Raw genomic sequence first — 239,784 nt, forward strand, 5'->3', positions numbered from 1 at the left:
CAGTGAAAGACAGGTACTCCCATATTTGTTAATAATATATATCGTGTTATTTAATATTTTGTAGGTTAATTAATAGATCCAAACTTTTCTTTGAAATATATATATATATATTATTTTAAATGTAAGTGAAACTAAATAATGTATTAGTATTAGTATTAGTTATAAACTTATGATAAGGATCGGGGATTATACTTTGGTACCGATGACCGTGCGAGGGTTTAAACGGGACCTCGTTCTGTCGTTCATATATACTCAGCATGATCATTAATTAGAGGAATAATAATCACGTTCATATATCCTTATCAGATTCGGGATCAGTAACTTCACGGACAATTAATTATATTTATTTTTATCAGGTTTTCTACTGAATTTTATATAGGTTACCAAAAATATTACTCGCTATAATTATTATTCTTAATATTATTGAACTATTTGTATAATGAAAAATTACTTTTGTATGTTGAAATACGAGTTTTGGTTATTTCAATATAATAATAAATGAAGTAATCAAATAGAAACGAGCTAGATAAGAGAGAGATTTCAATCAACATCAATACACTTATTTATAAAAATGAATCTAATTTCTCTCATATTTAATTCTATAACTTGATTTATTATATATAATAATTCTCACAAGTCATTATGTAATCATATATTAGTTTTATGATTTCTCTCTTTTAACATAGGCAGAGGCAGCAAATGAAAAAAAAAAAAATTGAATAAAGATGATCATTTTGCCAACAAATTAAAAAAAAGGACATTTTATTATTGTTATGTCCATAAAGCTACTAACTCACTCACTAGACAATACAGTATTTAGCACCTCATGTATATTTCACAAAAAGAAAGGAAAAGAAAAAATGGAGGATAAAATCTTGGTCCCGAAACCTCTGTGAGATAAAGAGGCTTTGGGTCGTCAATAACTTTGACTCTTATTACTTAAGCGGACTAGTCCGGATAAAATTTCTCTGCCCTAATTTAGCCGAAAGAGAGTGAGAGAGAGAGGTAAGAGCTTCATCTTTTATCCTCCTTCTCCCCAAGTTATCTTTTTTTTTTGGGAAAACGTCCTATTTCCCCCTCGGAACTATCATATCGTATTAAATCCACACCGAACTTTGACCTTGTTCTATAGCTCCTTCGAGCTTAAGTCGTCCACCTATTTCTACCCGAATTCGTAATTCTATTGCTATTTCTCCAATTTTTTTGGTTTAAACGGTTTACTAACAAACCGACACAAATCTGGTATGTAACCAATTTTTCAAACCAGACAACATTAAAAATTTGACCCGACCCGTAAACAATATGTCTAACATATTTTTCTTCACCCGGTTTTTGAAACTAAAAAAAAATTACTATTTTGTGAATTTTGATTTCAAAATTACAAAAGTACATTGGAAAATCATTGCAATTAACCAAAAATCATTTCAATTGAGATTTGATAATCTGTCGATAAGGATGAACCAATCTAGTGTCGTCGATGTTACCCACGTCTTTCGTTTTCAGATTTTTTTTTTCTGGGCAAATTTTAAGATTTTTGTTCATCGGTCAATTTTCATAGCAATTTGAATCATCTCTTTGATTCCTTGATTCCATTCTACGCCGTGAATCACTTCCATGACCATTCCTTATCCATCCATTACACACCTAAAGAAATCAAGACTCATGATTTTGACCTAATTCCATAAAACAATCGAAACTACATTAAAAAAAAACCCAGACCTGGTCATCATTATTATCATCGTCATTGTCGTGAAGACAAGAAGAGTGAAGACCACACAAAGACTCTTTGATCTTCTCCGCTTCACCACCACTAGAAGACGACAGAGGAGATTAAGCCACATCGATATCATCATCTCCTCTCACCACAGACGAGCCACAACATGATTTGCTCCGCCCAGATCCCATCTTCTTCTCAAAACAGCAAACTTTATGCTAAAATCACATCATTGCCAATTTGCCACAAGACCCAAAAGTTTTTCCCCAGTCTTCTTCTATCTAATAACCCACATAATCGAAATCCTCAATTCAAAATCCAAAGGATTAGTCTACCTTGGCTGACGAGAGATTAATGAGTTTTATGCAAAGGTTTCTCAATTGTTTTTAAGCTTTATTTTTTTGTGGTTAAATTTTCAGCTTTCTTCATCCGGTTTGATGGGTTTAATTTTAAAATCGGGTTGAAATAAGATTTAATCCGGTTAATAGGATTTATTAGTTAGTTAAGCAAATATTAAACCAATTATAAACCGTATAAACCAAATTTATGGAGAATTAGATGAGAAGTTTTAATCCGAAGAGAAAATAGCAATAGAACTATGGATTCGGGTAGAAATAGGTGGACGACTTAAGTTCGAAGGAGCTATAGAACGAGGTCAAAGTTCGGTGTGGATCTAATACGATATGATAGTTCCGAGGGAGAAATAGGACGTTTTCCCTTTTTTTTTTAGCTTTGTTAAGAGAAAAAGGTGAAGTCTTTGTTAAAAACTTTCAACGAAACTTAGATCTTTCTCATTTTAAATGCTTTTAGATGTTAAAGATTATATTAAGAAAGTTGGAGTTTTTTTGGTATGTTTCTTTTACATGTAGTATAGTTTCGTCTTCGTTCTCCCTCACATTTTTCTACTTATAAGGTTCTTCAAGAAAAAGGTGAAGTCTTTTCAACGAAAACTTCATTCTTTCTCATTTTACATGCTTTTAGATCTTAAATATTAGATCTGTATGAAAAAAGTTTGAGTTTTTTTGGTATGTTTCTTTTAGTATAGTTTCGTCTTCATTCTCCCTGAGTTTTTTCTTCTTGGGTTCCTCTAGAGAAAAGGTGAAGTATTTCCTCAACAAAAGCTTCAATCTTTTTTCATCTTGAGGGTTTAGATGTCAAAGACTAGATTTTTATAAGAAATTTCTAGTTTTTTTGGTATGTTTCTTTTACCTGTATAGTATAGTTTCGTCTTTGTTCCCTGAGCTTTTTCTTCTTGGGTTCCTCTAGAGAAAAGGTGAAGCCTTTCCAACGAAAACTACAATCTTCATTCATTTTAAAGGTTTTTGGATGTCCAAGATTAGATTTTTATATAAGGAAAGTTAAAAGTTTTGTTTGGTATGTTGTTTCTTCTTCTAGTGGAGTATATCTTCGTTCTTCATCAGTATTATTTAGGGTTCTTCTATATTAAAGTTGTAAACTTTTCTATGATCTTAAGACGTCGTCTCTAGTTTATTTGATTTCGCAAGTCTTTCTCTGATTCTTAGCTTTCTGTTGATTTTGTTTGTGCATTAATTTCTTGCTTCAACAATTTTCATCTTATAAAGGGTGGGTATTACTATTTGGGATGTCAAAGCTAGATTAGAAGCAAGATTTTGATTTCCCATCAGTTGTCTTTGGGTTTTCTTATGTAAAAATGTAAACTTTCTTTTTGTCTATCTTAACCGTATATATATAATCGTATTTGTTGTCTGATTTATTTTGCAGGTCACTTCACTATCTGACTGATCTGACTCCGTTTGATATACAAGAGGAGCGAGAGGATGGATCCGGTACGATACTTACTAGCTTCTTTACTTCAGATTATTATAGTTAAATATATAACTTGCTCTTTATGTGATTGGGTTATAGCTTGATGTGATTTGATCCTTCTTAAATGTATATTGCTATCTTGGTTAATCTCTCAATAATGAGAAGGATCGGATATAGTTATCTAAAATATATATTGGTATCTTCGTTAATTTCTCAATTAGAAGGATCGGATATAGTTAGTTAGTTTTCAATAGTATATGACTTGTACAAAAAAAATACTATATCATTGTGGTTGTTGTTTGAAACTAATAAAATATTTGTCTTTTTATATAGAACAAGCATCCACTAAAGGCTCCTATTGGAGGGAAACCCAATAGAAAAAACCAAAATATCTAAGCAAAAGCCGCAGCAGCTGAATTGAGGAAAAGAGCTGAAGCGGCGGCGTCATCCTCTCAAGCGACCAATGAAAAGACTTTCCGTGAGGTTATACAATTAATTAATGGTTATATTTTTTAAATATATAGAGTCAAAGTTTCTACTATATTAGTACTACTTACCTTCTAATTTGATATGATTTTTTTTCAGCTCTTAGGCATAGTTGATTGCATCATAAAAGATTGGGGTGCTGAGGCCGGTCAAATCATTGGTCGTGTAATGGACCAAGGAGATAGAGATAATTATATAATTAAAACACTAAATATTTTATTTTTCAAGTTTAGTATTTCGAAAAGAAAATTAACTGCTTACTTATTTTAATGCATCCAGACATTTGCTGGGCAATTTGCTTTGCACGGCTTACGCAAGCTCTTCGTAACATAAACCGTCCAGTCAACCAGCACGTCGAGGTTTCCATTGAAGAACTAATCAGTCACATCAAGCCTTGTGGAACAGAAAAATTCGAACTATAGCCATCAAACACATAGCTAAGAAAGGAATCTTGAAGCAGCCAACAACCGAAAAAAAATCTCAAGAGGTAAAAGACGTGAATATCTTTGTGAATGAATTGACTTTCTAAAAGGTGATATAATTAATTAATGATTATTTTTTTAATATATAGTCAAAATTTTTAATATATATATATATATATATCTCCTATTTTGGTTTGATTTTGTTGATGATGTTAGGCATAGTTAACACCATAAAAAAATATTAGAGTGCACGCTTTGTGCAAGCTCTTCGAAACATTGGACGTCCAATCAACCAACATGTGTTGATTTCTGTTGACGAACTGACCAATCACATCAAGCTTGATGAATCAGATCAATTCAGACTTGCTAACATTAAGATTGCTATCAATCACATTGCTAAGAAAGAAATTTTAGAAGCAGCCAACAACTGGAGCAAAATCTCAAGGGGTAAAAGGATTATGTGTTTATGATGTGACTGGTCTCTTATTTCAATTTCTTTTCCAATAATACCTCTACTAATTAAATATTTCAAAAATATTATTTAAAAAGTTTGTATAAATAGAAAAATCTATTTTTAAATGTATAGAATTTACTTTTGTAGTTCTCTCAATTCTCCTCCGTCGGATATAATCATATTAATGTGAGATTTTGTAGTATTTTTTAACATATGTTAATTTTTTGTTTTAATTCAAAAAAAAAAAATCCAAACAAAAATAAAAATGTTAAAAGATCTACACGTATGTATCCAAATTATGTAATACAAGAACACAATTTAGATGTACTATCTTGTTTAAAGATCTAGATTAAAATTTATATATCTACAATTTTTAAAACCAAAGAACTAGATGTTAAATTTTTCACTGAACTAATATACAACTTTGGATTATCTAAATAACATATACAACTAGGTGATATTCTCAATAAAATAATAAGAAGTCTTGCAGTTTGACTCTTCTACTATCCTTTACAACGAAACAGGTTCTCTTTTAAAATCCTTAAATATATTAGAGTGGCTGAAATAATAATGAACGAGATGAGACTAGACATAAAAACATGTTAAGCCACATACTCAATCAACACTTTATTGGAGATAAAATGACTAAATACTTACTTAATTGGAGATCATTATATAGTCTTTAACATCTTCACCAGATTCGTTAGAATAGGATAAACAAGTATCCTTATTAAACTCTTCCACTTATTTAATGGCTAATGGTTTAAAAAAAAATTTGCATGGTAATGGCTAAATTTTTGCATGCTAATTGCTAAATTTTTGCGTGCAAATGGCTAAATTTTTGCATGCTAATATAACAATGACAAGATATGAAAATTATTATAAATAATCAAATAATCGATTTCCAAGCATAGATAGAGTCTTCACTGGTCATTAATTTACCTTATTTATTTCAAAATTAATTTATTTCCAAATTAAAAGCTAGCAAGCACTGGTCATGCAAGTGGCGGAGCCAGTAAGATGGGAGATGGATAAGCTGACTCTATTAAAAAAGATTTATGGTATATATTTAGTTATAAATAACAAAATAATTCTTTCGAATTTTTGTATTTTGACTCAATTAAATTTAAAACTTTCATCTTGACCCCAACAAATTTTACATTTTAACCCCATTAAAACAAAATTTGTACTTTGATCTTTTAAAAAATTTGTATTTTTACTCCACAAAAAAAAAAAAATTATATTAACCTCATAAATTTTACATTTTTATTTTATTAGAAAAGAAAAAAAGTTTTCTTCTAACCCCTCCCAACTTTTGGTTTCGCTGGGCCGCTAGTTGGGAGCTTAAAGTCTCGTGGACCGTGGCATGCGTCTGATTGACTGCTTTTTAGGCAAGTAAGTAAATATGCGGTTGCAAAAACCAACGTAAGAGAAATTTATAAATTCAGAAAAAATAACTAAAAGCCACGTTAAAAAAAAAAAAAAAAAATCAATCCAATCCGGAAAACTCAAACTCTGTTCCTTCGGACTTGATGAGGATCATTACAACCCATGCACACCTGTAGAAACCCGAGTGGGATGGTTATGAATCTTATGACTTTTGATGTATTGGGTTGAAACCTCCTAACATTTTTAGAAGGTTTATCAAGATTCCACCAATGTACAAAATGAAAAAGAACACTGAAATTTCGTTTCTGTTTTGTTGTTTAATTAGTCGAAAAGATTTTGATATTTTTAACCATTGTTGTGTTATCTAATCTAAGGATTGCTTGTTTCAAATGTTAAATGGCTAGCAGAGAAAGACAAATACTCCTAGCAACATTTTATGAAGTCTTGAAGGTTTTGCATAACTAATTAAAATCAATATTAGTATTTACAATTTATAAACGCAGATGAGAATGGCATGCACATATGTAATTTTTTTTTTCGTTTTTGTTTCACGTTCGAATATATATAATGTATAAAAAAAAAAAAAATAAACCTAAAGTCAAATTTTCTTAAATTCCTTCAATGTGAAGGAAAAAAAACACAGATATGAATCACAAAATGAAGATCAAATAATAATAATCCCACAGGCAAAAGGAAAAACAAGCTACTCAAGTAACTCAACTTATATCAGAAGTTAAGGTGCACTGTGTTGTAGCGTATAAAACCCACACCCACGGTTTTTGCCAAGGTTTAGTTTCTTTATTTTCTCTTCTCTCAGATTGATCGCAGAGACCTTTCTAACTCCGATAGCCATTGTTTCGTCTTCCACTGTAAAAACTCTGTATAACTTAACAAGGTTTGTAGAAAAGATGTGCGGTACATCTGGGTTCTTCCTTTCTTCTTCATTTTCGTAGATTCTTATCTGTTTCGATACCAAAATCTAGCTACGTTTTCTTTCTTCATACTTACCAAAACAGTTTGTGGCGGTTCCAACAAACAAAAAAGTTGTGAACTTTCTTTCTTTCTCTTTTATGCATTCACCTTCTTCATTTGACAAACTTTTCTGGGTTCCGTGTGTTACAAGATTCCGACTTTAATGGAGAAATTGCAAGATTTGTTTCTGTTTTCTCAAACAAAAGCTTTGTATTTATGTTTCTCAAAAGTTGTTTCTTATCAAAATCCGTCTTTCACGCCCTTTTTGGTTCGATTCTTCCTTGCAGGTCACTTACGAGGTTGATCTGAGTTGATAAATATACTGTTAAAAGTGGAATCTGATTTGGTAATGATCTCTTCTTTGCGACATTTTCTATATTAAATTCTGCTTTTGTAGGGCTAAACACTAGTATAGATCCACCCAAACGCCTTGAAACATCAAAGAAGAGGACCAAAACCCTAAACCCCAAAATCAAGATGATCCCTAGTGGCTCCCTAAGACAGTACCAACACCCCCAAATCGACATCCAAACGCATATCGAACCCATATTGAAGTCATTTAGCGCCGCAGTCGTCTCTCAAACTAATTAGGTTACCAATGATTAGCGAAGATCTGCATGCATGCATGTTCCTGTTATCTCTATCCAAGTAAATTTTTGGGATTCTGAATCGGGGAGTGCGTATTATTATATGATTGTTGTGGAAATGTTGCTTTATTGAGTATCTAACATATATTTTCTGTCTAATTGAACAAGATGGATCAAGGACGAGGAGGCATTGGAGCTAAACCAAAAAGGCAAAATGCATTCGCACAAGCCAAGAAACAAGGTCAAGCAAAACAGAAAAAAGAACCTCTTCGAACGATCGAACCTAGCAACGAGAGTATTTTTCGAGAGGTACCGCGTATATTGATACTTAACTAGTTATGCATGATAACAGTTTGGCTTTTATGTGTGATGGTAAGTCACTGCTTATGAGCTGAGTTACGGTGAAGTTGCAATAATAGGTTACTAGATAGATAATGATTAATTATTTTACCTAGTTAAAAGTAATTTTGGCTGGAATAATATATAGAACTGATACACGAAACTTGTTGTTGTAGATATTTGGTCCTCATACAATATTAAAAGATTGGAGTGTGGTATTAGGGATTATTGGTGATGTTCTTGAGCAAGTGAAAGGTTATTAATATTTCTTTATACGATATTTCAAATTGGAATAATGAATTATAATAATAAAATAAAATAATAAACTAACTAGTTTGATCATGTGCAGACTATTGTTGGGCAATTGTTTTTGCCCGACTTATGCAAGCTATATATAATCAAGGACTCCCTACCACTCTACAGCATGAGTTTTCATTTCTGGAACTTGTCGATCATATTAAGCCTAAAGAATTTGAAAACTTTGCTCTAGCCAATTTGAAAATTGCATTTGATCACATTGCCAGCCATGGGATAATGAAGAAGCCAGTTAAAAGAGGTAACGAAAGGGTAAGCGCAAAATTATGTATTCGTGTATATTTACGTGAAAGCATCTTTCGTTTTTAAATATAATAATTTGATACATGTATGTGTATGTTTATCATTAATTAGGCAAGCTCAAAAGGATTAAGGATAAAAAAAACCTTTCATCTTTATGAAGATGTTGATTCAACATTTATCCGAGAGGAGTTAGATAAATATCCTGTTGGATTAACTCTGACGCCGACTGTAGAATTTGCATATATTGGGAAGGTTAGTAAAAAATTATTAAATCTTTTCAGCTTTACATATATAAGTTTTGATAAATTTCATTTGCTAATCAGTAAATTCAATTTCTAATCAATTTTTTTTTTCAGAAAATCTACAATTTACCAAAGAAAGTGGTAACACCCAGCAGTACTCTCCACTGTATACTGCTAATAGGATATGGAGTGACCGAACAAGGGAAGCTATTCTTCATCGGTCAAAACTCGTGGGGAACAGATTGGGGATGTAGAGGCTACGTAAGAATCATCATCGATGAGTTATGTGACATCATTTCCCTCAAATAGTAGATGTAGTTTTTAATTTCTAACGTTTCATTTTCTTTCTTGTTTATCAAAACTATGGTTCACAATTTCATTTTTTTTTCTAAAAAAAAAAAAGAAGAAAAATTTAACAAGAAATATTGTTCAAAGTTTTATATTAGGAGTGTGTTTTTTTCCTCTTCTTTCATGTATGATTAAATACAATATCATCATACATAGTTTAGTGTTTTTCCTAACACTTACGGAACCACTTTATCTTTTACCTAAAGCAATCACACCGTTTCAAAACAAGATCGAGAGTACATAACTTAAATATTGTTTATCTTTTCTAATCCTTCCATTTTCTTATTCCCGAGTGGTAAACAGAGATATAGCTAACGCAAAGACAAACAGCTGGGCAACACAGAACAAGATAGAAAAATTTAGGAAATAACAAACCATTTCACATTCAAACACTGCACTTATTAAGAGTGAGTGTGGGTTCTTAATAAGTTGATAGGTAAGCAGTACACAAAAGTCTTCAACATAGAAGACAGTGCAAATTTCCTAAGAACTCAAGTCTACTAGATTTTCATAAAATGAAGCTCTTGATCTCTTCCATCACCTTGGCTACCTCTTTCACATGTTCTCTTCCATCGCCTACAATCAGCTCATCGACACAAAAAGTAAACAAAAGATTAGTTGCGGTTTAAGAAGAAGGAAAGTCCCAAAAATTAAAAATCCAGATATCTAACAAAGTGAAAACCAAAAACGTAGAAATATTTTGTTGCTGCAGTGATGTGAGCAAGATGGAACATTCAGAAATCAGAGAAATAAATAAAACCTAGGAAGGAAACCAACCACACACATATTCAAACACAAACCGGAGATGGGATAAACATACATACCCTTTTAGGTGCGGGACTTGGTCTGCAGAGGATGGGATAAATTACGTGTAATACAGACCATACCGCTTTCGCTTGATACTCTACTAAAGGTGCATCTGGAGACTCGGTCTCTCTTGCAGCAAATGTAATGTAAAACTTAGTCATTGACCCCGGATTGTAATTTGCCCTCAAGATATGGTCCAGTTTCACATTCTTTTCCTACAAACAAGAGAGAGAAGAACAATAAAACTATACTTATTAGATATCTATAGAACTATAAAGAGCAGAGGCAATAAATAGAAAAAGTGAACTAATTAAGACTTGCCTCATCTTCGTTGTAGCGTTGGAGACAAATAGTTGCCAACTTTTCGCAGGCCTCACGGATGGTAAGGCCTAACATAGCCGGCTCGTCCAGATCTCCGAGCGAAGCAATTCCAGGGGTATAAACATAAGGTGGGAACTTGTCTGATGCCTCAAAGAAACCCTAAACCCAACAAAACCAAACGTGGTTAACAAGATACCCTAAGTAAGACTAGAACTAGAATATTGGCAAATTTTAAGAGATTAAAGAGGAAAATTTATGACACGAGGACAAAGGATGATACCTTGGTTTCGATGAGCTGGCGTTTATAGTGACGGCACTGCTCCACAAACTCCTTATCCGAATAGTCACCCAGATTAGGGGAATCATACTCCCGGCCTTCAAAGCTATCATAACCCCACTCGGGCTCTCTATTCTCCTCATTCCTCCTGTAACTCTCTCCCTCGTCACCTTCTTCCTCATCTAATTCGTCACTATCCTCGTCTAATTCGTTTTCTTCGACACCATCCTCGTCGTCTTCCTCATCTAATTCGTCACTATCCTCGTCTAATTCGTTTTCTTCTCCCTCACTATCCTCGTCTAGTCTGTCCTCGTCAGCTGTTTGCTCGCTTTCACCGGAATCGTCAGTTTCGGCCCTGCACTTCCCCATTAACGATAAGGCAACGCCAAGTGAAGTTTCCATGTCTAGGTCACTCGAAGATCCAGTTCCATCAGTCACATCGCCGTCGCTTGATTTTGGAGCCATGTCGATTATCGAACAAACCCTAAATTTCCCTTCAACCCAATTTTCTGTGAAGAAGACGTTTTCACAGAAAACACACAAACTTTTTTTTTTTTTTTTTTTCTATTGTGTCCACGCAATAAAATTAGTGTGGTTGGTTATATCTTATATATATGGTCAAATCTCTTGGGTTTTGATTTGATTGGGGCTTGATTTAGTCCTTTTCAAATAACAGTTTGGTTTGTATTTGGTTCACTCAAATGTGTGTTTGGACTTTTGGGCTCCTTAAAAGAAAAAAAACCTAATATCAAAACTGTTTTTTTCTTTTTCGCCGAAATAACTTTGTATATAAAATTGTTATACGATAAGGTTAACCAAGATGGAGAGGATCTCTACACTACTAGAAGAATACAAATTTCTCCTTGCAAAGTTTACAACTTATATGGAAGAGCAATAACGTTGAACTGAGAGAAACGTGTCAATATGTGCACGTGGCTTGCTTTCATTGGCCAATTATTTGTCTAGGCCTTTAGAAAACTCATTTAATGTATAAAAGTTTTGTCTATAATTTAATTTATAGGGTTATATATAATAAAAAAAATCTTACGTACCAATGCGAGTTTTTGTATTATTTTAATGTTTTCACTGAGTTCGAAAATTTTGAAGATGGAATTACTCAATTAATCTAGTTTGGTTTGACTCCACTAACCACTTTTTAGATACAAATAAAAAATGTGGATGTTCCAAGAAAAATACAAGACCACACAATATAATTAGAAGTAAAATATTGTTTAACATATATAAAAATCCAAAGATAATGTTAAGAGATACGTTGCCAAAAAAAGAAGAACCAAACAGATACGTATATATTAAGCTATTTAGTTTATTATATATTAAGCTACCAGTGAACTGGCTTTCCAAGAGGTGGTACCATTAATTAATGGTTATTTTACTTTTAATTTATAGTCAAAAAAATTAATATATAGTTACCTCATATCTTGGTTTGATTTGCATATGTTAGGCATAGTTGATGACATCATAATAAAAGGCGAGTGCACGCGTTGTGCAAGCTCTTCCAAACATTGGACATCCAATCAACTAACATGTGTCGATTTTTGCTGATGATGAATTTATCAATCACATCAAGCCTGATGAATCAGACTACTTCGGATTTGCCAATCTTAAAAATTACTATTAATCACGAGCTAAATTTGAAGGATAGAATTTAGTGTTGAGAATTTTTTAATATGTTCTAACTATTCTAATAATTTCTGGTCAAACCCCACACCGTTATGTACATTGTTCTCTATAAAAAGAGATGAAGATTAAGTTAGTTTATCCTTAACACTACACTAAGCAAAATATATTATGATAACATCTTTAATATTATGAGTTTATTGTGAAATAAAACAAAGATTATAACACATGAACAATGGAATATTTGGAATAGATTATCGCAGTAAAATTGATCTTAAAAAATGATTTTGTTTTTAAGAGTGGATTTATCACTTGCCAAAGAAAGCGGTCATAACAAAACACACCCGTGTACACAGCATGCTACTCATTGGTTATGGAGTAACTACGGAAGAGAAAACTTGTTTCAATGGGCAAAATTCCTTCGGTGAAAAGTGGGGGTGCAAGGGTTATGCGATACTCATCGAGAACAAATGTGACATCTTATGCCGAAAAGACTAGGTTATCTTCTTTGCTTTTTTTTTAAATGATGTATAGATGGTTATATATCCATACAATACATAGATGATATGTATTTTTAATTATTTACATATTTATATTATTTTATGACTATGATAAAGTCATCTATATATATAAATTAATTGATTGGTTGATACATTGAGTATAGTTTACATTACATTTTATATAAATATAAATTATAAGTGTAATTGTCTATATATGGCAGCAAATTAGTTATTTTTGGTTCTATAAAATGTTGAATAGATATCAACAAAATAAGCAAAATATATGTAAAATATGAACAAAACATAAGTAAAATGTTTTTATGACTCTCAGATATCATACCATCTATTTTTTATTGTCACATTAACATTTTGTCAGTTTATTAAATATATCATTTCATATAAAATTTTAATACAACTTTCAAGTGGTTTTTCAATTTACTTTCAAACATCTAATACATTACATAATACTCTATTAATATAAATAAAAATTAAGAAATATGAAATAAGAAGAACTAATTAAAAACAAAATATCATGGATTTTTAAAATAAAAAACATAAACACATTTTCAAAGTAAATACATAACCTAACTAAAACATATATATGTGGCCTTACAATTTTTAACTATTTTGTGGCCTTGGACAAATGACATTTTCAATACACATGAGGCAAACACTGCTACTAGTTTGGATATTTCAATTGCTAATAATCAGAAATAGTCTTAAACAGTATTAGATGATGGAGTACTAGCATCAATTATAATCATAAATATATACTCTTGAAATATTATTATAACCTGCATAGCAGAAATTAAGAAATGGAGTACGTACGAATCTCAATAAACAAAATAAACTTAAGCGACATTCAGAAAAATCCGGGTAATATACATAATCCTACTTAGAGTCATAAAATAAAGCGGTCTTGTGAAATTCTTCAACTGCTTTATTCCATCACCTCGGCTACCTCTTTCACTTGTCGCTTTCAACTAGCAAAAAAACAGCAAAATCAGATGTTAATTGTAAGTTGTTATAGGCTAAACGAACCAGCCATAATTCACCAATTTTATTTTGTGGTCAGGCCACCAAGTTGAATAGAACCAGCAGACTTCAATATATATATGCACCTTTGCCACTATATACGAAATACCAATCAGAGTGGTTCGCTACTCTTCTAACCAAGTCTATAACGAAATCATTTTTAATACTCTTCTAACCAAGTCTATAACGAAATCATTTTTAATACTCTTCTAACCAAGTAGCACATTAACCAGGGGGGGGGGGGGGAGAGAAAAAAGATCAGATGAGATTCTTGCTGAGACAAACACAAGGTGAACAGAAGCATATCAAACTTCACCACCTATTACCATTTGCCAAATTTTATAATCAGACTAGTCTAATACTATTATAATTAAGTCTAGATTGCTAAGCATGGCGGAATGAATCCAGGTTGATAAGACAAGATCAAAAGCTACATATATATATATGTCACCCTTAGGCATCGGAACGATAGATTGATATGGCATATATAATCAAGGATTTCTCTTTTTCTAAACATATTTGTTTTCTACAAGAAGGAGGATGAGGAGAAAAGAATTACCTAGTAGTTTTGGGTGGAGGAGAAGTGGGTCTGCAAAGGATGGGAAAAGTCTTGCCAGCAGACCAAACAACTTTAGCTTGATACTCAACAAGAGGTGCATCATGAGACTCTCTAGCAGCAAAAGTGATATAGTACTTTGTCCTGCCACCTGGATTGAAATTAGCCCTCAAGATATGGTCGAATCTCACATTCTTTTTCTTTCTTTTGTTATATTTTGCAAGACACTCAGATGCCATGTTTCCGAGGAACTCACGACCAGTAACGCCTTTAAAAACGTCTTTTTCCAGATCCCGGACTGTACATATTCCAGTCCAAAGGTAAGCTGGGAAATCTTCCGATGTCTCAAAGAAACCCTTTTATCATTAAAAAAAAAAAAAACAACTTAAAATTGTTTCTAGTTAGTTAGTTAGTTAGGTTACCTTGGTTTCGATGACCTTGCGATAGTAAAAACGGGATCTCCTCTGTAAATCCTCGTCCGAATAGTCACTATAATCAGAGGAATATATGATACTCCCGGCCATCAAAACTGTCCTTATCCCATTCCGACTCACTATCCTCCTCCTCCTCCTCCTCGTTATCGACACTTTCTTCTACGTCGCCTTCGTTGTCACCGGGATCCTCCTCAAGGTTCGTGGTTTCGACCTTGCGCTTCCCCAGCAAAGAAGAACCTACGCCGGTGAAAATTTCCATGGCCTCCGTCGGTTGAGTCTCGCTAGATCCATCCTTCGTCTCGCCGTCGCTTGATTTGGTGGTGGGAGTCATGCTCCGATTTATTCCCCTTTTCCAGTTCAATTTTGGGGGGCTTTTTTCTAAGAGCAAAGCCAAAGACACACAATTTAAAAAGTTTGTATCAGTAATTTATCCCTCTCCGTGACACTTATTTAAAGGGTTAAATTTGTGCCATCAAAAAGAATTCAGTTTTTTTTTTTCCTTTTTTTTTTAATATATGATTTTATTATCTATATATACTAATATGAAATGCAATCTATGAATACTTTTACTAATTTAACTTGTCAATAATCCTATTAAAAATTTTTGTTTTTCAAAAATAACAGACATATGAAAATTGACTTTTAAGGGTATAAAATTTAGTTTTTAATGGTAGATTTTAGTGTTTAGGAATTAGGATTTAGTATTGCAAGTTAAAAGTTTATTTTTAGTTTTGCGATACTTTTAAAAAAAAATAACTTTTAAATTTATTTAATAATAGTATTTTTGGAATAAAAAACTCATTTAATGGTATTTAGGAGATTTTTTCAAGAAAATTCAGAATATGTTAAAATGAGATTAATCTTACCTCTTGTCAAATTATGGCTCTTGAGTAAACACATATTTAGCATTGAAGAAAATATGTTATAAGCAAGAATGATACAAGACTTGGTTCACTGAAGAGGGGTATTGAAACATATGATTTTTATTGGATTTGAAATAATTTAGAAATCTATACAAATCTAGTGTTATTCAATTGTGTATTTCATAGATTCCTTTTAAAATTAATTTCTTATTCAATTTATTGGTTTATGAATTTTATTAAATTCTAGTGTTATTAGGTATTAAAATTGTTTTAATTAATGGAAATTAGTACTAGAAAGTAAAGATTCAAACAAGAAACAAATCACATTTTTTATGGAATAATTTGGATAGATTTTTTTTTGTTTTTAGATCCCCACCCCACACCTCTGTATTATAAACAAACAAAAGCTTGTAGATATATCTTCTAACTTTTAAAGTTTTTAAGTGCAAGTAAAATAAAAAGAGAACATTAAAAAAAAAAAAATCCTTAACTAATCACATTAACCAAAAAGTTCGATATATGACTTACTTACCCAACAGGCCAACACTAATCATATTTCTTTCTTCCTCTGCTTATCCATTATTTGGCTGTTTGGTTTATTGGGCTTGTTATACGAAGTGGAACTGAGATAAAGCTACACGTGGCTTGCTCTCATTCGTTAATTTTTACTAGGCTCTTCAGAAAACACATTTAATACAAAAAGATTTTGTGTATTAAATTTTTGATCTAATCTTATTAATGTGAGTAGGGATATAAAATAAAATAAAAAATCATGTCAATGTGAGTTTATGTATTATTTTAATGTTATCACTGAGTTTCAAAATTTTGAAGATGTAATTACTCAATTAATTTGGTATGTCCACTAACCACTTTTTAGACACAAAGAAAAATGTGGATGTTCCAAGAAAAATACAAGACCACAAATTAGTTAGAAGTAACAGATTGTTTGACATATGTAAAAAAGCCAAAAAGAATATAAGAGATACGTTGTCTAAAAAAAGAAGGACCAAAACAGATGTTATATATATTTGATATAATGTCGTCAAAATCTACTTCAAGGTCAACTCAAAACTAAAATACACATGTATTATTATATAACCTTCATAGCAAAAGATAAGAAATGGAGTATGAATCTCAATCAACGAAATAAACTTAAGCGACATTCAGAAAGATCGGGGTAATATACACAATCTTACTTAGTAGAGTCGTTAAAGAAAGCAGCCTTGTGAAATTCTTCAACTGCTTTCTTCCATCACCTCGTCGGCTACCTCTTTCATTTGATCTCTTTCAACTAGCACATTGACAACAAAATCAAATGTTAACTGTAAGTTGGTAGGCTAAAAGAAACAGACAGAACCAGCCATATCTCTATGCACCATTGACCATCAATTTTACGAGATAACAATCAGAGTGCTCATCGTCTAACCTAGTCTAGAAGCGACATTGTTTCATACACTCCACAATCAAACTAAAGCAGAAGAGTCTCACAAATAATATTTGCCATGTCGAGAAGACAAAACCAGAAGATCAGATGTGTCAACCAAACCCTAGAAGTAGATAAAATTTAGTGAAGTGTGGTTTCTTCACTGAGTGGTGTATCTATTCTAGTCATTTAATTTAAATATACAAAACTAATTGGAGAGATGTGAATAGGAGAGGATACCGAATTTAAGTGGAGAAGTGGGTCTGCAGAGGATGGGATAAGTAATGTCAGCAGACCAAGCCACTTTAGCTTGATACTCAAGTAGAGGTGCATCATGAGGAGAGTCAGACTCTCTAGCAGCAAAAGTGATGTAGTACTTTATGAAGCTCCCTGCCTTGAAATTAGCCCTCAAAACATGCTCGCAAGTCACATTAAATCCCTGGGAAACAAATAGAGACAATTTAAGAATGGCTTATCATATATATAGCCTAACAACACTTGGGACACTCTGAAAGGCCCAAACTAGAGACTAGAGATTAGAGAGAGAGTTGGTTTGCTTACCTTTTCTTTGTTATATTTGTCAAGACAAAGAGAGACCATGTTTGCTAGGAACTGACGAACTGTGATACCTCGACGCATTTTGCTATCAAGACGCGGGACTGTAGCAATCCCAGTCCAGCAGTAAGGTGGGAATTCGTCAGTTGCCTCGAAAAAGCCCTAAAAAGTAAAAACTAGGATGTTACTTGGTATTTACGTAGTGACTAGTGGAGATGAAAAAAGGATGAAGATGATGATAAGACCTTGGTTTCGATGACCGTGCGACTTTTAAAACGGGCTTTCTTCTCGAATTCCTTGTCCGAATACTCCTCACTAGCTATTCTGAGAGGAACGATACTCCCGTCCATCGAAGCTATCCTTATCCCATTCAAAATCAAAATCCTTCTTCTCCTCCTCCTCCTCCTCTTCCTCGTCCTCTACACCTTCTTCTATGTCGCCTTCGTTTTCACCAGGATCCTCCTCCAGGTTGGCGATTTCGACCTTGGAAATTTCCATGGCCTCCGTCGGTTGAGTCTCGCAAGATCCATCCTTTCTCTCGGTGTCGCTTGATTTGGTGGGAGCCATGCCCGATTCTTTGAGTAAACCCTAAGTCCCCTTTTCAATTATTCAATTTGGGGTTTTTTCTAAGATCAAACGCACAGATAACAGAAACACACACAATTTAAAAGTTATCTCAGTAATTTATGAATTTATCCTTCTCCGTGACACACACATTTGTGCCATTAAAAAGAATTCAGTTTTTTTTCTTCTTTTTTTTTTTTTTTTTAATAGTATATGATTTTTGTTATCTATATACAATAATATAAAATGCAGTCTATGAATGCTAATTATTCTATAAAATAATTTCAAAATACCACAGTTTCATTTTTCTTTTGAGAATTCAGCCAAAAAAACCCAAACTTTACAGAATTTGCCAAAAAAAACATAAATTTTTTATCTAGCCAAATAAACACTCAACTTTTGTTGACTTTCAAATAAAATAACAAACTTTTCATTGACTTCCCAAATCAACACACCATTTATTAAGTTAACAGAAAACTTAAACGTCATTAGCAACGCTGTTTACTGCTGGGGTTAAATCATAAGACGTTTTGAAATTCTTAGTTTAAAAAAAAAAATTTGCATCACCAAGGCTCGAACTCGGGTTCTCAGACTGCAAAGGGAGTATTATACCACTGAACTAGTGGCAACTTTCAAACATTAATGTTATGTACTTGATGTTATTATAGTGTGTATACGGAATTAAAAACAGAAAAAAATCAGACAACCTTACCAAAATCAGACTTTGTCGATGTAGAGAGAAGAAGACCTCGGTTTAGAGCAAGCAGGTCGATTTTTTCTTTTACTTTTCAACCTTCAATTCATTTTGTTAGTTAATTTTCAGATTTTAGAACTAAGTTGCAGGCTTGGTTTGAACAATTCTAAGTTTTGGTTTTGTAAGTGAATATAAATTGCAGATTTTTTTATTTTAGTTGGTTTGTTTGCAGATTTTTGTTAGTTAATTCCAGTTTTGGTCTGTGCAATCTGTGAATTGAAAGTTGAAAAAAAAAAAAAAAATCAACCTGCGTGCTTTACGCCGAGGTCATCTTTTCTCTCGACGTCGACAAAGTCTGATTTTTTCCCTTTTTTTAATTCCGTGTACTCATATAATAAAATCAAGTACAGTGCACTATTGTTCGAAAGTTTCCACTAGTTCAGTGGTATAATATCCCCTTATGCACTCCCAGAACCTGAGTTCGAGCCTTGATGATGCAGATTTTTTTTTTTAAAACTAAGAATTTAAAAACATCTTATGATTTAACCCCAGCAGTAAACGGCGTTGCTAATGACGTTTAAGTTTTCTGTTAACTTAATAAATGGTGTGTTGATTTGGGAAGTCAATGAAAAGTTTGTTATTATATTTGAAAGTCAACAAAAGTTGAGTGTTTATTTGGCAATATAAGAATTCATGTTTTTTTTGGCAAATTCTGTAAAGTTTGGGTTTTTTTTGGCTGAATTCTCTTTTTCTTTTCTCAAAATACTTCTACTAATTTAATTTTTCAACAATACTAGTATTAAAAATGTTTGTTTTTCAAAAAATAACAGACATATGAAAATTGACTTTGACCATAATTAATGCCATAATACCAAAGCTAGTAGTACTCGCAAGTATGATGAGGTAAACAACAAGTAGAGAATTACAAATATCTGATTGGGCCGATAGGCTTTCTATCTATGTTAACATATGTAACGCAAAGCTGATTATTAAAGATCAGTACTGTATATATTATTTTTGATTTTTTTTCTAAACACTTATGTGTCACTCGGTCAACCTTCAAAATAACATTGGTTCGAGGGATGAAAACCACCTTAGCTTGATACTCAACTAACTAGAGGTGCATCATGAGGAGTGAGTCAGACTCTCTAGCAGCAAAAGTGACTTTGTCCTGCCCCCAAAGCTATATACGTCCAACTTCAATTCAATCCCTAGAAAGAAACAACGTACAAGCAAACCCTTTTATATAGGTGCGGGACTTGGTCTGCAAAGGATTGGATACTTTTTGTGTTGTACAGACCATACAGCCTTAGCTTGATACTCCACTAATGGTGCATCTGGAGACTCGGACTCTCTTGCAGCAAAGGTAATGTAAAACTTAGTCATCGACCCTGGGTTGTAATTTGCCCTCAAGATATATATGATCCAGTTTCACATTCTTTTTCTACAAACAAGAAAACTTTATTAGATATAGAACTGGGAATCCCAGTCAGAAAACTAGAGCAGAGGCAATAAATAGAAAAAGTGATCTACTACTTGCCTCATCTTCGTTGTAGCGTTGGAGACAAAGAGATGTCAACTTTTCGCAGACCTCACGGATGGTATAGCCGGCTCGTCCAGATCTCCGAGCGAAGCAATTCCAGGGGTATAAACGTAAGGTGGGAACTTGTCAGAATTCTCAAAGAAACCCTAAACCCAACAAAACCAGACGTGGTTAACAAGATACCCTAAGACTAGAACTAGAATATTGCCGAACTTTAAGAGACAAAAGAGGAAAATTTATGACACGACGACAAAGGGTGATAACCTTGGTTTCGATGAGCTGGCGTTTAAAGTGACGGCACTGCTCCTCAAACTCCTTATCCGAATAGTCACCCAGATTAGGGGAATCATACTCCCGGCCATCGAAGCTATCATAACCCCACTCGGGCTCTCTATTCTCCTCATTCCTCCTGTAACTCTCCACGTCGTCACCTTCTTCCTCATCTAATTCGTCACTATCCTCGTCTAATTCGTTTTTCTTCGACACCATCCTCGTCAGCTGTTTGCTCGCTTTCACCGGAATCCTCAGGGTTGGGAGTTTCGGCCCTGCGCTTCCCCAATAACGGTAAGGCAACAACGCCGTTGGAAGTTTCAATGGGCTTCTTCAGCTCTAGGTCGCTCGAAGATCCATCTTTCACCTCAACGTCGCTTGATTTTGGAGCCATGTCAAGTATCGAACAAACCCTAACTATATCCTTGAAGTCAATTTGGTATTTTCCAAGTAAATCACACAAGTCTTAAAGTATCGTTAATTTGGTATGGTAATTTTAATATATAGACTGGTTGAAATTGCAATCGGTCAAACCAAAGTCCCTAATTTTGTGGTCAAGCCTCTTGGGTTTGATTTGATTGGGCTTGGTTATACGAAAATAACGTTGAATTGTGAAGTGTCTATATGTGCACGTGGCTTGCTTTCATTGGTCAATTATTTTTCTAAGCTTTCAGAAAACTCATTTAATACAAAAGATTTGTGTATTAAATTTTACATATATATAATCTTATTAATGTGAGTAGGGTTATATAAAAATAAAATAAAAACTTATTAATGTGAGACTTTTGTATTATTTTAATGTTTTCACTAGAATTTGAAAATTTTGAAGATGTAATTACTCAATTAATCTATACTGATTTATTAGTTTGGTTTGTCTCCACTAACCACTTTCTAGATACAAATAAAAATGTGGATGTTCCAAGAAAAATACAAGACCACAATTTAATTAGAAGTAACAGATTGTTTAACATATATAAAAGCCAAAGAGAATATTAAGATATACGTTACCAAAAAAAGAAGGACCAAACAGATATATATTATAATTATAGGCTATTTCCTATTTTGTTTTGATATATTTAAAATAGTACTATCTATTGAGGATTTCTTACTATGTATTAACTATTTAAAGATTTTCTAGTCAAACCCCACACCATTACATACATTGTTCTCTATAAAAAGCGATGGAGTTTATCCTCATCACTAAGCAAAATATACTGTAACATTTTTCTTTGGAGAATGAAAAGCCTTTCCTTTCAACTTCTGTTATTGGTTTCTCTTCTTCTTGTTTTTCGTAAGTGAATTAACTTCCCAACTTTTAAAAGTTTCAAATTCGTTAATTATTTTCTTAACCTTCCCTGAAATTAACCTTAATTATTGTTTGTATAATGACGTACTAACTGATCCTTATCACATCCTGAAGGATATCCTCTGGTGCAAGGTAGGTTAAGGGATTTTTACGACAAACCTTGCAATCCAATGGATCCACATTGCGGAAAACCTTGTAATCCAGAGAATCCAAATTGCATAATGGATACAAAAAGATTCGATGTGAATTATTACGACAAACCTTGCAATCCATATGATCCAAAGTGCGATAAACCTTGTAATCCAGAGAATCCAAATTGCTGAAAAAAACAAGGCGTTGATGGGAAAAAGAAGCAGTAATAATGGTAGCGATGGAAATTTCTGTTATAAGATATGTGAATGTCTAGTAAAACTTATTTATTGAATAAACCGTGTTTTATCCAAATGTTTTTATCAATAAGATCTGGTTATATATATGCATGCAATGCCCCAACCAGACTTGTACAAGAACCATGATTATGGAATTGGGGATAGTTAGAAAGAAACAAATTAACCCTTTTATAGTAGTGTAGGAATTAGTCCTTGGCTACCTCTTTCCATTGATCTCCCACCATCTCCATGTACCATTGCCACTATTTACGAGATAGATAGCAATCAGATGGGTTAAGTACTCATCTAACGAAGTCTAGCGATCACTTTTTTTCATACCCCACTATAAAGCTAAGCATGATGAGATTCGAGAAGACAAAACAAAAAGATGCATGTGTTAACAGTGCAGCCAAACTATAAAAGTATATAATATTATTATTATGGGATATGCCTGCATATGATCAAGTAAAGTGTGTTTTCTTCACAGAAGGGTGTCTCTCTTCTAGCCATTTAATTTAATTTACAAAAGTGAAGTATGAAGAAAAAGCTTGAAAAAATGAATCAAAACAAGTTGAAATCTAAATAGGAGAGGTGAAAAAGATAGAGATTTCTAACAAATCTACCACATTACAAAACAATTCTTATGGGTTCTACCACATTACATAACTCCTTTCCTAGAATACCACATACATCATATGAATTGACTAAACTATCCCTCTTTAGTTATCTCATTTACTTTTACAAAATTAAAGAAAATATATATATATATATTATATATGTGTGTCTTGTACCATTCTCTCTCATGCTCCATGTCGAGAAATCCTATCTAATTATGTTCTCCGGCGCCGTTGAAGATTTGAGATCTCCATGTTAAACTTTTTTGCAATATATTTTCTGTTTTAACTCTTTTGTAGCTGTCTCAATCTTTTCAAAACTTTCAAACCTCTCAACCTCTTTTTAGGCCGACAAACTTTCAAACATTTCCAAGTTCTGTCCACATCTCATATGTTGAACTTTTACCCCTAGATCTACCTCAAGTCTTCAGATCTGATCAATTCAAATCTCGGCGGAAGCTCCCTTGAAGTCTCTTTGCAGCATGTCTACGCTGTCCCCTTCCTCTTTGGTGATGAGTGCCTCAACTCTGATCATCCGCTCATTGTTGCATAGCCACCACACCATGCCATGGGATTGTTGTAAAAGGAGATTAAGTTTTCTGAAAATGGGCCATATTTTTTGTCCATCATATTAATTGTTTCACATTATTTTTATTTTGTCTACGACATTTGTTGTCCATATTATTTTATTTTGTCTACAATATTTGTTGTCCACTGTAATATTTTTTGTCTACTATCCATAATCTTGTCTACAGAAAATATTTGTCTACATTAATATTTTTAGTGGACAAGTTATAAGTAATATCTATCGTTTATTACTCTACGACACATTAATTTAGTGGTGGAAGACAAAATTATGTCAAATATAATTATTGTTTACAGGATAAATGTTGTCCATAACATATATTTTGTCTATTATATATATTATTAGTTATTTGGTTAACCAATTAAAAAATCTAAATACATAAAATATATAGATACATAGTTACATACTTTTGTCATGTTATACTTTATTAAAAGCAAAGTCAGCCATATGTACGATTGCTGCGTGTTCCCTTTTTTTATTATTATTATTTTGTCATGTACAACCACTCAAATAAACAAACAACACAGCTGTCTCCAAATAATTCACGTGTTATTTCCAGTCAATTACATACAGGGGCATTTTAGTTATTTTATGTACCCCATATGGTAGATCGAAAAAAGTATTTCTGTTTGTGGTAGAATTAGAAAGATTTTAACCAAATGTGGTAGAATTGATAAAATTCCAAAAAAATACCCATTTTTGGTGGCGGACTTGGTCTCAAAGGATGATAATTACATATAAGTATAAAAAAAATTCTAAACTAACTAATCAGAAATATTGTATAAGTGAATTCGAAAATAATTCTTCTCATAACGGATGATACGACTACGATTAAACTTCAGAAATCCTGAGTTTGAAAATTTTCAACTTTGGAGAAGACGACAAACCAAAATATTACAATGTACCTAACAACATTGCAAAAACAAGATCAAACTCACAAAAGACAAAAGTTGTTGTTTTTCTCCTTCCTCGGCACAAGATAAAGACAATATGACATAAGAAGCTATAAAGCAATTGTAAGCTCACATGCTCTTGAACCCCTGGTTGCAAATTCCAATTCATCAAATATTTGTTGTTTGCCAAGGCTTGCCTTTGAGAAAGGGCTGATAGTTGCGGTCACTAATCGTCTTGCATTCTTCAAGATATAAATAGCCACTTCTTTTTGAAATTTTGTTCCGTCATAGTCTGTCCACTCAAAGGTTTTGAGATTGTACAATAAACATTCAGGAGCACAACTCGGCTCAATCCAGCAAACCTTTTAAGTCAAAATCCAACAAATGATACACTGCTTTAGACTAGACCTCGATCTAAACCGGAAACCAAACATATAAAATAGAGAAATTTTCACTCTCAGGGGCATGCAATAATGAAAGTACACCGGTACGTACCTTTTCCCCAGCGTCCTGTATCCTATCAACCTTGAGAATCTGTAGTATAGGGGAATGTTGGAGCACATGTACAAGCTCCTTCGACCAGTCCTCACAAATTCCACAGAACTCCAAACATACAAGCTGAAAGAAAATGCAACGAATAGGATACTCATCCTACAAATGAAACACATGTAATTATTATGACAAAAGTGAAAATCAGAGACAGTACTTTGCAAGTGTGTTAGAACCAGGTATATATGAACAAAACAAGACGAGAAGAGCGAATTACCATATAATCTAAGGTTAGAGACAGACGTTTTACAAAGGTAAGAGATTCCCAACCATTCCATTTGGTTCCTATAAGATGCAGAGTTGCCTCCACCAGCTCAGGCAGTTCACCGATCAGATTAACTTCACCATACTCATCGAGAATAGTCAAGTGGTTCAAAGAATGAGAATGTATCACAAACCGATTATAGTGATCATGGCCGTGAACTAAGTTGTAAACCCATAAACGCAAAAGGGAAGGCACATTAATGGTGAAAGTATCCACATTGTCGTCCCTACAACTTTGTACAATCAAATTTTCAAGAACAGGGGAGCTGGATATAAGCCTAACGAAAGATTCCTCATTTGCGTACCCCACACGATCAAGGCACAGGGTTTTAAGGGATTGAAAGCTAACCGTACTAGGAACTTCCAAAAGAATCACCTGGTGGAGATCCAAGGTCTTGAGGGTCTCACATCTAAACAAACTAGTCGGCAAACATACCGGGCAAAGTTCATCGTCAGCCATAAAATGTATCACAAGATCACGCACAAAACGAGAAACTGCATATCCAACCCAGAGTTCAATCTCTGAATCGGTCCATGTAAAAAATCTGGTGAGATGAAAACTTTCTAGAACTGGTGACTCATGTAGTAGCAAAGTCATAGAGATGAATTCTGGCGAGAGCTCGAGTAGAGACGGTTCGAATCTACGGGGCATGTATTCAACATCCCTCCAGTGATCTTTAAAACTAAGTTTTGGCAACAATTTCCAAAGAGACAGCCATCGTTTTGACAGTAAGCTGGTGGTAGCCACGGCATCCTCGATTGGAACAAAGGTCAATATTTTGATGAGCAAATCATCGGTCAACAGACTGAAGTAGTCCATGACAAGAATTCCAAAGCTTGCTTTGTGTCAGGACAAAAGGAACCTCAAAGATTAGAACCTGGAAACAAAACAAAAGAAATAGCTAAGTTTGTGACATTATTAAAAGGGTATCAAGCTTTTCTGAAGCAACATGGGGAGATATATCTGAGATTTCGAAGGAGACTAATGCACACTCACTTGTTCGTCATCGATTCGAACCCTAATTAATCCTCTTAACTGATTTTTCATTATATAATTATTATGATGCCCTTTATATCAAAACCCATTCTTATATATTTTTATTTTATTTTTTCAGTGATTTTAGGGATTCTTCTATTATCGATGTGAAAATTCAATTTAATTGATATTTAAAAATAATTGTATTTGTTAACATCAATATTCAATACCTTGAAACTAGAAGTTATCAGCATAGTCTCTCATGCTTTAAACATATGATACATATTATTATACAAATCCATATATATCTTCCGATCTTCACATAACCTTCTATAGACTCAAAGTCTGATTCTTTATCCACAGAAAACCCCATAACCTTTCTCTGTTTATCAATAAACAACTCAACAAAATTCATATATATATAAAAAATCCTACAGAAACCAAACAATCAAACACAGTCAACATTCCTCATCGAAACGGAGCCAAAGGGCTAGGGCTATTGGGAACCCTAAAACACCTCAATTCTCTACAAACATGATCCAACATCCCCAAGAAATCCCTTACAATCACAAATATCCTCAATGGGTTCTTGTCATCTCCTCTCACATCTCCATGAAAATACTCTGCAATCTCTCCGACCCTCTCCATTATCCTCTTCTCGTCTTCCCTCAACTCCTCCAAGCTCTTCTCTCCGTATCTCAAGAACGAGCTCATAGAACTTACGAACGCTCTGTTTTCTTCGTCCCCTTTCAGCTTCTCACTCGCTAGACACCTCAACTGCCCCAACCCGTCTCTCAGGTTCGTTACCGAGATAAAAAGACCTTCCAGATCAATCGTTGCAGTCTTTTTCACGTTACGTAGCTCTGTATTTAGACCTGAGACGAGATCGAGTCCCATCCTTCTGTAGTCCTCCTCTTTCTCCTCAGGTGTTTGGTTCTTGTTTGATCTCTGGTTCATGATCCGTCCCATGATGCTGTCTGAAACCCTGATTCCTTCAGACCGAGAGATCTCTTGTACAACGAAATGAAGCAGAGTTGTCTTTCCATCTGTGCCTTTTACATCAGAGAGCTTCAGCAAAGCATCGAGCTTGAAGGCTTTTGCACCACCGCGTATGGTTCCTACATTCATCCTGTTTCCAGTCTTTAGGACAGCTTCTAGAAGCTTTAAGAATAACCTGCTTGATTTAAGCTCCTTGCAAGCTTCCTAGTTAAGTTACTTTGTGTTAATTACCGTAACTTGAAGTGCAAGAAATCAGTAAATGAATATAAAGCAAACACTGTACGTAATACCTCAAGCATGGAGAAGGAGTTTCTGAGATGAACCACTTCATCTTCAAACGTTTCTCTATAAAGCATTGCTTCAGCTCTCTGAAACGCAAATGGTACTCCGACAAGAGCTCTGAGAAATTTCTCAGCCGATCCAAGCTCATCCACCGCTCCCTTGTAGCTAGACAGCTTCAATTCTTCTTCTTTAGTCGGCACCATCTTCACCAACGCTTCTAGTTGCTGTAAACACAAGCCTTCCCCTGCAAAAAGAGTACCTAAAATTAAGATCAAGTGCACGATGTGTCGATTTGAGTTGATTCAGTCTACCTTTTCCCAAGGCAGAGCAGATTTGGTCCGCGGTTGCGTTTAAAGCTTTCAAGAGAATGGTAAAGTTTTGAAGTCTCTTAGGTTCAAGAAGATGTTTCCCTGGTGATGGAGTTTTGCTCTTCCCTTCCTCATTCTTCGTTGAGCTTTGCATTGTATATCCGAACAGTGACTCAATCATCTCTTCGTCTAATCTGTGTATCCATCCACAAGACAACACATCAATCACACATTCTTGAAAACCTTTTGATGATTGTGTCTCAAGGCTAAAAGAAAGTTGTAAAACTTACTCGAAAGAGCTTGTTCTGATCTTATCCCATACCATAGTCCGGTCTGGTGTAGCCCTGACTTTATCCCAATGAAGCGGTTTCAGTTTAGGCAATGGAGCTCCGTCTTTGCCTAATGGTCTACGCTCAGTAAAATCAAGAGACAATGGCGGTGGAGGCGTTTTGTTCATTCCAGCTACTTGAAGCTGTTGTGTGGGTAACGGTGGCGGCGGCGGTGGACGCGGTAGAGATTTAGAACCATCTTCTTGTGTATTTGGTACATTGATCGGAAGACTTGGCTTCGAGGAAATTTTTTCACAAATTTTTTCACATAACTGTGATGAAAGCGTCTGCAGATTAGCTGTGGTTTCTGGCGTAGACTGAGTGTGAAGACGTTTGTTTGTGAACTGCGGAAGCGGTGGAGGCGGTGGTGGTGGCGGTGGTGGAGTAGTGATTCCGAAATCGTTCCCGGAACTTTCAGGAATATCCAATTTGTGTTCTGAGAAGCGTTGAGAAGATCCAACGTTAACACTACCGGAAGCAGAAGAAGCATTTGACAATCTTGGATTTGAATGCTGAGAGGAGCCAACACCAACGGAATGAAAAGACTCATCATCGTCTGAAGTATCATCGTGTCCATTGATAACAACGACAGGAAGAGCAGAAACAGAGTTTACTGTTTGTTCATCATCGTTTTCGTGCACCGACACAATCTCTTTACTAGCATTGTCCCAATCATGTGAAGTCTCTGTTTCAATACTTCTCTTTACCTCTTCTTCAAGCAATCCACCATTGTGATCGTTCAAATCAGTTTCTTGTATCTCTTTGACAGAGTTTTGTCTCTCCAAGTCAACTCCTAGTGAGTTTAAGTACAAGAAATCGAGAGTAGGGTTTACACTAACCTTCCTCGTCGAGCTCTGAGATTTACCCTTTTTACGCTTAAACGACGGCGTTTCACCGTTCTTCTTCCTTTTCTTGATTCTGACGCAGAGACAGAACACTCCAACAACACAAACCACGAAACCGATTCCAGAAGCTGTAGAGACAACGACAGGTACAAGAATCTTCTTAAAGGTTCCTCCTTTCTCATGTTTTCGCTTTTGAATCTCGTGTTGCTTCAATGGATGGGTCCGTTGAGGTAACGGACGACGGAGATGTGGAGGAATCGGTCGTGGAGGAGCAGGAGGATACGCCGGAGACTCGATGGGACCACCACCGCTTGGAAACGGAGACGGTGCCGGCGCCGGCCAAGGAGATAAAGAAGCAGACTCGGCGAGAGTTCTTCTCCGGGAAGTAGAGGGTTTAATCAAATCGAGTAAAGCACGAAACTTTTCCAAAACCCCAAGCTTGTTCTTCTTCTCTCCTCCGTCTTCTCCGGCGTATTTACCGATTTGGGTCCGGTATCTCTCACCGTGTTCCACCACTAAAACCTTCCAATCATCAAGCTCTTTAGCATCAGCAACAATGCAAAAGAATCCAACTTTGCAGCAGTGTAGTAACGATACCACAACTACAATGATCATGAGAAACATCTGACGAAAAGAAACCATCTTTTTTTGTTCTGTTTTGTTTTTTTTTTTCAGATCTTTTCTCTGTTAAAAGAAAAAACAAATCATCAAACTCTATAAATCATAAAAAGAAACCATTTATTAGAAAAGACTCCATTTTTTATTTTATAAAATTGTTTCCTTTCAGACTTAAATGCTACTCCAAGGAACCCCTGAACTCTGCAACTATAGTTGTACTGGTAATGGTAATGGTAACACACCCTCTTTCTCCATTAACTCCTCCTTACAGAAACAACAGTGCTAATTTTGCTATTTATACACACCGTTTTAGGTAGTCTCTAACTACATAAATAAATTAGTAAAAAGAGATTGAAGAAAGGAACAAATGTCTTATTTAAAACTTTGCAGAGTATTATTAATGCAGTGACAATCTAAAGCTTTTTTAGTTTAAAGTTTGAAGAAAAAAACAGCTTTTTAGTTTAGTTTAAGGAAGAGACAAGAGAGATTAAAAAGGGAGAAAATCTAATAAGCAAGAGAGAAGATAGAAAAGAAGCGTGAAGGTGTTGGTGTGGAGTGGGTCCTCTTATTGTTGGCACATTTGGCTTGTTCAAACCATTTGGTAATTTTACTGTGCAAGCTTTCTTTGTTCCTCTCAACCCACCATTGTTTAATGAGGCAAAATAGTAGTAGTATACAATAAAAATTATTATTCGTATTTATTGTATCGAATTTATTCTTGTGTTTGATATGAATGAATGTGTGTAATACTACCTAACAACATACGTATGATTCTCATTCTATCATTCATATGTTTTTTTTTCATGGGTTATTTACGGAACGGATATGAATGTTTGGAGAAGTTTCCAGAATTATGATGTATATTAATTCAATTAAAAAAAAAACTATGGACTTAAATCAGATTCTGGTAAATCAGACCAATAGGTGGGTGGTGACGAAATATTGAAATGTATATCATAGGCAAAGTTCCTTTTCTATATGCACATTCTAAAGCTTCCCAAAGTGAGATGGTTTAGTTGTTAATCATAGTTTCACAATATAGGTCTCAAAAGATTGTTTGGTAGGATTAGGATATGATGTTAATTTCGTTGAGTGACACGTTTTATTATTTTGATATGATGAAGGACTTTTAGAAAGATAGCAAATGGCTTATGATTGCGCTTTTCAAGTGATCTACCAAATTATATGACAATTAATTAGTGTATCCAACCAATTGTATGATGTGTTTTCACTTTACAATGAAAGTAATATCGAAATGAGGAGAGCTATATATGATTGGAAACATTTTTTTTACCTTCATTATTTTTATACGGTGTCAATGCAGAGGTTGAGAATTGTGTTTCCAATCCAATCTATCACCCCAATAATATAATATATCAAAGTAGTAGATCTAAAGATTTACCATTGAGATGTCGACTTGTTGGAATTTATATCAGAATGAATATCACTAGACCTCTACGCTACAATAACATTTGTAATATATTGTTGTTTTCACTTTAACCATTCGGTTCATTTAACAACTTTGTGTCAGCAACTTTGACATACGTGGGGCCAAAGTTGTATGGACTTGTCTTAAACAATATTCAACGTATTTTATATTATAATTTATGAGTTCTTATATTGGAATATTATACATACTTTTTACACTCTATACTTTCTCAACTAATTAGTATATATACACTGTACCGGAGATCACGTAAATGTGGTCTTTACTTGTCAATCAAATAAATTAAAAAGGAGTTTAGGAGCCAAGGATTATAAGTCAACGTATCGAGAAGACCAATGGAAAAAGAGTAGGAAAAACCATAATATAGGGATGATATTTTGCTAAAGTATCTAACTTTTGTCATATATAAAAAGTTGATTGCAGAAAGTTACAACTTTTGTCTGCGTTTCTCAGAGTTATATTCAAAAGAGTGTTTTATCAGTTGATGTTCTGTCTACATTTAGCATTTTAAAAAAGAAGGGCATCCGTATTTACAGAGAGTTGTTTGTACCTACTTTGTCTTGAGAATAAAGTAAATAAATAGTTTGGAGAAACAAACAAAAATTAAAATACAAATATACTATGCCCATAAAAATTGTCAGATTATATCACATGGGTGGTAGTAGTAGCTCTTGAGGTTGATTGAAAAAATTGTAGATTCCATTTGCGAGAGAGAAAAATAAAATAAAAAAGACAAATATTCATTTATTTATTTTTTTTTTTACCGAAAAATGAATTGAATTAATTTGATTTTGTGGTGTGGGTAAATGAAAACAGTACAATTGCGAGATTTGTCTCTGTCACGCGACAAACATATTTCACAACTTATAAATTCTGTCCCGTATACCTAATCAATGCCAATTAAAGGATGCCCACCGAACTAGTCAATGACGTCACCATACGAGACTTTGGCCCAATTGAAGCTTGCCATTAAAAAGCCCATTATAGGCCCATTTAAATAAAACTTCAGTCTCTTCTTTTTCCTTTCTAATTACTTTTTCGCGCTTTACTCTGATTTCAGGATTTCATGGCAATCCCGCCAATCGTCACAATTTCCTTTTTTTAGGGTTATGTTTATTTTTCTTCAGGGAAGGAGTGTGTGAGAGAGAGAGATGGAGTTCAGTATCAGTGGCAATGCGCTGAAGACCTTCGCTAGATCTATAACATGCCTCGCACGCGTCGGCAACGAGCTCGTTGTTCAAGCTTCGCCGACACAGGTTCTCTCCTTTTTCGTTTTGTTGGCTCTCATCGATTCCTGCGTAACCCTAATTTTGAGTATTGGAAAGTAATTGGCGAGAAAATTGCAATTTGATTGATTATAAGTTAGATTTCGTCAATTTGGAGTTACGATTAGGGTTTTTTTTTTTGTTCGCGTTTGGGATTATATGTCTCCTGTGTCTTAAGAACCCCAAGAGTTTGTTCTGGGTAATTGCTTTAAGAATCTTGGGAACGCTTTGTTCATTATATTTGTAGGCTACCTGAATAATTCATACATGCTTCTGAGTAATTGGGATATGAAGGGAGTAAAGAGATATAAATCAGATTTGTAATTATGTACTGGTGCTACGAGACAAACTTGATGCTAGTATCTCTTCAGATTTGTGAAGTGCTTTATTAGCCTTTTGATAGAGATCTAATTTATTTTTTCTGGTTCGTCAAAACTTTGCAGCTGGCATTGCACACTTTAAATGCTTCACGGTCTGCCTACCAGTGTATTACATTTCAGTCAAGTTTCTTCGATGTATGTACTGTTTCTGGTCCTCAAGCTCATTTCAGTGTACTTTTGAAGGTATCAACTTTTGTCCTGAAATTTTGGGGGAAGCCTATTGAGTTCATTGATTTAAGGAGTTGTCGCTGATATTAATTGTTTTTTTTCCCAGGCTGTTTGTTCTGTTCTTAGGACTCCTCTCGCGAGCATTGATCACATGAGTGTGCAGTTGCCAGATCATGATGCATCTAAGGTCAAATGGACTTTGGAATGTTTCAGTGGTAAAGCCATATTCCCTTGTTCTTACATATTGTATCTGCAACCATCACATTCTCTCGTAACTTTGTGTGAAATCTGGATGTTGCATGTTTCAGACCTGTTAATAATAGCATAATCTAAGTTGGAGCTGCTTATTGAGACCTCTACCTCTTAGATAACTTTTAGAAGTTTACTGATTACGTTGAGGACTACGATCATGATGTTAATTGGTTTGGAGCCTGATTTGGAGTTATTTAATCATTTGAGCAGGTATGAAGAAAACATATTGGATTACTTGCAATGTGGAACCCGATATACAGCATCTGTCGCTTGATAGGAGTAGATTTCCAAGTACCTTAGTTGTTCATCCTCGAAATCTGAGCAAGTTGCTTGGAAACTTTCAGTCATCCCTCCAAGAGATTACAATAATTGCTACAGACCAAGCTTCTTTTCCCTCTGATGCTGCGAGTGAAATAGGTGGAAAAGCTGTTGAGTTCCGGAGCTATGTGGATCCGAACAAAGGTTAGGACTAGAAAATAATGCTAAGACTGCTAACAATAATGCTAATATCAGGTTTCTGTGTAAGGCTGCTAACAATACTTTTTCCAACTGCAGATGGCGACTCTTTGTTACACACTCAGCTATGGATAGATCCATCAGAAGAATTTATACAGTATACTCATGCAGGTGATCCTGTTGACATCACATTTTCCCTGAAGGAACTAAAGGTATAACATTCCTCCACCTGAAGCCTGATTTGATTTCTACCCATTCCACCTCTGTTGTGTTGATCAAATATCTTCAATAAATTTCAGGCATTTCTTTCATTCTGTGAGGGATGTGAAGCCGACATTCATCTTTTCTTCGAAAAATCTGGCGAGTAAGAACCATTCTTTTGGTATCCTGTGAATTCTGCTTAATATATGCATCTTCCTGTGTTCCCTTGGTATCTTTTAAATTCAATTGGAAGTTCATTCTGGCCCATACTTATAATAACTATTTATTTTTGTTTATTGTACATGCTTATCAAGTGTGCTTGCTAAAATGACCCATTCAAACACCATCTTCTCTTTTACATAACTATCTTATCTGTTACTGATTATCATAATATGTACGTTGTTGCTAGACCAATATTGATGGCTCCAAAATTCGGGTTGGGTGATGGGTCAAGCTCAAGTTTTGATGCAACACTCGTTCTTGCGACAATGCTTATGTCTCAACTTCAGGAAGGGATTCCGCAAGAACCTCCTGAAGCAGCAAATTCCACAGGTAGTCATGCTGCCGAGCAAGTAGGATCACAGCCTCATGAACGGTCTAGGCAGAATGCCTCTGGGCACCCATCTGATCACACACGAGTTTGGTCTGAACTTTCAGGTAGTAACTAATCTAATGGTTGTGTATTCATCATCATTTCTGATTACTAAAACCTTATAAACCTCAATCCTGGGTAGCAGGAATTGCCACTAAGAGTTCTGAGGATAGGCCACAAGCTCAGGGACAACCAGACTTGGATATCCAAAGAATTAGGGATATGGGAATATCAAAAGGCGGGCCAGCTGGGGATACTGCTCCTGCAGCTCCTAACTCGTATCCTTCACTCTCATAATCACTATCACCATACACTTCTTGGCCTGTTCAGCTGTGAAGCATTAATTCATAGTCCACACTAAATTAGAAATTTCTAATTGTGTAGTTGCAATTTGCTTCTAAGATGCATTTCCTAGCCTGTTTAACTACTAATCATTTCAGCATGCTCCATATATCGAAATCACATAGCTCCAGGGACTATACTTCTTTCCATGTATGATTTGTTATCTTTGACTCTGTCTAAGCCAACGTCCCACACAGATAGGTCACACTGAAGTATCCCAAGGTACCTGAATTTTTATAGCCTTGTCTATCTCATGTCTTGTTACTTATTTTAAAAGGGAGTCACGTCTCTGTCACTTGTTCCTCAGGACGGGTACAGAACAACCAAACTTTCTCCCAGCGCCATCCTAGTAATTGGGTAGATGTAAATGAGGATGAAGACGATGAAGAAGGTGTTGAGGCGACGCCACCTCACAATGAAGATTATTAACTCATTCCGTTGAAGTTTTCTTCAACTCATTCAACTGTAAGTTATCTACCCTTCTCTCTCATTCGTTCAAAAAGTAATACAAAGATCTATACAACCTTTTCTTGGTTAGCTTGTAAGAAAGAAATGTTTCTAGTTTATGATATCACTACTGGCACCACCAAACTATTCAAATGTGATTAAGCTTTTGTTTTCTCTCGTTATCCTTTTTTTGGTTAGCTTTTGTTCTCACTGGAAGTAGACTTTTACTAAACCACGATTTAGTGCGTCAAGAACAAGAAACAAGGGTCACTCTTAAGTTCGTAACTAGATCTGATATCTCTTTAACCTCATTGTACATCTTTTTTCCAGGAAAAGGGATCCGAAGAAGATCATGGAAACAGAACAGAACATTTACGGTAAGATGTCTCTCTCTATCTCTGATAAATATCTCTAATAGAAATAGAGAATAGAAGAAAAAGGTGACACTATATGCATATATGTGTAGTGTTAGGTGCTTCATCCACTACAATCAAACTTGATCCTTTCTTGGCTTAACTTCTGAATGGCGTGCTGTGTTGTTCCAGTCATGTTTGTTTGTTATGCATTTGCTTTCTCTATCTAACTTGACATAAAACTAGAATGCCAACAAACCATGAATCTCTGCATCTACACATAAATTCTTACTCCACCCATCCTTTTGCTTTTCATCCAACACACAACTTACAAAAGTGCCCATACATGTATGTCAAACTTCAAATACATTATCATCTCTTTTTTACTTAGACCATGATTGTTTTAAATACAAACGCAAACCTTTATTTTGTCAGTTTGTTTAAAGGAAAACACAATTATGAGAGAAGGTTTTTTCATGAATTGAATCCCCTATAAAAAAGCAAATGAGACAGAATAAAATGAGTCATAATTTCTAAATGTTCTTCAAAGGTACCAACCACTCTATCTCTCTTTATAAGATTAAATAAGTAAAAGATGGCGAACAAGTCCAATAAAGGGACAATTATAAAATTATTTTTCTTTCTTTCTTCTTTTTATAATAATCTTATAGAAATATCAAACTTTGGGAATTGGCTATAATAATATAGTCTTCGTTTTTAATTTAAAGAGACCTCTCTCTTTTAAAAAAGAAAGGTTGGGTCTAGTTGAGAAAGAGGTTCTCCATAACTTGGAATCTTTGTTTTTCTTCTCTTTTTGATTTCCTCATCATTGGTATCTTATTCGTGATAGCCTCATACAAAAAGTAATGAGATTTAGCTTTGCATTACACTTTCGTGTTTATGTATATTCTTATTCATAAATTATTTTCGGTTGCATCAATTATTTCCGTGTGATAAGTTTCAATCTCGTGCTGTGTTTCTTGAAAACAAAATATAAACATTTGTCGTCGTCTTTTGTTGTAATCATTATTGCTTTTTATAAACACTAACTATCATCATATGATTGTAGTAATCTATCAAATGTTTGAAAAAATACAATCGAATAAAGCTAACGTTGATTATCATACTAAACCTATATAATAAGGATGATACAAATATTTTATAAAAAGAAACAATTAGAATCGGTTAAAGGAGCCAGCTGGTTTTTTTTGGGGATAAACTTGGTAACGCGCAAACGCCGTCACCTTGGTGATCTGTGGCTTGGGTCCCACTTTTGTTCTTAACGGTTTCTTCTCTCGTTACGCGCCGCCTCTCTCTTTCTCTCACGCCGTCGACGTTATCCCCCGGAGAAAGAATAAATAAACCGAAAGAATTTTTTTAAAAAGTAACAAAAAGATAAACTAGCCGTTGCTCTCATTTAAAAACTTTGGAGTATGAGTAAAAAGAAGACTCTGTCACTCATTCTTGTCAGGTTCATAATCAAAATATAAAAATTCATGTGATATAAGGATGGATCATCTAACGGTCTCCTAAGTTAAAATCAATAAACTCCTACACACAAAGCGTTATGAAACACGCATAAATGATCGTATATTTATATGTGGATACTCATTAGTCAAAAGTAATATGATTTCATTAATACATGTTTCTAGTTTCTATTTAAAAGAATTGTCAACGGAGAAATAGTGCTTAGTGCTACCCATGAATGGAGTGTGTAAATTAGTAGTAACAATGTTTTGGAGAGTGGTTTACATGTCTTTTACATTGGCTTTTCACATACAAGACCAAGTTTGCATCTTTACCATATCTATGCACAATAGAGGTTAACTAATTAAAAAACACAATCTGTCATTGAATAATTTGTTAATTACTAATAAACTATCATGTTTCTAGTAATGTATAAGGGCGACGGGAAAAAAAAAAAAAATAGTAACGGAAAGAGGAGAAAACGTGCGTTGACGTTAACGGAATGTTGGATGGATTTGGGAGGTAGAGAGAGATGCCGTCTGTCTAACCAAAGTTCAGACCATTCGGCCGATAGAGAGAGAAAGAGAGAATGAATCAGACAAACCGGTCGACCAGCTGTTGTCTATCAATGCCCTTGATTTCACCCTTTAATTACGTAAACACCATTATGGAGCCTAAACTCGTGGAACATTTACATGTTAAGGAATAGTATCATTATTTCTCCAATAACATAATTTAACTAACTCCCCCACCACAATAATCAAATCATTTGTATAACGAAGATTTTGTCCATTGTTAAAAATATACTAAGCTCTTATAATGTTGCAATAGGGATTAATATTTTTATTTGATTTGAAGCCGTCTACAAAGTCGAAGTCGTGGATGCACGAAATAAAGCATATCCAAAACTTCAAAAGTAAACCCAAAACGAATATTTCAAAGCTTTAGACATTGTAATTTTATAAGTAACAAATAAAACAATAAGTCAATTTCATAATCAAATCAAATAAACAAAATAAATAAACGCGTACCATTTCCTTTAGTTTAATGAAAGAATAATGGCAGTTTCGTTAATACAATACATAAACAAGCCCGTTTAAACAAATAGGTCAGGTTATAAGAAGCTACACACCACCTTGTTGTCTTCAGCTGTGTACAGAGTCAAGAGAGAGAAAAACACAAATTTCAACAAAAAGAAAGAAATCGAAGAAGACTCTGATTCACGGAGAAGGTTTTGGTTTAAAGAAGGAGAAAGATGAACACTCGCGCGATCTACGCCGTCATAGCGATCCTCGCAATCGTAATCTCATCCGTCGAATCTAGCGGCGACTTCGTAGATTCGCTAGATTTCGTAAGAACCGCCGGAGGTTCGTCGTCGTCGCTATTCTCCGGAGGATGCAAAGGATCGATCGCGGAGTGCATAGCCGAGGAAGAAGAGATGGAGTTCGATTCGGATATCAGCAGGCGTATATTAGCGCAGAAGAAGTACGTTAGCTACGGTGCGATGAGGAAGAACAGTGTGCCTTGCTCTCGACGTGGTGCTTCGTACTACAACTGTCAGCGTGGAGCTCAGGCGAATCCTTACCGCCGTGGATGCAGCGCCATCACTAGGTGCAGGCGTTGAAAGATGAGTTTTGAGTTTTTCTCACACTCTTAAAAATTCCTATTTTGCCCTCCTTCTTTTGTGTTTATTTTTTTAATTATTATTTTTTTCTTCCGGGATATATGGGTTTGATTGATTTACACATTTGGAAACTATCATAGTAACAAAACAAAAAAAAATTGCTTCTTGTTTTTTACTTTTTATTTTGGTTTGTTCCATAAATATACATAATATTTAAATAAATAATTCAAAGTTGCGTAGATTAAAATTAAGTTATTATTAGTTCGAAAAGTGGGGTGATTTTGAGATCTGTGCCTAGTTTTGTGTGTGTGTGTTGATTACCGTTAATTTAATTTTATTTGAATCTGAGGTTTGACAATTTATATATAGAGTAATACTATGTGGACCGTGTTGTTGTTATTAGTAGCACTTAATTAAGTAGTGAAATGTTGTTAATTGTAGACAAGAAGATCAATAAAAAGCAGAATTGATTGAATTTACAACCTTTATTAGCTGTTGTGGTGGCATGTTGTTGGCTTATATAAGGTAATGATGGGACCATATCACAGCCTAACCACGCTCATTCTTCTTTCTTATAGTATTAATTTTATCTTTTCCTCGAACCTTCGTTTCGGTTTGTGTATTTGTTTTTAATATTTTCATGCAATTATTATGTGTCGTTTGGATATTTATATAGACATTAATGAGACGAATTAGTAACCACATTAATAACGAATGATGGATCATAATGAAAATGTGACAGACAAGAAGGATAAGTTGGGAGTAATATTCTGTAAAAACAAAAGTTGCATGACTTCTTCATGTAAAAGTTTATTTTAAGGAATTGTACTTTGCACAGTATGGTTGTCTTTTAGCATGTGTGAATAAATTAGGAGGACTCTTATAAAAAAATTGCACAAACGCCTACAAGTAATGTGAGGACTATCTTCTTTCCATTCATGAAAAGGATAGATGCGGCGGGCAAACAGTACAATTTAGAATTGCGAAATATAAACGGAAGAACTCAAGAATCATTCATAGTCGCTGATAATTTTATTTTTTAAGAACACCATTTGGAGTTTTACCTACTATTACTATACTTGAATCTGCAAATTCCCATTTTCCCTACACCAAGTTTGGCATACAAGTATTAGTGCTGAAATTGAAATCTATAGCATATTCATTCATAAGAAGTTTAAGTAATTTCATCGATAGTGTTGTTGGGGAATATAGCTTTGCTTGAAATTGAGACGATTCGTGTTTTTAGTCTCTTTCTACATGTAATTATAACAACAACAACCACGCAACATGCGTACCGTTTGGTTGGACCTTTTTATTGGGCCTTTTCTCGCAATATGGGCTTAGTGGGCCTTTTTATTGAGTTTGTACATGGACTCTTATCATATAAGCTCACGCGACGACCAAAAACCCCTTTTAACTTTCTTTCTAGTTTCATCACATTTACAAACCAAAAGTTACGGAGACTGGAGGAGAACAGCAAATTCCATGTAAACTAAACATGACACTGACGAAATGGCTTGGACTGGTTAGTAATACTAATTCTAGAGAGTGGAGATAGACAAGTCGAGATAATAAACAAGCAAATCGATTTCTATTTTCTGTCCTACAAAGTTCACTAAAAGATATTAGTTCAGAATTATCTTCTATAGTATATATAGGCAGCTCGCGTGACGTTAGGGCCAGTCTAATTGAGAGATACAAGAAAGTGCTATTTTGCAGAGAGAACCACAGGATGTCAGAAGAAACTCAACAGCAATTTTTATAAAGTGTAGTTGGCCAAATCACGGGATGTCATGAATGATCACGTGACTTAAGTATTTTTTGTTGTTTGGTGGTGGTGTTAACGTAATGTAATGTAATGGGCTTTTTAACCTTTTTTTGTAGGGTCGATAATAGGAAAAAAGGGTTTTACATACCCCAACTAATATCATATGTTAAATTCATACATGATCTATCGCACTGTGCCAAATCATACAAAAAATAAAATTCACTACATTAACTTATGATTTTGTGCTAAACCATACCTGAGACATAACAATGTTAAATCACCGTTAAAGCGTGATGACATGGCTGCCACGTTTCAGAACAAAATTCAGAATCAAAATCTCCATCCAAAGCGATGTCTTTACTAGAGTTGAGATGTCGCTATTTTATAATAAATCAAATCCAACATCATTCCATTTTTCTTCTTCTTCAACCTCTCGACGAAGAAACACAACTATTCAGGAGTTAGTGAAATCCAGGACTCCTGTAAGCAATGATTTCAGATTTGTTATCTCAATGTTTTCATAAGCTATTTAAGATAAGTAATTTTGTATGTTCTTTAATTATGCCACTAATCAATTCCTTGTCGGTTCTCTAAGCAATTTTACAACAAATCGATCAAAACTCAAAATCTCTAAAGTTGATATGGCTTTGTTAGCTATCATCATATTTCCGGCGTTTAACCGCCATGAAACGCTCCGACGTTGGACTGGACGTAGTGTCTAGTTAAGACATCGAGATTAGTTAGATTGATAGTGTTTGTGTTTTTCTTAATCTCAAGAATTTTCTTATTCAATCACTTTTCAGATTCTTCTCTCATTCATCTCTTTTGGTTTTGCTACTCACATAAGCTATTCAAACGGGAAGTTACGGTGGTGCTACCATCTCCTCCACCGTCTCCGCATCTTAAGATTTCTCCTTCTAACTTCTAAGCTTCCACTGAGAGTGAACCGGAATCGAATCATTGACGGAATGGTGCTATGCCGATATTGGATTTGTTTGAAATCGGTGAATTTGATCCAAAATTCGATTTGGATTCCGCATACGAGCTTAGGTCATCAAAAGTTCGTTGGGTGAAGAGAATAATCATCGAAAGATAATTCATAAGCAGATTTCTTCTCTTTTCTACTATCAGACACACATCAGAATCGATACTCATTACTAATTGAATCAATTGAACTATGGATGTAGAGAAGAGAAGAAATCCCTAAATCGAGAATTGAACAAAGAACTCGGGAAAAAAGGAGGAAGAACTCGAAAAAGAAATAGGAAAAGTAACAACAAACGATGCCGTTTTAACAAAAAATGTTTTTTCTTTTGTTTCTCAAAACAACGTCGTTTCATCCACATAAGCAGTCGTTAACTATTTTTTTTACCAAATTTTATGAGTTAAAGGCTGTTAATTTAAAATTTATTTAACTTAATGTATAAATTTGCACAGTATTAAACATGGGGTAGGAATTGAACATACCCCCTAAGCTGGGGTATGAAATTACCGATTTTCCGTCGATAATACATGAAATATCTCCTTTTCACTATGGTTACTTTAGGTACTTGTCTAATAATAATGATGTATAACATTCGTGGTTATATAATAAGACCAACCAAGAGGTCCTACAAGGTTATGTAAATTCGAAATCTAAAATAAAATTCCATTCATCAAGAGTCAAAGAGTTCCCATCGTTAGAAGAACTAGAATCAGTCTTCCAGATACTTCTAGAATATTCTTGTACTTTTTTATTTTTTTGGAAACGTTTTGATAATTTTCTATAATTGTAATAAAAAATAACTTAAAATTATATTGTTTCCTTTTTCTTAGCAACATGCGTTTACTTAACCCACAAGTCGCCAACGGCCCACTGAATATGAATGGTTAACGAATAAAATAACACGCTCGTAAACCGACCCAATTAGATCACACGCTTACACGCGTAGTCTTACACGTGCGAATCTCCTTTACTATATATAAAAACAAATCTAGGTTACGATAATTTCTCATCACCATTGCTTTGTTTTGTTCGTCAATACAAAAACTCAATTTTTTAAAAACTTCTTCAACAAATCTCCAATCGAATCGCCTTTTCCCTTTAACCTCTTTGCATCCATGGCTGCTCAAACGGATCTCAATCAACCTAAACTCGATATGGTAATTTCTTTAATCTCAAACCCTTTTTCAAATAAAATCAATTCGATTTTTGCGATATATCTCTCTAGTTTATATTCGATTTACATCTCAAATCTTGGATTTTTTTCGTTTCTGTGATTGGAATTTTGGATTCAATTTGTAATTTTTGCTTAACATGTATTTGGGTATTGTCCAGATCGTAGTTTTGTGGGCTAATTGCATGTTGTTAATTTCTTGAATGTTTTGTTCAGACAAAGGAAGAGAAAGAGAGGTTGAAGTACTTGCAGTTTGTGCAAGCTGCTGCTGTTGAAGCTCTGCTTGGTTTTGCTCTTATTTACGCAAAGGCAAAGGACAAGTCTGGTCCTTTGAAACCTGGTGTTGAATCTGTTGAAGGTGCTGTCAAGACTGTTGTCGGTCCTGTCTACGAGAAGTACCAAGACGTTCCTGTCGAGGTCCTTAAATACATGGACCAGAAGGTATAATCTTTAACATAGAGATACAGTAAAAGCTTGTGTGGTTTTTTCTCTTTGTCTTGTATTGAACCGTCTTCGGTCATTTGCAGGTTGACATGTCTGTGACTGAGCTTGATCGCCGTGTCCCACCAGTTGTCAAACAGGTGTCTGCTCAAGCTATCTCAGCTGCTCAGATAGCACCCATTGTGGCCCGTGCCTTGGCCACTGAGCTTCGACGTGCTGGTGTTGTTGAAACCGCTTCTGGGATGGCTAAATCCGTCTACACCAAGTACGAGCCTGCCGCTAAGGAGTTGTATGCAAACTACGAGCCTAAAGCTGAGCAATGTGCCGTTTCAGCTTGGAAGAGGCTGAACCAGCTTCCTCTGTTCCCAAGGCTTGCTCAAGTTGCTGTACCAACTGCTGCTTTCTGCTCTGAGAAGTACAATGATACTGTCGTTAAGGCTGCAGAGAAAGGGTACAGGGTCACATCGTACATGCCATTGGTTCCAACTGAGAGGATCTCTAAAATCTTCTCCGAGGAGAAAGCTGTGGCCGAGCCTTTGGAGTTCCACCCACTTGATTGATTTGGGTGTTTGCTAGTGTGCTCTTTTTTGTTTTGTTGGGATTACAGTGAATCGGATCCTTTGTTAGCGACTGGTCCCTGGTTCTGTTTCTTTTGTTTCTTCGTTCTTAAACTTTCGTTGTTTCGTTTAATAATTTAAAAGTTGTATAATCTAAGTTGGGATTATTGATTGTATAAAAGCTTTCTTGTTTTGAGGTTTAATAACTTCCGACCAAAACCAAAAAAAAACAACTTTGAATGGACGAGTTCAGTGAACAAAGCTGACATTTTAGTTTTGTTTCATTGTGCTTTGTAACACGAGTCCAATAGACGCAAAGGAGCTACTCAACCCACTAATGTTATGAAGTCCTTTAAGTTTGAATGGTGATGTGCTCTGAGTTGAAGAGAGAAACGAGAGCTTTGCAATCAGGAAGACATTCAGATGACTGTTGTATTGGGTTGCAGTATCTTGGATCAATGTAACCTTGTTAGTATATGTATATCCTGTATAGACCATCTCGTTCCGCAGTTCTCGGTCTCTCTAAACTCTCTAAGCTGCTTTTTGGAGAAAGAAATGATCTTCAGAATCATACTCTTTGTTTCTCTGTTTCCAAAAGTTTCAGAACAGCCAGAGATGAATATTCCACCGCATTTAGCGTGAATAGAACTGGAGGTAGATCCCATCCGAGACTTTTTCTAAAACATGACAGGGGACACAGCTTATAAGTAGAACATATGTGAACCTTCGCCAAGCCAAGCCTTGGCTCATGCATTACAACACCTTAATGAAGCTTAAAACAAAGATCATTAGTCTCCATCCACACAGACCCACACAGACTACTCACAGCTTGGACTGGGCATCTCAGAAACATGCCAACACCAGACCCGACTCGTGAGAGGGCACATAGCTTATAAGTAGATTATATGTGAACCTTACTAACCTAAATGAAGCTTAAAACAAAGATCATTAGTAGGGTCTTTGGCAAATTTAGAACGGAAGGGAAAAAATGGTGGTTCAGCTGTGAGATCGAACCAGCGAGCCATAGTGGATCTGGGTAGCGCCGAACTGTAATCCGTCCACTGCTGTAAGCGGGAAGTATTCGCTGCTCTGTGAAACCAGCCTCACGCATTACCCTCCGACTTTAGAGACCAAGTGAGCCAAGCTTTCGCTCGACCCACACAGCCTACTCACAGCTTGGACTGGGCAGCTCAGAAACATGCCAACACCAGACCCGACTCGTGAACCGAACCAGTGTTCCACCATCTTACTCGTCCCCACTCGGGTTACAAGCTCTCGTTACTTAGCTCGACGTTGTATTGATGGTTTCGTTTGATATATAAACAAACACAAAATGAGTCAGAGTGACCGATGTGGGATAAAAAGACTCTTAAATTAGTTTTGACTTATGAATTATCTTTTTCTGTTTGGGCCAAAGCCTTATTGTGAGGCCTATAATAGACTATTGAAGCCCGATAGTGTTGATCCGCGGAAAGAGATTTGAGATCAGAACAAGACAAAAAAAGGTTGTTTAGTAAAAGAAATAAAGAAATTCGAATTACCAAAAAAAGGAAATTAGTAAAAAAAAAATGGAAATTGATGACAATAATCAATAGATAAGAATATACTGTATTACTATTTACCGTTATAACAGCGGTCAGACATGGGAATTGGTGTTTTTGTATTTATTTACCGGATATAGGCCCATGTCGGCGCTGATCCACATCTGTTTCTAAAACTTGATCCAATTGCTACTGTGCGCACAATTCACCGCCGTTCACGTTAGCACTCCAAACCCTTCGCACGTAAACCTCTCTCTATCTATCTGCCTGTCTCTGTCTGTCACCTATCAGCTACTCCTCACCTCCGACACTCTCTCTCTCTCTCACTCGCCGGAAAATTTTTTAATTCAATAGTTTCATTCGTCCGGTTATCTAATTGAATCTTCCGTTTGCTCTCAAGTAAACCTATATATAAAAGATCACGATTTCAGAATGGGAATTCAATTCGTTGACAAGGCAGATCTATGGAAGAGTGCTCTGTTGTTGAATCTTAAGCTCCGTGATCGATTTCGCATCGCAGTAGATGATCACCGTGGTCGAGCGGCGGTTTTGTCCCCGGATGGTTACTTCTCTACCAGTATCCACCGCTGGGTGACTCGATTCCGGAATTTTCGCCGTGAATCTCTCCCTTCTCCTCCCGCTTTTTATCGCCGACGAGGTTTTTTAATCATCTCTCCCCTCTTTAGTGGATCTCTATGTCTATTTGGTTTTTAATAAACAGACTCGTTTTGTTATTGTAGTTTCGAAAGATTTAACGGCAGAAGAAGAGTCAGCTCTATTCAGGATGCTTCAAGCTGTGGCTATTCCCCTTATTGGAAATGCTTGTCATGTTTTCATGAATGGTTTCAACCGTGTTCAGGTTTTGACATCTTATGATTTAGTGATTCCTTAAAGTTTCTTTCTTATCTTGTGTCGTGTTCTTAGATTAGTGTTTTTTTGTTTGTTTAGGTGTATGGTTTAGAGAAATTGCATGATGCTTTACTCAACAGACCAAAGAACAAGCCTCTTGTAACGGTATGAGTTTAACTACTTAATGTTGTTGGGGTTTTTAGATGAACCTGATTGTATTCTGACACGCAAATCATCTTCAGGTTAGCAATCATGTTGCATCTGTGGATGATCCTTTTGTCATTGCTTCGCTACTTCCACCTAAACTTCTACTTGATGCTCGTAATTTGAGGTGGACGCTTTGTGCTACTGATAGATGTTTTAAAAACCCTGTGACTTCAGCTTTCTTTCGATCTGTCAAAGTTTTACCAGTTTCTCGTGGTGAAGGAATTTATCAGCAGGTTGCTTCTTCTTTTTTGTTGCCTAGATTTTCTTGATTTTTACTTGCTGTTTTATCTAAATTCAAATTTTACTGATGGAAACAAGTGTCATATATTCTGCAGGGAATGGACATTGCGATTTCGAAATTAAACAATGGAGGGTGGGTTCACATTTTTCCAGAAGGCAGTCGCTCCCGGGATGGTGGAAAGACTATGGGATCAGCGAAGAGGGGTATTGGAAGGTGAGTCTTGTGTGCTTTGAGTTATCTTCCCTTATATGAAGCACACCAGTTTAGTTTAATGTGTGTCTTATCATTTTATTCTATAACAACGAGCTAAAACATTGAATATACTTCCTTTTTAGGTTGATTTTGGATGCAGATACTCTCCCCATGGTTGTTCCATTTGTGCATACTGGTATGCAGGATATAATGCCAGTTGGAGCCAGTGTTCCTCGCCTTGGCAAGACAGTGAGTATCTCTAAATCTCCACAAAAAATTGTCTCCTTGTTTGTGGGCTTCGATCTCTTATTACTTTGATGCATCACTATCTCTGCTCGCCCGAAATTAGCAAACCAATAACAAACCATAACTTTATTGTCCATGAAAGGGAGCAGAGTTAAAATGCCAGATAGTATGTAGTGCTACCAATCTGTCATTAGGTATTTAGGTTATATTAACATTGCTTAATGTATTTGCAATCTTTAATTATAAACATTTTGCAGGTGACAGTGATCATTGGAGACCCTATTCACTTTAATGATATTCTCGGCACTGAAGGAGCCAAACACGTCTCGAGGAAACACTTGTATGATGCAGTCTCTTCCAGGATAGGACAAAGACTGTACGATTTAAAAACACAAGTCGATAAAGTATCTCTAGAACAAGAAGAATCTATGATGTCACACGACGCCAAAACATCCTCGGAACGTGCTGCTGAGATCTTACATAGAGTTGATTGGGACTCGTTTGGGATGGGAGCACAGTTTTCAGAAGAATCATCAGCCAATAGTAATAAACAGACTGCCCAAACCGATGATGGCAATGTCAGATATCCGAAAAGGGGAGTCTCATCTGAAGGAGCGATCAGCTTGAAGATTAAGAAGTTCATGGACTCAACTGAGATGATGGGTTTCGCGGCTAGAGGTTTGTTTATGAACGAGTACAAGAGTTGGGGTGAATCTGCCAAAATCAGGCCTTTAAAGACATGGAAAGAGTATTTGAACCGTGGTGGATTACGACAAGACACACACACTTGCTAGTTTAACTCTCGTTAGGAATTTTAGTTTAGTAAACGAGGCTTCTGTGCCACAACACAACAAATGTCTATGTGTTTTACTTGTCTAATTTAGAATTTTGATTTCATTTCACAGAAACTCTTACCTCGCTGCTGTTGTAAATTAGCTTTACTAAAATCCCAGTTTTTGAACATCGATCACGAAAAAAATACTGCACAGTAAAGAAGTGAATATGGGATATTTGCTGCAAAACGACGTCGTCGGGAGGAAGAATGACAGACAACGTGGCACAGTCCATTTAAAAGCAAACGACACCGTTGGGGTTCATCATTATAAAACGAACGGTCGTGATTTAATCTTGGTCTCACGGATAAAAGTGTAATGACCAATGTAACCTCCAGATAATTGACGGCGACAATTTCTCTTTTCTCGCTCCGGCTTACTCCTAGAGAAAAAGATAGATAAAGCTATGGCGGATGAAGAAGACGGATTACCGGAGGAGACGGAACTAAGTTACGACCAGAAGAAAGAAATCGCAAAGTGGTTTCTCCTCAACGCTCCCGCTGGAGAAATCAATTACGTTGCCAAAGGTACTCATAGATACATATACTTACGTTTGGTGTTTATCTTATTGTGTTCTGATGTGGCTCTGTTTTGTGGAATGCGGAATCGTATCTTCTCCCTCTTTATCTTTTAATTTGAGGATCAATGTGGCGTGATTTGACATTCTCGTTTTAATTTCTGGGAATTTTTTTTTTTTTTTTTTTGATTTCCGACAGATTTAAAGGCGGTGTTGAGCGATGAGGAAGTCTATAACGAAGCAGCCATGGAGGCATTCCCAGTGTACAACAAGTCTCATATGATTTGTCTTGAAATGCCCAGTAGGGCTGGTGATGTGAGTTAACTAACGAAATCAATCTTTTAAGAGTCTCTTAGTATTCTTAGCTAATTGAATTCTCGAACGTTATTGACTTGTGATCTCAGTTTTCTATGTGGAAATATGACTGATGAACAAATACTTTTTAGATCACTAACAAGGAGATGATTCAACTAGAGTTTGTGATATTTGCCTCTCTTTTATGTCTCTATTGCTGCAAGATTTAGGTTAAACTGTTTTGTTGCGTCTCAGGTGATAGTTTCATCTTATAGTGAAATTGCTGAAAATGAGTACATTGATCCAAGAACTGCCCAGGTTGCCATAGTTGATCATGTTAAACAGGTACATTCTTTTTTATTATTATTGTAGTTGCTCTTCATTATGGTGTGTCATGATCTGTGAATCTAATTTAATCTTACATCTCCTTTCTTTGACCAGATTTGTACAAAGGTACGGCCTGCAAATGATGAAGAACTTCCGTCTTTGTATATTGAGGAGTACAGGTATGATTTTTACACCCATGATTAGGTTCATGCATCACCATTCACTTCAGAATGCTCATATAGTCATAGCCTCAATTCTAATGGCAAACATTAGAAAAAGCACTTTCAGAAGTTTAGTAATAAAGGGCAATGAACCTGGAGTGATCTGCATTATATTTGTTTTACCGCTGAAAAGGTTGTTTTGCTTGTTACAGAAATGCTCTTGATGCTGAAATCCAGAGATATGTTAGTGAATCTTATCCGAAAGGTATCTCTGCAGTTAATTGTGTGAAGGGGAAAGATACAGAAGGTCCAGGGTCCGACTTTGAGTTTGTTGTAATAATTACTGCCATGAGACTAAGTCCCCAGAACTTCTGGTGAGTACAAAATGACCTTCTTCTACTTATTCTCCATATCTAAGAAAACATATTGTGCGACTAAATCCAGGGTGTTTGCAGTAATGGAAGTTGGAGATCTGTATGGAACATTGATTTCCAGGATGAGTCCCAGGTGCTTGACATAAAAGGGAAACTGCAGGTAACATTTGTGACTTCGTTTTCTATGTAAGTTGGCTTTGACGTTATGCAAAGCCAATGGAAGTTCAGTGAGCTTATTCTAAGTATTTCTCCTTTCCTTCAGGTAGGAGCTCATTATTTTGAAGAGGGAAATGTGGAGTTAGATGCAAAAAAAGATTTCCAAGATTCAACAATATTTCAGGTACCTCACATCACATCCAATATCCACATACTTGACCAAATGCATTTTACCAGAAGCCAGGCCAGGCTAGCATTAAATATACACCAAGAGAAAAATTATGTGTAGGCTCTGATATAATCTTATAGTTGGTTTCTTCGTCCATTTACAGTCTGCAGACGACTGCGCGATTGCCATAGCCAATATTATCAGGCACCATGAAACAGAGTACCTTGCAGCTCTAGAGGTTACCAAATAGCAACTCATTATTTATCTCGTTCTTTACCATTTCCTGTCTTGTTAATCTTTTTGTATCTGACCCAATGATTAGGTAGCTTATTCTAAATTACCGGATAACACTTTCAAGGTAATCGTCTTTTCCAAAAAAAACAATTTCAGTGGCTGCAAGGATGGTAGCCTCTACATGTATTGACAAATTATCTGAGATGATTTTGGAACTTTGCAGGATTTGAGGAGGAAACTTCCGGTGACGCGAACTCTGTTCCCATGGCAGAACACTTTACAGTTCAGCCTAACAAGAGAGGTCGAGAAAGAACTTGGACTTGGCAAGTGACTTATTTATAAACTCGCAACCTCCAGTTCTTTATTTGGTTGTCAAGGTTCTGTGTGATTTCCATTATGTATGTGAAGGGAAAAGTATCGGAGATATTATTTCTGTTACTGTCTTTATCCTCTTGTTTTTTTTTTTTTTGGAGTAATATACAAACCGCATGCAAGTGTTGGAAGAATGTATAGCATCATCGATATTGCATCAGGGTTTGAGAAAAAAAAAATGGAAAAAAGCTCCGATGCCGGGAATCGAACCCGGGTCTCCTGGGTGAAAGCCAGATATCCTAACCGCTGGACGACATCTGATTTGATGGCAGTAGAGTTAAAATGGAAAACTTGTTCGAAATTCTGATAGATAGTGTTAACTTTAGGATTTTGGTTCTTCATATTTTTTTGGGTTAGAACTTTTTATGAAATTCCTTTTATATTAAATTACCATCAAAATCATCCCAATGTTAAATAACACTAATATGAAGCAAACTAAAAAAAAAAAGGAAAATTGAGTAACACTAAGAAAACAAAAATTGGGGACATTTAGAAATACTCTAACTCAGTCAGAGGCTTTATGCATTTCTTTGAAGACAAGTTTTCCCATTATTTTCTATTTATTTATTGTTTTTATAATTTTTTTTGGTTATTTATTTTCTTTTTGCTTCTCCCTTTTTTTTTTTTTTTTATCATAGTCGCTCGCTCCTCTGAAACCCCTAACTCTTCATCCTCGCGATCTCTCTGTCGTTCCGATTTGGGTATTATAATGGCTACTCCTATGGTTGAAGACACGACCAGCTTCGAAGAGGATCAGCTCGCCTCCATGTCCACCGAAGATATCGCCAGAGCGACTCGTCTCCTTGACAACGAGATTCGAATTCTCAAGGTTCGTTCCCCCCAATCTCTCTCGATCTCCCTTTGCTTCGTATCTATAGGACGTAGTTTATATTCAATGATTTCTTCAGATTCGTGTAAGGTCAGGCTCCAATCTGGTTTTGATTTCTCGCTCTTTACGGGTTTAGGGTTTGAGCTTAGTGTAATCCTTAGAAGCATGAGATGTACTAGGCCTCTAATTCGATGTCCTTTCTTTTGATTTCTTTGTGTGTATTACCTCAACCGATTTGATTATTTCTTGTTGCAAATTGGGTTTCTGATTCAGTTTCGGTGTTTATATTTTATTCGTGTTCTGGGTTTAAGGAGATGTCATGGCTTAATGTTGATGAATGTTGAAATTGCTGATCTTGTGTTTTTTTGTCTCTTTAATTGGGATTCAGGAAGATGCACAAAGAACAAATCTAGAATGCGATTCTTATAAGGAGAAGATAAAGGAGAATCAAGAGAAAATTAAACTCAACAAGCAGCTTCCTTACTTGGTTGGCAACATTGTGGAGGTATTCAACAAGTTTTTGTTTTTGTTTTTAGTCTTGTCTGTTTAAGTTTTGGTTTGTTTGGCAGCTCTCTTACGTTCGTTATGTTATGGCTTGGTAATGTTTTGTTATTTATACACTTACCTGCTTGGATTTGAAGTCTTAACTGTCGTGATTCCGTCTCTTGCTATTAGATTTTGGAGATGAATCCGGAAGATGATGCTGAGGAAGACGGTGCAAATATTGATCTTGACTCCCAACGGAAAGGAAAATGTGTTGTTTTGAAAACGTCTACACGGCAGGTGAGACTACCTTATCCGTTCTCTATATATGACTTCTACATTTTCTGGTTCTTTTTCCCGTTTCATGTTTTAAGCTAATCCTTGTGTGTCTTGATGTGGAATGCAGACCATCTTTCTACCAGTGGTTGGACTTGTGGACCCTGATAGTTTGAAACCTGGTGACTTGGTTGGAGTTAATAAAGATAGCTACTTGATTCTGGATACCTTGCCATCCGAGTATGATTCTAGGGTTAAAGCCATGGAGGTAGATGAAAAGCCAACCGAAGATTACAATGACATTGGAGGACTGGAGAAGCAGGCAAGTTTATTTATGTGTTTGTCAGGCATATTTTATTTTCTTCAGCGTGTTGCATATTGATTCTAATTGAGTTAATTTCTGGAACAGATCCAAGAGCTTGTAGAGGCAATTGTGCTTCCCATGACACACAAGGAACGTTTTGAGAAGCTGGGTGTTCGTCCACCAAAGGGAGTGCTCTTGTATGGTCCTCCAGGGACTGGTAAAACTTTAATGGCTCGTGCCTGCGCGGCACAGACCAATGCCACCTTCCTTAAATTGGCTGGCCCTCAATTGGTCCAGGTACTTATGACTGTCACATTCAATTCTCATCTCGTTAGAATTCTTTACCCTGTCTGGACATAAGATCGTAGTGCGAGTGACAACAGTAAATACATATGACGAACTACAATGTTGCTTGATTGTAATGACTTGATGACATATATCCATGTATATACAGATGTTCATTGGAGACGGAGCAAAGCTTGTCCGTGATGCCTTTCAACTTGCCAAAGAGAAAGCTCCGTGCATTATCTTCATAGATGAAATCGATGCCATTGGTACAAAGCGTTTCGACAGGTATAAATCCTTTGCTGATTCTAGTTAATCTTTCCTGCACTTCCCCTGCTGTTTTTACTAAAACACATTCTTTGGCTGAGAGTACAGTGAAGTCAGTGGAGACAGGGAAGTGCAAAGAACTATGTTGGAGTTGCTCAATCAACTTGATGGATTTAGCAGTGATGAACGAATTAAGGTGAGAGTCTTCATCCATTCTACGCTCAATTCACACAAATAATACTCTCTTTGAGTCCTCTCCCAGATTAACAATCATACCTATCAATTTTTCAGGTGATTGCAGCCACTAACCGTGCAGATATTCTGGACCCAGCCCTCATGCGTTCTGGTCGACTAGACAGAAAGATAGAGTTCCCACACCCAACAGAAGAAGCAAGAGCCAGGATCTTGCAGGTTTGTCTCTCCCATTTTTTAAGCATGACCCTTGGTAAGTAAACGGCTCACATAAATTAACTAACCCTACTGAATGAATGCAGATTCACTCGAGGAAGATGAATGTCCACCCAGACGTCAACTTTGAGGAGCTTGCAAGATCAACCGATGATTTCAATGGAGCTCAGCTGAAAGCAGTGTGTGTAGAGGCTGGCATGTTAGCTCTTCGCCGTGATGCCACAGAGGTAAAGAATATACAGAAGTCTTAATGGATTTTAAGCTTTTACGTTTGGACTTTGGTCTTGTTTTTAAAGGTTGTTTCCTGTAATTGTTGTGTGTGTTCAGGTGAACCATGAGGACTTCAATGAAGGTATCATCCAAGTCCAGGCCAAGAAGAAAGCAAGCTTGAACTACTATGCCTGATCCCTCTCTCATCCTTTATATTTTCTCAATGCCGTTTATCTTTCAACTAGTTTTACTTGTACCCTCATTCCGATTTGGATCTTTTTAAAACTTTCGAATCAGGATATCTCTATTATCAAAAAATATTTAATTGTGTTCATCTACTTCTTTTGAAATATTTAATGTTTTTAAAAGAAAACAGGAGTATGTGTACTGTAAATCAATTTCTATTTAATTCCACTAATCAGGCAAAAGTTAGAAATTTCACTCCAATATAGTAATATGGTAAATAACCGCACCTTTGATAAATAATTTTACTTGTACCCTTATTACGTGATTTGGGTATTTTTAAAATTTTGAATTAGGATATCTATTATCAAATTACATTTAATTGTGCTCAACTTCTTTTGAAAAAATAAATGAATCTTCCAATGGTTCATGGTTTTATAAATTATACCTTTTCTATTATGAAAATATTTTTTTTAAGAAAATTTAAGGTTGTTTATTGTAAATCAATTTCTATCCAATTCCACTGATCAGGCAAAAGTTAGAAACATCAACTCTAATGGTAAAATATCTCAAAGATTAATCAAAAAGACACGATAGAAATCGACAACTAACCAAAACGTAAAACCTCCAAAAAAAAAAAAAAAATTGTAGCTTTGAATGTGTTTCTTTGAAAAAGAAAATAAAGAGAGGAAACACATTCAGCACTTGATCTCCTTCAAGCCGTAGGCTAAGTAGAGGAAAGTAGGATTAGTGGCTCCTTCTCTGTAGTAAGCAAACACCAAGCTCCCTTCTTCTCCGTTCATGCTCTCTCCCACAAAGCTGTCACGTTTGTTAAAAAAGTAATCACCAATTAGACAAAATTTAACAAAAAAAAGGAAATTGAAGAAAAGAAATAAAGTAAAAAAAGAGAGAGGAGCTTACAATTGGAAGTCTTTGAGCTTTGACATCAAAAATTTGGTGGCACTCTCAATGTGTTTCTTGAACAGCTCTAGCTTTTCCGAGTCCAGCTTAGGGGTTAGTTGCTTAATGTATCTTTTCATGAACATCACAAATTGTTTCTTATCAAACGATGGTTGCTCCTGCCAGAATAATCACGGAAGTGTTAAATCTCTTAAGATATTCTTGCATGAAAAGAAAGAATTGAAGATTAAAAAGGTCCTTTAAATATTACCTGAAGCCTAAAAGTATCGATGATATCAACAACCTTGACAGCTTGATCATCGACTCCTTCGTCTTCACCGCCTTCTTCAGCCGATGGATTCGCACCAATGTCAAAATCCATAGCTCCTCTCACAACCCACTGATGAACAACAAAAACACATCAATTTTAACTTCAACCAGCGTAGATCGTTAAGACAAAAACAAAGCTTTATCTAAGAATAATATTTTACCTTTCCTTCGACTTCCCATAACATGCCGTTTACGAGTTCCTTGTAAGGAAAGGAATCAGAGAGAAGCTCATCGCCTGTTTGATCAAAAGAGAGAGACAAACTTTAGCTTCTGACACAAGCAATACATACAAATAACAATATGGGGATTAATAAATACAATCGAGGTTGGATGATCACAATTCACAAGACACGGGTAAAAAAAACCCTAGAAAACAAAACGCTAAAGCAAATCGAAAATAGTACCAATATCGTAATTTCACTACATGAACCAGAACCAGTATATTATACCTGTAAGAATATCTTGGTAAACCAACATGTTTGAAGAGAGCTAAAGAGAGAGGTTTATGTGTTGTAAGTTTTTTTTTTCTTTCGCTGATTTGATCGGTAAACTTAGAGAGCAGTAGAGATAATTTGGTGAATAGAAGAGAAAAGAGAACAAGTCTATTTATGATAGAGTCCTCGTCATGTTTTCCTTTTCCTTTTCGGCTTATTTCTTTTTTCCTATAAGAAAAAGGAATTTAACCAAAAAAAAGAAATAGGAAAACCTCCTTTGTTAAATCAGAAGTGCTTATTTACGCTAATTAAATCTTAACCATTGTTAGCAAAAAGAAATTAAAAAATCATTAAACAAAAACAGAACCATTAATCATTTAATCTTAGCAGTTCATTTGAGACTTTGAGTTGTCAAACCCATTGATTACTTTATTTTTATTTTTCAAACTGGTGGTTATCGACAAGAACCAACTTTATGAAAACTATGTTCGATTCACCTAAATATAGTAACTGTTTGGATAAATCCCTACTTTTAAAAGTATTTATCACTGTAAAAAGTAAAAGTAAAAGAGGGGAAATTGATAACTAGGAGGAGGATCGTAGGGAGCCAGAGCTGCAAAAGTCGGCGGGAATAAACACTACTTACTTTAGGGGCATGTGATGGTGGACTCAATAATTCGCTCGGGAACATCGTCACATTGTAGACTAGCTTAAACTATTTTGACTACTTGTACTATTTACCTTCAAAAGTTATTTTCTCATATTTGCAAAATCTTCGGATAGGAAATTGTGAGGGAATGATTAAAATGACGACACAAAATAATACTACTACTCGTTTTTTTTTAAAAAGAGACTTTTGTTTATGATTTATTACACTGAAATAGTTGTAAGATAATTAAAAGGGCAGCAAAATGCGTCTTTTTAATTAAATAATACTATTTCAAAACTCTCACAAGTATTTTTAGAACCCAAAATAATACTACTAATATATCAATATGTCAAAATAATGTGGCCACAAAATACTAGCTACTAGTAGTAATAAAATAATAATACTATATACTTAAAGAGCAAAATTCAATCGAATCAAATTTAAAATCTAGCATGACATAATCACATAAATTCTGGAGATTTTGTTTTATTGGCATTTATATCATACATTGTCAAAATCCAATATGTTCAATGCATATATAGTCGATAATAACATTTTAATCGGAATCAAAAGTACTTCTTTTACCAGATAAATAATAATCAGACTGAAAACCAAAGTCATTAAGATAACCAAAAATAGAAAGCTAAATTACCATATTGGTAATTTAAATTTACATAAAGTTAATTACCATTATTTTATATCCAAATGTTTTTGTTTTCTTTTTTAAAAAGGAAAAGAAAAGAAAAAGGGAAATTAGCTTGGGGGAAGCAGAGCAGGCAGGTGATGTAAATAAAATATACTTATTAGTTAGTAAAAAACAAATCCGTAAGAATAAATCAGAACCGTCCATTGTAGTCTTACTTTGGACAGCGGTCATTGCTTCTTACCACCCCCGTAACCCAATCTTTCTCTCTCACACAAAACATAACGCAATCGAAAGAGAAGAAGAAGAACCAAAAAAAAAACTCAAAAACAAAAAAAAAAAAATATCAAAGAGCCAACTTTTTTCTTTCTTCTGGGTTCTCTTCTCTCTGGTTGTGACGATCGAAGAGACTTCTTCACAGATTCATCATATAGTAAATAATCGAATCGAATCGAGACGAAACGTTAAGAAATTGGGAAGAGTGATTTTTTTTTTTTTGTTGGGTGTGGTTGATTCAAAAGAAAGAAACACAAAAAAAGGGTTTTGAGATTTGGGGTAGTTTTTGATTTTGGATTTTGGATTTTGGTGAGATGGGTTTAGGCAATAAAGGTAACAAATTCAATTTCGGCGATAATGATCTCGCCGACGAAGGTAGTGGTGCCGATGGCGACGAAGGTGATGGTTTTGGTTCGGTTTCGTGTTCGATTTGTCTCGAGGCTGTTGTTAAAAACGGCGATCGAGCCTGGGCTAATCTTCAATGTGACCATCAGTTCCATCTAGGTATTTACTCTCTCTTTTTTTTTCCTTTGATTTGATTTTTAAAAAAGTTAATAATTTGCTTCAGATTTTGATTTGAGTCATCCAGATCTACCTTTTCTGTTGATTTGATTCGTTTAATTATTGAATCTACCATTGTTTGTGTGTTGTGGCTTTTTTTGTTTTTGTTTTTGTTATGAAGATGATGTTTGTGTATATTGAGCTCTGGAGCTAATCGATTCTTGCTTTTGGTTATAGTTTTGATCTGGTCGAATTATTATTATTATTATGTGAGGTTACTTATATAACATCAATTATGGTTCGATCACTATTTCATTGCAACTGCTTCTTTATTGATGCATGTAGTAGCTCAGTATCTCAAAACGTTCGTGTTTCATTCTACATGCATTATTTATTTGCTCTTGATTAACATTGTCTAGGAAGGAATGATTAGCTCGCAAGTACATATGAGCCTTTTTCTTTGCTCTTTGTATGCCAATCTTGTGTGTCTAGATAGCTGTATCTGTGTGTTTGTTATTCATGAGAGCTTTCTAGATAAAGTTTGAGCAGCTATCGTCCAGTATATTGCTTTGCGTTTGGTTTCTTATGGTTTTGGCATAGCCATCTAACTCCCTCATATGTTTTCTTTGTTTTCAAGACTGTATTGGTTCAGCATTCAATGCAAAGGGCGTGATGCAATGCCCCAACTGTCGGAAAGTTGAAAAGGGCCAGTGGCTTTATGCAAACGGTTGTCGTTCATATCCTGAGTTCAATGTCGAGGATTGGGTTCATGAGGAAGATATTTATGATATTGGAGCATACTCTGAATTGGTAAGTAACTCGTAACCCGATCCATCTCAAATATTCCATTGGGCTTCTTCATTACTTTTCACTTCTTTGCCTCATGTGCGGGAATTATGTTCCATCTTTAAATAACCTTGTGTTTATGTTTCTTTGCAGTCTTTTGGAGTTCACTGGTGCCCATTTGGAAGCTCAGCACGTCTTCCTTCTTTCGAGTAAGCAACTACAATACCCGTTTTAGCTCTCTTTTCTGCTACTTTTGTCAATAAAAAACATGGCATTCTTTTCCCTTCTTTGCTGATAAATTTCTTTTAAACTTTGTAGGGATGGAGAATTTACGCCAAGTTCATGTAAGACTATTGTCAGATTTGTTATTTTCATTTTTTTGCTCGCCATTATCTTCTTCTCACTTTTCTGGAATTTGTGTTTATCAACTATTAATTTTAATTGCATGGCACAGATCACGATCTTTTGGGACAGCAAGGTTACTATTCTGAACCAGCAGCGCCAACCGCAGGTCATCCATGTCCATATGTAACCTACTTTGGCCCGGTTCATTCGTCTTCCTCAAGCAGCGGTGGTACTGCAGGCGTTTCAGACAGCTCAAGTTTCAGTAGTCACTGGAACACAGGCTCTTCGGTCTCTGGTGAAGTTCCAACTCCTTATGGTTTCCCTGTGGATCCACACTATCACGGCTGGGAATATCATCCGCCTCCACCCCCACCTCCACAGCATTTCTCTGCTTCTGGCATTCCAACTCCGCCCACGCCTCCACCAGCCTCTGCGAGGACTTCCCGAGCTAACGGCTCAGATCTGATCAGAGCCAGACCGCCACATTTCATGCGTCCATATCATGGTCACAGGTAAACAACATTTTCTGTCTTGGCTTAGGTATATCACTAATGATCATATAAGATGACCACAATTACAAACGTTTTGAGAATTTCTTCAGAACATTCTATAACATAAAGAAACTATAGTGCTCATCGAATTCTAATTTGGTTTTGTACAAATATATCTAAAAATTGAATTACTGAGGTGTTATTGTATATATGCTTTCTTGTATCTAATGGCTGGCTGGTTTGTGCAGTTCAAGTGGTAGAGCGGGTAGTTCAGTGGCATCAGTTCCGAGGACACCAGCATTTCCAGGAAGCAACGCTCGTACCCGAGACAGAATGCAAGCTCTTCAAGCGTATTACCAACAGTCTTCTGCACAGTCACACCAGCAGGATTCGCCTGTAGTGTCTCGAGGGCCTGTATTCCCGTCTGGCCGGAGGCCCACTAGAGGAATAGCTTCCGGGATGGGATCAACTTCATCTTCTTCGGATCAGGCAGGCGGGAGCGGTTTTATCCGGTTTAACATATGGGAGAGAGATCCTTATATGCAATCGCAACAATCCTACCCGGTTAATCAGATGGAGAGAGAACAAAACATTTGAACATCTTCATTCAACGAAGGGTCTGGAAGCTTCCATCAGAGGCACGGTGGTGGAGGAGGATCATCGTAAGAATCGAGTCAGTACCCGTCACCGGCGGGCAATTCTCATGAACGTTGGACAAAACCAAAAAGAGAAAAAGAAAAAAAAAAACATTGATATTTGAGAAAACCTGAAAACTGCATGCTCAAGTTATGTGATGAATTGATAATCTAAAAACACAAAAAGTGGTATGTAATGAATGGTTTTGGAGAGAGACAGCCTCCCCCCGTATGGTGGGTGACCGTGCGGGTTGTTCGAGCCGGTTTTGGTCTGGTTTGGATCGGGCGAGCATGAGAGGTCGTTGTTGGGTATTTGTTTTTTAAATGTGGCTACTATGGGTATCAAAGTGAAATACCCTAATGAAACTTTTTTCCTCTGGGATAATGTTAATTTTTAAGTGGTTGAGTTTCTTCTTTGTTCTCTTGTGCCTGTCACAAATTTAATTGGTTTGTTTTTTTTTGGCTATCTATACAAAATGAAAAACTAAGGTGAAAATTACCAAAGACTATAGTCTATGTGTTTGTGGCTCCATATGCGCTTGGCAGTTAATTTCATTAGAAACATTTTTGTTGAAAACTAATAATTATATAATATAGTAATGTTTTTTTTGCTAACTTAAATAAAAATATTTAATGAAATAAAAATATTTAATGAAATAAAATAGAAAGGAATAGCAAAAAAAATAAAAAAAAGTTGAGAGCTTTCTTGGGACCTCTCAGCCTCCGTTCTTATATTTCACCGGCATAGGCGGACCTCTAATACTATTTTCTTTCAAAGTTTTGATTTTTGCTTTCAGGGCCTCCAAATATTACCAAGCAATGGCGGAATCAAAGACCAAAGTCGAAGAAATCAAAAAATGGGTCTCCGATCACAAGCTTCGTACCGTCGGTAATCAATCATCCTCGTTTCTTGTGTCGTTTCATCATCATCATCTGATCTGAACAATTCTTTTCTAATGATGATTCGTTTTATCCACTTTGGTTTTTTGTGATTATGGATCTAGATTTCACTGTGATCCTTTGTTTTTATATTGTCATATAGTAGAATTGATTAGCGTTTTGCTGTTTCTGTTATGTGGCTAGTTCTCTTCATTCTAAGGTTTTTTGTTAAATGAGACATAGTTAGCCTCTTTTTGATTTGATCATACGACATTTTTGGTCCTCAATTCTTATTGTTCTGTGACATGCAAAGATTAAGAGCCATCTACTTTTGTTGTTTTATAATTGGTATTATTGTTCTTTATCCTGACTCTGAAATTTGTATTGTTTTTAATTTGGCTCCTTGCATCATAGGTTGTTTATGGCTCAGTGGTATTAGCGGTTCTATCGCCTATAACTGGTCTCAACCTGCCATGAAAACCAGTGTCAAGATCATCCACGCCAGGTTTGTTTTTTTTTTGGTTATATAGTTTTGATTCCCCCAAGTATATGATTTTGTTGTGGACTTTTTGAGTTTCATTTGCGTTTCGGAACACTTGTTCCTTAGCCATGAACATTGTTAGATTTAAGCAATATATGGCACCATGGCTCTTTCCCCCTTTCTTGGCTTTATATTGCTCGCTGCATTCTGCTTCACTTGAATCTTTGATCTACTAGGAAAGCATCGAAATTTATGTGTGTATGTGTGGGTTTTCTTTTCTTTGTTTCTTCATTTCGTTCACCAGGTAAACGTAGAATGCTCAGTTTAGAATCTTCATAGGTCTTACCTTAGTCATAGCTTTCATGTTCCCACAACAATTCATTCTTCTGCTTCATACAAATGTATATGCACTCTGCTCTGTGAAAGAAAGAATGCTACAGATGATGGATGTAATAGGAGATGATAGATTGTATCACAGCTTTCTTCTTACATGGATACATTTTCACAGCATTTTCATTCTTCTCAGGTTGCACGCACAGGCACTGACCTTAGCTGCTTTGGCTGGAGCAGCTGTGGTGGAGTACTATGACCACAAAACTGAAGCTACCAACCGATATCCGAAATTTCTGCCCCCGGAAAACATATCTCACAAAGACTAAACTCTGAACCTCTCTAACATGCAATGGTGGTGGTCACTGCTTATTCTGTTTGCTACTACAGGGGAAACGTAGCTAGAGATGATTTTTGTAGACCTTTAAGCAAAAATTTCATGTATTTTTTGATAAAAGCAATTTCCTTATTATTATATGATTCTTTTGATACTTTCAGAAGGATTGTTCTGTGTTGCATATTGCACACAAGATACAGATTTGTAAGAGAGAACAAACTAAAAGTAATAAATCCACGATTACATTTTTACCAGCTAGCATGTGTTGATGATTCACAAGAAAAACTATGACTCGTTGGCTTATTGCTTACTAATTTGGAGTAGTTCTTAAGATATTATAAGTTTTGGGGTTATTTTGAAATTTAGAAATTTTAAGAGAGGTTCAGGATATATATAATGTGAAGTATTGGGGTTTTTTTGAGATATAATAAAAATTGAAGGGAGGTAAGGGTTATTTAAAAAAATATAAATTAGGGTTACAAGACCGACCACTTTAAATTCGCCAAAACCCTAGCCCTTTGCTTCATTCTCCCCAGAGCTAAAAGACGCCGCTCGTCTCTTCAGAGAGTTTCACCTTCTAGGAATTGTTTCAAGGTACACTGTTACTATCTCTCTCCAATGGAAACGCTAGCTCCTCAACTTCTGATTATAGATTCGACATAGGCTTGTCTCGCTAGATATGAAGATTGAATAGAAGAATCGAATTTTTAGTTTCATTTCCTCTTAGCCCAGCTTCTTCTTATTTTTCTTCTGTTGAGAGTGTAATTGACTATGGCTAGATAGATATTATGAATCTTAAGAAGTTTCATTTCTTATCTGCTATACAGATCTCACTGTCCACATTATCCAGGTTTTTGAGTTAGTCTAAGTAGCTTGAAAATGGCGTTTAATGTAATGTATGTGTGATTGAGTTTTTATGGATTGATGTTTGGAATTTGCAGAGAAGGGGTTGTAAAAATGAGTCGTGGAAGTGCAGCTGTTGCCAAGGGAAAGAAGAAGGGAGTTTCCTTCACCATTGATTGCTCAAAGCCTGTGGATGACAAGATCATGGAGATTGCTTCCCTTGAGAAGTTCCTTCAGGAGAGGATCAAGGTTGGTGGCAAAGCTGGTGCTCTTGGTGATTCAGTCACTATCACCCGTGATAAGAGCAAGATCACTGTCACTTCAGATGGCCAATTCTCCAAGAGGTAATAACTGTTGAAACTTATTCATCTTTTTGCTCGTTTTGTTTCATTGCTTGTGATCCTGTGTCAGTCTAAAGATGTTATAGAAAGTGATATGATAGAAGCAAAACTTATCTAACAGTGATGGTGATTGGTTGGTTTCTTAGTTTAAGCAATCTCAAATGCAGTTGTTTGTTTGCTAACTGTCTTTTTATGTGTGTGTTTTCAGGTATTTGAAGTACTTGACAAAGAAGTACCTCAAGAAGCACAATGTTAGGGATTGGCTCAGAGTGATTGCAGCGAACAAGGACCGTAATCTCTATGAGTTAAGGTACTTCAACATTGCTGAGAACGAGGGAGAGGAGGAAGACTAAGAACCCAGTTTGGTTTAGAACTATACTCTATTCCATGTTTCTGCTTTTTGGTTTCTACTCGGTACTGAATACAATTTGTCTTTGCCCTTCTGTCTTTTTTTGTCAGATGTTATTTAGTTTTGTTCAAGTTAACTCTCGTTTGGATAATCGTTTTAAAAAATTGGTAAACATGGAATGATTCAGTTATGTTATTATTCGACTAGAAATTGTTTTCCTTCACAAATTGGGAAAATTATTAACAGCGATCTCCCACTCTGATTAGGATTGTGAAGTTCGTATATGTCTATATACATAAATTCTCAAAAGTGTCATTCCTCTATTATTCTTTGTCTTCAACAATGCTTCTCTTTCCGAGCCACGGTGAAGGTTTGGCGTCTACGGTGCCTTGTGGTATAAGAAGCGAAGGATTGGTGATGAACACACAAGATGATACTCCTCTATCGTCTCCAACAACGACACGTCTTCTCGATCTCTTTCCTTGCGAAAGTGTAGTTGTTCTTGATCTCTTTCCTTGCAAAGGTGGAGAGTTTGCATGTAGGGTTCCTCCATCTGTCACAAGAAACGAAACAGGAGTTAGCCTCGCATACTTCAGAAACATGCCAGGGGTAGAGAGAGATATAATGGATGCAACAGAGTTAACTCTCTCGATAGAAGCAGATATATGGAAAATCAAGAAAACACTCACCAATAGCGACGTCGGTAGTCAGACACGGCTTCTTCTACCAAAGGAACCCGCGAATGAGCATATTCTGAAATACTTGACAGAAGAAGAGATCAAGTTAGTGGAAGACGAAGGCCATCAGGGGCTAAAAATCACCGTGTTCGATAGTACAGAAAAAACTACGCATCAGTTGCGTTTCAAGAGATGGACTTCAGCTGGAAGCTATGTATTGAATAACAATTGGAACAAGGATTTTGTTCAAAGAAAGGATCTGAAAGCAGGCAAGACGATTGGACTCTTTTGGAATCCTTATGCTTCAAGGCTCCACCTTCGCGTTCTTGATATGTTAGAACCAGTTGATTAGATAATATGGTTTTGGGTTTTTCTTTTTGTCATAGTTAATTCTCTTGGCATTTATTTACATTTGATTCTACTGACATACTAAATTTTCAGAAAGTGTTTAGTAACATCTCAACCTTATTCTGATTAGTAACATCTCAACCTTTATATCTGTTCTTTTGTCAATACAAATCTGCAAAACAAAGATGAAATCAGAGTTAGATACTCTTAAGTAGTCTCTAAACAACTTTGATCCACTGTTTGATGCAACTGAAACAAAACTTGTCTGCAACACAACAGAAAAGCAAAACAAATATTTATGTGTTCGTTCTAATCAGCTTATGTTCAACTTTTAAGTCGTTACCTAAACCATAAACCTACTACTATGGCCTATCTAAGACACACACACACACGAGCTTGTCAATTCGATCCTCTTCGGAATCTTTGTTCTTGAAAATCAAATCTCTGGAAGATGTCGCAGAAAAGGAACGTGCTTTATCATCAAAAAACACCTTTCAACATGGGAAGAACTGCAAGATGAGATCTCAAAACTAAAAAACTAGCTGAGCCTAACCATATGAAACGTTTTGAGCTGAAGCAGGTAAGTTTCTTCTACTCTAATCTGAATGCAACATTACATCAAAAGTAGCATAACTTGGTCGCTTTTGGATACAGAAAAGCAAATAGGAAATTGCAAAATTAATAGATTCATAACACTCTTTGGCACTCAACCAAAAACAATGTTTTGACGTTTGATTTGTTATCGTATATAACAAACTAAATTGTACTCTTCAATTTTATTTACTGTAATAAAATTAAATGGGTATTATCCCATAAACAATAATAAACGAAACAAACCAAACCAACAACATGTTATAGATTGATTCTATCAGTTTCTCTAATCCGAGACTGTTGTCTTAAGAGGCAAAAAACTCTCGACTCCTTTAGCCTCAGCTTCATGCTTCTCTGCAACAGCTCTTGATAATCCAAACATCTGGAAAGAAAAAATCAATCACAAGCTATACTATTAGGCCAAATCACAAGTAGTGGCTCTCTCATTGATCAAGAAGATGTATTATGTGTTTAGTAAAAGAATGAAGGAAGAGAAGAACCTTCTTGATGGTCTTGTTGAAACAGTTCTTGTGATCATCCATAGAAGCATTGATGAATTCATCGATGTGATCCTTAACGTCTTCTAGGAAACTGGCATCATCCTTTGCCATCTTTCTACATGAAGAAGACATGGCCGGTTTTGGCGGCGGGTTTTCAGCTTGAGTTTTCTGCTGCGTCTCCATTGAATGTTATGTTCCTAAAAAGAAAACATGTAGTCAGGCTCTCTTCAGAATCAAGATAGGAATCAAAACGTTGACTTCAAACCCAACACAAAGGAGATAACTTAATAAAGCTCAGAGCTGAAGAACCAATGTACTAGATAGGCTTTTTGATACTCTAATGAAACATAAGCTCTCACACTATTCTTCAGCTCATAAAACAAAAACAAAAAAAAAAAAAAAACCCAAAAGGCTAAAACACAAACCCCATCAGATGAATCCAAAGTCTCTAATTTTAAGAGATTCTCAAAAGTGAATTATCCGAGCCAAGAATCAACAACTTTCTCAGACCATTGAGCACACAACAATGGAATCAAACGAAGGTATCCTAAGAAATCACGGAATTAAAAAAAATCAATCAAAGGAACTAGAGATATAAAGCATGCGATCATATACAGTAATGGTAACACACGGATCAAGACAAGACAAAAAACATCCAAAAAAAACGCATAAATCAAGAAATCTAAAGAGCTGAGACATAAAACACAGGTAAATAACGAAAGATCAGAGATTTAGAAACGGGAGAATCAGGAACTCACCGACGAGATTAGCGGCGGCGACGGAAGAGAGTATTGTGTCTTCTTCTTGGCTTTGGGGGATCGATCCTCTCTGCTCGCTAAAACGTTTGCAATTGTTGGATTACTAAAATACCCTTAATGTTCGTCAACACAGACAACTGGACAAAAAGGTTATTTACGGAGAAATGAACCGAATCAATCGTTACCCCTTTCTAAATTGATGTTGATGAACCGGAGGAGGATACGCAGCTTTTAGTTTTGGTTTGTGAATTTCACAGACCGAAAAATCTACAAAATCAAATAACTAAACCGAAATCGAATAGTAAACCGGCGTGGGAACCGTAAAAACAAACGTCCCTTTGTGTGCTACTACTTTTACTTGCTACAAAAACTGGAGAAGAGAGAGGGAGAATCAGTTTTAAAGAAAAAACGAAGAACTTGAGAGCATTGATCAGCTGAGAAAGATGGGAAGAAATATAACGAAATTGGTGTTTCTGGTGTTATTGTTTCGTCTCTTCATCTCCTCTTCCTCTGGTGAGTATCAAATAGATACTTCCCTCTCCATTTTGATCTTTCTTGTTCACTTTCGCTAATGGGTTTGGAAAATTTTCACTGCAAGTTTTCATCTTTCGGTTCTTTGGGATCATATTCGACTCGTCCTTATGCATAGAACCCTTTCCTTATTGATTCTTGTGATCTGTTCTACTTGAAAGTTTCGATATTTGTTGTCGATTGTACAATTTTGATTCGTTCTGATGCATAGAGAAACCCGTTTCAAATTGGTTCTTGCGATCATCTACTTGAAAGTTTCGATTTTTGTTGTTCCCGATTGTACAATCTTGTTTCGTTTCTGATACATATAGAATCCTTTATGAGATTGGAGAGTTTTGCGATCATCTTCTCTGCTAAAAAAAGTTTTCCATGTTCTTTCAGATTGGGTTTTGTATTGTACAATGTGTTGTTGAAATTGAGTGTTTGTTCTTTAGGTTCAGCAGTTAAAACAAATGAGAATGGAGGACGATCGGTATCACCGCCATACCAGTCAGATGGAGCTCAGTCTGCTTATCTTCCGTTGAAGTATCTAGTAGACCTGTGGAAAGTGTTCAGTTGGAAGACTGGTTGCTCTGCTTCAATGCAGTCAGCTTCATTAGCTTCCAAAAGCCTGGCTACTTATGGAGAAGCTACTCAAGATTGCTTGGATTTGTTTGAGCTGTTGGAACTTTCAGTCTGTCACCCAAAGTTTGGGATTCAGTCAGGGCCTCCACGCATCTGTGCCTCTTTTTGTAACAGTGTCTTTGAAGCTTGCTCAGATGCTTACTTTACTAGTAATGGCAGTAATCAGGTAAAACCGGTGTTTTTGAAATCTTGAGATAGAAAACTATTGAGAATTCAGAATTTTGAAGAGTTTGAGAGAGAGCTTGTCCCTGTTATGTTTTCAGGTCATGGTCCCCTGTGGAGCAAAAGAAGATGTCACCTGCGGAAAAGCTTCCGAATTGGAGTCTAATGGCACAGTGTTCTGCTATGCAATGGGCTTCGCTGTTCAAACAGCTGCTCATTCCGCAGAAGAACCTTGTTACGGAAGCAGTGCAATATTAGAGCAGATTATCAAGTCTTCTGGTGAGATGATGATCTTTTTGCGCCTAACATATCTTGGACTAGTGCTCTTACTAAGGTTTTGCCTCTTTCTCTCTCTCTCTCTCAAATCGTTCAGTTCCCCTTTTAAATGTTTTTAAACCGATTGATGTTTGTTTGAATCTTGCTTTGGAATGTTATAACTCAGGTGGGATTTCCGGCGGGACAGGCTAGCTAGATTCCAGAGGGATGCGCAAGAAGATTTTTGACAAGGAACAAGAATAGGGAGAAGAGTTTTTCAAAGATGAAATATGTTTTGAGTTCCTTAGCAATTTAACCAGTAAGACAATCTCTATAAAAAGCACTGCTATAGTTGGGTGAAAAAAAAAGAAACCCCATTAAGAAATACTCGGTAAATCAAAAGGTTACTGTACAGAAGAATCAGAAAAGTAAAGAGCCAAACCTTGAAAGTCAAATTCAATATGGAAAAAAGATTAAGAAATGTGGGAATTTGATGATACAAGAAAATTAAAAGCAAAAAGAGGAGAGGCCACTCTAAGTTAAAACTAAGGCGTAAAAAAAAAAGAAAAGTAACCGAAACAAGAAAGACAAATAGAACAGACCAAAAGGAGATGATGACAATCTCCAGAAGCAGAAAAGAGATGTTTCTGCAACTATACACAGAATATTTGGATTAACAACCTTTGTTTTTTTTTCTCTCTCTCTCTCTTGTTTTTTTCTACAGATGCTTCTTCTTCTTTGATGACTAAGTAAAGTAGCCTTTTGAGGTTCTCCTCTTCATTGCAGTTTACCTACATCTGAAGAAATGCACCGAGCCTAGCCTGATAAGCTTTATTGAGTTTCAAGACTTCCCCATTTTTGGTACCTGGTAAAAAAAGGAGAAAATATAGATTGTGGAAATATGTGTTAACTTTGACTCGAAGTTACCAAAAGAACAAAACTTGTCACGAGACTCAACAATGGTCCTGTTGGATTCAGTTTTTTTGGTTTATCCTAGCTAGGCAATTGAATTGTCAAAAGAAGGGACTTGTTGGTCTTTTAAACGAACCTTCTTGAGAGGATTACTGGTAGAAGCTGGAGCCGGTTTCAGAATCTCAAAGGAGCAAACGAGAGATTGATCCACGCTCAATAATGCACCGGCATTGTCAAACTCTCCACCATAGTTTGGAGCTGAGAATATTGTGACTAATCTCCGTTTTGCGAAAAACTCATACCCATCTTCCACTACCTGCAAACTCATCCCTTGCAAGTCAATATCTTGAGAGGTTCTAAGATCAAGCATTTCTAAAGAACTGGTTCTAAAATTTGATATCTAGGGAAGTCTGTTTTACCTGATGGCCTCTGCAAATGAGATCAAGATCATTCTTATCCAAAAAGTCAGCGACAACATCGGCTCCAAACGTGCATGAGATACCTCGGTCGCTATCAGTCCATCCTTCATTCTTCTGATCAGGATCAGACCAAAGTAAATCACAAAGAAGACCATTGTCAGGAATCTCAGTAGGCCTTTGAATCTCCCGGATCTGCCCCAGATTTTCCAACTCGGGTGACAAGCCACCATGCATACACAGAATCTTCTCGTCAATGAGAGCAGCTACGGGCAAACAATTGAAGCAGTCGGTGAAAATCTTCCAAAGACGTACATTAAATCTCCGTTTGCATTCGTCATAGAAGCCGTAAATCCTGTTGATCTTAGCGTCTTCATGGTTGCCTCTCAAGAGAAAAATCTTGGATGGATAACGGATTTTGTAAGCCAAGAGTAAACAAATGGTTTCAAGACTTTGCTTGCCTCTGTCAACATAATCTCCAAGGAAGAGATAGTTTGCAGAAGGAGGATAGCCTCCATATTCGAATAGCCTCAGAAGGTCTTGGTACTGTCCATGGATATCCCCTGATTAGAAAGTTATCAAAATGAAAACCATAAGTACCTCAAAGATGAAAGCATCAGCAGATTTTTAGGAAACATAATGCAAAAAAACCCTCAAAATCAAAACTTTCAATAGTTTCATATGCATATGGAGCCAAATTATGTATAGGCAAAAAAAAGCCCTCAATCTTCAAACACAAGACATTAAGAAAGGAACCCTAATCAATCAATCTCTCAACTTAGGTGAGAAATTAATCATCTTTTTTAACACCAATCGTGCAAAACGAATCAAACCCAAATCATCAAAACCAAAAAAACCAAAACTTTTTTTTTCATCATCATCGTAGAAAGAGAGAGAGAGAGAGAGAGGGAGAGACCGCAGATGCGAATGGGGGCATGAAGCTCGAGAAGATTAGGCTGAGAAAGGAAGATTTGACGGGCGTTAACGCAGAGTTGACGGATCTCGATCTCGGAAAGCTGAACCTGTTTGCCTCCTTTACCTTCCAACAATCTCCTAATGATATCATCCAACACACCCATCTCCATCATCCCTTCCATACTCGTCATCATATTCTTCTTCCTCTGATCCACCAGAATCCAAATTAACACAAAAAAAGGGTTTGCGCCAAATCAGGCCACAACCAATGGGTAAAAGGATTAATTAAAGAGACGATCAGAAAGCCACAAGCTTTTTGTTTTTGTTTTTGTTTGTGTCTGTATTGGATTTTTCCCGAGAAAATGCGTAAAGAAACGAGAGAGGTCAAACAAAGGAGGAAGGAAGGAAACCAGAAGAAAAAGAATAAATCCTGATTAGTCTTCAAACTTAAGAGGATGAAAAAAACTGGATGGATCCTAAATGTGCAAGCAAGTTTAGAATATTACAAAAAAAAAAAAAAGTTTATTTATTTTAGAGAAAACAGATGGTTCAGATACTACCTCCTCCTCTTCTCTCTTCTCTCTCCTTTGCTGCCAAGAAATTTTTGGAAATTATTTATATTTCAACTCTGAGGTTTTTTAATGGCTAGATTAGAGAATGAGGTCGGTCCAAAAAATTATGTAATTAGTCATGGAATTAACAAGTTGAGCTTTTTAACTACAGCAAAAACATAAGTCGACTACCTTTATTATATTTTTATATATTAATTAAAGAAATGTAACTTCAAGCAGATATTATAATAATGGGCATTATATAGGTAGTCTAGTAGTTTAGCAGTTTCTAATTTTGTTTAGAATGTAAAATGGATCCAATGAACTACAAAAAAAAAAATGATTGGATAAAGAAAGAAAAAAAAGAAGCATTACTGCAAAATGATTTGGTTTTGTCCAAACAACTTTTTTAAAAAATATGATTTTAAAGAAAAGTTGTCAAATCTCAAAATAGAAAAAGGAAGAACAAGTGTAATTAGTGAAACCTTCTAAGGCAAGAATATGGGATGATGGATTTGGGGGTAGTGGGACGGACGGTGATGGGAAGAAGAGGATGATCCACTCCAGCCTAAAATGCCTAATTAAAGAATGAGAGACGTGTATGATTCTCATTGGAACTAGTCAAAGTTAAAGTAGTCTCCTCCTCTACATTTATTTACACACCACACACACAGAGAAATACTTATTCAGGTTAATTTGTTGTCGGGGGGAGAAATAGAAACCGCGTCTTTTGAAAAGTTCGGTTCTATGGTTAGATAAAAGCATATCTTGTACGTCTGTATGTGTGTATCCATACATGTGGGAGTAATACTTAATTGTGTTCCACCACCATGCTAATTAAATAAAACAAACAGTGTTTAATAACAATGCAAAAAATTGATACTCTCTTTTTTCTTCTTTTTTGGCCACTCATAGTTAAACTTGTGATTGCTTATGAATCATAAGTTTTGATTAGTAATATTTTGTAACTACCTATGTGTATTCGTTGGATATATAAATTAACAAGTTACAAGTATACTACACCTCATATGTGGTTTATTTCTAATCCTAAGCTGCTAAGCAAAAGAAAAGACTTTTGTTGTTGTCAAGACGACATAAATAAATTTATTGTACAAAAATCTATATTAGTCTTGCAAAAGTTACGAATACTAATAATGTTCATAAAAATACATCAGATTAACAATAGAGAGGCTTTCATGTTGGTCCGGAAACAAATAAAATAAATGGGCCTTTACTATTGGGCTTATCATATTATGTGAAAAAACAAAGTGAATTATAAAAGCCCATATAGCCGAGGAAGGAAAAGAACCCTAAAAATCGAGTTGGTGATATAAAAACCCTAGTATCAGTATTTGTGTATCCTTTTTACTTGTACAAGGTCGGCGGTTCCTGCACCACAACCCTGGACGACAATGGTACACTCTTGCTTCCCTCTGTCTTTCAATCTCCGTTTCGCTTTTGTCTTGTGTTTCATAAGTAATGTTTTCGAGAGATTCTGGGTTTGATTCATGTCATTTTTAAGTATTTCGATATTAGATTTGGGATGTGGATTGGGTTAGAGTAGTGTGAATGGATCATTTCTCTTAGTTTTTTATTAGATTGAATGTTGATTCTGATATTGATTGGGTTTGTGTATTTGTAGGGTATCGATTTGATCGCTGGAGGTAAGTCTAAGAAGACCAGAAGGACAGCTCCTAAGTCTGATGATGTCTACCTCAAGCTTACTGTCAAGGTCAGTTATTTGAACACCACTCTTATGTTTTTTTTTTTTTGTGTGGGTGAGTCGTGATGAATATCAAATTGACGAGATTTGGACTTTTTGTTTCTGAAATTTTGCAGCTTTACAGGTTTCTGGTAAGGAGAACAGAGAGCAAGTTCAATGCTGTGATTTTGAAGAGGCTTTTCATGAGCAAAGTCAACAAGGCTCCTCTTTCTCTATCTAGGCTTGTGGAGTTCATGTCTGGCAAGGTTACATTTCTCGTTGAAAGCCCCTCTTCTCTATGTTTGTGTTGGAATTAGTCTTAGGTCATGATTGATCTGTTCCATTTCTTAAGAATCAGTTTCTCATTTGTGATACCAAAGTGCTTACTGTTAATCCGTACTTAGTCTGGAACATGGATGTGTTGAGTGTTATGTTTAAATTCTCTTGTCTAGACCATATTTGTTTATTCTATGAGTTTTTGAATGTGCTTGGTGTTCTAATATTATAGGAAGATAAGATTGCCGTCTTGGTTGGAACTGTAACTGATGATTTGAGGGTACACGAGATTCCAGCAATGAAAATTACTGCCTTGAGGTTCACAGAGAGAGCAAGGGCTCGCATTGAGAAAGCTGGTGGTGAATGTTTAACCTTTGACCAGCTCGCTCTTAGAGCTCCACTGGGCCAGAACACGGTAATTCTCTTTACCTACCTTCTCTTCTCCATTTTCATCTTAAGACTTACAAGATTAAGTAAACTGATGTTTGGGTTTTCTTATGTTAAAGATTCTTCTTAGGGGACCTAAGAACTCACGTGAAGCAGTCAAGCATTTCGGTCTTGCTCCTGGTGTGCCACACAGTGACACCAAGCCATATGTTAGGCACAAGGGAAGGAAATTCGAGAAGGCCAGAGGAAAGAGGAAGAGTCGTGGATTCAAGGTTTAAGACAGTTGCTTGCAACATCGAACTTGATTTTGGAGTATTGTTGGTTCTTGATCGTTTTTGTTATTGGATTTTGTTAGAGGATTCTGCTTTTTTTGCCTATTTCAGACATGTTTCTAATCTTGTTTCTACTGGATTCATCGTGTGCTTATTACTCATTGAGCTTTACTATGTTAAACTTAATCTATGATCTTTCGTCTATAGTCTCAACATAACTATAAGTCTAGAACCAAATTAAATGGTTCGACATTGCTACCTCACTAGGAATGTTCGTGCTGTTTAGGATTATTTACGTCATAATATTTTTGTTTTATTGGTTTCCTTGCGAGGCATTGTGAAATCTACAATTCTCTGCTCTTACTACATTCGATAGACTTGAGATTAAATTGATTCTCCATCAGTCGCTACATGACTCCGTGTGTAACATTGTCATTGATCTTCGTAATTCCAAATATTATTCATAATCTTCTTGTAACAACACACGCAAAAACCAAATTGATTGGAGACACAACATAACATGAGCAAACAAGAACCCTAAAAGCTATTGTTGCTGTTCTGAAGTTTGGTGAAGAAGTCATTGATGTGAGCAGTGACCTCTTGAGGTTTCTCTTGGTTGACGAAGTGACCAGCATCTTCAATTACCACTATCTCCTGAAGATTTGGAACATCTGCAGCAAATCGACCACCATGAATGTACTCTTTAATCCCTGGTGTGGTGTAAACCATGTCGACGTCACCAGTCATGAACTTCACCGGAACTTGAATCTTAGCTCCGGTCCATGGAGCAGTGAGCTCCCAATTCCTGATATTAACACCAATAACAAATTAACAAAAACCTTATAAGTACGCATTCATATATTAAGAACTTACAGATCCATGGCTCTGTAGTAGTTCAATGCACCGGTAAAGCCTGTCTTGTCGAATTTGGAGGCGTAGAAATCAAGATCCTCCTTAGAAAACCAGTTAGGCAATTCAATGTTTTCGTAATTAGGTTTAGGGTTTTCTCCAAAGGGATCATTCTTAGGTAAAATAGACGGACCGGGTGTCCTCCCTGTGAAGATGTTCCTCAGAAATCTTCTTGGATCTGCCCTCGCAATCTCTTCTTCAGTCTTCCCCGGTTCCTGAAAAGTGTTTAAACAAATTAATGAAACTAAAACTGGCCACACACTAACAATGTATCTGAATGATTTACTTGATCAGTGCAGTCAGTTGGTTAAAGAAAAACATAAAAGAAAGATCAGAATGCAAAACCTGAAATCTACAAATGTAGTAGTTTTCTCCAAACACAGCCTTAAACCCTTGAATAGGCTTGACATTAGGGTTTCTTGGTTTATACGGCACACTCAGACAAACGAAGCCCTTAATCTTCTCCGGTCGAAATAAACAGAGGAACCATCCGATAATGGCTCCCCAATCATGAGCGACTAGAAACACCTTCTCTTGATCTCCAGCAACACTTTCCAGAAGAGCCACGAGGTCACCAACGACGTTAAGACAACTGTACTCGGAGAAAGACTTCGGCGAATCAGAGTCTCCGTAGCCTCGGAGGTCTGGAGCTACAGCCCGGTAACCTAGAGATGATAACCCATTAATCTGGTGACGCCATGTGTACCAGAGATCAGGGAATCCATGAAGGAGAAGCACCACGGGACCATCTATGGGACCTTTCTCGGCAATATGCATGGTTATGCCATTGACACTCACCATCCTATGATCGATTCCTTCCATTTCTCCTTCTCTTTGTTTTGTTGTAATGTGTTTTTACTTTCTCAGCTGTGTTTGATATGGTTGTGATGATATAAATAGAGAATACAAAGGGAAAGAACTTTTAGTATTTACTTCTGTTTGCCTTTACAGAAGAACTTCTTACCTATCTTTCTAGATAGCATGAATACTAGTTTTAATTGGTATCACAAGTTGGTGCAAAATAATTAACACTTGTATCAAACACATATTTGAAAGACAAATAACACAATAGTCAACAGCTAGCATTTATTTTTATTTGTCCGAAAAAACTACACAAAAACATGGATGCAGACTAGTAATGATGTTGAGCTTCTCAAAAAAAGTGTTTTTTCCTAATTGGTGAAGACGAATAACTATTGAGAGGTGAAGGGAGTAAATGCAGAGTAGTAAAATCATAGCAGAGTTGGTTGCGATTGTTTGCATGCATATATGCCTTGGGGTTGGAGATGAACTGAATGCACAAGTAAATGAAATAGTTAGTTGTAACTACTTCTGTTCCTCGAAATAAAAACATCTTTTTCACTGTTATGGCTCTTTTTGTTTTGCTTTTTCTCCGGGTAAGCATGGATTTGTTTTCTATTCATGTGTTGTTGTCCCCATCATAAATATTTGGAGGTGTGCTTAATATCATATTGTGAAATAATTAATTTATTGAAGACATCTTTATTAGTATGAAAATACAAGTGAATGCGATATTAATTAACGTTTTCGTAAGATTATATTACTCAGTTTTAGGATATGTAAATTGAAAACTTTTTAAATTTTTAAAAAAACTTCTGGAAAAAAGTATTCATGAAACAGAGAATTACCTAGTAACGGTGAAATAGTTCTTTTTGTTCGAGAACAGAGTATTAACTTCGGTCTCAAGACATAAAAATTCTTTGGAACAGTTCGCGCGTACTAATTTCTACATAATAATGAGTTTACAAGATGCACTAGTTTAATTATAATATAGATTTATAAACAACATTTTTAATATACTGTGATATTAAACATGAGTTTACAAAGCTAAACATTAATCTCAACAATTTGGAAGACTTGTAACCCTGAAGGTTGTGCAAACTTTTTTATCTTTGAAATAGATTAAGGCAAAACACATTATATGACATCTGAATCACTTTTTTAGGAAGACTGTGATACCATCGAAATAGAACTTTCCGCTGAAGACATCATAACTGAACTTTCGGGAGAAGCTGCTGGAGAAATGTTGCCAGCGCCAGAGCGCTCTGTTGAATCCACCATAACTGAACTTTCAGGGGAAGTTGCTGGAGAACCTGCTGGAGAAATTGAGCCAGCGCCAGCGCTATCTTTTGAAACTATCTCAACTGAACTTTCAGGGGAAGCTGCTGGAGAAATCGAGCCAGCGCCAGAGCTCTCTTTTGAAACTATCTCAACTGAACTTTCAGGGGAAGCTGCTGGAGAAATCGAGCCAGTCCCACTTGTATCTCCGAAGGAGGAGAAACCTGGAGCATCTGAGCCGCTAGGGGCTGTGGTTGCGGCTGCCGGGTTTGCACCCAAAAGGCCTGGAGTGTACGGAACACCTTTGCCTGGAACCCAAATATCACCTTGGATGTACTGAGCCGGTGTGAACATGAGGACTTCTTCGTCGCTCAATGTCTTGATTCCAGCCCAAGTAACCCGATTTGCAAGACCGGCTCCTGGTCCTGTGTTTTTGACCTCGGAGTAAAACAATGTCTTGAGGCCGAAGTCACCGAGCCATGGTAGCCATCCTTGTGGCTGGATGAAATCTGGAATGAAAGTGTTCATGATGATGGTCTTTGAATACTCCTTCCATGGCCTTCCGAGATAGGCTTTGCTGGTTTCCTTGACAGCCAAGTAATCTGGTTCACCGGCAATGGTGCACCCTTGGAACACAAATCCGGTTGATTCCCTTGGGTCCATACGACCGTGTGCTGTGATCGGGCATGCTTGGTTTGGGAGTGGCTTCCTCACCAACAAAGTACAGTTTTGGAATACAGCAGCTGAATCTCCAAAGAGGAAATCAATGGTCCCTGAGATGGTACAATCACGGAAGAACTGACGGTGGGAGTGAGTGTAGAGCGTGTCTTGGTAGCCATCGAATCTACAATTGAAAAATATCGCCTCATCTGATTGAACCCTAAGCGCAACAGCTTGATGTTTTATTGCCCCAGCGGTGTTTTCAAACCCAATGTTCTTGGCAATGAAGTAGTCTCCAACAATAGCTGCAATAAATATTAGATTAATTTGACATCTATGACTTCTAAAACTACATAACCTAACGAGTGAAAAAATCATTCATACCAACTGTGCAGGTACGGTAGGTGGTGATTCCATCCTTGTAACTCTTGTTACCGGAAATGATGGTTTTGTCGGGACCATCACCGATGAACACGAGATGCGTCATGCTCTTGTTGACTTGAACATACTCATTGTAGATTCCAGCCTTAATGTGAACCACGAATGTCGTGTTCTTCTTCTTTGGGACAAACTTCATTGCCTCGTTGATCGTTGTGTATTGGCCACTCCCGTCCTGAGCCACCACGATATCAGGCTTCGCATCGGAATAGGCGGCAGCATCTTGCAAAAGCTTACGACCCCGCTGGTCTACCCACGAAGGGATTCCTTCGGACAAAAGCCTGCGGCTGTTAAGACTTGGAATCTGCATTTGGCCCACGAAGTTGGACAATTCGCTGATGATGGCTAGCCCGTTGTGTGTCAACTCGATTGCGGTCTTCAACGCTTTCTTCATCGTCTCTCCTGCGTTGCCCTTAGTGTCTTGAAACCCTTCAAGACAAGTCTCCTCGTGGCTGATGGCAGCGCTTAGCCAAATCCTCATATTGATCAAAGCTTCGTCGAGCTTGTGGAACTCAAATTTCCCAAGCTCCTCAAAAGAGTTACTAAGCTCGCCCAACGCGTAATCCATCAGCTCCTTGCACTGATCAAGGGCCATCCTTGTCCTTGGATCCTTCTGAAGCTCCATCATCGTCTGAGACTTCTTAGCTGCGTCGGTGATCTGCTTCATCGTAGCACGAAACGCAGTCTTAACCAACTCAACAGGGTCGCTGGTGTTGTTCCCGTTCTTGATCAGAGTGTCTTCACAAGTCTTCTTGTAATCAGTCGGTGCACAAACATCCTTGACGGCCTTGACGGAAGACGTTATCTCTCCATTACCATCAGAGTCATCGCCGCTCTTGTTGAGGCTGACACCAACGGTAACGGCGACCACCATCGAGATCAGAAGAACAGAGGAGATGGTAATGACAATAAACCTTTTCTTCCTCTTGGAATCATCGTCGTATCCGTACGACATATTTATTTGAATGTGTTTTTTACGTTACTATTTCTGTTATTGTTGTTGTTGTCTTCTTTATTGATCAAAATGTTTTCGAACTTGAACAGCTCTAAATATATTATTTGTAGAAAAAAAAATATTAGAGCTGTTCTTTGTTCTTTTGAGAAAACAAGAGATTTGTGAGTTTTATGGACTCCTCCGTCGAAGGTTTACGTAAGCCTCCTTGGGAGTGTGCACCTTTTCATAATTGTCGAGATGGATTATTTATAACGGTAATGACAAATTAAGAATTTTGTTATTTTGGTTGCTCTGTTTTCTAAGGCTTGGCGGGAAATCCGGTTAGTGAGAATCTGTTGAAAAGACAAAAAATAGGTTTGTGGTTTTATTGTCTTCTCTGTTTCCTCCTTGTGAGTTTCTAATTAGAGAAATCTTATTTTAGGGATTCAAAAACTCATTGTTTGTTTGTTTGTTCTTTTCTCCACCAGATTGATCAGTGTTTTAATCGTGTTTTCTTTTTCTACTACTAATTTAACATACCATTCGGTATAGTTCCCAAAATTTCTAGAAGAAATCAATGTGCAAGTTTTTTTTTTTTCTTTCTAATTGGTAATATATGATTGAAACAAACTATGGTCTTAGAAGAAAAGAAAATACAAACATAAATTAAAAATTTTGATTCTTGACGAAGACGACTCTTGACAAGTAGTATGACTTAACGTAGTCAATCTGAAAGAATTGTACACCCTTTATTTTATGCAATAAGTACCATTTAAATATTAGATTTATCTTTCTAATTTTGATCATGAATACATTCATATAGATAATTCATAAACATACACAAAGTTTCATATAAGTTATTTATTATATGTTTATGGAGATCACATCAAGCCACCGGCATATGGAACTCCCATGTTCGGCAGCCAGCTATCTCCGACTATAAATTTCGACACGGTGAACCAAACAGCTTCGGTTTCAGTGATCACATGATAACCGGGCCAGTTAACCCGGTTAGCTGTTTCTGAACCTGGTCCGGTATTTTTGAACTCCGCATAATACAATGTACTCAAAGCGAAATCACCCATCCATTCATTCCATCCTTTACCATCGATAAACCCATCCATGAAATTTTGCAAATAAACTGTCCTTGAGTACTCTTTCCATGGCCGGCCTAAGTACGTCTTAACCGAGAAGTTACTTGTAACCAATTCAGCACTAGGTGTAATTCTACAATTTTGTATCGAAATCCCGGTGTTCTGGTTTGGATCGCTCCTGCCTTGAGCCGTTATGGCATTGAACTGTCCTTGAACTGGTAACCTTGGAATGATGTTGCAGTTCTGGAGAACCGTAGCTGCGTTTCCAAATATGAAATCTACCGTTCCATATATGTCGCATTCTCTGTAAAACTGTCTAAGTGAATGAACGTAAAGCGTGTCTTGATAACCTTCGAAGCTACATTTGTAAAATGCTGACATGTCTGCACTGTTGCGGACAGCAACAGCTTGGTGTTTGTTAGGGCCAGCCGTGTTTCTCACGGTTATGTTTGCCGCGATGAAGCCTTCTCCGATAACAGCTAAAATACAATGAAATCAGAATTAGTCCATTTAATTATATGCTTAAGGAGTAGTATTTTTGAAAAACAAAAGAAATAGTTTGTCCAATAAAAGATCAGAACATCTCTTAATTGTGATGGAGTTGTCCTGTTTGCATTTGCTAGTCAACACATTAAATGTTTTTAGACCGAATATTTTAATTTTACCATCGAACGTATTGTTACATGCAAATATGTAATTTTTTTAATTTTATTTTTCGTCAAAAATGTAAGTTCTTTTTAAGGTGAAATAAAAGTAAACAATCAAGTCCAAAAGGCTTACCTAGTGTAGCAGAAGCAAAAGTGGTGGAACCGTCGACGACGTTTCTATTTCCGGTGATGATTGTTTTGTCAATGCCGTCACCAACGATCATCACGTATGATTTGTTGCTAGGGACTGTGACGTACTCTTCGTAAACCCCGGCGACAACGTAAATCACGAAGTATCCGTTGCCGGATTCTGCTTTCGTTGGCGCAGCAGCGACGGCGTCATTTATGGTTTTAAAGGTATCACCGTTGACGCCGTTTGGGTTAACGACGACCGTCTTTGCTACCTTCAGGCCACCATTGCCTCCGGGAGAAGACTGTAAAGTTTTAGAGGTTAAAAAGGTAAGTTTCTGACGATAATTATAAGATGTAAGTTGGCCAAAAATAAAAAAGGCCTAAGACAGTATTTTTCAGATTTAAAAAAAAAAAAAAATTGGACAAAATTATTGATTAGTTATTTTTAATGTTGCCCGTTTTAACGTTGCCCGTTTCAATCAACGATAAATACCAGAAAATATTTTGGCAAGAAATAATTTTTTTTTTTTTGAAACTGAAAAATAATAAAATTTTGTTGTAAATTATAGTAACTATTCTTTTATATGTTTTTGGAATCTAAGAAAATTGTAACTTGTAACATTCATAAGTTTAGATAGTTATAAAGAGAAAAGAAACCTGAAGAAGCTTTCGTCCAACAAACATCACTCTCTCGTAGATCATTCTCTCACGTTCCGTCGCTTTCATATACGAAACTTCCGGTGGCGACGAATTTTTCCCCTCCGTCAGAATCCTAGGCAGTGGCTTTGTCGTCGGAGCATCAGATGATATCGGCCAAGCCTCCTTGGACAATGCAAGAGAGACGCTAATAAGCTGTATACCCTCAGAAACCGCCAGGATGATGTCGTCGTGGCCGTTAACTACACTCTCTGATGATTCTCTGGCGACCTCATGAACCGAGTCTAGGCATGTGTCGTAGTTTGTAAGAGCAGCGCTAAGAAGCGTGAGCAAATCGTTGATCTCGGAGTTTCGGAGAACGACCTTCTTGATGGCATTCACACGTGTGAGCTGGTCAACGGTCAGGCCAGCGAGTAGTTGGCAATCTTGAAGGGGTCTTAAGGTGGGATGATGTTGGTCAAAGGAGGCAAGAAGGTCTTTAGAAGTTTCTAGAGACTTTAGAATGGCAATGCTGGCAAACTCGGTAAGCGAATGGGGTGATCCGACGGGTAAAACGGATTTACAGACGGATGGGTGAGGTGTGGTGTCACAAACAGCGTCTGAGTGAATTAGAGTTTGACAATGAGAAAGAGTAGAGAAAAGAAATAAAGAGATGGCCGTGGAGAGGATACACTTTTGAGCCATTTCTTTGTAACGAGCTCTAATTACTAATCAGGGTTGATGTTTACAAGTTTACTTACAGTTTTTGTATGTGTATTTATACAAGTTTCATTAAAAATATTAATTTTCTGTAATATGATAGTTTCCGATTTTTTCTATGAATAAATGAGTATATAATGTACGTAAAAAACTTAAAATTCTACAAAATGTTCAATTTTTAAATAAAACCTAATCCTAGACTGCTCCACAAGGCCACAAGTGATGTATTTTAAAACGTGCCAACAACAAATTACAATTCATGATATCAAAAGATATGGACAACATAGATTATACATAAAACACTGAATTTTCTAATTTCTTTTTCCAACTGTGAGACGTAAGAAACTGGCAATTATATTTGTGTACGTGGATCTTTTTTAAAGTTAGTGGTAGACCATGTATCACAATTCTTCATCCGTCCTATTCAAACCAGCTCAAAATGTTCAAACAAGATCTAGAAATATTTTTCGACCACTGCGAAATTAATTATTAAATACAGTAAAAATAAATGCTTTACATAAATCTATATTCAGACACAGCCTACAAGTTTAAAATCTTACACACACACACACACACACACTATATCCTTATGAATGTTTTTTTTATTATTTTTTCTGTGCAAACCAGAGGATTATGTGGATTGACAAACCATAAATGAAAATTAATAACAATAAAAAATTCAAAAATAAGATAAAAAAAAATTAATTGAGTTAGTTAGCTAGACCAGCGGTGAATGCGACACCTGTTGCCGGAAGCCATCTCCGACCGTCAATGAACGATCCAGCGGTGAATGACAACGCAGTTCGTTTGTCCATGATATGATAACCAGGCCATTTAACCCGACCGGATGATCGCCAACCTGGTCCAATATTATTGTATTCTCCATACCACAAAGTGTCCAAAGCAAAGTTACCAAACCACTCAAGCCATCCTCTTGGCTGGACAAGCTGGCTCATGTAAGTGTTCATGTACACTGTTCTTGAATAAAGTTTCCACGGCCGGCCAAGATAAGTAGGTTGTGTGGCCAACACGTAGCTATTCTGAATTACGAACCCTGTATTCTGATTAGGGCTTTTTCTCCCTTGCGCGGTTATCGTTACCTTTTGGAGCGGTAAAGGAACCCGTGTGTAGATTTTACAGTTTTGCAAAACCGCTGCGCCATTCCCGAATATGAAATCAATCGTACCGTAAATTTCACAATCTCTATAGAACTGACGGAGGGAATGGGCGTAAAGAGTGTCTTGGTAGCCTTCCACGCTACACCGATAAAAGGCGGACTGATCAGAATCAACCCTCAATGCGACAGCTTGACGGTTTTGCGCCCCAGCTGTGTTTCTGAATGTTATGTCTTTTGCTATGAATCCTCTTCCAGAAACAGCTGATCAAACCAAAATTAAGGGTTAATCTAGTTAATTAGATATGGCTAATTATGAGTAAGTAACAAATTATATTGAATATATAAGAAGTTATTTGTAACACAAGAAAAGGATAATTTATAAGAAAAGACTGTAAAAAGCTTGAAAGTCTGTAGATTCCAGAAAGCAAAAACATATGTTTTATAAAGAAAAACAAAATAAACAAAAATTTGACCAAGACCAATAAGAACGAAAAGGTAATAAAAAGATTAATCAATCAATTAAGTATCTAATTAGACATTGAATTAGTAGATAACTGTAGCACAAGAAAGGAATCAATTATATATAAGAAGAAAAAAATAAACTATAAAGCTTGAAAGCCTGCGGATTGCAGAAAGCATATATGCTTTTCTAATTTTAGACACGCTAAATAAACAAAATTTGACAAAAACCAAAAAGGGAGGAACGTACAAAAAGGTTAATGATCAATCAATTAATTAACTAAAATAAAAATACTAACCAACGGTTGCAGTTCGGAATGTGGTAAGACCTTGCATGAAATTCCGGTTACCGGTTATAATCGTCTGTCCGATACCGTCACCAACAAGCATAATGTTAGTCTTCTTCTTCTTCAAATCAATATTCTCTTTATACACACCTTTCTTCACATATATAACATATCGCTTTGTGCTATGATTGGGAGCCTCGTTGATGGCCTCATTAATCGTCCGATACTTCCCTTTTCCATCTAGAGACACAACCGTGTTTGAGTGCATCGCACTAGGTTCATGACGCTTCATGAGGTTCTCCTCGGTCTCCGTTAGCCACTCAGGGCGTGCGGGGAAGCTCTCGTTCCTAGATGCCTTGAAAGGCAAGGCATTGAGCTGCGTGTACATGTCTAAAACGTTGCTCACGAGCTGAGTGACTTGTCTTAAGCTACCTTTGATCATTTCCTCATACTTTCTCTCTGTTCCTTCAAACCCTTCTAGACACGTGTCTTGGTTACTCATCGCTGCGCTTAGCCATGTCTTAAGGTTGCCTCCTGCTGCAGCAGCATCGTGAGAGTCCCCGTCTATTCCTCCTCCTCCGTGGAGTTTGTTCATCTCCAGCATCGACCATGCAAGCTCCGTCACCGAGAAGCCTACAAGCTCTTTGCAATCCTCTATGGCGATTTGTTCACGGGAATGGACAAATAACGTCGTAACCGTTGGGATCCCTTCCATTGCTAACTTGGCTTTGTCGTGTGCTTCCTTTACCGCAGCGCTTAAAACCGAATGCGGGCTTAATCCGTGGCCCGATTCCTTGATGTGCGTCCGGATGTTAGAGACGCATGACTCATGAGCATCGATAAACTGACACGCTTTTGCGACAAGAGACTGAAAGTTTTCTTCTTTGTATGGCTTGAAAATAGTGGTTTCGGACGAGGAAGTGTGAACAAACATAAGCATAGCTAAGAGAAGAGCCATGATGCCCATTTTGTGTGAACAAGTTTACACGTTTTGGGTTAACCGAGGAAAGAGTGAAGCTATATATAGAAAAAAACCTAGGGAGGTTTAGGTATTGATTGTTGGTGAAGAAATGTTCTTTGCCTCTATGGGAACTGTAGGAACAAATTCAAACTTTATTTTTTTACCTTCTTTTCTTACTCTTTTCTCAAGCCAAAGTTTATTCTTTCTTCATTTGTTCAAAGCTCTCTTTTATCTATCGCCCTTTAGATTCTGCTTCGTTGGACTACGTTGCGTCAATCGTCATACTGACTATGACCGGTACGGTTATTATCTGATTTCACCCGGTTCAAATTAAACGAAACCAACTGGTACATCTTGTGAAGAACGAAAGCTCTTTCTAACCGATTGGTTCATCAAAGCGTATAAACCGAGATTTTCCGGTTTTGTTCCGGTTTTGTACTGCTCCATCCATCTCTAATCTCTTCCCTTCCGTTTTGTCATCTTATCTTCTGGAGAAAAAGTGAGCAAATCCCTAGAGAAACTGTAACCGTCGCCGTGATTCGGAAAATGGCACTAACCCAGATCGTGAATCCAATCATATATCCATCTCGCACAATTCCACGGCGTTTCACGGCGATCTCGCCTTTTAAAACCCTAAACCCCCAATTTTCCCGCCACCCAACAACTCACGCACTGTCTCGCAGGCTCTTCCTTCCTTCTGTTTCGTCGATATGGGATGCCATTACCGGAGGCGGTGACTCGAACCCTCGTGAGGCCGTCGCAGCGACTCGACTCGGAATGCAGCTCTTCAGACAGGTAGAATTTAATCAATCCGACAAAACAGAACTGTTCTAACAAAAGAGACTCTTTTTTAGTTTGGTTCCTTAAATCTGAAAATGCTTTTCGTTTCCTTTTGTGAAAAGGGTGATGTTGCTGGATCGGTGACTGAGTTCGATAGAGCTGTTGTATTGGACCCAAGGCAAAAGGCATGTACGTTTTTATCTCCTTTTATCTTTAGCTCATGACTCTATATCTCTAAAAAGCTTTGTAATTTTGAATCATGTCTTTTTTTTGATGACAGATCTTTGGCAACGCGGGCTTTCTCTTTACTATCTAGATAGGTACTACTAGCTTCCTACCTTACTGTCTCTTTGTTTGGGATAGTTGCTTATTAGAATATGTTTCTTTTTGTATTGTGAAATTTTTAGTCTTTATGAAGTAATGAGATATCCAACAACAGGTTTGAAGAAGGTGCAGAGCAGTTCCGGATAGATGTTGCTCAGAACCCAAATGACACAGAGGAGTCAATTTGGTGCTTTCTCTGTGAGGCTCGGCTCCACGGTGTTGATGTTGCACGGAAACAGTTTCTTGAGGTTTGTTTTCCCTTATCCAAGAGCTTATCATTCTATATGATTAGTGGTAAAAAAAATAGTATATGAAATTTTTGTGTAGGTTGGTAGAGATTCTCGGCCTGTGATGCGGGAAGCTTATAATCTATTCAAGAATGGTGGTGATCCTGAAAAGGTTTTTTTATTTGAGACAGGTTTCTTGGTAATTGATTGAAGTCATGATTTTCTTCTCACCAAACTCACTTGGTAGTATCTGATTTTTCAAAATAACAGTTAGTTAAAGACTTCTCTAGTGGTCAAGCAAGCGAATACTTCTACGCTTCTCTGTACGCAGGGCTCTACTATGAAGCTGAGGTATACTCTCTACATCTTGAATTTCTCCAACATAATTTGCATTGACATCTATTGTTCTTCAAGAACAAACAGTCCTCAAATAATCTTGTTTTAAGTGTCTTGTTTTATTCTTTGTTGTAGGGTAAATCAGAAAACGCCAAGTTTCACATCACTGCTTCTTGTGGATCTCCATATGGGCAGAGGTCTGAATCTCTATAGCATACTAGAAGCAATTAGAAATGAAGAGATACGATGGTTTTGTGTTTTTGATACGTTTGAATCCCCCCTATTTTTTTCCAGGTCTGATGATTATATGGCTTCACTTGCTAAAGTTCACTGCCTCTGTAGAAACTGGAGCTCCGGTTTTGTTTGAACCCGTTTATATTTTCTTGGAGCCGTACATGATTTACCTTTTTTTATTTAAGGCCCAATTTGTGAATATCAGCCCAAATAAAACTTGGACACCGGTTTGCAAATTTTGACCTTTATTTATTAAAAGACTTGACAAAAAGCAAGTAAATTAGTAATGAGAACATTGTGCCGTTTTGGAATATCTTTCAGTAGCATTGGAATTTTTCTTACCAATTATGATTATCATTATTTGGATGATGAAATTCACTTTCCTGAAATGAAAGTGATGGTTCAATTATCAAAGGTTCTGTGATTTATATGTTTACTTACTACCCCAGGTCATCGTCTGGTTACCTATGACGTTTTGTTATTCGTTGTATACCGAGATTAATTTTATAACCATGTTGTTACGTATACGATATAAAAATTAATTGTCTATACTTGTACTTTATCTATACTATTAAAGCAGAAGTACTTTCTAGAGTAAAAATGGACCATGACTTGGTTTTGGTAGGTTTTTCATTAAAAATGATTAGAGAATCACAAAATTTAATCTAATTAACCTATAGTTTGGATTTCATTAAATAACGAAAATACCCTCGGTCGATTACTTAAAAAATTGCCAGGTCGGGACGCGGATCCTTATATATCCGACTACAGAAGGAAAAAAATCCGGGGATCTGTTTGTACTCCAGAATAATATTTTTCGGATCCAGTATATTATTTCATTCAAGATTAGTTATTTAAGATCCCAAACAGAGTTATTCGTTACAGGCAAACACTCTGATTTCATTTTCCTTTAAGGTATTTAAATGAAAACCATAAATTTTAATTACCAAAAATTCGGATATTTCCTTAATTACCGAGATTGATCTTAACAGATAATCTTTTAAAAGGAATATTTAGTGATTCAGTTAAAATCTTTAAAAACGAATATTCAAGTTACCAAATCTGACTAAATTGTTTGATTTCCGATATTATAATATTTCCTTAACAAAATTTTAGTAATTAATTGTGAGTAGTATAGATAGAAAGAATTAAAAACGCAGAAATTATATATATGTAAAGTTGTAAACTAATTTACAGAAAAGGTGTATATCCCACATCGACTAAATATTATGGAATATGGTTCATAATCACTATAAATATGTGACTAAAATGTTTTGAGTACAAATGAGCAGGAAGCTTGATTTATCAGGTATCCAAATTTAACAGTTTAATTTGGTTCTATATTTGAAAATATTTAAAATTTTAAAAAGTAAACATATTATAATATATTTACGTTTTTAAAAAAGTTTAAGATATTATAAATATTTAAATTTTTTATACAATGTTTAAGATATTATAAATATTTGAACTCCTTCGAAAGTTTAAAATATTATAATATATTTAAAGTCTATAAAATATTTAAGTAATATTAATATTTTAATTCTTAAAAATTTAAAATATAAAATTTTTTTGAGTTAAATCTGTTAAAACATGTATTTTATCAAACTATAAATTAAGCTATGGAAGCAGGGTGTGTCTATCCTCTTACAAAACTACTATCCGATATTGCGGAGTGTCTATTCTCTTACAAAACTACGTACTATCTACTATTGTGGTGTGTCTGTTTCCGTGAAAAACTACATTTTACAAACTACTTACTCTATTAGGATTTCCAATTTACTGTTTAACCCCAAATATACAAATAAATACTATATAAATAAAGAAAATAAATTAAAATAAAAAACTATATTACAAAAATACAAATTACAAAAAAAATAACTAATACAATATATAATCCCGTGCTGTAGCACGGGTATCACCTAGTACAAACATTAAATAGTATCTTTAAAAAGTTGAGAGAATTCTAAAATCATATGATGATTGTACTTGAGATGAGAGACACTAATCATTTTTTTGTCTTATCACAACACGTTAGATGAATTAAAATAAGTGTGTGTTTGGGAATATTCTGATATAAAAGCACCAAAAAAAATTGGGATATTCTTGTCGTTTTGATGCTTGCATGGGCATATACTCCGAACACCATCAACCTCTGTTTCTTCAAAAGACCAAATTGTCCCTCGATACGAAGAAGAAGACATCCAGAGTTCTATTTTTAGCAAAGCAAAGTCTAAGGGTAAGATCGTCATATTCGCTACTTTGTCCGATTCGGTGATATATTTATAAATAGAAACAGAGAGCTCTTGTTGTCCAAGTTGCATATATACACACGGTAAAATTGACGGGAGTTAGCATATATAATAACCTTGATCTTTAACGTACACGTGTCAATAATTATACGTGTCATCATCTGACGGCGCAACCAGGTCATTCGTTAAAACCTAACGTGACGGAACCACTCCCCTTGCCGTTGAATATACTATTGTCGGACAGATTTAAACCTTGATTCTAAAATCTACATAATCTAATATATATATATACTTAACATCGATCTGTTGATCAGTGGCTAGTTCTTCGGACATGCAATCGTGAACGGTGAGAAGAGTTTATCGATGTCGACGGAGACTTTGCTACTTCATAACGGCGTTAAATCGGACAGCGTCATCAGAAGAAGCAGAGCTTCCGGAGGTGATACGGCGGCGGCGGCGGCGTATTCAATCGGCGGTGGATGTAAGATATTCGATGAGCTTCCAAAGGCTACGATCGTCTCGGTCTCACGACCCGACACCACCGATTTTAGTCCCTTGCTTCTTTCTTACACCTTGGAGCTTCAGTATAAACAAGTATGTCTTTTACAATGCCTTTCTTGTAATCTAAGAGAGATTAGTTTACTCTGTTTAATTGTCATTAGGGTTTGATTTAATGCCGAAATTGACCATAGTCTCTATTTTTAATAATTCTCCTTTTCTTTCTTCTCTTCCGTCTAGAAATTCTGATATTTATGACTAAGAGATCACGTGAAGACGATTCAACTTCTTGCAAAAGAAGTTTTAATTCATATATTTGCAGTTCCATGGTTTTTTTTCTTTATTAATTCTGTTCTTGGTAAATTAGTAAGCAAGACCTTTGAAATTGTTATCCTCTGTTTTTTGTTTTTGGTGTATGTATAGTTCAAGTGGACACTACAAAAGAAAGCTTCTCAAGTTTTATACCTACACTTCGCTTTGAAGAAACGTTTGATTATTGAAGAACTCCACGAGAAGCAAGAACAGGTCAGACTTTTCCGGGTTTTTTTTAATTTGCTAACACACCCCAATTAAAAAGACTATTATTGAACTCGAAAAAATGCGGTGTATTTGACAGGTTAGAGAGTGGCTGCATAGCTTAGGGATCTTTGATATGCAAGGATCAGTTGTGCAAGATGATGAAGAACCTGACGATGGTGCTCTTCCTCTTAACTACACTGAAGATAGTGTCAAGAACAGGTAATTCAGGAAACTTTTTTGGCTTTGTGGATTCGAGTAAAAGTTTTTGATTTCTGAAACATTAGATTTTTTATGGTGTGCAGGAATGTTCCTTCGCGTGCAGCGTTTCCAATCATTAGACCAACGATAGGCCGGTCAGAGACAGTTGTAGACCGTGGGAGAACTGCAATGCAAGGCTACTTGAGTCTCTTTCTAGGGAACTTGGACATTGTTAACTCCAAAGAGGTTTGAGAACTTTTGCTGATAGATGACTATGAATACTCTAGTTGTGATTTGTATGTTTCTTGCGTCACACTTAAAACGTATCTGCAGGTCTGCAAATTTCTGGAAGTTTCTAGACTCTCGTTTGCTAGAGAGTACGGTTCGAAGATGAAAGAAGGGTATGTCACAGTGAAGCACCTTAGGAAAGTCCCCGGATCTGATGGCGGCCGATGCTGTCTTCTTTCACATTGTCTCAGCTGCTTTGGAACTAACTGGACAAAGGTTTGGACAAAATAAATTCATGATTGTGTAAATCTCTTTAAATTTTCTAGCTGGGATGAACAATTTTTCTTTTAAAGGTTTGGGCGGTTTTAAAACCGGGATTCTTGGCATTACTAGAAGACCCTTTCAGCGGAAAGCTTCTAGATATAATGGTGTTCGACTCATCGCTGTTCCAGGACTCGAAGGAGTTTTCTGAGCAGCAGCATTTGGCTGAACAGGTGAAGGAACACAATCCGCTGCGCTATGGCTTTAAAGTGACAAGTGGAGACCGAACCGTGAGAGTAAGAACTACAAGCAGTGGGAAAGTTAAAGAATGGGTTAAGGCCGTTAAAGAAGCTGGCTGTAACAGTCCACATCGGTTTGGCTCGTTTGCACCACCTAGAGGCTTGACATCTGATGGAAGCCAGGCTCAGTGGTTCGTAGACGGTCACACTGCGTTTGAAGCCATCGCGTTTGCAATCCAAAATGCAACATCAGAGGTTCCATTGCTTTGCCTCAACTCATAATTGAGAACCTATCATAATATCTTGGGAGTTTTAATTCAAAATGTCATCTGCAGATATTTATAACTGGTTGGTGGTTATGCCCGGAGCTATATCTCAAACGTCCTTTTCAAGATCATCCGTCATTGCGGTTAGATGCATTGCTTGAGACAAAAGCAAAACAGGGCGTTAAGGTATGCTTTATATGACAGATTTCTTCCAATGGATTTGTGATGTTTTGTTGTAAACGCTTAAACTTTAAAATTTGTTGCAGATTTATATTCTTATGTATAAAGAAGTTCAGATTGCCCTGAAGATCAACAGTATGTACAGTAAGAAACGGCTTCAAAACATTCACAAGAACGTCAAAGTTCTTCGTTATCCAGACCATCTCTCCTCTGGCATTTATCTCTGGTACAATATTAAGCAAATCCCATGGATGAAGCTAACTACTACTTAGCTATAACTGAAGTTAAAATTCTTTGGCATTTTTCAGGTCACACCATGATAAGATAGTGATTGTAGATTACCAAGTTTGCTTCATTGGAGGGTTAGATCTCTGTTTTGGCCGCTATGATACAGCGGAACACAAGATTGGAGATTGCCCTTCTCATATATGGCCAGGAAAGGATTATTACAATCCTAGGTAGGATCTTGAACTTGTCTGAATCTTTTCTAACAAAAAGAATCATCTTTCTCACGAATGTTTATACATATTATCAGAGAATCTGAACCAAACTCATGGGAAGAAACGATGATAGACGAGCTTGACCGGAGAAAATATCCAAGAATGCCGTGGCACGAAGTCCATTGCGCTCTTTGGGGACCGCCTTGTCGCGATGTTGCTCGACATTTCGTCCAGCGGTGGAACCACTCTAAGGTAGAAATATCTGCTGCTTGTTTAGCTATTTGCGGTCTTTTATACGGTTCTGATATATTTTGTCTTTGTTAAATTAGAGAAACAAGGCACCAAATGAACAGACGATTCCTTTGCTGATGCCTCACCACCATATGGTTCTCCCTCACTACTTGGGAACTAGAGAGATCGATATTGTTGCGGCTAAAACCAAGGAAGACCCTGAAAAACCCGTTGTTCTCTCTAGACAAGACTCTTTCTCTTCAGCTTCACCACCTCAAGATATCCCTTTGCTTCTCCCACAAGAAAACGATGCGGACTTTGACAGACAAACAGGAGATCTGAAGTTAGATGATGGTTCAAGAGAAGATCTCTATCGATCTAATGCTAGTGATGAGTTTCCAGGGGAAACATCAGAGGAAAGCGATCGGGACGAGACTGTGAACGAGTGGTGGTGGCAGATAGGGAAACAAAGTGATTGCCAGTGTCAGATAATCAGAAGTGTTAGCCAATGGTCTGCTGGAACAAGCCAGCCTGAAGATAGCATTCATCGAGCTTATTGTTCGCTTATCCAAAACGCTGAACATTTTATCTACATTGAGGTATATATAACGTAATCATTCAAGCATTTTCATATAAAATCTCATCATCTTAAATTAGTCCTATATTTTAATCTTGTAATCTTGTTGTTAACCAGAACCAATTCTTCATCTCCGGGTTAGAAAAAGATGACACGATTCTGAACCGCGTTTCTGAAGCCTTATACAGACGCATTCTGAAGGCTCATGAGGAGAACAAGTGCTTCCGCGTCGTGATCGTTGTACCACTCCTCCCTGGATTTCAGGTACTGTTTACATCTTCTAATTGTAATCTCAAATTGGTAACAAAACAAAACCCCAATGCCAATCATTTTTATGTTGCCTAAAAACAGGGAGGTATCGATGACTTTGGAGCAGCTACTGTTCGAGCACTGATGCATTGGCAATACCGTACGATCTCTAGAGAACGAACTTCGATTCTTGACAACCTTAACGCTTTGCTAGGTCCGAAGACGCAAGATTACATCTCTTTCTACGGTCTGAGATCGTATGGACGGTTGTTTGATGACGGTCCAATTGCCACTAGCCAGATTTACGTGCACAGTAAGCTAATGATTGTTGATGACCGCATTGCGGTGATCGGATCTTCTAATATAAACGATCGGAGCTTACTAGGCTCACGTGACTCGGAGGTATTTCCACAACTCCATTCTATTCTTTATGGCAAAAAAAAGAAAGAGAAGAGAGTTATGCATTCATTAATAAATCGTGTTTCAGATTGGAGTTGTGATCGAAGACAAAGAATTTGTGGAATCTTCGATGAACGGAGTGAAGTGGATGGCCGGGAAATTCTCTTACAGTCTTAGATGTTCCTTGTGGTCAGAGCATCTCGGCCTTCACCCCGGGGAGGTAATTTCATATATCCATTTTCTAAACGCCTATACTTACTTTTTTATCATTTGAGTCTATTGCCCCTCAAAACTTAGCTTCAATAGTTTAGTGTTATGATATTTTCACTTGTCTATGCTCTCTTAACCATCGTTCAACTTCATAGCCATTTTAAAAATGTTAAACTTATAATTTTGTGTTTAGATGAAAATAATCGAAGATCCAATCAAAGAAGCAACATACAAAGACTTGTGGATGGCAACGGCTAAGAAGAACACTGACATTTACGACCAAGTCTTCTCTTGCATTCCTAATGAGCATATACGCTCAAGGTTCATACTTCTCCTTTTAGTTTCCTAAATTAACTCACTCCTTGCCCTCAATATGAGATGATCTAATGATTCTTTTGATCTAAAAACACAGAACTGCCTTGAGAGAGAACATGTCTCTTATAAAAGATAAGCTAGGTCATACGACGATCGACCTTGGGATTGCACCGGAAAAGCTAAAACCATGCGGCAGCGACTCGTGGGAGAGGCTGAAGGAGACAAGAGGTCACCTTGTGTGTTTCCCATTACAGTTCATGTGTGATCAAGAAGATCTCAGACCGGTTTTCAACGAAAGCGAGTTCTACACTGCTCCTCAAGTTTTCCACTGATCACTGATTATTGTAGATTGGTTAAAGACGCTCACACATTGCATAGAGAGATTAGTTATATACCGTAGAGGGAGGAACTTCATTTTATAGCTTCCTAGGTTTTGCAGATGTATATGTGTGTATAGTGTACACTTCTTTTTGTGAATAATGTTTATGTGTCTCATGATGTTATACACTCTTGAATTGTTTAAATACAATATTTACTTTTTCTTTATCCCGTATAGGTCTGCATACTTCTAATTCCTAGTTCTACAGGTTTTGATCTCTAAGAGCTTATTCAAATTCCAAGTAACCGATTGTGTTGTTTAGATTGTAATAGAACTCTGGTTCGGCAAGAAATTTGATAATCAATGCGATTTTAAGAAAAGTCTATTTACATCACAGCATTTATCTTTTTTTCTCTTGCCTGGTCCCAAAACCATTACCTACTTTACAAGGTCGAGTCAGGGTGAACATGTTGCGATAGAGATGAGGAAGACTCTGACGATTGGAAGAAGAGGCAAACGGCAGAGATATCATCCATTGCAATTCCACGTCTCTTTCTATTCCAAGCCTTAACCGCTTGCTGTACCAGTCGTTTAGCTGCCTTTGGCCGGTCAGCGGTCGAGGAAACAATGTCTATGGCCTCTTGGTTTGATATCACATCCCATACCTTGAATATTTCAAGTTAAATGACTTTGCTAATAATAAACAAACAAAATTAAATTAAAAAGCTCATTTAAATGTTCTTACCCCATCAGTGGCCAAGATTACAAACTGGTCTCTAATGGATATATGCCTTTGCGTGACTTCAGGCACTGAGACCAATCCGTACTCTTTGATGCAATAGTCTCCGAATGCTCTTGACATTGCGAGTCCTGGATACTCCTCTTCTGGTTGCCATACACGGTGGACTCCTGGCTCGTCCTGGAGGCAGAACACTCGGCCGTTGCATCCGATTATACGCTCTTCCTCCTCTGTTTTCAAAACAGAGTAAAAAACAGAATTTGAAAGAAAAAGATTCAGAACTGCTTCAGCAAAATGAAGTGAGATTTACATGATCTAATAATGATTATGGAACTAACGGGGAAGATTTGGTTTGAAATCTACGGTGAGCTGAACCGCGACCAAGCTTCCTTCATCTGAAACCGTGGCCAATACGGCACGTGAATCCCCAACGTTTGCTATATAAATAACTTCACCCTGCAGCAAGAAAACCATTTAAGCAACGAACAAAGCATCCTTCTAATGATCTTGAAAGTCTCTTTACCTGTCTCACAACGGTTAAAGCGGTTGTGCCGCTGTTGAAAGAATCAATCTTTCGGTGATGCTCAAGCTCCCGATCAACAGCTTCACAAGTTTTGAGGTATGCGTATTTCCATATGGCGAACCGCTGAAGCTTTTTATCGGATTCGTCTAGGTCTGCTTCGGGTTCTGCTAGTGCGGTCTGAGAAAGCGTCTCTTTCCAGTTGCAGAGCAAAGATATAGGCATTGAGTTTCTGACTTGTTTAGAGACAAAGTGTCCCCAAGGACCGTGTCCATCAAATATCCCACAGAAGATCATGTCTTCTTGACATCCAAATCCCTATTTACGAATCAAGAATATGATTCAAAGGAGCATTCAAAACAAGCTAGCTTTCTAGAGATAGCTTGAAGTAGAAGTAAGTGTACCTCCCAGACGATGGCACAGTCCTGATTAACGCCTTTCTCACCGCGTCTAGAGAAAACAGAAGCCAAGTTATTAGATCCATCTGCATTAATGCAACCAGAGGATCTAAGAATCAGGTCCTTCTTCTTCGCCTCTCTCGCCATTTCATCTGCTGCTTCCTTGGCGTAGCTTTTACCGTTCTTGTTCTTGGCTTTCTTGATTGAGAAGGATCTAGCTAAGCCGTTGAACATGGAGGAGAGATGTCCCATTTTCTTCCAAAAGGTGAAAGTATCATACGATCTTGAACCCTATGAATGATAATATACATAGAGTTTGAGAGAGTTGCATTAAAACAAAGAGCAAGAGGGAGTTAAAATATAATATCAAAGTAGGAAAATTTTCTTCAAAGATTCTTTTTCCCGGGGGAAAAAACAATATGAGTAATTTAAAACAGTTTTAAGGACAAAAAAAAGATTGTAAGAGAGAATATTCATGTCTGACATGGACTTCCATTAACACGAGCTCTATACATTCCTCTAGAGTTATAAACAAAATTATAACTTGTACGTAACAGAGATGGAGAGAATAATAATGGATCTGATCTGAACTTGAAGCCAAATCGAGTTTTCTCTTTTAAGTAGAGATAACTTATTGATATAGAAATCATGTTACGAGATTTGGAGATTTTCTCTTTTTTACTTTTCCGGGAAAATAAGCAATAAAAACCTTCGTATAATTTATTAAACAATCTGAAAATTGGAAAACTAATATTTTTGGTATTTTTTTGGCCAAATTTTTCTGTTCCTTGTGAAACAAAATTGCCAACGAATCCACTAGATTTGTCGTTTGTACAAAAATGAAATAAGAACCTTGAAATGAAAGAGTAAAAGCTCTTTATAAAGTAAAAATAAAATAATCTGTTCTTTCGATCCAAATTCAGAACTAAAGATACTGAAAAAATTAATGAAAGATTGAAAAAGCCTGAAACAATTTTCTCTCGTATACAAAATTCAGAGATTAAAAAAAAATTAACATTTCGAATTGCACCAAAGGTTTTCAAAAAGTAAATCAAGAACGTAAACAGTTAGTAATAAGTGACAGTAATAATACACACCAGGGAGAGGGAGAGAGATGGCGTAATGCTGCTAAAGGAATCAAAGGAAGAGGAGTGAAGACCGGGTAGATGACCTAAGCTCGGAGAAATTGCGTAGCACCCTAACCGGAGAGGAAGCTAATGGAGTAGAGAAAGAAAGAGAGACTCACAAAATCAGAAATCACAACCCATTTAATGCTCCAAAAGATTCAAGAAAAAAAAAATCAAATGGAGAGAGAGATTACTGGACCCCTTTCATTTTTTTCTTGCGGCAAGATAGAGGCAGAGCTGTCTTTGGTCGTTAGTGGGTTATCTATCCTAAATTCCTAATGCAATTATTGGTTAGAAAATAAATTATTTGTACAGTATGTGAAAACAAAGAATTTGAAAGTAAATTTTACTGCTCGTCTGGTACTAGTAAATAGTGATGGCATGTGACAAAATGATCCGACCCAAAATGTATGATGCGAAAACAATTTATAAAAAAAAAATATAAATTTGAAAAGTTAGGTAATTTGTATAAATAGCGCACTTAATTAAAAAAAAAAAAAAAAAAGTCCAAAATGGCTACAGGTTTGGTAAAAGCAAAAGTCAATAACGAATCTATAAGGACTGTTTCGTACAAAGGATGTTATATAACCATCTTTGAGTTTTTTGGTTAAGAAAAATGGAATTCTATCTTTGAGTTGTTAAACAAAAAAAAAAAAAAAGAAGATAATTGAGTTAATTAATTTTGCAAAAATTAATTAGTTAAGTAGTAGTCTAGTAGATAACAATCAATCCAATAGATTTCCACGTAAGTAACCTGTATAAGATCATATCGTTTTCTTTTAAAAAACTTTGGTAAGTTTAATAATGCAAAAAAAAGATAAATTCCGTAATGGGTAAAAAAGTAGTACAGAACGGAAATGGCTTTGGCCCTTGAGCATGCAAACTGAATAAAGTTCCGTAGATCGTAGCCATACACGTTTAACATAAGGATTCTAAAATAAGAAAAAAAGAAACGTTACAAGCTCCACGTTTGCATATATACCAACCTCGAAACTATGAAAACTTAAACCAAATTTTGAGATTTTAACATAAATCAAACACTACGGTCTCTACATCTCATGAATACCGAAACTAACAAATATTTAGGTAGATTTGGCATTAGCATCTAACCCTACGAAAAAGAAAAAAAAAATGCTCTAGCTAGACTCTCTAGTATCAAAATAATTCCATTAAAAATGTTAACCCGAATCGAAAACAGTTTATTAGCAATAATAAGACGCCGTGACGAAACTGTACTAGACGAAGCCTTTCCCCACAAGAGAATGTAGTCAGTGGGAGCCAATGCGATGACTGTTTATGACCCTCGCATGTGAATATGTTAGTCTTCTCATGGGAACCCACACTGACCTTTTTTCTTTGGATCAAATCGGTTGATGTTTGATGTGTCGGCAACGACGGTGGAAAAACCAAAATCTTTGCATTGACTCAATTATTTGCGAAGTTCGAACTAATAGACATTAATTCAATTTCGCGAGAGACCATATTCCATATTATTTAACGTGATGTAGACCATATGACACGTGGCGGACCAAAGGATCTAGAGGAGAACTTTCGGTTTGAGGGCCAGGCTAGGTCATGTCCCAAATATTAGGGGAGAGAGGTTCACAGTCATATTTTTTGGTTAGAAAAAAGTTGAGATTGGCAATTAAACCACGTGAGAACGACATTGATTAAGTTCGGTCCTTGTGGGGTCTGGTCTCATAGCGAGCACAATCTAAAAAAAAAGGATCATACCATTCTTCTGACTGACGCGTGGGGTGACCCAGCAATCACATGTGGGACGGTGCACAAGATAAAGACGCTTTTTGTGAGTTTGTGTGCCGTGGCCTCCCTCTCTCCCACTCCCAAGTCTCAAACAACATGACTATTTTTGCAATTTCTTGTTTTTGTTTTTATGGGTTTTTGTTTTTGACAATATTGGAAGTGTTTTTTTGTTTCTTTTATTTCAAGAAGACATAATTTGAGCTAAGAATAATAATTAATGATCATTGTACTTGTGACGACTTGGACTAAGGAAAATTCAAAAAGTAGGATGAATCTGGTATTGAGTGGCTTTCAATTGGTTGGCTGTAAGAAAATGAAAACTGCTTACGATCCAGTTGATATCTAGAAGTAGTATGATTTACAATTACAATCATTACAAGACGATCATCTTTTTGTCCATTATCGTTTCTTTTTTTAATATAGAAAAATTGAATTAGTAGCGCATTATCTTCCTAACATTAGGATTAAGATCAACTGAAGCAATGATTGGTCGTGCCACCCCAAAAATGATTATGTATGAAAGAATAACAAGTGACAATCAAGTGTATATAATTAATAGGAAAAGTAGGAAAATAATAAAACTTTGGAGTATTAAAAAAGGCTTTAACTGTTACTGTTATCTCGGAAAATATAAGTCCTCACACTAGTTTCATTTAATTACAGATTTCTTCTTAAATTGAGCCTAAAAGAGTATGACGAGAAACTTTGATACTGTAATTAAAACAAATTGGGCCATAATGGAGGCCCATGATATTATAAACGTGAAAGCTGCTCGACGTCATGGTTTTCTGATAGGAGAAGTTTGATCGTGTACCGGATTGTTTCAAAACCGGTTGACTGAAGCTATATGGTTTTAATTAAACGGGTCGGGTTTGCCCATCTTCTCATTCAAGAAGGACCAAATCGACCCTTCTTCTTCGACCTTGTATCATCCATCAACTGAATCAAACAAAACAAGTTCTGTAATTTTTTCCCCTGTTCGAATCTCTATCATTCCGAACTTGAAGATGCCGTCCGAATCTCTAAGCCTTGTCGGATTCTCTCCGACGTCTCCGATCAGTGAAGGTGAGGAAGAAGAAGATCTTTTGAGGTAAGCATTCCAGAGAAAACCCCCAGCTTCAATCTCATGGAGTTGATCCTCTCATAAAGGTTGGTGATTTCACTGTGTTTCGTATGGTAATGATTCACTTAGAACGATTCTTCAAGTTTTGTGGAGCGTTCACTTAGAATTCAGTTTAGGCTTTTCCAAATGTTCAATTGTTTGTTTGTTTTCTATTGGTCCGGTGCTGCAAAAAATCCAATAGGAAAAATCTCAATCTTTAATCCAATGGTGCGTCCAATTTATATTGTTGCAATTAGATGTGGTGATGATCGGATCATCAAGTTATGCATTCCATGGGGTTATGTCCTCTACTGTGACATTAAAATATAATTTCATCTACTTTCTGCAGTTTTGATGTAGTAGGGCAGTTTCAATACCTCTCTCAGTTCTTGTCCATGTATTAGGAAACAGAGTTTTCAATTACATAGATAGAAGCATCAAAGTTGACTAAACAGAGCTGTTAAAACTAGTTTTAAACAATAAAAAGCCCACTACAAACAGAGTAAATTTGTTTTGTTGGGCTTACACGTGAATAGATTGTGACTTTGTGTATCGATTTTGATCTAACGACATGGTATTCTTGCTAAAAGTAGCATAAGTTTGTTGGTATGTTGGATCTTAAAAGCAGTGATCGCATTTAGAGATAAGTTTATTTATGACAGAGCATATGAAAAAGGTTTGTTGTGATTCAGAGAGAAACAAAACAAAGTACTAAAGCTAAACCGATCCACATATAAAACTGAAAAGTGGACATATTTGTTGCGTTCTCCCCCAAAGCTTCTTCTTTGCTATGTAGTGTTACTGATTGCGATTGGGTTGCTTCATTGTCTTCTTCGGCTTGGATTTAATAAGGCTATACAAATACATATAACTTTTTTCGTTAGTTACATTATAATATATATACATACACAATAGTTTTTTTGTTCTTTCAAATTTAGAATATTACCTCTTTTTTAAGCGGTGTAGACCTTGTGGTGCTTCTTCTTCTTCTGCTTCTGTGTTTGTTTCGTTGAAAATGGTTCATGAACCACTGTGGTTTGTAGCAAACCAAGATGTATCCAATCATCAATCCAAAGGCAATACCAGGTCCTAGTCCTATTGCAGCTGCTAGCCAACTGAACATCATCTCTTCGTCTTCTTCCTCTGACTCCGGCTGTTCATGTTCTTGTGGTGTTGGTGCATGGATATCAACACAAACTTCGTCAAGTGAAGGGCCATAAAGTCCGGGATTGTCCTCGAAAGAAGAGCATTTTTGCCTACGAAACTGAGTTCCCCCTGGTACTAGACCTCCAAGCTGGTTGTGAGAGAAGTTCATGTATGCAAGGTACGAGAGGTTCCCTAGTTCTTGTGGAATTGCTCCTGAAAGCTTGTTTCGAGAAACGTCCAGTGACTCTAGCTCTCTCAGGTTCCCCATAGATGATGGGATATGGCCGGTGAAATCATTGCTTGACAAGTTAAGAACATGAAGCTCTTTTAATAAACCGATAGATTTTGGAATCTCTCCTTCAAATTTGTTTTCAGAAAAGTCGAGAGCTGTGTAGATTTTTAGGATACGTACCAGCTCCATCTCAACACCTTTGTTCATCAAAACCATTGAATCATGGTAATAGCCTGATCCCAAGTATTTTTCATTAAATCGATCTTCATCTTTTTCAAGAGACGACATTGCAGTCCAGTCTACAAAGCAATCTGATGGCAATGTTCCATTGAACTGATTACGGGATATGTCCATGATTCGCAACTTAGGAAACCGAGTCTGGTGTATCCGCCCGTGAAATGCATTGGAGCGTAAGACAAGAACATGCAGCTTTTTTAGTGAACTCAACCAGAACGGAAACGTGTCTTTGATTCTGTTTCTTTCCACATTTAGAACTTCAAGAGTAGAGAAATGGATCAAAGATCTTGGAAGCTTTCCCTCCAGTTCGTTATGACTCACATCAAGCGACCTTAAACTTTTAATTATATTCTTTGGAAGACTTCCACTTAGACGATTCCGACGTAGGTTTAGATCTGATAGAGTACTCATGAATTTTCCCATGCAACGAGGTATTGAACCACTGAAGTCGTTGTTAGATAAATCGAGAATGATTAGAGAGCGTAACGAGCATATGAAAGATGGAATATCTCCACTGAAATTGTTGTTGGAGCCTAACAAGTGCTTCATAGATGGTTTCGAGGCAAATGATTTTTCAGGTTTCGTTGATCTTTCGAAACCGATGAAATTGTTGTTGGAAATATACATGTACTCCAACTGTAGTAGTAACCAGCTAGGCACTTGGCCTTTGATTTTGTTGTTGGAAATGTCTAACGTCCTCATTTGGCGTTGCATTCTTAAGACCTCCGGAAACTCGGTGATACCACATCTTGACAAGTTCAAAGAGACTATCAATTGCGAAGGATGGTCAGGAACTGAACTTTTGTTTGTGACTAAAACATGGTTACCTGAGAGATCCAATGAGATGAGCATCTTGAAAGTTGATAAGACTGCATTCAAGTCAATTGTAGTGGTGGTGTTTGAATGGGATAGGTAAAGATTTCCAAGCAACTTGAGATGCGAGAGGATATTAAAGTCAACTGGGCCTTGGATGTTGAAATGGGAAAGGTCAAGTGTCCTAAGGTTGACTAATCTAGAGATAGATCTAGGGATTGGACCTCTCAAGTTGTTACCGCCAAGTTGTAACACTAGTAAATTAGACGGTGAAGATATATTCCCAAACTCAAGAGTCCCGCTGAATTGGTTATTTTCCAAAAAAATAAGAGTTATAAAAGGAAGGGTGAAGAGAGAAGAAGGGATGGTTCCAACGAAATTGTTTCCATTTGCCGAAAAGGACTCCAAGATGGAGAGTGAAGTGAGGTTAGGAGGAAGGGTGCCTGTGAACTGATTGTGAAAGAGTGATAACTCAGACAACATTGTAAGATTGATTAGTCCAAGTGGGAGGTTACCACTTAACTTATTATTATCAACACGTAAGATAGACAACTGGTTCAAACTCCCAAAAGAAGATGGGATTTCACCAACAAAATTGTTAGTAGAAAGGTCGAGAAAAGTGAGATACGACAGATTTCCAAGTGAAGATGGGATTTCACCAACAAGATTGTTACCATAGAGGCGTAGAGAGGTGAGGTGAAAAAGGTTTCCAAGTGAAGAAGGAATCAAACCACTGAAGTAGTTTCCAGAAAGGTAGAGAGAGGTGAGTTGAGAAAGGTTTCCAAACGAAGATGGGATTTGACCACTCAAATGATTATATGAAAGGTCTAGAGTGGTTAGAAAAGGAAAGTTTTGAAGCATAGAAAGATTACTATTGGAATGAAACCAGCCATGGAGGCAGCTGCACATAAGGTCTAGCTCGATTACTTCCCCGGACTTAGCATCGCAAGTAATACCTTCCCAACGACAACAGTCGCTGCTATTCCCCCATGAATTCGTCTTCGGAGGACCTGGACAACCAAAACAAGGCTTCTTAATATTAAACTTGTTCTTGAACTCAAGAAGTGCATCCCTTTGTTTAGGATGACATAAGTTTCTATTAGTAACAGCAAAAACATCTCGAGAATTATAAAAGAACAAGAAGTGAGAAAAAAAGAAAAAAGTAACAGGAATGAGACTCATTGACTGTATCAAATATGAATATAATGAAAGAGGGAAAAGGGAATTTGTGATGGTAACATGGTTTCATGCCAATCTCTTTATATACATAAGAATAGACTGTCAACTTAACTCCACAAAGATAAATCCACTCAGCTTGTCATTCTACCAAAGTCTTCTTGACGTCGGACAGAAAGGGCAAAAGGTCTTTGTCTTGAATGTAGGTTTTTGTGTTATTAGTGGAAAAGTCATACTGTACTGTATGTTGTTTGTCGAAACCATATTATAACCAAACATATTCCACAAAATATAGAAAATACCAAAAATTCAAACATTCCAATCACAAAGAGAGAAACATCGATTCTGCAGCTTGATCAAATTTTAGGGAGGAGGTTAGAGTTAAAAGAAGAGCATATACTTTGCAAAACCAAAAAAGTCAGTAGAGGTTACTGACTTGCAGCAAGTGAACATCTTCTATAATATTAATTAACCTATGCATGTTGAGAATTCGGTTTTGATTATAATTGCCGACATATTAATTTCAACACTTCCATCATTTTTACAAAAAAAAAAATACAAAACACAGAAAATTGCAAATTGTTCTAAAGCAATCTCCCCACCTAGCAGTCTAGCACTACCTCCCAAAACGTATGGTCCATAAAATGTCTTCGTCTTTTTTTTTTGTAGGTTGCTTTCTTTGCCGACGTCTTTTTTTGAGAGATAACGTGGAACTTTGAAGTTTCAAACATATTGGGCCGTAATGGAGGCCTATGATATATATTTTTTGTTAAGAGGCCAATGATATTATAAGCCTAAAAAACTGCTTCACGTCATATAGTTCTGGTAGGAGAAATTTGATCGTACCGGAGCGTTCCAGACCGGTTGAACCAAGCTATGGTTTTTTAATTAAGGGTTATTTTTAATTAACGGATACAATTTCGGGTCGGGTTTGCCCATCTTCTCATTCCAGAAGGACCAAAACCCTTCTTCTTCTCCCCTGTATCAAAAACAAGTTCTGTAAAATTTTCCCCTGTTCGAATCTCTATCATTCCGACCTTGAAGATGAACTCAATCGCCGTCCGAATCTCCAAGCCTTGTCTGATTCTCTCCGACGTCTTCGATCAATGAAGGTGTGGAAGAAGAAGATCTTTTGAGTTAAGCATTCCAGAGAAACCCCAACTTCAATCTCAAGGAGTTGAGTTAGTTTTTCCATAAAGGTTGGTGATTTCACTGTGTTTCATAGAGTAATGATTCGCTTAGAACGCTTCTTCAAGTTTTTTGGAGCATTCACTTAGAATTCAGTTTAGCCTTTTCCAAGTGTTACAATTGTTTGTTTGTTGTTTTCTTCTTCGATTAACGCATTCAATAATTTGAGGTAATGTTAGAGCAATCTCCGTTGCAGAAGATCCTAAAGAATGGATGATCAGTCATGATCAGGCAGTATGTTTTGTTTGATCAGATGCTTCTAGGTGCAACTAATCCAGCCAAAGTCAGCTCAGTGGCATAGTGTTTCAGTGCACAACCAAGTGTTTGGCTCTTGCGCGTGTAATCAACCAAGCATCCATTGCAGCTCATCGGCTTTATGTTGAAGGGTATATAAATATTAGACCAGCAGTGAATTGAAGACTATTCTTGTGTTCATAATGATGGTATGCATAATACATATATCCCTTTTTAGTCTCTTCTGCTTATATTGTTTGATCTATGATCATCTGTTTGTTGTTGACTTATGCTCTGGTTATGTGAAAAGTTCATCTTCCGAGCAAATTTGATTCGTTGGGCTTAGACGTGATTAGATTGTGACTTTGTGTTATTGTGTATCGATTTTGATCTAACGACTTGGTTTCCTTGCTAAAAGTAGCATAAGTTTGTTGGTTTGTTGGATCTTAAAAGCAGCGATCGCATTTAGAAATAAGTTTATTTATGAGACAGAACAGATGAAAAAGGTTTGTTGTTATTCAGAGAGAAACAGAACACAGTTTTAAAGCTAAACCAATCCACATATAAAACTAAAACTGGACATATTTGTTGTGTTCTCCCTAAGTTTCTTCTTTGCTTTGTAGTGTTACTGATTGTGATTGGGTTACTTCATTGTCTTCTTCTGCTTGGATTTAATAAGGCTATACAAACACATATATAAATTATTTCGTTAGTTACTTTATAATAATATACATATACACATAGTTTTTCTATTTTTTCAAATTCAGAATGTTACCTCTTTTTTAAGCGGTGTAGACCTTGTGGTGCTTCTTCTTCTGCTTCTGTGTTTCTTTCGTTGAAAAGGGTTCGTGACCCACTGTGGTTTGTAGCAAACCAAAATGTATCCAATAGTCAATCCAAAGGCAATACCAGGTCCTAATCCTATTGCAGCTGCTATCCAACTGAACATCATCTCTTCGTCTTCTTCCTCTAACTCCGGCTGTTCATGTTGTTGTGGTGTTGGTGCATGAATATCTACACAAACTTCATCAAGTGAAGGACCATAAAGTCCAAGATTTTCCTTGAAAGAAGAGCATTTTTGCCTACGAAACTGAGTTCCCCCTGGTACTAGACCTCCAAGCTGGTTGTGAGAGAAGTTCATGTAGGCAAGGTACGAGAGGTTCCCTAGTTCTTGTGGAATTGCTCCTGAAAGCTTGTTTTGAGAAACGTCCAGTGACTCTAGCTCTCTCAGGTTCCCCATAGATGATGGGATGTGGCCGGTGAAACCATTGCTTGACAAGTTAAGAACATGAAGCTCTTTTAATAGACCGATGGATCTTGGAATCTCTCCTTCAAATCTGTTTTCAGAAAAGTCGAGAGCTGTGTAGATTTTAAGGATACGTACCAGCTCCATCTCAACACCTTTGTTCGTCAAAACCATTGAATCATGGTAGTATCGGAAAGAATCTCCCAAGTACTTTTCTTTAGATCGATCTTCGTTTCCACCAAGTGATGTCATAGCATTCCAGTTCACAAAGTAGTTTGACGGCAAAGTTCCATTGAAGTGATTACGAGATAAGTCGATGATTCGCAAAGTACGAAAGGAGGCATGATGTATCGGTCCGTGAAATGCATTGGAGCGTAAGACAAGAACTTGTAGTTTTTTAAGAGAAGACAACCATGACGGAAACGTGTCGTTGAGTCTGTTGTTTTCCACATTCAGAACTTCAAGAGTAGAGAGATGGATGAAAGATCTAGGAAGTTTTCCCACCAGTTGGTTATGACCGACGTCAAGTGACCTTAGACTTTTAAATATATTCTTTGGAAGACCTCCACCAAGACGGTTCTGACGAAGGTTTAGAAACAAAAGAGTACTCTTGAGATTTCCCATACAATGAGGGATGGAACCATTGAGGTTATTGTCAGATAAATCAAGAGTGATTAGAGAGCGCAAAGCGCATATGAAAGAAGGAATATTTCCTGTGAAATTGTTTTTGGAGCCAACCAAGTACTGCATAGATGGTTTGGTGGTGATAAGTTCCGTTGATCCTTCAAAACCACTAAAAGTGTTGTTGGAAAGATCCACGAATATCAAATTTGGTAGAGTCCATAGCCAGCCAGGGACTTGACCTTTGATTTTGTTGTTGGAAATGTCTAGATTGGTCAAATTGTCTTGGCTCCTTAAGAGTTCCGGGAACTTAGTGATGCCGCATCCTGACAAGTACAACTGACTAATCATTTGATGGTGATGTGCAATTGAAGTTTTGGTTGTAGCTGAAACATGGTTGCCTGAGAGATCCATTGAATAGATTGAGTTGAGCTGCGAGGATAAGAGTGCATTCAAGTCAATCGTTGTAGTGGTGTTCAAATGAGATAAGTTAAGAAGTAGGAGCGACTTCAGATTCATGAAGATACTAAAATCAACCGGGCCTTGGGTGTTGAGATAAGAAAGGTCGAGGTCCTGAAGGTTTATAAAGTTGGAAATAGATCTTGGGATTGGCCCTATGAAGTTGTTATTGCTAATGTCTAACACTGTTAGTGTAGTAGATGGTGAAGATATATTCCCAAAGTCAAGAACGCCGTTGAGTTGGTTATTTCTCAAATTAACAGACGTCAAAGAAGGAATAGTGAAGAGAGACGAAGGGAGAGATCCAGTAAAAGCGTTGCCCCATGCCTCAAAGTACTCCAAGTTAGAGAGTAAGCTTATGTTAGAAGGAAGCGTTCCCGTGAACAGATTGCGGGAGAGTGATAAGTCCGACAGCTTTGTCAGATTGAGTAAAGGAAGGGGGAAGGTACCAGTAAGTTCATTGGAATCAACGTTTAAGTAGGTCAACTGGTTCATATTGCCAAAATATGGCATCTGACCAACGAACTCATTACCAGAAAGGTCGAGAAAAGTGAGGTGTGAAAGATTTCCGAGCGAAGAAGGGATCGAACCACTGAAATAATTTTTAGAAAGGTCGAGAGTGGTGAGATGAGAAAATTTTTCAATAGAAGATGGGATATGGCCACTGAAATAATTATATGAAAGGTCGAAAGTGGTTAGAAAACGAAGATTTTGAACTTTAAAGAGACTGGTATTAGAATGAAACCGGCCTTGGAGGCAACCACGACTAAGGTCTAGCTCGATCACTTCCCCGGACTTGGGATTGCACGTAATACCTTCCCAATAACAACAGTCACTGTGATTGGCCCATGACTCTGCCTTCAGAGGAAGAGCGCCGTCAGAACAAGGCTTCTTGATCTCAAACTCCTTCTTGAGCTCCAAAAGTGCATCCCTCTGTTCGGGATGACACAAGTGTTCAGTAGGAACCCCAAACACATCTCGAAAATTAAAAATGAATAAGAAGATCAGAGAAAACAGAGTAAAAGGAACGATGATAGTCGTGGAGTTCCAAGAGCCTTTCATTAAACTAATGAAAAGAAAAAGCAGAGAAAAAAATGGAACTGAGGGTAACATTGGTTTATATGCACATCTCTTTATTTATACATAATAATAGACTAGTCGACAAACGTAAATTCACTCTTTGTCTTCTTTCCAAGTCTTCTTTACGTTGGATACAGAGAGAGTCAAAGTCTTTGTGATTTGTTTACACATTAACCATGTTGAGAATTCGATGTGATTTGGTATTACACTCAACGACATATGACATATCAGTTTCAGTTTCGATCATTCAACCTTTATATAAAAATACCAGAAAAAAAGAAAAGAAAAGTACAGCAATGTTGTCTCCACTCTCCTCCACTAAAGCATGCGCTCGCTACTACCTTCCGTGAATGTCTTGGTCTTCTTCTTGTAATGATTAGAGTAGTACGTCGCTTTCTTGGCCGACGTCTTTCATTGATGGGCCTAACTTTAAGTAAGCAAGCCCATTGTGCCAACCCTCATCAACAACAGAGAAACTAACTAATCTATCAGGGCATAAAACTAATCCAATCGGTATTACATGGGCCTTTGATGATTTTTAATAGAAAAAACTGCGATTGAAAATTTTTGGATAACTAAAAAGTAGAAATGTAAAACCTACAAAAGTTATACGAGTATCGTGTAGTTCTTCTATGCTAGTTCTAGGTAAGGAATCTCTTATTAATCCATGCTCCAAAGTCCAAAGTCCAAAGTCCAAACCACAGGGATGAAACCTTAAAAGTAAACTCTCACCAAAAATTGCCTGTAGATTAGATAAATTGGAAAATGTGAAATGAGGGTGGATTTTATAAAATGTATTTTGGCTGAGTTAACTGTTAAGTTACATTTTATCGGAAACATCGTTATCTGCTAAAAATAGTAACTTCATCATAATCGTTTATTTTGCCATTGATTACCTAACAAAAAAATAAGTAACATAAGAGGGACCGTGCGATGCGAAACATTCGGTACGCTCAACCACAGAGTATAGCTGCCTCACGTGGTCATGCAATCATATAGTAAAATATTTTAAAAGAAGTCAAAAAAGCCCAATAGCAGCTGCAACTGCCACCAGAAGCGGTCGAGGGTAATATCGTCATTAGAACACAATAGTTCACATCTTCTCTCCCCCTAACGCGTAGCCTCCTTTAACTACAAACCAAAAAAAATCAAAATACCTTTCCCCAATTTTGGCTTATATCAAATTAAAATTAGCTGTAAATAAAGAGGAGGAAAATAAGGCGGGGAAAAAGATCACGATTCACAAAAAAAAAAAAGTTTATTGGAAAAAATCATAAGTGTTTCGTCTTCTTCATCGGAGGTTCGTTTCTTTTCTTTTTTTCTTTTTTTTTCGCCCTGTGTATGTGTTTAGGTGCTGTAAATTATTTTTTTGTATTATTATACCTTTATTTTGGGTGTTTTGACTTTTTTTTTTTTTTTTTTTAATTAACTATTTCTCTCTCTCTCTGTGGGTGTGGGATTGATTGAGGAATTTCATTTAAGTTGTGTGAACCCAGGAGGAGGTTTGATTTCTGCTTTTGGATAGATTTTATATTTCTAAAATAGGATCGGAATTTAAAATTAGCATTACTCTGTGTGTGTAACTGTAGAATTTTTATGGTTCGGAATCAAATCGAGAGCTTTTATGGGTTTTCAATTACGTTTCTTGATTTCTTATGTGTTTCTGGGTTGATTTTGCAGATCTGGTGTTTTCAATTGGAGAAACTAAGGTTCAGATTTCTCGGTGATTTCGTCTTAATGGTTAGGCTATTATAAATTTCAGGACGTGATTTAGTGGTTTTTGTTAACCGTAATTGAAAAAAGAGAGAGAGAGAGAGAGAGAGAGAGAGAGAGAGAGAGAGAGAGCATATGGGAAAGAGGAACACGTTTTGTGATAGAAATTCAAATAGAAGGGTTAGATCTAAGGATAAGGGTTCTGATGAATCTGATGAGGATTATGTGATTTCGGAAGAGGATGAAGAAGATGAATCTGATGCTGATCTCAAGGAGGAAGAGGAGGAAGAGTATGCCTCTTCTGTAGACGGTGCTGAACAACCATCCTTTGATGGTTTTGGTGTGTCTGATGCCGTTGAGGATGATGATGAATTTGATGACGTAAGGGAGGAGGAGGAAGAAGATGCGGTGCTGAGAAATGTTGAGTGGCCTAAAGTGAAAACAGGTCCTCGTGGTAATCGGAAAATCACCGGAGGATGTAAGTCTAGGAAGACTAAACAGATCGTATCTGACAACGAGGATGTGGATCTTGATGATGCCGATGATGATGAGGACGAGGAGATGAGTAATTCAAGGAAGATTGTTGGAAAAGTTGGGTCTTTGGATGGAGAGAAACAGCCAAGAGTAGGTTTAGGGAAGCGAAGGAGAGTTTTCTATGAGAGAGAGGATGATGAAGATGGAGACTATCCAGAGGAGGATGGCGAGGAAGAGGAAGAGAGGGATGTGGAAAATGTCAGGTGTGATAATGTGGATTTGAATTCCTTGCATGATGCTCAAGATGGAAAGATGGTGGCATTGGAAGAGCAGGACAACGAAACAGAAAAGGAAGATGATGGAGATTACGAGGATGAAGATGGGGATGAAGATTTTACTGCAGATGAAGATGTATCATTGGACGAGGAAGAAGAGGAAGAGACAATTGCATGTAACAAAAATACAGTCAAGGTTTGTAAGAAAAGCAAGCGTAAGCGAAGATCTGGAGTAGGGCGTAAAAGAAGAAAGAAATGCTCTGTTGCCAAAACCCGTTTAACAAGGGGAAGAAAGAGACGTGGGAAATACACAAAGAAAGGAGTTGATGAAGATGAAGATGATGATGATGATGATGGAGATTTTGTAGATGACTGCCTACCTGCAAGGAAGAAGGCGAAGACGAAATCATCAAGGCCAAGGCGTCGGTATAACGTGCCATCAGATTCAGACATTGCATCCTCTGGAGAATCTGATTATGAGTACACAATCTCGGAGGAGGAAAGAGAGCAGATAAGAGAAGCCGGTAGTTTACTGAGAAGTAGTGTGAAGCATGCATCATCTATAAGACAGACCACGGTCAAAAAGGATTTACCTCAGCTTCGCAAGTCTCCTGTTAAGAAAGGTGAAAAGAAGGTAGAGATAGTGAAAAGAGATGTGATGAAAAACGTTTGTGGGATTTGTCTGTCTGAGGAAGACATGCGAAGATTGAAGGGAACGCTGGACTGCTGTAGCCACTACTTTTGCTTCACTTGCATAATGGAGTGGTCGAAAGTAGAATCTCGCTGCCCACTCTGCAAGCAGCGGTTCAGAACAATCAGTAAACCTGCAAGATCTACACCTGGAGTAGATTTGAGAGAAGTTGTGATACCTGTACCTGAACGTGATCAGGTTTGTTTTTACTACTCTTTCTATTGCTTTACGCCTATAGTGTCTTTAGTCGATCTATTGCTTATACTGGTATCCTCATGAATGTTCGTTGTGGTCTTCTTTTCAAATGGTATTCTTCAACACTCACATTTGAGGTCCAAATATACATTCCTTCTTGTCGCAGTTTAACATGTCAATACATAATAGTTACCCTTAACATCAGATTTCTCACTTAGACGGGTCAGATGCATGATAGACGAGACCTTATCAACTTTTGTTAACCTATGGACGTGGTTGTGTTGTGTTTTTATGTCACTTCTTCTGTGATTATTTATCTTATATGGGATTTTACTGTGTGCAGGTCTATCAACCTACTGAAGAAGAGTTGAGGAGTTATCTCGATCCCTATGAAAATATAATATGCACGGAATGTCACCAAGGTGATGATGATGGGCTTATGTTGCTTTGTGATCTTTGTGATTCATCTGCCCATACGTACTGTGTTGGTCTCGGGAGGGAAGTACCTGAAGGAAACTGGTACTGTGAAGGTTGTAGACCCGTTGCACTTGGATCAGCTAGTTCCCAACCGCATATTACATCCGAGCAACAAAGGGTTAGTGGCTTTTACAGTAGACCATCACCTGTAGTAGTTTCAGGGCAATATCAAGATATGTCTTTGCTAGTCTCCCCACGTACACCATTTTTCAATGGAGAAAACCTATTTTCTCCAAGGCTTCCCAATGGTGATGTTCAAGGTTCTTCTCCATCCGGCTTAGGGGCAACCACATTATCAAGAAGAAGGACGCTTCACAGACACATACAAAATATTATCAACAGTGATAGACTTATTAATATGGGTGCTAGAACTGGTGGAACATCGACTGCTAACTCGAGTGATGGTTTCGTGACTACACAAATAGGTCATGGCAGAACAATCGACCCGTCTCAGCCTGCAGCGAGACAAGAAACAGGGGCGTCGTTGTATACAATCTCTGGGGAAAGACTACCAAACAACAATTCATTGATATCTGCCCATGACCCTGAGCTTTTGTCTCCAAAGTTAGATGAATTTGGAAGCGAAGATACATTCAGACATTTGTCTAATGATACATTTCTTGGCGAGAGACCTATCGATTTAGGATTACGTCATGGACTGGCTCAGGGTGATCCCTTGATTAGTAATCAACAACATCTACACAGCTACATTCCAAACACAATGTCTTCTATGGGAGGAGAACGACTGCAACAACGAGTTAAAGCCCATCTCAAAAAGTTGTCCAGTAAAATCGACTTAGGTACACATTATCCAATTCCTTTTTCAAGCTCGTGGTTTAACCTGACTAGTATATACTGCTACTCTTTGCTTTACGCTATAGTTTTCAGTATCTGATTGTGAACCGGAGTTACCTTAAGGGATTTTTTCATCTAGTGGTTAAGTTTAAACTTTATAGGGACACTATGATTGACGTTGTGTACACCTTGGATTAGTTCTTCTCTGCATGACACTTCTTTTAGATAGTTTTGGATATAGCTACATATTTATTTGCCTAGCTTATTTTCAATGTCGACTATGGCCTGAGGCACACATCTAGTTTCTTCTTTGCATAACTCCACCCTTTAAGACAATAAGTTAGATTCAATTCTTATCTGGACTCTGATTGTAGTGTTTTGGGTACTCGTTCTCTGTTTTGTTCAGGTCAAACCACTTTCGAGGAGATTTCCACGTGCTCAATACACACGATACTGGCAGCTTGTGGACTTGAACATAAGAGCAGTGAAGTGCATCTTGTTCCGCCACCAGTGACGTGTACTCACCATCATATGACACCTGGCAGCAGCAGAAGTAGTAGCAGCAGCAGTAGCAGCCTGATGAAAGGGTGTTGCTATTCTTGTTTTGATTCATTTGTAGAAGATGTAGTTAAGATGATTCTAGACACAAGACAACCCCATTGGTTGAGTCTAGGGCTCCACTAAACCACTTGCTTCAATTGTTTAGATTGTTAGAAAATTAAATTCTTTTTTTTTTCTCGTCTTTCTTCAGATGCTGCATCTTTATTTTTAGAATTGTATATGAATATGATGAACAAGTGCGATTATTTCTCATTGAAAAAAGAATTTAACTTTTTTTATGTTCCACTGATACTAAACTACTATGCACTGTCCAACAAAAAGACAAAAACAGTTTTAACATATGAAAAGCTTATCAAGTTCGATACAAACTGTGGCCTTTATCCGAGTAATAATTGAATTTGGGCCACCGGCCCACCATAAAGATTTTAAGAATTAGCGTTTTTATCAAACTCTTGCCGACACGCTGTTCATAAAACAAAACCAAATCCAGAAACGACACGCTGTTTTACCTTTGCAAAGATAGAAACGGCGGAAAGTGTAGTAGAGCTTAGCAAAAGTCCCACATCGGATACACGAGACGAAAGAGGCACTTGAAACAGGGTATAAAACAGAGACTCATGACACAGAGCAAATCACTTACCTGGACGGGGTCAACTCGCGATCAAGAAGACGAGTGGCCTAGGCTAGTGACTTCCATTGCACATACCGGAAGGGTGCTATGCTTAAGGTCTTCCCAAGAGGAAGAGCCTACGTCATTATTTGTGGCAGGGGGGCTTTGCGTTCGCGCAGGCCCCCACCATTTCTCTCAGTCTTAATCTTTTAGGCGACCAGACGGCAGATTGTGTCTGCCTTCTGGAGCACCCTGATCAAAGGTCTCTTGACTAAGTCGTGCCATTTGTCTCAGTCTTAATTTTTTATACCATTGATTGTTTAACTGAGCAAATTCTTGTTTTGTTATATGATATCACTTAGCAACATATATGGATAGGTCTACAAATATAAAACGTTTAGCCTCAAGAGTGTTATCCAATAATGATCTAATGGGACCTATAAGTTCCGTGATATAGTTGCAGAGAAACCAAGTGATCGATAGACCGACATATCTCTTAGTGGACAAAGATCTCTGTCAACAGTATTTACAGACTGGATAATACTAAGGAGAGAATACAGAATGACACAAAAGGGGTTAAATGACACCTAAACATCAACAAAAAAAACGGAATGCTTCTTCCCTCTGGATTCAGAGCTCAGGAAATGAGTTTAAGACATGCCGTTCTCCTCCTCTTCTCCCCCGAGTAAACCCAATCTTCTCTTGGCGACTTTCGATCTGTAACACCAAACCTCGAAAGCTTCTGTTAAATCCGGATACAACCCATTCTTGCTTAACCATTCAGTCAATATCTCAGCTTGGTCAGCAGATGGCAATGCAAGAATTATCGATACAAAGGAAGATTCCAAAGCTTGCCATATCTCTCCATCAATTTTATACCTCACAACAGATTCAACCTCCTCATCTCCCGTTACCACTGACTCAACAAGAGGCTTTGTGTTTCTTACAAAAGCAAGCCAAAGTTTCACCATCTGAAGCCGTTTCGCTGTTGGTAATATCACTGTTCCATAACCGATCGCCTCCAAGACTTTTGAAGTCACCTCGATGATCTTAACTCTTATCTCAACCGTCTCTGTAACTGATGTTTCCAACTTCTCAACTACCTTGACTAACTTCTCAGATGTGTCAACCCATGTTACTACAAATTCCCTAACCACTTCCATCTTTGTTAATATCTGAAAAGCCCACGACAAATCAGACAGAACCATCCTAAAAGACCCTTTTTTGCTAGTCTCCTCAGACTCCAAAGGTTTGAAAGAGAGTTCTTCTAGACATTGGAAGAATCTAACAAACAGACTCTTTACACATTCTTTTACTTCAAGCTTGATTTCTTCATCAGCAATCAACAATGGTGCATCATCATCTTCGGTTATCATATACTCAATCTGTTCTTGAGCCGAGGACTTTATGTCTCCCAAGGGCAAAGGCGGGGACGAAGTAGCAAACCTAAAAGCAGATACAAAGATACCAGTAACAGCAGACTGATCAACTGGTTGGAGACGAGCAAGAACCGGCTCTGCTTCTGATCCAATTCTAGGTGCAATCCGTAGAATCTCTTCCTCTTCGCCTTCTTCCCATGGAACAGCTTCCAAGTAATTCACACAAGCAGTGATAATCTGCGGACAACTAAGTTCTTTAGCTACACAGAGGATCCCCAAAGCACTTTTCACGTTATGACAGAGGCTATCCTCATGGACATCATCAGAGTCAGAGACAAGATAGAGAAGTCTTAAGAGATTGATATGATGATCATAATCTGATTCTTGACAGATGACTTCAACACAGTAGCGTGAATCAAGAATCTTGCAAGTAGGCCATTTATCAGAGAGACGGTCAGCAAAGTACTGGCTTTTATCAGTAAGGATCTTGGAATGGCAATAGATCCAATCGTCCCTGCCTTCCTCGTTTCTTAGTCTAACAACTATGTCACTACTCGATCGATCACCAAATGTATATGAAGCCTCGGCTTGATTATCCTGCTGAGAGACAAAAACCAAGAAAAAGAAAACAAGGTAACATTTCATTAACAGAGAAGAAACCCACAAATCAGTAAATCATCTCTTGTTTAGTGTATATATATATATATATATATATATACTTACACGAGGCTCCATAGAGCAAAAAGCTGGATCCTTTATGTGTATTTCAGCACCTGAATCACCATGAAAAGGGGAGCAAGAACTGAGATCCATTTACATACAAAAAATTGCAGACTCCTAAACCCAGAAAAAACAACAATCATCATTTCACACTAGTATGAGAGAGTTTCAGAGATGAAAGACGATCCGAGTATAGAAATGCAAGTTCAGTAAACAAAACGAAAACAGAAAGCAAGCAACTTTCCAATTATGACGAACTCATCCCCAGAAATAGAAAGAGAACAGTACTTTATTAAATGTCGAATCTTTTAAGATTCTCTCTCAGCAGTGGTACTTCTTCTTCGAAGATATCATCAAAAACTCCACCCGATCGATCTACTTCGCTCTCTCTCTTTCTTTTTCTTTCGTTGGTACAAATGATCTTTTCAATGCCTAGTTGATGATGTGTGTCAGAAATTTGCTGGGCTTAAAGGACAAATCTTTCTTTCTTCTTCTATTGTTTTTGTTTTTGAGTATTGAGTGACGTTCGCCTAAAATCTAGTTGGGTCACTTAGTGGGGTCGATTTCAAATGTTCTTTTGGGCTTTCAGGCCTCTTCAAGGTTTTATGATTTTAGTTACTGTAATAATTCCTTCAATTCGTATTGTTACCATTTACGTTTTTACATTGAAGGATTGAGGATTGTAAATGTAAGATCAAGTCCTCTCAATGTGTGTTACTTCCCTTATTCAAGTATTTATATGCTCTTTGCCTTGTACAGGCTTGTTGCTTTGAAAAAAATGCCAAGACTTGCTTGAACTTGAAGGAGGAGTCTCTCTTCTTACTAATGTACATGAATATGACTAAACAACAACAGAAAGCGATATCGATTACCGCTTTTGTTTACATATCAAAGGAAAACAATGTACATGTTATTTAAACATTACAGAAACAGAAAAGCAACTTGTAAGCAAAGGGATGGTATGTATTTGCTGAAAAGTTTCTTTCTCTTCTCATAGCTGCCCAAGTTTTTCCTGTCACAACCAACAAGAATAAAACCCAATTTCAGTTTACACTCTACAAGAAACACACAAAGGTTGATGATACAAAAAGCACGTAAAAATAAGTAAACAAATCGATTTAGAAAACAACCTGAAGCATCTGCATTAACTTCGGATGTTGTTCCAGAAGCTGACACAGCTTCTCGCGGTCACTCAATAGAGACTGCAGAGGATTTTTTAAGAATTATCGTGAGCTGTGGCACATAATACTACTAACCAAAGCAGATCAGTGTATTATTTAGTGTGGATTACGTACCTGAATGGCTTCAGGGGACTTGAAGTAATCATGTAATGACATTCCAGATTCTTGTTGCTGGGAAGTCCCAGCTCCTTGCTGACCTTGTACAGCATGATGATGTGGCTGTTGCTGCACCTGAGAGATCTCTTGTTGTTGAAGAGGGTGGTAGTAAGGCTGGACTTGCGTCTGTTGCATCATCTGCATCTGATGCATTGGAACCTGAAATGGGTTTTGCATTGATACTCCTTGCTCTGATGGTTGAGATATCTGTATGGGTGGTCTAACGTGCTGAGGAGGCTGCATAGGGCGCTGTAACTGTGAAAGCTGCATCGATGGCAGCTGAGGGATGGACTGTTGATTGAGTGATTGAGGAATAGAGGGAACCGACAACATAGTTTGCGGCTTATCACCTCCTTGATGCGAAGGATTTCCATAGAAGGGCACAGGGATAGATGACGGCCTGTTAAAATTATGGGATGACATTAAATTGGGGGGAGGGTAAGAGGTCATTCCGGTTCCTGGAATAGATAGATTGCTAGACTGATGATCAGTCGCCGGACCACTCTGTTGTTGTTCAGCGGTACCTGTGCCTGCCTGGTTGTATCCAAAAGATTGTACTGTAGATGTCCTTGGTGGTAACGAGGCATATGGGTTCGATGAGTATTGGGGAATTGCTGAAGGGAGCGGTGGCATAAGCCGGATGGGTCCTCCTGAAGATTGTGTTCCATGACTAATAAACGGGGAGGATTGATTAGAATGAGAATCAGAAGAATGTGGTATCACAGGTGAGACTGACGGAGGCGGCACTAGAGGTAAGGGAGGCTGGTTTGGCATCATTTTCTGTTCATAAACCCCCCGACCACTGAATCCACCATGAATATGGCCCGTATGTTGCTGACTACTCTTGGAATAGAATCCCTGAGGACCCACTCTAGGATCAATCAAATTTTGTCCTGATGATCCTGGCATGTTGTAAGCAGGTACAACCCCAGATTCAGATATGCCAGCGGTCTTCAGAGGGGTCATTTTCTTTGATTCGTCTGCTTGCTCAACAAATTTTCTGTCAGAAGTAATGCTTGGTTCACGAATCAACGACATCTCAGGGCGTGAAACAGAAATCCTTGATGAAAATTCGCTCTGAGCGTTTTCATCAACATTAGATGCCACAGGTGTGCCCATGTGAGAAAATTGACTACTTCCATTTGCATCACTCTCGGTTTCTTCAACAATGGAGTGAGGAGAGTTTTGTTCAACCATGACGGGAGCAGGCTGCATAAGGTTCTCATCAGGCTGAAGAAAGGTGTCATCAGGTCCTTCACACTCCTCACCATCAAAAACTATATCTATTCCTTGTAGATCATCATCAGGATCGGCTTTGAATTGTTTTGGTTTACCTGCAACTTTTTCAGTATCTCTAGCAGGAGTAGGATTTTTCACTTGCACAACAGCCTCTCCAACCACAATGGTGGAGGCATTTTGGCCTCGTTCTCTCTGTCTGGCCATAAACTCATCAACATGAATAGATGGAGGTCTACCACTGCTAGATCCTGCTCGTGAAATGGTTATTGCATTAGAATTACCAGCTGTATCAACACTCCTTTCCCTAGCAACATAATCATCTACATGCATAGAGGGAGGCCTGCTGGTATTCGGCCTGCGCTGCCTAAAGCTATCTCTAGATGGACGAGCAGGAGGAAGGGATACAGAACCCAACCCGCGTTGAACTGAACTTTGGGTCGGTATGTCAACAGAAGAGTTTTCGCCTTTGGCACGCCTGCTAGAGCTCTCCAAAGTTGGTGGTTTCCTTTTCGCAGGGAGAGATGACTGGGGCAGACGCTCAGGTAATGTTTCAGGACATTCCCACCAGAACTTGTCTTCAAGTCCTCTTTGATAGAGATCATCCTCAATGGTTTCAGACTCCAAATCAACCATATCAAAATTCCCAGGAGAAACAAGAACACCTTTGCAGGAGATAATATCATCAATATTCCCGTCTTTTAGCAACGACAGCAACGACCGAGATGCCTTCAAATCCACAAATAGAATACGGAAGTCAGTGTTAAGAGGAAATCAACAAAAGAAGTGGATGATGCAAGAAAAGCGGGGATGAGGTAGTTCGTACCTCATGCAAATAGGGTTTCGTCTCAGCTGTTACTGAACTATCAGATCCCATAGTCACTGAACTCAACAGTGTCACCATTTGTTCAATCAAACCAATGGTTTCCTCTCTAAAAGTGTCTGTACCACTATACTCACTTGGAAGGCCAAAAAGGGATTTAAGTCCTGCAACCTTCTTCGAGTCCAAACTGGAAAAATGAAGAAAATTAGACTACAGAGAATTTAATTAATGTGTTAAATATATATGTAAAAGGAATGGTTTGATATACTAGTTGGAACCATTTAAATGTAAACAGCATGTCTTCTGCTTGTTAATTTTTAGGCTTATATTGATTAAACAAAACCAGATTAACGAAACTGTATGCATGCACCAACTTAAACTAAAAGGCCTTGGCAGACATTATGTTTCTATCGACATACGTAGTGAAGATGGCCATACAAGGACACGTCGCCTATCAAAGTTATTAAATCCTATCAAATTTGTCTTGTATTGGGTGAGCAGAAATTTAGTAGATTATGAAGAGTATGGGAGTCACCTTTCACCATCAAGGCATAATCTGATGGAGCCCACGCTCAGAACGTTTACTGCCTTCATTGCAAGACTAGAGAAACCATCTTTTGAATTAACTGAGTTCAATAACTTGATCCAGCAAGACAGAAAAGGGGGATTCTTCTTCATCTCTAGTTGATTGAGACTCATATTACTAGTGTCACACCACCTTTCAGCAGATACAGGTTCTTCGGCCCCAGAAAACAGATGAAACAAAAGTGAAACCAGACCATTTTGACCTTCACCACATGAGACCAGGTCTTTGAAAGCGCAAAGACAAGATAATAGCTCATTGCCAACAGGCAACACCTGTAAAAAGAAAATCATTCTTCGTAATCACATTTAAATTAGGAAATATTACAAAGATATCTCTTAGAAGAGCTCATCAATATTTCAGAATCTATTGCCACAAACAAACAATCATAATTTATAACCCGTAGCATATTAGATGCAGCAATTTTACCATGTTTCCATAGGGACTAGGCGAGCAACATAAGAATAACACAAACATAATTATATCTGGAAATTGATAAACATAGATCACTACAATGTCGACAAAATTTAATGTACCTGACAGAACTTCAGCACAAAGGGAAAAATCAATGCACAATCTTTTGCACTCAAACTGGCCAATCTGTGCAAGTTAATGTAAATACAAAATCGATTAGATATAAATGTAATCTAGATAAGGTAATCCTAGTACAATTAGGTTCCGTGTTATAAACGCACCCAAAAATGGTAAAGTTAAGCAATCCTGCAGAAAAAAAGACTTACAGCTCTTTTTTCTGACAGCACGAGAGAGGCACTTGTGAATCGCATAGTAGTGAGATTGATCTGAAAGCTGGAATACACCACTGAATCACACTAGACTCGGACACAATTCCATACTCTAGAACCCTGTTTTCACTTGGATAAGTGGCATCATAACATCTTTCCAGAACTTCCACAAGCAGTTGAACAATACCCTCCTCTAACAGTAATCCCTAAAGTGAATAAATTTCAGGTGAATAATAAACAAACAAAAAAGTGAAGGAATACTATGACATAAGGCAAAGAGTATGACCTTCGCATGCGGATGCTCTAATAAACTAGCCAGAAAGTTAAGATATCGGTAGACCTGAAAGAGAGTAATGAGACTGGTTAGGAGCAGCAGTACATAGATAGCGAGTTAGAGAGGTCGAACAAACACCATATAAGCTTCAGTGTCTCTTGTTGATGACTGATCCAAAATACCATCTCTGATAGATGAAAATATGGGCCGCAGAAGGATAGAAGCATGTTCAACCCTTTGACATGCAATACGAACTACGAAAACCCGAAGCATATCCTGAATGACCACCAATGCCTGTTGAAGAATAAGACAATCCAAATCATGCTGGATAGATGATAACAAAAGCAAAAGCAGCAGACACTGGAGCTAACTAGACATAGAGGAACATACAGATACGGCATGATGTTGGATAATCTTTGCAATCTTGTCAAGATTAGGTGTTAAATGGTTTATCAGTTTTTCAAGTGGACCAGGCTCCAGATACCAGTTGATCTGTTTCTCCTTCTGTGGACCCATCAATGTCCCAACCGCCAACTTTCTGAGACCACTTAATAAGGGCATGCCACTCTTCCAAAACCAGACTCCTTCTTCGGGGAGAATATCACTCTTGCAATGAGAAATCAACGAAAAATAAAGTATAAGATAGTATATGGAGATATTCCAGTTGATACTATTTACATTAAATGAATACAAAAAACATGATCGAAATTCCATCACAAACGTTCAGATGAGTCATATCTATTCGGCTGGAAATATATGTTGAAAATAATTAGTGGAAGTGTAAGATTTCCATACTAGAATGCAGAGGAAACTACAGGTCTCCTTTGGACCCAAGGCAGGAACAGAGGACGTCTGGACACCCGAAAGAAGAGTGTGGAATAGCCCAGGAATCCATCCATAAACTGGCCAGCAGACAAGGGCGGACACAATGAGGTGGCACACTGCTCCAAAGCCAAGAGCAGAGTCCGGATAATGGGAGGACAAGTCAGCTGCACAAGCAGCTAGCTTCGGGCTGGAAAGAAAACAAGCCATTGTGGCTCAAAGCTTAACTTTGCTTAAAACATACAAGTGATTAATACTATTAAAACAAAAGACAAGTAACTCACCTGACTTCCCGATGTAGCCGTAGGAGTGCCTTCATCAGTTTGGTGTTTCTATACTGCTCCTTAGTTCCCTTTAGACAGTAAAGACAATGTCAATGACCAGAGGGGATAATGAAGACGCATAATCCCGCAATTATAGAGTCTCAACAAAGTAAAATAAAGGCAAAAGTTCAGAAGATATGGCTTTTGAGAGAAAAGATTAATTAAATTCATTCCGCAGAGTCAAAACAATTGTTGATACATGATGAAGAAACTAATAATGTTTAGAGCAACAAACCTGTAGTCTTTGCAGAACAGATATCAAAAGGGAAAGGGAAGGAATTAACAAGTCCACCAAGCTTTGCTCACGATTACGTTCAGACAAAAAGTCAGAAATAGAACTGCATCCATGATCGTCATCGACTAGATAATCTGCTTAGTACAAAACAAAATAACTAGTTGGGTGTCACCTATAATCATCAAACGATTGATGAAAAATAACTGAAAACATCGTGAACCTATAAGAAGAAAGTTCTTGAAAGAATAAATAGAAAAAACAGTTATCCAGTCAGTGGGTGATTTTAATCTTTCCCGGCATCTCTTATCATCAGTCTAAATCTGAGAATCAAATGGTAGCAGCAATAGAGGAGTTGAATAAAATCATAGAATAGACAGTAGTTTACCATAAATATTCGAGGACCTCTCAAACATGAAGCTGCAGTTGACCAAGATAGCATACACAACTGTAACCGCACCCTCGTCATATAAAGCAGCAGCAACAGTCTGTACAAAGCACAACATTTCAGAACACTTAGATGACTACAACATCCAAAAGAAAAACAAGTAATTTCTGGACAAAATTATGGGGAAAGATAACATACTATATTATCTGAAATCAGCGCTAAAATCCGAAGTGCTGTTGTCAACTGTGAAATTGATGAATCAGAAAGGTTAACACCTTCAAAAGATTTCTCAAAGATAACTTTTCCAAGATTATCTAGGACGTTCATCTCAGAGACATTTGTTGATTCTCCAGCACCATTCTCAGTCGGTGTTAAATCAAGTGCAAGGATGCTTGATGATGATAATTGGGCGTCTCCTCCAGAAGCCAGGACAGCAGCATAACGTAAAAGCCCAACTACACCATGTTTGTGATAAACCACACCCGCATCAATCCATTTAAGTAATCGTGAAGGAGCATCCTTTCGATTAGAACCACCGAGTGACAATGTATGCAAGGCCTTATGAAGGACTGGGGCATGTTCAATCCAAGCATGCAAGCATGATGCAGTTGAATCAGAGACTATGACCTCAAAAATCTCAGCAGCTGAGTGACATATTGCTAGATTAAGCGGTGAAATTCCTGAAAATGAACATGTTAAACAAATAAGGGGTTTTGAAAGAAGATAACCAAGAGACTACGTCAGGGTAGTAAATTCAGAGATAAACAGCAACGATACCACTATTTTCAACTGCTGGCTCCATATCCTTGGCTGAATGCAAAGCTTCAATCAATACTGCTAAAGCCTGAAATTGATCAATAAAGTATATTAGTGAAAGCCACGAGTATCCCTACTCCAATACAAAATGCACCAATCAGAACAAGTGATTTAACAATAAAGAGAACACTAGAAGAATTTGCACAAGAAACAAAGAGATAAACAATTTTGTTATCGTCAAAAATTACGTGACCAGCACAGGGGAACACAGATGCAACATTTTTGTTCACTAATCTCCCAAAAAACTCCCACTATAACCAAAGGTTTAAACTTCGTGAAGGTAGCTAAAAGCACCACCAAACACATGATTTTTCAAACAATCAAATGTGTGCCATTACTTCACCATAAAATGGTTTACCATTTATCAACTTCAGAGGCAAAGAAGGAGGAGAAAATGAGAATTATGAGAAACCACGATGAAGAAAAAGAGCAGAAGTATATTCTTTTTCTTGGTACCAGATACATACCTCTGGAAAAACACCTAACGTCAATAAAGCTTCACGCCCACAATCAGACCTACACTTGCAGAATGCCTTCCAGTTAATTTCAAATGAAGAAAAAGACAAATAAAAGCAGATTTTGGCACACCGAGACATGGCATCAAAATATTTGTCACCTAGAAACATCACGCAATTCCCATAAAATCCATAGAAATTCTTCTGTTTGTTGTGTCGACTTGAGCAAACGATCTACCGCACTCACCTGAATGAAGTATGTAAGAAATAGTAGGATACAAGTATAAATCTACGCATGTAAAGTGAACCCACCACCCTCAAATGCATCTCAAGATTTATTCCAATTTCCAGTAAGCTGCAAGTAAATCCCTTGGATATTAAAATTGAAGCATAGTGGAGGGGGACACACTCCTCCTTGTTCAGATCAACAGATCCCTTCAGAGATTGTATTATTGTAGCAGTCAACTGAGGATGATGTAGCAAAAAGCTCAATCCTGGAAAACAGAAGATACATGCTGAATTACAACTCGAATGCACATAATCATCAAGTCTATTCTAGTGGGTAAGTTAAATAAGAATACCTGTGCGTGAAAACATAAATGAAAGAATTATGTTGCCAATAAACATTGCAATATCAGTAAAGACATCCATAATATCTCCAACTTTAGAATGCAATCCAGGCATTGAGAGAAGTGCTGCTGACAAAGGAAGAAAACCCCGCTCCTGTGCATTGTCAGACGCTTCAAGTAAGGTTTTTTAATTAGAATACCCTCTAAAAATTTTGATTTCAGTGACATAATAAGAAGTGGAAAAGATAATTCCATTCCGACACGCAACATATTTAGCAACTAAAATAGTGCTTAAATATCTATGTCAAAGACTAATTTAACCTAAAGATTTACCTTCAGAAGTGCCAACATGTGCGAATCAATTCCAGAGCTAAAAAAGGGACATGCCCATGAAGCAGTTAGTTTACTCGTGGCCTTGTATGACAACCACCCTTCAGAATGATCAGAGACCAAACTTCTTTCTGCGTAGGCTGATGGTGAGGGATCTTCAACCGATCCAAGTGACTTCATCAGCTTCTGAATATTCAGCAGTAACACCGGTTAGAATGTTAAATGGTTGGTTTACTGATTGTAAAAGCGAGAAATTATAAGCAGAAACAAACCTGGAGCTTTTGAAGTTGTGACTTAGCATCAGATAGCATATCCAGATTTTGAGTTGCAGGTCCATGAGAATTGGAGAGACCTTCCAGTGCTGACAGCACTGCAAACTGATAGACAGAATATTAGTAACAATTTTAACATAAAGGGCATATCAACATAATGCCAACAAAACAAGATTCTTAATATGGAGAGTACCTCATATCTTGATATAACCTCGTAAATTCTCAAACGACGAAGAATATAAATTGCAAGAGAAGCAATCTCATGGCATGGTTTCTGCATAAGTAATTTCAAAAGGAGACAGTAGCCCTCACTCTTCCCAGATGGGATACTTCCATCTTCACGAGGCCACCAACCTAAAAATCCTTCACACCCAACTGAATGGCGTGTAGCCTGCTCAACAACTCCAAGTAACAGCAAAGTAATGGTGGTAGAATTCTGAAGATCATGACCAAACAAATATACAAGTCGATCCATCCCACCCGAATTGACAAATTGGAGGCAGCCTTCTCGGCCAGAGCATAATAAAAATGTCAAACTTAAACCTAAAAGAGTGGCTTTTCCCTGAAAAAAGAAAATTAATAACAATTGACCTATTAATATTACAAATTTCTACCACCAGCGTGTGAGAGCTAAAAAGAAAATGTAATACCTTTGAAAGCTGTGGAAGGACAGTACATAAAGAATCTCTTTCAAACTGAATATATGGGCTCAACATATCAACCAATTGTTGGGAAGTAGCCAAATAAGTCTCTGATTCAAGAAAGTTGAACACTCCAAGTGCCACATCTGATTCTTGAATTTCATTGAGATCAAGAATATCTTTCTTAACCCTGTCAACTATATCATGGAATAACCCAGAATCTAGAGAACTGGCCACGGCCTGAGAATTCTTATTCTTTAAAAAGAAATCTACATTGTCTGTAACATAAGAAGAGACCCCAGACACTACCGTATCCACAAATTTATTTACTACATCATTAGTAGCTAGCTTATCAAAGACTGTTAGCAGCAGGTGCAACAATCGCTTTACTTCCACAGGCACATCTACAGCAGCCAGGGGGAGAGATACTATGTCTAGAGAGGATAGACATTCCTCTATTGTTCTGTTAACTGAGTGCAATACCAATGGCAAGTCCTCAAGATTACCCTCAGTGGAACTCACAATATCAGTTACAGAACGACCTTCAAGAATGATATTGTACTGCCCCAAATCTTTCACAATGTTCCCATAGACGATCAAGCTCAAACTCCGATAGCTACCTCTAACCACCAGATGGTTTGTTACAACAGCCTGCAATTTCGATGAGAACAGTTTAAATTTTAAGAGTAGCCAAAAGTAATGCGAGGAACTGAAACCTGCAAATAGGAATGATTGACAACTTTTCTGATAGCATAGAGGGAGACTGAACGTATGACACACAAGATGGCATAATTAAAAGGTATTCAATACTCTAAAGACCTCTCACCCCCAACCCAAATTAAACCCCTTACACCTACAACAACTCATTTACTCCCTCTATTATGTCATAAAACCTATTATCAGAAGACAAATATTTAATCTAGCTTACATATATACACATCTTTAGGGGAGTATCTACAGCTGTAAACCATATTTCCAGCCAACAGTTATGGTAGCCAATTACTCTGGTCTAAGACATAAAACGTACGTAAGAACCATTCCCAAATGTTATTACCAGCATCAGTCGCAGATACTAAACTAATCAATCCCAACAACCGAAAAGAAATGAAAGTGAAAAGAGAAAAATATCATTCTATAGATAAATCAAGTTTAACAGTTACCTCCACTTCCAAAGGGTAGGGCGCTGATGGAGTGTAAAGAAAAGGATTACAAAGTCGCTTAAACTTTGATTCCCCTTCACATCGTACGAAGACTTCCAATGCAAATGAAGGAGGTGAAGTTGCCCTAACGAAAATATTGTCAACATTTAGATAACCAGCCATAGATATCATCCACGCTCAAGAAATGTTGTCTAAGTCATTCACAAAGAACAGAAATCTTTAGCTGAAAAATCTAACTACAAGTGGTCCAGCTACAATATCCTTCACTATTTTTGTTTCTAGAAGACGAATTGACCCAAAATCTAGTTTTCTCTGAAAGTGACTACCACGGATGAAAAAGAACCTTTACTTTAGAGTCTAGACATGTCAAGCAAACCACAGTTTCAAAATATCATGTCTGCAAAGTTCAGTTTTTTTGTTAGAGTAACAAGTGCGGGGTTTTCAGAAATTCTACACAAATTTAGGTTTCTTATCATCCTCCCTTCAAGTGACAACTTGTCACTGACAAGAAAATAGCTAATCGTGGACTCTAACATCCAAAACAAAGCTTAACATCAAAGAGTCAATCGAGATCACAGCTACAGAGTCGACAACATGGGACCAAGCATTTCAACAAGACTTCTAATAATGGATATTACTACTTCAAGATCCTCCATAGTTAAAGTCAAGAACGAAATGTAATAATAATACACAGTCAAAAAAAAAAGAACATACCCGACAAGAGAAACAGCTTGAGAAGATGAGGATGCATTCTGCTCCAAAAATTCGCAAGCTGTGATAATTACTGGCTCAGCAAATATTACCTATAAGAATTTAAAGGGAACATAAAATAAATCTTCAGTAAGCGCGAAACCAAAGAAGTAACTTCTGACATTGGAATGACTGACACACCACCATATGTACTACTTGTTCCGACCAATCCCGTACAAGTAAACCGTAATACTATGAAAGCAAGCATTTTTTACCAGTTTAAGAGACTGAGATACAACAGAACCTAATCCAACCACTAGAAGCTCAGCAAAAAAGAACAGGGAAGCAATTCAAGTGTATTATTATCATAAACTAAAGATTGAGGTTACCTCGTCAACATATTCGTCCAATTGAGGATGAACAAAGGTCTGAGCGAACAGAACACAAGGCTCAGATCGTACCATGTCTACAGGATGATGGCCAGTCTTCTGGAATAACGTATTCCTCTTAGGTCAGCCAGTATAAAACTGATTCAGCCTCGTTGCTAAAAATCTGAGATTGTTAAAATTACGTCTCTGAATTAGATTAATCACACACGAAAACGCAACTTAAAACACAAATTCAAAATCGACATCACCAAGCAAAGCCCGTTTCTGAGGGCTGCGTGAACTTAATTAAAAGCTTACTATGTCAATAGCAACAACTAGATCACGACTACTTAATCTATGTAAAAGTAGTTGTACAAGAAAACGGAACAGTTATTAGGTTTTAAAAATCTCTCTACTTGGGGATCGAAACAGACCTTAGAAAAATTGTGCTTTAGAAACGAAGCCACAAGGGGGAATGCGAAGGCAATATATGTTTTAAGAGTATGAATCGAAGTAGCTTACCTGTGAATTCGAGAGAGCACGCACGGCGCAGGCCGAAGAAGAAGAAGAAGAAGAGGAAAAACAAAAACGTCGTTGTTTTTTTGGGATAACCCGGCGGGGGTAGCCTCTTTTTGGTTAACCGGCGTTAAGCTTTCTAGGGTTGGCCCGGTCGGTTGGTTATATCGATTTAAACCAATAAAATCAAAAATATTTGTGTAGACAAATAAATTACTTGCTTGCCCACTAAGAGGGGTTAATATATTTTTGGTCTTTTTTTTTTTTACTATTTACCTTTTTTTGACAAGGATGTAGTTAAAATTAAAGTACAAAAAAAATGATAAAAAATACATTGTAGTAACCTTTCACATCTATTGTTCCATTCACCCTGGACTTTTTAATATACAGAGCGTGATAAAAAGAAGGTTTCAACATTGATAATTTTACTATGCTGAAGTTATTGATTTCTATCTACCATATATGATTTTACTTTACAATATGTTTGGTCCTTTTAACTGATTTTGGTTTTATGTATGGATACCATGTTTGTTTTACTCATGTGTCATACATAACAAAAAGAGATCCTAGTATCCTACTACATCAAAGGAGAGACAACATGTCATGCTTCCAAAGTTAATAAACACAAACGCTTAATTAGTCTCTTAAGATTTATGACACAAAGTACAAACACTGACAAGTGACAAGTTATTAAACTAATATAGAGATAAGCACCTAAATCTTAGATATTGGTACACAATAAAAGTGCTTTATTACTAAGTTGAATTGTTTAACACATTACACATACGACTTCATACTAAATGATCTGGTGCGAACTCCAACCTCTGCTGTCTGCATCAGCCAAAGATTCCATCTTCTTTCTTCTTTTTTTAAGATTCCATCTTCTCCATCAGCCAGTCTAATTTCCTGTTCAAGACGAAGGAGAACAAAGAGAAACAGGTCAGACAACTTAGACTCTAATCACAACGGCCTTCTAGAAACGCTTTAGATGTGATTAATATTCCTATCTACCCAAGAAGGTTTCTTATTCTGATTCCTGAAGCCACATATAGTTCACACAAATACACAATATCAGTAAAATCAGAATAGTCAAAGCTGTATTTGATGAATTGAGAATTTTCATTAGCAAGTAAACAAAGAGTAGAAAGATAATTTGTTGATGATCTCAGCCATGTCACCAAAACAATTCGTTGAGATGGTTCTAATTGCCTTACAATTCAATCAAACAGAAGTCTAAAATGGCCAGATACCATGGTATGAGAAAGCAGATATGACATAAATCAAAACATGCACAAGTTCAAGTCAATAGATACCTTAAGTAAATTTGGTTCCAAGGCTTTGCGTAGGAGCTGGTCTACAGAGGATAGGATAGTTCTCGTGTTGAACAAAGGTACACCATACCTTAGCTTGATACTCGACAAGTGGTCCATCAGGTTTCTCTCTAGCCATAAATGTAATGTAGGACTTGGATCTAGATCCGGTTGTATAATTACCTCTCACCACTTCCACAAACTCCACATTGAAGCCCTTGAAACAATAAGAACCGATTCGGTTACATTACATATACTTGAACGAAGAAGATAGAGCGTTAATTAGCGAAAAAACCTTGAAAAAAATACCAACATTTATTTCACTCTTCTCTTGGTTGTATTTTTGGAGACAGAGACAAGCCATCTCTGCAAAGTACTCACGGTAGGTTTGGCCGAAACTAGGGATGTCAATTGGTCTAAGCCCTGGCTGCCCATGTCCAAATTAAATTGGACCGGTTATGGTCATGATCAAATTTGAAGCGGTCAAATTGACCCAAAACCAATTTAGCCCATTAATAAATGGTCCAAACTAATCTGGACATGGGTTGTCCAATAAACCTTAAATATTAGGGATTCTAAATTTGGGGAAAAAAAATTTCTTCAATTATGATTTTTATGATTAACCTTTAGTAAAATTTGCTTCAATTATGAGTTTTATGATGAATTTATGAGTTTTGTATGAACTTAATAGTTAGATGAACTTATGTCAATGGATTGATATGTGTTGAATTTATGAGTTTATGATGAACCTTTAGTAAATTTTGGTTCAATCTGCACATAATGGACAGACCAATTGGTCATGGTCTTATTTGGTTTGGACATATTTGGATATGGGTCTATTTGGGTCTTGACCATACATGACCATAAAATGTATGTGTCCAATTGGTCATGCCCATTTGGACATGGACAGCCCAATTGACATCCCTAGCCGAAACCCGCAGAAAATTCCAAATTACTCACTGGTTTAATACCTGAGAAGCAGTACCTTGGCCTAAGCCCTGGCTCCACGTAAAACCCCTGAACAAAAAACAAAACAAAGATTAGATTCTCTTTATACAAACCAAGCTAACAAATTAGGATCGGTTATAAAAAAGGGGTACCTTGCTCTCGACGACAAGGCGTTTATAGCGACGCCACTTTCCTTCAGCCTCTTGATCAGACAATTCGTTTTCCTCTTGAGAGGAATGATACTCGAGACCCTCAAAGCTGTCCACATCCCATTCAGGGACGGTCCACCACGTCGGCTTCATGAGCTCATCGTCTGAGTCCACGTATTCCTCATCGCCGCTCTCTTCAACCTCATCGTCGCACTCTTTATTCTCATCGTCGCTATCTTCTATATCTGTGTCGGACTCGGCCTTACGTTTTGTCACTGAAGCAGAAGCAACAGGCCGTGAAGATTCTTCCATGGGTTCTGTTGTCTCCATCAATTTGGTTATACCGGAGCAAACCCTAAAAAATTGGGTTTATGAGAGAAGTAAAAACCTAATGTCTTCCCAAGAAAACCTAATTGGATGTGGAATCCACAAGAGTATTGTTTACTTTGTCTTTGCTGTATAAAGTGATGGATATTGAGATTAATAATAACATAAATTTGACCAAATAAATAGACGAAACCGCACGTCTTATTAAAAGTTTCTTACGGTTGTTTGCGATCTTGTGAATTGTGTTCTGTAAAAATAGAAATATATATGGTTGAATTAGACTTTACACAAAAGAAAGAGGAAATAAATCGGGAATATAATTGACTTAGGAATCAAATATTGGAATTTTGTTAAATTTAGGATTAGACAATTAATCCATTCTAGTATATATGGTTCTGCTTTCCGGGTGGAAAACTTCATCAGAATTATGAGAATTAACTTTGTTGAGGCGCTGGCACTGCTTTCAAATCCATCAGCTTTCTTTGCATTAGTTTCGCTTTTTAACAAGTTGTGACTAAAATTAGTTTTCAAAAGAACCTTTGCATGCACAGGATATACTAGCTTACGGCTGGAGAGACAATAGTAAGCAATCGTGGCTCAAAGCTTAAATTGCATAAAACTTAGACATCAGCATGTGCTCGTCACTTTTGAGTGTTGTGACAATTCGATAGCAGCAAACACAGTGAACACTAGCTTGCAAAAGTAACACCATGAAAAACAGAGGAAGGCTATGCTGTGCAGTAATAGGCAAAATGATTGTTACTACGGAAGTTATTTAGTAAAGATAACAAATAGGCACTCAAACATCAAATCTATAGATATTATTGAAAACAAAAGGGGAATTTCTAGTACTAAGTTAATTAAAATGTTTACACCACGTTAACGATCTCACTTCATATCAGTTGCCCTTTTGCGAACGTCATCAAAAGAAATCCCAATTACTGAGGATACTTCTACATCAAAGGAGACATGTCATGCTTCCAAAGTTCATAAACACAAACGCTTAATTAAGTCTCTTACGATTTGTGACACAAACACTGACAAGTGACAAGTTAATTTAACTAACATAGAGATAAGCACCTAAAACTTAGATATTGGCAACACAATAAAAGTGCTTTTATTACTAAGTTGAAATGTTTAACACATACGAATTCATACTAGATAATCTGGTGCGAACTCCATCCTCTGCATCAGCCAAAGTGATTCCCATCTTCTTCTTCTTCTTCTTTTTTAAGAGTCCATCTTCTCCATCAGCCAGTCTAATTTCTGGTTCAAGACGAAAGAGAACAAAGAGAAACAGGTCAGCAAACTTAGACTCTAATCACAATGGCCTTAGTTCTACAATCACTTTAATTAGTAGAATCTCTTGTTATCTACCCACAAAGATTTCTTCTTCTCTCAAGTGATGCACAGTCATAGACAGTTTACAATTCCAATTTGCACTTTGTTTGTTCATGATATCCTCCATGTTGAATAGTTGTAGTAGTGACAGAAATGGTCATCCAAGACAATTTGTTGAGATGGTTCTTTGACTATATCTTTCTAACAAACATGAGAGACTGACTGCACGATATGACCTAAATCTAAACATGACAGATTGAATGCACGATGACGACATAAGTATATCCAAATATTGCACAACTATAAGCTATAGAAAGTATCCAAGACAAAAGAAATGCAGCTGAGTCGAAAGTTTCAATTACCTTTACTAGTTCTGGTTTGACAGATTCGGAGTAGGAATAGGAGGAGCAGGTCTACAGAGGATGGGATAGTGCTCGTGTCGAACAAAGGTAGACCAAGCCTTACATTGATACTCGACAAGAGGGCCATCAGGTTTCTCCCTAGCCATAAAAGTAATGTACGACTTAGATTTAGGTCCTCCTCTAAATGTACCTCTCACCACTTCCACAAACTCCACATTGAAACCCTTGAAACAATCCCAGAGAAAAACGAACCAGAATTAGTTTTGCATATATACAAACTTTTTGTAAACGAGTTGAGCATTAGTAATTTGCCAAGGAAAGCAAAACCAACATTTTTGGCGCTGTTCTCTTGGTTGTACTTTTGTACACAATTAATGGCCCTCTCTGCAAAGTAATCGCGGTAGGTTTGGCCACCACCCGCAGACAGTTCCAAACTAACGACGGAATTAATTCGTGAGTAGGAGTACATTGGTATAAGCTCCGGCTCCACGTAAAAGCCCTAAATATCAAAATCAAAAGCACACACACCGCGTTAGAGACAAATGATCAAGTTCATTATTATTATTATACTAATAATAACAAAAGGTAACAATAAAAAAAAAGTTCCAACCTTGCTCTGGATGAGCTGGCGTTTAAAGCGGCGCCACTTTCTTTCAAGCTCTTCATCGGACATTGCATCTTCCTCTTGAGAAGAATCGTATTCGAGACCATCGAAGCTGTCCACATCCCATTCAGGTTCGACCCACCACTTGGGCGTTATGGTGAGCGTACCTCCAGAAGAGTAGGAGTATTCCATTACACTCTCTTCCTTCTCATCGACGTTCTCTTCTTTCTCATCGCCGCTCTCTTCTTCTTCTTCTACTGGACCGGCCTCACGTCTTGCAAGGAATTTATAATAGTGGGCCAAAGCTTCACTCACGGGTTCTTCTTCTTCTTCTTCTTCTTCTTCTTCATTCTCATCTTCAGATTCTTCATCGCCGCTTGCTTCAACCGAGTCAGACTCGGCCTTACGTTTTGCCAGGAAAGCAGAAGAAGCCTCTTCTTCCATTGGTTCTGTTGCCTCCAGAAACTTGGTCGAGTCTCCTATTGTCGTCATCGTCTCTGGTGCGCAATTTTTGAGATCCATCGATTTATCGGATCCGCCACCAAAAAAAACCCTAAACAAATTGAGAATTGGGGATTTTTCGAAAAGTTTTCTCTAAAACAAAGAAAGAAAAAAAAAAAAAAAATACCTAAATGCTCCATAAATAATAGTATAGCAACAAGTCCGGAAGTCTCAAATTACCTTTTGCCCAGATAACATCTAACTTAATTACGCTACTGCCATTCTAATATTTTACTATTTTAAATCTTAAAAATATCCCAATTCCAGCTGTCCTAAACGTAGTTTCACATTTATGACGCTGACAGTAGTTCGTACTACGTTCCTTCATCATTTTGTCTATCCGCACACGCAAATAATTAAAATCCCATATACAACAAATTTAACTAGGGAAGTGACTGATTTGAAATTTCCTTCTATGCCCATTTCTTATATCATTGGTATAAGAGAAATCGATTAACACTAAAATCATTTGAAGTTTCGTTTACATAATAAAAAGTATTTAAAGACGACTATTTTGTTGTTTTAACTTTTAAGTAACAACCATATATAAATTACTCCTTTTTTTTTATCATCTGATTACTATTGAAATTAAAATTACTCCTTTTTATACAAACTGAATCAGCTCTCTCAAATTATATTAGTCCTTCTATCCCAAAATAAAAAAGTTATTGGTACTTTATAATTTCACACATGCATGCAGCAGCAGTACTACGGTATTAAAAAAATAAAATAAAAAATAAGTTGAGGTTAATTACACTCACTAGCTATCAAAGTTCCTATGATTATATCTAACACTACTTATTTAAATTGTCTATTTTGGTGTATAATTGATAAATTTTGTCATCTTACACGATGCCATTCAATATATAGACATCAAACTGATGATGTTATCTTTTTTACAACGACGAGTATAATACAGCCAGAACTTGCAAGACAGCAGGAGGCATTAATGGCGGCCTGAAAAGTTTTCTCGGGCACAGATGTTAATATCCTATGGTCCAAAGTCCAGACAAGACAGATCCTATGATCCAAACGGACGGTCCGATTTTAGTACTAGCTAAAGCTAATGTTGTCTTATTATTATAAATATATATTTCTCTAACCAAACCAAATGGAATAAGAAAGAAAAGGGCTGTTTATATTTATCCCAATATCCGTGGACCAATACGGTGTGTGTCGTAGGTACTACTAGGTAGGGCTATCGTACAATATACGACGAGGAAACCCCAGAGAAAACGAAAAAACAATTATAATTTGAGTTCACACAAAATCATCGACATTTTGTTCATGTTGGACTTGGACTAGTTTATTCCAAAATACTGGATTTTTCTGCATGAAAGAAAACTAGCTAAGTTAAGATGTGCATTTTATTAGTGTGGTTCAGGAAGGAAAAAGTTAATTCGATCGGTTCGTTTATTAAAGGTTAAGAAAATCAATTATATCTGAATTTCTGCATAAATTTGTCCCTAAAAAAAAATAAAAGAGAAACTCTAAAAAATCGCAAAACACTTTTTACTTGGTCAGGAAAAGAAAATGAAAACGTGTCTCTCTTACAAAAAAAATGTTTATCAAGTTTCAAATACTCTTATAATTCAATTTTCAAATCATAATAAGTATGTGCTGTATTACCATTTTAAACGAACAAACAAAAAAAGTAATGTGCTGAACTGTAGAAACTTATACTGATCTCTCTCTCTCCCCTTCTTTTGCGTGTTAGTGTGTGTGTTGTCCATATGTGAAATCTGCTTTTGCTTCCTGAACCCTTTGTTATTTTGCTTTTTGTACCCGAATTACAACAATGCATATATTTTTATACCCTATTACACACATACAAGCAGAAAGCAGTTCCAAAAACTGGAGAGCTTTGTAATCCTCTTCGCTGCTCTGAGTGGTGCTCTCTTCTCTCTCTCTCAAAATCCCAGGTAAGAGCTTCTTCCAAAAACTGGAGAGCTTTCAAATTTCTTATTTTTTTTTTTTTTTTTTTTATATAACAGATACATATTTGCTTTCAAAGTCCGATCCTGTGGCTTCTTTCTAATTAAACAGAGAGAGATTTAAACCTAATGTCTCCGTTTCTCCCATTTCTAAGCTTCTTCCATTTGTTACATCTTGTTCTTCCCGTGGCATCTTAATCTGCATGTTTTCACCCATTTCCAAAAATCTTAATATTGTTCCCGTTTCATTGTAGAACCTTTGCATATAGATTCTCTTTGAGTTTTCTTTTTTTTTCTTTTTTTACGTAGATCGAAAAGTTCTAGGGCCTTGTACACTTGCACAGTTCGTACCCTTTAGAATCAGCCATGGATGATGTAAGATAAGCGTGGCTAGCGATGTAGTTGAGCTCTATATGTGAGTTTGACAAAGAAAGTTTAGTGCTTTCCTGGGTTTTTGAAATCTGTGGTTAAGTTGCGTTTCGTACGTCTCTGATTACTGTGAATGTGGTGTGTTTTGACGGAGAAATCCTATAATTTTGATCGAATCCCCTGTGTAGTTTGCATATACATCATGAGAAACCGACGAGGCTGGGTGATGTCACTTAGTAGCTAGTAATGTTTTTGAGCTCTATATGGGAGCTAGGACTGTCAGGTGATAGAAAAAAATTTGTTTTTTTTTTGGGATTCTCTGTGTTTTGTTGTGCGGCGTTTCAGTCTCTGCAGATTACTCTTTATTTGCTAGGTTAAAGGTTTAGGACCAAAGTGTTATGTTCTTGACTTGAAGTTGTTTCATTTTCAGGATCATGGATGACAACAACCAACCTCGACGAGCAATAGGGGCAAGACCCAAGCTGGCCAAGCTGCCGAACCCAATCAACGAACCAAAACGGGCTAAGAGACGTGGGACTAGACAAGGAGAAGAACCGGTGCAACAACAACCCGTTCAACAAGTGCCAATGAGCAAAATACCGGTATTTTCTTTTATTCTTCCACATGATTTTATTTTAAGGCACATCTAAGTTTATTTAGTCAACCAGTTCCAACAGAAATAATAATAATGTTCCAAAACTCTAAATTTTGCTACTTTAATTTGTTGTATTTCTTGATAATTCAAACTATGCAATACAACCAAAATTAAGTCCAACCGAACCAGAAAATACCAAATTTGTTTCAAATTGAATTAACCAAACAATAGCTAATGATTTTCTCATATATGTATACGATTAGATTGTTACAGTTTTAGATACAATTAAAACTATTTCTTTGTTAGTTGTATTTTTCTTCCAAATCAAAAGAAAATTGACGAACTAACCAGAACCAGCCATTTAAAGCTAAATTTAATACCAAAACACTTTCGATTGATCTTATCATAATCTATTAACCGGTCCCTTGTTTTATTATTTTTATTTGTGAAGCCATTTGATGCGAACTCAGAAATCATGCTAGATTGGACTCTCCTTGAAGGGATTATTGCGGATGTTATTAATCAAGTTGGAGGTACACTATTTCTATAACTTATTATAGTATCGCTAATTCGTAATCTATCATATAACCTTTTGTTTTATAATTTTAGTAAGATAATTAATATGTATATTGTCCTTGTCAGACTCGTGTGCTTCTGTTGTTCTCTGTCGGCTGTTACAAGCATATCATAACCGGGATAAAGTCGTGGCATTACATCATATAAGTTCTCTACTAGAGACTTGACTGACTATGTCGAGAAGAAATGCGGGAAGTTGTTGATAAGCAATATGAACATTGCTTTGGATTACATCGTTGATTGTGGACTTCTAAAAGAGCCAGAGGGTCGAACGGTAAGTGAACACATTACATTAAAAAAACAGTTAGCAATCTATTTTTTTTTTTTTTTTAAGAGTTTATTTAACATCAATTTTGGGTTAGGTGAAAGCATCTGGAAAAGGACATAGGGTCAAAGCAAGATTTGAGGTAAAAACAGTTTCTCGAGATGATGTGTACGAGATATTAGAAAACTCTACTCTTGCAATTTGCTTAGATACTACACCGGAACTGACGGCATTAGGTGCAGAGGCAAGTATTTCTTATCTAATTTTTTAATTATTTTTATTGAATCCATTATTCATGTTATTATCTAATTTGTTTTTACAGAGAGCTAATACAATTTTTTTTTAAGTATGATTACGAATGTGCCCCTTGACAACCAATTTGTTTATATATTTGTTTATAGGAGATCTATGATGTGCCCCTTGACAACCAATTTGCCAAACAGAAGGACAAAAATGAGCAATTGCCGACACATTGTGTTCTTGTCGTGGGCAGAGGCCGGGATACCAAAACAGGAAAGGAGTTCTTGGTCATCCAAAACTCATGGGGAAAGAAATGGTGTAATCATGGTTATGGGAGAATTTGGCTTAACCCTGCAGGTAAATTCGAAATCTTCTGGCCTGTAGAGGTGCTAAAGCAATGAAGAGTATGGTGCAGAGCCACAATTATGATTTCTATTTTATGAAGACTAAGTTTCTTATTTTACTACTTAAATCATAGGAGAAAAAAATACTTCTATTTGTTTGTTCTCATCTCAAGATATTGGTCATGCAGCAATGACATATGTCTCTAAGGTTACAGCACTATTAAAGTTCCCATAATTTTATTCGCACCAGCACTCGCTTGCAACAAAAATCACACCATAAAATACAACAAAGGCAATATGCAACAGGCAAAATGATCGTCACAGCGGATCTTATTTTAGTTAAGATAACAATAGGCACTCAAGCATCATATCTATAGACATTGGGAATTTTTCAGTAGTTAGTTAGTTAGTTAAAATGTTTACAACCACATTAACGATCTGACTTCATATTAGATGCCCTTTTGCGAACGTCGTCTCTGCATCCATCAGTCCCAGTTTCCTGAAACAAAATAAATGTTAACAAAGACACTAGCCACAATACAGTAAGTTAGACTCAAAACACTATATATATATATATATATATATATGGCCTTCTATAAGGTCAGTATGTTCCCATACAAATCTCCTATTTTGCAACCATGCACACAAGTAAATACAGTTTCAGATAGAGTTAACTAGTCCTTTCTAATTAAATATTTGAGGTTGGACATAACTATATCCAAATAAGCACAACTTCAAGCTAAAACCATACCTTTACTAGTTTTGGTTTGACACAGCGTTGCCGTACGAGCAGGAGCAGGTCTACAGAGGATGGGATAGTTCTCGTGTATAACAAACGTAGACCAAGCCTTACATTGATACTCGACAAGAGGCCGATCAGGTTCCTCCCTAGCCATACATGTAATGTACGACTTCGACTTAGATCCTGCTGTATAAGCACCTCTTACCACTTCCACAAACTCCACATTCAACCCCTTTTAGAAAACAATAAAACAATTAGCGAAAACGTTAGCAAACACATAAAATGTATATGAAAGACAAAATAAATGTTATAACTAACAAACCTTGTATTGGTTGTACGTTTTAAGACAGGTACAAGCCATCTCTGCAAAGTAATCGCGGTAGGTTTGGCCGCCACCCGCAGACTGTTCCAAATCACCGACAGCTCTCATTCGTGAGCAGTAGTTGTACATTGGCATAAGCTCCGGCTCCACGTAAAACCCCTAAAACCCAAAAATACACACACACACGTTCGAGAAATCAACTCATTGATAAAACATGCAGCTACCAAATTTTCCTAGATTTAGTTTGTAGAGTACCCAACCTTGCTCTGGATGAGCTGACGTTTAAAGCGACGCCACTTTCTTTCAAGCTCTTCATCGGACATTGCATCTTCCTCTTCAGAGGAATCATACTCGAGACCATCGAAGCTGTCCACATCCCATTCAGGTTCGACCCACCACTTGGGCCTTATGATGAGCGTTTCTCCAGAGTAGGAGTATTGAACGCCACTCTCTTCTTTCTCATCGCCGCTCTCATCAACCCAATAGCCGCTCTCTTCTTCTACTGGACCGGTCTCACGTTTTGCAAGAATAGCATAATAGTGTGCCAAAGCTTCATCCACGGGCTCTTCTTCTTCATTCTCGTCTTCAGAGTCAACGTATTCTTCATCGCCGCTCTCTTCAACCTCATCGTCGCTCTCTTCTATATCATCCGCTGTGTCGGACTCGGCCTTAGGTTTTGTCACTGAAGCAGAAGAAACAGGTGAAGATTCTCCCATTTCTGTTGTCTCCATCAATTTGGTCATACCGCAGCAAACCCTAGAAAATTGATTTTATGAGAAAAGTGAAAACCTAATTGGGATGTGGAACAGAGTATTTTTACTCTGTCTTTGCTGTATATAAGTGATCGATATTGAGATATTAGGGAAATAATAACATAAATTTGACCAAATATACGAAAAACACACGTCTTATTAAAAGTTTCTTACGGTTGTTTGCGAAACACACAAAGTCTGAGAGAGAGAATGTGTTTACACAACCACTAGATCTTGTGAATTGTGCTCTGTCCACGAAACAAATAGAAATACTGTATGGTTGAATTAGACTTTAGAAGGAAATAAATCGGGAATATAAAAAAAATATTGGAATTTTGTTATTTAGGAGTTTAATTAGGATTATTAGACAATTAATCAATTCTATATGGTTATGCTTTCCGGGTGAAGAACTTCAGAGTTCTGAGAATTACTTTGTTGAGGCTGACTTAATACTAGCTTAGGGCTGGAAAGACAATAGTAGGCCATCGTGGCTCAAAGCTTAAATTGCATTAAACTTATCAGTATGTGACTTATATAGTAGTTTTGTTCTTGTCACTTTGAGTATTGTGACAATTCGATAGCAGCAAACACAGTGAACACTAGCTTGCAAAAGTAACACCATGAAAAAAACAGAGGAAGTCTATGATGTGCAATAATAGGCAAAATGATTGTTACTACGGAAGTTATTTAGTATAGATAACAAATAGGCACTCAAACATCATATCTATAGATAATATTGGAAACAAAAGGGAAGTTTCTTGAGTGGTAAATTAATGAAAATGTTTACACAACCACATATATCAGATGCCCTATTGCGAACGTCATCTCTGTATCCATCAGTCCAGTTTCCAGTTCCAGAAAGAAAAGAACTAGAAAGTAAGCAAAATCAAGTTAGACTCTAATCATGATGGCCTTCTATAAGGTCAGTAGAGTTAACTACTTTTGTTATCTACCCATAAGAATCTCTTATTCTGCAACCATGGACACAAGTAAAATTACAGTTTCAGATAGATTGTTTCAGTGGTCTTTTTTATTTTATTATTAGCAAAAGAGTTGAAAATAGTCAAGAACTTATTCTCCAACCTTAGGGTCTTATACATCTAGTGAATCAATTCCTGTGGTTGTATATATGGACTAAGAACAATCACTAACGAGGAACCAAATAGTGAAAAGACATGCACTTTAGCGATTGATTATATCCCCTACTTGCTTATAGTTGGAGTGACATAAATGATCAGCCAGGAAAATTTGTTGAGATGGTAATTTTCCTATCTTCTTATTTAAACAGAAGACTGAAAAAGCAACTATGACATAAATCTACATGTTTTAGCTTGGGTCCAAAACCATACCTTCTTACTACTTTTGGTTGGAACGCTTTGCTGTAGGAGCCGGTCTACAGAGAATGGGATAGTTCTCGTTTTGAATGACAGTAGACCAAACCTTAGCTTGATACTCAACCAGAGGTCCATCAGGTTTCTCCTTAGCCATAAATGTAATGTACGACTTTGATCTAGATCCTGATGTAAATATACCTCTCACCACTTCCACAAACTCTACATTCGATCCCTTTTTATAAAACAAAGCATTTGTCAAAATGTTAGCTTACGCTGTATGTACGTAGAGACAAAAGGACAAAATGTTATAACTAATAAACCTTGTCTTCGTTGTACTTTTTGACACAGAGACAAGCCATCTCTGCAAAGTACTCGCCATAGGTTTGGTCGAAACCCGCATCCAAATCCAAATTAGGGACGACTTTGTAATCAGAGTAGTTGTACATTGACCAAAGCTCAGGCTCCACATAAAACCCCTAAAAAATTCAAATGCAGTCACACCATGTAGTCAAGATTTACTATTTTATTTATCTAGCTCTAACAAATTTAGGATCGATTGCACTCAATTGAGTTCAAGTTCAGTACGGTTACCTTATTCTCGATGAGCTGACGCTTAAAGCGGCGCCATTCTTTTTCATCTTCTTCATCGGGGAACTCATCTTTATATTCAGAGGAATCGTACTCGAGACCATCGAAGCTGTCCACATCCCATTCAGGGACTTTCCACCATGTCGGATGTAAGAGCTCATCGTCAGGGTCTACGTAGTCATCCTCGCCGCTCTCTTCATCCCCATCACCACTCTCTTCATCCCCATCACCACTCTCTTCAGCCTCGTCACCACTCTCTTCATTCCCATCACCACTCTCTTGAGCCTCACCGCCGTTCTCCTCAACCTGGTCAGAATCGGCCTTACGTTTTGTCAGGGAAGCAGAAGCAACAGGCGAAGATTCTTCCATAGGTTCTGTTGCCTCCATCAATTTGCTCGAGTCTCCTTGTGTCGTCGTCTCGGCTACGTTTCCTTTGAGATCCATTTTCTTGATTTGATTATACCGGGGCAAACCCTAGACAGTTGGGTTTATGAGAAAACTTAAAAAACCTAGTAGTTTCCCTAGTAAACCTAATTGAATTTGAAACAGAGTTTGTTTACTCTTTGCGGTATGGTTGATTGATATTGAAATAATAATAAGCAAATTAATAACATAGATTGGACCAAATATACAAAAACACACGTCTTAAATATGTTACACAAGCCACATAACATATAAAGTTCTTACAGTTGTTTGAGATACACACAAAAACAGCGAGAGAGCGACAAAATCAGAAAATCAGAGAACAAGAGTTTTCTTCACACACACACTACTAGTTGGAGAACAAGTGGGGTTAGTGACCAAACCCACCATTGTTCTTCACCAGTTTTTAACTACTTTTAGACTGAAGGATAAATCAAGGTTCTTTTAACCTGCCGGCGAAGAAACCTTAACTGAGAAGAGAATGAGCCAAAGATGATTTGCCTGTTCACAGCCAATTGGATTGGCAAAAAGGAGAATCCTTTAAACCAAGAAGGAAAAAGAAAAACTCATTGTCCTTTTTACAAGGCAAGAGTTCTCTTTTCCCACTTTGACTGTGAAACGGTAAAGGATCAGGTTTTGAAATTGCAGCAGCTATTATTATCCATTGCTGCTGCTGCTATCCACTTGCTAGGCATTACCATGCCACCAAGAGAATGAACAGGAGAACTCAGAAAGTAGTTCATGCTTGTAACTTCTGATCCCGTGACATTTAGTCCATTCGATAAGTTCATGATTCCGCTTTCCGGATGAACAACTTCAGAATTCTGAGAATTACTCTGCTGAGGCTGAACCTGCTTGTTTCCATCAGCTTTCTTTGCATTGGTCCCGCTTTTTTCCAAGGTCTGGCTTTTAGTGTTCAAGAATCTCCCACCGGATCCTCTAGGACGGCGCAATGCATGGAGATGGCGTGAATGATGCATATATGGCTGCAACACACATGACATTAAAACAAACACACTAATTAGAAATCATTTGCAACAAAAATATCAAAGTAGTTTCTATATTTTATAAGTACCTTGCGAGACCTAGTACTCAGTTTCTTCTGATCAAGAACAGCAGCAGCCTTTGCACGAGATTGACGTCGCCTTATGATTCCATGATATTGCTTTGAGTTCACATAGATGGTTCCATCTTCTGTTTCCATGTTCAGGGGAAGCATTAATCGGCTCTGAGATCCATAGGCTGAAACAACTCCATAGTATTGTTGTTCACCATAAGGATACTTTGCGTAGATCTAAATAGCAATAAATAGCATACTCAGAAACAATAAAAGGGAAATGATCATAGGATTCCTTGTAGATGTTTTTAAATGTGGAAACCTTTACCGATGGGTGAGTAAATCCAAGTTCCAAACTAGGCGATTGCATTGTGAAAACAGCTCCATGAGACTTTGACACAACCCTTGAACTCTTTACATCACCTAATAAATACACAATCGTAATTATTCCAACTACTCTGATTAATCATCTTTGTATCCTGAAGAAAAGTGTCTGAAGAATTTTGTATTTTACTTTGAGACAATTTAGCTCAGATAACATTCATTCTCATATTCTAGGACTTGCCACAAAAGTCCATTGTGTACTATTCAGATATTTTCACTAGAACAATCCATTTGAGGACGTTTTAAAGAGAGAGACAAAAGAAGTCACTTACCAAGTGAGAAAGCTAAGTGAGTTACAGAGTTGTTCTGTTTATCTCCACTTTGTTCTGTCTCTCCGGCAGATCCGACCTTAACTCCGACGAACGAGTCAGAATCTCCGGCAAGACTCTCATGAGCCAACGGCGCCTGAGATCCAAAAGCATTCCACCAAGAAGTCTGTGGAGCAGAGAAGAGACCTTCTCTCACAGTTTGCATAGCCATCTTCCCAAAAAAGAAAAACTGAAAAATCGATGTTGCTGAGAGACGAAGAGAGATTTGTTTCTGCGGAAGATATAACAAACAAAACAAGAAAAAGTCAACAAAAGTTATAAGACTTGGATGTGAAAATCTTTGTCGAATTTCAAACCCGATTTGGAAACTTGCAAGAAAAAAAAAAGGTAAGATCTTTGGGATTGGGTATTACGCAAAACCACACGAATGACCAAACCCATATGTGAATCATCATCAAGAGACAGACTTGTTGTCTAAAGTAAGTTAAAAAGATTGTGAGAAACGAGAAGATAAGAGCACAAGAACTGAAATCTTTTTTGAGTCCCAAATACCAAACAAACTCCAAAAAGAAGTAAATACAAACCCCCCTAAATGTTGGTCAAAATCAAACACACCAAAACCTATGTTGCGAATTCTATAAAGAGTAAAGAGAAGAGATTGAGTAAAACTTACACAGATGGAGTGATAGAGTAAAGAGTATAGAGAGTAGAGAGAAAACTTCAGATTCCTAGGAAGAGGCAGAGAAAAGCCCAATTGTTAGGAAGCCATATCGGTTCCAAAACAAGAAACAGAGATTCATTCACACACATGAGTAGATAGAGAGAGAGAGAGGGAAGGGAGAAGACAGATAGAGAGAGACTAACCAATATATGAATTACAAGTGTGGCTCATCAACCAATCACCTTCAACTTTTATGCTACTCTGTTTCTTCTTTTTTTCTTTTCCTACTTTATAATTTGGAGATATAATTGAAATTAAACAATATTGCTATATTGTGTTTATGTTAACTGTAGCGTTGGCTTGACGTGCTACAATGATCCCACTTAAAACCATTTTTTCCCCATAGTAGTAGTGCTTGGGTTGTCAATTGTATCGTTTATTATTATGATTGTTGTTGTGGTCCTAGTAAGCTTTTTCTTCTATATACGTCATATGGAAAAAAGGATCACCACTCAAAAATTATAAATAATAAAGTAACACTCTGACAACTTCAACAATGGCATTGCCAATATTTGCTATTATAAAAGCTCGTGACTCATTCCCTACCAAAAATAATACTAGACTAGAATCAACCTTTGTATAATTCTGTAAATAGACCAAACATATTTTCACAATAGATACTTTGTTGAGGTTGTTATTCTTAACTAGGTTTTCCAAGTGGTTTTCACACATTGTCCTTTTGTTTCCTCTTTTGTTCATGTTTCTTTAAATAGTTCAACTTACTCTGTGAAATCGACGGTACACGTGTTATGATAGAAGTTTACAAAGATACGCAATAAGCTCTATAAATATAAATTCCAAGAAGTGTACTTATAAATTTGTAAGAGATTATGGTAGCTTTTTGCCTTTTGGTTTGGACTTAATTTGGTAGATTTACAGGTTAGTTTCCTTGAACTTAATTTAACTAAATTTTTCCAGTTTTGATTATATATTAGATATTGAATTGAACTTAACTAAACTTAAGTTAATTTGAATATACAGTAAAATCTAAGAAAGATAAAGTTGAAAATCAATATTACAATATAGTAAAAATACAGTATAGTATAGTTAGTTGGTTAAGGTTAATGCTTGCTTTTCTTTATCCCAGTAGTAGTGCACTAGTGCTTAAGCTTATCCCACTTACTACCATATAAACCTTTTCTTTCCTCCTAAATACAATAATTAATTGAAATATGCACTGGTTAGTACGTACAATCTTTTAACAAAAATATCTACTTGCACTAATTTTTAAAGCACAATCTTTTTGTGGATTAGTGATATACTATTTTAGTGTAGTTAACAGAAGCATATCATAAATACTGTAGCTCATTTTCAAAACTTTTTTTTACTCAACACTAAGATATATAAACTAATCTATTATACTATACAAAGAAAATTATAATCTACTATGTATATAGCTTTCTTAAAGTGATATTGCTTTTCTTCTGAACAAAAACTTTAAACAAACCAGTAGCAATAGTTATTGTTCATCCTAATGCCCTATGCGATTTATTTGTAAGTCACTCTCAAAGGCTCCACTTGTTCATAATCTTCCAAAAACACCACGATAAATGACTAATCACCAACTATAATATATAGTATATGCTTAATTAAAAATTGCCTTTTTCCAAAGAAGTAACGCTTTTAAATATATGAATTATATTTGACAACAATCAAACTTTCAACAATCAAAAAGAAAAAAACAATCTTTCTTCTTAGATGATTCGGGGTTGGAACCGTGGAACACATAGACTAATATATCTTGAAGATGAATTGATCCTTGGAAAATGGAAAAGCAGCCATATTTTAACTAGGCCGAAGCTCGGCTCCAACAGTACATTAGCGAATGAATCAATATACTCTGCCTTATAGCTAGCGCGCATGAATGAACTACCACTATTGTGTTAAAGACTTTTGTTTTGATAACCTTTTTTAATATTCAACTTTTAAAGTACGTCTTCTAGATTATATAATGTTTCGTTGGACATGCAATCCACATCACGGGTGCACTATAGTTCCCTTGTATATATAAAGTAATTTAATCAAAATTTCCCTTTATTTTATATATTTTTTAAATTAGATTTTTGTGCTTCAATTATTAGTTATTTAGTTTGAATCCAACAAAAATGATCAGTGAAGATAAATAATTTAATTTGTGAATAGCGAGATCAATGTTAAAGATGCTTCAATAATTTGATCAACCGCTGAGAATAAATATTGTATGCAGCTTTTTTGCTTTCTTTTCAAACAATAAGTCTGAATTCAGATAACTTACATATTCTTGGAGATTTGCATGACTAATTATTGTTGCTTTACAAACTCGTTTAACTCTATAGCTTCTGGCCTTAGCCAACAACACTATCTCTTTCTTTTCTTTGCAGTTCGCACTTCAGCTGGATCCGATAGTCATTGTTATCTGAGTAAATAATTGACTTTGGGCCATTAAAGAGACCGGCCCAGTATAGAATCTAAACAAAGCTGTTGGCGTTAGCGTTTTATATCGAACTCTTTCCGACATGCTGTTCATATAACAAAAACGACAGGATGTTTTACCTTTGCAAAGATAGAAACGGCGGAAAGTGTAGTAGAGCTTAGCAAAAGTCCCACATCGGAAACACGAAACAAAAGAGGCACATGAAACAGGGTATAAAATAGAGTCTCATGACATAGAGCAAATCACTTACCTGGACGGGGTCAACTCGCGATCAAGAAGACGAGTGGCCTAGGCTAGTGACTTCCATTGCACATACCGGAAGGGTGCTATGCTTAAGGTCTTCCCAAGAGGAAGAGCCTACGTCATTATTTGTGGCAGGGGGGCTTTGCGTTCGCGCAGGCCCCCACCATTTCTCTCAGTCTTAAATCTTTCGGTTGACCGGACTGTGTCTCGGCTTGGGAACTAGAGTCCATTTAATAGGCTTAGTTGTTCCATGCTAGAATAAACAGCTTAGATGGAGTTGTAGAGTCTCTAGACTTCATTTTCTCTGTTTCAGAAAACTACAGTGCCAACTTTTACGAGTAGTCTCTCATCAGCATACCAAACCGTAAACCGTGACCTAATTAAGGAATTGGAAACGAAGAACTGAGGCAAATACAATGAAATAGATTACACTTTGGTTGTTTTATGACCTACAGACAAATAGAGCGTTAACTATAGAAGCTAATGTGTTCATAAGTTACACTCATTGACTCGTAATTCCTCTCTTTCCCTACAAAGCACTCTCCTTTATTTGCTCCACACCAACAACAATACCGTACATTTTCTCTCTGAGGCAGAACATGGAGTTTCCCTCATTGCTTAGAAGTTACCAGAAGCAATACTCCATTATAAGCCGTCATCAAGAATCGTAGAACTCATTAGCTCTTGTACAAACTCGCTCCGTTTCAACTTCTGCTTGTGATCCTCAGCTGATAGAGACGGTTTTATTGCATTCCTATCATCCACAAAATCTTTATCAGTGATCCACACGTATATTGGAGTATGACTCAACTTGATCAAATAGTTTCAATTTAGCTCATAAAGTCCTAAGTTCCCAAAAGTAAAATCGAACGATACTAATGATTTCTCAAAAGATTACAAATATCATTCAAATGATCCAATGCAAAGTTGTAGAGCAAACACTTAAAAGAACCAAGAATCATCATCGAGGTTCAATCAGATCTTTAGATAGATTATAACTAAAAAGGTGACCGTAATAGGTTAGGCACACCAAATGATTGAGAAGGAGGAAGCATACCGTTCAGGTAAACTCTGACTTGATATATTCTTGTCTGGACCAGTTTCTGTAGTTACACATGACTCCGAAGTGAAGAAACCATAAACGATAGGTGAAATAAACGATGATAACAATGGGTCAGCCGCTACATTGGCTGATGAGGAAGAAGATACAATACACGAAGGTCCCCCAAAAAGGCTCTGAAAGTTTCCGTCAGGAAACTCTCTTCTCAAGATCGATAACGTGGAATGTGACCCGCCTCTTCTTGGTTTTCTCTTGCGGTGCATGTAATATCTCGTTAAGGAATGTTACAACACAACATAACAGCAGATTGTAGAAACACTAATAGAGAAAATTGATTGTCATATATGACCTGAGAAGACAAGGATATCTTGAATATATTAGCATGCTGAAGGGTTATATGAGCAACCATATCAACACCAACCCTAACCGCACAAACTGGACATACCTGCAATAACAATTCACTAATTAACCGCTAAGTTGTCATTTAGAATCCAAACAAAGCTCCCCAGAAATAGATTCAATACACACAGCTGATTCTACTATTCCTTTGTGAATCAGATTTAAAAAATGCTAATATTCTCAGTTGCCTTTAGTCAAACCCTCCAAGAAACAACAACAGAGGAACCAACACTGCTCAGTCTAAGTTTTTGAGAATCATGTGATGAAACAGAAATGTGTAAACACCACCATTATTTACTTCAAAAAATTGTCATAAATGGTTGTTTCACGAAATAGAAAAAGAAGATTACCCACCCCAGTTTTGGCTTCCATGGGATGATCTTCATCAATGTGGCAGCAGAGAGATACAATATCAAAGTAGTCAGAACAGAAAGGGCAAGCAAACTCTTCCCTGAACTCTTCTTCTCCATCTATCTCTTCAAACCCTAAGAACGTATCTGCAATTCCAAATAAATCCATCAAATACATACCCAATAACTACAACAAAACAAAATCCAACTCTGTGGTTACAGTAATATATGAACCTAAGATTCCTCAGGTTCATAAACACTGAGCATAGTAGCACCACAGGAGTAATTAAAATGCTTCAAAGACTGCAACTTTTTGAATATTTTCTCATCCAAGTTCTCACAAAACGAGTAAAACCAGAAACCAACCAAATAACAATCAACAAAGGTATGAAATTTCCATATCATAATCAAATATAAAAGCCCTTATCCTTTCATTTCCTCAAGTACCAATCAAATGACGAAACCTTCCAAACAAAACTCGATTATTTCCGACAAAACTTTCTGCAAACCTTGAAACAAAATCAAGATTTCTAATTCGGTACAAAAGAACACAAAGTCTATCACCTAACTACCTTCACCCATCAATTTGTCAGCCAACAAAAGATCAGATAATAATAATAATAATAATAATAATCTTTTAGAACAGAGGAAGAAAAATAAAAATAAAATCTTTAAAAAACGAACCAGATCGTGATGGAAAAGCTAGCTGGTATCTCCTTGTAGCTGAAGCAAGACGATCACTCCATGAATCAGAATCCATTATTGACAAAAAAAAAAAACTAATCAAAATCACAACCCGGCAAAGAACCCAAATTAAAAACCCGACAACAGAAAAGAAAAGTTTTCAAGAAATCAATCGATTTAGGAAAGAAAATAATTATAATGATTGTCTGAAGAAATCAAACGAAATGGGAAAGACAGATACAATTATACAAAGACCACGATTCTAAGGTCTGATTTTTTTTTTTTTTTAACAAAGTTTTTCTTGTCTTTGGTTTCTCTCGTCGTTTTTAATTATTTTGGATAGAGAGTGAGAGACAGAGGAGACAAGTTCTCTATTTCTCTTTTATTTCGTTAAGTTATGTCTTTTTATTTCTTTTAATTTGCTTTCAATGATGAGTCTTTCCCGGAAAAATAGATAAAAAGTGTTGGGCCTGCTGCCACTTTTATATATGTAAAGTCTACGAAATGCATGTCGTTTTTATTACTTTTACCCGACGTGTAAAAACTACATTCAAGTAACATGACGTTGGCAAGCTTTTTAATTTAAAACGTCATGCTGTTTGTCCTTTTTGGACACGTGACGACTTTTCATTGGCTTCTTTTCTAAGATGTAACAGTTAAAAGGTGTACCTAAAAGCAGCAGATTTCTTCTAGCTGCTACGTCTGTCTGACTTTGTTGTCAAACTGTTTGCTTTTAATTCATTTTTTTTTTAATTCTGAATTTGTAAATCTGATAACTGTTTTTTTTTTTTTTTTTTAAGCCGTCGGAGATTTTTCATCCCGCCGGAGATCGGCCGGTCTCCGCCGTTGCCGTCGTTGTTTCGTTGCTTTGTATATGTTGGAACCGAGATTTCGTTTAGATCTATAGCTTCCGGATCGGAGGAGAAGCGAGAACTTTAATCTAGACGTTCGTAGAGATCTTGGTTACTTGTCTTGTCACTGTGATTCTTCTAGGGTTTATATTTTGAGCTTTGCTATGGCGACTAGGAATCGTACGTTGTTGTTTAGGAAGTACAGAAACACTCTGAGGAGCGTTCGTGCTCCGATTGGGTCGTCTACAGTGACGGTGAACAATTCGTTGACGGGAGCTAAATCCGGCTTAGGTCCGGTGATCGAGATGGCGAGCACATCTCTGTTGCATCCGAATCGTTCTTATGCTCCAGTCAGTACTGAGGATCCTGGGAATTCGAGGTACTTCTCTTCCCCTCTCTCTCTCTCTCTTGCTGCCATTGAAATGTTAGAAGCTTGGTGATTCCGTAAGAACTTGGTTGAAGAAAGTATTGTTTGTTGTTTTCAATGTCAAAGTAGAGGTACGGTAACAGTGGGATTACCACCAGACTGGGTTGATGTATCTGAGGAGATTTCAGTTAACATTCAGCGTGCAAGAATCAAAATGGCTGAATTGGGAAAGGCTCATGCGAAAGCTTTGATGCCTTCATTTGGGGATGATAAAGAGGATCAACATCAAATCGAGTCTTTGACACAAGAGATTACTTTCTTATTGAAGAAATCTGAGAAGCAACTTCAGAGGCTTTCTGCAGCTGGACCTTCTGAAGATTCAAATGTCAGAAAAAACGTCCAGGTTGGTGTGCTTGACTTTGATGCGTCTCTTGAAGGCGTTTCCTTTCGTTTTTTCATCACTATCTAATTTTTTAAGTCTTATGTGTTTTATAACAGCGATCACTTGCTACTGATCTCCAAAACCTTTCTATGGAGCTTCGCAAGAAACAGTCTACATATTTGAAACGCTTGAGACTGCAAAAAGAGGTATGTTATGACTCTCTGTACATTTCCTATGCTTGAGCCTTCACCATTGGAGTCTTTGTTCTGTTCTTCACCTGCACTTTTGTTTATATGAATTTCATTGTGCTCTTGTTACTTGTTTGTATATTTTATTTTTGTTTCTAAGAAGCTGTGACTTATGATGTATCATCAGGACGGAACGGATTTAGAAATGAATCTGAACGGAAACAGATATAAAGCAGAAGATGATGACTTCGAGGATATGGTATGACTCCTTTGTCACAATCTTATTACCCATTATTCATCTAATTTCTGTAATAATGCAATATATGAATTTCACTACAGGTATTTAGTGAGCATCAAATGAGCAAGATAAAAAAGAGTGAAGAAATATCTGTAGAGAGGGAGAAAGAGATTCAACAGGTTAGTGTTTGCAACTCTTACTGCTCTTTATCGTTACTATTTTCAGTACACTTTCGTAATCTTTTCACTTTCTTCTCATCGACAGGTTGTTGAATCCGTAAATGAACTTGCTCAGATCATGAAGGATCTTTCCGCGCTTGTTATAGACCAGGTATACCACTAAAACTGGTGTCTAATTTCTAAGTCACTGATTCTAGAAATACTATAATTTGAAACCAAAACTTGTCGTGACAGGGTACCATAGTTGATCGGATTGACTATAATATCCAGAACGTTGCTAGTACAGTCGACGATGGTCTCAAACAGCTGCAAAAGGTAAACTTTTTTTAAGACCAGTGTGTATACTCTCTATAAGATTTCATGCCTAAATGTTTTAGCGGAATCACTTGTGCAGGCGGAACGTACACAGAGACAAGGAGGTATGGTGATGTGTGCGTCTGTTCTTGTCATCCTCTGCTTCATCATGCTAGTACTCTTAATCCTTAAGGAAATTCTCTTGTGACCCAAGGAAAAGTGTGATAATTCATTCTTTAATTCTTTTGAAACGCGATCACCACATTTTTGCGATACTGAGTGTTCGTTCTGTATCCTCATATGGTCTGAAGAAAAAAAACGAACTGTGTTGTCTCTCTTCCTCGGTGGCTTTAGCTGCAGCCTGCGGCTTCTTCTGCTATTTTTCTTCACTTCTTACGGCGTTTACATAGATGGACATCATCACTTTTGTATTGAGTGTTTGTAACTTGGGTTTTAACGAGTTTATAATGGTTTATTTACATGTAAAGATGATATTAATGATGATTCTTGAGGATCTATGGACAGAAGATAATATAAAATGTAAGGTTTGTTCCAGAATACAAACTACTACTACTCCTGACCAACATTGACGTTACTGTAGAAAGCAAGCAATGTAATCTCTAACCTCCATTTTCAGTTAGTGTATGAACAGAGCTGAATGTATGATTGCCAAAGCTGCCTGTCCTGAATCATCAGAAAAACACCAAACAAGAAATAAAGTAAATTAGAACTAAAGTCATAAATATCGAACCAAACCGAAACAAAATTGCTTTGGCTTGAGTTTCGTAAGTTTCTCTTAGACTAAATTAAACCAAATCAGACTCTGATCTATATAACAAACGCCTACTTCCTTAACGTAACAAGAGCTTGTTCCTACTAATTCCATAATGAGTAAGCAAAAAAACAAGTAAAGTTTCCGCATGGAAATATAAGTCTTACCTCTTAAGGTCCGCAGTACATCTCACTGAGAGTGCCTGAGGGTGTTGGCATGTTTGCAAAGTTGTCAAGTGGGACATATATCATGTCTTGTTGCCCTTGAACTCCTTCTTCTTCTTCTTCCTCCATCCAGTATGTTTCTAGAATCTTCACCGCTGTTTCGTAAATCTCGTTGTTCTCATGAGATTGCAGGCCCTCGATTTTCTCCAGTCCCTCAGCCTCTTCTATCAGCTGAGCATGCGGGTTTACATTTGTTTGAGGACATTGGTAAATACCTTCAGCGTCTCTTGTGCTGAAAACTTCTCCCACCTTCAGTATTTTCTCGAGTGCTTCTAAACAAACCATGACGAGTTGAGTATCTGAGGATGTAAGACGATCGCACAACGGTTTGATGCATTCTTGCTTTACTAGAAACCTGTCAAGACATTAGCAAACCGCGTGTGAGATTTGGAAGGATTGAAACAGACCGACACGGGTTCAAGAAATGTATAAAGTATAAAACAACCTGCTGAATACTCTGCCAAGAAAAGTTGTAATAGATTCAATGGAATGAGACCATAAGATTTGGTTCTGCTGCTATAACTCTTTTCATGACTCTATATTCAAACTACTGAATATTTGATTGCCTAAATCTGTCCTAGCTTTGTGTTAGGTTAAGTTCTACGTACATGATTTGCTTGTAAGATCCTCCAGCTATAGCGTTGCAGATAGCCCAGGCAGCCTCATTCTTGACATTGAGTTCAGAGTTTTGGAGCAGATTAACAAGTGCAGGACATATACCAGCATCAATTACAGCCTATGAAGAGATTTAAACAAGTACAGGCAAATATTCAGCGCGACGTCTTAATTAGATTGCGATTAAAAAGAGAAGTCCAGAGACGTGTATTGGCAAACCTGAATCTGCGACTGACAACCAGCTGTGATATTAGAGACTGCCCAACAAGCTTCCTTCCTGATGGTCTTGTTATAGGGTCCCCTTAGAAGATTTAACAAGCATGGGAGCGCTTGAAGATCAATGATATGCTAAGAATATCACAAAGAAAAAAGTTCTGAGAACACAATTATGATTAAAAATCAAATATTATTTAATTTTTAGTTGAGAAAGATAAATTGTATAAAGCCAGTTATAGTAGTGCTAATACTAAATTCCTATCTGTAGCCGCATATTTACCTGAGTTTGACTATCATTTCCAGTTACAATATTTCCAATGGTGCGAAGAGCGGGAATGAGAACTAAAGGTGAACGGTGGCTGTTCAGAAAGCAAAAAAGCCATCAGTATATATGACTGAATTTTCTTGGTTAAATTAAAGTGATAAAGTCAAACACTCACACCGAAAGACCAATAAGTCGTGCACAAACTTTGGCTTCTATCACGGCTTGTACTTTTTCATTTGAACCATCAGACAGATAGACCAGTGCCCAACACGTATAAGCCAAGAGTTCCTTGTCATCTAATCGAATGAGTTGTGCAAGAGCTGGTAATGCAGCACTCACCTGTGGGCATATACAAGTGAGATGTCTAAAATAATAACACATTCATCAAATCCTATCAGAACAACTAAGCAGGCTCAAGAACCAAACCTTGTTACCAGAGTTTTTACAGTATTAAATATTTTAGTGCTAAACAGGCCCTGATCACCATAATATGGGCGAAAACCAATTTAACAGCTGTTAAGTATGCTGGACCAAAATATATTAAGAGTGCAAGACAAGAAGCTATAACAAGGCCCAGATAGGTTTAAAACATACCTGATCAAATGGAGGCTGAGGCTTTCCTCTGCAAAGATTAGACAAAGTCCAAGCGGCGTTTACAAGCATAGAAAGTTTGGCTCCATGGTTTAACTGCGACAATAGAGAAGGTAGAGCTGCATGTCCAAGGACTATATCACGGCATCTAGGAGAGTCTCCAGAAATATTTCCTAATGCCCAGACAACCTGATTGTCCAAGCATACAGAAGAGCTTAGTTGCAGCTGAAAAGTGGGAGGGAAACAACAAACTCGACCGAACTTATTAAACCTACAACTATATATAGTCTAAACCTTGTATCCTCTGTCATCAATAAATTCAAAACTTTTGCTTTCTGTTTATTGATCTTTGTCATTTTCTTTATCTTATAAATCTACTAATTGCAGAAGCAATCACATGCTCTTAGTAGTCATAAAAATTCGAGAACCACATAGCATTGGTACATGATGACCAATCAACACATCATATACCTGCTCACGGACCACATCGTATGGTGAGCTGAGAAGTCTCACTAGCATTGCAACCGCTCCATGATCAATCACCACTTCAGTGTTCTCAGATGTTCCAGATGCGATATTCGTTATTGCCCAAGCCGCTTCAAACTAAAAAATTTGTTCCATGAAACGAGAAAGCAGTGAGCTTGTGAAGCAACTGATAGAACCAGATTGATCGTACAGATGCATCGAGGCTAACCTGAAGCTGAGGAAAGTCATCCCATGTTAGGAATTCCACAAAGCGTGGAACCAAACCAGCCTGTATAACTTCTTCAACGTGTACATTAAACATTTCTACCAAAAGAACAGAATAGAGCATTAGAAAAGGCATATACATTGCTATTGCTTAACTTTAATATTACTTTACACAGCAAAGACATCATCATTAGGTCTGGTCTGAGTTCATTGCAGTCTATAAATTATAAAAATGGCAAAAACGTTGATGTTATAGCAATGTTAGTGTTATAGCAACCGAGGTAGCAAATGCCGTCAGCATAGACAAACGTGGCAGAATAGCTTGTTAATGTTATAGCAACTGAGGTATCAAATTTGTTAGTAAATAAGTGAATGGGATGTCTCTCACCACCACAAAGTAACGTTCTGATCTGAGTAGTAGCCTCGATCAACAGATCCCTCTTGTCAGACCAGATACGGCTTATCAACTGTAACCAATCGAACATACAAACTACTCAAACATAGAACTGATAATCCAATTATACATACGAAATGTTATATGTCCATTCAAAGAATTTCAAACACCATTTTAGAAGGGAACACCAAACTACGAAAGCTAAATAGCTCTTTCTGATAATTCTAGGCTTCTAGCACTGTATAATCAAGCTTCCGTACATGCAAATTCTTCATAAACCAATAGCGATCATGAATAAGTAGCAATCAGAACGATCGCATCGAGCATCAAATGTCAAATTTCAGAACGCAACTCGCTATAATAACTCGAATCGACAAATTAAGAACACCAAATTCAAAAATTAGAAACACCAAAATCGATCGGAATTGGATAGATGAATTAAAAAAATAGATATACCAAAATCAATCGGAATCGGATCTACGAATCTCCAGAAATCAACAGCCAAATTCATCAATTAATCTCCAGATTATTTTTTCGCGACGAAACTGCAAAATTGTTAAAATAAAACGGAGAAACGGACCTTCTGATCAAGAGAAACGGCGGAAGGAGAATGAGGAAGAGCCTCGCGACGCTTCTTAAGCAAACTCTCTTCTCTCTTAGCTTTGCGGATCTCAACCATGTCGTCCTCTCTTCGCCGACGACCACCAACCCCGTCAACCACAGCCTTGTACCCGCTCCTCCGTACTGACATCGTCCAGCTCGTCCTCATCGACGTTGTTCCTCCTCCTCCTCCTCCCTTCATCGTCGATCTCGCTTCGCTACCCTAACGATTTCGACGGTTTTATTTTTATAATACGACTAAAATCAAATTTCCACCAAAGGAATGAAACACGCCCACGCTCTTCAAAAACAAAACAAAAAAACGGATTTTAACTTTTTAGGGTTCAATTGGAAATTTTATAAACATGAGGGGCATAAATTCGAATTAGTAAGATAACTTGGGGAGAACAAAGATAAAAAAGCGAGCGCAAGTTGATTCGTTCCCGCCTAATTTCTGTTACAGATATTATTTGTTTTGATATCGAATCCGAATCGAATTAATTGGACTAATTGCCAAGAGTGCACGGCGATAATAAAGGCTTCGATTGATTTAACAAAGTTTGACATACAGTTTAAATATTTTCATATTTTTTTGCAAATATTTTCATATTTTAACTTATAAATATCAAATCTATCGAGTTGAAAGGAAGAACAAAAAAAAAAAACACTACTTATTTTATGAATGTGAGAGTAAATAAATGTAAATTGACACGTATCTCGTCGTGATTAATTTATTAATTATCACAATTTCTCTGTACTGTGCACACATGACAATACAATATGATGGTTCGGACCCTTCCTATGTTGTTGACCCATTACCAAACAATAAAAAATTTATCAGTGGGGTAGAAAATAAAAAAGAGACCAAATCAGTTTAAGGTCTCTATTGTTTGCTATATAAGTTTTCTTTCTATTTTCAATCATTTTGTTGTAACCATCTTTTTGTTTTCCACCACATTTTACCTCTACCAAAATACAAGGCTTTGAATAGTATAGAGATTCTATTTATTCGGAGTATTAAAGCAGAAAAAATTAACAAAAAAGAAATAGGAGAGGAAACGCAAAAAAAAAGAAAAGAGAGACAAAACTGAGATGGAGGATTTCCAATCTCCTAGAGTACGATCTTACAAATCGTATGAAGGAGATAGGAACCTCCAACTGGTTGATCCTGCTGATTTAAAACCTGTCAGAGGAATTTACGTTGTTAGAGAATCAAAACATAATCGATCTCCAATGACATCGGATCTATGGCGCAAAATTTCTTACAAAGACTTGCCCGTTAGACCCACCAAAAAATCTACCTCTCATTCAACATCGTTAAAAGGTAATCAAAAATTATGTATAAAGTACAACTTTTGTGTTTAAATTTGATTGCAAAATTTACAAATAATGATTATATATAATGGTTTAAACGTTATGAAAAATGATTTGTTTGTATAACAATCGTAGGATGGTGGAATGATCCAGAGATAAAGAGAAAGCGACGAGTGGCGAAATACAAACTTTATTCAGCCGAAGGAAAGATGAAGACAACTTTGAAAAAGAGTTACAAATGGCTTAAGATTCAATGCTCCAAAATTATTCATGGGATATAGGTCTCTCCTATTATATAATCTCTTTAGAAGTTTGTTTTAAAATTCAGTATATTTAATTTATTTTGTTCATTATGTGTTTGTGTTCCTTGTGTATTTCTATTTAATTCAATTGACTTGCACATCCAAAAAAAAAAACTATGTTAATTTGAAAAAGTTATCTAACTACAGTTATATATTTGTGTGTGTGTGTTTTCATTTTTCAAGTAAACACCACAACTAAAAAACGGAAAACTTTCAATGTGTGAAGATAATGGTTTGATATGGGTTTGTTCAAGAAAAAAGTTGGTTTGATATGGAAATTATTAAGTGGGCATCAATTTTGTTCAACACTAGGTACTCATTTTCCAACATCTATAAGTTTTAACCTAATTAATAGAAGCATATCGAAAATTCAAGAGGGAGAAAGATTTGACTTTATAACTTTCGGAAAAGTCCGAAGAAAATATCTCACCGAGTAATTAGAAAATTTAATGAGTAGATGACGTCCTTCATTAAGAGCTAGATCATCAAGTGGCGGCAATTAGCCGAGCTAGGAAGCAATTAATGGAATCAAAATCACTTAAGAATAATGACTCCAACCACAAGAAAAAATCACTTAAGAATGAAGCTTAATTTGTCAACCTTTAGAAAACCACATTTTTGAGGATTTCTTTTACTTCACTTCATCTAGCAATAGCATTATGTAACCTCTGTCACTTTTAGAGTTATAGTAAGAAAAACGCGTAGTAACAACAACAAAAAGAGACAAACACGTTCGTTCAATAAAGCAAGCACCGGTTGATAGAGAGGTTTTATCATCTAATGGGCTTTGAAACGAAAGTATGAAATTAAGCTGGGCCTTAGAAAGACTTCCTTAAACACGTGAGACAAAACGGTGACGTTGCGACTCTAGTGGGATATACACGTACTATAGTTTATAAGTCAACGAAATTTTTAATTTTACTATAAATATGATCGCAACCCCCATTGAAAGTATCACCCAAGTTTCTTAAGTATAAAAAGGAAAGAACGCAAAAGCTACAAAAATGGCAAGGACCCTCAATTCCATCTGCTTCACCAGTCTTCTGCTCGTTCTCTTGTTCATTTCGGCCGGTATAATTTCGGTTCTAGCCTTTCTAATTAAGTTGTTCATTTGCATGCATATCTTCACACAAATATAAAGCAGGAAATATTACTATTTTGAATCTTTGATTGTAACATCTTCTTCTTCTTAAATATATATATATATATATATACAGAGATCCCGAAGACTGAAGCTAATGACTGTGATAAGTTCTTAGGCGAAGCCACAGTGTCTTACCCATGTAGGGAAAGAGAGTGTGAAGCCCAATGCCATGAGCATTATGAGCACTCATGTAAAGGAGAGTGTGAGGATCATGACCACGTCGTGCATCATGACCACGATGACGAAGAGCATTGCCACTGCTACGGTCATTGAATACTATAATTTTACAAATGAACTCGAATAACAAATAAGATTGTATCTCTCTATAATGTAAGTGTGGTTTCCGATGTAAGGAAATGTGTGTAAGTCGTTTCGTCTCTGATAAAATAGTAGGACGAAGCTAATGATAGCTTCTCTCTGCGTCTATAATAAGATCATCATGTTGTATGCTTTTTCGTTTTGATAATAAAACTATTTTTGTGTTTTTTCTACGTGATTCGATTTGTTAAACTGTGTAGATCAACACATACAATCTTCGTCTTGATGATCTCCGTTCACAATACAAATTAATACTTCTTCTTCGTAATATTATGTGGTAGCTTTAGGCAAAAGTGTTTCACAAAGTTAATTGTATTATATTTTCAATGTAAAAAAATATGTATTGTATGATAATTTTAGTTTATCCAAAATAAACGAGCCAATGGCAATCAGGGTTTATCCGATAATGATATGTTAGAGGTGAAATGAAAAGAGGAGACAGATTTGACTTATAAAAGCCATCAAAATATATATAAGTCCAATGATGATATGTTAGAGGTGAATTTAGAAAATTGATGAGCGCCAGTGGACCTTCTTCACAAAGAAAATCAAGTGGCCATATGGCCCCGAGCTACGTAGCTATTAATTAAGATCGAGTGACCTCTCTAAGTTTAGGAAAATGACCTCTATAGATCGTTGAATATCAAAAATGAAATTGCTAAACTGGATCCATTCGAACCCTAACATACGCAAAATTTAAAGGCAATCGGACGGAATTATAAGAACCAGAAATCAAACCGGCGGTTATTAGAAAATCAATTGAACCGGAAAAGCGAAACCGATGATATGGAGACCGGTTTTCAATAGAATCACAAGGATCGGAGAAGATTGGACTTGGGCCCAAAAGCCCATCTATAATAGAGTGAAACGGTAGCGTTTTAAAAAATGGCGGGAAAAAATAGGCTGGAAGTTTCTCCTTGTGCGGAAAGGGCACTAAAAAAATTCAGTAAAATTTTCTAATCGCCGTTGTCGGGAATAATCGCTTGTTACGTTGCCGGAGATGAAAGATCAGGATCTGGAATTGGAGAAAGCTCGATTGATAAGCCTAGCTACACAACTCGGATTCGACGAAGATTCCGCAAAGAAATGCTTGGATCGATTCGTCTCTCTTTACGGTACCAAAATTTCGAATCTAGATTCTACGCTATTCGTAATCGATTGGGTTTACTTAGGTTTCTGTGTTTTGTTTTAAAAAGGCGATGATGGTCGGGATTTCATCACTGTTGAGTTATGTGGAGATGATTTTCTTGCGGCGTTAGCTGATTTTGAGGAAGGAACTGAGGAATGGGATGATATACAGGCTATAGAGTCTGAAGCTCAAGGAACATTGGCTGAAATGTTTGATAAAGCTAACCCTAGTGATAACGGATTCAATACTGATGATGATGATGATGATGATTCAAGAGTCCAAGTTCATGTCATTGAGGATTCTCCTGAGCCAAAGAAACACCCGGAGGTAATGGATTTGGATTCTTCTAGTGATTTGGAAGATGTTGAGACACGCTTCAAGGTTCCAAGGAGACCACAGACAAGTTCTATAAATCACTCTTTGAGATCTATGGTAAGATTCATCATTGCAGTTACTGTTTCATGGTTTTTGGGAGAAGAACAATAAAAAAACTAGCCTTTTTGTTTGGCAAAAACCCTCTCATTTATGTGCTGATATATCTGTGTTTAATCATCCGTAGAAGCTTTTTATTTCAAAGACTTGGCTCTTCATTCATTTGGGTTTGGTTCTTGTGACAAATTTAAAATAGTTTTATTGTGAGTTCCTTTGACAGCTTCTGGGGTTTGCTATCTCTCTTCACGTTTTGAACTGTGTTTTTAGTGACAAACTTTTACTTTCTTCTTGAACTGAAACTTCTGATTTGTTCTTCTTTGAAGGATTGTTCTATGGAGGATTCAGTTTCAACGATTTCAGGAAGAAAACCTTCTGTACATATATCACAAAAGGACCTTGAAGAAACTCCGAGTTACGAAGAGTTGCAGGCGTTGGATGATCTGGAGTTTGCAAATTTGGTGATCTTTGGGAACAAGGTGTTCCGGCCCCTGCAGCATCAAGCATGTAGAGCATCTATGGAAAAGAAGGATTGTTTTGTTCTAATGCCAACGGGAGGGGGGAAAAGTCTGTGTTACCAGGTCATGATCCCTTATTAGCTTTATATGTTCCTGAAGGCGTGACTTGCCACAGTCTGCATACTGAATTTTTTCTCTTTTGTTTGTTTTACAGCTTCCTGCAACACTAAAAGCTGGAGTTACCATAGTTATTTCTCCTCTGTTGTCCCTCATCCAGGATCAGATAGTTGCCCTGAACCTTAAGTACGGGATACCAGCGACTTTTCTGAACTCTCAGCAAACAGCTTCCCAAGCAGCAGCTGTATTACAAGAGCTTAGGTGAAGATCCTCTCCCCATTTCTTTCATTTTTACAGTCAAGTACCTTAGGCATCATTTATCCTTTTTCTTTAATGGAGATCTAACCATCTAGATGCTTTTAAAAGGCTTATACGTGCATTGACATTTTGCTTGCAGAAGAGATAACCCGTCATGTAAACTCTTATATGTGACACCTGAAAAAATTGCTGGAAGTTCATCCTTTTTGGAGACACTAAGATGCTTAGACCGCAAGGTAGATTCAGTTTTTCTTGTTGTTGTTACATAATATATAACAACAACAAGAAATATGTTAAACATCTTCCATCATTAACAACAGGGACTGCTGGCAGGTTTTGTGGTTGATGAAGCTCACTGCGTGAGGTACAATACTTTTCTCCCTTTCTTTCACACATTATATCTTGTGGTCTACACAAATGTCTTCTGATTGTTCATCACCAACACCTTAATATCAAAATAGATCTCTGCCTGCGACCTGGGAAAATTTTCCTTGTGATATACAAGATATTTTGTTTTACTTTCCAGTCAATGGGGACACGACTTTCGGCCAGACTACAGGGAACTGGGATGTCTTAAGCAGAACTTTCCCCGTGTTCCTGTGATGGCTCTTACAGCAACGGCAACTGAATCAGTCTGTCAGGTAACAACCATCACCATGATTAGATCCTTTTGAATTTGGGAACGATTTTGAATGTTCTTGGGATTCCATTGCACCGGTTCTCAATTTAGCTTCAGAAGACAATTTTACATTCATACTCTATCGTATGTTGTGGTTCCTTAAGATCTGAACACTGCTATTTTGCCAAATTTGATCGTTTTTTTCCACACAACAGGACGTACTAAAAAGCTTGAGAATTCCCAGGGCTCCGGTTTTGAAGATGAGCTTTGACAGAACCAACTTGAAGTATGAGGTGATCGTCAAAACAAAAGAGCCGCTCAAACAGCTCCAAGAGCTGTTAAAAGATCGGTTCAAGGATCAGTCTGGGATCGTTTACTGTCTCTCCAAAAGTGAATGTGTCGATGTTGCGAAGTTTCTGAACGAGAAATGCAAGGTGAAGACGGTTTATTACCATGCTGGTATACCTGCAAAACAGAGAGTTGATGTACAGAGGAAATGGCAAACAGGGGAAGTCCGAATTGTTTGTGCAACCATCGCATTTGGGATGGGAATAGACAAAGCAGACGTGGTAAGTCAAGCCTGTTCATAGCTGTGCAGCCATTTTGTTGCTAATAAAAAAAGTTGGTTTTGCTGCAGCGTTTTGTCATACACAATACCTTGTCGAAAGCTATAGAAAGCTACTACCAAGAGTGAGGGAGAGCAGGAAGGGATGGGCTTCAAGCACAGTGCATTTGCTTGTACCAGAAGAAAGATTTCAGCAGAGTCGTTTGCATGCTGCGTAATGGACAAGGCAGAAACATGGATAGATTTAAGTCAGCCATGGCTCAGGCCAAGAAGATGCAGCAATACTGTGAGCTGAAGGTAATATCGTTAAAACGCAAAATGGATAAGCAAACGTTTTTAGTTGTCTGTTTCCATTGTGGATTATATGTTCAAGATTTTACTTCATCCTTACCAAGTCTTAAATCTATGAATGTTTCAGACAGAATGCAGAAGACAGATGTTACTAGAGTACTTTGGAGAGTCATTCGACCGGAGGATTTGTAAAAGCAGTTTAAACCCGTGTGATAACTGTGAAAAGAGCTAAAGTAATCTCTATCAAATTTTTATGGCTTGACCTCTTATATATTGATAGTTGATACTTGATACATATAGTTTTCTTCATATGACCTGAGAGTATTAGTAAAACCAAGTTATGATCCTAGTTGTAATAGTAAAACCAAAACCTGATGAGCATTTCCAAGGTTTAGTTCTCAATACAGTTCTTCAAGGTCATGATTTTTGGGTTTGTCGTAGAAGATTAATTTGTACCCAAAGAAACAAATATGTATTATAAATTGCGCAGATTACATTTGGAAACAAATAAAGCAGTAATTTGAGCAGACCCTGTAACCATCACTCAAGTCACTCTCTATATCTGCCAATACTACTCACAAGCAAAACAGTTCAACGGAGGCCAGACGGAGAAGGTGGAACCCGTTAGTTTGCTGTTATAAAACCAGAAACTAATTTGCTGTTATAAAACCAGAAACTAATTTGCTGTTATAAAACCAGAAACTAATTTGCTGTTATAAAACCAGAAACTAATTTGCTGTTATAAAACCAGAGAGGCAGGAAATGATGAACAAAAAAGTTGTAGACAAGGTTTTTGGTGGAAAGCAGAACTACATCGTAAAGGTAAAAAGCAAACAAGACTGCTTCATGACAGCAATGAGTCATTTACTCAATGTCGTTTCCTTTTGTCACCCTTAGTGATGCCTCTTGTTGCCATGCGTCTTCTTTTGGGTTTGTTGCGACGTGCCTCCCAAATTCGGTCCATTCATTTGTTGAGATGGTGAATAACTTGCGGTGCAAGCAACCGATTTGCAGTGGCATTCTGGCTGTTATCTCCAACCGCTAGGTTTGCATGGCCATCTCCGAAGTGAAGCGAGTCCGGTAATGATGGGAAAGGGACTTCTAATGTTCTTCTGGCCCAAAAGCTGTCTGCTACTATCTTTTTGTAGTTCGTTTCTAGAACTTCCGGATCAAAATATAGTGCATGTCTCCTGAAAAGAAAAAAAAATGAAAGAGATTTGAATCATACAAAAAGATTAGAAACAGAAGCAAATTAAAGGAACAAGGGTTCACGGGAAGCAAAAACCAACCTGCAAAAAGTAGAAGGATGATCTTGAGTGTAATGGCTGATCTCTGCCCATTTACCTCTATAACCTATACCTCCCTCTTGGAAGAACGTTGGTGGTACTCCCAACTGCAGAGAAAAACACATATACAAACATGCATGAGGTTCAAGTTTTAAAGAATGTGTACTAATAATAATATATTACCTCGATTTCAAGGCATCCAGTTTGAACGTCGGCTTTGAGGGACAAGACATCGCCCCAATTGATCGCCATCCTTTTCCAAAGTTGTCTTGTTTCATTCCCTCTGACTCGAACCACTTCAAGAATCTCCCAGATAAATTTTTGCCTTCCAAAGTAGCACCTAACAATAAGATCATCACAGCTGACCGCAGTTTTTGTCCAATCTCCGATTGTAATCTTGGTCATTGGAAAGTTAATAGCTAGTGATCTCTGTGGTTTAGCCAAGTATCGATTTGAACTTGCAACCTGATTTTTACACGATCGAGTAACAAAACCAAAGGAATGGGTTGAAACGTGATTCCAATATAGCAAAGAACAGAGCAAGTTGAATGTGAGAGAGAGAGAGAGAGAGTAAAGATAAAGAACCTGGTGCGATGCAGAAGTAAGGGCCGGAGAATCTCCTCCAGAACTTATTAGAGGCTGACCCAGAGACGGAGACTGATCAGCGGCTAAACCCAATGAAAGATCCAAGCCATGGGTTGAACTCGAGGGACCACCAAGACGAAGAGCCGCTGTGCTGCTGTTTGATGAACCCGATAAGAGATTCAAGCCATCGTTTGGGGCGAGACCTTGTGACGACACATCCGAGGAGCCAGCGAAAGAAGAAGTAGAACTCGACGACGGAGCCGCGACCACGGGGAGATATTGGACGAGAGGGCGTGTCTCTGCTGCTGCTGTGTCGTCGGAGTTCGGCGGAGCCAATGATAAATTCAAAGCCTCGTGATCGGGATGATCATGTTCCATTCTTGAATTCTTGAAATATCAGAAGAAGAGCGAGCGAGCGAGCGAATGAAGAAGTTGTTGGAGCTTTCTCACTCTTGTATATAAACGGTTGGCCACGTGGCTTATTTTGATTGATGGAAATTAATGTAGAAAAATATATAAGAAAAAGAAAAAAACGACTTCTCTTAATTCATGGGTTACCAAATTGTATCAATTTCTTTATTTTCTTTTGTGTGTCACACCAAATATCAAAAAGCTATTTATCCAAATATATAATTTTTTTGTTTTGTTTTGTGTGTCACATTATGGGGCAAAAAAGTCTTTTTTTTTTAATAGAATTATTTTACAGAAAACAATGAGACATTAAATTTGGGAGAGGTGGGGGAGATATATTGAAAAATTCAAAGTCTCTCTCTGTCACATCAATTCACACTGTGCATCTCTTTATTATTCACAAGCTCCCTCCGCTCCTCTTCTTCTTCTTCTTCTTCTTCTTCTTCTCTAGTTCTTTTAGGGTCTCCCTAACTCTAACCCAAATCCCTCAAAATCCCATATTCCAATTGCTTAACCGAGTCCACCATTACCCTGAATTCCAAATTCCAAATTCTTCTGACCCACTTCTTAAAAATCTCAACTTTTTCGTTCTTTCCTCTGATTTGTTTACTCTCGTCGTTGTTCTTGTTGGTTTGACAAACACAGCAATACTCATTGTGAGCAAACGAGACAGAAGTGAAAGACTTTTTTGTTTTTTTTTGTTTTTAGGGTTTCGAAAGTATCACAGATTTATGTTTCCTTCATTGTCGTCTCGGTGCTGCCCTACATTTTGTTTGTTAACGCTTACACAATTTTGAATTTGGTACCATTCTAATCATTTCTGAGTTTTTTTGTTTTTTTTTTTTTTTTGGCTGAATCATTTGATTTGTCTGTATTACTCCTGTTGTAGACTGTTAATGTTACTGTTCCAAAGTTTGGTCTTTTGTCCTTTTGATCCAAATGCCAAACAAAATTTACATTTGAAATAGTGTCCTCCTGAGAGCTTGAGTACATATTTAGAGTCCTATAATCAAAATCCACTGTCGTGTATTGTACATATAACATAATGCCTTTCATAGAAGTAATTCAATTGCTGTTTATATGTAGATGATAGAAATGGAGGCTGTTGAGAAGAAACGATCCAGAGGAGGTTTTCTAAATCTGTTTGATTGGTCTGGTAAATCCCGGAAGAAGCTCTTCTCCTCTAGCAGCAACTCTGAACTCGTCTGCGGTAATGTTCTACTAAACAAACTTCATACCATCTCGATTTAAGTCTTGAAATTGTTCTTGTCCTGAAGCCCTTGGTTTGATTACAAGTTATGCCTTTTGATTCACTTTCTTTGATATGTAGAAAATTTATGTTCTGAATCAATACATTTCTTTGTGGAAGATTTTGGTTTGCAATATTTTTGTGATCTTTGATGTGATGCCTAGTTCTGTATACTATATGCACTTCTTGATTCAAACAACTTCAATAGACTCAAAGTCTTGTCTTTTTTGTTTTTTTGGTATCAGAAGCATCAAAGCAAGAGAAGCAAAATGCTCGAAACCCCTCAAACTCGTGGCCCTCTCCGGTAAGGCTTAACAATTCCATTTTTATCCATGTTCTTTTCGTTTAAGTGAATGGCTGGAACCAATGGTCTTTGATATGATATTTGTTTAACAGATTGAGAGGGATGATATTGGAAAGAATTCAACTTACAATCCGAGAAGTGACTTGAGTTGCTCTACATCCTCTGCCACTAGTGATGATGGACAAGGTTCCCGAGCTCCAAGTGTGGTCGCGAGGCTCATGGGTTTAGAGTCTCTACCTGTAAAAAATGCCTTGGAGTCCCAGTCTAATTTCGCTTCTGATCCATATTCTCTCAGATCCTCACGCAAGGCAAGCACATGGGATGCATATGAGAATTTGGGTTATGTAAATCTCCGCAGTGACTATGATGGTATTTCTTGGGACCATTTGGATTCAAGAATGAATACAGAGTGTAACCGGCCTATTAACCGCTTTCAAACCGAAACGTTGCCTCCAAGGTCGGCTAAGCCAATCCCTGTCACTCACAATAGGCTCTTGTCTCCTATCCGGAGTCCTGGTTTTGTTCAGTCCAGGAACCCTGCTTATGTAATGGAAGCAGCTTCAAGGATGATTGATCCAAGTCCTCGGAAAGTTGCTAAAACGCGGTTTTCATCATCTGATTCTTCTTCATCACTTCCAATGAGGATCAGAGATTTGAGAGAGAAACTAGAAGCTTCACAGAAAGGACCAAGCCCTCAAATCTCTGATGGTACCCGCAACAATAAGTACTTAAGCGGAAAGCACGACGAAAAGAGAACTACATCATCACTCAAGAGACAAGAGACAAATAAGTTGTTGGGAGAAAGCAGGTTTGGTGGTTTGAAGGGTAAAGTGAAGCCGCCTTGTGTATCTGCACCTGCACACGCAAAGACCAATGCTATTCACAAGCGAGACAGTTCAACGCCCTCAAGTGGCAACATAAACCAAAAGAAGAAGATGGACACTAAGAACCGCATAGTAAGAAATGGTTTCAAAGAATCGTCTGCTAGCACTGGGAAAACTGTGGTTAAGCCAAATAGCCAGAAACAGAACCAATTTCCTGAGACATCTGTTTCAAACCAGAGAAGCACCAAAGTGATGAACAAAGTTGCAAACAATGTTTTGGTGGAAAGCGGAACTACAACTAAGACGCTTCGTTTTACTGCAAAATCAGCGGAAAAGAACACTGCTTCATCTTTGTCCAGTAAAAAGAATCTTCCTCGAAACAAAAAACTGCCAAATGGGGTGCAAGAACCTGGAAACAACAGTGATAAACGGATCAAAAAGGGTGAAAAGTTGATAAAATGTAACATCACCGTTGATGGCAAGTTGAAGAAAGGGGACGAAGATCGAAAGGACATGGATGTGATTTCATTTACTTTCTCATCCCCTATCAAAGGTTTATCATCCAATTCACGATCCTCCGCTAAAAAGTCTGATCAAGATGCAGAATCAGCACTTAGTTTCAATAAGATCGATGGTGATTCTCTAAACTTTCTGCTGGAGAAAAAGCTCAGAGAGCTAACTTCTAAGATTGAGTCATCTTGCAGTAGTCTTACCCAAGAAGAAGAGTCGTCTGGTTCCATTACAAAGGATTGGGTGAATGGGACGATATCATTGCCGTCGGATGATCTGGATAATGGTTTATCAGAGAGCGAATCTGATTCTGATTGTAGTTCAGTGTACAACAATAAAATATTCCAGGTTAGTCGTATGGCTAATTCCTAATTCTGCACAAGGATATGTCTACTTTTAGTAGCTTACCACCACTGTCTCTATAAGTTGCTATATATGTATTTCAGTAAGGTTTTCTGACACACTGACCTGATTTTTTTTGATATTTCCTAATGATACAGGCAGAAGAAGATCAGGAAGTTGATAGCTTCAGCACAGCCAAAAATCTCCAAATCTCTAGCAGCAATAGTTTCTCAAATTCAAGCATTGAATATCACAAAGAAATTGAAGAAACTGAACCCTCAGCAGAATCCATTGCTTTATCAGAAGCTGAAGAAGGTCAAGACTGGGAGCTCGAGTACATAACCGAGATCATAGCCTCTGGCCAACTGATGATTAAAGAGGTGTCATTGGGGATGGCTACTGATATATTACCTCTGAGCCTTTTTGATGAAATCGAAAGTAAGAGAGATGTGCGAGGCAAGATTGAGAGAAAAACACTGTTTGACTTGGTGAATCAGTGCTTAACACACAAATGCGAGCAGATGTTCATGGGAACCTGCAGAGGGTTGTTAGGGAAAGAAGACATATTTCTTGACAGGGTAGGGATGTTGGCAGGAGAAGTGAAGAAAGAGGTTGAGGGATTGAAGAAGAAGAGAGAGATGATAATGGATGAGCTAGTTGACAATGACATGAGTAATTGTGAAGGGAAATGGTTAGATTACAAGAGAGAGACTTACGAAGAAGGAGCTGAGATTGAAGAAGAGATTGTGTCCGATTTAGTTGATGACTTAGTTAGTGATCTTCTCTTGTGTTACTGACAAACCAAACCACTTGGTCTTATTTTTCCTAGTTTCTCAAACTTCACAGTGAAATTGTTTTTATAGGATTATAATCTGTTAAAAACAAGATTAGGCTGAAGCTGAACTACCTTCTCCCACAGTGTTGTAATTATGTTTTTGATAATCATTTTTTTACCTCTGTAATCCAAAATAGTGAAAGTCTAATAGACATTTTCATAACTTGTTTCTAGTAATGGAGCTGATCGCTGTGCAGGTAATGAATGATTGAATGTATTGAAACGGCATGTGAAAAAAAAAAAAAAAAATCGGGGTGTTCCGAGAATCGAACTCGGGACCTCTCGCACCCGAAGCGAGAATCATACCACTAGACCAAACACCCTGAGTGTTAATTAATCAGGGTTTAATATATTTATTCTATAACATATCACCGTCTTTAAACGGAGACTCCATTGTTTTTGTTTTGTTCATCGAAGAGAGAAGAGAGAACTCGAAGAATCCATATCAGTGTGTATCCTCCTCTCTCTTTCAGCGTATTTTTTGGTTCTCCAATGGCTTCTAGCAACACGGTAACGATGGTTCTCTACTTAGGGGTTTATAGATTTAGGGTAACGATGTTGACTGTGAGATTGCTTTGTGTGTAGACTGGTGGGGTTGATAATACGTTTAGAAAAAAGTTCGATGCGGAAGAGTTTAAGGAGCGTGCTCGTGAACGCGAAAAGAAGGTTTTTTTCTTTCACTCTTCCCCCAAATTCCTGATTTTTTCAATTTTTCAATTTTGAAAGCTAAATCAAGCTTCTTTTTTTTTGATGGATGCAGGAGTCAGATCGGTCTAAGTCTCGTTGTAGGGTTTAATTCTCTGATTTACAGCTTATAAATACTTGAACTTGTGTAATCTTGATGAGACACTAAATTAGGGTTGTTGTTTATTGTTTCAGCCAAAGGTCCTCCTGTGCAAAGAGCCCCTTTGAAGCATAGAGATTATCATGTAGACCTAGAATCTCGTCTGGGCAAAACGCAGGTAACTTTTTATCTCTTCTTACCTATTTTGTTTTTGAATTGAATAGAAAGTTGCTAGCTTTTCTTTTGTTTATCAGTAAGACATAGAATTTGTATGAGTAACCTTGGTCTACTTGTTCTTGGATAATGAGTCTTTGTCACTGATGATGTTTCTATGTGGGTACCTTTTACATGAGAAGTCCATTTTTTAAGCATTGCCCTTTTTGTTTTTGATCTGAAAGCTTGAGAGTAGTTGATAATATGATAGTATCTGGTACTTCATTAGGTTTTTGTAAACATTGGGAATCTCAGTTCTTCTGTTCCTTTTGAATATAGATGAAGTTTTGTGAATACTTTACTATATAGTACACGGCATTTATGTTTGAACTGGTTTATTGCACGATTATATTTGTATATCAATCTTCTTCTTTCATTCTTTTGATATGGAAGTCTCTTCCAGTTAAGGTTTCTTCAAGAACCTAACGTTCTTGCTTATATTACCAGGTCGTTACACCGGTAGCGCCTCTAAGTCAGCAGGTAATGGCTCTTTTCTACCTGTAGTACAAGTATGTTTTTAAGCAAAAAAACTTGTGATCACGCGAGAATCTGCTAATGACCTTTTTGTTCTTCCCACAGGCCGGTTATTTCTGTCGCGTCTGTGACTGTGTTGTTAAAGATTCAGCAAACTACTTGGATCATATAAATGGGAAAAAACGTACGTGGTGAACTCTTTTACTCACCATATTTCTAACAAGTCAAACTAATGAAGTCGTATTCAATTTTGAAACCACTGAATTGTTGGATGGATTATTCAATTTGTAAACTAAATTGGATGGTGTTGTTTCTGATTTACACAGATCAACGGGCATTGGGAATGTCTATGCGGGTGGAGAGATCGTCACTTGAACAAGTAAATATATTCTTCACTTGAACAAGTATATGCTGAATTGCTTTCATGGGGTTTTGCCTGTGAATGAATCTGAGACAAAAGTGCCTCTGGTTAAAATGTATTAGGTCCAGGAGCGCTTTGAGGCATTAAAGAAGCGGAAAACGCCAGGAACTTTCACAGAACAAGGTAAGACTTTTGAGAAGACCCATCTCTGAGTTATGTAGATTGATGTTAGAAACTATCCTATGGAAAGAAAAGCTAAAACCAAATCTAAGTAGGTTGAGAAAGAACATTGAGTAGGCCACTTGGTTCTCCTCTAATGTATATAGTAGATCTTCGATAACTGAATTTGATCCTGATCTGGGAATAGATCTGGACGAACGCATCCGGAAACAGGAAGAAGTAGAGGAAGAACAAAAAAGGCAGCGTCGGGAGAAAAAGAAAGAGAAGAAGGCAAGTCTTTTTGTTTACAGATAGATCTTTTCTTGAGCTCTTTTTTCAATTTGGTTGTTTATTGTGATTGGCTTTTGGAAATCTGGCTTAAGTTTTTATTTGTCTTTCAAATTTTCTTGTCTCAGAAAGGAAAGGTGATAGAAGAGGAGCCTGAGATGGATCCTGAGGTTGCAGAGATGATGGGATTTGGGGGCTTTGGATCTTCGAAAAAATCATGATGAGTTTTTTTTATCACTGGTATCTGTTGTGTTCTAGCGTTTTTGATCCACACAACTTTGTAATCTAACTTCACATTACGACATTGTTTCATTGTGCAAGAAGAGGAATTTGTATCACTAAATTAATAGGTGCTATGAAAAAACTGAACAATGTCTGATGGCCCATTCATCCTGTGGCTTTGAGGGAAGAAATATGTTTCATGATTAAAGGTAGTGGCAATAAATTGTCTTCTTGGATAAACTTTTCAAGGTCCAACATTATCGTTTGAAAAAAAATAAAAATAAAGATAAGGACGGATCATTCTGATTAATTCTCTCGAAAGGGTTTTGATTCTTTTTTTCGCTATATAAATCTGTAATCTGTAATCAAACAATAACTCTATTTAAAGAAGACTTGATTATATTACAAGGGAGAAAAGGGTTTAAGTCTTGAAGAGCAGAGCAGAGCCAAGTCAACTTACCGTACACGAACACTACGACAATGGAGGGCCAGCCTAAAGCGGTTATTCCCCTTAACCCAAGTTTCCCATCTCCCTCAACGGTTAGTCTACTTTAACTTGTTGAACTAGTTGGAAAAGTTTTGATGATCATAGAGGATTTCACTTGGACTAGTCGAGTAAATTTCGGACTCTAATTTCCGCATATGGTATACGAAGTTGGAATTTCATTATAAGCAAAGCTGTAATCAACTAAGGCGCTATATTACCTTTGGTGAGCTATTGCAGGTTATAGCTTTACCGCTATCGGAAAGGCCTCTTGGCATTGGTTTTGTGTCGCAAATCTCCGTCCACGTATGTGTTTTCTATCCAAAAACCAAAGCATGATGCATAAACTGTTTGGGTGGGTTTAAGAGGTTTTTTTTACAGATGAATCTTGTGTGCGCATATATATGTAGGATTCTAAGTTACTCGCAGCTTTAGCGGAGAAGACATATGTCGGAGCTTTTCTTTTGAGGGATGACACTAATCTATCATCAGAGACTAACATCAATGAGCTGAAAGGAAGATATTTACTTAACCAGCTTCATAAAATTGGCTTACTTGCTTATATATCAAGTATTCAAGGTCATAGAGTTATCCTCACTGGTCTCATGCGAATTCGAATATCCTATATGGTAAAAGATGGTTTAGAAACATATATCCCTCTCTTCTTACCCTTTTTTAAAAGAATTTTGTATTTTCAAACTGCTTCCTTGTGTTACTATTCACAGGTGTGCGAAGATCCTCTGACCGTTCAAGTTAATTATCTTGAGGTGCGTTGGTGTTTTAAAGATAGATACACAAATCAGGAAACCTTGTTTCTTATGTATTACCTTGCAGGCCAAACCATACGACCTGAACAATGATGTCACGAGGGCAACATTCTTTCATGTTTCTTCAATGCTTATGAATGTTCATAAGACCAGCCCAATTTGGAGAAACCATGTTCAGGCAAGGTTTCTTTTCAAAAAAAGAATTTTCACTATAAATATTAGGCATATAACAAGAATCTTAATACGTTTTTCCTTTTTGAACTTGTGTAGCATATAGGTCATAACTTCAGTTATTCATATGTTGCTGATTTTGGAGCCCTGATACACTGTGCTAGAGAACATCAAGCTCAACAAGTTGACGTAAGTCTTATACATTGTATTTTCTGACATTTTCGAGACCCTAGCGGGAAAACAGGTATAATAATATCATTGACCTTTGTAGCAGATTGCATTTGAAGTAATAGGAGAAGGAGCATCTGTTGAAGAGCTTGCTGTTGCTTTTGAAGTTGAATCCCGAGAGAACCCTAATGAAAATCATTCAATAAAATCAAAAGTTCATTTGACCAATGATCAAGAGGTTCAAACTGATGAATACAACCTTGCAAGTTATGGTGTCATGCAGTATTGGTATTGGCAGACACCGATTGGGGTTGCTATGGCTCTTTCTTGGACATCAAGAGGTGGCTTAACATCTTACATGGAGACATCCTTTGTTGAGCAAGGTGAAGCCATAGGATGCCTCTATGTAATGGGTCAGGTTGGGGAAGAGACGCACAGTACCGCTTGTACTGCTTACAAAGTAGCCCATCAAATCCTGCTCAAGAAGCAACCTGAGAACAATTTCTTTGCGAATTCCATGCTTTGCCTACATTTGCCTACAGTTAACGATGCAAGCACAGTCTGCACCATGATCACATCCTTATTATCACTTGCCATGAAGAAAGCTGTGAGGAGGGATCTAGCAATGAGTGGGAAAGTCACTCTAACTGGAAACATTCTTGGAATTGGCCGTGTAAGTTACGAAACTACAATATAATACCCTGTTCAGCTGTCTAGCTACTGATTAATTAAGTTCCTGTTAAGGCATGTAGTGTAGGAGTCCTTGTATAAACAAAATCTCTCTTTCTCTCTCTCCCAGGTGAAAGAGAAGACGATAAGTGCAAGAAAAAATCGAGTGAAGACTATAATATTCCCGGAAGCAAACCGGAGAGACTTTGATGAGCTCCCGAACAATTTGAAAGAAGGGCTTGATGTTCATTTTTTTGATGAATATGATCAGATATTTGAGCTAGCGTTCAACTCTGACCATTAGAAGAAATTTTTTTAACAAGTCTTTGAGTTGGGGTTTTCCTCTGTTTCCGTTTTCCTCTAATGTATCTTGGCTATAAAACAACCTCCATGCACAGTCATCAAACAAACGAAACAAAGCTAAGAGCCGAAGACGAAGACCAATACTAAAACATAAAGAAAAATCCCACCAAAGATTGTGTGACTCAATAAACGAGACTCTTTCAAGGACACTAACACATTCCACGCATCTTCTCTCTTTTCTGCATTTCTATCTCACATACTGTTGCCATCATTGTCTTCAGCAATTGAAGTCATGTGCGTTCCATCGTCATGCCAGAAATGTCTGCGTATCTGGCCGTCGTTCTCTGTGTTTAAATCTTGTTCAAAGACGAGAGATTCTGGTAGAGTCGGGAAACCCACTTTGAGGAGTTCTTTCCAAAAGTTATCACCTGACACAAGCTTGCTCATCATCTCTTGCAAAACTCCAGAAGGAAAATGCAATGTATGCGTCCTGTTGTTGTACGTATAGTGGTAAGCCTTCGAACTTCCAGTGGTACTAAAAAGAACCGAATACAGTAGGATCAAAACACAAACCTGAACGTTGATGCAGCCTGATTCCAGGTGAAATCTTCATCAATCTTTTCCCATTGAGTGCTACTTGGGGATGGATGCGTCTCCATTAAAAACGTAGGACGTTTCCTCATCTATGTACACCAAGAGGTCCAAGACCATTATTAGTATGGCCTCTCATAAATCAGAATGTTTTTTAACGTATAAGTAGTTACCTCTACGTCAAGGAATCCGGTTCCATCCGAGTTATGGATCATTCTACAAGACAATACATCATCCCAGTTTACCTCCATCTTTCTCTTTAATCCCCCTCCTGCTTCTGCATCTACTCCTACCATCTCCCATGTAAGCTTCTTGCTTTGGATATAAAGCTTGATTAACAGATCCTCGGGGCAAATCGGAGAGCGTATCCAATTACCGATGACTATCTTCGATATCGGGAAACTAAAAGGGACTTCTTCTGCATCCATTCTGTTTCCCGGAACAACACAAACGTAAACATAGAAGATGGATAAGAGAACAAAAACAAACAAACACACAAGATTATAAGAGATGTATCATATGCACAAACAAACAAAAACGATCAGAAAGAAGTTAGCAAATAACCTAATTTTTCTAATGGATCAGAAACAGAGCAAAGGGAAACAGAGCTGGACGAAGATGGAGATCAAGGTGGTAAATCTTGATCTTTCAAGTAGAAAAAGAACGAACACGAACTTTGCCGCTGAAACTATATAATAAGGAATGTCAACGTGCCAAGTGTATGGGTCCTGATTGTTAAAGCATTATGCTTTACGATTCATCATATATACTAATTAGTTGGCCGACTACACAAGTAGATTCTGTTAGGAGGATGGATATGTACCCTCTATAAGTCTTCGTGAGCGTGGGATCGATCTCTCTGATGTGCATAATTATTAATTTCCCGTGTAAACCCAATTATTGGCTTGACCATATGAGTTTTGACTTCCATTGTTATCCCAGTACACGTTAGAGTTTCCTTCTCCCACTCCCACGTGACCAATTCCTATCAAAGTTATAGGTTTTTATTTTCTTTCTTTTAATCCTGGCTCAGACAATAAAATGATCATTTGCGTAAGGTACAAGGTACTTTACCTTGAGAAGGGTGATGTATAAGGTCACTGTTGACATTAAAGTGACGTGTCTGGCTTAGGACGTAGCTAGGTGAGTTGGTGTTATTGTTGATTCCATAGTCAATGTCGAAGAAAACAGCTTCTCGTACCGGGAAATTGACATCATAGAGTTTGGCCCAGAAGCTATCGGACAAAAGCTTCTCCAAGTTCTTTTGGAGAACTCCGGCATCAAAATGAAGTGTATGTATGCTGTCATATATATAAACGTAAGACTATGAATCACTTTCAACGTTACAAATAGCAAAATAAAATGATTCGATGGAAGATAAAAGTAGGAAACCTGAAACGGGAAGCGGCCTGATCTTCGGTGAAATCTTGATCCATTTGTTTCCATTGTGTGTGTTTCCCTGCTATTGGATTATTCTCTATGAAGAATTTTGGACGTTTCTTCAACTGCACATAAACAAAAACATCTCAAAGATCATTAATTAGTTACCCTCATAATTTGTAAAAGCATATAATATAAGTATATAAGTATGATTAGTACCTCGATTTTGAGGATTCCAGTTTCATCACGTGAATTAATACTCTCTTGAAAAGAAGCAACATCATCCCATTCGATCTCGATCTTTGTCTTGAGCCTCGGCATGTTAGTCTTTGGATCTCGAGCGTCGAGAATCTCCCATATAAGTTTCTTCTTTGCAAAATAGAGTTTCGCCACAATATCGTCAGGGTTTGTTGCACGGTATTCCCACTGGCCAATTATGATCATGGAGATTGGGAAATTCATAGCTTTGAGTCTCTCTGCAGGAACCTTCGGAGGAAGCATTGATGTCTTTGAGCTCTCTGATTGTTGAGGAGAACATGGGTTGTTTCTGTTGAGGTAATTCTGAATCAAGTTGATAAGTTCCGGAGTTTTCGTCAGAGGCAAGTTTAGACGAGGACCCTGAAAAATTAGGTTTATACAACAAAGTAAGAGAGATAACAATCAGAGAGATCCTAAGTTGAAGAAGATGACGAAGAAAGAAACGTTTTCTTTTATGTGAACGAATCTTAAATTAGATCTATAACCAAATACATATATATATGTATATATCTAACAACCCAAAAACCTAAAACCCTAAGGCGTAAACTCATCTGAAAGAGTTACAAAGAAAAAAACAAAAACAAAAACAGAGGATGAAACAGAACGAAGAAGAGAGCACATATTAGAGAACAAAGCAAGCGTTAATTAACAGAGGAAAGAGAGAGGATAGAGCAAAGTAGAAACAGAGAGTACGATGAAAAGGAGTCACCTGATCATCAGCAATTCTGTTATGATGATTGTTGTTGCCGCCATCTCTTGCTTGAGACTCTTCTTCTCGTAAACTCTCCATCTCTATATTGTTTTCGTTACTTTAGGTTTCCTTTTATCACACTGCGTATTCTGATTTGCCTCGCCATGAGAATATATAGACGTACCTATCCGCACTTTTAGTTAAATCTTAGGGTTTTGTATCCGTACCTGATTTTTTAGTTAAGTCGTTTAGGGTTTTGTATCCATACATATCCGTACTTTTTTTACTTTAGGTTTTAATTATGGTATTATATTATTTATTGGACAATAACAAATTATGGTAATCCATATTTGGCTATTTGCCCATGCGATTTATTCGAAACCCTTTTTATGGCCCAGTTCAATCATATAATTTTATGAAGGAAATAGACATTATATAACTAAATTTTGTTTGTTTGTTATAAAACTTACAGATTTACTATATTTTTTTTTTTTTTTAAATGTCGAAAGAACTCAAGAAAATTATATCGTTATAAGCTAAGCCGTCACCACGCGTGCGTTCCAACTTTGTGTAGCTTTTTTTTCTTTGTTTACTTTACACTACAAAAGACCATGCAATCATTATAGATTTGATTAATGTGATTGTATAATCATTCTAAAATCACCTTTAAAAATATTCGCTTAGGTGGATGACATCAGAAAATCTGAATGTGATTCGACGTAATTAGTTCATTAGCTAGGTTCAGATAAACACCAATACGTTGTGTCATACTGTCATGTGTGTATCAAGAAAGCTAGTACGAATCAAACAAAACACTTTGATATTATAATGGTTCTACTGTTTAAACTTGGGAAATCAAAACAAATAGAAAAAAACAGTTACACATATATATGCATTTTGATCAAGTTTAGTTCAGCCCAAATAGGAATGAAGAGTATAAAATTATAAAATAAGTGTATATGTTCGTAGTTACTACTTGAAGCTTATGATCCACTAGATGGTATTTATGTACTCATATCTTTTTGATTGGTACTCAGGAAAAAGGGAAAGAGCGATCTCCACCATCAACGTCAGCCTGTCACATATTTTGGCTTGTTAGGCATTTTACACATTTTGGTTGGTACAAGTTTATAATACACACACTCTCACTCTCTCTCTTATTTTTATCTATATAACACTCAAATTCACACGTGATTTTCTCTTTTATATTGATGAGGCCATAGAGAGCATGTGTGCTTGAAATATTTGTAGGGTACGGTCAATATTGCCTTTTTCTTATGGCTTTCCATATACGTAATATTAAATAATAGTGACTCTTTCACTTCATGTATTTTTTTTGTTTTCTTTATTATGATCCATGGTTTTGATTCATGCATCTCTAGATTCTCTACCGTACCACGAGATATATGATATCTATCCTTGCTGCAGCTCAAAATGCTTTGATGACTCATTTTCTCATATAAAATTTCCTTATTAATTTTCGTTTTAATATTAGACCATGATGATTATATATATAAGCTTTAAAATCCATATGACTATATATGTATGGCTACAATAACTATTAACTTAAATTTTGTCACTATTAAATTTTGTCACTAATTTGTAACAGTTTATAGATATTATTTGTTATTAATTTTTTTGTAACAAAAAAATGTAACTATATGATACAAATTTACTAGTGTGGACATCAAAACTGTAACTCATTTCAGCTGTATTTATGTAATTATGTATTTTACAACTTCTTTGTTATTTAGGAAAATTTTCCTACGTAGTCTGTTTGATATCTATATTCAAAACGGATAAATTTCAAATACCAAAAGAAGATGAAGATATTGGAATTGATTGATTTTAAGATGGCGTGGGGCTTTTGTCTCATTATCAGATTTTGTACTATTAATGGATTTCGATATAAAGTAACTCAAAGATCTTATATACCCAAACAAAAGTAATCCAAAGACGTAACTCTTACTTGGCACTCTTTTTACGTGATAAAGAGTGCCAAGTGTATCTTGATTGAGGATCACACAAGACACAATATCCAGTTGGATCCCTACAAATTGTTCGTATGTGAATCTCAGAGGTGAAGTAACAGCACTTGTATACAGAACCAGCTAACGCTCCAGAGAAAAAAAACAGAGTCCTTAGACTTATTTACAACAAGACTCAAGAAGAAAGCTAACACTTGAAAAAGATTCTATAAAGAACCATCACTGATCCAAATATCAACATAACCCTAACTATTGTTATCGTTGGAATCATCTTTTTTGTCCATATCAGGAAGCATTGGCCAGTTGTTGCTCATGTACAAAAATTTCTGGTAATCTTTGAGCTGAAAGTTTCCATCAAGATGTGTATGAGTGTGTTCCCTGCGCTGTCTCTCCTCTTCTTGACGCAATGTGCTCCCTAGATACGGTCCAACCGGAGGATACGTTGGGATTACGTTCATGTGTTGAGGCATCATCAAGTTAGTTTGTGTGGGAGGTAGTGCATATGCTTGACTCCCAAGTACCCCCCTTGTGTTTTGCACTGCTTCACTCTCGTATTGGGTCATCGGATTACTCTGCCGTGAACCGTTGTAATGACTTTGCCTGTTATAATGCCCGTTGCTGAACTGAGAAGACACAGGTGGTGGGATAGCTTGCGTCTTAAACAACTCATTTCCAGTGTAAACCCAACTATTGGCTTGACCATATGAGTTTTGACTTCCATTGTTAGCCCAGTACCGAGGTGCCATGTTAGAGTTTCCTTCTCCAACTCCCACGCGACCAATTCCTATCAAAGTTATAGGTTTTTATGTTCTTTCTTTTAATCCTGACTCAGACAATAAAATGATTTGCGTAAGGTACAAGGTACTTTACCTTGAGAAGGGTGATGTATAAGGTCACTGTTGACATTAAAGTGACGTGTCTGGCTTAGGACGTAGCTAGATGAGTTGGTGTTATTGTTGCTTCCATAGTCAATGTCGAATAAAACAGCTTCTCGTACCGGGAAATGGACGTCATAGAGTCTGCCCCAGAAGCTATCGGACAAAAGCTTCTCCAAGTTCTTTTGCAGAACTCCGGCATCAAAATGAAGTGTATGTATCCTGTCATATATAAATGTAACACTATGAATCACTTTCAACGTTACGAAAACCAAAATAAAATGATGATTCGATGAAGTAGGAAACCTAAACCAAGAAGCAGCCTGATCAACAGTGAAATCTTGATCCATTTGTTTCCATTGTGTGTGTTTTCCTGCCTGTGGATTAGTCTCTTTGAAGAATTTTGGACGTTTCTTCAACTGCACATAAACAAAACATCTCAAAGATCATTACTCACACTCATAAATTGTAGCAGCATATATAATATAAGTATGATTAGTACCTCGATTTTGAGGATTCCAGTTTTATCACGTGAATTAATACTCTCTTCAAAAGAAGCAACATCATCCCATTGGATCTCGATCTTACTCTTGAGCCTCGGTGTCTTAGTCTTTGGATCTCCAGCGTCGAGAATCTCCCATATAAGTTTCTTCTTTGCAAAATAGAGTTTCGCCACAATATCGTCAGGGTTTGTTGCACGGTATTCCCACTGGCCAATTATGATCATGGAGATTGGGAAATTCATAGCTTTGAGTCTCTCTGCAGGAACCTTCGGAGGAAGCATTGATGTCTTTGAGCTCTCTGATTGTTGAGGAGAACATGGGTTGTTTCTGTTGAGGTAATTCTGAATCAAGTTGATAAGTTCCGGAGTTTTCGTCAGAGGCAAGTTTAGACGTGGACCCTGAAAAATTAGGTTTATACAACAAAGTAAGAGAGATAACAATCAGAGAGATCCTAAGTTGAAGAAGATGACGAAGAAAGAAACGTTTTCTTTTATGTGAACGAATCTTAAATAAGATCTATAACCAAATATGTATATGTATATATCTAACAACACAAAAACCTAAAACCCTAAGGCTTAAACTATCTGAAAGAGTTACAAAGAAAAAGAAAAAAAGAAAAACAGAGGATGAAACAGAACGAAGAAGAGAGCACATATTAGAGAACAAAGCAAGAGGAAAGAGAGAGGATAGAGCAAAGTAGAAACAGAGAGTACGATGCAGATAACTTAGAAAAGGAGTCACCTCATCAGCAATTCTGCTATGATGATTGTTGTTGCCGCCATCTCCTGCTTGAGATTCTTCTTCTCGTGATCTCTCCATCTCTATTTTGTTTTCGTTACTTTAGGTTTCCTTTTATCACTCTGCGTATTCAGATTTGCCTCGCTAAGAGAATATATAGACGTACCTATCCGTACTTTTAGTTAAATCTTAGGGTTTTGTATCCGTACCTATCCGTACCTGATTTTTTTTTTCAACGTACCTGATTTTTTTAGTTAAATCTTAGGGTTTAGTTAAATTATTTATTGGACAATAACAAATTTGATTTGGTAATCCATGCGGTTTATCCGGAACCCTTTTTATGGCCCAGTTCAATCATATAAGTTTATGAATGAAATAAACATTATATAATTTAATTTTGTTTGTTTGTTATCTTTAAAAAGAAAATTTCGAAAGAACCCAAGAAAATTATATCGTTATAAGCCGTCACCACGCGTGCGTTACTTAGATTTCCAACTTTGTGTAGCTTTTTTCTTTGTTTACTTTAACACTACAAAAGACCATGCAATCATTATAGATTTGATTAATGTGATTGTATAATCATTCTACAATCACCTTTAAAAATATTCGCTTAGGTGGATGACATCAGAAAATCTGAAATGTGATTCGACGTAATTAGTTCATTAGGTTCAGATAAACACCAATACGTTGTGTCAAGAAAGCTAGTAAAAATCAAACTAAACACTTTGATCTTATAATGGTTCTACTATTTAAACTTTAGAAGAAAAAAAAAAGAAAAAAAAAACAGTTACATATGCATTTTGATCAAGTTTAGTTCAGCCCAATTATGAATGAAGAGTATAAATTACAAAATAAGTATGTTTTTAGTTACTACTTGAAGTTTATGATCACTAGATGGTATTTATGTACAGGACTCATATCTTTTTGATTGGTAGTTTGGTACTCAAAAAAAGGGAAGATCGATCTCCACCATCAACGTCAGCCTGTCACATCTTTTGGCTTGTTAGGCATTTCACACACTTTGATGGGGTTGGTCAGCCTGTCACTCTCTCACTCTCTCTCTTATTTTTATCTATAACACTCAAATTCACACGTGATTTTCTCTTTTATATTGATGAGGCGAGCATGTATGCTTGAAATATTTGTAGGGTACGGTCACTATTGCCTTTTCTTATGGCTTTCCATATACGTAATATTAAATAATAGTGACTCTTTCACTTCATGTATTTTTTTTGTTTTCTTTATTATGATCCATGGTTTTGATTCATGCATCTCTAGATTCTCTACCGTACCACAAGATATATGATATCTATCCTTGCTGCAGCTCAAAATGCTTTGATGACTCATTTTCTCATATAAAATTTCCTTATTTTCGTTTTGATATTTTACCTGATGATCATCTACATATATATATATATATATGTATTATATATGCAATATAAGCTTAAAATCCAAAATATGTGAGGGATGATAACAAACTATTTTGGATTAACAATGGGAAAAAACCCGAAAAAGCCGATATGACAAAACTATGAATCTACTAACACTTATATATGTATTAAATAGACGAGATATTTAATGACAAAATTAAATAGACGAGATATTTTTCTTTCAATAAAATAACACGAGATATTAAATGTCCAAATAAAAAATAGACAGCGATTTTTTCGGGTTTTTTCCCGATTAACAATAAGAAAAAATAATAACTAAAACTACTTTTAAATTGTCTTTCAATAAATTTAGGGAACTCGTAAAACCTAGTTTAAAACGTCAAAACCGTACGTTATTTCAGTATTTATGTATTTTACAACTTCTTTGTTATTTTGGAAAATTTTCTACGTAGTCGTGTTTGATATCTATGTGTGTTCAAAATGGATTAAATTGCAACTACCAAAAGAAGATGAAGATATTGGAATTGATTGATTTTAAGATGGCGTGGGGCTTTTATCTCATTATCAGATTTTGTGCTATTAATGGATTTCGATATAAAGTAATTGAAAGATCTTAACCCAAAGATGTAACTCTTGATTGGACCTTTTTCTACATGCTCCAAATTAAAAAAAAAAAAAAAGTTGTTTTCTTTTTCTTCTCCGTTTTATGTGATACCTTCAAGGTTTCACAAGACCCACAGTAAAGCGAAGCAATGAAGGTCAGTTTATCCACTTCCACTTTATATTCTTTTATAAAGTATGCCTAAGGAAATCCAATCACAAAATCAAAATTACCCAACTTAGTGAAAAATATGTCACAGAATCACTCACATTCCATCCGGCAGTAAGAAAAAAAAAAGATCATAATGGTAAAATAATCAACAAAGAATAGTTAGAAGAAAACTAGCCTCAAGAATTAACTAAAGAATCGATGATTACATGAATGCAAAGACGCCAAGTCCCAAGTTAGAGGGCAAGTCAGATTTCTTCTAATTAATGGTCATCATAGTTAAATGCTATATCGAATATTTGGTCATATTCACTTACGAAGTGAACATCAAGCCCTTCTTTCAAATCTTGTGGGAGCACCTCAAAATCTCTCCGGTTAAGAGCTGGAAGTATTATCGTCTTAATCTGATTCCGTTTTGCAGCTAAAGTCTTCATTTTCACCTGAATGAGAGAGATTTGGTGTATTACAAAGCACTTAATACAAAAATTGGTTATCAAACAGCTAAAATGGAGTAGAAAATTCTAGTGTGTGCGTGTGACTTACGCCGCCTATTGGAAGAATTCTACCGGTTAGATTGACTGCTCCAGTCATTGCAAGATCTTTCTTCACAGGTTTCTTCATGGCGAGTGATACCAAGGAAGTGATCAAGGTGCAGCCTCCGCTAGGACCTTCATTTGATTTGTTACTACCTGTAACATGTAGATGAAGCTTGGAATTCGCAAAGAACGGGTTCTCGGGTTCTTTCTCGAGCAAGAATCTTCTGGCAACCGTGCTAGCGACCTGCACACTTTTTCTCATCGCATTCCCAAGCTGGCCCGTTATGACAGAGAGGCCATCTTTGCCTTTCTCTTTGCCTTTATCTTCTTCGATAACGTTGGTCTCAATGTACCCTATTCCTCTAGTCGTATATATAAAAAAGGCATTTGCATTAAGCGACAAAAACAAAAAAATACATACATAATAGGTCACATTTTTCCTAAATTAGGCTGAACATTCATTTTTATGTGATGTTATAGGATTTTTTTGGAAACAAGACTCATATCATACACATTTATGGAAAATTTGTTTGTTTTTCCTTTGTGTTAGCTACTAAATCTTGTTTTTTAAGAATTTGTTTTGAAAATGAACTATATTTCCTTTTTTATACTAAAAATAAGATAAAAAAAATTTCAAAAATAGAATGTGAGAAGCTACATATTTTATTATTTGCCTTAGGCCTCTATTGACTTTGGCACGGCACTGCTGCTCAGAGATCTTTTCTACTTTGGTCTCGAAATTGATCGGTTTGCCAATATAATCTGCAAGGTTCGATTCTTTAATCGAAACCTTTCTAGCTGTTTCAATAAGTGTTGTATCGGATGTATCTTCTCGTACTAGTTTAAGAGCACTCTGTACATTAAAGTCATGACTGATGTTAGATTATTGATGTTAGATTATTGAGTGTTCCATTAACTTTGTTAGCAAGTTACCTTGCGGTAAATCTTCTCAATTTGCTTCTGGAGATTTCTAACTCCTCCTACTTCTTTGCCGTAATTTTCTATCAAGGAACGAAGAGCACAATCGCTTACATCAACCTGGTAACATAAATAAACAAAAAGTATTCAAATATCAATAGAGTATATATGAATATCAAACATCAGAAGATGAGACCTCTTCAGGCTTAATGCCACAATCTTTTCTTGCGGTTTTCTCCAAATAGTCTCTAGCTATATGCATTTTATCAGCAAAGAGATATCCTGCAATAGTAATCACTTCCATTCTGTTTAACAGAGGAGTAGGAATCTTCTCTATTACATTTGTTGTGCATACAAAGAAAACCTGTAACCAAAAAAACTTGTATTAGCCTTTATAAGTTCTAAATGGCAAATCAGATGATAAAATTCTCATTAAGAAAAAAGAAAAAAAAACCTTTGATAGGTCAATGGGAACGTCGAGATAGTGGTCCATAAAATTTGCATTCAACTCTGGATCAAGAAGCTCCAACAAGGCGTCGATCGTGTCGCCAGTGATGTGTCTTCCAAGCTAATCAACCGAGGAACTATAAACAATTAGTGCAAATACTAACATAATATTCTTGAATGTTACAAACCAATTAATCCAAATAGTATCACCTTATCAATCTCATCAATCAAAACAACAGGATTCTGTGTTCCCACACTTTTTAGACATTGCACCATCTTTCCCGGTGTGCCGTTGTATATTGTTCGAGGAATCCCCTAAATAAAAGGTATTATAAGAGATTAACATCTTCAATTCCTTAATCCTTTATTTATATGTTTATGATCAACGCAATTGTGTAGATAAACTACCTTAATGTTAGCAGCCGTAGATAGCCCTCCAGCAGAGCACTGAAAGAAATTACGGTGAAGAGCACGCGCAATCGAACGCGCAATGCTAGTCTTACCAACACCGGGAGGACCCGCAAGACAAATGATCTTCCCTGATTAACATAATTATACAAAAATATATATATATATAAGGATATGATTTGTTTTATGTAAAATCAACAAACCCTAGAGGTCGACTACGTACCTTGTGAAGTGCCTCTAAGTTTTTCAACAGCAACGTGTTCTATTATTCTTTCTTTTACATTCGATAAGCCATAATGATCCTCATCAAGAATCTTTTCTGCACTCGTGACATCACAATTCTCACCACTGCACACAAAATAAATCAAATTACTTAACTACAGATATGATGCAATTCCTCAAGCACATGAGCATAATATATGAACTAAATATCACATGAGCAAAAACCTGTATTTTCCCCAGGGCAAAACGGTCAACCAGTCAAGGTAGTTACGGGCAATAGTAAATTCGTGACCGGTCTTAAACACCTCCAGTTTCGTAAGCTCTTCATCTATAACTTGCAATACACGTTTTGGGATTTTTAGCTTATTAGGCTCAATCCTTTCCCTAAACTTTTGCTGCAAAGAGAACTATTGTTTTTAGATATCTAATGATCATGATATAAGATTACTTCAAATTAAAGATACTCTTACGATGGTATTGGTACGTACCACAACAAGATTTATCATCTTTGTAATCAAATCCAAGCTCCTGCATAAATTAGATTACTTTCATTGATTAATATACGCATATGTACTAACTTCAAGGAAAAGAGTTTCCTTAGACTACATTTCGACTAAAAAGGAAAATCACCAAATGCATGTTACTTAAAAATGTAAATATTTAGCAAAAAGAGGAGAGTTATGCTTTTGTAGGGTAGGGTAGCTGAAGGTATACGAAATCAAGAATTACAACTAATTTGATGAAAGTAAAGAATTTTAGAGTTTGGATGATGGAAGATTTTGGAGTTAGATGGCATAGGAAATTAATTTGTCTCATTATCATTTCTTGTGTCAAACATGAATTCGAAACAAAATATTGAAATTATGTAAATCTGTATACAGCCGCGTGGATTGCTAAAGGAATTGTTAAAATTTAAGATTTATTTAGTAATTACCAATTTAATTAAGTAGAAGAATATGAATTTTGTTTGAAATTTACTTTTTCTATGCTCACTAATGCTAAAAAGAAAAGGAAATTTGCTTGACTTGTAAGACGTTTTTGGCTATAAGTATATATACATGGAGATTGTTTTAAAAGAACTCATATTCTGAGAACCTTTGATTGTTTTAATTCACCATTATTTTTGTTAGAAATTTGTGGTCGGGTGGATATTTTGTACACTTCATTTACAAGTAAAAATATATTTACGCGTTTGATGCGTTTACAAGTTATGTTTTGCTTAACCCAACTTGCTCCAGAAAATATTTAACAAGCTATATCATAACAAGAGGCAGATTGTGCATTTCTTTGGTCAGTTAGGAATTCTAGATAATTATACTACAATGCTTTAAAAACATTTGCAATGGCGTCATATGCATTGATTTTTCTTACTTGAAAAAGTTTTATAACTAGAGGGCACAAATTTTAGTCGACAAAAAATTAAAGAATAAGCATGTCATGTATAGAATATTAATTTATAAGTATTAATATATGTGGTATTCAAACTATAATGAAATAAAATATTTTCTAACATATCAGAAAAATAGGTAAATTTTTTTGAAGTTTTCAATTTCTAAATATACATCATTTTCATAAAGCTATTAAAATGTGACAAATGATATTATTATTCATAATATAATTTAAATATATGTACGCCATGTGTATAAGTGAATTTATTTATAATATTTATAATTTATTGTAAATAATGTTGTCTAAATATTACAAATTTAATTCTAAAACCATAAAATTTATAACATTTGAAAGTCAAATCTTATATTGCTATAATTGTCCCAATACCTTCAACAAAAAAAAAAAATTGTCCCAATACATAATTTTAAGAATTTTAAAAAATAAAGTATATCATTATAAATATTATTTACAGTATAAAATAAGAAATATTAATTTATAAATAAATTAATATCACTAGAAATTAATAAAATATCATGGTCCCGATATTACTAATTTATAGAGTTGCTTAATAGAAAAAAACTACATAAATAACATTTATAATGGTGACAATCAACCAAGAAGAGATATAAAATCAGCCTAAATTAGACATGTTGTTATATATAACGGTCATAGAGCCAAAAGGCGAGCTCGAAAATCTGGTCAGTTGTTCTAATGGTCATAGCCAAAGGCTAGCTCGAAAATTTGGTCATATTTATCGACGAAATGAACATTGAGCCCTTCTTTCACGTTTTCTGCCAGCTCATCATAATCACTCCGGTTAGCCTCTGGGAGTATTATCACCTTCACATCACTCCGTCTTGCGGCTATAGTCTTCTCCTTCACCTGAGAAAGACAGACACAGAGAGATTTTGTGTATTACACACTAAACTGAGGCTTACTAGAAATTGGTTACTAAAAAGCTAACTGTTGTGTGTGTTTCTTCTACTTACGCCGCCAATTGCAAGAATTCTACCGGTCAGAGTGACTTCTCCTGTCATTGCAAGATCCTTCCTTACAGGCTTCTTCATGGCAAGTGACAGCAACGAAGTTATCATGGTGCAACCTGCGCTTGGACCGTCTTTTGGTGTGGCTCCTGCAGGAACATGTAAATGAAGCTTGGATTTCGCAAAGAACTGGTTCCCCGGTTCTTTCTCGTGCATTATTCTTCTGGCCACTGTGTGAGCTATCTCTGCGCTTTCTTTCATCACAGCCCCAAGCTGACCCGTTATATGAAGTCCGCCTTTGCCTTCTCCTTCTTCTACAAAGGTTGTCTCTATGTACAATGTTGAGCCACCCATGGATGTCCAAGCTAGCCCCATTACAACACCAACTGGTGTCTGTTCATAGATCTTCTCTGCGTGAAATACTGGCTTGCCTACATAGTCTTCAAGGTTTGATTCATCAATCACAAACTTTTCAACCGTTTCAGCTACCACTACGCTCTGCTCAGTCTTTGGTTCTGTTGAATCCCCAGTTGCCAACTCATCTGTCAACACAGTGGATCCTTCTGCAGAGGTCGCCTCTGGGGATTCCAAATCAGTCTTGGCCAAAGGTTTACTATCTTCAGTGTCAGTAACAACATCAGAATTTGCAGGCACTTCGAGAGATGTCCCTTTGCGCACAAGATTTAGAGCAATCTGTAAGAAAATCAATCATTTTAGATCCTGAGGGTCCAAGTAAGAAGTTTGGAATATGTTCAGTGAACTTGTAAAACTTACCTTACGAAAAATCTTCTCCATGTGCTTCTGGAGATTTCTAACGCCTGCTTCTCTGCAGTAATTTTCTATCAAGGAAAGAAGAGCTGCATCACTCACATCAACCTGGAAAGAGTACAAACAACTTGAGCAAAACAGTAAATGACATCAGAAATGACAGGAGACTGAGGAACACTGGTTGTGAGTGAGACCTGTTCAGGCTTAATGCCACAATCTCTGCGCGCAGTTTTCAGCAAATAGTCTCTAGCAATTTGCATCTTCTCATCAGTAATATACCCTGCGAGACTAATCACCTCCATTCTGTCTAGCAGAGGCCTGGGAATCGTATCTATCACATTTGCTGTACATACAAATAAAACCTGCAATAAACTTGATCAGACCTAAGTTTCAAACACAAACTTCCTATTATGAAACCAATACACATGCGAAGAAAGAAATTGGAAATGAGAAATGTAAAGAGAAGAAAAAAATGGTCATGAAAAACCTTTGATAAGTCAATAGTAACATCGAGATAGTGGTCTAGAAAATTTGCATTCTGCTCTGGATCCAAAAGCTCCAACATTGCGCTGGCTGGGCCGCCATCGTGGCACTTTACTCCAAGCTGCCAAGGAACCATAGACAATTATTGCAAAAAATTTAAGCTGAAACTGAGAAACCAAGCTAACATATATTGAATACTAAAAATCAAGCTACCTTATCAATCTCATCGATCAGAACAAGAGGATTTTCTGTTCCCACAGTCTTTAGACATTGCACCATCTTTCCAGGCATGGCACCAATATATGTTCGACGATGCCCCTAAACAATGTATAAGATTATTTATAAAAACTTCATAAACAGCGTTAAAAGTACAGTTTAATTTTTCATGTAGTATATTATATACCTTAATCTCAGCAACATCGGATAGTCCTCCAACAGAGAACCTGAAGAACTTGCGGTCAAGAGCACGTGCAATTGAACGCCCAATGCTAGTTTTACCTACTCCAGGTGGGCCAGATAGACAAATGATCTTCCCTGTTGCCACATTTTACAAATTTTTACCTTCAGAACTTATGAATGAAGCTAAAAGGTTTTACCAAAGACGAATGAAATAGAAAGGCAAAGATATGATGACCCTGTGAAGTGCCTCTAAGTCTCCCCACAGCAATAAACTCAAGTATTCTTTCTTTTACATCAGATAATCCGTAATGATCCTCGTCAAGAATCTTTTCTGCCCGTGAAACATCAAAATTCTCATCACTGCATACCAAATTAGATTTGATTATAATAAATGAGATTCCTCAATCAATGTATGCACAAAAATAAATCAACTACGAGTGTTGTTGTTATAACTCTCCTCAAGACATAAGCATGAAGCAAATGGCAAACCTGGATTTTCCCCAAGGCAACACGGTCAACCAATCAAGGTAAGTATGGGTCACATCGTACTCGCTTGAACTGGTTTCTAACATCTTCAGTTTTGTAAGCTCTTCTTCTATTGCTTTTAGTACATGTTCTGGAATCTTATCTTTAATAGGGTCAATCCTTCCCCTAAACTTTTCTGCAGAAAAGAACAGACTTTAGCTTCAGTAGTTGTACACTCATTGATGCACAGCTCTCGGAAGTCAAAAGAAAGAAATCTAGGCGTCATGAGTTCACAGTGGTGCGATCTCAAAGTTTGAATCGAAAATATTCTTATAGTAGTAGACTAGTATTAGTGTAGTACTAACCATAAAGTGCGGTTTTGGCGTCTGTCTCCACGCCAAGCTTCTGCATTGGTACATTTAACAGTCATCAATCAAAAATGCTATACATCATACACACCCATAAAAAGAGCAGACATAAGTTGAGGAGGCGAGTTAAAAACCGCTTGTATAGCCTTGAGCTGCTCCTTTAGTAACATTCGATGTCTCTCGCCTTTAAATTGTTCTTCAAAAGCTTTTGCTATGGATTCCTAAACACGAATTTAAAGAGATGAGATCAGTATATATAAAACAAACATTTTCAAAAATCTAGTAGCACGAGTCAGCTGGACAGATGCAGGAAAGTGAAGAAGGCATAAAGTACTTGAAGCTTGTTAATTTCCAATTCTTTTTTCACCAATACCATCGTCACCCCCAGACGTGTGTGAATCTGGATCAAAGAAAACAATATGAGAAGCTGGCTAAGAATGGAAAAATATATATATATATCATTCTCTTTGAGGTAATCTCAGCATCAAAACGTGACAATGGCTAAACTACTTACATCCAATTGTTCAAGAACCCCCTGAATTTGATATTTGTTAGCGCCAGAGATCCCGGCTGCAAAATCGGCTAACTTTGCATAACTGAAGTCACCTATATGCTATAAAAAAAGAGAAATCTACTAAGATACCGATACTCTGACATAGGTTGTACTCGCAAGCAGTGCCAGATATAAAGAGAACATGCCTGAGTATATGTCCGAACTTGATCTCTCCAGAGTGAAGTTGTCCTTAAGACATCCCTAAGTGTCGACATAACTTCAAAGTATGTTGCCTTGATGAGATCATTGTCCTTGTCATACGGCTCATCCTGCAAAGTAACAAAGAAACACGTGACAAAGGATCTAGATTTCAGAATTCAAAAAGGAAACAGAAACCGCATGTCTTGCTCCCCTACTCGTATTCATAAAAGGATAGACTAGTTAAAACAGAAACACACCTTTACATGGTCAACTTTGACGGTAAGAGGATCTTCACTCACCTGTGAAAAAAACAAAGTACATGGTTTTACACTGAGTGAGCCATAACTTGATAAGCTGAAGACACATGTGGAAGTTATACACACAGCTTCTGAGCTTTAAAATCTTAACTTTTCATGGACTTTTGATCCTTTTCAGAGAAATATTTCTATTAACTTACCATCTCTGTTATTTTAAGTCGTCTGTGACCAATAAGGATGACTTGCTCACCTTGGATACTTGAAATCTGTAAATTTGGTAAATGGTTATGTCTTTCAAACAGAGACATAAATCCGGTTAATTAACGTGCGGCAAGAGTTTACCTGAGCAAGTGTGCCAACTTCATGAATCCGGTTAAACAACTCTTTTCCTTTCAACTTCTCTAAAATATTCTCTGTTTCAGAGCTAGATGATGAATCAGTTGACTCGGCATCGTCATCCTTCAAAAGGAAAGCCCCCGCATATGGGGATTTTTGTCTTCTGCTCTCTTGTAAAGCTGCAAGTACTTTAGGATCCTACACAAGAGCTCATACAATGTCAGAAAAACGCAAGCAGACAGCAAACATCAAAGGCAGTAGTAATCTAATGGACATGCAAAAATAGGTATCCAAAACTAGGCTGAAGTAACACACACCTTGACATAGATTGGCATGTAAAAACCAGGAATAAGAGGCTTGTGGAGTAACGGTAATGCTATAACCTGCAATGAAGCAACAAAAAGCTTTAATGAAAACAATCGTACCAATGTTATATAACCTGCAATTAAGCTTGGGAATGGGTATTTTGTATTAAAAGGTTCAATCTTTGCCTAGCTGTTAAACTAGGAATGGTCCATTAAAACACTAAACTTCTTCAAAATTTCGAATTTCCCTACTAATGCTGTAAAGGTTCTAGCTTTAACATCCAAATCGCAAGAATTATAAAGAAAAAAAGTTGTCAATTGACTTAATTTCTCTATGATCTTAGATCTATGGAAAAATCATAGCACCAGCCAAGTTTAAAGCATTTGAATTGATTCTTGGAATCCTACATTCCCTATGATCATAAAACTCCCCATGGGTCGGGGGTGAAGAAAAATAAAAAAGTGAACTTTATAATAAAATTTGAACAAACCGTTAGACAATCGTTGAGGTGAGTTTTAGTTGAGGCAATCGCGGCAGAGGAATCTGTGTCGGAGGAGAAAGCACGAAGACCCAAAGAACTCCGGTTCCATCCTGTTAGCTGAGTCAGTGACTTGAACAATAGACTGTTAACCGGGTTAGACCGGACTCGAATAGCCGGAGTCAGGTGATGTGAACAGTACAAGTTCGAAACGAGGAGCTTCAACATGATCGGGGAGGAAGATGTTTGAGTAGCAAAATTTGAGAATTTAGGGTTTAAGCTTACCCTAATAGGCAAGAAACCGTACGAAATTGAAGTTTCTGTAGACGAAGAAGAAAGACTTGCTGTCAAAAGCCCTTCATAAACCCCCTTCCCCAAAAAAAAAAACGTATTTATGGGAAAAGGACGTACATAGCCTCCAAAATGTCGTCGTTTCTTTAGCATGCTTGTCCTAACCAGACAAGACCCGGTAAGAGAAATTCAGGTCGTTAGCTAAATTTTGGGCCAACTTGATTCCTGGCCATGGGCTTTTCAATTTCGAAATTTTATTTTTAGAAAAACATTATAGCACTCTCTTTTTTGCTTGGAAATTTTTTATGGTTAAAGTGAAATTGAACCGGTCTATTACAGTTAAGAAAATAAAAGAAGTTGCATGCTGCATGCAATAGGCTGTTAACCGGTCTATTACAATTAATTAGTACTCTAATTAATATAATACCTCAAATAATGTTAATCTTGGTTTCGCATGCTGCATGCAATGTACGTGCTCCGTTTAAATAATTCATAAGCTTTAGTTTTTTACATATTGTATATCAATGTTTTTGACAGAAAATTTTGAAAGATTCGTCTTTAAATAGTACTAGTATATTTTTAAGAAAAAAGTAGTAATACAAAAAAAGTTTTGAAGTTGAGACCAATATTTTCTTCGTCAAAGAAATCATTGTCATCATTACTAAAATAATTGTCCTGAACTGGGATAACAAATAATCATCAATAGAGGATAACAACTAATCATCATTTGATTTGGGAATAATAAACAAAACATAAAGAGGGAAAATTAATAAATTAGGAAGAGTATATCAAAGCGTGTCTGACGCAAGGAGGCAAATCTCTCTGTCATGACTCACGTTTATCGCTAAATACCCCACATTTGCTTTGTTTATCTCTGCAAATTATAATACTTTCGTTTCTTAATGTTTTTAACTTTCTAACAGCTTCAATAAATTACTTTTGAATAGACAACCAAAGAAAAAATGTCAGGCTAAAATATATCAGTGAAAACAAATCCTGCTCAATACCGCAGTCTGAAATTGTATTGACACGTCTGTCATTTGAAACGTATTTTGTTTTGTAATAGTTTGTCTTTTTTTTTTTTTTTTTTTTTGTATTCTTACCAACCTAAATAAATATAACATGCGTGTTTCAATGCAACACTTTATGAATTTGAGCTATATATATACAGTACTAAGAATCTTTGACGTATGTTATGTACAAGTTATTAATTAGTTAGTTCTTGATATGGATATAAACATTTTTGAAGGAGAAAATATAACGTTATTTAGTATGTATATATATGACTTGTCTTTCAACGTAAGAAGTGATTGACAAGTGCAATCCAAAACTCTATATATTTCATGCTTTTCGAAAGAAAAAAAGAATCAACTAAATCAAATTATTATTTTCCGAAAAGGAAGAAAAATATAAAGAACATGTTATATGTTTCGCAAAACACCAAATACTGGAAAAAATACTATATTTGAAAGAAAGAAAAAATAGAGAAATTGTGGGCGAAAAAAATTGTGGATGATAAATAGCCACAACACTAAGCCTAAGGAAGGTGTGAAGGTCGTGAAATAAAACACCGTCACATGCATCTTCTCTTTTTTCCTATTCTTTTCCCTTTTATATATTTTTGGTTCCTTCTTTAAATTAAAAAAAAAAAATCTCATTATAGGTTTTTTGTTTCTTTATGTTAAAATTTTTGTTTGATAGCAATTTGTTCTATCTATTGGTTATATTGCCACCAATCATTGCCCTCCACATTAATTACATCAAACTCCTCCGGCTCCATAGCCACTTTTGTTCTTTTCATAACTAAAAAATCTACAAAGAACACACATAAATTATCGCCGCTCACCATCATAAATAGGTACGTAAAAAGTTTCATATTTTGCCTATGTGTAAAATATCGCAATGAAGATGGATATTTTTTGTTCCACGACGAAAGAAAGAAAAGATCTTTGTGTTCCAACCTAAAAATGCATTAATATTTACTATTATAGGATTTTTGTTTTTATTCATTTCACCAGGTCAATCATCATATTGGCCAATGTGAATTTTTGACGTACATTAATTATTAAAGAAGAAGAGAAAAAAAGAAATCTAAAAATTATAGGTATTCAATTCGAAAAAGACAAAGAGAAACCTAAATAAATAAATAAATATAGAAAATAATATAATTAAGAATGGCCACTCCAATATCTACCAAATGTTTTATATATATAGATGTCCCTCCCAATTACTCTATATCATTATCATAATATAAGAAGAAAGAGTTCGACACATTGTTCTCTGACTCGATTTAACATCATCAAGAAACAACAAATAAAAACGTTTCTTACGTGGTTTTCTATATAGATTTCTTGTGAATGACTTCTGACCAAGGAAATGGATCGAACCCTTCGACGTCTCCGGATGTAGAAGGGACTGAAACAATCCCTCTTCGCCGGAGATTGCAAAGAGGGCAAAGAGTGTTCGCTCCGAAGCTGTTGGAGGCTCTCCGTCGATCACGGAGAAGCTCAGAAGCTCCGGCGATCCATCTTAGTCAGAGATGGAGAGCCACGTCGTCGCAAAAGGTTTATTCTTTGAAACTCTATGACGCTCTTAGGCGATCGAGGCGGAGCTCAGCAACAGTCCGAGACACGGCCGACAAAGTGCTGGCGACGACGGCTCGTGGTGCAACCCGATGGAGCCGAGCCATATTGGTGAGCCGAGTAGGGACCAGTCTGCGCCGGCGGCAAAGGAATACAAAACCGGCGTGGGCATTGGCTGAGGGGGTAAGGGGAAGTGGTGGGAGGAGGAGGAAGTTGTCGGCAGTGGGGAATAGGGTTAGGGTTTTGGGTGGGTTGGTGCCGGGTTGTCGGAGAACTGCGTTACCGGAGCTCTTGGATGAGACAGTGGATTACATAGCGGCGTTGGAAATGCAAGTCCGAGCCATGACAGCTCTATCAAAGATTCTGTCCGAGTTTCAGCCGTCTGATAAGATCGGCTCGGCTTCATAGCCGAAGATTATAAGCCTTTGGTGTGTGCTATTTTAATTCTTTTTACGATTTTAATTTATCATCGGAATCTATTATTATTGTTTTTAATGATTTGTTTGTCCTCAAAAAAAAACAAAACAAAATTGTCAAAATCATCACGAGTTGGACGAAAATACTATGTTTTGTTCTTCTTTATTTTTTTGGGGTGTCGTTTCACAAGTTTTGAGTTGTAAATATTTTTTTCTTAAAAATTTGGGATTCCTAGAAATAATTGAATATTATAAGACTATATAATAAGTGTTTCAAATATTACTAGAAGCGTAATTCCAGAAATTAACTTTTAAATCCAACCATTTGTCTTTAGTCCACATATATGTTGATGATGCTCATGACAACTTTATATATTATAAAGATTAACCCATAGGTAAAAAAGTGTTCATCGGAAGTCTGAATTGGAGGATGAAAAATTTTCCTCAAGAATTCACATCATATTAAAGACTAAAGATTGATCAGTATGTTCGACCATTTAATTCTATAAATCAACGTTAAAGAACATTCTCAAAATTTTCAAGAAATCTATTTGTTTTAATTTTCTAAAGATGTATCTTTTTTTACGTACGTTGTACTGTACATCGGATATGAAAATCAATCGTTCATTCACCTAACACAATTTTAAAAGTTATATTTTAACCAAAAAAAAAGAAGAAGTAATATTTAAGAAAGACTAATTTTGATATTAATAAGCTATATGCCAAAAATTTGAAAATACTAAAATAAAAGTATAAATATAGACGAGAAGGCATGTGCATGACGACCCTACGGTCCGACTCTTTTGCTCATAGTGCGTCGCATGTGAGGCCTCTTTATCTGAATTTAGTTTCTTCTCGAACAGTTTTAATTTTCTCTTTTGTACGAAAATTAATTTAATAAGAAAATATGATAATAAGTTAAAACGACTTTCGTGTGTCCTACATATAAACAACTTTGTGAAACAAAATGAGTGCATATATCATACTTTGTCCTCACAAAAATGGATCAGGGTTATCTTTTATTTGGTATAGCTAAATTCGTACATGGCAAAAGAGGAATTATATTAGACCAAAGCCAACCAGTTTAGTTTGATTTATATGGTTTGTAATTTCTAAAATAAATTTATCAACTAAGGAAGACACATAACTGTGAAAAGAAAAAAAATCGTTTAATCAAGTATTTTGTCTTTTCTTATCTCAAAAGTTCTTCTCTAATCTTTTATCTTAACATCTTATTTCACTATGATGGGTCTACTGGATCATCTATTTGCTGTTTTATTGCAACTGCACGACTGAGTCTGTTGATTTACCGGATATGATAAACAACATCACTTTGTCTCTGCAACGGCTTGATCCTAGATATCATATTGTGAAAAAGGTTCTGGTTGGAAACTTAAACCTGAAATTCATCAAAAAAAAATCAGAATAATTCTAGGAGAGATACTGGACCATGTTCTTGGTAATGAATTGCCTCCAAATGTATTGTTGGCTTCTTCAGATTCAGATTTTACTCTACCATTACAATTTTTGAGGCAAAACGGCTATAATTTATTTTTAACTTGTACGTGCTGTCAAAACAGTCTTTGAGAAACGAGGTAATGTATGTATGGCGTTGGGACTGAATGTCTACTGAAGTAATAGGTCCCACACTTAAAAACTTACCGAGAGACATATAAGATAAGAAGACTTGGAATTAGGTCTTTATCAAGATTAGAGAGATCTTTTTGTTTAGGATTATATATTTTCTTTTAGAGAGATCTTTTTTTTTTCTATATCCTTTTTTGTTTAGAGAGATCTTATGCTTGATATATATGTACAAATCTCGCATGTGAGATTGATGGGAGCTGAGCTAGAAATGGTGTTCTAGCTTCTCTCTTTATGAATTGTACTGAGCTTACTATTTTTTTGCATAACTAGTGAACCTTAAAGCAAGAAACTCAAAAAAAAAAACTGAAAAAAAGATTGGAATTTAATTGATATTACAAATGCGTCAAAACTAAAAAAAATTAAAAAATACGTTAATCGAATACAATAATAATAATATATTTGCCGACTAAAAAAAACATATTTAAAACTAGAGTAGTTTTCGCATTGGGTATAGTTGATTTTATGACAAGATCGATCGATTCATTAGTGACGACGATCCTTTCATTTTAAAAATCACATTCGAAGTGTATTTTTTCGTGATGTTCTTTTTTTCAGAATCTTTTGTGCATCATCGGTTTTTACCAACTGATATACTAAACCCATAATAAGACGAAAACTACTTGAACTGAATGTGATAAAGATCATTTAGGGATTTGGGTTTTGACTTGGTTTGTTTGTTTATTAATTATATTGGTCCACTTAGTTATAGACTTACAGTGAGCAACGTATACCTTTCGCGAGATGCCAACCAAGTATGTGATATCTAGAAACAATATTAGGGAAATTACTAGTACTAACAATTATATATGAAAATTAGCGTGTAGCTTGCCCGAGTAACGTCCAAATAACAAAGACACGGACGTCGCTACAAAAATTTACAATACATGTAACCAATTGTGGTTGCAAGTGGTATCCATTGCGTTTTTATGCAAACCAGTTAAAGCATTTTCGATATATATCATGATTTTTATCCAGCTATAAGATAAAATCTTATATATGATCTCCAACGGCGATCCATTGTATTAGTCTTTTTGGACTATAATTACAAAGAAAAGAAAAACTATAGAAAATCTAAGATATGCTGTGATCATTATGTTGGGTGTGAGTTCAATGATGATAATGTTTAAGGTTAGATACAAAATGCGTTAATAAGTATTATCGACGACATTTTCATCACGAATATGAAAAGATTAATATTTTTGGCTTAAAAAAAAAATGAAAGAGGAAAGATTTTGCCATTAAAGAGGTGACACGTTCGAAGAGTAAAGCCTCAAGAAAAAAAGAGATGACAACGAAAACGGATGGAGACGTGAGAGAGAAGGTGGCATAATAATTGGGGTCAAGTGTGAGATGTCTTCTTTGATTCCTTCAAGGCTCAAGGACCACCCACCACTTTCTCACCTCCTCCGCCTCCTACACCTTTTTTTATAATTATCCTCGTGCTTGCTCTCATATAACCTTCTATATAGGGATTAGCCTGATTTGAATCCGAAAATCGAAATGGACGATACATGCATATATTTCGTGAAGCACAAGCCTCCGTTGAAAACGTAAAAAAAAAAAACCAAAGTAGTTGCTTGCATTTTGTTGATATTTGTCTCGGTGTTTAGGGTTGCCAAATGGTTCACGTTCGGTCTCTTATCTAAAAGACTCCAAAGAGTATTTGTGGTCTTAATCCGGGCTGGTCCAAATATATATGATTGCTAATTCTCTTAATTTGGATACAAAATGTAGACTTTTTTTATTTTGTCTTCGTAATACTTTCCATTATAAACATCATAATATATAGAAAATGGACATGTGATTTCCATGGTGGACACATCATCATCTATAGATAAAAATAATACATTGATGAAAAACAAACGAGTTATGGTTCGACCAGGCAAATATGAAATATGATAGGTCTCGACCCCCAAAATTTGGACCTTCTTTTATCTTTCTGTGTTTTTCGGAACATCGGACTTTGCCCTTAAAGCATGTTTACTTATGGCTAATTTGATAACAACAAAACTCAGCAAAATCCTTGAAATTTTGCCATTTTCGGGATCCCTTTTGTACTAACACAACAACCATATATTAACACCAAAAATGGCCCAACGTTATGGAGGAGTGGTCATTTTCTTATAGCATCGGCAAGTTTAATAAGTGTCATTCTCAATGCGGCTGTTTTATACACGTTGACCCGAAAGAATTGACCCATCAGAACATGAGGACATGATCTGATATTTTGTCTCTTTGTTACCATTGGACCACAGACGCTGCCGACCGATCCGGTGACGGCTTTTGCCTTTTGGGTTTTAAGTGTCAATGTTTTTCAACCAAAGAGACAAGTTATCAACTTTTCTACAGTCAAAATTGTTGACTGATCCAAGTACTTGAATCCAATGGTCACATATCTTATCTACAGCTAAAGGGTCATGACTTTGATGGGGAAACTTTTTCAACATGTTGGTGACTTTGTTGCACCTCCAAATCTCGCGAATTCAGTGTTCATGACTAGTGATCGCGTTTACTAATTTTACATAATTAACAAGTGCGGAGACTTGGAAGCCACTTTCATAATCTGTAGGCTACTTTTAAGGAGATGCTCACTTGTATCTAGACTAGTGGAGAAAACTATTATAGATGAATTGCGAAATTACACTAGGTTGTTAAAGTAACTTCCGTAAACATCAAAACCATCAAAACAAACATTACTTCTACTGTTTAAATTGTTCAATACTGAACTGGTTTGACAATGATCATTCAAGTACTACAACTTATTTTGACAGTGAAACCCAGCATGAGAGACTCACAGTTCAAACATAGAGACTTGATCAGGCCTTAATAGCGTCGGCTCTAGGTTTCCATAGCCCTAACCTGTATTTCTGGCCATACTTCAGTATCAGTTTCCTCTGCAAAAACAGAAATTCAGCACTGTGAAATCCATAGGCAATATAAGATAGGATAGTGAAAAACTGAGTCAACAGAACATATACAAGTATAAGGTGACATTGTTTCCTAAACCCAATCAACTTTCAGATAATAACAAAGCAGAAGTTATCCCCACAGGATCAGGAAATAAGGATATCTCGATCAGTTTCTTTCACTCATCCCTTCAAAAATGGAAAATTTCAAGAGTCCAAACAATGATGTAAAGGAACGTATCCAATATAATAGGACTATCTAATCCCCTACATAGTTTCAGATAGTTGAAACCAAATGGGCAATGAATGAATATTGAAGCAAAAGTGAGACTTGGGGTGGGTATACTTACATGTTTGCAAGGGATGCCAAGCTTCTTGAGTCGGAGGGTACGAGTCACAAGCAGTTTATGAAGGTCACCGATCTCAGTTTCAATTTTGGCAATGTGAGTCTCAGCTCCTTTACCAATCCCGCCTAGGAACTCTGGAATCCCAACCTTCACTACAATACCCACCATATATATATACAAGAATCAAACATAGAACCACATCTTCAGAACCAAAATTCCTAATCACATTGATCTTAACTGATTAATGGATTGCTACAATCACTGAATCATTCCAGGATAAGAAAATGGATCTGAAACCCAATCGAAACATGCCAAGCAATCAAAAGCCTAAGCTTACTCATAAACCTCCATATCACTCGAAAATTCGTAGAGACTAAAGACGACACGCAAATTTCTCAGCCACTAGATTACATAGTAAAAAGCAAAATCCACCAAAAATTCAATCCGAACGCAGGAATAGAAAGCACGCACCGAAGTAAGTAGGTTTGGAGTAGAATCTGGGGAGGCCTAGAGTCGAAGACGAGGGAGTTTTCCCTAAAGCTGCTCTCGCGCTCTGAATCAATCGTGCCCACGCCATCGTCGGTGCTCTTCTTTCACGTCGTCTGAGCGAACCCTCGGATTTGGCCGTTTGGGATTTTCTACTCGTGAAGGAGGAGGCTTAGGCCTGGGAATCCGAACCGAACCGAATTGTCCGAACCGAACCGAACCGAGATTCGGACAATTCGGTTCGGTTATATTTGTTTTTTGATTCCGATCGGAATGGTTTTCAAAAAATTTCGGTTTTGTCTTCGGTTCGGTTCGGAGAGACAAAACCGACGGAAACCCGAAATTTAACCCTAGGTATATAAGCTAATACACCGGTTTATATCATTAGTTCTAACCCTAAACCTAATCTATCTAAACTCTTCCTCTTAGCGGCGACAGAGAAAGAGATTCTCGAGTTTCTGATCTGATCCTGTGTTGTCCTGATCAACCTTGTGTTTAATCTTCAGTGTAAGTTCTTTTGTCTTAATCCTTTTGTTGTAAAGCATCGTGTAATCCTTTTGTCTTAATCCTTTTGTTTTATTGTTGTCCATCTTTGATTCGTTGTATAGCTCTAGGATTTGTTGTTCTTTGTTTCATTCTTTGCTTTTGATGTCCGATAGTTGGGTTTGGTTTCATTCTTTGCTTATGTTGGGTTTGGTTTCATTCGTTGGGTTTGGTTTCATTCTTTGGTTATGTTGTCCGATTAGAACTAAGTATCCTTTGGTTTCATTGTTTGCCTTTGATGTCTGATAGTTATAATTAGAACTAAGTATGTGTTGTTACTTATTAGAACTAAGTATGTCTTGTTCTTTGTTTCATTCTTTGCTTTTGATGTCCGATAGTTGTAGTTAGAACTAAGTATGTGTTGTTACTTGTTAGAACTAAGTATGTGTTGTTACTTGTTAGAACTAAGTATGTCTTGTTACTTGTTAGAACTAAGTATGTCTTGTTCTTGGTTTCATTCTTTGCTTTTGATGTCTGTTGTAGTTAGAACTAAGTATGTGTTGGGTTTGGTTTCATTGTTTGCTTTTGATGTCCGATATTGTTAGTCTTTAGACTTGTACTGATCTATGCTTTTGTTTGTACTGTTAGTGTTAGTCTTTAGACTTGTACTGATCTATGCTTTTGTTTGTACTGTTAGTGTTAGTCTTTAGACTTGGACTGATCTTTGCTTTTGTTTGTACTGTTAGTGTTAGTCTTTAGACTTGGACTGATCTTTTTCACTTGTTGTTTTTAACAGATGTCTCATGACTCTGGGGAAGAGAACATTGACCCGGTTCTACAAGAAGAGATTGATGATGGTCCGACAGCTTCTCCAGTTGGTGGGAAGAGACGACGAACTCAGGCTACAACTTCTACTATACCGTCTCAACCGAGGAAAAAGCCAGCTCATAGATCTCCGGTTTGGGAGCATTTTATTCAGCAAGCACATGATCAGGCCCTCGCCAACTGTCGGTACTGTGGTCAAGCTCTAGGATGTGACACAGTGATTCATGATCATATTCTATTTAGTTGTTGTTGTGTTGTGTTTGTTCGACATTGTTGGTTTATTGACAAGTTTCACTTAAAACCGAAATAACCGAACCTCCGAACCGAAATAACCGTGTCCGAACCGAACCGAACCGATCGATTAGTCGGTTAGATTCGGTAGAGTTTTCAGATTCCGAATAACCCGATAACCGAATAAACCGACCCGAATTAACCGAATAAACCGAATTCGCAGGCCTCAGGAGGCTGCTTAATTCGGCGTCGTTTGGTGGGAAATAGATCCACTCAGACACTCACTCAGTTATTTGACTTATAATGGGCCCAGCCCATTACCTCACTATTTTTGAGAAAATAAGATATTTTGTATTTACGCTCACAAGGTGTTTGTCAAAATTCCTGTCTGGGATTGGAATGTTTAATTCTGTTGTGTGTCCAAGTGGAAGGAAACGGTTTATGCATATGAGATGATCTCGGAGAAGAGTATCATGACCTGATCATGACATCAAATTATCCATGATTAATTGTTTTGGTGCTCTAAAAAGGAGCAAAGAATGGTGGTTGAATCTGCTTGTAACGTGTTCGACGAAATGCTCCTGAGAGTTTTGTTGGCATGAAAGTTGTATATGGATTTATGGCAGACGAGGGTTATGGCTCTTGGCTTTCTCCTAGTCCAGGAAAACAAACCTATAAATCGTGAGTTTTTTTTCGATATTGTATATTTCTCTTGACATTGATGACTTGGTTTAATAAATCCAGCTAAACTCTGGTTAGTTCTCGTTGGATTATCATTAGGTTTAGAGACAGGAATTTTGTTAGAGATTAAGTGCACTAAGTAATCACTCTTGTTTGTTGGTCAAGTTAGTAAGAACATGAACGTTGGTTTTTAGTTATGTTATGTTTCATCTGATTTCTTAGAAAACATATATATATATACACACCAGATGAGTTGTTGTACTATTAGTTTTGTTAACCTGTATAACATTTGTTGCAACAGGATTGTTTATATCCTAAGCCTGTTTATGGACAAAACCAATTTAGATAAGAATCTGAGACTTTGCTGCGGCTCGAGAGCATTTCTTCCGGCCTGCTTTGGTCAGAACGCAGACACAAGTCTCTAGAAGCTCAAGGTCTTCTTCCCAGAACAAGGAAGATGCTATTTCAGGATTTTGCAATAGTTGCTTTGAAGTTAAGAAGCCAGCAATTGTCCATGTCTGGTAGAGCCGGGACTGTTTTCCAATGAACTTCCCATTTCTTGTATCGTAGTACTCTGGCCACCGATCAGCTTGGAGCCTCTTCTCTGCCAAGGTAACTGCTTTCTCTGCTAATTCTGGTCTACCCATCTTGATGCATGCCAGTGTGAACTAACAAAAATTTTAACACATGTGAATTAATGTACAGCACGAGCAGATATATATATATGTAGTCTGATTAAAAACTCATGCTTACTTGCCAAAGAAGTGTTGGCCATGACCCGCCATTGTGGTAAGACCAAGGCCTACAGAACATATAAAGGAAGTCTGGTCCATCATTTAAAACGTATATGCAGATATAATTATTGTATACTACTTCAGAAAAAAGTATCAATATCGGAACAGAGAAGAACTCACGTGTTCTTTGGGTCACTCCCGGTTATTATATGCCACTCTGAAGATTCCAAAGCCGGGTAACATATCTTAAGCGGCATATGACCAACGAGATCGTCCCATTTCTCTTCAATCAAATTTAATATAGCTTGGTTCTGTTTTGGTGTTCCTAATGAGGAGATGATTGACAAGAGGTTTCCCAAGGTGAAGAACCTGAAATCCATGTGAGCAGGCTGGAGGTTTCCTATCAGGAATCCACAGTCAGAGCTTTCAGGAACCCAATCCATTAGCCACGGAGAAACCTGCTCTGGGTAGATATTGAACTTATTAGTGGCATCCATAGAGTACTCCTCTGTCTTGTAACGGTAAATCTCATTGATTTTGTTTTTGTCAACCCAATAGTTTTCTCTAATGTGAAAAGATAAAGCGCTGAGCCTGTTGCTAATTGTCTTTATTATGTTTTTGGAGCTGTCATTTACAGTTAGCATCTCACGAGAAGACCGTAGAGCGGAGTAAAACAAAGCCTGTGAGATCAACAGAATCATCATGCCATGTTAGTCAAACTTTTCTTTTTGAGAATTATAATCAAGATGAACTTATATGTGTGATTACTTGGATCTCAAGAGGGTGACCGTGGATACCCATTCGTCGATCTATCATGCAAGAGCCATCAGTGACCAACAGTGTGGGAAACATATCAAATCCGTCAGCTAAACACAGGTTCGCAATCATCTTTATCCCTGTCTGCACATCTATCCTCTCTTGCAGTGAGTAATCCCCTGTGATTTTCCCGTATGCCCTCAACAATATTATCCACCATAAACCTGAAAATTTTCTATTTAGACCAGCATGTGTGAATCAAACTGTTCAATTATTATGTTGCCAAACTGAAAGAATCAACAATTATTTATGCTTTGTTACCACGAATCAACAATTCAATCCATTCTTACTCTATTTATGGGAAAATGCAGATTGAAGAAGCTGCAAAGTACTGACCAGAATCAACAGGAGCAACACGACCTATAGCTGCTTCGCCAAAATCTGGATCCAAAACCTCTTCGAACTTGTCCTCTTCGAGAGGTAAAGTTCTGACTTTGAAACTCGCAGGCATCAATCCTTGTCCTGGACTATAACAGTCAACTGTTTTCTCCCAACTCTGGAATCACAACACACATAACAAAACTAAGGTTCATATATTTGATTTGAATGCAAACTCTTCGCTATTAAACAACATTTTCTGTTTTTTTTCAGGGAATGAGCATCAATACCTGCAACTGCAGTGTGTGAAGAAGGAAATTTCGAACAATTTCGCTTTCTCCCTTCAGCAGAAAAGCAAGAGCCGAAGGTACAAAATCTCTAATAAAGACCTGATCATAGTTTGATGGCAGTGTGTCTGTTGGATCTTTAGCAGCCATCGTTCCTACAGGGGAATCGCAATATGTCACTACAGAGTCCCTCAGCAATCTCCATGCCTCTTCCTCGGATTCATTGCTCTTAATACCCTCGTAACAATCTCCGTTTACCCTTTTGTCATCTCCATTGATCACCTCTTCATCTTTCTCATCTCCCTTTAACCTCTCCAGATCTAAAGGCTTCACATTTAAGCCGTTCTTGGTGTGTATTTTACCCACGGTCGGGTCATTCGCGCAGGTGGTGGAAGCAGAGAGACTTCTTGCCTCAGAAACAACCTGAGCTGTAGTAACAGAGCTCTGCCTGTCGGTACAAAATGGTACAGCATTTGTGGGTGTGAGGATTCTGTTTGATTCCGGATTCTTGTTTTGGTTTACGCAGCTTGAGAACCGAGAAGGATACGATCGAAACGCAGGGTCTCGGATGTATTTAGATGGAGAGATTCTTGTAAAAGCACGGAGAATGCATTGTGAAGGTATCATCATCGTTGAGTTTCCAAGAAAAGTGATGGCATTCATAATCAGGATCCAATACCTAATTAGATTGAAAAAAAGGCTTCTTTTGTGTTCGTTATTTATCTGAAAATTTTGTGATTCCTCAAAATGGGAAAATCTGTATTAGGAAGAAAAAATGTTTGTGGAATTTGGAACTAGTTTACCGCTATTTTGATCGCATCAAGCATTAAGGTTTCTATTAATACACCAAACTTCATTTTCGAAAATTCCTATTTGTGTACAAGTCAAAAATATTAAAGATTTGCTTGCTTAATGTGTGTTTACCCTTTGTTTAATCTAGTTTAAAGTATGTGTAACTTTAGATGCAACGTTAGTACCGGACACGTGACAGAGATCCAACTAAATAAAACACAATCACAAGGATCATTACGGCGTTTTGGTAAAAAATGACAAGAGAACAGGTTCGGTTTTTTGTGTTTATCTAACTCCGAACCAAAGAAGACCACTTGTAAAGGCCACGTGAGACAGTCCGAACCTTAAAAGTGAGTTTTCCCGTCCACCTTCTCTCGTTCCCCATCCACACATGTCCCTTAATCATAGCTTTAGCTCTACCAAATTATAATAAAATAATTTAGTAACATTTTTTTTTCTTGTCACACACTCACACTCACACTCACATCCCCCCCATTGTTTATGTTGTAATTATGAAGTATTTTTTGGGTTAATGATCCACATATTATTCTTCTTTGCTATATAGTTTGAAAGATGCGAATTTGGAGAATATACATATAACTGCATTAATGATTTGTTGTACGTCCCTAGACTGTAGTTGAGTAGTTGTGTTTGCCGAGGATTTTGGAGGGAAAGTTTGATTTTTGAAGTTCAAAGTTACCTTTTTTCTCAGTTTCTCTCTCTCTCTATAGCCAAATTCATTTATTCTGATTTCATTTGGATAGCTGTCTGTTTACTTCTCTTTCCTTATTCTCTCTCTCTCCTCTGTTCTTGTAGATATAGAAACTGAGAAATTAGTTTTTTAGATTCATCATTCATGCCATAATCAGAGAGATCTGATCTGATCTGATCTGTAGACTTGTTGAAAAAACGCAGAAAACACTCTTTATTTCTCACAGATAAGGTAAAGTCACAATCTTTGTTTTTTGATTTTTTATTACTTACTACAATTATTTTGTAATTGTGAAATACACTCTTCATTTATTTTCCTGTATTAATGGTCAACTACCATGTTCACATGCACCACAAAAAAGGAAATAAAAAACTAATTTTTATTTTTCTTTCTTCTTCTCTGTTTCAGAGTTTTGAGATTTGTGATTATGTGCATGTAAGAGCTGAAACAAATCATCAAGGTGTAGTAGTCATTGGATGAGAACTTAATCGAATGTCTTGTTCTGACAAAACGACGGTGGATCCACTTTTGAGAGATTTAAATGAGAAGAAAGAGAGTTTCCGGCGGAATGTGGTGTCTTTGGCGGCGGAGCTGAAGCAAGTGAGGGGTCGTTTGGTTTCTCAAGAACAGTCCTTTCTTAAAGAAACCATAACTAGAAAAGTGAGTACCTTTTCTTTTAAATGAATCATTTATTCTATGATTGATTTGATTCTCTTCCTTTTTTCTTCATGTAATTTAATGGTGGGGTCAAATCTCAATTTCTGAGTTTTAAAATAATTGGATCAGGTAGAAATGATTTGGTTTTTCTTTTGGTTTGTTTGTTTTTTTCAGGAAGCAGAGAAAAGAGGGAAGAATATGGAAATGGAGATGTCTAAATTGCAGAAGAGATTGGAAGAAAGGAATTGTCAGCTTGAAGCTTCTGCATCTGCTGCTGACAAGGTTTTACTCCCAAATTTGCTTCCCTTTCTTAGTATGATCCAAAGGTTTCATCTTTGTGGTCTTTGTGTTATTTCTTGAAACTTGATCTGTTCTTCAAAGAGTTATTTGAGTGGTTTTAGAATCCTATCAAGATTAAGAAGAGAGCTTTTGAGACATATCTTCACATGGTTTGGCTCTTTATATTTGTTATTAGGATGTAATATATATGATACGAGTTTGTTGGTTTGGCAAAGAATATGATATTTTCAGTGTGATCCATTTGTGTATTAGTGATCTAAGCTTAAGGTTGCATTGTTCCATCTTTGCATTTATGTTCTTGTAATGACATATACTCTTGGTTGGACTAACTGATTATACAATCTTTGTTGTTGAGAAAATAGTTTATCAAAGAGCTGGAGGAATTTAGATCAAAGCTTGACGCAACTAAGCAAACTGCAGAGGCTAGTGCTGATTGTGCTCAATCTACACATATCCAATGCTCAATGCTTAAAAAACAACTTGACGACAAGACACGTTCTCTCAGAGAACACGAAGACCGTATGACTCAGCTCAGTCATCAGCTTGATGATCTACAGAGAGATTTAAGCCTAAGAGAGTGCTCAGAAAAGCAACTTAGAGAAGAAGTTATGAGAATCGAGCGTGAAGTTAGAGAGACCATTGCAAAGGCTGGGATAAGTGGCATAGACTGCGAGCTCCGGAAACTTCTAGAAGATATCTCTCCAATGAAATTTGAGACGATGAATAGACTAGTTGAGGTAAAAGACGGAGAGATTACAAAACTGAAAGATGAGATAAGGCTAATGTCAGGTCACTGGAAACATAAGACTAAGGAACTCGAATCTCAGGTGCGTCCATGTTTTGCCTTTATTACATTTGTGTATATTCTATCTAAATTCTGAGTGTAAGTTTCATTCTTTTAAAACAATTAACAGCTGGAGAAACAGAGAAGAACTGATCAAGATTTGAAGAAGAAAGTACTGAAACTAGAGTTCTGTCTACAAGAAACACGAAGCCAGACAAGAAAGCTGCAGAGGGTAAGTAGTCTATAAGTCCATAGTTTAAAACATTCGTGTAGCTTCTTGCTTTGGATCAAAAGGGTTCTTATTTTTGTTGTGTGTGTGAATGAAACACAGAAAGGAGAAAGAAGGGACATGGAGATCAAAGAGATAAGAGATCTGATGTCGGAGAAACAAGAGCTTAATGAGTCTTCTTGGGATAAACAGAAGTTTTGGGACAATCCAGGGTTCAAGATCGTTGTATCAATGTCTATGTTGATGTTAGTGGTAGTCTCCAAGAGATGACTTTGTCTTTTTTTTTTTGGTATTGTATAAATTTAGTTGGAGATAATTAATGGAAATCTAACTAATGTATTAATTGATGTGTATGTGGTAGTAAAAAGTAAAAACAGGCTTCCGTTTAACAAAACTGCGTTGCCCTTTATTTCTTACTTAGTTACTTTGTTCTTTCTCTGTTTTGACTTTTTAATGTTACTATAATAATATTTACGGTTAACTTATGACAACAAGCTTCCGTAGCTCAGTTGGTTAGAGCGTTGGTCTTATGAGCCGAAGGTCGCGGGTTCGAGCCCCGCCGGAAGCATATTTTTTTAATTTCTTAAGGCCCATTAAGAAACCCAATTCATAAATAAAAACTGGCCCATGAAAATTTTCAAATGGTTTATTTTGTTTTTTCTTGCCTCTCCGACACGTTCGACACGTGGCCCCGGTTCAGCCTGTAATCACTCTTTGGAATATTCCGATATATATCCCATAAATATATATATATGCGTGTATGTATGTATGCATATAAGCAAGTAAAATACAAAATTGCCCATACTTTGTCGTTTTCGCACCGTCCCCACTTCTCACAGCTTTGTCCAAATATTCAAAATACTCCAAAATAATTAAATTATTCGGTTGTTTCTTTCGACTATATTTAACAAGTAGTAAATTATTACTACTAATATACATAATAATAAATTAGGCTGGAAATGTCATTATATTTATGGCTGTTGGTTGTTGAACTAGATACTCATAATTTTATAGCAGACAATTGTATGACATCAATGAACTAATTATTGGACCTATGTAAGAAGCTGTTCTTTTTAACAAAAGCACAGATTAGAAAGAAACAAAAAAAAAACTGCAAAATAATGATATACTTTATAGAGCAGATTAGTCCATTTAGCTTAGCAACTTTGACAATATGAGTTTGACTAGTTTTAAATCTAAAGTTGGGGAGAAAAAATGGTTCTCAGAATAGAGCTACTAAAATAAATCCATATAGTATTTATATGTGCCGGTACTTATAGTATCAAAGTTAATGAATTAGTTAAACATACTACATATTTTTGTTAATACTTATGTCACTTTCAACCTAAGACCACTTCCATTGTATTTCTCTATTTTTTTCTCTAAAATAGAGTAACTTAAAAATAGAGCATTAGTTTCTTCCAATGTATTACTCTATTTTTATCTCTATAATAGATTTAGTGTAAAAAAATAGAGGTGAGAATAGAATTGCTCTATATATAGAGCAATCCTATTATTTTCTCTATTTTAGATAAAATATAAAATAGGATTGGAGCAAATGTTGCTATATAATAGAGATTTGACTCTAAAATAGAGTAGGGTTGGAGATGCACTAAAACAACTTCGAGATAAAAAAAAAAAAAAGAGCAGAGAAAATAAACGTTTAAAGTATTAAGGGTATAATAATTTAATAAATATATGATGAATAAAGAGGGGCCAAAGTTTGAATGGTCAAAACTCAGAAAAGAGGAAAAAACAAAAACCAATGTACTTTCAAACTCCCAATTTACTAACTCCGAAGACTCTCCACCTTTTTTTTTTTTTTTTTCTTTTTTTTTTTTTAAATTTAATTTATAATTTGATGATATAATATGACTGTCACCAGCGCATTGTAGCATAGACAACACCATCTCATCAAATAAAAAAGAGCCAAAGCCCACAAAAAAAAATTATTCATTCGTCAGACCAACAAAAAGGGGGAGAAGAGAGAGAGAAGAGGGGGGGGGGGGATTCATCATTCAATCAAAGCTTCGTTAATGGATCTATCACTACTAATCATATCTTCTTGATTTATATTATCATTTTCCCCTTCTTTTTCTGGGTTTCCCGGGTACGTTTCAATCTATTTCTCTTTCTTTTTTGCGTTTTTGTTCTTAGATTTCTCTTTTAAAATTCTGGGTTCTTATAAAGTTTTCCAATTTCCACCAATAATTCATGGTAGATGTTTTTTTTAGATAGATCGGTTGAGATTTGGTTTTTTGACAAGATGAGATAGATTTCTATGTTATTCGTCCTTTTTTTTTAATTAGATTTTTCTTCATAGGTTTTCTCTTTTTTGGGGGGTGATAATTGTGTCCAATGTCTCGTTAAAAATCAAAACTTTGCATGTTGGTAGCTTCAAAGATGAGTCTTCTTTTGAGTATCGTCAAAATCTATGAAATTGCCTCCAATGGAACTGATTACCTTGTAACTGTTAATTACAGATATGGTTTATGAATAATCATGAGCTAACGATCACTTTGCTATATGGTTATCTCCTGCAGGGTTGAGCTTTTTTTTTTTTTGGTATCTGATTGAGATTTGAAGAGTGGTGACAGAAGAAGAATTCTTCATTTCTATACAAATTCTTCTGTGTTTATTTGTATCTTTGGGATGGCCTCCGTGGGCATAGACCCTAGTGCCGCGGTTAGAGATTCTTCTACTGGAAACGCTACTGATGTTGATAGATTACCTGACGAGATGAAAGACATGAAAATTCAAGATGATAAAGTAAGGACTTGATGCCATTTTTGCAGGTAGTTCTATGGTCTTTTTATTTTATTTTTCACTGACATATGTGTTAATGATCTCTAGGAAATGGAAGCTACAATCGTGAATGGCAATGTCACTGAGACTGGCCATATTATAGTAACTACTATAGGAGGAAGAAATGGCCAACCTAAACAGGTTTGTCTTCTGCAAAACCGATCCTTTATTAGTTGATTCGATAGGATTTTTCAGTAAGCTAAGTGAGTTTCCTTTGTATGTTTAAATTGCAGACAATCAGTTACATGGCGGAGCGAGTTGTTGGACACGGCTCTTTCGGTGTTGTGTTTCAAGTGAGTGTTAGTTTTTGTTCTTTCTTCTGAGTGTCAGCTTCTCTATGAAACTGTGTCTGACCAGCTTCTTTATTTTGTTCAGGCTAAATGTTTGGAAACAGGAGAAACTGTTGCGATAAAGAAAGTTCTGCAAGATCGGAGGTACAAGAACCGCGAGCTTCAAACAATGAGGCTACTTGACCATCCTAATGTTGTGGCTTTGAAACATTGCTTCTTCTCAACTACTGAAAAAGACGAGCTTTACCTCAACTTGGTTCTGGAATACGTTCCAGAGACTGTGCACCGCGTCATCAAGCACTACAACAAACTTAACCAACGAATGCCTCTCGTTTACGTCAAACTATACACATATCAGGTAGATTTAATATCCACAAAAGTGTGCTTACAATTTTACATGTCTTTGTGGAGATTTTGTTTAAAGAGTTTTTCTACGTTTTGCAGATTTTTAGGTCCTTATCCTACATTCACCGTTGTATCGGCGTGTGTCATCGTGACATAAAGCCTCAAAACTTGTTGGTAAATCCACACACTCATCAAGTGAAACTTTGCGATTTTGGAAGTGCGAAAGTATTGGTGAGTTTGATGAATCTATCACTCCAGGGGAACATTTTGAAGCAGTGAGGTTTATTCATTTATTGATCAATGGTGGTTCTTGAAACAGGTAAAAGGAGAACCAAACATATCATATATCTGCTCTAGGTATTACAGAGCACCCGAGCTCATTTTTGGAGCCACAGAGTATACTACGGCCATTGATGTCTGGTCTGCAGGATGTGTTCTCGCAGAGCTTCTTCTCGGACAGGTAAAAAACTGTTGTCAAATCTCAAATCAAACATCTTTGTTCTGGTTAAAACGTTACTCCGTGGTTGACCAATCTGTTCTTTTGTTCATATCAGCCATTGTTCCCGGGTGAGAGCGGTGTTGATCAACTTGTAGAGATAATAAAGGTACTACCTTTCTTCTGATTTCACTCTAATAACTGTGCCAGGTTACACCTATTCAATGTATAATGATATACTTCATGTATTGATGAATTGAGTAGGTTTTGGGAACACCAACAAGAGAGGAAATCAAATGCATGAACCCCAATTATACAGAGTTCAAATTTCCTCAGATTAAAGCTCATCCATGGCATAAGGTTTGTATGTTCACATTACATGTCAAAGTTCACATGTTTTGTCTTCTTTAATTAGCTGTTAATTGCAACATTTTTCATCATAATCCAGATTTTCCACAAACGAATGCCTCCAGAAGCTGTTGATTTAGTCTCAAGGCTTCTTCAATACTCTCCCAATCTTCGTTGTGCTGCTGTGAGTATTTTTCTAAGTCATCTCATCTCACCTTCATTTATTCTGCAAAATCTTTTGTTTCTTTGTCTGATTTGTTGTATGATGTTGCCAACTAGCTCGATACATTGGTCCACCCATTCTTTGACGAGCTAAGAGATCCAAATGCGCGATTACCCAACGGTCGTTTCCTTCCACCGCTCTTCAACTTCAAGCCTCATGGTACTACCACAACTTCCTTATTTTCAAATTGTCAAATGTTGGCCTTCAAAAAGTAACTAAGCAGCTCAAAGAATCATAAAAATGAGACTTGAACTCGTGTTAATTTGTTGCATCTGTTGTGTGAAACAGAGCTTAAAGGTGTGCCTGTGGAGATGGTGGCTAAGTTAGTTCCAGAACATGCGAGGAAGCAATGTCCGTGGCTCGGTTTGTGATTTGTGTGCTATTACCTGCAAACACGAAAACTAGAGCAAAAAGCAGTCTGAGAAATTCATCTCTACTCGTCTCTCTCCTTCTCTGTATTATTATTATGATCATATCTCAATCTGATGATTTAGTAACCCTTTGTTTGTTGTAATGAGTAGAGAAAGAGCGAATCATTTGTGGGGGGTTATGATATTTGTATAAGCCAACAAAAAAAAGATATATTTTTATGAGAGTTTGGTGTTTTCTGTCGCACTCTTACCAAATATCAATAACAGAAGTAGGCGAGAAACACCGATTCAATGTGGGATGATTGCGAGTCAAACACAAGAGCAACACGATTGAGGTGAAGAAACAAAGAACCTAAACAAAGATCAAAAGAAGATAAACTGCAGCAGAAGTAAATAGACTAAAGCCAAGACTGAAACTGTAGAATTTTTGTTTTTTTCTTCTAATTCTTTCTCCTTCATCCCCAAGCTTCATTTGTCCCCTTCAAGCCATTCTCAGTAGCTCTTCTTTCTTCTCCATTCCAAAAGCGGTTCACTTAATGAGTGAGAGAGACTTTCAGCATGTGCAAGAAGACTTGAGTTTTTGTAGACTACAGATCTTAATTTAAACGTTTGATTAGACGATGACAGACCAACTGTGGTAGGTTTTGTCTTTTGTGGCCATTGTATTATTGCAAGACATCTCAGATGATGACAGGCCTACTGTGGCCATTATACTTGAGAGTTCACAACTTGGGAATTTTATAAAGAACTAGCATTTGGCCCGCGCTACGCGCGGTAGTTAGATTAAAGTCTATTTAGGATTTTTTGTTTATATTATTTCTTGGTTATGTAAATTCATCTTTGCATCTGTTTTTGTAGTTGATTTATTTGCTTATGTTGTTTAGTTGGATATTTTTTTAAAATAGGTTTTGCATTAAATATAATTTAGTGCGCTGTTTATTTTTCAAAAATTGGGATCATCATGTGTGTGCTGTTTATCTTTCAAAAATTGGGATCATCATGTGTGTGTTTTTAATGTTTTTTTAAAAAATTATAATGAGAAGTTAACATTGTGTAGTAAAAGTTATTATTTCGCTGTAGTTGTTAGTTTTGCTTAAATTATAATTATTTGTCATTTTGTGGTTGGATTGTTATTTGGTTTTTTTATATGTGGTTATGGGTTAGAGTTTTAATTATTTTCATATGTATTTAGTAAACCGTGGGAGTAGTTTTTTGTCAATGTTTTAGTGTTTGGAGTGAAAAAGGTTGTGGGTTTTACTAAAAAAAATAAATAAAATCAATAACTTACATTTTTGTTTTTTTGCTATTATTTTGTGTTTCAGCCATTGGGTCCAAATTCTTTGTAGGGCTTAAAATGTGTTGGTCTATTGGATCATAATTGGTATGTTATTGAGTTAAGAATGGATTAGTTCTCTTTGAAAATATGATGTCCTCCTGAACGGGTAGCAGATGAGCAATGTTTGCGATCTAGAGGACAGTATGAGTATTAAACCTATTACTTTGATGCTCATAATCCTTTTTTCAGTCATCCCTTTCATCGATCCATAATTTGTTTTTTTCTGTTTGCGTATTTGGGTGATTTCCTGCTCGCTTCGCATCTGTAGGGAATATTTGGTTATCCCCTTGTTGATTTTGTTAAATGTAAGTATTAACTGGTGTGCAAATTTGTTTATATGAAAATGTGTTGTCTTCCTTTGATTTCCTAATTAAGTTGTGAGTTGTTTTGTGTTCTTAATTGTAATTTTTTTCCAATTGTCCCCAGAATTGTGTTTTGGGATAAATTATTTTTTGTGTTTATGTTGATGTTATTTTATACAGTCCGGATTGTTGTTTTTTGGCTCGGTTTTCATTTTCATAAAATTTAGTGTTATGGTTATCTAATTGAGGCACTCGTAGTTTACTAAAGGTTTGTGCATCTCTTACCTTCTTTTGTCTTTGGTGATGGTTGTGTCAACTGCTGCCAAATAATGTTAATTGAGTTCTAGCAGAAAAAGGGGTGATAAATAAAAACAATTTTAAAAGCATCCATAAATTTTCCGTCTTTCCTGGCAAGGGCAAAGAGTTACAACAATGAAAAAGAAAATAGCATTGCATGGTTAACCAAATAAAAAAGATGATCATGAGGTGGGCACATGGTACTGCACAAAACCTTAGTTATGGAACACTGAGCTTAAAAATCTTAAGAATTTAGTAAATAATCACCTTGAGGAGAAAAGGAAGGACAAGTTTCACACCATATGCAGATAGTTGAGACATCATAGCTCGAGCAGCACATTCTGCTGCTTCACGAACTGCTCCAGCTTGGTCAGAGAACAACACCAGAAGTAAGGGTAACATCTTTATCACATACCTAAACTAAAAGAATGTATATTACCAAGTTGCAATATTTACTTTTGGCATATTTATCATTAGAAAGTTCTCTTACGATTCAAATAATTTTCCAAGCTTCTCGCAGAGACATTCAAATGCAAGAAGTGCTCCTTCACGCCGTTTCGCAGAATTTCTGCAGCCAAAACACAAACAACACAGCATAAGTGAAGTAAGGGTAATAGTGAACTTCTACATATTATAGATGTTATACAAAAAGACAAAGCATCAATGACATAAGAAATAACCAGCAACTAATTAGCCCACTTCATTGGAATATTGACTTGCAAGGCAGCCTTTCTATTTGAATATAAATCGATTATGTCAACAGTGTATTACTAAAGAGAATAAACAGAAGAGCTAATGAATCAAAATGGACGGACTATATGCAGAGGATGTTTGGTCCCTCAATATTATAGTGAACAGCTACATAACCTCAGAAAAATATAAATTAAAATACCAAAACACAAGCTTGAACGGCATCACAAGCAAACATGCACTCCTAAAACACCGATACCATATAAATATAAAGTTAAAAGAATGCATAAGAAATACCTGTCAATAAGTGCATCTTGCAAAGTGACTATAAGACCATATTTCTTCAAGCTAGAAATTCCAAAGCCCATAATTACTCCCGCAAGACCAAAAGCTGCCCCTCTACGCTCACCATATTTATCACTCTTCATTAGCTTATCCAAGAGCCTTGAAAAAAGGGCAGGGGCATCCTCCTAACAAAGCATCAGAGATTAACGAAAACAGAATGAAATACTACCCATGCCAAAGCCATTAGGTATAGCAAAAAATGTTTAGGTAAGATCTCAAAATTTGTAGGAAACACACCTGCTTTGATAGCACAAGTGGAGAAAGGCATGTTGAGACTGCACGTTGCACACTTATTTTTTATGTTGTATACCAACTGCTTAGCTGTTTAATTGATCCTCTGTAAGTGTTGCTTGTGTTGCCCTGCTTTGATTTAGTTATTCTTTTTTGATTTTGTATAGCCGAGTTTTTCTATGATGTAGTTGTCCCTCAAGGTAAAGACCTCTTTGCATAGAACTCTTTACAAAGCCATGGAGGTTCATCACTGTCGCTGCTATATTCGCAAGCCCAGGTGTCTCGATATCCTGTCTGAACCTAACTCCTGCTGACAAGCCAGGACCTCCTATGGCAATTGGCACCTGCACACACACATCATGTACAAATTTCACCACTTCTGGTAACAAAACTTCTCATGCTTAATATTTATACTCAGTAGCAACTTCCACATTCTGGTCATAGCCCAAATTGTTTCAGTATTGCTAGAACTTACTGGTTTCAGGGTGGGAGAGGTGAGAATCTGAAGCTTCCCTTCCTTATCAAGAGCAGGCTTGCCGGATTTGTCTCTTTTGACCATGTCCTCAGCATTTCCGTGATCAGCAGTAACAACATATATCCCTCCTACCTGTTCTATGGCATCAAGGATTGTCTGCAAACCAGAGATCAAAAACTCAGTTGAGTCATACCTACTAAGAACGGTTTTTAAACATTCCTATGCCACAAATTTGATTGAAACCATACCCTCACAGCAAAATCAGCAGCTTCACAGGCAACAATAGCTGCGTCAATATCACCAGTATGACCCACCATGTCTCCATTTGACAGGTTAACACGCACCTAAAAATTCACTCACAACAAATTCAGAAGCCGAAATTTTTAGTGGGTTGAGACAATATGACAAGAGAATACACCTTACCTGGTCAAACTTGCCACTAAGGATAGCATCCCTTGCTTTCTCGGCAATATCCATCGCTTTCATCTTTGGCTGGACATTGAATGATATTCCAATATCACTTGGAATCTCAACGTACTCTTCTAACTTTTCACTAAAATATCCAGAGCGGTTGCCATTCCAAAAGAAGGTGACATGGCCAAACTTCACAGTCTCACTGTTTCAGTGAAATAAATTTTCAATGTCAGTTACCATTAACTATATAATCTCATAAAAAAAACACAGGTAGAGAAAGACAGGGATGACAGTGAAAAGGTGTGGAGAGACGCTTCAGGTCGCCCAATGGGGGTTGCGGAGAGTTGAGTTACGTGGAGAGGGTTTTAATTTAGCTGGCAAACAAAAAAGTCTAGATTGGGCTTTTAAAGAGATATGGGCCAAACAAATAAGAAGTGTTTAATAGGTTATGTCGAAAATTAAGAAACAAATAGGAACTGCACTGTCAAAAATTTGACCTCATTAAATAGAGGGAGTGGCTGACGTGGCAGCACCAGAAATGAGTAAAAGGTAACTTTATATATATAGATTATATTGCTAATATATTTTTCTTTAGGGTCAAAATCAAGAATTATTTTCTATGAATTAAAAAATCCCTTGAATGGAAATGTTTAATGTAAAAAAAACTGCTTTCTTACAGATTGATCACTTTCAAGAGGTTGATGAAAGGTAAAAAAGAAAAAAGAAGTTAATAAAAAAAAAAACACAAAGTGAAGAGAATTCCAAAAAACTAGCATTCAAGAAGATATTCTTTACAAGTCGACTTGTTGTGACCAAGTCCCTTGCACCTACTACATTGCAGCTGCCGCTTCATCACTTCTTCCGCAGGCGTTTTCTTCTTTGGCGGCCTCCCTGGCGGTCGCCTTGTTGGTGGAGGCGTTACCGTCACTGCAGAACCTCCAGAACTCTCTCGACATATCTCTCCTTCTAATAACTGGACTGGATTTATCGACAGTGAATACATTGCCCTATAGTTCTCAACAGTAAAATATCTAGAACAGTAATCATATGGATTAAGTCCGAAAGAGTTGATAACCGCGAGCGCGTGGTGACACGGCAAACCTGTTAACTGCCACCCTTTGCAGCTACAGTCACACTGCTTCATGTTCACTAGCTCAAACGTCTCTCCACGGACATGGAACAAGTTGTTATCTGCGGGTGCTACCTGAACCGTTTGCGCTTTTACACTCTCCTTCTCTAGTTTCACTTCCATGGAAGGAGTCAATTTCCCATTGGCTTCGGTGGCACTGATCCGTCTCACGTGGATCAATCCCATGATTTTCCCACGGATCACATCGACCATTTGAGTAATTGGTAGATCATTGGCGTCAGAAGCCCAGCTAAAGAACGGTTCACCTGAGTGTGAAGTCATGTGGTTGTACCGAGCACCCGGGAAGTAAGCGTTGGCCCAGTGATCAGGCTGGCTCTTTTGCACAATCCAGTCATAAGCTTCCGGTGAGAGGCCTTTGATGTTCTCAACATGTCTTTCGAATGAATCAGGTCTCGGGGCATAAGCTGCAGAGTAAAAGTCGTCGACGATTAACCGCTTGATCTCATGAGAGAATGGTCCTTTCAAGTCTCTGATGAGCTCGTCTGTCAAATACCGCAAACAATACGCATGGAACGATTTGTCAAACACTTTTGGGATCGATTCCTGCAGATTCTTTTGTCTATCCGCAACGAAAGTTATCTGGCAAGTTATTTGGCAAGACGTGGATAGCCCAGATCTCAGCTGAAGCAAGAACCATTCCCAGTTATCATCTGTCTCCGCATCGACCACTGCGAAAGCCAGAGGAAACACTTCGTCGTCCCCATCCACAGAAGTAGCAGCTAATAAAGTCCCCTGATACTTCGATTTCAACGGCATACTGTCGAGAAACACAAGTGGTCGACACGCCTGGAGAAAACCAAAAACTGAGGCGTGAAACGAAACAAAAACACGGTGAAAACTTGAATCTTCCTTTGTCGTGAACGTAGCGAGACTCCCCGGATTGCTTTCCATTATCTTCTCGCAGAACAGTGGAAGCTGTTTGTAACCATCCTTGTAAGACCCTTGAAGCTGCTCTCTTGCAATCTCTTTACCACGCCATGCCTGAAAGTAATTCAGCTGAATCCCATACTCTTCCTTGATGTCACTGACAATGTCTTTCGGTTTATAGTTAGGAAAAACTTTCAGCTTCTCCTTGATAATGCTAGCAACCCAGCTTCTGCTCGTCTGAAGCCCATTAATCCCACCTGCACCTTCACAAGTATGTGTTGGATTCATTTTCTTGATACAGATCAGCTGAGTTGTTGATAGCCTTGAAGCATGGATCCTCCAAGGACAACCTTCGGCTTTACACTTAACTGTCACTCGGTGGCTATCGTTCTTTTTGTAGCGGAATCCAAACTGATTTGCAATGGCGTATTTCCGCAGCGCTTCACGGAACTCCGCAACGTTTTTAAACCTTTGACCCACTCCTGTGATTGTGTTCTGCCACTGCTGTGTTCTTGCCTTTGTGAGAATATCTCCTTTCGGATTCGGGACTTCAACAATCGCTGTCATCATATCGGATGGATTAATAACAATCTGTGCATCAGCAGCTCGGTCCATGACTTGCTCCATAGTTACAGCGGGAGGAGCTGAGACTGAGATTGAGATGGGAAGATCTTCTGGTCCCATGGTGTCATCTATCATGTCGTCCATAGGAACCGGGGGAATCGCTTCAGACAATGTTGTTCTGCTTGATCTGGAAGCATAGAGGAACCCTTGAAAACTTCCAAAAAAAACCAGCAAAGATAAGGCAAAATGATGATTAATGTGACGGCTTTGATTACCTGCTAGCCGGCATGTTTGAAAATTCAGGAGCAGCTTCTTCAGGTAAGAGATAGACATCAGCAGTGTTTGAGTTCTCGTGAAATTTGATCATCCGTTTCAAATCTTTATCGTTAGATATCGAGATGAGCGTCTTCTTGTTATCAGGGAGGAAGTATTTGAGAGAAACTGTCCTGACATCGCAATTAAACATCTCCCCAATTTCTGAGATAAAGTCTATGAATGTCATCTGCTCGTCCACGTCTATTGCGTGAGCATCGCCGCCTTTGTACAGCAGTGATCCGCCTTTCTCTGTCTGAAATTCCCCACCAGACATACATATTGCTATGACCCGTTTCCCTGACATGTCCTGAAACAAGCTGAAGAAGAAAATCAAAACACAACCAAACTACCAAATCTCCTAATTTTGTTGGTTTCCTAAAGCTTTCCAATGTCACAAACCGAACACAGAGGAGGAATCGAACTCTGTAAATTACCTACACACAACAATCTAAGCTCTCAATTCTGATGGAAAACTATATAACAAGCATATCAAAATGATGAAAGCACATTCACTGATTCAACCATCAACCAATTTGGTTCCTGAAACTTTGAATCTACTGTAACTCATGAAAACCACAATCATCATCGAATTGCAATACATAAAACAGTGAGTGAGATTGAATTCAAAAAGGTTGGAAAATTTCGAGGAAAAGGTTTCAGCTTTATGAACCTATCTAAAATTCCAGAACAGCTAATCCTCGTAAACCTAAAAATTGATAATTGATAGCCTCAGGACACAGTTAGAAGAATCTGCCACCTAACAACGACATAGCAATAGTAACATTACATCGGAATAGAAGATAACGACGTCGAAGAATATTACTCAGGGTAAAATCACAGAATTTGCGCAAATTAACTAATTTGGGAAATTGGGAAGGAAGAACCCTAAAGCCAATTTTTTATTTGTTGTTGTTGTCTGGGTTAGTAATATAACTTATAATAAGAATGAGAGAGATCGAATTACCTCAAAATTGCGGAGAACGAAGAAACCCTAATCCTAAATTGAAGTGTGTTTTATGATCTGATGATTCTCGGAAGTAGTTCACGACAAGGAAGAGGGAAGAGCCTGACGTGAGACGACCTTTGGTTTTTTTTTTTCTTCTTCTTTTGCATTTATTTTTTTTTCCTCACATTAAAAATACAATAAATTTTAATAATAAGTGTTAAAAAGATAATAATAAATTAATAAGTGTAGTTTTGACCCAAAAAAAAAAACAAAAATTAATAAGTGTAGATTTGAGTTGCTATTGGTAAATTATTTTTCTTATTTTACTGAAAAAACTTATTGAAAAATTAAAAGATAAATTTATTAGAAAATTAATTTTCTTTATTTTATTATATAAGATAAATTTAAATTTGATCAGCATTGCAAAAAAATAATAATAATAATAATAGCAAAGAAATATGTCAAATAATTATCTTTAGCCAGCAATGCAAAATTAAGTTAAAAATATCACCACATCCAAAATTCGAGTGTTTTTTTTTTTTGTAGTGTAATATTTAAGTTTTTTTTTAAATAAAAATGATTCTAGTTTTTAATTAGGTAAGACCCAAAACTTAAATACTTTAAATAAATATAACAAAACCGAAATAAGTCGAATTTGTGGAATGCCTAATTTAGTCCATAATGTTTTTTTGTAAATTAGTATCTAAGTTTAAGTTTTAAATATTTTAGTTTTTAATAAGTTAAAACCTCAAACTTAAATACTAAATAAACGTAACAAAATGGAAATAAATCGAATTTGTGGAATGTCTAAGGATTACAGCATCCAAAATTCAGTTAGTCCATAATTTTTTTTGTAATTTAGTATCTCAGTTTCATTTTTCATTTAATTTTTATATTGTAGGTTTAATATATAATATAAATATTTTATTTTTGTAAAGAGATGGAAAGAAAGAAAATTTACCTGGCTAAGGAATGGATGATTTAGGGGAAGGGAGACGATGAATATGATTGTTGAGCCACTTCCATCATGTGCTTTCTTAATTGTTGGACTCTTAACGTAATTGTAGCCACACACAAAGAGCAACAAAAAAAAGCTGTCCAGGATAGATGATATCTTCACTGCAAAAATAACAAAAGATGTATTATTGTAAACAAATTAATCATTAGAAACTTTAGAAACTATGAAGCGATTCCGAGAACCTATGAGCTAAACAAAAACGCATAGTAGAAAATTTCGAGGGAATATAGTTATCAGAGCTCTGAGCTCTGCTTACCATAAACGATTGTATATTAATGGCATTGAGAAGAAGAATACTCCTTAAAATTTCGTAGAAGCAAACAAGAGAAAGTTTCGTTATGCAAAAAGAACTGAAGCCAACAAAGATCGAAACAGAGTAAAGTAAAAAAAGTTACCTTTTTTTTTTAGAACAGATTGCTTCGATCAGATTAGTCGGAGGCGTAGGGTTAGATTACGAACAGAACACATTGAATTAAATTGCCTGATGATGATCGAAGTAATAGAAGAAGAACACGGAGACGTACGTAGGGTTAGATTACGAACAGAACACATTGAATTATATTTGATTGATGATGATCGAAAGTAGAAGAAGAAGATTAGGAGATGAAGAGCGATCGATGATGAGTCTCTTCTCTTAGCTTAATTTGCACTTTTTATCAAGGATAGTTGGAAAAAAGAAATATTATTTTGAACGTTGGAAAGTAACGGCTACAAATGGCTATTATGTAATAACGACGTTACGATTACTGTGTCTAATCCACTGTGGAGCTCTGTATCCCCCCCCACACACAAACGTGAGAGATTTAAGATTACTTTCATGGGCCTAGGGTCTGCTACAAGATCCAACTGTTTATATATAGCTCGTTAGTCATCCATCCCAAGCTCGTTAGACTTCCCTTACTTGATCAATACAAAAAGACAGATTTAAAGCAAAGGACTTGCTTCTGTCAATAGCAAACATGAGTCGCATTACGTCACGACCTTCTTGAGTCAGCAATCTATTACGTCACTCTTCCTTAAGAATGCAAACTACATGTCGTTTTTTTGAACTCCATCTCTTACGGACACTGCTTGCCGATTCTCCAAATTCATTCGTAACATCGTGCTATCTAAAGGCCAAATAACGTATCTCCCATGCTACTCGAAAGGAATGAATGGTTTACGATTTCACCAAACAAACAAAAAAACGGCAGAATCAGACCAGAAAGCGATATGTTTATATGGACTATGGATTCGTTTTATTTTTAGGGGTATAGTTTCTGCTATGGATTCGTTTCGTTTTTAAACAAAAATAATACTATTAATAATCATTCTAATTGATTACAGCTAAGATAACTCTCTCTATCATCTCAAAAACAATGCGACGACTTAACCAATAGAAAACATTAGTAATAAGAACAAAGGAAATAAATGTAGATGATTCTAGAAACAAGTTGGAGCTTTATTAATCTGTTGGCTATGGTTCCTGCGCTTACGTACTCTGATATTTCTATATAAGTTATTACTTAATTTGGTTCACGTGATGTAAAAGAATAGTTGAGTGGAGAATTTTTACCCTCGAACATAAGACATGTAACTTTGCTATTCGAATCGAATCTAGAAATTACTAACTCACACGTTTAACTAATTACTGTTACCTTCACATCTAGAAATTATGAATAACCTATTTGGACGATGACTCGATGAGACTGAGTCGTTCTATTTTGGGCTAACAAAATTAATCACATTTCATGTTAAAAGATCAATCGCATCATTTATATATATATATATATATATATATAGGGTATAGCCATCAGCCATGCAAGAATTTTGCTGGTCAAACTAGGCGATGAACTCTGATGGAGGTGGATTACCTAGCTGTGGGATTGCTGCTTATAGGTGAAAGATTACCAAAGAAGATTAGGATATATTTTAAGAAAAGAAGCATATTAGATATTAATCACTTCTAATTTTATATATAGCTTGTAGTTGTTGGATATATATTCTACAAAGAAGCAAGAAGAAACTCTTATATATTGTCGTGTATATTAAAATATCAAGTCGTTTTATTCTCCAACAGATTCTTTTTCACTTCTCCTTTTGACTGTGTGCATCCGCCCCACCATATTAGAGAATTCATTATACTTAAAAAATCTATATAGTATTTGATTTTGGCGTTTTGATATGCAATTTACTGTAGCCATCTTCTCATCCTCATTCTAATGTGAAACGGATTATTATTAGCTCCCTCGTTTAATAAGTTCAGCATATATTATTGTAACAAACTACAACGCCTAACTTTATTTTCCACAATACACATATAATGCGTACGTATATTTTAAGTTTAGATATTGCTATTGGATCGGAGTTTGGAAAGATACAAAAAAAAAAAAAAAAAAAAAAGAGAAAAAAGCTCGTCGCATCCTTAAGCATAAATTGGAAATTCAAGTATTATAAGACGATCTTCGTGAATTTGAACCCCTAACGTTTGAGGGGTGGTGATTTGAGAGGGGTTTTTGAGATAATTCACATTCTTAATGACATAAATAACTTATTTGCCACTCATTATTCTTCGGCTAAAACAATAAAAGAATATAATTAGGGTTAACTAGTGTTAATATGAGAAGTGTTTTGGAAAATAAATAAAGTGGCCGTAGTTAGGCAAGAGTTGCTAAAATTGGTAAGGAACGGAGAGAAAGGAGAAGAAAGTGAGAGTATGTTTGAAACTGATAGAAAAGAAAATTCCATTTTAACTAAAACAAATAATAAAACAACGTTTAATTAGAAAAAGATTTGGTTCCAAAAAGAACTCTATAAAAAGGAGGTTGAAGAAAGTGAGAAAGAAAATGCCAAACAAAACAGAGAACTTGGACGCCTAACCAATGCTTTTTGTTTTGGTGTCAATTGAAAACAACACATTACATGAATTTCTTTTGCTAAAGCAAAACCTTCGAGCACCATGTGATTGTGTCACCAGTTCACGTGTTTTAATCCGTGCCGTTAATATCCCCGACGGCCCGACTACTATTACTTTTGTATGCGTTATGACTTATGAGCTTGAGTCTATATAAAACTTAACGTTCAATGTTCATTCAAATAGTCAATTAGTCATATACTATAAGAAATATTGAAAATAAAAATAAATCTTGAGTCACTATTCAAAACTCTCTGAGGAAAAACAAATGCAAACGATTGAGGAGTCGTAATAGAAAGTTCTAGTTCTTGATATAATTTTGAGAAAGAGCTGCATGATTTTAGATAAAATAATAGAGCCACACCAAAATCAAAAGCGAACCAAACTTCGAACATATATATTATATCAAACTCTCTTTCATTAACTTTATTTTATAAATTCTTTGTCTGTATTAATTTATTCTTATAAAATAATGTGCCAGATTAATTTGCAGTGATTATAGTATAAACTTAATTTAACTTGGCGTGTATTATTGTGCATAACATGTATAATAATATATGCTGTCATCTCTTACTATTCTTAACATTTTGGAACGTTCGGTTTATTATATTATTGGTTCACTCGTTAATATTTTGGTGGGTCATATTCCTTATAAATACATGCGCAAACCCACCTCTCCACTTAAGACACCAACACATCAAAACAACTTCTAATAAATAAACAAATCTCTGTCGTCTCTTTTTTTTTGGGTGTATCTTCGTGTTCTTGTTTCTGTCACAAATTCTTCAAGAACGAATAGTAATGGGAGGAAACAAGAGATCACAAAGCAGCAAGAGGTTCTCTCTCTTTAGCTTCTTCAAATCACGAAGATCTCACAACAGAGTGGAAGTGGACGCTTCTTGGGACGACGTCGTTTACACTCGCAAAGCAATGGCTAGTGATGAAGACAAACGTCATTGGGTCGCTGAACCAGGTATCGACCGTAAAGCTTCTGCCTTCATCGCCAAGTTTCATGCCACTCGTGTCTCTGAGTCCGAGCGTCAGACAGTCTCTCCTTACCGATCCGACAAGGCATGATGATGGATTAAGGATGAGTATGATAATCAATGGCTGATTCACTTCTCTGTAAATTGTCTTTCTCTTTTTCTATGTCCTTGTTATAATTCGTTGATTGTGTCCTAAAATGAAGCTTCTCATTCTTTTGCTCTTTTCTCATCTTCTAGCTAGTTCTATCATATGGGGTGTTTTTTGGTTGTGATTCTGTCGGTTAATAACTCAAAGTCATCAGATTCGTCTTTGTATAGTTCCTGCTCGTTGTAAAATCGTCATAATTTAAAATGAATAGAAAAGAATAAAGATTACTACTGAATCCTCATAAATTTGTTTTAAAATGTGCCTATATTATAAGAGTAACAAAGCTTTCTGGATTAGTCAAAATTAATTCCCTTCGTAAATATTTAATGAAGTGATTTAATGTCACGTTTTTCCTACCATGATGACAGAAACAAAAAAAAATGGAGTGAATAAGACTATATTTTGGCTTGCAAACACCAAAATTTACGTTGTGTTTTGTTCGAATTCTCACATATAGACAACAAATTGAACCAAATCTAATATATAGATCAAGTCAGTCATGGTCAAACTGGTTTGAAATTAGAAAACCTATAAACTTTCATATAATAATCAAAGTCAAAACGACGTAACTTTGATTAATCCGACCCATCCGAAATAATAATTAATGAGATGATCTCAATTGCAATGGTTCTAGTTAACGAGTGTATGGGTTTTTAATACAGTACTAATATCCTAGCAAAAAAAGTTCGATCACTGAACGAGATCCGTTCAATATAAAATAACTAAAAGACAAAGATTTGAAGACAGCTATTAGAATCAAACAACTTTATATGATTGATATTATTTGCATGGAGGGGAGGTCCTTGTTTAGTTCCTGCTCTCAGATAATGCAGCAGTTGTTGTACAAAAGGTACATTTACGAGTACTTTTATTCTTCTCTTTATTTCTTCCTTCGCCTTTGAGCCTTTCCTTGGTTCATATATATACTCTTTACTTTTACTGCCAAGTGCCAATTATTACCCCAAAATATTCCCTTGAATTCAAATTTAATGGTTGTAAGTCTAGTGATCTCTTGGGGAGTTAGTGGTGCCTGCATAACTCATGATTTGTGAGTGTGTCAGTCTACGAGATTCGACCACCGCGAATAATAAAATAACAATCACTCACAAAACATAGAACGAAAAGAAACAATTAAAACTAACAAGGCCGCTTAATACTTTCTTGACGCAGCCACATTTTGGTGATTAATGCATATATAATTCATATATACGTTAAAGACCATTGATACCATCATACCTAACTAATGGTTCGTAATTTTCGAAGAGTGAATAAAATGATGACAAACAAACAAAAAAGGTGGACAATAGTAGCCTCAGTTTCTGTTCACGAAAAGAGGAATTCATAGTTAGAATCATGAAAAGGTGTGATTGGAGTACTACTATATATGCATAATCTTTGGAAGACTCATTAATGGCTAGTACTCATCGGTCTCAAATAGTTGACTATTTAGAGAAATGACTACCATCTATTTGCACCCCACATGTAACTCCACTCCCGAATTTGTTCAACCCAAGGATCAAGTTGCACCCCAAAATAACACACAAGGACCACTTGAATAGTTGAATTCATAGAGAAAGTTGGTTTTGAGAAGTATTTGAAATTCAAATTTCTTTGAAGTATCATTTTTTCTTTTCATAAAGAAACCTACTTTTTTTTCATCTAAAAAGCAATGCCATTAATTCTTTTTGGTTCAACTGTTTATTCTGATTGAGAAAGAGATAGTTAAGCAAGAGATTTTCCTTTTGCTTTATTGGTATCAATATGGACCGAACCAACGGCTGAATTTGGTTGTTATACTCTTTATTCATTGTATAGTTTTTATATCTCTAATTAGTAAATTATAAAACTAAGTAATAAAACTATTTTAGATGTTTATTAAGATTCAGCATTGAAAATACAATAGGGTTTTTTTTATATTTTTTTTTTTTTTTGTGAAAACAAAATTAAAATTCTAGAAAACATGAAACAAAGGGAGTCATAAATTCTCCAAGAATGGAATAACATAATAACTCTTATTTTATGAAATACGAAGACAATGCATAATCTAGGGTTGCCGGCCGGGAGTAACAGTTGATGTAATCCATCACAGGAAAACTCATTTGTTCAGGAGAGGTCATCATCTGAGACCAACCATTCTTCTTGCTGATTCTGATTTTGACTCGGATTGTCAATTCCATCTTGATGCACACTTGGACGATATACATCCTCTTGTTGATATTGATTATGACCAAGATGGTTAACATTTGCATTATGATCATAAAAACCAACAGCTGGATTCATCACTGGATAGTAATCTTGTTGGTCAGCAGCAGCAGAAAAATTGTTACCGGGAAAAGCATTAACCTCCTCTGGTATCTGGCTTGGAGAGTTGGAAACATTGAGAGTTGGAAAGAATTGAGAATTCACTTCACCTGAAGATGTTGGTGCCATGACATTTGTAGCAGCTTCGGATGATTCACCATATCCAACATGGGATTGCCTTAGGATTTTGTTTTTGTGGTGATGAAGTTCTTTAAGATATTGATCAATGTACTTACACAAATCTTCACGGTGTCTGTTAGTCAGCTTAAATCTATCTTCCTTCCCACCAAGAAGCTCGAACATGGCCTCTTTCATCATCCTCTCCGCATTGTCCTTCATCTTTCTCTTGTTATTCCCCATGGCTTTTGATATGTTTTGTTTGAGAAAGCCTTCGTGGTTCACCATTTTCTTCTCTTGCTCCATATCTGTCAGCATCTGGAACTTCTCCACGACGTTCTTTACTCCCACGTTCGATGGCCAGGCCTCCGGGGTTGAGTTGGATGGACTGTAAACCACAGCACATGCTTCGATTCCGCAGAGTACGGAAAGCTCGTGGATCTTTTTCAAGAATCCTTTCTTTCTCTTATTGAACGTTGCTCTCCTCATTGGATCATTTTCAATGTAAGATAGGTTTAGCCTCTTTCTCGTCATGATAATGGCCACAATTGAAGAAAAAATATGTGTGTATATGAATTATGTTTTAGTGATTTTGTATGTTGTGTGTTGTTGTTTTAATCAGAAGTTCGTTTATATAGAACAAATGAATTATTATTTTAATTAAAGGATGAGCTGTTAAGCTGGCAAAATTTAATAAAAAGATTTGCTTTTAATCTTATAAAAATTTATTAATTACATTTTTTAAGTAAAAATCTTTAGTGTTGCCACTTGGTTAGATACAATAACGAACATTTATTGGTGAGATTAGCTGTTCAGACTACAAGATTTATTACCATTAAAATAAAATTAAAACCATCACTAATGTTATCCAGCCACTTGTAAAATTCTGGCTAAGAATGAGTAAATGAAAACACCAAAAGTTATCATTTTTTATTTATGAAGATACACTGTAATTAAATTTGGTGAAATTGTTGTCTATATAAATTATAGTCATATTTATTATTTTATTTTGAATAACAGCTAATATGACACTAAATCAGATTATTTACCTTTTGGGATATCATGACTAAACATATTTTAGCTGTAAAACATTATCTTCTCTATCAACTTAATTATTTTTAGATATGATACAAAAAAAATTATCTGGCATTCAACGGATTTTACAGCTTGTCAAGTATATTAGATAAGATTTTGTGAAAAAAAAAGTTCCTTTTGCTCTTCCTTAAAATAAGATTTGCTAGTTAGAGGTAAGATATTTTCTTGGTTGTATCGTTCGAGTAATTCTAAGGTCGAATACATTTTTTGGTGAAATTTTTATCAAGCTCATATTTGAGGCAAAATAAAAAGTAACACTAATCAAACTTAGTGGACACCTAAGTTGCATGAAAACGAAAATGGATATACGTAAACAAGACGTTTCGGAAAACGAAAACAATTTTTCTAAAATTTAAAAATGAAAACGTTTTGGAAACATATATATATATATATATATCTGGATATATGTGTATATATATAACAAAAAAAACTGAACATAAAACCTAATCTAAACGAATATTTGAAACAACACAAATTCAAAAACATAAATATTAAATAGTTAAATTAAAACAATAATAATATTATATATTTATATGTATTATGAATATAAGTTTTCAAATTATTTTATTTATGAAGTTTTTAACCTAAATTAAAATTCCGTCGTATTTTCAAAACGAAAACGGAGTTTCCATCTTGTTTCCAAACAAAGATTTCTAGGAATATTCAGATATAATATGTTTTCGTGACTTGTTTCGGTATTTTGAAGAATTTTTGTTTTTGAAACGTTTCGGAAACGGAAAACGGATTTATAAAAAAGTTTTCATGCAACATAGGTGGACACACAACAAAAACGAGAATAACACAAAATCTTTATAAAACGATAGTCATCACAAAATATAATAAAACGATAATAAAAAGAACATTTGAAGATAATTATTTGTTTTGCTTACTAGAACTTGAAACACACTCAGCCACTCTTAAAGTCTAATAAGACCACATAGAAAGGAAATACTAACGAAACCATGTATTATTGGTAGGACTTGGATTGGTAACGGGGATCGTGCTGCTTGTAGTAGCGACGGTTGAAACAGTGGACGAATCACCAAGGATCTGTTGATCATGCTGGTGTTGGGGTTGGTGGTTATCATCCATCAATAGAAAACCCCTTTGCTGATCAGCATCTGCATAGTTCAATGGTTCAGGCTGGTGGTGCGTCATCCCCATAAACCATTGTTGTTGGTTCTGACTTAGGTTTAAATTCAAACTTGGAGATTGCTCATAGAGTCCAACATGTGGAGATGACGGATAAAGAAATTGTTGGTGATGTTGTTGTTGTTGAAGATGGTTTAGAACAGCTGCCAATGATGAAGAACCGGCCTCATTAGTTGTGGTGGTTGGTGGGGTTGTAGACGCCATGACTTCCATTGATCCAGTTCTTTCAAAGGTAGTCCCGACCGCCGCACCAGCATTGGAAGACTCGCCGATCTCCATCCCAGAGTTCTGTAAAATCTCAAACCTGCGATTAATATCTTTGATATAATTATCAATCATATAACCTAAATCGTTAAGATCCATGATATTCATATGAAACTTTCCCATGTTTCCTAACAAAGACTGGAACATGACTTCCATCATCTCTATCTCCCGGTTATCTTTTCTTTGTCTCCTGAAATGATCGGACGCTTTCGCAATCCTTTGTCTGAGAAAGGTTACTTGGTCCACCATCTTCTTTTGTTGGTCCATTTCTGGAAGCGCCCTGAACTCTGAGACTATCCTTTGCGCACCGGAATTTGATGGCCACACTTCGGGATTGGAATCGTAGGGACTGTAGATGATGGCACAAGCATTGACACCACACAAAGTGGAGAGCTCATTCACCTTCTTCAGCAACCCTTTCTTTCTTTTCTTGTAAGTTGCTTTCCTCGATGAATCGTTGGTAATGAAAGCAAGTTTCACTTTCTTTCTCGCCATTGAAACTTATTCTCTCTTTGTTTTTTCTTTTTGTGTGTGTTTGTTTTGTTTTGAGTTAGCCGATGAGTGTGTTATACTTATATAGTGATGAAGCGGCACAAACATGTGTCTCTCCTTCAATATTAGATTTACAGCTAGTTGTCTAGTCATAAAATTTTTAAGTGCAGCGAATGAAGCTGTATTATAGATTTGTTTTCATTATTGGGGGTCAAAGATTCTTTCTCAATACGTATCAGGAATTACTCATTTTATTGGATACTTTGACTGTGGATTATTGACTTGTAAATTAACGACAAACGAAAAATTACGGAGATAAATTATAGCTTTATATTCTATAGCTTGTTAGGTAAAGAAATTTAAAATGCCTTTTGCTTGTGAAATGTAGATATTTATCAATATTTGGAGTGGTGAAGACAAATAATATGGAACTAGGTATCCCGTACAGCACGAATGTGATATTTTTCATTTCAATTAAAAGTTCTTAAATCGATTTAGGATTAAAATTTTAAAAATTATGTAATGTTAGTATTTTTCCATAAAAATTAGATGACGTGTACAGATTATTGCACTTATGTAACCTTAACATATCTATTTTGGAACTAAAAGTATGTCTTCTCCCGTCATGTATCGTGCCGTTAGAAAATTTATGTGCCATAACCACTTTCTTATAAATGGTTACTAGATTAGGACTCGTGCTAGAGCACGAATTGAAATTTTTTTTATTTATATTATAATTTTAAAATAAAATACGATACCGAAGATCACGATTGATGCTAGATTAGGACTTTAAAAACTTTTAAAATCAATCATATAAATTATATTTTATTCTATAATTATAATATAAATAAAATAAATTTTAACTTGTGCTCTAACACGGATCCTAATCTTGCATTAAGGTTTAATTTGTAATTTCTGAATACAATCCCGAAGATCATGATTAATCTTGTTAAATTAGCGAGATTTGATTCTTTTTATGATTAAGAGTATATTTTTATCCCTTTAATAACTTTTTTATTGATGTGGTTTATCAATAAAATCTGTGGAAAATAAATTGTTAATATTGTGATTCTAGATATTTGGAATCATATACGTGATCTTCCAAAAATAAAGTTTAGAATATCCATGAACAATCAATTTGGAATAACTCCTTTAAGATTTTCGGTTACAATTAAGGTTTTATTTGTTACAATTAATATATGGATTAATTAATAACCTATGTATAACCTATTTGTAACCATTTATTAAAATTATAAAGTCTAGCAAAACAATGTTGTGTACTTCTGTTTTATTATAAGAGCACAGATCATAATCTAGCATTAAGGTTTTAATTTTTAATTTCTGAATACGATCCCGAAGATCATGATTAATCTTGTTAAATTAGCGAGATTTGATTCTTTTTTTATGATTGAGAGTATATTTTTATCCCTTTAATAATTTTTTTATTGATGTGGTTTATCAATAAAATCTGTGGAAAATAAATTGGTAATATTGTGATTCTAGATATTTGGAACCATATACATGATCTTACGAAAATAAAGTTTGGAATATCCATAAACTATCACTTTGAAATAACCCGTTTAAGATTTTCGGTTACAATTAATGTTTTATTTGTTACAATTAATATATGGATTAATTTATAATCTATGTATAGTCTATTTGCAACCATTTATTAAAATTATAAAGTTTACAAAAACAATGTTGTGTACTTCCGTTTTATTATAAAGGGGATCCATTAGACAATGTATATTAAAAAAGTTTGGCTAAGAACTTTAGATAAAATACAGTAATTTTCTATTTGAATATTTAATTTGTATTTAATAAAAATCATAATTCTCAAAAAACTCTCAAAATATTTTAAAAATACTCAAAATACATGTTTTAAAGTAGATACTTACATGTTACATAGTCAACCATTCTCTTATAGGTCCATGAAAATTAAAATTTGATTACCGAGTGGACCACAAGTAAATTTAATTGAGTTAATATATTTGAGAATAAATTAATGTGTAAATATGATTTGACATGTAACATGAAATCATTGTGAATTCATAAATGTATTTATATAAAATAGTGTATAAGTATATAATGCTATGGAGTGATTGTTTATAAAATATTTGTAATTTCTGAATGTCGATTTTTTTTTCTTTTTGAAATCATAAGCTCATTTTTCTTTTTATTTGTCTTTTGTAAATATAATTACGACATACATCGAAAATAAACAGTTAAAAATTTGAATCCCTAAAACATAATTGGTTTACAAACATAATTGGTTCACAAATAATTATGATTTTGATAATTATCGGAATAGTAATTATCGGAATTAAGATTATAATCTTGCTCCAAATTTTATTATTATTGTCAAAAACAAAATTAGGAAACAATTATATATGTGTGTAAAAAAATTTTAACGGCCCATGAACATTCAAATTTGATTATTCAAGTATCCAAATCAAAACAAAATATATAAAACGACTTGATCATCTTGGGTAAAGTTTAGAGTAATCATTTATTAACACAATAGAGGTAAATAAGATGGGTTACTCGAGAGTGTCCTACTGGGACGCATATACGCAAAAAGCTTGTCCATTTGTGAGATACATACAAATTCTATCATCTTGTTGGGTAAAGTTTAGAATATCTAATAGTGTAGCGTTCGAGTAATTCTAAGGACGAATAGTTTTTTGGTGACATTTTTATCAAGCTCATATTTGAGGCAAAATAAAACGAACACTAATCACACTTCATGGACACACAATAGAAACGAGAATATCACAAAATCTTTTTATTTTTTAAACGAGGATATCACAAAATATAACAATAATAATAATAATAAAACAACCCCATATAAAATTGTTATGCAAGTTTATTACAACCGTAAAGAACATTTGAATATAATTATTGATATGCTTACTAGGACTTGAAACCCACTCTTAAAGTCTAATAAGACCACATAGAAAGGAAATACTAACGAAACCATGTATTATTGGTAGGACTTGGATTGGTAACGGGGATCGTGCTGCTTGTAGTAACGACGGTAGTTGAAACAGTGGACGAATCACCAAGGATCTGTTGATCATGCTGGTGTTGGGGTTGGTGGTTGTTATCATCCATAAATAGAAAACCCCTTTGCTGATCAGCATCTGCATAGTTCAATGGTTCAGGCTGGTGGTGCGCCATCTCCATAAACCATTGTTGGTGGTTCTGACTATAGTTCTGATTTAGGTTTAAATTCAAACTTGGAGGCTGCTCATAGAGTCCAACATGTGGAGATGACGGATAACGAAATTGTTGGTGCTGTTGTTGTTGTTGAAGATGGTTTAGAACAGCTGCCAATGATGAAGAACCGGCCTCATTAGTTGTGGTGGTTGGTGGGGTTGTAGACGCCATGACTTCCATTGATCCAGTTCTTTCAAAGGTAGTCCCGACCGCCGCACCAGCATTGGAAGACTCGCCGATCTCCATCCCAGAGTTCTGTAAAATCTCAAACCTGCGATTAATATCTTTGATATAATTATCAATCATATAACCTAAATCGTTAAGATCCATGATATTCATATGAAACTTTCCCATGTTTCCTAACAAAGACTGGAACATGACTTCCATCATCTCTATCTCCCGGTTATCTTTTCTTTGTCTCCTGAAATGATCGGACGCTTTCGCAATCCTTTGTCTGAGAAAGGTTACTTGGTCCACCATCTTCTTTTGTTGGTCCATTTCTGGAAGCGCCCTGAACTCTGAGACTATCCTTTGCGCACCGGAATTTGATGGCCACACTTCGGGATTGGAATCGTAGGGACTGTAGATGATGGCACAAGCATTGACACCACACAAAGTGGAGAGCTCATTCACCTTCTTCAGCAACCCTTTCTTTCTTTTCTTGTAAGTTGCTTTCCTCGATGAATCGTTGGTAATGAAAGCAAGTTTCACTTTCTTTCTCGCCATTGAAACTTATTCTCTCTTTGTTTTTTCTTTTTGTGTGTGTTTGTTTTGTTTTGAGTTAGCCGATGAGTGTGTTATACTTATATAGTGATGAAGCGGCACAAACATGTGTCTCTCCTTCAATATTAGATTTACAGCTAGTTGTCTAGTCATAAAATTTTTAAGTGCAGCGAATGAAGCTGTATTATAGATTTGTTTTCATTATTGGGGGTCAAAGATTCTTTCTCAATATACGTATCTGGAATTACTCGTTTTATTGGATATTTTGACTGTGGGTATTTTGACTGTGGATTATTACTTGTAAATTAACAACAAACGAAAAACATTACAGAGATAAATTATAGTATTATATTATATAGCTTGTTAGGTTAAGAAATTTAAGATATTTATCAATATTTGGAGTGGTGATGACAAATAATATGAAACTAGGTAATATCTCTTACTATAGCAAGGATGTGATATTTTCATTTAAACTAAAAGTTCTTAGATCAATTTAGGATTAAAATTTTAAATTATATATATGTTAGTATTTTTCCATAAAAATTAGATGAACATGTACAGATTATTGGATTATTGCACATATATAACTTTAACATATCTATTTTGGAACAAAAAATACGTCTCATCCCATCTCGTCTCGTCATGTGTCATGCCGTTAGAAACTTTATGTGCCATAACTGCATTTTTTTAAATAGTTATCCATTAGACAATTTAAATTAAAAAAGTTTGGCTAAGAAATTTAGAAAAATACAGTAATTCTCCATTTGAATATTTAATTTATATTTCATAGAAATCATAGTTCTCAAAAAAAAACTCTCAAAATATTTTAAAAATACTCAAAATACATGTTTTAAAGTAGTTAGGGCATGTCCAGTGGGCAATATTAATTAAGTGACTTGTTAATAAAAAAATTAATATACTGATGAGAGAGAAGAAAAGAAGAGAAGAATCGGTCCTCAAGTTGCTCTAACAAGAACCGTTACTTGATGAGTCTGCATTTTATAGGGTTTTAACCATAGTTTTTAGGTTTGTTTTGAATCTTTTCCTAGGTCCAAGTGTGCTTTTAGAGTCTTTTTAGTCTTTTGTGAGTCTTTACAGGTTCTAGGTGACTTTGGAAGGAATCTGAGCGTTTTGGGAGTGAAAATATGCATCTGGAGCTAAATTGGTTGAAGACTGATCGAGCTAGTCAGCAGATGGAGTGAGAGCAGAAAAACGTTCCGGATTAACTGATCCTCTCTCGAGATCGACCATTCCCGTCCCCGACGCAACTTTTCCTTTTTCGTTTTAAACCAACTTTTTAGGGTTTTATTTTATTATTTAAGCACAAGGCTCGACCTCTAGAAAAACAACTCTGATTTTACGCAGCCTTTGAGCACTTGTAAGCTTGGGAGAAGATCTCTTATCTTTTCTAACCCTTTGGAGAAGAATTATGAACCCTTTTATTTCTCTTTGCAATTCAAACATGTTTTCTTCATATTTGATTTGTGATTGTTGCTGTTCGATGTCTGAGTAGTCTCCCTGTTGGGTTACGGGTTTCAAAAAGGGGTTTTATGATTCTCTAACTTAGGTTGCTAGATTTGGGATTGATCTATTGTGTTCTTCATCTATTGTTGTTTTTATTGCTTAAACTAGATTAGCTAGCTAGTTTATGATCATAGGCTTAATTCATCTAGGCATCAAAAGTGTTGTTGAATTGCTTGAAAGAACTTAGGTGAGCAAGGTGATCCTTAGCCAATGACAGTTGAAGTTGAGGCACCTTGTGAACATAATCAAACTTGAACTTATTGCTTGCTAGGATTGTTTAGATTCAAACGACGGTTTAGAATTTTATCATTCCTTGCATAGATAACTAATGCTGCGACAGTAGGTTAGTTTTACATTCGAGATTTGAGTTCAAGAACGGTACCTAATGCTATCCCAATCCATCATCTAATTTCGTGATCATAACCCCTTAACAGATTCCCTGCACCCAGCTCTTTTTCTTGATTATACAAACTTTTATTTAATTTCTGTCTTAAATCGGTTACTTGAAAAACAATCTTTTGCATTGCTTTAGCTTTACTCGGTCTATACAATTTCATAGTGCATCGCTTGGTCTCTGTAGATTCGACCCTAAAGTGCTACGACGACACCACTTGATTGTGGTTGAGTGTGCTTTGGGTTATTAATTGACTCATGATCATTACTCTCAAAAATTTGACAGTTGTCATGTTATTAATGATTACAACTAATAAAAAATTAATAAATATATAAATATGATTAAAATAATTTTTTTTTTAAAAGCAACCTTAGAGAGTTGTTGCCGTTGGTCTTGGTCTTACTTACACATTACATAGTCAACCATTCTCTTATAGGTCTGCGAAAATTAAAATTTGATTACCCGGTGGACTACAAGTAAATTTAGTTGAGTTAATATATTTTAGCAGAAATTAATGTGTAAATATGATTTGAAATGTAACATGAAATCATTGTAAATTCATAAATGTATTTTATATAAAATAGTGTATAAGTATATAATGTTATGGAGAGATTTTTTATAAAATATTTTAAATTTATGAATATCAAATGTTTTTCTTTTCGAAGTCATATATAAGCTCATATTAAGAAATAGAAGCGTTTTGAAAACATATGTGTATATACATAATAAAACACCAAACATAAAATCTATATCAAAAGGAATATTTGAAACAACACAAATTCAAAACAAAAAAATTAAA

General features: G+C 36.5%; 57 protein-coding genes, 2 long non-coding RNA genes, 6 other non-coding genes and 7 pseudogenes across 92 annotated transcripts; 32 read left to right on the forward strand and 40 right to left on the reverse strand.

Moving 5' to 3' along the window:
* The first annotated feature begins 7,980 nt into the window (after positions 1-7,980).
* Positions 7,981-9,260, forward strand: LOC104748026 (4-hydroxybenzaldehyde synthase, chloroplastic-like). The gene is made up of 5 exons (XM_010469721.1): positions 7,981-8,121; positions 8,328-8,406; positions 8,501-8,718; positions 8,821-8,961; positions 9,066-9,260. Exons 1-5 carry the CDS (start codon positions 7,981-7,983, stop codon positions 9,258-9,260), a joined length of 774 nt encoding a protein of 257 aa, XP_010468023.1.
* Positions 9,261-9,657: 397 nt separating this feature from the next.
* Positions 9,658-11,345, reverse strand: LOC147926206 (uncharacterized). Its single transcript, XM_087487758.1, has 4 exons — positions 10,708-11,345; positions 10,428-10,586; positions 10,124-10,321; positions 9,658-9,875 (listed from the first exon to the last, which is right to left on the reverse strand). Exons 1-4 carry the CDS (start codon positions 11,167-11,169, stop codon positions 9,855-9,857), a joined length of 840 nt encoding a protein of 279 aa, XP_087343884.1. The 5' UTR covers positions 11,170-11,345; the 3' UTR covers positions 9,658-9,854.
* Positions 11,346-13,691: 2,346 nt separating this feature from the next.
* Positions 13,692-15,271, reverse strand: LOC147926207 (uncharacterized; annotated as a pseudogene). Its single transcript, XR_015581895.1, has 3 exons — positions 14,856-15,271; positions 14,437-14,789; positions 13,692-13,825 (listed from the first exon to the last, which is right to left on the reverse strand). The product of XR_015581895.1 is annotated as an uncharacterized LOC147926207 (transcript).
* Positions 15,272-16,799: 1,528 nt separating this feature from the next.
* LOC147926208 (uncharacterized) lies at positions 16,800-18,371 on the reverse strand (annotated as a pseudogene). The gene is made up of 4 exons (XR_015582833.1): positions 17,954-18,371; positions 17,715-17,870; positions 17,394-17,592; positions 16,800-17,021 (listed from the first exon to the last, which is right to left on the reverse strand). The product of XR_015582833.1 is annotated as an uncharacterized LOC147926208 (transcript).
* A 1,973-nt stretch (positions 18,372-20,344) lies between these two features.
* LOC147926209 (uncharacterized) lies at positions 20,345-21,173 on the reverse strand (annotated as a pseudogene).
* A 3,403-nt stretch (positions 21,174-24,576) lies between these two features.
* LOC104748028 (F-box/FBD/LRR-repeat protein At5g56420-like) lies at positions 24,577-26,289 on the reverse strand. Its single transcript, XM_087486870.1, has 3 exons — positions 25,313-26,289; positions 25,042-25,197; positions 24,577-24,908 (listed from the first exon to the last, which is right to left on the reverse strand). Exons 1-3 carry the CDS (start codon positions 26,177-26,179, stop codon positions 24,657-24,659), a joined length of 1,275 nt encoding a protein of 424 aa, XP_087342996.1. The 5' UTR covers positions 26,180-26,289; the 3' UTR covers positions 24,577-24,656.
* A 398-nt stretch (positions 26,290-26,687) lies between these two features.
* On the reverse strand, positions 26,688-30,332 carry LOC104744680 (formin-like protein 11). Its single transcript, XM_010465768.2, has 4 exons — positions 28,215-30,332; positions 27,928-28,118; positions 27,625-27,860; positions 26,688-27,538 (listed from the first exon to the last, which is right to left on the reverse strand). The coding sequence occupies exons 1-4, from the start codon at positions 29,738-29,740 to the stop codon at positions 26,804-26,806; spliced, it is 2,688 nt and encodes an 895-aa protein (XP_010464070.1). The 5' UTR covers positions 29,741-30,332; the 3' UTR covers positions 26,688-26,803.
* Positions 30,333-32,094: 1,762 nt separating this feature from the next.
* Positions 32,095-35,844, forward strand: LOC104744681 (uncharacterized). Of its 4 annotated transcripts, none has more exons than XR_760670.2 (12): positions 32,197-32,419; positions 32,872-32,991; positions 33,083-33,191; positions 33,439-33,690; positions 33,784-33,896; positions 33,984-34,048; positions 34,295-34,542; positions 34,620-34,755; positions 35,001-35,041; positions 35,127-35,284; positions 35,597-35,643; positions 35,733-35,844. XR_760670.2 is itself a non-coding variant. In XM_010465770.2 (11 exons), exons 1-10 carry the CDS (start codon positions 32,315-32,317, stop codon positions 35,246-35,248), a joined length of 1,311 nt encoding a protein of 436 aa, XP_010464072.2. In that variant the 5' UTR covers positions 32,095-32,314; the 3' UTR covers positions 35,249-35,284; positions 35,597-35,844. The 4 variants fall into 4 exon arrangements, 2 of the variants coding, with proteins under 2 accessions (XP_010464072.2, XP_010464073.2); XR_015582726.1 differs by having other exon boundaries at positions 34,623-34,755; XM_010465770.2 differs by having other exon boundaries at positions 32,095-32,419; positions 35,597-35,844.
* Positions 35,845-38,077: 2,233 nt separating this feature from the next.
* LOC104744682 (protein RALF-like 22 pseudogene) lies at positions 38,078-38,961 on the forward strand (annotated as a pseudogene). The gene has a single exon (XR_015582355.1). The product of XR_015582355.1 is annotated as a protein RALF-like 22 pseudogene (transcript).
* A 3,374-nt stretch (positions 38,962-42,335) lies between these two features.
* LOC104744683 (REF/SRPP-like protein At3g05500) lies at positions 42,336-43,865 on the forward strand. The gene is made up of 3 exons (XM_087488674.1): positions 42,336-42,620; positions 42,851-43,075; positions 43,162-43,865. The coding sequence occupies exons 1-3, from the start codon at positions 42,579-42,581 to the stop codon at positions 43,633-43,635; spliced, it is 741 nt and encodes a 246-aa protein (XP_087344800.1). The 5' UTR covers positions 42,336-42,578; the 3' UTR covers positions 43,636-43,865.
* A 751-nt stretch (positions 43,866-44,616) lies between these two features.
* On the reverse strand, positions 44,617-44,924 carry LOC147926210 (signal recognition particle RNA). The gene has a single exon (XR_015583033.1).
* A 378-nt stretch (positions 44,925-45,302) lies between these two features.
* On the forward strand, positions 45,303-47,816 carry LOC104744685 (uncharacterized). The gene is made up of 7 exons (XM_010465775.3): positions 45,303-45,831; positions 45,914-46,032; positions 46,122-46,187; positions 46,265-46,462; positions 46,565-46,683; positions 46,806-46,911; positions 47,166-47,816. Exons 1-7 carry the CDS (start codon positions 45,606-45,608, stop codon positions 47,700-47,702), a joined length of 1,371 nt encoding a protein of 456 aa, XP_010464077.1. The 5' UTR covers positions 45,303-45,605; the 3' UTR covers positions 47,703-47,816.
* Positions 47,817-47,994: 178 nt separating this feature from the next.
* Positions 47,995-50,479, forward strand: LOC104744686 (F-actin-capping protein subunit alpha). The gene is made up of 10 exons (XM_010465776.3): positions 47,995-48,268; positions 48,458-48,573; positions 48,808-48,897; positions 48,994-49,058; positions 49,253-49,414; positions 49,496-49,574; positions 49,677-49,754; positions 49,903-49,977; positions 50,062-50,097; positions 50,197-50,479. Exons 1-10 carry the CDS (start codon positions 48,148-48,150, stop codon positions 50,302-50,304), a joined length of 930 nt encoding a protein of 309 aa, XP_010464078.3. The 5' UTR covers positions 47,995-48,147; the 3' UTR covers positions 50,305-50,479.
* Positions 50,480-50,534: 55 nt separating this feature from the next.
* Positions 50,535-50,606, reverse strand: TRNAE-UUC (transfer RNA glutamic acid (anticodon UUC)). Its single transcript has one exon. It is a non-coding gene; the product is annotated as a tRNA-Glu (tRNA).
* Positions 50,607-50,761: 155 nt separating this feature from the next.
* On the forward strand, positions 50,762-53,780 carry LOC104744688 (26S proteasome regulatory subunit 6A homolog A). The gene is made up of 10 exons (XM_010465777.3): positions 50,762-51,174; positions 51,563-51,679; positions 51,850-51,957; positions 52,064-52,255; positions 52,343-52,534; positions 52,692-52,810; positions 52,898-52,985; positions 53,081-53,200; positions 53,284-53,424; positions 53,525-53,780. Exons 1-10 carry the CDS (start codon positions 50,866-50,868, stop codon positions 53,600-53,602), a joined length of 1,464 nt encoding a protein of 487 aa, XP_010464079.2. The 5' UTR covers positions 50,762-50,865; the 3' UTR covers positions 53,603-53,780.
* Positions 53,781-54,139: 359 nt separating this feature from the next.
* LOC104744689 (translationally controlled tumor protein 2-like) lies at positions 54,140-55,386 on the reverse strand. The gene is made up of 5 exons (XM_019237006.2): positions 55,270-55,386; positions 54,982-55,055; positions 54,762-54,890; positions 54,512-54,669; positions 54,140-54,409 (listed from the first exon to the last, which is right to left on the reverse strand). The coding sequence occupies exons 1-5, from the start codon at positions 55,295-55,297 to the stop codon at positions 54,289-54,291; spliced, it is 510 nt and encodes a 169-aa protein (XP_019092551.2). The 5' UTR covers positions 55,298-55,386; the 3' UTR covers positions 54,140-54,288.
* Positions 55,387-56,736: 1,350 nt separating this feature from the next.
* LOC104744690 (E3 ubiquitin-protein ligase IPI1) lies at positions 56,737-60,002 on the forward strand. Its single transcript, XM_019237334.2, has 6 exons — positions 56,737-57,326; positions 57,961-58,133; positions 58,263-58,318; positions 58,428-58,453; positions 58,564-58,966; positions 59,194-60,002. The coding sequence occupies exons 1-6, from the start codon at positions 57,137-57,139 to the stop codon at positions 59,540-59,542; spliced, it is 1,197 nt and encodes a 398-aa protein (XP_019092879.1). The 5' UTR covers positions 56,737-57,136; the 3' UTR covers positions 59,543-60,002.
* Positions 60,003-60,102: 100 nt separating this feature from the next.
* LOC104744691 (uncharacterized) lies at positions 60,103-61,861 on the forward strand. Its single transcript, XM_010465780.3, has 3 exons — positions 60,103-60,469; positions 60,874-60,964; positions 61,467-61,861. Exons 1-3 carry the CDS (start codon positions 60,400-60,402, stop codon positions 61,597-61,599), a joined length of 294 nt encoding a protein of 97 aa, XP_010464082.1. The 5' UTR covers positions 60,103-60,399; the 3' UTR covers positions 61,600-61,861.
* A 170-nt stretch (positions 61,862-62,031) lies between these two features.
* On the forward strand, positions 62,032-63,352 carry LOC104744692 (large ribosomal subunit protein eL22z). The gene is made up of 3 exons (XM_010465781.3): positions 62,032-62,201; positions 62,549-62,794; positions 63,000-63,352. Exons 2-3 carry the CDS (start codon positions 62,565-62,567, stop codon positions 63,142-63,144), a joined length of 375 nt encoding a protein of 124 aa, XP_010464083.2. The 5' UTR covers positions 62,032-62,201; positions 62,549-62,564; the 3' UTR covers positions 63,145-63,352.
* Positions 63,353-64,835: 1,483 nt separating this feature from the next.
* LOC104744693 (uncharacterized) lies at positions 64,836-66,152 on the reverse strand. The gene is made up of 3 exons (XM_010465782.2): positions 66,015-66,152; positions 65,257-65,453; positions 64,836-65,138 (listed from the first exon to the last, which is right to left on the reverse strand). Exons 2-3 carry the CDS (start codon positions 65,437-65,439, stop codon positions 65,043-65,045), a joined length of 279 nt encoding a protein of 92 aa, XP_010464084.1. The 5' UTR covers positions 65,440-65,453; positions 66,015-66,152; the 3' UTR covers positions 64,836-65,042.
* A 305-nt stretch (positions 66,153-66,457) lies between these two features.
* Positions 66,458-67,787, forward strand: LOC147926211 (folate-binding protein 1-like). The gene is made up of 3 exons (XM_087489148.1): positions 66,458-66,527; positions 66,857-67,335; positions 67,433-67,787. The coding sequence occupies exons 1-3, from the start codon at positions 66,458-66,460 to the stop codon at positions 67,724-67,726; spliced, it is 843 nt and encodes a 280-aa protein (XP_087345274.1). The 3' UTR covers positions 67,727-67,787.
* A 242-nt stretch (positions 67,788-68,029) lies between these two features.
* Positions 68,030-70,853, reverse strand: LOC104744696 (serine/threonine-protein phosphatase PP1 isozyme 9). Of its 2 annotated transcripts, XM_087488676.1 has the most exons (5): positions 70,390-70,853; positions 69,831-70,035; positions 68,918-69,477; positions 68,635-68,814; positions 68,030-68,451 (listed from the first exon to the last, which is right to left on the reverse strand). In XM_087488676.1, exons 2-5 carry the CDS (start codon positions 70,021-70,023, stop codon positions 68,428-68,430), a joined length of 957 nt encoding a protein of 318 aa, XP_087344802.1. In that variant the 5' UTR covers positions 70,024-70,035; positions 70,390-70,853; the 3' UTR covers positions 68,030-68,427. The 2 variants fall into 2 exon arrangements, with proteins under 2 accessions (XP_087344802.1, XP_010464085.1); XM_010465783.3 differs by lacking the exon at positions 70,390-70,853 and having other exon boundaries at positions 69,831-70,272.
* An 898-nt stretch (positions 70,854-71,751) lies between these two features.
* On the forward strand, positions 71,752-73,223 carry LOC104744697 (large ribosomal subunit protein eL18x). The gene is made up of 5 exons (XM_010465784.2): positions 71,752-71,795; positions 72,023-72,112; positions 72,220-72,348; positions 72,591-72,773; positions 72,865-73,223. Exons 1-5 carry the CDS (start codon positions 71,793-71,795, stop codon positions 73,021-73,023), a joined length of 564 nt encoding a protein of 187 aa, XP_010464086.1. The 5' UTR covers positions 71,752-71,792; the 3' UTR covers positions 73,024-73,223.
* Positions 73,224-73,452: 229 nt separating this feature from the next.
* On the reverse strand, positions 73,453-75,165 carry LOC104744698 (epoxide hydrolase 3-like). The gene is made up of 3 exons (XM_010465785.3): positions 74,272-75,165; positions 73,891-74,141; positions 73,453-73,822 (listed from the first exon to the last, which is right to left on the reverse strand). The coding sequence occupies exons 1-3, from the start codon at positions 74,746-74,748 to the stop codon at positions 73,555-73,557; spliced, it is 996 nt and encodes a 331-aa protein (XP_010464087.1). The 5' UTR covers positions 74,749-75,165; the 3' UTR covers positions 73,453-73,554.
* A 557-nt stretch (positions 75,166-75,722) lies between these two features.
* Positions 75,723-78,356, reverse strand: LOC104744699 (putative pectinesterase/pectinesterase inhibitor 21). The gene is made up of 2 exons (XM_010465787.2): positions 77,050-78,356; positions 75,723-76,970 (listed from the first exon to the last, which is right to left on the reverse strand). The coding sequence occupies exons 1-2, from the start codon at positions 78,056-78,058 to the stop codon at positions 75,889-75,891; spliced, it is 2,091 nt and encodes a 696-aa protein (XP_010464089.2). The 5' UTR covers positions 78,059-78,356; the 3' UTR covers positions 75,723-75,888.
* A 429-nt stretch (positions 78,357-78,785) lies between these two features.
* LOC104744700 (pectinesterase-like) lies at positions 78,786-81,391 on the reverse strand. Its single transcript, XM_010465788.2, has 3 exons — positions 80,568-81,391; positions 79,912-80,212; positions 78,786-79,610 (listed from the first exon to the last, which is right to left on the reverse strand). Exons 1-3 carry the CDS (start codon positions 81,249-81,251, stop codon positions 78,919-78,921), a joined length of 1,677 nt encoding a protein of 558 aa, XP_010464090.2. The 5' UTR covers positions 81,252-81,391; the 3' UTR covers positions 78,786-78,918.
* Positions 81,392-81,729: 338 nt separating this feature from the next.
* On the reverse strand, positions 81,730-84,122 carry LOC104744701 (putative pectinesterase/pectinesterase inhibitor 22). The gene is made up of 2 exons (XM_010465789.2): positions 83,142-84,122; positions 81,730-82,644 (listed from the first exon to the last, which is right to left on the reverse strand). The coding sequence occupies exons 1-2, from the start codon at positions 84,094-84,096 to the stop codon at positions 81,977-81,979; spliced, it is 1,623 nt and encodes a 540-aa protein (XP_010464091.1). The 5' UTR covers positions 84,097-84,122; the 3' UTR covers positions 81,730-81,976.
* A 409-nt stretch (positions 84,123-84,531) lies between these two features.
* LOC104744703 (uncharacterized) lies at positions 84,532-86,311 on the forward strand. Its single transcript, XM_010465790.2, has 8 exons — positions 84,532-84,885; positions 84,993-85,059; positions 85,151-85,190; positions 85,310-85,442; positions 85,522-85,593; positions 85,692-85,772; positions 85,893-85,954; positions 86,052-86,311. Exons 1-8 carry the CDS (start codon positions 84,637-84,639, stop codon positions 86,122-86,124), a joined length of 777 nt encoding a protein of 258 aa, XP_010464092.1. The 5' UTR covers positions 84,532-84,636; the 3' UTR covers positions 86,125-86,311.
* Positions 86,312-88,299: 1,988 nt separating this feature from the next.
* Positions 88,300-93,596, forward strand: LOC104744704 (phospholipase D zeta 2). 2 transcript variants are annotated; one of them, XM_010465791.3, is made up of 16 exons: positions 88,300-88,834; positions 89,162-89,263; positions 89,355-89,476; positions 89,560-89,701; positions 89,789-89,959; positions 90,037-90,438; positions 90,519-90,635; positions 90,716-90,855; positions 90,938-91,087; positions 91,165-91,321; positions 91,399-91,899; positions 91,995-92,141; positions 92,229-92,528; positions 92,614-92,745; positions 92,929-93,056; positions 93,148-93,596. In XM_010465791.3, exons 1-16 carry the CDS (start codon positions 88,604-88,606, stop codon positions 93,380-93,382), a joined length of 3,177 nt encoding a protein of 1,058 aa, XP_010464093.1. In that variant the 5' UTR covers positions 88,300-88,603; the 3' UTR covers positions 93,383-93,596. The 2 variants fall into 2 exon arrangements, with proteins under 2 accessions (XP_010464093.1, XP_087344803.1); XM_087488677.1 differs by having other exon boundaries at positions 88,311-88,834; positions 90,136-90,438.
* Positions 93,597-93,709: 113 nt separating this feature from the next.
* Positions 93,710-96,558, reverse strand: LOC104744705 (putative protein phosphatase 2C 34). 2 transcript variants are annotated; one of them, XM_010465793.3, is made up of 7 exons: positions 96,353-96,558; positions 96,124-96,240; positions 95,033-95,317; positions 94,632-94,946; positions 94,447-94,564; positions 94,115-94,338; positions 93,710-94,034 (listed from the first exon to the last, which is right to left on the reverse strand). In XM_010465793.3, exons 1-7 carry the CDS (start codon positions 96,359-96,361, stop codon positions 93,813-93,815), a joined length of 1,290 nt encoding a protein of 429 aa, XP_010464095.1. In that variant the 5' UTR covers positions 96,362-96,558; the 3' UTR covers positions 93,710-93,812. The 2 variants fall into 2 exon arrangements, with proteins under 2 accessions (XP_010464095.1, XP_010464096.1); XM_010465794.3 differs by having other exon boundaries at positions 96,348-96,541.
* Positions 96,559-98,710: 2,152 nt separating this feature from the next.
* LOC104744709 (uncharacterized) lies at positions 98,711-104,462 on the forward strand. Of its 2 annotated transcripts, XR_760673.2 has the most exons (3): positions 98,711-99,066; positions 103,293-103,822; positions 104,008-104,462. It is a non-coding gene; the product is annotated as an uncharacterized LOC104744709 (long non-coding RNA). The 2 variants fall into 2 exon arrangements; XR_015582356.1 differs by lacking the exon at positions 98,711-99,066 and having other exon boundaries at positions 103,545-103,822; positions 103,991-104,462.
* Positions 99,629-103,180, reverse strand: LOC104744708 (receptor-like protein 33). Its single transcript, XM_019237335.2, has 2 exons — positions 99,966-103,180; positions 99,629-99,872 (listed from the first exon to the last, which is right to left on the reverse strand). The coding sequence occupies exons 1-2, from the start codon at positions 102,627-102,629 to the stop codon at positions 99,864-99,866; spliced, it is 2,673 nt and encodes an 890-aa protein (XP_019092880.2). The 5' UTR covers positions 102,630-103,180; the 3' UTR covers positions 99,629-99,863.
* Positions 104,463-104,509: 47 nt separating the features above from the next.
* LOC104744707 (receptor-like protein 32) lies at positions 104,510-107,737 on the reverse strand. Its single transcript, XM_010465795.3, has 2 exons — positions 104,821-107,737; positions 104,510-104,725 (listed from the first exon to the last, which is right to left on the reverse strand). Exons 1-2 carry the CDS (start codon positions 107,482-107,484, stop codon positions 104,717-104,719), a joined length of 2,673 nt encoding a protein of 890 aa, XP_010464097.1. The 5' UTR covers positions 107,485-107,737; the 3' UTR covers positions 104,510-104,716.
* Positions 107,738-108,471: 734 nt separating this feature from the next.
* LOC104744710 (uncharacterized) lies at positions 108,472-112,903 on the forward strand. 2 transcript variants are annotated; one of them, XM_010465798.3, is made up of 4 exons: positions 108,472-108,751; positions 109,132-110,802; positions 111,143-112,076; positions 112,478-112,903. In XM_010465798.3, exons 2-4 carry the CDS (start codon positions 109,300-109,302, stop codon positions 112,753-112,755), a joined length of 2,715 nt encoding a protein of 904 aa, XP_010464100.1. In that variant the 5' UTR covers positions 108,472-108,751; positions 109,132-109,299; the 3' UTR covers positions 112,756-112,903. The 2 variants fall into 2 exon arrangements, with proteins under 2 accessions (XP_010464100.1, XP_010464101.1); XM_010465799.3 differs by having other exon boundaries at positions 108,581-108,953.
* Positions 112,904-113,264: 361 nt separating this feature from the next.
* LOC147926212 (U1 spliceosomal RNA) lies at positions 113,265-113,428 on the forward strand. Its single transcript, XR_015583112.1, has one exon. It is a non-coding gene; the product is annotated as a U1 spliceosomal RNA (small nuclear RNA).
* A 271-nt stretch (positions 113,429-113,699) lies between these two features.
* On the reverse strand, positions 113,700-115,855 carry LOC104744711 (BTB/POZ domain-containing protein At3g05675). 4 transcript variants are annotated; one of them, XM_010465802.3, is made up of 3 exons: positions 115,630-115,855; positions 115,345-115,394; positions 113,700-115,221 (listed from the first exon to the last, which is right to left on the reverse strand). In XM_010465802.3, exons 2-3 carry the CDS (start codon positions 115,354-115,356, stop codon positions 113,893-113,895), a joined length of 1,341 nt encoding a protein of 446 aa, XP_010464104.1. In that variant the 5' UTR covers positions 115,357-115,394; positions 115,630-115,855; the 3' UTR covers positions 113,700-113,892. The 4 variants fall into 4 exon arrangements, with proteins under 4 accessions (XP_010464104.1, XP_087344807.1, XP_087344809.1 ...); XM_087488681.1 differs by having other exon boundaries at positions 115,345-115,458; positions 115,630-115,845; XM_087488683.1 differs by having other exon boundaries at positions 113,700-115,218; positions 115,630-115,816.
* A 254-nt stretch (positions 115,856-116,109) lies between these two features.
* On the reverse strand, positions 116,110-128,088 carry LOC104744712 (protein virilizer homolog). Of its 2 annotated transcripts, none has more exons than XM_010465803.3 (28): positions 127,926-128,088; positions 127,425-127,587; positions 127,060-127,148; positions 126,346-126,469; positions 125,195-125,836; positions 124,738-125,106; positions 124,545-124,649; positions 124,276-124,458; positions 123,955-124,096; positions 123,686-123,867; positions 123,535-123,620; positions 123,386-123,434; positions 122,880-122,946; positions 122,301-122,782; positions 122,103-122,202; positions 121,718-121,851; positions 121,444-121,511; positions 121,133-121,349; positions 120,728-120,943; positions 120,476-120,631; positions 120,350-120,403; positions 120,061-120,269; positions 119,857-119,920; positions 119,273-119,595; positions 118,741-118,924; positions 116,637-118,643; positions 116,472-116,543; positions 116,110-116,353 (listed from the first exon to the last, which is right to left on the reverse strand). In XM_010465803.3, the coding sequence occupies exons 2-28, from the start codon at positions 127,497-127,499 to the stop codon at positions 116,333-116,335; spliced, it is 6,420 nt and encodes a 2,139-aa protein (XP_010464105.2). In that variant the 5' UTR covers positions 127,500-127,587; positions 127,926-128,088; the 3' UTR covers positions 116,110-116,332. The 2 variants fall into 2 exon arrangements, with proteins under 2 accessions (XP_010464105.2, XP_087344806.1); XM_087488680.1 differs by having other exon boundaries at positions 127,838-127,950.
* Positions 128,089-130,051: 1,963 nt separating this feature from the next.
* LOC104744713 (uncharacterized) lies at positions 130,052-130,785 on the reverse strand. The gene is made up of 2 exons (XM_010465804.3): positions 130,330-130,785; positions 130,052-130,246 (listed from the first exon to the last, which is right to left on the reverse strand). The coding sequence occupies exons 1-2, from the start codon at positions 130,654-130,656 to the stop codon at positions 130,154-130,156; spliced, it is 420 nt and encodes a 139-aa protein (XP_010464106.2). The 5' UTR covers positions 130,657-130,785; the 3' UTR covers positions 130,052-130,153.
* Positions 130,786-131,639: 854 nt separating this feature from the next.
* LOC104744714 (uncharacterized) lies at positions 131,640-133,634 on the reverse strand. The gene is made up of 4 exons (XM_010465805.3): positions 132,967-133,634; positions 132,688-132,855; positions 132,357-132,580; positions 131,640-131,919 (listed from the first exon to the last, which is right to left on the reverse strand). The coding sequence occupies exons 1-3, from the start codon at positions 133,480-133,482 to the stop codon at positions 132,362-132,364; spliced, it is 903 nt and encodes a 300-aa protein (XP_010464107.2). The 5' UTR covers positions 133,483-133,634; the 3' UTR covers positions 131,640-131,919; positions 132,357-132,361.
* Positions 133,635-135,169: 1,535 nt separating this feature from the next.
* On the forward strand, positions 135,170-138,033 carry LOC147926213 (uncharacterized). The gene is made up of 6 exons (XM_087488685.1): positions 135,170-135,383; positions 136,195-136,366; positions 136,811-136,892; positions 137,002-137,209; positions 137,298-137,444; positions 137,602-138,033. Exons 4-6 carry the CDS (start codon positions 137,147-137,149, stop codon positions 137,839-137,841), a joined length of 450 nt encoding a protein of 149 aa, XP_087344811.1. The 5' UTR covers positions 135,170-135,383; positions 136,195-136,366; positions 136,811-136,892; positions 137,002-137,146; the 3' UTR covers positions 137,842-138,033.
* Positions 138,034-138,096: 63 nt separating this feature from the next.
* On the reverse strand, positions 138,097-139,683 carry LOC104744717 (uncharacterized). Its single transcript, XM_010465808.3, has 4 exons — positions 139,109-139,683; positions 138,849-139,007; positions 138,536-138,758; positions 138,097-138,283 (listed from the first exon to the last, which is right to left on the reverse strand). Exons 1-4 carry the CDS (start codon positions 139,589-139,591, stop codon positions 138,270-138,272), a joined length of 879 nt encoding a protein of 292 aa, XP_010464110.2. The 5' UTR covers positions 139,592-139,683; the 3' UTR covers positions 138,097-138,269.
* A 538-nt stretch (positions 139,684-140,221) lies between these two features.
* On the reverse strand, positions 140,222-142,097 carry LOC104744716 (uncharacterized). Its single transcript, XM_010465806.3, has 4 exons — positions 141,526-142,097; positions 141,255-141,410; positions 140,950-141,166; positions 140,222-140,469 (listed from the first exon to the last, which is right to left on the reverse strand). Exons 1-3 carry the CDS (start codon positions 141,964-141,966, stop codon positions 140,957-140,959), a joined length of 807 nt encoding a protein of 268 aa, XP_010464108.1. The 5' UTR covers positions 141,967-142,097; the 3' UTR covers positions 140,222-140,469; positions 140,950-140,956.
* Positions 142,098-142,151: 54 nt separating this feature from the next.
* Positions 142,152-144,667, reverse strand: LOC104744718 (nuclear transcription factor Y subunit A-2). The gene is made up of 5 exons (XM_010465810.3): positions 144,329-144,667; positions 143,659-143,926; positions 143,331-143,425; positions 143,021-143,239; positions 142,152-142,931 (listed from the first exon to the last, which is right to left on the reverse strand). Exons 2-5 carry the CDS (start codon positions 143,864-143,866, stop codon positions 142,575-142,577), a joined length of 879 nt encoding a protein of 292 aa, XP_010464112.1. The 5' UTR covers positions 143,867-143,926; positions 144,329-144,667; the 3' UTR covers positions 142,152-142,574.
* A 2,364-nt stretch (positions 144,668-147,031) lies between these two features.
* Positions 147,032-147,195, forward strand: LOC147926214 (U1 spliceosomal RNA). Its single transcript, XR_015583221.1, has one exon. It is a non-coding gene; the product is annotated as a U1 spliceosomal RNA (small nuclear RNA).
* A 240-nt stretch (positions 147,196-147,435) lies between these two features.
* Positions 147,436-149,981, reverse strand: LOC104744719 (protein DEHYDRATION-INDUCED 19 homolog 3-like). Its single transcript, XM_087489144.1, has 5 exons — positions 149,526-149,981; positions 148,846-148,988; positions 148,458-148,537; positions 148,090-148,353; positions 147,436-147,786 (listed from the first exon to the last, which is right to left on the reverse strand). The coding sequence occupies exons 1-5, from the start codon at positions 149,599-149,601 to the stop codon at positions 147,678-147,680; spliced, it is 672 nt and encodes a 223-aa protein (XP_087345270.1). The 5' UTR covers positions 149,602-149,981; the 3' UTR covers positions 147,436-147,677.
* Positions 149,982-150,202: 221 nt separating this feature from the next.
* On the forward strand, positions 150,203-152,582 carry LOC104744721 (syntaxin-43-like). Of its 2 annotated transcripts, none has more exons than XM_010465816.3 (8): positions 150,203-150,755; positions 150,873-151,146; positions 151,242-151,331; positions 151,501-151,572; positions 151,653-151,730; positions 151,816-151,881; positions 151,965-152,045; positions 152,125-152,582. In XM_010465816.3, the coding sequence occupies exons 1-8, from the start codon at positions 150,541-150,543 to the stop codon at positions 152,230-152,232; spliced, it is 984 nt and encodes a 327-aa protein (XP_010464118.1). In that variant the 5' UTR covers positions 150,203-150,540; the 3' UTR covers positions 152,233-152,582. The 2 variants fall into 2 exon arrangements, with proteins under 2 accessions (XP_010464118.1, XP_010464117.1); XM_010465815.3 differs by having other exon boundaries at positions 150,230-150,755; positions 150,870-151,146.
* Positions 152,449-156,778, reverse strand: LOC104744720 (importin subunit alpha-7). 3 transcript variants are annotated; one of them, XM_010465812.3, is made up of 11 exons: positions 156,372-156,773; positions 155,786-155,864; positions 155,402-155,496; positions 155,179-155,310; positions 154,711-154,896; positions 154,292-154,455; positions 154,132-154,210; positions 153,855-153,983; positions 153,629-153,756; positions 152,964-153,375; positions 152,449-152,708 (listed from the first exon to the last, which is right to left on the reverse strand). In XM_010465812.3, the coding sequence occupies exons 1-10, from the start codon at positions 156,591-156,593 to the stop codon at positions 152,967-152,969; spliced, it is 1,623 nt and encodes a 540-aa protein (XP_010464114.1). In that variant the 5' UTR covers positions 156,594-156,773; the 3' UTR covers positions 152,449-152,708; positions 152,964-152,966. The 3 variants fall into 3 exon arrangements, with proteins under 3 accessions (XP_010464114.1, XP_087344981.1, XP_010464116.1); XM_087488855.1 differs by having other exon boundaries at positions 152,449-152,703; positions 156,372-156,688; XM_010465814.3 differs by lacking the exon at positions 155,786-155,864 and having other exon boundaries at positions 156,372-156,778.
* Positions 156,779-157,429: 651 nt separating this feature from the next.
* On the forward strand, positions 157,430-158,161 carry LOC104744722 (uncharacterized). The gene is made up of 2 exons (XM_010465817.2): positions 157,430-157,715; positions 157,841-158,161. Exons 1-2 carry the CDS (start codon positions 157,484-157,486, stop codon positions 157,984-157,986), a joined length of 378 nt encoding a protein of 125 aa, XP_010464119.1. The 5' UTR covers positions 157,430-157,483; the 3' UTR covers positions 157,987-158,161.
* Positions 158,162-158,948: 787 nt separating this feature from the next.
* Positions 158,949-159,642, forward strand: LOC104744723 (defensin-like protein 205). The gene is made up of 2 exons (XM_010465819.3): positions 158,949-159,078; positions 159,225-159,642. Exons 1-2 carry the CDS (start codon positions 159,012-159,014, stop codon positions 159,422-159,424), a joined length of 267 nt encoding a protein of 88 aa, XP_010464121.1. The 5' UTR covers positions 158,949-159,011; the 3' UTR covers positions 159,425-159,642.
* A 746-nt stretch (positions 159,643-160,388) lies between these two features.
* LOC104744724 (ATP-dependent DNA helicase Q-like 1) lies at positions 160,389-163,760 on the forward strand. 2 transcript variants are annotated; one of them, XM_010465820.3, is made up of 10 exons: positions 160,389-160,584; positions 160,666-161,030; positions 161,354-161,608; positions 161,700-161,863; positions 162,000-162,096; positions 162,181-162,224; positions 162,387-162,501; positions 162,695-163,048; positions 163,117-163,341; positions 163,463-163,760. In XM_010465820.3, exons 1-9 carry the CDS (start codon positions 160,470-160,472, stop codon positions 163,171-163,173), a joined length of 1,566 nt encoding a protein of 521 aa, XP_010464122.2. In that variant the 5' UTR covers positions 160,389-160,469; the 3' UTR covers positions 163,174-163,341; positions 163,463-163,760. The 2 variants fall into 2 exon arrangements, with proteins under 2 accessions (XP_010464122.2, XP_087343804.1); XM_087487678.1 differs by lacking the exons at positions 163,117-163,341; positions 163,463-163,760 and having other exon boundaries at positions 160,425-160,584; positions 162,322-162,501; positions 162,695-162,825.
* A 296-nt stretch (positions 163,761-164,056) lies between these two features.
* Positions 164,057-165,627, reverse strand: LOC147926215 (uncharacterized). Its single transcript, XM_087486927.1, has 4 exons — positions 165,207-165,627; positions 164,805-165,086; positions 164,625-164,728; positions 164,057-164,525 (listed from the first exon to the last, which is right to left on the reverse strand). The coding sequence occupies exons 1-4, from the start codon at positions 165,582-165,584 to the stop codon at positions 164,300-164,302; spliced, it is 990 nt and encodes a 329-aa protein (XP_087343053.1). The 5' UTR covers positions 165,585-165,627; the 3' UTR covers positions 164,057-164,299.
* Positions 165,628-165,894: 267 nt separating this feature from the next.
* Positions 165,895-169,841, forward strand: LOC104744725 (uncharacterized). Its single transcript, XM_087489576.1, has 5 exons — positions 165,895-166,419; positions 166,704-166,827; positions 167,112-167,170; positions 167,263-168,852; positions 169,005-169,841. The coding sequence occupies exons 2-5, from the start codon at positions 166,704-166,706 to the stop codon at positions 169,641-169,643; spliced, it is 2,412 nt and encodes an 803-aa protein (XP_087345702.1). The 5' UTR covers positions 165,895-166,419; the 3' UTR covers positions 169,644-169,841.
* Positions 169,842-169,932: 91 nt separating this feature from the next.
* On the reverse strand, positions 169,933-170,004 carry TRNAP-CGG (transfer RNA proline (anticodon CGG)). Its single transcript has one exon. It is a non-coding gene; the product is annotated as a tRNA-Pro (tRNA).
* Positions 170,005-170,053: 49 nt separating this feature from the next.
* Positions 170,054-172,390, forward strand: LOC104744727 (uncharacterized). Of its 2 annotated transcripts, XM_010465824.2 has the most exons (10): positions 170,054-170,191; positions 170,267-170,347; positions 170,442-170,466; positions 170,561-170,643; positions 171,126-171,158; positions 171,258-171,336; positions 171,479-171,531; positions 171,636-171,696; positions 171,881-171,963; positions 172,089-172,390. In XM_010465824.2, the coding sequence occupies exons 1-10, from the start codon at positions 170,174-170,176 to the stop codon at positions 172,179-172,181; spliced, it is 609 nt and encodes a 202-aa protein (XP_010464126.1). In that variant the 5' UTR covers positions 170,054-170,173; the 3' UTR covers positions 172,182-172,390. The 2 variants fall into 2 exon arrangements, 1 of the variants encoding a protein (XP_010464126.1); XR_015582358.1 differs by lacking the exon at positions 172,089-172,390 and having other exon boundaries at positions 171,479-171,556; positions 171,881-171,954.
* A 201-nt stretch (positions 172,391-172,591) lies between these two features.
* Positions 172,592-174,763, forward strand: LOC104744726 (lon protease homolog 1, mitochondrial-like). Of its 2 annotated transcripts, none has more exons than XM_019236570.2 (8): positions 172,592-172,722; positions 172,907-172,972; positions 173,077-173,295; positions 173,392-173,433; positions 173,501-173,611; positions 173,704-173,793; positions 173,876-174,445; positions 174,572-174,763. In XM_019236570.2, the coding sequence occupies exons 1-8, from the start codon at positions 172,663-172,665 to the stop codon at positions 174,743-174,745; spliced, it is 1,332 nt and encodes a 443-aa protein (XP_019092115.2). In that variant the 5' UTR covers positions 172,592-172,662; the 3' UTR covers positions 174,746-174,763. The 2 variants fall into 2 exon arrangements, with proteins under 2 accessions (XP_019092115.2, XP_010464125.2); XM_010465823.3 differs by having other exon boundaries at positions 173,879-174,445.
* A 31-nt stretch (positions 174,764-174,794) lies between these two features.
* LOC104744729 (uncharacterized) lies at positions 174,795-177,806 on the reverse strand. Of its 3 annotated transcripts, XR_015582357.1 has the most exons (6): positions 177,683-177,806; positions 176,935-177,333; positions 176,728-176,840; positions 176,410-176,636; positions 176,159-176,320; positions 175,637-175,764 (listed from the first exon to the last, which is right to left on the reverse strand). XR_015582357.1 is itself a non-coding variant. In XM_087488686.1 (5 exons), the coding sequence occupies exons 2-5, from the start codon at positions 176,203-176,205 to the stop codon at positions 174,997-174,999; spliced, it is 651 nt and encodes a 216-aa protein (XP_087344812.1). In that variant the 5' UTR covers positions 176,206-176,320; positions 176,410-176,549; the 3' UTR covers positions 174,795-174,996. The 3 variants fall into 3 exon arrangements, 2 of the variants coding, with proteins under 2 accessions (XP_087344812.1, XP_019092152.1); XM_087488686.1 differs by lacking the exons at positions 176,728-176,840; positions 176,935-177,333; positions 177,683-177,806 and adding exons at positions 174,795-175,234; positions 175,318-175,427 and having other exon boundaries at positions 175,509-175,764; positions 176,410-176,549; XM_019236607.2 differs by lacking the exon at positions 175,637-175,764 and having other exon boundaries at positions 176,102-176,320.
* A 1,939-nt stretch (positions 177,807-179,745) lies between these two features.
* LOC104744730 (uncharacterized) lies at positions 179,746-181,896 on the reverse strand. The gene is made up of 5 exons (XM_087489641.1): positions 181,772-181,896; positions 181,030-181,428; positions 180,834-180,946; positions 180,523-180,749; positions 179,746-180,436 (listed from the first exon to the last, which is right to left on the reverse strand). The coding sequence occupies exons 1-5, from the start codon at positions 181,847-181,849 to the stop codon at positions 179,898-179,900; spliced, it is 1,356 nt and encodes a 451-aa protein (XP_087345767.1). The 5' UTR covers positions 181,850-181,896; the 3' UTR covers positions 179,746-179,897.
* Positions 181,897-184,191: 2,295 nt separating this feature from the next.
* LOC104748033 (lon protease homolog 1, mitochondrial-like) lies at positions 184,192-186,965 on the reverse strand. The gene is made up of 11 exons (XM_010469728.1): positions 186,948-186,965; positions 186,685-186,866; positions 186,461-186,585; positions 186,238-186,368; positions 186,040-186,144; positions 185,837-185,950; positions 185,579-185,746; positions 185,398-185,502; positions 185,139-185,317; positions 184,472-184,826; positions 184,192-184,368 (listed from the first exon to the last, which is right to left on the reverse strand). Exons 1-11 carry the CDS (start codon positions 186,963-186,965, stop codon positions 184,192-184,194), a joined length of 1,659 nt encoding a protein of 552 aa, XP_010468030.1.
* A 1,375-nt stretch (positions 186,966-188,340) lies between these two features.
* On the reverse strand, positions 188,341-193,749 carry LOC104744731 (lon protease homolog 4, chloroplastic/mitochondrial-like). Its single transcript, XM_087486839.1, has 19 exons — positions 193,398-193,749; positions 192,919-192,984; positions 192,608-192,799; positions 192,466-192,531; positions 192,266-192,307; positions 192,014-192,136; positions 191,829-191,927; positions 191,649-191,714; positions 191,449-191,535; positions 191,312-191,351; positions 190,971-191,142; positions 190,717-190,841; positions 190,486-190,616; positions 190,296-190,400; positions 190,087-190,203; positions 189,794-189,961; positions 189,606-189,707; positions 188,838-189,524; positions 188,341-188,730 (listed from the first exon to the last, which is right to left on the reverse strand). Exons 1-19 carry the CDS (start codon positions 193,611-193,613, stop codon positions 188,557-188,559), a joined length of 2,778 nt encoding a protein of 925 aa, XP_087342965.1. The 5' UTR covers positions 193,614-193,749; the 3' UTR covers positions 188,341-188,556.
* A 2,156-nt stretch (positions 193,750-195,905) lies between these two features.
* LOC104744732 (transcription factor bHLH150 pseudogene) lies at positions 195,906-196,840 on the forward strand (annotated as a pseudogene). The gene has a single exon (XR_015581490.1). The product of XR_015581490.1 is annotated as a transcription factor bHLH150 pseudogene (transcript).
* Positions 196,841-200,920: 4,080 nt separating this feature from the next.
* On the reverse strand, positions 200,921-202,551 carry LOC104744733 (uncharacterized). The gene is made up of 3 exons (XM_010465832.3): positions 202,046-202,551; positions 201,578-201,726; positions 200,921-201,215 (listed from the first exon to the last, which is right to left on the reverse strand). The coding sequence occupies exons 1-3, from the start codon at positions 202,149-202,151 to the stop codon at positions 201,138-201,140; spliced, it is 333 nt and encodes a 110-aa protein (XP_010464134.1). The 5' UTR covers positions 202,152-202,551; the 3' UTR covers positions 200,921-201,137.
* Positions 202,447-207,301, forward strand: LOC104744734 (uncharacterized). Its single transcript, XR_015582428.1, has 9 exons — positions 202,447-202,567; positions 203,340-204,280; positions 204,582-204,892; positions 204,986-205,535; positions 205,652-205,696; positions 205,795-205,890; positions 206,142-206,250; positions 206,422-206,675; positions 206,754-207,301. It is a non-coding gene; the product is annotated as an uncharacterized LOC104744734 (long non-coding RNA).
* On the reverse strand, positions 204,468-207,290 carry LOC104744735 (putative alkaline/neutral invertase A, chloroplastic). Its single transcript, XM_010465833.3, has 6 exons — positions 206,439-207,290; positions 206,167-206,326; positions 205,783-205,994; positions 205,195-205,694; positions 205,034-205,082; positions 204,468-204,948 (listed from the first exon to the last, which is right to left on the reverse strand). The coding sequence occupies exons 1-6, from the start codon at positions 207,096-207,098 to the stop codon at positions 204,622-204,624; spliced, it is 1,908 nt and encodes a 635-aa protein (XP_010464135.1). The 5' UTR covers positions 207,099-207,290; the 3' UTR covers positions 204,468-204,621.
* Positions 207,302-207,656: 355 nt separating the features above from the next.
* On the forward strand, positions 207,657-210,252 carry LOC104744737 (nuclear envelope-associated protein 1). Its single transcript, XM_010465834.3, has 6 exons — positions 207,657-208,170; positions 208,348-208,599; positions 208,771-208,878; positions 209,259-209,723; positions 209,811-209,912; positions 210,012-210,252. The coding sequence occupies exons 2-6, from the start codon at positions 208,432-208,434 to the stop codon at positions 210,177-210,179; spliced, it is 1,011 nt and encodes a 336-aa protein (XP_010464136.1). The 5' UTR covers positions 207,657-208,170; positions 208,348-208,431; the 3' UTR covers positions 210,180-210,252.
* Positions 210,253-210,403: 151 nt separating this feature from the next.
* Positions 210,404-210,477, forward strand: TRNAI-UAU (transfer RNA isoleucine (anticodon UAU)). Its single transcript has one exon. It is a non-coding gene; the product is annotated as a tRNA-Ile (tRNA).
* Positions 210,478-211,638: 1,161 nt separating this feature from the next.
* LOC104744738 (shaggy-related protein kinase gamma) lies at positions 211,639-214,971 on the forward strand. Its single transcript, XM_010465835.2, has 12 exons — positions 211,639-212,019; positions 212,453-212,678; positions 212,763-212,855; positions 212,948-213,007; positions 213,090-213,362; positions 213,449-213,580; positions 213,669-213,809; positions 213,904-213,954; positions 214,050-214,145; positions 214,234-214,317; positions 214,413-214,515; positions 214,645-214,971. The coding sequence occupies exons 2-12, from the start codon at positions 212,562-212,564 to the stop codon at positions 214,725-214,727; spliced, it is 1,233 nt and encodes a 410-aa protein (XP_010464137.1). The 5' UTR covers positions 211,639-212,019; positions 212,453-212,561; the 3' UTR covers positions 214,728-214,971.
* Positions 214,972-216,852: 1,881 nt separating this feature from the next.
* LOC104789338 (putative 2,3-bisphosphoglycerate-independent phosphoglycerate mutase 2) lies at positions 216,853-219,024 on the reverse strand (the record flags this gene model as incomplete). Its single annotated transcript, XM_087489149.1, has 6 exons — positions 216,853-217,230; positions 217,650-217,822; positions 217,935-218,272; positions 218,404-218,559; positions 218,652-218,747; positions 218,827-219,024. Coding segments are annotated over 4 exons (651 nt in total), but the record flags the coding sequence as incomplete, so codon positions are not given.
* A 406-nt stretch (positions 219,025-219,430) lies between these two features.
* Positions 219,431-222,871, reverse strand: LOC104744739 (uncharacterized). 2 transcript variants are annotated; one of them, XM_010465836.3, is made up of 3 exons: positions 222,678-222,871; positions 221,674-222,030; positions 219,431-221,585 (listed from the first exon to the last, which is right to left on the reverse strand). In XM_010465836.3, exons 2-3 carry the CDS (start codon positions 222,015-222,017, stop codon positions 219,587-219,589), a joined length of 2,343 nt encoding a protein of 780 aa, XP_010464138.1. In that variant the 5' UTR covers positions 222,018-222,030; positions 222,678-222,871; the 3' UTR covers positions 219,431-219,586. The 2 variants fall into 2 exon arrangements, with proteins under 2 accessions (XP_010464138.1, XP_010464140.1); XM_010465838.3 differs by having other exon boundaries at positions 221,674-222,020; positions 222,678-222,868.
* Positions 222,872-227,259: 4,388 nt separating this feature from the next.
* LOC104744740 (uncharacterized) lies at positions 227,260-227,939 on the forward strand. The gene has a single exon (XM_010465839.3). The coding sequence runs from the start codon at positions 227,372-227,374 to the stop codon at positions 227,645-227,647; it is 276 nt and encodes a 91-aa protein (XP_010464141.1). The 5' UTR covers positions 227,260-227,371; the 3' UTR covers positions 227,648-227,939.
* A 1,616-nt stretch (positions 227,940-229,555) lies between these two features.
* Positions 229,556-230,724, reverse strand: LOC104744741 (agamous-like MADS-box protein AGL80). Its single transcript, XM_019236959.2, has one exon. The coding sequence runs from the start codon at positions 230,654-230,656 to the stop codon at positions 229,808-229,810; it is 849 nt and encodes a 282-aa protein (XP_019092504.1). The 5' UTR covers positions 230,657-230,724; the 3' UTR covers positions 229,556-229,807.
* A 1,282-nt stretch (positions 230,725-232,006) lies between these two features.
* On the reverse strand, positions 232,007-233,231 carry LOC104748035 (agamous-like MADS-box protein AGL80 pseudogene; annotated as a pseudogene). The gene has a single exon (XR_015581788.1). The product of XR_015581788.1 is annotated as an agamous-like MADS-box protein AGL80 pseudogene (transcript).
* Positions 233,232-235,887: 2,656 nt separating this feature from the next.
* On the reverse strand, positions 235,888-237,170 carry LOC104744742 (agamous-like MADS-box protein AGL80 pseudogene; annotated as a pseudogene). Its single transcript, XR_015582469.1, has one exon. The product of XR_015582469.1 is annotated as an agamous-like MADS-box protein AGL80 pseudogene (transcript).
* Positions 237,171-239,784: the final 2,614 nt, after the last annotated feature.

Source organism: Camelina sativa, chromosome 15 (assembly GCF_030686135.1).
Source record: "Camelina sativa cultivar CO46 ecotype springtype chromosome 15, ASM3068613v1".
Taxonomy (NCBI): Eukaryota; Viridiplantae; Streptophyta; class Magnoliopsida; order Brassicales; family Brassicaceae; genus Camelina; species Camelina sativa.

Bases quoted from the DNA above. Each gene is read 5' to 3' on its own strand.
- LOC104744699 (XM_010465787.2), bottom strand. From the start codon at position 78,058: ATGTCGTACGGATACGACGATGATTCCAAGAGGAAGAAAAGGTTTATT. The intron at 76,971-77,049 runs GTATGAATGATT...TATTTATTGCAG, and splicing joins CTACCGTACCTGCACAGTTG to CTATTGTTGGAGACTACTTC.
- LOC104744738 (XM_010465835.2), top strand. From the start codon at position 212,562: ATGGCCTCCGTGGGCATAGACCCTAGTGCCGCGGTTAGAGATTCTTCT. The intron at 212,856-212,947 runs GTTTGTCTTCTG...TTTAAATTGCAG, and splicing joins GAAATGGCCAACCTAAACAG to ACAATCAGTTACATGGCGGA. The intron at 214,146-214,233 runs GTTTGTATGTTC...ATCATAATCCAG, and splicing joins AAGCTCATCCATGGCATAAG to ATTTTCCACAAACGAATGCC.
- LOC104748028 (XM_087486870.1), bottom strand. From the start codon at position 26,179: ATGGACTACTTCAGTCTGTTGACCGATGATTTGCTCATCAAAATATTG. The intron at 25,198-25,312 runs GTAATTCGCTCT...TTTCATTTGTAG, and splicing joins CTCTAACCTTAGATTATATG to GATGAGTATCCTATTCGTTG. The intron at 24,909-25,041 runs GTACGTACCGGT...TTGACTTAAAAG, and splicing joins TACAGGACGCTGGGGAAAAG to GTTTGCTGGATTGAGCCGAG.
- LOC104744716 (XM_010465806.3), bottom strand. From the start codon at position 141,966: ATGGATCTCAAAGGAAACGTAGCCGAGACGACGACACAAGGAGACTCG. The intron at 141,411-141,525 runs GTAACCGTACTG...TGAATTTTTTAG, and splicing joins GTCAGCTCATCGAGAATAAG to GGGTTTTATGTGGAGCCTGA. The intron at 141,167-141,254 runs GTTTATTAGTTA...TTTTATAAAAAG, and splicing joins AAAAGTACAACGAAGACAAG to GGATCGAATGTAGAGTTTGT.
- LOC104744697 (XM_010465784.2), top strand. The intron at 72,113-72,219 runs GTCAGTTATTTG...GAAATTTTGCAG, and splicing joins ACCTCAAGCTTACTGTCAAG to CTTTACAGGTTTCTGGTAAG. The intron at 72,774-72,864 runs GTAATTCTCTTT...CTTATGTTAAAG, and splicing joins CTCCACTGGGCCAGAACACG to ATTCTTCTTAGGGGACCTAA.
- LOC104744733 (XM_010465832.3), bottom strand. From the start codon at position 202,151: ATGGCGTGGGCACGATTGATTCAGAGCGCGAGAGCAGCTTTAGGGAAA. The intron at 201,727-202,045 runs GTGCGTGCTTTC...TGGGTATTGTAG, and splicing joins CTCCAAACCTACTTACTTCG to TGAAGGTTGGGATTCCAGAG. The intron at 201,216-201,577 runs GTAAGTATACCC...CTGTTTTTGCAG, and splicing joins TTGGCATCCCTTGCAAACAT to AGGAAACTGATACTGAAGTA.
- LOC147926211 (XM_087489148.1), top strand. From the start codon at position 66,458: ATGGGAAGAAATATAACGAAATTGGTGTTTCTGGTGTTATTGTTTCGT. The intron at 66,528-66,856 runs GTGAGTATCAAA...TGATACATATAG, and splicing joins CTTCATCTCCTCTTCCTCTG to AATCCTTTATGAGATTGGAG. The intron at 67,336-67,432 runs GTAAAACCGGTG...TTATGTTTTCAG, and splicing joins CTAGTAATGGCAGTAATCAG to GTCATGGTCCCCTGTGGAGC.
- LOC104744739 (XM_010465836.3), bottom strand. From the start codon at position 222,017: ATGTCAGGGAAACGGGTCATAGCAATATGTATGTCTGGTGGGGAATTT. The intron at 221,586-221,673 runs GTAATCAAAGCC...CTATGCTTCCAG, and splicing joins TCAAACATGCCGGCTAGCAG to ATCAAGCAGAACAACATTGT.
- LOC104744700 (XM_010465788.2), bottom strand. From the start codon at position 81,251: ATGGCTCAAAAGTGTATCCTCTCCACGGCCATCTCTTTATTTCTTTTC. The intron at 80,213-80,567 runs GTTTCTTTTCTC...AAAACTTTACAG, and splicing joins TTGGACGAAAGCTTCTTCAG to TCTTCTCCCGGAGGCAATGG. The intron at 79,611-79,911 runs GTAAGCCTTTTG...ATTGTATTTTAG, and splicing joins TTTTGCTTCTGCTACACTAG to CTGTTATCGGAGAAGGCTTC.
- LOC104748026 (XM_010469721.1), top strand. From the start codon at position 7,981: ATGGATCAAGGACGAGGAGGCATTGGAGCTAAACCAAAAAGGCAAAAT. The intron at 8,122-8,327 runs GTACCGCGTATA...TTGTTGTTGTAG, and splicing joins ACGAGAGTATTTTTCGAGAG to ATATTTGGTCCTCATACAAT. The intron at 8,719-8,820 runs GTAAGCGCAAAA...ATCATTAATTAG, and splicing joins TTAAAAGAGGTAACGAAAGG to GCAAGCTCAAAAGGATTAAG.
- LOC104744707 (XM_010465795.3), bottom strand. From the start codon at position 107,484: ATGTTACCCTCAGTTCCATTTTTTTCTCTGCTTTTTCTTTTCATTAGT.
- LOC104744723 (XM_010465819.3), top strand. From the start codon at position 159,012: ATGGCAAGGACCCTCAATTCCATCTGCTTCACCAGTCTTCTGCTCGTT. The intron at 159,079-159,224 runs GTATAATTTCGG...ATATATATACAG, and splicing joins TCTCTTGTTCATTTCGGCCG to AGATCCCGAAGACTGAAGCT.
- LOC104744710 (XM_010465798.3), top strand. From the start codon at position 109,300: ATGGGAAAGAGGAACACGTTTTGTGATAGAAATTCAAATAGAAGGGTT. The intron at 110,803-111,142 runs GTTTGTTTTTAC...TACTGTGTGCAG, and splicing joins CTGTACCTGAACGTGATCAG to GTCTATCAACCTACTGAAGA. The intron at 112,077-112,477 runs GTACACATTATC...TGTTTTGTTCAG, and splicing joins GTCCAGTAAAATCGACTTAG to GTCAAACCACTTTCGAGGAG.
- LOC104744741 (XM_019236959.2), bottom strand. From the start codon at position 230,656: ATGACGAGAAAGAGGCTAAACCTATCTTACATTGAAAATGATCCAATG.
- LOC104744714 (XM_010465805.3), bottom strand. From the start codon at position 133,482: ATGGATCTCAAAAATTGCGCACCAGAGACGATGACGACAATAGGAGAC. The intron at 132,856-132,966 runs GTTGGAACTTTT...TTTGATATTTAG, and splicing joins GCCAGCTCATCCAGAGCAAG to GGCTTTTACGTGGAGCCGGA. The intron at 132,581-132,687 runs GTTGGTTTTGCT...GATTGTTTCAAG, and splicing joins AAGAGAACAGCGCCAAAAAT to GGTTTCAATGTGGAGTTTGT.
- LOC104744704 (XM_010465791.3), top strand. From the start codon at position 88,604: ATGTCGACGGAGACTTTGCTACTTCATAACGGCGTTAAATCGGACAGC. The intron at 89,702-89,788 runs GTTTGAGAACTT...ACGTATCTGCAG, and splicing joins ACATTGTTAACTCCAAAGAG to GTCTGCAAATTTCTGGAAGT. The intron at 91,322-91,398 runs GTAGAAATATCT...TTGTTAAATTAG, and splicing joins AGCGGTGGAACCACTCTAAG to AGAAACAAGGCACCAAATGA.
- LOC104744690 (XM_019237334.2), top strand. From the start codon at position 57,137: ATGGGTTTAGGCAATAAAGGTAACAAATTCAATTTCGGCGATAATGAT. The intron at 57,327-57,960 runs GTATTTACTCTC...TTTGTTTTCAAG, and splicing joins TGACCATCAGTTCCATCTAG to ACTGTATTGGTTCAGCATTC. The intron at 58,319-58,427 runs GTAAGCAACTAC...TAAACTTTGTAG, and splicing joins GCACGTCTTCCTTCTTTCGA to GGATGGAGAATTTACGCCAA.
- LOC104744713 (XM_010465804.3), bottom strand. From the start codon at position 130,656: ATGGAGACAACAGAACCCATGGAAGAATCTTCACGGCCTGTTGCTTCT. The intron at 130,247-130,329 runs GTACCCCTTTTT...TTTTTTGTTCAG, and splicing joins GCCTTGTCGTCGAGAGCAAG to GGGTTTTACGTGGAGCCAGG.
- LOC104744681 (XM_010465770.2), top strand. From the start codon at position 32,315: ATGGAGTTCAGTATCAGTGGCAATGCGCTGAAGACCTTCGCTAGATCT. The intron at 33,897-33,983 runs GTATAACATTCC...AATAAATTTCAG, and splicing joins TTTCCCTGAAGGAACTAAAG to GCATTTCTTTCATTCTGTGA. The intron at 35,042-35,126 runs GTACCTGAATTT...CTTGTTCCTCAG, and splicing joins TCACACTGAAGTATCCCAAG to GACGGGTACAGAACAACCAA.
- LOC104744683 (XM_087488674.1), top strand. From the start codon at position 42,579: ATGGCTGCTCAAACGGATCTCAATCAACCTAAACTCGATATG. The intron at 42,621-42,850 runs GTAATTTCTTTA...TGTTTTGTTCAG, and splicing joins ATCAACCTAAACTCGATATG to ACAAAGGAAGAGAAAGAGAG. The intron at 43,076-43,161 runs GTATAATCTTTA...GGTCATTTGCAG, and splicing joins TTAAATACATGGACCAGAAG to GTTGACATGTCTGTGACTGA.
- LOC104744730 (XM_087489641.1), bottom strand. From the start codon at position 181,849: ATGGAGAGATCACGAGAAGAAGAATCTCAAGCAGGAGATGGCGGCAAC. The intron at 180,947-181,029 runs GTACTAATCATA...GTTTATGTGCAG, and splicing joins CTGGAATCCTCAAAATCGAG to TTGAAGAAACGTCCAAAATT. The intron at 180,750-180,833 runs GTTTCCTACTTC...TATATATGACAG, and splicing joins CAGGCTGCTTCTTGGTTTAG to GATACATACACTTCATTTTG.
- LOC104744691 (XM_010465780.3), top strand. From the start codon at position 60,400: ATGGCGGAATCAAAGACCAAAGTCGAAGAAATCAAAAAATGGGTCTCC. The intron at 60,470-60,873 runs GTAATCAATCAT...CTTGCATCATAG, and splicing joins TCACAAGCTTCGTACCGTCG to GTTGTTTATGGCTCAGTGGT. The intron at 60,965-61,466 runs GTTTGTTTTTTT...CATTCTTCTCAG, and splicing joins GTCAAGATCATCCACGCCAG to GTTGCACGCACAGGCACTGA.
- LOC104744718 (XM_010465810.3), bottom strand. From the start codon at position 143,866: ATGGCTATGCAAACTGTGAGAGAAGGTCTCTTCTCTGCTCCACAGACT. The intron at 143,240-143,330 runs GTAAAGGTTTCC...ATTGCTATTTAG, and splicing joins TTGGATTTACTCACCCATCG to ATCTACGCAAAGTATCCTTA. The intron at 142,932-143,020 runs GTACTTATAAAA...TGTGTGTTGCAG, and splicing joins TGAGTACTAGGTCTCGCAAG to CCATATATGCATCATTCACG.
- LOC104744711 (XM_087488681.1), bottom strand. From the start codon at position 115,434: ATGGATCTCAGTTCTTGCTCCCCTTTTCATGGTGATTCAGGTGCTGAA. The intron at 115,222-115,344 runs GTAAGTATATAT...TTTGTCTCTCAG, and splicing joins TTTGCTCTATGGAGCCTCGT to CAGGATAATCAAGCCGAGGC.
- LOC104744729 (XM_019236607.2), bottom strand. From the start codon at position 177,763: ATGGAGAGTTTACGAGAAGAAGAGTCTCAAGCAAGAGATGGCGGCAAC. The intron at 176,841-176,934 runs GTACTAATCATA...GTTTATGTGCAG, and splicing joins CTGGAATCCTCAAAATCGAG to TTGAAGAAACGTCCAAAATT. The intron at 176,637-176,727 runs GTTTCCTACTTT...TATATATGACAG, and splicing joins CAGGCCGCTTCCCGTTTCAG to CATACATACACTTCATTTTG.
- LOC104744724 (XM_010465820.3), top strand. From the start codon at position 160,470: ATGAAAGATCAGGATCTGGAATTGGAGAAAGCTCGATTGATAAGCCTA. The intron at 160,585-160,665 runs GTACCAAAATTT...TGTTTTAAAAAG, and splicing joins TCGATTCGTCTCTCTTTACG to GCGATGATGGTCGGGATTTC. The intron at 162,097-162,180 runs GTAGATTCAGTT...CATTAACAACAG, and splicing joins TAAGATGCTTAGACCGCAAG to GGACTGCTGGCAGGTTTTGT.
- LOC104744735 (XM_010465833.3), bottom strand. From the start codon at position 207,098: ATGAATGCCATCACTTTTCTTGGAAACTCAACGATGATGATACCTTCA. The intron at 206,327-206,438 runs GTATTGATGCTC...TTGTGATTCCAG, and splicing joins TTCACACACTGCAGTTGCAG to AGTTGGGAGAAAACAGTTGA. The intron at 205,083-205,194 runs GTGAGTTCTTCT...TATGTTCTGTAG, and splicing joins GGGAGTGACCCAAAGAACAC to GCCTTGGTCTTACCACAATG.
- LOC104748033 (XM_010469728.1), bottom strand. The intron at 185,747-185,836 runs GTTTTTTTTTCT...TTTTGGTTACAG, and splicing joins TTCCCATTGACCTATCAAAG to GTTTTCTTTGTATGCACAAC. The intron at 184,369-184,471 runs GTAAGTCACACG...TCTCTCATTCAG, and splicing joins GAATTCTTCCAATAGGCGGC to GTGAAAATGAAGACTTTAGC.
- LOC104744696 (XM_087488676.1), bottom strand. From the start codon at position 70,023: ATGATGACGAGTATGGAAGGGATGATGGAGATGGGTGTGTTGGATGAT. The intron at 69,478-69,830 runs GTCTCTCCCTCT...CTTTCTAATCAG, and splicing joins TGCCCCCATTCGCATCTGCG to GGGATATCCATGGACAGTAC. The intron at 68,452-68,634 runs GTTCGTTTAAAA...TTTTTTTACCAG, and splicing joins CCAGTAATCCTCTCAAGAAG to GTACCAAAAATGGGGAAGTC.
- LOC104744708 (XM_019237335.2), bottom strand. From the start codon at position 102,629: ATGAGTCTCATTCCTGTTACTTTTTTCTTTTTTTCTCACTTCTTGTTC.
- LOC104744726 (XM_019236570.2), top strand. From the start codon at position 172,663: ATGGAGGGCCAGCCTAAAGCGGTTATTCCCCTTAACCCAAGTTTCCCA. The intron at 172,723-172,906 runs GTTAGTCTACTT...GAGCTATTGCAG, and splicing joins GTTTCCCATCTCCCTCAACG to GTTATAGCTTTACCGCTATC. The intron at 173,794-173,875 runs GTAAGTCTTATA...TGACCTTTGTAG, and splicing joins ATCAAGCTCAACAAGTTGAC to CAGATTGCATTTGAAGTAAT.
- LOC104744685 (XM_010465775.3), top strand. From the start codon at position 45,606: ATGGGAATTCAATTCGTTGACAAGGCAGATCTATGGAAGAGTGCTCTG. The intron at 46,684-46,805 runs GTGAGTCTTGTG...CTTCCTTTTTAG, and splicing joins GCGAAGAGGGGTATTGGAAG to GTTGATTTTGGATGCAGATA. The intron at 46,912-47,165 runs GTGAGTATCTCT...AACATTTTGCAG, and splicing joins TTCCTCGCCTTGGCAAGACA to GTGACAGTGATCATTGGAGA.
- LOC147926206 (XM_087487758.1), bottom strand. From the start codon at position 11,169: ATGGCTCCAAAATCAAGCGACGGCGATGTGACTGATGGAACTGGATCT. The intron at 10,322-10,427 runs GCAAGTCTTAAT...TCTTGTTTGTAG, and splicing joins AACGCTACAACGAAGATGAG to GAAAAGAATGTGAAACTGGA. The intron at 9,876-10,123 runs GTATGTATGTTT...AGCTGATTGTAG, and splicing joins CAAGTCCCGCACCTAAAAGG to GCGATGGAAGAGAACATGTG.
- LOC104744721 (XM_010465815.3), top strand. From the start codon at position 150,541: ATGGCGACTAGGAATCGTACGTTGTTGTTTAGGAAGTACAGAAACACT. The intron at 151,147-151,241 runs GTTGGTGTGCTT...GTTTTATAACAG, and splicing joins ATGTCAGAAAAAACGTCCAG to CGATCACTTGCTACTGATCT. The intron at 151,731-151,815 runs GTTAGTGTTTGC...TCTCATCGACAG, and splicing joins GGGAGAAAGAGATTCAACAG to GTTGTTGAATCCGTAAATGA.
- LOC104744698 (XM_010465785.3), bottom strand. From the start codon at position 74,748: ATGGAAGGAATCGATCATAGGATGGTGAGTGTCAATGGCATAACCATG. The intron at 74,142-74,271 runs GTTTTGCATTCT...AACACTTTTCAG, and splicing joins ACTACATTTGTAGATTTCAG to GAACCGGGGAAGACTGAAGA. The intron at 73,823-73,890 runs GTAAGTTCTTAA...TGTTAATATCAG, and splicing joins TACTACAGAGCCATGGATCT to GAATTGGGAGCTCACTGCTC.
- LOC104744725 (XM_087489576.1), top strand. From the start codon at position 166,704: ATGATAGAAATGGAGGCTGTTGAGAAGAAACGATCCAGAGGAGGTTTT. The intron at 167,171-167,262 runs GTAAGGCTTAAC...TTTGTTTAACAG, and splicing joins CAAACTCGTGGCCCTCTCCG to ATTGAGAGGGATGATATTGG. The intron at 168,853-169,004 runs GTTAGTCGTATG...CTAATGATACAG, and splicing joins ACAACAATAAAATATTCCAG to GCAGAAGAAGATCAGGAAGT.
- LOC104744686 (XM_010465776.3), top strand. From the start codon at position 48,148: ATGGCGGATGAAGAAGACGGATTACCGGAGGAGACGGAACTAAGTTAC. The intron at 48,898-48,993 runs GTACATTCTTTT...TTCTTTGACCAG, and splicing joins TAGTTGATCATGTTAAACAG to ATTTGTACAAAGGTACGGCC. The intron at 49,059-49,252 runs GTATGATTTTTA...TGCTTGTTACAG, and splicing joins TTGTATATTGAGGAGTACAG to AAATGCTCTTGATGCTGAAA.
- LOC104744720 (XM_010465812.3), bottom strand. From the start codon at position 156,593: ATGAAGGGAGGAGGAGGAGGAGGAACAACGTCGATGAGGACGAGCTGG. The intron at 154,456-154,710 runs GTATGTTTTAAA...ATATGCCCACAG, and splicing joins CTCAGCCTCCATTTGATCAG to GTGAGTGCTGCATTACCAGC. The intron at 153,984-154,131 runs GTAAATATGCGG...TGATATTCTTAG, and splicing joins GAAATGATAGTCAAACTCAG to CATATCATTGATCTTCAAGC.
- LOC104744717 (XM_010465808.3), bottom strand. From the start codon at position 139,591: ATGACCAAATTGATGGAGACAACAGAAATGGGAGAATCTTCACCTGTT. The intron at 139,008-139,108 runs GTTGGGTACTCT...TTTGGGTTTTAG, and splicing joins GTCAGCTCATCCAGAGCAAG to GGGTTTTACGTGGAGCCGGA. The intron at 138,759-138,848 runs GTTTGTTAGTTA...GTTTTCTAAAAG, and splicing joins AAACGTACAACCAATACAAG to GGGTTGAATGTGGAGTTTGT.
- LOC104744705 (XM_010465793.3), bottom strand. The intron at 95,318-96,123 runs GTGTGTATTATT...TATCATTCATAG, and splicing joins CATCTCTCTCCCTCTCCCTG to GGTTCAAGATCGTATGATAC. The intron at 94,035-94,114 runs GTAAGAACATTT...GAAATATTCAAG, and splicing joins TAATCTTGGCCACTGATGGG to GTATGGGATGTGATATCAAA.
- LOC104744727 (XM_010465824.2), top strand. The intron at 170,348-170,441 runs GTTTTTTTCTTT...TGATGGATGCAG, and splicing joins CTCGTGAACGCGAAAAGAAG to GAGTCAGATCGGTCTAAGTC. The intron at 171,159-171,257 runs GTAATGGCTCTT...TTCTTCCCACAG, and splicing joins TAGCGCCTCTAAGTCAGCAG to GCCGGTTATTTCTGTCGCGT.
- LOC104744737 (XM_010465834.3), top strand. From the start codon at position 208,432: ATGTCTTGTTCTGACAAAACGACGGTGGATCCACTTTTGAGAGATTTA. The intron at 208,879-209,258 runs GTTTTACTCCCA...TTGAGAAAATAG, and splicing joins CTGCATCTGCTGCTGACAAG to TTTATCAAAGAGCTGGAGGA. The intron at 209,724-209,810 runs GTGCGTCCATGT...AACAATTAACAG, and splicing joins CTAAGGAACTCGAATCTCAG to CTGGAGAAACAGAGAAGAAC.
- LOC147926213 (XM_087488685.1), top strand. From the start codon at position 137,147: ATGAACATTGCTTTGGATTACATCGTTGATTGTGGACTTCTAAAAGAG. The intron at 137,210-137,297 runs GTAAGTGAACAC...ATTTTGGGTTAG, and splicing joins AAGAGCCAGAGGGTCGAACG to GTGAAAGCATCTGGAAAAGG. The intron at 137,445-137,601 runs GCAAGTATTTCT...ATTTGTTTATAG, and splicing joins TGACGGCATTAGGTGCAGAG to GAGATCTATGATGTGCCCCT.
- LOC104744680 (XM_010465768.2), bottom strand. From the start codon at position 29,740: ATGGTTTCTTTTCGTCAGATGTTTCTCATGATCATTGTAGTTGTGGTA. The intron at 28,119-28,214 runs GTAAGTTTTACA...ATGGATACACAG, and splicing joins ATCAGAACAAGCTCTTTCGA to ATTAGACGAAGAGATGATTG. The intron at 27,539-27,624 runs GTATTACGTACA...TAACTTAACTAG, and splicing joins ACTCCTTCTCCATGCTTGAG to GAAGCTTGCAAGGAGCTTAA.
- LOC104744722 (XM_010465817.2), top strand. From the start codon at position 157,484: ATGGAGGATTTCCAATCTCCTAGAGTACGATCTTACAAATCGTATGAA. The intron at 157,716-157,840 runs GTAATCAAAAAT...TAACAATCGTAG, and splicing joins TCATTCAACATCGTTAAAAG to GATGGTGGAATGATCCAGAG.
- LOC104744712 (XM_010465803.3), bottom strand. From the start codon at position 127,499: ATGGTACGATCTGAGCCTTGTGTTCTGTTCGCTCAGACCTTTGTTCAT. The intron at 126,470-127,059 runs GTATGTTCTTTT...TATTTTCGTTAG, and splicing joins CAAGCTGTTTCTCTTGTCGG to GGCAACTTCACCTCCTTCAT. The intron at 124,650-124,737 runs GTACTCTCCATA...TCTGTCTATCAG, and splicing joins AGGTTATATCAAGATATGAG to TTTGCAGTGCTGTCAGCACT.
- LOC104744692 (XM_010465781.3), top strand. From the start codon at position 62,565: ATGAGTCGTGGAAGTGCAGCTGTTGCCAAGGGAAAGAAGAAGGGAGTT. The intron at 62,795-62,999 runs GTAATAACTGTT...GTGTGTTTTCAG, and splicing joins GATGGCCAATTCTCCAAGAG to GTATTTGAAGTACTTGACAA.
- LOC104744719 (XM_087489144.1), bottom strand. From the start codon at position 149,601: ATGGATTCTGATTCATGGAGTGATCGTCTTGCTTCAGCTACAAGGAGA. The intron at 148,989-149,525 runs GTTCGTTTTTTA...TTGGAATTGCAG, and splicing joins AGCTTTTCCATCACGATCTG to ATACGTTCTTAGGGTTTGAA. The intron at 148,354-148,457 runs ATCCTTGTCTTC...GAGATATTACAT, and splicing joins CATGCTAATATATTCAAGAT to GCACCGCAAGAGAAAACCAA.
- LOC104744688 (XM_010465777.3), top strand. From the start codon at position 50,866: ATGCATTTCTTTGAAGACAAGTTTTCCCATTATTTTCTATTTATTTAT. The intron at 52,256-52,342 runs GCAAGTTTATTT...TTTCTGGAACAG, and splicing joins TTGGAGGACTGGAGAAGCAG to ATCCAAGAGCTTGTAGAGGC. The intron at 53,425-53,524 runs GTAAAGAATATA...GTGTGTGTTCAG, and splicing joins TTCGCCGTGATGCCACAGAG to GTGAACCATGAGGACTTCAA.
- LOC147926215 (XM_087486927.1), bottom strand. From the start codon at position 165,584: ATGGAACATGATCATCCCGATCACGAGGCTTTGAATTTATCATTGGCT. The intron at 164,729-164,804 runs GTAATATATTAT...TTTTCTCTGCAG, and splicing joins CTGGATGCCTTGAAATCGAG to TTGGGAGTACCACCAACGTT. The intron at 164,526-164,624 runs GTTGGTTTTTGC...TTTTCTTTTCAG, and splicing joins CATCCTTCTACTTTTTGCAG to GAGACATGCACTATATTTTG.
- LOC104744703 (XM_010465790.2), top strand. From the start codon at position 84,637: ATGGCACTAACCCAGATCGTGAATCCAATCATATATCCATCTCGCACA. The intron at 85,443-85,521 runs GTTTGTTTTCCC...ATTTTTGTGTAG, and splicing joins CACGGAAACAGTTTCTTGAG to GTTGGTAGAGATTCTCGGCC. The intron at 85,773-85,892 runs GTATACTCTCTA...TCTTTGTTGTAG, and splicing joins GGCTCTACTATGAAGCTGAG to GGTAAATCAGAAAACGCCAA.
- LOC104744740 (XM_010465839.3), top strand. From the start codon at position 227,372: ATGGGAGGAAACAAGAGATCACAAAGCAGCAAGAGGTTCTCTCTCTTT.
- LOC104744693 (XM_010465782.2), bottom strand. From the start codon at position 65,439: ATGGAGACGCAGCAGAAAACTCAAGCTGAAAACCCGCCGCCAAAACCG. The intron at 65,139-65,256 runs GTTCTTCTCTTC...TTTTCTTTCCAG, and splicing joins TCAACAAGACCATCAAGAAG to ATGTTTGGATTATCAAGAGC.
- LOC104744689 (XM_019237006.2), bottom strand. From the start codon at position 55,297: ATGTTGGTTTACCAAGATATTCTTACAG. The intron at 55,056-55,269 runs GTATAATATACT...TTGATCAAACAG, and splicing joins TTACCAAGATATTCTTACAG to GCGATGAGCTTCTCTCTGAT. The intron at 54,670-54,761 runs GTAATATTTAAA...TTATTCTGGCAG, and splicing joins TCGATACTTTTAGGCTTCAG to GAGCAACCATCGTTTGATAA.
- LOC104744701 (XM_010465789.2), bottom strand. From the start codon at position 84,096: ATGGGCATCATGGCTCTTCTCTTAGCTATGCTTATGTTTGTTCACACT. The intron at 82,645-83,141 runs GTTAGTATTTTT...TGGTTTGATCAG, and splicing joins ATTCCGAACTGCAACCGTTG to CTGTTTCTGGAAGAGGATTC.
- LOC104744731 (XM_087486839.1), bottom strand. From the start codon at position 193,613: ATGTTGAAGCTCCTCGTTTCGAACTTGTACTGTTCACATCACCTGACT. The intron at 191,143-191,311 runs GTTAGTACTACA...TCTTTTCTGCAG, and splicing joins CGCCAAAACCGCACTTTATG to AAAAGTTTAGGGGAAGGATT. The intron at 189,708-189,793 runs GTCTCACTCACA...TACTCTTTCCAG, and splicing joins GTGGCATTAAGCCTGAACAG to GTTGATGTGAGTGATGCAGC.